Source organism: Polypterus senegalus, chromosome 4, assembly GCF_016835505.1.
Source record: "Polypterus senegalus isolate Bchr_013 chromosome 4, ASM1683550v1, whole genome shotgun sequence".
NCBI classification, from domain to species: domain Eukaryota; kingdom Metazoa; phylum Chordata; class Cladistia; order Polypteriformes; family Polypteridae; genus Polypterus; species Polypterus senegalus.
This window is the reverse complement of record NC_053157.1, coordinates 150,523,002-150,794,452: the sequence shown is the minus strand read 5'-3', so window position 1 is coordinate 150,794,452 and position 271,451 is coordinate 150,523,002. Positions and strand designations below refer to the sequence as shown.

General features: G+C 37.1%; 2 protein-coding genes across 2 annotated transcripts; one reads left to right on the top strand and one right to left on the bottom strand.

Moving 5' to 3' along the window:
• Window positions 1-35,805: 35,805 nt before the first annotated feature.
• LOC120527727 (neuronal vesicle trafficking-associated protein 1) lies at window positions 35,806-83,006 on the top strand. Its single transcript, XM_039751478.1, has 5 exons — window positions 35,806-36,006; window positions 36,461-36,626; window positions 37,726-37,842; window positions 78,928-79,038; window positions 81,887-83,006. Exons 2-5 carry the CDS (start codon window positions 36,495-36,497, stop codon window positions 82,085-82,087), a joined length of 561 nt encoding a protein of 186 aa, XP_039607412.1. The 5' UTR covers window positions 35,806-36,006; window positions 36,461-36,494; the 3' UTR covers window positions 82,088-83,006.
• Window positions 83,007-83,461: 455 nt separating this feature from the next.
• Window positions 83,462-191,533, bottom strand: stx18 (syntaxin 18). The gene is made up of 11 exons (XM_039751476.1): window positions 191,307-191,533; window positions 132,490-132,557; window positions 122,652-122,767; window positions 116,242-116,319; window positions 115,742-115,808; window positions 109,118-109,233; window positions 108,758-108,849; window positions 103,120-103,178; window positions 101,787-101,856; window positions 91,827-91,907; window positions 83,462-84,720 (listed from the first exon to the last, which is right to left on the bottom strand). Exons 1-11 carry the CDS (start codon window positions 191,457-191,459, stop codon window positions 84,625-84,627), a joined length of 996 nt encoding a protein of 331 aa, XP_039607410.1. The 5' UTR covers window positions 191,460-191,533; the 3' UTR covers window positions 83,462-84,624.
• Window positions 191,534-271,451: the final 79,918 nt, after the last annotated feature.

Below are 271,451 nucleotides of genomic sequence, written 5' to 3'. Positions count from 1 at the left end.
TTAGTGGGTGTTTCTTAATATGTTTTTTGAGCTGATTTGTTATTTTATATGTACTAATTTTTTATTGGGTTTTACTTTCATTTTATTTTAATGTCATTTAAAAAAAAACAAAAAAAAAAAACACAATGCCAATTTCTTTCCTGAGACGCTGCCAGTTTAGGTGTCTATTACTATGCCAGAGCCACTTGTTAGGAGTACTGTATGTGTTTTCCAGTTTTGTAAAATTGTGGATTTCTATAAAACATTCTCTCAAGCAATTTAGTAATGATAGGATCTGTGTAAAGATGGAGAAATGTAGTTTGAGTCATTTTATTGTGTATCTGAATGATGTTTGATGTTAACTGTGATTCTGCGATCCTCATAAAGCCTAGTTTTGTAGTAAGTGCGAATAGTAAAACTAGGGACATTGTTAAATTTAAGCCTAAAGAAACTATAAAGGCCATAGGAATCTCATTATGACTGAGATTAATTTTAAATTACTTTTTCATTTTCTCAAGAACCGTTATTTAACAATTTTGTCCGGGTATCGTTTTTTAAGATTGTAGAATCCATTTTTGAAACTGTTTCTTACTTTTGTGGTCATCTTCTTATATAATACGCTACCGTGTCTGTCTGTTTGTCTGTCCAGGATTGTAAATCACTTGTAACTCGCAAGCAATTTGAACTATTGACCCGAAATCTGGTACACATATACTACGTGACGCCTGCTATCCGCTGATGATTGACCTCCAAGGTTATTATTCTTTTTATTTGTATTTTATTTTATTGTGGAATCAACTCTTGGCAGCGTCCAGCAGTACAGCCATGCAGCACATGCGTACGGGTGCCGTTCTCATTCCGTACCACCTTCACCGTCACTTCCCCTACCTCTTCATATCTTAAATAATTCTTGAGGCAGATCAAAGACTTATGTGAAAAATTAAAGAAAACATACTAGTAATTGCAACACAAACACTGACTTAATCAGTTTTAACGTGAAAAGAGGAAACTATGAATGCTCAAGTGTATTCATTGCCCGTTATTGTGCAGTACACCATTACTGGTTATCTAATAATTATATATTTTTGTGCATTCTTCCAATGATATCTTTGTGTTCCAGTCCATCACACTTTTGAGTATTAGTTACTACAACGTTGCTATGCAACAACCCTTGGAGGTGTGCGATGCTGATTTCATCACCACTGGGATAAACGGTCTGCACCATGTACTTCCTCGTCATCTAAGTTCGTGGATAACCTAAAGGATTCTCCACCTGACTGTTGTTGATGTTTACCTCCATCCATCCATTATCCAACCCGCTATATCCTAACTACAGGGTCACGGGAGTCTGCTGGAGCCAATCCCAGCCAACACAGGGCGCAAGGCAGGAAACAAACCCCAGGCAGGGCACCAGCCCACCGCAGTTTACACACACACACTCACACACCAAGCACATGCTAGGGACAATTTGAGATCGCCAATGCACCTAACCTGCATGTCTTTGAACTGTGGGAGGACACCAGAGCACCCGAAGGAAGCCCACGCAGACACGGTGAGAACATGCAAACTCCACGCAGGGAGGACCTGGGAAGTGAACCCAGGTCTCCTAACTGCGAGGCAGCAGCGCTACCCACTGCACTACCATGCTTTTAATATCTAATACCTTTTTCTGACTTCGACTTTGATGTTTGATTTAAAGGTTAGGATTGCTGAAAGAGAGGACAGATTTCTGGTAACAACCTTTTTGGTTTGCATTTTTGATGTTTCTTCTCCCAGTCATCTCTACTGTTCAAAATTGTGCCTTTTTTACTCATCAAATGTAACATTTAGTACTCTAGGCTGCAGTGGTCATCTGTTTCACTTGATGTCTTCCATTTATCTGACTTTGTGGATCTGTCCTAGGTTTGTAGTTTATCGAAGCAAACCTTGATCAGTTGTTGAATTGAATTAGAGAATAATAGAGGAGTTTGAAGAAACTGACAATGCCTTGAGATTTCATGTAATGGAAAATGTTACAGAAAAAAATACAAGTATATTTTGACAAGTAAGGGAAACATTTAAATGATAATATGTACAATACCTAGTACTAATGCTTTTAAGTAATAAGTATCATATAGTGTAGTAGCTATTCAAAAATAGTTAATTTTAAGAATGAATAAAGTTTAACAGTTGGGGATGTCAGTCTGCTGTGCTCCACTCTGTAGATACCTCTTAGCAATTAAAAACTCAGTGTAAATGCCAAAATGGACTCTGCTCTGTTAGGCCCTTGAGCAAGGCCCTTAACCTGAAATTGCTTTATCCTAAATCTGCATCCAGCCCTGCATGTAGGCCCTCCAACCTGCAGGGAAGAACTTGGGGATTGGTGGCAGAACTAGCACTCCAGCCACCATAAAAAAAACCTCACACTGTTCCACTCCATCTGAACTAGTGTGGTACTAAGGTATCACCCGTTGCACAGCTGCACTCGGGTCCGAATTTGGATCCTGAGTTGGTTTGTAGTGTGGTGGGTGAGGCAATGCACTGTATCAGCGTGTGCTCCTAACCTCATCCTCATCATGTAGCAGTGTGAATGACTATGCCCTATAATGGAGCTCTGCCTCATCCAGGGTTTGATTCTGCCTTACACCCACTGGCAGAGCTACACAATTCTAAATTGCATTATGCAGGTTTGCAAATGGGTAGATGGATAATGGAACTCAGGCACATAAGAGTATTACAGTCTTTTAACACTACGAGCATTATCCAGTATTTTGAAAAGTAAAGTTACATGATCCTTCGCCACTGAGAATATTATGTGCACACTAAATTCATATTTTCCAAAGATCAAGATAGTAAGTGGTTTATGTAAGTAACATAGATACTGATAGATGGAATAATAAATTTGTGGACGACTGAATGAAAGGATTTCCTAATGTCCAGAAAAACATTTTTTGTAAATAGACCTTCCAAAACAGTAAGGTGCATTAAAAGTTTTTACATGTATCCAAAATGCAGGAAAAACTAGAATAAGAAAGATGCTTCATTAAATATAGAAAAGTATATTCAGTCACACAGATACTGTAAATCAGTGGTTCTCAATCTGTGGGGCGGGCCCCCCTAGGGGGGTGTGAAGTAACAAAAAGGGGGGCGCGAAGATGTGAGAAAAAGAAAACAAGAATCATAAATATGAAAAAACATTTGTTGAAACAACTTAAACTACATTCTGATACTAGAACAATAAATATAGAGTTAGATAAATGTTGATAAAGGTTAAGTAGGTATAATAAAATATGCATCTACATTTCAAAAAAATGTTAAGGGGGGCGCGATTAAAACTGTTATGAAAACTCGGGTCGCAAATACTTAAAGGTTGAGAAACGCTGCTGTAAATAAATAAACTCAAGTCCTCAACAATACAAGATGAAGAGACAAAGATCACAATAACCAAAAGAGATGACTGATCACTGATGATGTATGTCATGAAACTGAGACTTCCACAGGTAGACAGAAGTGTTTGTTTTTAGAAGACAAATTGCGGCAAATAAAATAAATGATGTTTTTTCAGTTTATTCCCACATTTAAAAGAAGAGTATATCCTATCCACATATAAAATAATGCTTATATCGAAAGTTGCAAATTTCTTTAAAATTTCATGATGTTAGGTTCACTTCTCATTCTAGGTCCTGTGTGGTGCTGACATGTTCTCCTTGGGGCTTAATTTGATGCAATGGTTTCTTTCCAACTCTGAAAGTGCATGTGTTAGGATGACTGTCGATTTGAATTTACCTCAGAGTAAATGAGTGTGTAATGAACTGGGATACAGGCTTTACTCCCCACCAGCTCTAATCATAGACTAAGCAGTTGTGAAAGTAGAAGGAAGGATGGATGCACAGAAAGTTGCGCATAGCCGTCCTTGCTAATGAGGTATTAAAATCTTAATTAAGTATCCTTTAACATAGAAATGTTACATATTCAGATAGATAGATAGATATTTAGATAGATACTTTATTAATCCCAAGGGGAAATTCACATAATCCAGGAGCAGTATACTGATACAAAAAACAATATTAAATTAAATAGTAATAGACAATAACTTTGAATAATGTTAGCATTTACTCCCCTGGGTGGAATTGAAGAGTCGCATAGTGTGGGGGAGGAACAATCTCTTCAGTCTGTCAGTGGAGCAGGACAGTGACAAAAGTCTGTCACTGAAGTTACTCCTCTACCTGGAGATGACACTGTTCAGTGGATGCAGGGGATTCTTCATGATTGACAGGAGTTTGCTTAATACCCGTCACTCTGCCACAGATGTTAAACTGTCCAACTTTACTCCTACAATAGAGCCTGCCTTCTTAACAAGTTTGTCCAGGCGTGAGACGTCCTTCTTCTTTATGCTGCCTCCCCAGCACACCACCGCGTAGAAGAGGGCACTCGTCACAACCATCTGGTAGAACGTCTGCAGCATCTTATTGCAGATGTTGAAGGACGCCAACCTTCTAAGAAAGTATAGTTGGCTCAGACCTTTCTTACACAAAGCATCAGAATTGACAGTCCAGTCCAATTTGTCATCCAGCTGCACTCCCAGGTATTTAAAGGTCTGCACCCTCTGCACACAGTCTCCTCTGATGATCACAGGGTCCATGAGGGGCCTGGGCCTTCTAAAATCCACCACCAGCTCCTTGGTCTTGCTGGTGTTCAGGTGTAAGTGGTTTGAGTCGCACCATTTAACAAAGTCTTTGATTAGCTTCCTGTCCTCCTCCTGCCCACTCCTGATGCAACCCACAATAGAAGTGTCATCAGTGAACTTTTGCACGTGGCAGGACTCCGAATCGTATTGGAAGTCTGATGTATATAGGCTGAACAGGACCAGAAAAAGTACAGTCCCCTGTGGCGCTCCTGTGTTGCTGACTATGTCAGTCCTGCATTTCCCAAGATGCATATACTGAGGTCTGACTGTAAGATCGTCCACGATCCATGCCACCAGGTGTGAGTCTACTAGTGATATGCATGAAAATAAATAATACATGTAAGTAATTAAGGAATTTTGATTATATTTATCAACATTATATATATTGGAGAAATTACTTTCAAAAAACGAATATACATTTCTTATATAATTTCAATATTGTTCAGAGAGTTTATGATATCTCCAAATGTAGCCAGTAGACCAATGGCTGTTTACCCTTTTAAATAAAAAAAAGAATAATTGGACTAAAATTTTAAAATTAATAATCAGGATTAATACATCAAATGAAACTGATATGTTTTATTGTAAACCAACATCAATTACAGATAAATTCAGTTCAAGCAGAAGAAAAGTAAATCAGCAAACCGAAGTAAGGCTTCAGGATCAGGATACTGAGAATCTGGTCTCATTACTCTTACTTGCTAGTGTTAGTTATTAGTTAATATTACAGTCTTTCCTGCAGATGTTACACACATGTTGTGTTACGTGTTAAGTTTTTTTAAATTTAATTTTTGTGTCATAATTATGAATCACACTGTTGCCTCATGGATCCAATTTCCTAGATTTTAATTCTATATTGTTGTCCACGTAGAGTATGTACATTGTTTTTGTGTCTTTGCAAGGTTTTTTTTCAATATTCCCAAAATGAGCAAATTAAGTTAACTGCCTTGCAGCTAATGGTGCTGTGATGTGCTCCAGCTCACCATGACCCTCATTTGGATTAGGCATATTTGGAAATGTAATGTCGTGTCAGGCTAACTTTAAACAAGTGTTAAATGCAAAGACGATAAGAGCAAATATATGGGAGATATCCTGTTTTATAAAGGGGCTAAAAGAAGAACATGGGTCTACACTAATCTACTGTATAATAAAACAATAAGGTATGTGTGTCCAGTCCTCCGGAGCGATTTAATTGGTCAGTTTGGCTTTGGTGGATTGTTGAAAGAGGAAGTGTAAGTGTGAGACACACGACGAGGAGTAAAGATGAATGAGGCATGCTGAGAGAGTTGCCTTCAAAGATGGCAAGTATAAAACCAGACAGGAGGTGAGAAAGGTGCTTCAAAAATAATGACAGAGTCTGAGAAACAGGCTTTATGGAAATGAGAGAGAGAGAGGCAGTGCAAATACACACATACACATACACAAATACAGAGGAAAGGCCATGAAGCACACATAAGGCAAGAGATAGCAAATATTTGTTATTTATTCTGTTACCTGTCTTTGCTAGTGGAGAGTTCAGCATAAAACTGTATTTAGTCAGATGTAGAAAGCAAAGCTGAAAACTGACCAAAAGACAGTTTGGCTCTGGCACTTATTAATTAACCCATTCTGAAAGTGTACATCCTATCACATTGATAGAGATAACTTTTATATATAGCAGAAAAAAATAACCACAGAACCTAGTAGGAATATACACATTGTACTTGCTACTCCTAATAAACATAGTTTGGTCATGGCATACAAAGTACTTCAGAGTCTAATCAATAGCATACAGAGAGATGATTCAGATCTATGTGTATGCTCTCATTCTTCCTGAGCCTAAAGTCTAGTTTTATCCATTTCACTAGTGAGGATTAATGGTTTAAATATTTCTAATTAATGCTGTTCTTCACAACACTTGGGAATAATTACCAGTTTTTCATCAATATGCAAGACAAGCTAGACAGTCGGCTGGTAGGTCCTTTAGGATCTTACCTTCAGCTTTATTGCTGCAGGTTGTTTGATGTGACCTTAATACAGCATTTTCTGTAACGGGAGAGGTTTCTTGTTTAGTATGCATAATAATACCTAGAACAACAAAGGTTATACAGATATTTCTTTATTGATAAATAATGGGATGAATAAATAACACAGAACATAAAGTAACAAAATTAAAATAAATGAAAACAAACCCTGTAACCTCTCTAGGCCTTCCTATATGGTTTTAAGGTCTCAGTCTCATATGGTAGGTTACCTGTTTGTCTACTCAACAAGCACCAAAGTACTCTCTTTCTCAATTCCATGGAGTCTTCCACCCTCTGTTGTGGCTCCTTCCCTGGCTGGGAATAACTCCGATGATTTTAGCAGCTGCTGCTCATTTTGTAGTCTGCATTTTACTTTCTAAAGATATTCATTGATATTTTTGCAACACACTGGACTAATTATATTTACTACTGAAAATAAATATAGTATGTGTGAAATAAAAAGCACACATGTATAATAACTTTGTGATCTACAGTATGCATAATATCAACTGACAAACCATTTTTCCATGTAGGGAGGCTGCACAGTGACTTCCACGGTGTCCTAGTTGACAAGTACATGAACTTCTGCATGCACCATACTCCATTTCTGATTTGGGGTATAATGATGACTTAATCAGACATCTGAATAACTACAAGTCTGTGTGCCACCTGAAACTGCACATCTAGCATTTATCAGGTTGTATGGTTTCCAATATTCACATTATTATTATTTTTATCAATATTATCATAATACATTATTAGCATGTGTAACTTACCTCCTGCTTATCCTTTTACTCTATGTAAAGGTTATGGATGTGGAAAGGAAGGTTGGGAGAAATGCTAAAATACAATACCTTATAAACAGTGGTAAGTTTATAGGATTTGAGGCATTCTGATAAAGTCTACTCAAAAAAAGGTCCAAAGGGGAAAGTACAGCCAAAAAAAGAATCTACGAAGACAAAACAATATTGTAACAGGTGTAAACACCACAGGGGTTGGACGGGCATCCTGACCAGAAAAAGTGATGGTTCCTTACCCGAAAGAGAGGCTCCAAGCAGGCAAATGGGTATCCCAACCAGGAGAGAGGAAGGAGCCAGACCCAGGGGTGATGGCCAGACTGGATGGACAGACAGCCAACTTTAAGATGTCACTGGGGACTCTTTATTCCCCCAGGATGCTAGATGGCAGCAGTCTTGAATATTGGTGCCCAGTACGGAACCAGTAGGACATGCTTGGAAATGCAGTCAGGCAACACAGCCCTGCTGGGGTCCATGGGACTGCAGGGAGATACGCTCCTTAATAAGTGGGACGTCCATATGTCCAGGAAGTATTTCCATCGGACAGTAGCCCTGGCACCGGAAATACTCCCAGGTCCTTAACAAAAGGGACTGTACTCCCTTAACCCGGGAGAGTCGGAGCTGGAAGGACGTGGACCAACGCTCAACAGAATGTTCCGGATGATGCTAAAGAAGGATCTGGATTAAATGGACTTGAAAATGGTTGAAAAGATTTTGATATAATACATATTTTTTTATCATTATATGCTGTGTCTATTCTTTAATTTTTCATTAACTGTCAACTTTAGATTACTTCACTCTCAGTGGGTTGGGATTTGTTTCTCCTTGACATCTCAATGTCTATAAGCAGATTTAAACATTTCAATTTCCAGTTTCTTTTTAGCATCAAACCATACAAGTTTATATGATATATAAATTATAGTTCTGGCAGTAGTTGACTGTCATTTGATTTGTAAGGGTCATGTTCTTGAACTGTGAGTTGATGACATGGAGATATGCCTCTGCGTTACTCACTGGAAAAAAAAGCTTCTCTTTTTCTACATGTTAAACTAACTGATCTAAAATTATTATTATTATAATTATTATTATATTCGTAGTAGTAGTTGCAGTAATGTCATGTCTATGGAGTACAATAAAGTTCTTACTTGCATATCCGACCAACATATAAGGCTTTAATATGTGCTTGAAATTCACAAGTGTAAGAAATTATTTAAGACTGTACAGTATATGCTGCATTTGAAAAACACAATTAACTATTAAGATAAAAAATATCAGGACTCAAATATTATGCCAAAATTTGGCAAGAGAGACATATTCAGTAATTTACAGAATGAAATTAAATCAAAGAGGTGTACAAACACTTTGTTGTCCAGTTCTTTGAGACACAATAAATCAGTGCTGCCTTATGAAGGCTAACATGAGACGTGGTGAGAATGATAAACTTCTGAAGGACATTGAAATGTCAGATTGCATTGTGGAATCTTCTGTCCTGGCTGCTAACGTCTATAGTTGCATGGAGGAAAGTTACTGGCTTGGTTCAAAAACTTTATCCCTCAATTAAATAGATGTTAAATAAAAATGACCCAAAAGTCAGGGAGATTCCAGGCCTCATGCACATAGGCCAATCTGGTACAAGTCTATTGATGTTATTCTACCAACTACCACCAAGCTCTATCTTGCTCCTTCTGCGCAAATTCAAAAGCAACATTTTATTCATATATTTTCTTTTTTGCTTTCTTTCTCCCTCCCAGCTGGCTCCAAACTTTTTACTTTGCTACATGAAAAATTCAAATAATAACATTTCTGAAAGGGGTCCATTATTTATAACAGAATTTGAAGGTAGAGTTGAGCTGTGAATCCAAGATTTCCTAAGAATAAGAAAGAAAACATACTTTTGAATTCAGTCAATAATTCTAAAGAATGAATGGATTTTAATTTTAATATTTTAAATGTGGGCGGCACGGTAGCGCAGCAGACCCCCGTGACCCTTTGTTAGGATATAGCGGGTTGGAGAATGAATGACTGACTGACTGACTGACCGACTGACATTTTAAATGTGATCTAACAAAGTCCACTATGAAATAATCAGAAACAATTACTTTAAATAAAGATGTTTTATTTATTGACAGAAGGTTATAAGATTGACAAGAGGACTGCACACAAAATAATATACTGGCAGTGGGAATGAATATCATCATGCCCATGCAGGAATGGGGACTCTGGCTAGAGACAGTACAACTTTTGTGCATGTGAGTGTGTTTCCTGAAAGATCGATATGCAGGGAGACCAGTGCAAGATGTTGCCTGACTGGTTAGAGACAATTGTAGACTATCCTGACATACTGTATCAGCTGCTTGAAGTTCTGTCTGGAGAAAGGGTGAAGCCATAGAGGTGTGGCAAAAGGGCCAAACACCTCTTGACTGACATAAGACAGAACAACATCCCAGCGCAAGAATGGAACCAAGTAACACTTATAAAAGTAAACTCCAGGATAATCAATCAAGCTCAGGTTGTTTCTCTCAAGGAGTCAGCTGTAAGTGATCTTCAAATGGGGCTTAAAGCAGCCTCATGCTCAAAGAATGATGGGATTTTGTCATTTTTGTTCTACTTTACCCTTACTTGGAAGGGGATATTGGTTAAAAAAAAGAAAAACTGGTAGAAACCAGATCTAGCAAATTTAACAATAAGCTACCTTGAGTCACGGGCTAAGGTGAGCATTTGACCTCCTGAATTTTTCCAATACATTTCTGGAATCTGAGTGAAAAAAAGAACAATTCCAAATTAATATTGAAACTGAGCTGTTTCCACATAGTCATAGTAATAGACTAACGATGTGTAAATTCTGTTTGCTTGAGATGTCAGCAAATTACTTTTACAGGAAGGGGTGGAGCAGAAAGATTATGTGGTTTCCTTTAACACTTGTTCTCATCGCTATATAAAATATTTTTACAAGCCTTTAAAAAATGTCATTGTATTCTGACAGGTAACATTGTAAAACAGATATATCATAATTTTGATGTTTTAAATAGTTATATTTAGTTTTGAAATGAATAAATGAGCTGCTAAATTGTTTTGTACATCTGCCTTCTGCCAAGGTAATGCCTTAAGGAATACTAGATTACAGTGAAAATCTCAGATGCATAACAACATCAGTCAGGAAACTAGTGACATGTTTTAAATGCAAAATGCTAAAACAAGATTTTTTTTTAATCTGGGCCAAAAAGCCATTATTTCTTGTAAAGAGAAAATTGCCTAGACTCTGAAAAGCCATTTATTTTACTGGCACATATTTGATTAGATAGCTACATGATAGGCTGGAACATTACAAAACTGTTACTGTCTATCGGTCAGCAGTGTCTTGAGAGATAAGTGAAAAATGTAAGATAGAAAGCAGTTCCCAGAAGGATTGGTTTAAAAAAAAAGTGTATTAAATATAGCACAGCAATACAGACATAAAAGAGTAAAGGGTTTTGGGGACAACTAGTGTGTTGGTATACCCTGAAGATCAACTATCTGGTGATTTACAAATACATATTTCATTGTTCAGTACAAACACACAGGCTCCAAATAACTGAAACCCTGAAGCTGGATTTGGCACATTCAGAAAATGAATGGATGAATGGTTGGATGAATGAATAGATAAGACTAAAATACCAAGCAATACTGCTTTATTCCTTTCATGAAGCACACTCTCAGCCTGAACTGACTCTTCGGCTGGCAAGAATGGACTCATAAGATGCTGTATTGAGACTTCTGGCATTATGTGAGGATTTGGGGGGATGTTCTCAGCACCAAAAATAACTGAAGTGTATTGTCAACACTTCGAACATTATGACTTTGCTATATACACTCTGAGACAGTCTTCAAAGAACTTGATCCATCAGTGGTCGCTCAAAATGAAAATGAAATTCAACCAGATTTACATTATACACTATACAAATGAAGTAAATTGCAGTGATGGCAGCAGATACTCTTATGCAGCTTCTGTAAGAATATGTTCCCTCACTTTTTGTATAAATTAAAAACACTTGCAATTACCATATGCATCTAGATTTGTGTCTAGATTAAAACAACTACATTAGTGACAGGTCAAAATCAATTAGCTTATATTTTTCATATGGATAATGTTTAGAAGCTGCTCACAAAGGGAAAATGTGGACAACTGTGCAATATGGGAAACAATCCTGAGTAACATGCAATTTGAATAATAGGTGTCATGGCTTGAGTTGCTATATCCAGACAAACTTCCCTGCTACATCTTAGGGGCATTCTTACTACAAAATACTATGAAGTAACCATCCATTACATAATCTTTAATTGCTGGATTACCTTATCCTCATACCTTTTGTAAACCAATATTTTTCTCGACTAATAGCTGCTTAATGTTTGTCTAGACATCCCATAGGCTAGCACGTGCCACCATTCTGAATCCAACCCATGGTGCATATATTCACAGCCTTGTAATGTATTACTTAATACTGCCACCAATTAGTTTTGAAAAAATATTTTGGGTAAGCCATGCAAAAATCATAGTCCTCAAGTAAAATTCACTGACATTCATCTAAGTGAACCATTCATAAAAGACCCGTACAGTGATTATACAGTATGTCTCCAACTAGCTTACTTTCTTGGATGTTTATTTGTTTTATAATTTATTTTATTTGCAAAGTGTATGGAAATTGAAGAAATACAGCAGTAACTGCTCTTCCAAGGCAAGAAGGACATTGCTAAACCAGGTGTTGCTTTACACCACAGTGGCAAAATGAAGAGTTTACTTCAATTGTTTGGTGGAAAAAGAGCTTCATAAAGTTTTGAGGTATGATAAAAAATAAGCAGCATACAAACAAGGGCTTTCTCTTGTGTATTGCTTGTATAAATTTTAATTTTTCTATAATATTATTTAAATCTCAAATATGTTTTTAAGATCAGAGTACATTGTGGAAAAAATAAATTCATCACTTAATGATGGTGGTCAGGGTAGGGTTGCTCAGGTATGTGTGAATCAATCTCCTGGGTTTTAAACATTACATAAAATGGTCTACTGGGGTATAAGAAAACTGTTAAGCTTTTTGAAATGCATGTGTTCTGCACTTGCAAACTTGAGGATTCAACACTGTGTGTAGTTAAATGTAATAATCATTTTCCACTTTAAACTACTGTATGTTCTCAGATGAATCCACACTAGAGAATAAGCAGGAGAGTTACCACAAATATGTATACTGAACAATTAAAAGGGCTGAAGCTGAAGTAAAAGATTGAAAGTGAAAGACGACTCCAGTCAGCAAAAAAGCCTGCCATTAGAGGTCTCTGGGATAAGGACAATGAGACAGGTAAGAGATTACAGGTAACAGCTGGATTTGACTTTTCTTCTTATCCCACATTAAAGAAAGAAACTAAGTGGTTAGCTGGTATCTTTTGTGTTATATATATATATATATATATATTGTGGTCCCCGGCCGGGGCTGGGGCCCGGCCGGGACGCCCAGGAGGACGAGAGGAGGGCTTGTGCCTCCTCCACACCGCGAGGCGTCCGTCCTGGTTTTGTTGGGAGCCACGGGTCGAGGGCATGGAAGCCCTACCCTGTAGGGGCCCGTGGTTACCGCCAGGCGCGCCCGATGCCGGTTGATCCCATGCAGTCGCCGGCGGAGCTGGAGCCCGGCGGGACGCTTGGAGGAGGCGTCCGTCCGAGAGGAGGGCTTGTGCCTCCTCCACATGCCGGTTGATCCCATGCAGTCGCCGGCGGAGCGTCCGTCCTGGTTCTGTTGGGGACCACGGGTACAGGGCATGGAAGCCCAGCCCTGTAGGGGCCCGTGGTCACCGCCAGGCGGCGCTCGATGCCGGTTTATCCCGTACGGTCCGCGGCTGGGGCTGGAGCCCGGCCGGGACACCTTGGAGGACGTGAGGAGGGCGAGTGCCTCCTCCAGACAGAGTGGGGCGTCCGTCCTGGTTAGGCAGGGGGCCTCGGGTACAGGGCATGGAAGCCCAGCCCTGTAGGGACCCGTGGCCACCGCCAGGCGGCGCCCCGGTGCCTAATTATCCCGGGAGCCCGGCACTTCCGCCACACCAGGAAGTGCCGGGGGGAAGACTTTGTGTGGCACCCGGAGAGCTGCCAGGAAGACAGCCGACACTTCCGCCACGCTTGGGCGTGGCTAAGGACGGAACACCTGGGGCTCATCCGGGAGCCTTATTTAAGGGGCCGCCTCCCTCCAGTCATTGGTGGAAGTCGGGAGGAAGCAGACTGAGCTGGAGAGCGAGGACAGGAGGCGGCCAGGAAGGCACTAAGGACTGTGGGCCAGGAAGGCACTAAGGACTGTGGGCCTGGACTTTTGGGGAATTCGGTGCGAGAAGGCACTGGGGGTGCACGTGAGCAAAGACCTTGTATATAGTGTATATAAATAAATAGTGTGTGGGAAAAATATGATGTCCGTCTGTCTGTGCCGGGGCCAGCTTTCACAGTGGCGTAGCCGGCAGGATGCTCCGCCTGGTGCAAGGCGGGGACCTGCATCAAAATCAAGAATGTCTGTGAACGGCCCGGCGCAGCAGCGGACCCCACACACTGGCCGCGGGAGCGGCCCGTGCACGGCCCCGCGGGAGCGTTTTACCCGGAAACCGCCGCCGGACTGAAGAGAGGCCATCCCCGGGTGCGGAGGAGGAACGGGCCCGCTGGGCGCAGCGGGCTCGAGAGGCGCTGTTGAGACGGACAGCCAGGCCGGCGTTGCTTCGCTGAAGGCCAAACCGAGGCAGGGGCCTCGGCACGATGGGATTCGGGAGGTGAGTACCCTGCCCTGCGGGGTTGGATGTACCTCATTCCTACAGGGAGGGACGAACCGGATCCGCGTCCGTGGCAGGAGCACGCCGCGCCACGGGCTGTCGGCAGCGCGGCGCCGGCGGCAGCAAAGAAGGCTGCGGAGTCGGAGCCGCTGCGGCTCAAGGAATCGCCGCAACCACAACGCGGCGAAGAGGCACGTCTCCGCACTCGGAGCAGGGGAGGCAAGATGGCCGCGGGCCGGAAGTCCCGCCCGCTGACAGGCACGGGATTGGCCGGTGTGTCTTGCGTGCCCGCCGATGATTGGATAGAGGCGGGCCCAAGGAACGCCAGTCTCGTGCCAAACCGAGACCCGATTGGGCCAGAGGGAGTGGCCCAGAGACAGCAGACGCCGCGGTGCAGACGGCTAGCGAGGCGAGGGGCTCGAACATGCAGGGGCCGGTAGGATCGGGGCTGCTAAGTGCCCTGGGTCCTAGCGCCCTGCGCCCAAGTCGCTGCTGTCACCTGTCGCTCTGCCGGGACGCAGACGGGGCTGGTTTTGAGGTTTCGCTATGCTCAGACCCAGACCGTCAGCGTCCAAGAAAGAAGGAGGAACCGAAGGGTGAATGCCGGTTCCTCCGATAGGAGAGGACGCGGCGCTGGGTGCGCGCGTCCGGAGAAAGGCTGTCCTCTGTGCGGGCAGAGGAAGTCCCCTGGGCGGCTGGGCGAGCTGCCTGTGAGAGCGGTGCCGCGGACGAGCGGACGGGCACGGAACCAGCGGCGGAGGACTTCAGCAGGCAAGTCGGGGGCTGTCGGAAGGGGGCGGGAGCACTGCGGTACGGAGACCGGCAGGGCGCTCGGGGTGAGTGTCCTGGCAGTGCTTCTGGCCCTCTTTTTCCTTTTTCCACAGGTCCGAAGCCCCGGCGGCGCTGAGGGCGGCGTCGTCAGGACCTGCCCTCCTGAAGCGGGCGCTCTGCGGAGAGCTCCACGCCGGGAGGCCAACAGTGACCCAGCTGGGGGGACAACGGGGCGAGCGGCGCGAGCCAGAGGGGCGCGTTGCGCGGCGGGGTGCGAAGAAAGATGTCCCAGGGTGCCGTGATGGACCCTGGGGACATAGTAGGACCCTCTCCGGGGACGTGCTGCCCTTTCGGGTTGTGCCGTTCGGACCCACGTGTCCTCGCTAGCGGTGGGGCACTGTGGTCCCCGGCCGGGCTGGGGCCCGGCGGGACGCAGGAGGACGAGAGGAGGGCTTGTGCCTCCTCCACACCGCAGGCGTCCGTCCTGGTTTTGTTGGGAGCCACGGGTCGAGGGCATGGAAGCCCTACCCTGTAGGGGCCCGTGGTTACCGCCAGGCGGCGCCCGATGCCGGTTGATCCCATGCAGTCGCCGGCGGAGCTGGAGCCCGGCGGGGCGCTGGAGGGCGAGAGGAGGGCTTGTGCCTCCTCCACACCGCGAGGGGGCGTCCGTCCTGGTTCTGTTGGGGACCACGGGTACAGGGCATGGAAGCCCAGCCCTGTAGGGGCCCGTGGTCACCGCCAGGCGGCGCTCGATGCCGGTTTATCCCGTCGGTCCGCGGCTGGGGCGGAGCCCGGCGGGACACCTTGAGGACGTGAGGAGGCGAGTGCCTCCTCCAGACAGAGTGGGGCGTCCGTCCTGGTTAGGCAGGGGCCTCAGGTACAGGGCATGGAAGCCCAGCCCTGTAGGGACCCGTGGCCACCGCCAGGCGGCGCCCCGGTGCCTAATTATCCCGGGAGCCCGGCACTTCCGCCACACCAGGAAGTGCGGGGAAGACTTTGTGTGGCACCGGAGAGCTGCCAGGAAGACAGCCGACACTTCCGCCACGCTTGGGCGTGGCTAAGGACGGAACACCTGGGGCTCATCCGGGAGCCTTATTTAAGGGGCCGCCTCCCTCAAGTCATTGGTGGAAGTCGGGAGGAAGCAGACTGAGCTGGAGGCGAGGACAGGAGGCTGCCAGGAAGGCACTAAGGACTGTGGGCCTGGACTTTTGGGAATTCGGTCGAGAAGGCACTGGGGTGCACGTGAGCAAAGACCTTGTATATAGTGTATATAAATAAATAGTGTGTGGGAAAAATATGATGTCCGTCTGTCTGTGCGGGCCAGCTTTCACTATATATATATATATATATATATATATATATATATATATATATATATATATATATATATATATATATATGTCATAGATGATCTAATACAAGAATAAAACAATGTATTTTAAGTTTTAAATCACATATTGAGCAGAAGTAATTCCTGATGGTAATGGGACAGTAAGTAACCAATGAAATATAGCAGAAGATGTAAGTTTATAGATGTCATTTCAAAATGTATTGGGATACATTAAAGAAATATCTAGTTTAGATAATACTTGTATGACTGCAATCTAACCAAATAAATGTAATAATTAGCATACTGTATGTTTTGCACAAAGTGTGGCCTTGTTTTAAAAAACAAAGATGCTGGTTCCACCCTAGACTCTACAGGTATATGTGATCCTGTTAAAAAATATACGTAAATATGTACTTCAGTTCTATACTTGAAACAAGCCTTGTGATAATATTCACTGTAAAAAGGATCATATTGTTTATTTGCTAGCAAGGCATAATTTTTCCTTATCTGTAATATAAATGCTTAACTTGTATATTGTAAAACCATTGTGTGCTTATGAGATGAAACAATACTGGCTTATATTGTTAAAAAAGTAAATACCATGCATAAATAAAATGTATTTTTAACAGCTGTTCTGAAACACATTAAATACGAATTTCCAGTTCTTCCAAACAACCCTCATGAATGACAAAGCCTAAAACAAAGTGTACATGAAGAAAGAAAGCACAGCAATCCAAGTTAGCATGATTGCCTCCCACCCTGGTATTAAAAGCATTCTGTGATTCAGAGGAAGAACATTTTAAATCTAAAGATATTTTTACAACTAGGATAAAGCACATGTTTTCAAAGAACATTATATAAGGTGTTCCAGTTTTGCCTAAAAAAATCATCAAATGCTGTGCACTTCAGACAGAACAAATTTATTTTTAATAGAATCATTTAATACGGAAGAATTTCATTTTTTTTCTCATTGTGTGCTCTCTGGAATTAAAGAAAGATAATAGTAAGGAGAATTTTTCAGTGGACAGAAATTGTTATCTTGTTAAATATTACATGGACCTGTGCTTCTAGACAAACCTGAAACAAATTAACAACAGTGGAAAAGAATAAGTAGAATCAGATAACATGAGGGAGAATTTAATTAGCTAGTTTTCCACACATGCATTACTGGAAGCTGTATTTAGCACAGATTTTATAGAGATAATCAATAAATATTAAAGATAATTAAAAACAGAAAAAACTGATACATTGCTGGCACAAAGAGAAGCAAATGTCATAGTTTGTTTAACTTAATTATGTTTTTCTGCAAAAAGAAAAAAAAATGTTTTTGTATCATTTTGTAATAAAATTAAAGATCCAAAACAGAAAACAGACAAAGCTTACATTCAGAGGGTAGAAAGCTGTATTACGCACTGTATAATGGATAATGCATTCCAAGAGTCTGGGGGCTTGGAAATTATTTTATATGTACAGTAAAAAGACTAACAATCCTTGAGACACTCCAAAGCAGATGTTTGAATGGATGAATACATCCATTTATCACTACTAGAGCCTAGTAGACTGAAATGTAATTTGCAAGGGGAGCAAAGGCCAGTTTGTCTGAAAACTATGAAGCTAATGATTCCTTATTATTTTCTTTTGTTTGGAAATACAGTATTTAAGAGAAATGTGGCACATGATATGAATGGCTTCAACTACAGTCAGCCAAGAGTCTTCTTCTTCTTTTGGCTGCTCCCATTAGGGGTTGCCAAACTGCATCATCTTCTTCCATATCTTTCTGTCCTCTGCATCTTGCTCTGTCACACCCATCACCTGCATGTCCTTTCTCACCACATCCATAAACCTTCACTTAGGCCTTCCTCTTTTCCTTTTTTCTTGCAGCTCTATCCTTAGCATCCTTTTCCCAATATACCCAGCATCTCTCTTCTACACATGTCCAAACCAACGCAATTTTGCCTCTCTGATTTTGTCTCCAAGCCATCCACCTGAGCCGACGATCTAATGTACTCATTTCTAATCCTGTCCATCCTTGTCACCCCCAATGCAAATCTTAAAATCTTTAACTCTGCCACCTCCAGCTCTGTCTCCTGCTTTCTGGTCAGTGCCACCGTCTCTAACCCATATAATATAGCTGGTTTCACTACCGTCCTGTAGACCTTCCCTTTCACTCTTGCTGATACTCGTCTGTCACAAATTACTAATAACACTCTTCGCCACTGTGGCAGTAGGGGGCACTAGTGCTCCCTTGAACCCTCAGGTACGACTCCAGACCCCGGATAAAATCCAAGACTTCTTTATTATCTTTAGAACAGTGCACCAAGCACCTTCCACTCTACTCATAAATCATCAAATAAACACACTATTCCTCTTTACTCCTCACCCAGACACTTCGCCCTCCTACCTCCCAGCTCAGCTCAGCTCAGTGTCTAGACTTTCCCAGAGTCCTTTTATAGCCCTGACCCGGAGGTGTTCCTGCCCAACCAGTCCACAGTTCCTTATTCCTTCCAGGTCAGGGTAAAGTTTTTTTTCTTCAACCTGGGAGCACGTCGTTTCTTCCTGTCACATGACCGTGACGTACTCCCGGGTTATAGGGCACATATGAGCCCATGAGACCCCCTACAGCGACTCCCAGCGGCCCCCAAGGTATCCAGCAGGGCTGTGTATAAACATTACAAGGTCCATGATGCCCTGCTGGAAGTCGGGGCACGATCCTGCTGTCGGGAGAGCTCCTCCTGGCAGCCTGGGGGTGAGGACCGGAGTATGAAGCCGGCAGTCCTCCACACCACCCATTCCACCCAGCCTGCACTCTCCTTTACACTACTTTCCACTGCACTACTGTTGATCCCAAGTATTTAAACTCATCCACATGCAACCTTTTATATTATGGTTTCCTTGCTGTTAAAAATCTAGAAATCCTAGTAATGAGAAAGCAGTAAAGATTTTTGCTTAAAGGTATCCCATGACTATTCACATGAAGTTTGGTAAGCAGTACGTTATTACTTTTTTATTAGGGATGTGACAGTATTTGTACTCAGTGCCACTGCCCCTCAGCTAAAGGAGACTGAGTCTCCAGCCCAGTTACTGTGAGGAATTACTGCTTCCTGTAACTTGTATGTGATTTTCTCTGTATAGTCTGGTGCCTCTAAACTACCTTTTCATCAGGTGGCTCTTGAATTAAATTTTGTGTAAATTACTGATATTGGTCATCTATTATATACCAATTAACAAAACCTTACTTTCAGTTTAAATTTAATTTAGCTACATTCTAATGCTGGCCTATTCAAATGGTGGCCCGTGGGCCACATGCGGCTCAAAAGCAACCTCCGAGTGGCCCAGCCTGTAACACAGAGAAAAAATGAGAAAAACAAATTTTGCAAGGTTTCAGAAATTCCTACAGCGGTACAGACCATGAATGCAATACTCTGCGTAGCCTAGCAACATTCAACCCACAATGCAGTGCGTTGTGGTGGTAGTAGCCTATGACACTGTGACAACCTGTCGAAGGAGCTGCTTCTCTGAGGGAATCTCCTCCTGTTCTTTTACCATTCACCCCCTTATCACCCTGATCGTGTCACTCAGCACTCTCTAGGGAAGTGCCCTGAGCCCTCATAAAATGCTTTCTCCCAACACTCCCCCACAGTACATGCAGTAGCAAGACATGTCACAATATCAACACACTAGTGGTGATTTAAAACAAAGCCATGTTCCCTCAGTGTGCCTTAGACATTGTACTCAGGTGTGTTAGTTACTGTTATCACTTGTTACGGGGTTGTACACTGATAGCGCTGACAATTTTTATTTTTTATTCTCTTAAATGCACTTTGTGATATAACTGGGTCATTTATATGCAGTGGTGCAATCATAGTGCTGCTGCCTCACACAGAAAAGATCAAGGGTTTGCGTAAGGGTAAGTAAGCAGTGAGAAAAATGTCATGTAAATATAAAGAGTTGTTATTATATGACCAAAATTTTTATTTTATTTGAAAAGAGAAAGAAATGTTATTGCTAATACTGTGCACTATTTTGTTTTTATGCACTTTGAGATGTGCCTAGATCAGATAAGACCAAAGTGTTTATTTTTTTATTTCAAAAGTGAAAAAATATATTACTTAATTTACTTAATTTGTAATTGAATAGCCCTGCTCTACTGTATTTCATAAAAATTCTGAAAGTCCACTGTATAATCAAAATTTCTTATTGAGCATCTCTTTTCTAAATTACCATATAGATAATATTTTGGAAACATTTTTACACAACATCATTTATTTTGGAAGTTTTTAATTGTACGGATCACTAAGTATCCGTTTCTCTGGACATCAGGTTGTATATATGCATAATTGACATTCTGACCTATAATGAATGTAAGTTGGTTCTAACCCTCACAAAGACATACGTTTTATGTGTTATTGTGACCTTAGAATGGTGGAGAGGCTAACAAGAACTAGGGGTTCTTAAACGTTTTGTTGTTACAAGGTTTTTCTCCCAAAAGAGTCATACTTGATGACTAGGTTGGACAAAAAACAACTGAAGCTTGACAGTTAATTAATTTTGCCTAAAACATGGATCTTTGGATCCACCTCTGGAGGCATTCTTCATAATTCAATGAGTGGCATAGACTTACTTTGTGGTCTGACAACCTGTAAGGCGAACGTGATGAGCATGTGTAGGACAGATTTAGATGAACTAGACCTTGGACTGGAAGATGACTTTTGAAGTGTGGAATCTCACAATATTAATAGAGAATTATCCAGAGGTTATATTTAAGGTTGACAAGTATCAGGCTGATATAAATAGACTCAACTTTTTACACAGCATTAAGTTTAGAATCAGATATTTTTATCTGGGGTGGTATGTATCTAAGCCCTGAAATTTCTCCATGGGAGTGACCCTCAGAAGGTTTGGAGATATTTGCTAACCCTTGCTTGTGTGTTTTTCAGATGTAGTTTCAGCTGGTGAATAAGAGGTGTTTCCTACTGGAACACTTTGTTTTTTGCATGTACTGTATTCAACTGGCTGGAATATTTGACCTTCAATGAGAAGGTGTTGATAGTGAAAAATAAAATGATTGATTATTTTCTCAGTAGTCATATTATGAGGTACTGACCTTCATCTAAGAGATGGCTATGGGATAGAGTGGAATGAGCAGTATGTCTGGACTGTCTGATTTGAATCCAAAGGTAGCAATGTTATTGGATTTCTGTGATGTCATGGATTTTTTACATAAAAACAGATATTTGTTTCTGAGGTTAGGCAAAGATAATCAAGACATGAGACTCTATGTTATGGTAACTGGGGTAAAGATAGGTGGTATGCCATCAATTCAATGTTATTATTGAATTGATTCAGGCTGCTGTGCCACTGGCTGGAGTGAATAGGGATGAGTACAGGATGAGCTAATTTGTCACCTTTAGAAGAGCATCTTTCACAAAGATACTGGAAAAGAGCTACAAACCTCTTGTCAAGATTTGGATTTGCAGACTAGGAAAGCGTCCTCAGTTTAAAAAAAGCAGCATGCTGGGATAGCTCCAAAGTAAAGTAATTTTTTAGATTCAGGAGTTCAAATGTGGATTTTGACCTAACCAAGGACTAGTGCGACAATTCTTTGCTATAGAATACATACTTAAAGAGCCTTGGAAGTTTGCCAGTTCTAACTACTGTACATCTGATACACTTATTTTGTTGACAAGAGAAAAATAAAGCTCATATATTCCAGAATATCTTATTGGATTAGAACAAGGAAGTGAGGAGACATTGTCATGTGCCTTTTGATACCTACAAATGTAAAATGAGATCCATATCTATGTTAGTGGCATTAAGTCAAATTCATCTAAAGAAAGATAGGACTTTCATGGACATAGTATTAAGAAACACCTGAGACTTAAAGAATTTCCAGTCTGGTGACCAGAAGAGTGCATCTATGCTGTCTGTGAATGATGTTAGTGTTCATCTTATTAGGAACGTTTGTGCATACTGTAGAGTTTCATAGTTAAATGTAAATCTGTTGATATAAGCATACTGTAGAGTTTCATAGTTAAATGTAAATCTGTTGATATAAGAATCAACAACTACCAATTAGCAGTAATGTTCAGTTTTATGAAGAAGACTGACATCTCTATGTATTTGGGAGATGAATAGTTTCCATAAGTGTGAGATTTTTACCATTTATTTCTGTCTATTATAAAAAAAATCCTGTAAAGGAAAAGTTATGGCAAGCCAAATTAACATTTAGAGATATCTCAAAATGAATTTTGGATATCTTAAAATGTAATTTACTTTTAAGATATCTGAAACTCGCTTTGAGATATCTTAAAATAATTTCCTTTACATTTTAAGATATCTGCAATACATTTTGAGATATCTCAAATGTATTTCAAGATATCTCAAATACAGTTTCAGATATCTCAAAATAATTGTGTCTGCATTTCAAGATATCTCAAATGAATTTTCAGATATCTTAAATTGACCTTTCATGCATTTTAAGATATCTTAAATGCATTTCAAGATATCTCAAAATCATTTCCTGTAAAATTGCCTATTATTTCAATGGGACTACTTGTTTATTATAAGATATCTTAAAATGTATTTGAGATATCTTGAAATGTGCAGGAAGTCATTTTAAGATATCTTGAAATGTATTTGAGATATCTGAAAATGGACAGGAAGCTGTTTTAAGATATCTGGAAATGTATTTGAGATATCTTGAAATACAATTTGAGATATCTTGAAATACATTGTTAGATATCTGAAATGGAGCAGAGACCCATTTTAAGATATCATGAAATTAATTTTAGATATCTAAAAATGTATTTCAGATATCTGAAAAAATGAATTTCAAGATATCTTGAATGCTTTTAAGATATCTAAATTATATTTCGAGATATCTCAAAATAACTTCCTTCTCATTTTAAGATATCCCAAATTCATTTTGAGATATCTGAAATGCATTTTCAGATATCTTAAAATGACTTCCTGCACATTTCAAGATATCTCAAATACATTTCAAGATATCTTAAAATAACTTCCTGTGTATTTCAAGATATCTCAAATTCATTTTGAGATATCTCAAAATAGACAGGAAGTCCCATTGAAAGAATAGGAAATGTTACAGGAAGTGATTTTGAGATATCTCAAAATGTATTTGAGATATCTTGAAATGCACAGGAAGTTATTTTAAGATATCTCGAAATGTATTTGCGATATCTCAAAATGCACAGGAACGTATTTCAAGATATCTCGAATTGCATTAAAGATATCTTAAAATGCATTTCAGATATTTCAAAATGTACAGCATATCATTTCAAGATATCTTGAAATCTATTTAAGATATCATAAAATGCTTTTTAGATATCTTAAAATAGATGCATTTTTAGATATCTGTAAGTCAATTTGAGATATCTAAAATGCATTTCCAGATATCTTAAAATCCATTTTGAGATATCTCTAAATGTTAATTCGGCTTGCCATAATACATTCTAGACGAAATTTCAATGACTAAGCAAATAAGAAAGAGCAGCAAGGAGAAAAGACACCCAAAAGCGTTGGAGAGAAAAAAAGGCAGATAAGAGATTATGAAAGCAGTGGCATTCGAAAGGCTCAAACAAACAATGGTGCGATACACATGCAGAGAAAGGTAAAGAATATTAAAGCAGTACAATTCAAAAGTATTGTAGCATCCCAGCCAGGTTGAAGCCTTTTTTGTTTTAAGTGCTTGTTATTTCCAATTGAGGGAGGGCGGATTACAGCACAGAAGACTGATAGCGGGGTAGTGACTGATGCGGTAAGGTGGGGTGCGAGACCCGGGGGAGGAAGGGTTGGAGAGGGTGCTAGAAAGTTGTGTTTGGGCTTACGAAGTCGGCGATTGTTCAAGTAAAACATTTGTGACACTTTATTACGTCAGTCGCTAAAGTATAAAAAAAAAAGATACTAAAGATCGCATTAGCGCAAAGAAAAGGAAATTAATCATCAGGACCAGGTGTAATTGAAAAAATAGCAGGACAAAGCGAGGTCAGAAATAAGTCTTTTTGCCTTCGCACGATTCAATGATTTACACAATAATGGACCATACGCTATGAGAATCTGAGTTTCAAAGAAAACACAATTCGGTCAGGTGTATATTTATGATTACGGAGAAGCAATGCAAATTTTAATAGGCGACAAGAAAGGTAATGTATATATTCTGCGAATAACATTAGACACCAAAAAAGATCTTGATATGCCATTCGTATTAAAATGTGTACAGTTTCCTGTGAGAATAGCTTTTGCTATGACAATTAACAAATCACAGAGACAAACATTAGAAAAAGTTGGATTATTTATTAGAGAAACAATATTCACTCATGGGCAGTTATACATTGCGTTGTCACAATATGTCTCCAAAAACGGAATCAAAATTAAATGCCATCTTGAAGAAAAGGTAATTCCCAAATATTGAAGCTTTAGAGTACAAGTGCAAATAATGAAACTGAAACAATTCCAAAGAAAAAAAAGCTTTTAAAATTGTATATCCAATTAACCAAACACAGGGGTTGGCGAGCAAAGCGAGCAGGGGGTAGAGTTTCAAAAATGATAATACATGGGATTATGTGATTAATCAGTGTACCCATCTTTCATTGTATGTGTATGATATATGAACATATTGTTATGAAGAAGGGTTTTCTTTTTAGAATCAATGTCAAATTACACATTTGAAGAGGTTATTATACCCAGAATGCTGGATATCCATATTCTTTTAGTAACTAAGCAGAACACAGCTCTGACTAAGAACAAATTAAAATGATATGTAATCAGAAAATGAAATAGCAGAAAACAGTGATGACAATCTTGTTTCTTATCCTAGTCACTGAGATTTAAAAGGCTACATAAATCCCACACATGAATCCAACTGTTTTGTAGTTTTTGTGAGAACATCAAGATATGGGATGAATGAGTTGTTGTCCTAGTTCCTTTGATGTGGTACACACAGCCCCAAAAAAAATTAATTTAATTGTAGAAAGCAAAAAATCTTTGGATTTTTTTCAGACAACTGAATCTGCAAAAAGTTATAAAACACATGAAGAGCTCTGTTTAAAAATGTCAGTCTCTGTAACACAATGTGCCTTGACAACAATTTCATTTGTTATGATTTGCAGCTTTCTTGTTCTGAATCTGTTCTTACTCAAGTTATTCCTCCTGTATCTTCCCTGTGTCTGATTAGTAACTTAAAAAAAAGATGAATGCATAGTGTCACATATGTGCGAACAGTTAGTATTATAACAATAATAAAACCACTTCCGACTTATGATGTCACTTCCGGTTCCACCCCTCAAAGGCCCACCTCCAGATGATGACACTACAATCCCAGAATTTCCACCTGCTTGTTACATTACTTCCTTTTGTTCCATTTTATATATATGTTTGCCATTCTTATATTGATCAGTTCTGATCTGGTCTAAAGTCTACAAAGACCAAACCACTAAACCTTCAAATTTAACTAAACGGGGACGATCCCCAACACTTTGACTTTGTTCTAAAATAAATGGCATAACTAAGAAAGTACATTGAAAACAGGAGACCAAACAAAAGTTTGTAAATTACCACTGGGTTTCCAGTTGAGGGTCATACTGAATTGTACACCAGTCCTTTAGCTATACAGGCTCAAGTAAAGATTGGGCAAGTAACATAGCTTGAACTCTTTTAGGCTGAGGGAAGAAAACCATTGTGTTCAAGGAAATGCTTACTTCTGCATAGGAATACTATACAAACTCCATGAAAACAGTAACCTGAAGCTATAAAATATTGTATTTGCAATAAATATTGTACCATTGTATTGCCTTCAGTTATACAGCAACAACATTACATTCTTTAAACCGCTTAATCCTATTCAGGATTATAGGCGCTGACAACTATCTCTCAGTACAAAGCAGAAACCAGCCATGAAGGAGGCACAAGTCCATTGCAAAGCCCACTCACTTACACATCTGCACACACAGAACTGAACAGGAATTGTCAACTAACCTAACACATGTCTTTAGAGATGTGAAAGGAAAACTGTAGTATCTGGAGGGAGTTTTGCACAGACATGAGAATTCAAGATTCAATGCAGGGCACTGTATCCATGAAGCAGCAGTGCTAATCGCTACACCACAACGCTATTGACAATTGTAACAGAAACATTAACTTGCATCTGCAGAACTCATGCTTTATTTTCTATCTCCCTTTAGGATTAACCTTCTGAAAAGCCAAATAGAATTCAGCTACAGTACACTGTGATGGTCTGAGAATGTTAAGTACATACAGACATAATGTTATACAACAATGAAACAGGGATCCAGACTACAGATTTACAATAAAAAAAACAGCTTGATTTGCAGTTAAGAGTCACAGACCCCAAGGTAATAGAAGATCACTTTAAATTCACATCAGGAGTTGCTTGTCTTTATTGTATATATTAGACTACTAAACTAATTCTGTTTGGTAAGTCTTTAGGGAATAAGCAGACTACACTAAAGCAAATGAATACAATCAAATGAACGCTTGACTCTTCAGATCTTGACAAGCTTCTCCCAAATGCTTCACCATCTCCTTTCATAAATAAAAAAGGGCTCATGTTTCCAATAGAAAGAAGATATTATAGCAGAACTGGTAGCATATTTAAATATGAAAAATAGAACATGATAAAAATGAAAGTATGCAGTACAGAACAGATTCTACAGTACAAATTTATGAACTCTTCATTGGTTTTTAAATGGGGTTTGAGTACCTGACAGAGCAAAGAACAAACGTTACTTTGTCCCTCTTGGATCTACCCCAATTCTCCTTCTGTTCAGTGTGGCAATAAATAATAGAACTTTAAATTCAATCTCTCCCTCTGATACACAATGTTATGTTATGTTAAGTGTAACTATATTTAAATTCTGTAAATTGATTGTACTCCATTTATAGAAAACATATATGCAAGCAATAGTGTTAAAGCCCTGTAAGTGCAAAGCATATTAGAATGATATTTATTATGGAACGGTGCTATAAAAAAATAAAGGCTTTTTTTCTTTTCACATTACATTTCTTCTACAATCCAGATAGGTGTGTGCCTTGCAAGAGAGAGGCATTTCATCCCCATTTCAATTGCTGCTGGCTCGTTTTAACATCAGGACAGTTAGATTTGTATGTACTTTGTGTAATAATGAAAGTATTTCAAGTGTCCAAGACTGCAGATTAATTTTATATCTCCTTCTCTGGAGATTAGACTTTGTTATCTAAATTATTTCTTTTGACAATGTTATTGCTTTAAACACTGTATTACACAGTTTAAAATTAAATTACTACATTTACTAGGTCAGTGTTTAACATGTTTGATTTGGTTAAAAATTGAAGAATTAATCTGAGTATTTGACCTAAATTTATAACTTAGTAATGGCCAATAATTTTGCTTTCAGGATAAAAATGGAACTTTTTATTTTAAAATAATCAATTACACTTGGGAGTTATTTAGCTACTGTTAGAAGATATTGTGGTGATATTGAGAACTTCACATCCATGGGACAGAGTCTTACATATAAAGAGGTCTCATTGTTAAATAGAGACACATACAGTATACTGTACATATAATGGGGCAAATCAGGATTCTCTCCGTTTAAAAAAATATCCATCCATCCATCCATTTTCCAACCCATTGAATCCGAACACAGGGTCACGGGGGTCTGCTGGAGCCAATCCCAGCCAACACAGGACGCAAGGCAGGAAAAAATCCCGGGCAGGGCGCCAACCCAGCGCAGGACACACACACCCACACCCACACCCACACACCAAGCACACACTAGAGACAATTTAGCATCACCAATCCACCTAACCTGCATGTCTTTGGACTGTGGGAGAAAACTGGAGCATCCGGAGGAAACCCATGCAGACATGGGGAGAACATGCAAACTCCACGCAGGGAGGACCTGGGAAGCGAACCTGGGTCTCCTAACTGTGAGGCAGCAGCGTTACCACTGTGCCACGCCCTTAAAAAAAAATAAATAAATAAAAATCACCAACTTCTATTTCCTCTGGCAAAATATTAATAAAAAAAGTTGGTGCAGTGGGCAGTGCTGCATGATATATCTAAATTCTTGAATTTGTATGCCAGCCTAGTCACTTCATGTGTTTGTATACATTTTCCACTGGTTACGGAGGTTTTCTTCTCAAATTCCACCAAAGACAGGCTCCTTGGGTTGACTGGTAGCTTTAAACTGCAATGGACTGGCACCACATTCAAAGTTGTTCCCAACTCCGTACCCCTTCTTAAAAAGGAACGATTTGGCTCTCATAACCCTGAACAGATTACCAGTCATTTAAAAATGGTTGACTTAATCAGTAAATAAATTATATATTGATTAATAGAAATAAACCATACCATATACCTTTCACAGAAAGGTTTCATTATCAGTTTCACTTTAGTTATACTTTAGATATGTTGCAGATAAAACCTCAGTTTTGCAGTGGTCATGTAACAAAAAAATCATGCTTCTTTTAGGTGTATCAGAACTGGCAGAACACCTCTATGGTACCCATATAGAATTCAGCTCAGCTGATAGGTTGGGACTCAATGACATCTATTGCACAAGAACATTGTGTTTCTTGACTGATCAGATCATAGGACGCTTGCAGCCATTTTGCTACATTGGAGATGCCGCTTCATAAAGACATAAATTACATGACAGTTTTCAACACCACCTGAGCTAATTTATTGTATCTGTGTTTTCATATTTCCAAATGGATATGTCCCAGTGACAATCAGATCTCCAGAAATACTATCCTGAGGTCATACTGTAAGTCATTAACATAACACAACCAGATGCACAAATCTAGGTTAAAATTTTCAGAAACCTCTTTAACACTAAGAACCTGGGAAAGTCTCAGTTAAACAATAATACACATAAACACGTATCATGTGACAGTAATTTCACAGGTCAGCTGTGATGATAAATGCAAAAGAACAATCAATCATGAAGACTGCATAAATTGTGTACAGCTGTCAAAAATACACTTGTTTTCCTCTAAAGGCAAAAACCTATTGAATGTCTATGTAAAAAATCAGTTTTTACACAATGCTTTAATGTATAAAGATGCATTTAAAATATAAGCTAAATTAAGAGGTAAACATGAAAAATAACAGTTACAAACCAAAAAAATCATGTATCTGAAATATACTGCAAACAAATGCAATGTTAACTGCTTATTAAAGTAATATAAAGCCAAGTCATGCAGTGTATTTAAGAGGTGGCTTTGTGGTTGTTTTGGTCCTTTTGTCGTGTCATGTCATTTTCTAACTCACTTAATCCTGGGCAGGGTTGCAGGGGAGCTGTAGCCTAACCCAGAAAGTATAGGTTGTAAGGCAGAAACCAAGTCCATCTCAGGGTGAGCACATCCACACACAATCAGGCCAATTTACAGTAGTGACACCAATAAACCAAACACACATGTCTTTGGACTGAATGTGGAAACTGAGACACCTGGAGGAAGCCCAGGCAGACATGGGGAGAACATGCCAACTCCATGCAGGGAAGACCTGCAACGAAACCCTGGTCACCTTACTGTGAGATAGCAGCACAACCACTGCACACCATGCCATCATTTGTCCTTTTTTGCTGGGGTGAAACTAACTATACATTTTTATAATTCCATATGTTTATTATTAATGCCATTCATTCCAACCCATTTTACAAGTGCTGCACAAAACTAAAGTGCAATTGCTTACAAATATATTTTAAGTGAATGACTGAGGGCTTTACAGAAAGTGGGAGGTAGAGATTGAAGGAACCATCTTGTAGTTTAAAATTCACTGCCTACATGGGAACGCAGCCAAAACTAAAATGAATGATAATAATGACCCTATTCACATTCTGATCAATATTGTAAAAGCTTGATTCCTAATCCTAATTTCAATGTGCAAAAGAAAGAAAATACTAATATTATACAAGTGATTTACTCACATAATCAAACTCACTCACTTTTCATGTGCTCTTCCTTGTGAAGACGGTTATGGCGAAATGCTGTGATGAAAACTCCTAATCATTCTATCTTCAGCAACAGTCCATCCTAGAAAAATACCCCAAAACTCCCAAACTATTTAAAATATATTCTCCATCAAGAGTTCTCTAGGTCTGCTGCTGGCTCTTCTCCCAGAGGAAAATGCATAGTGCATCTTGTATGGCGATATAAAGGTGGCATTCTACCTACATACCCAATCCGTGTCAACTGTTTATTCTTGATCCAGGGAAGATGCAGATTTACTTCATATCTCTCCTATATTTGCTGTACTCCTCACCCTATCACAGAAGGCGAGCCTAGAAACCTTGCACAAGCACCCCATTTCAGCCACTTTCAGTCATTGACCAGAGCTTGTAACTATAGGTGAAAATGGAAATCTACACCAAATATGGAGTCAAAAGACTATCACTGGCACAATGCCATGTGGAAAATAGGGGGTGCGTCTGAACCATTCCCACAACCAGATTGGCACCAAGACACAATTATTAAAAAAGCGGTTTATTAACAGAAATACAACACAGAAAGAGAAAAGCAAAGGGAAACAGCAGTGCTTTATAGACATGCATAAAAATAACCCTCCTGCCTCTCTGGGCCCAAACATACAAGCTGTGGTCTCCTGCCTGAAAGACAGGATGACTAGTGCACTTGCTCTGTAATGTAAATAGAATACCTCTTATTCCCTTCCCTTACTCCCTTATTCCAACTTCTATTCCATTCTCCTCTTCTATGTATCATCTGGTTTCTCATCCTCCTAACAGTCACCAGATTTTCCTGATTTCTCACTCATTTTACATTCACTTATCTTTTGAGAGGGAGTTGCTTTTAAACCCCATCCAGAATTAATTTCAACTAAGCACAGAACTTCTTGAATGGTAAGGGGCCATTTTATTAATTGAAACCGTGACACCAGGATAGAGCCTAGTGGCTCCTTTTGGCTTTAAGTGTCGAAGTCAGAGACAACCTGCTCCTTTGCATTCCATTCTGGGACTGTGTGCCATCTTACAAAAAAAGGATGAATTTTCTGTAGCTACTACGTCCTGTCAGTAAATTACTTGTAGACTCTGTTTCAGACACTGTACTATTCTGTTACCTGCACCCTGATATCAGACAGAGTGCTAAGGGCTCTAACCCTGCCTGCTATTCTATATACTGTATGTATCCCTAACTGATGTCCATTCAACACACCTTTTACAAATAGAGAGAGTGTTCCCCCTAGAACTACATGTTGATACTCAAAGTTCCTCTGCTCACTTATTCTCCCCTTAGTTTCTAAAACTGGCATTACTGCATCAGTACTTTATATTGGACAATCTCATGATCTTTCCTACCCTCATTTGTAATCAAGACTCCAAAGCCATTTAAATCTTCCATGTAAGGCAGTTGCTTGTCTCCTACCTGCCAAGAGCAAGCCATTTTCTTTTGGGAGAAGACCATGACTTCATATTTGGTTATATTAATTTTCATGTTAACTGTATCAGGGTATTCATCTGCATCTTGCACACTAGTTACAGGTCTAAATTTCACGTGGCCCACAAAAAAGTTTCCCATAAATTATGGTGGACACACTGACATAGCCTTCAAGATAGACCCATTAGTTGTGATAGATAATCATTGTATCGACTTACTAGGACTTCTTTTCAAAAAATCTACAATGTTGCCAACAACGTCTGGAGGATAGATGGCTTCTTAGTTTTGGTGCATTGCTTACAAAACTACTAGTGTGCCACTTTTTCGCCAGTTGTTGAATGGTACATTTCACAAAAGCATGTGCAAATCAATATGGTTTCATGAATCCCTCATATGCCCACTTGAAAGCACCTGGATGAATACAGCTCCACATTTGAAACAGGCCCACAGGAGGCTTCTCCAGTTGAGAAGAAACAGGGGACCATACTTGATCAGCCAGTTCCTTGTAGAGGTATGTCCGACTATTTTAATCATGTATTTGTCAGCACTGCATGAACATCAGCTCTTTTCTTGGCAGGAAAAGTTATGTTCTATGTCCCAAGAGCTACTTTTTCATTGATAATACTTGGTATGTCTGGGTCTGTCCAACATAAAGCCCTGTGATCTGACTACTATTGCATCTACCCCCAGCATTTGCCTTATGGAAGGTGAGACCACATGGTCTATCTACACTACTTTTTCAGGCTAAAAAAACTGCACTATATCAGTAACATAGCAAACACCACTTGCAGGCCTTGTTCCAGAGGCAACATGAAAATATCATTTTAGATTGTTCTTTGATATAATTGCAAGATATTCATGTTTTGCTCTTGCAGAAAACAGATATAAAACATAAGAACTTCAGCCTATTAAAAATGCTAATTGATTTAAGACTGAAAACAGTTTAATTAACTAAGCAGTGAATATTGTACGTGCTACTGGTAGATAGTAAGAGGCCAATATTAAATAGACGTCACATGGAAACGGTGTTGCTAGGCAATAAAGCAACACTGAGAGTCACAGACAGACAGAGTGGCTGCTTCAAACTGTAGATTTTACTGTTTTTGGATTTGGATTAAATTAGAAATCTGTAATGATAAAAGCCCTGACAGTACAAGTGCAATTTAGAGACTACAACACAGGTAGTGGCATCACAAAAATAACTTTATAATAATATCAACAATAGAATTCAGATGGGAATGGTATACTGTATTTATGTTAGGTCAGTGGTTGGCACTGATATTTCATGGATCTAATGTTTCTGAGTTTGAATCATACATGTGAAAATTGTCTGTATATAGTTTGCATACTCAAGGAAAAAATTACTAGGAGCACCCGTACACCTGATTATTCATGCAATTACCTTATTAACCAATCATCTGGCATCGATGCCATCCTGCAGATACAGGTCAGGAGCTTCAGTTAATGTTCACATAATGAATAAATAGTGATCTCGGTATTTTTGACCTTAGCATGTTTGCTGATGCCAGATGGGATGGTTTCAGTATTTCTGTAGCCCCTTATTTTCTGGGATTCTCACATACCACAATCTCTAGAGTTTACTCAGAAATGTGCAAAATTACAAAAAAAAAAATTCGGTGAGTGGTAGTTCTGTAGATGGAAATTTCTAGTTGGTGAGAGGGGTCAGAAGAGAATGGCCAGACTGTCTCAAGCTGACAGAGAGGCTATGGTAAGTCACATAACCATTCTGTGCAACTGCCATGAGCAGAAAAGCATCTCAGAATGTTTTGAGTGTGGAGGTAAACAGGCTACACCAGCAAAAAGACCATGTCAGGTTCGCCTTCTATCAGCCAAGAAGAGAAGCTGATGCTGAAGTGGACACAGACTCACCAAAACTGGACAGCTGAAAACTGGAAAAAATAGCGTGGTTTGATGAATCTCAGTTTCTGTTGTGGCACAAAGATGGTAAGGTCATAATTTGGTGGCAACAACATGAATCTACGCACCCATCCTGCTTTATGTCAACAGTCCAGGATAGTGGGGGTGAAAGTGGTGTAATGGTGTGGGGCATGTTTTCCTGACCCACTTTAGGCCTGCTATTAAAAAACAATACTTGAATGCCACGGCCTACTTAAGTATTGTTTCTGACCATGGCCATAATTTATCTGTTTTTATTGGATACTTCCATCATTATAAAGGACCATGTCACAAAGCAAAAATGATCTCACACTAGTTTCATGAATATTACAATGAGTTACAGTGCTTTTCACTCGGCCATTGGATCTGAATCCAACAGAACATTTTTGAGAGGTGGTCGAATAGGAAATTCAAAGCATGAATATGCATCTGAAAAATCTGCAGAAACTGCATGATGCAATTATGTCAACATGAACCAGAATCTCAAAAGAATTATGGAATCCATGCCATGAAGAACTAAGACTATACCCAGTATTAGCATAGTGTTTCTAATATTTTGCTTAATGAGTGTATGTTCTCCTGGTACACAGGTTTTCTTCTCACCTCTCAAAGATGTGCACATTTAATTTATTGGTGATTCAAAATTGGCTAGATGGATGGCATATCCAATGATGGTTCTTGCCTTAGGCTCAAAGCTGCCTGGATGGACTCCACTTCTCTGTGACCAAACTGACTGTGTGTTGATCTGCTTCAGACAATTCTAAAAAAACTGAATAGTACTATCCACTTTTGAAGTATCATAGTGGTAGTGTGCACATTCTTCACATTTCTATTAAAATTTCTTCTGAGCATTGTAGTTTCCTCCCTCAACTCAAAAATGTGCAACTCGGTCTAATGATTACTCCATACTGTGCTACTATAAATGAATTTCCCTGATGACAGACTGAAGTCCATTTGAGACTGGGTCTAAATTTGTAGCTGATACTACTAAAGCTGGTGCCAGCTTCCTAAAAATTCTTCGTTTGTAATAAATGAGTTGGCAAAAATTAAAGCATGGATAAGTGTTTAATATTATGAAGGGAGTAAACAGATTGTTCTTCAACAAGAACATGTGGTCAGAATTGAAAGCTGTCTCAGCGCAAATTGTCTAGAATATTTTTTCCTCAAGCACACAATCTTACATCATTCCAAAAAACAGTTGTTAAGCTGAAAAGAGAACCTTGGGAACTTTTAAATCTTTAATTTTTAGACATACATAGTGAGAAGATATTGATGAACCAAGATGAACTGAGTTTGAAATTTACATATGAGCCTTTAACCCACCACTTGCCCTGAGGGAAGCATCTGTCCCCTCAGGCACACATTGGCAGATGACTCACTGCACGACTGAACTGTTTGAATATTCAAGGGATGCTTTGTTGTTAACAACTGCTAGTGCATCTTTATTTGTCTCAAGGGACTTCATTTGAGACAGGGAATAAATGTAAATATTTCTCTTACCGTTTCATCAAGCAGCGTATCTGTCAGCCCCGGTCTCTTATTAAATGTATAGTGTCTTGCTGCGTTTTCCAATATTTAGCTTGTTTCTTAAGAAATTCCGCTTCATCTTTTTATTATTATTTGGCAAAGACTTATAGAGGTGAGGTACAATATCCTCACTGATTCAGGCCAAATGCAAAACATACGGAAAGTAAATGCATTTGGACAAAATTCTGTCCCGCATTTTTTATATATAATTATTCATTTAATTTTGATCTGTTTATTCTAACACAGCCTACATCGATTACCAAGCCCTGAATGCTGTTCAGAAACCAATACGCTGTAGCTAAATTTCCCATATGCAGCCATATACAAGCAAAATGCACACAGGAATACACAAATATATGCATATGTAAGACTATACATTACATAATTTTAATCGATTTTTCCACTCACAAGTATGTATACACGTAGGATAGATTTTTACTGCTTATCCGCATGGAGAACTCACTACAAAACGTGCCGCCTAACAAAACTGGAAATGCTAAAGTAGCCCTTGTTTAAAAAAAAAAAACACCTTTAAAAAGGGTTAACACTGAAGTAAAGTAAAATTCCGATTCCGCCGCGTGACAATTCCGGAGGTGATCGTAGTCCAGAGGGGCGGGGGCCGCGCTTGCATCACAGTCAGGTAGCGCGCGCCGCTCTCAAATCAGCTCTGCACGGCGACGCCGCTTCCAAAGGCTGCGGACCTGCCCAGGCAAAGCTGCTGCGTCACACGAGGGGCTCGGACTCACATTTAAAGGGGAGGGGGCAATTACCGTTACTATACCCCCCAAGCATCCACTGATACGGCTTTCATCTTTATTTTCAATCCACCAGGTAAGTTTTGCATATACGAAGCTGAATATGATCCAGCGTCATTTTGATTTTGTTTGTGAAGGTAGCTTAAGAAGGGGTGCATTTTTTATTTTAACCAGAGGAAGCCTTGGCTTTTGTTATCGATAAAATGAGGAAGTCTCTGGCTTATGGGAGATTTGGTTTGCGCAGGACAATCTGCGGCATGTCACATTAGCTTTCTTTTGCGATGCTCCGCTCATACTGCAAAGATGTTCCAGTAGCGTGTAGCAGAACCATAGTCAGAACCTCATGTAAAAATCATTCAGTGTGTAGTGATAATTTTAGGCTTCCTTTACCTCCAAGTGTTCAAAGTTTTATTCTGTGAAATAAGCAAGCGGAATAGAAATGATGGCGATGCATGATTAAACCGCATCCCATTTTAACCTTGATTGAAAAATTGTGCTTGACTGCATCTAACCGATAAGTCTTCTTTCAGAATAGTACCCTAGGAGGCCCGTTCACTTTAAAGAATGGTGAAACTGGGAAGCAATTTTAGCGAAAAGAATAACGCAAAACAGCCTGCTGCTGAAGATGGATTTGACACCATCCCCCTCATCACACCCTTAGATGTCAATCAGCTACAATTCCCCCCTCCAGATAAGGTTAGTATTGTACTTGTTTATCATTTTGTTATCAACGTCGTCATCATTACTTAATGAAACTTCTCTTTTTAATTTTTATCAATTTACGGTGCTGTAATAACATTTGCTATCTATCTATGTATGTATCTATCTATCGTCAGTCTTAATGAATGTGCTAGAATAGAGACACATGTAAAATTGTGGGCAGTGAAAATAGATGGACAAATGGATGGGTACAAATATAATGTTGCCTGAACAGCTGAGAAATTAATGCAGGGATAGGATGAATGATTGTGAAGCTGCCTTAGTAGCTGTAGTGTTTTTGGTGAAACAGAAGTTAATGTGCTTATTATACTTTTGTGTCCAGTCTTAGGCAGTGTGGTGTAGTGGTTAAAGCTTTGCATTTCAAACCTTATGGCTGTGTGCTCCAATCCCACTACAGACTCTGTGTGACCATGAGCAAGTCACTTCACTTGCCTGTGCTCCAAATGGAAAAAAAAGTATCTAGTTGTATCTCTCAGATGTTGTAAGCTACCTTAGATTGATGTCAGCCAAATAGTGAAAATCTGTTGACTGATATTATATTATTTGATTTTAATTATGCAGGTTTAAAGCAAAATTGGGGCAATTTATGATTTGTATGAAAATACGACGACTGCTACTACTGATATGATCTAAATAAGAGATTTCTATAGCTTGATTATAACTGTTTTTAAAAAGCTAGCCCATTTTAGGTCTCTTCTGAACTTAAATCACAGTAGTCTCTTGTAAGGATCATTCTGCATTATTTTTTTCTGCAATTGTCTTTATTCATTACTTATTTTTAAGTCACTGTAAAGCATTGGCTGTACAATAATAAACTAAGTATGTATTTGGTCAACAGAGTTCAGTCCCTGCTGTTTCTGTCTTTGGAGTAAACAAAGCCTGCAATGTTTTGCCATATGTAGTACTTAAAGGCCAATGAAGGGTGTGAATGTTTACCATAAAGGAAAATGACATTGTTTATTCAAATATTAAATACAGCAATACCAGATTGTTCTTTTAACATATTCATATCCATCCATTTTCTATTAATTCAAGATACTCATATTAGTTCCTGTAACTTCTGATACCTTTTTAGGTGGTTGTAAAAACTAAAACAGAATATGACAGTGACTACAAAAAAGGCAAATTCCGTTCACCTAAAATTGCTGAATTTTCAATAAGCATCACTGAAGGGGTTTCTGAGCGATTTAAGGTGAGTTTCTTCCCTTTCTCTTTCTCCTTCTCGCTATATATCTATAGCTAACAGCAGTTATCAGTGAAGAAAAATATAAGGGCTCTGAAAATATTACATATTTCATGTAATCAGATGAAGTAAACTATTACAGAATCATTATATAGACACATATATTATTTCAGGTGACATATTTTATGTTATTTGATTTTCTGAATTGCATGCAACCAGAGGTTCCATATAAAGAAATACTTCAGTAAAATAAGGAACATTTAATGTGGTGTTGCAGCAGACAATAGCAAGATGCTGCTGAAACATTTTTACATGCCCAGAATAAAGGAGTATATGAGCTACTGATATTACAAAAATATTTTCTTTGCTGTTCTTTATGAACACAACCTTGTAGGAATAAAATCAGAATGGCAGTGCTGTAGCAGTTTGGTGTGATGACTTATTGATCCATTTTATGGACGCCTGGGATTTTAACCCATGCTGCTGGGTTGCTATGTAAGGTTGCTAGGTTACTAAATCAGACAAAGCTTGTAGAGAAAACCTGTATCCCTGGGGAGCTGATGTCTGAAGAAAACTCAGTATATGTGACACATTTTTTTTACACATTTAAAAAAATATTTGAAGCAGTATATGTTGCATAAGCAGCCACAAATGATATATTGCATGATTTTTAAAAAAAGAAAAAGAATAATCATTTTATTTGTGCATGGACTGAGTAGATTTACATATAAAGGATTATTAGTGGTGAGGACTTCAAAGTCAGGGATTCTCATCTAAAGCACCTGCTACTTGACATGCTGCTATAATAGCATTGACTTATAATATGTTGCTAGAGTGGCTTAAGATTAAGGTTGAGGGTGATGCAATCTTGTTTATTTTGGAGGTAGTATACAAAAAAATAAACAAAATGAGCAAAAAATAATGTATTTCTCTTTTAAGATAATAAGAGTATTTACAAAATCTAATGCAAATAACTATAATAAAATACAATATATCATTTTCAAAGCTGCTTAAACATTAAGGATTTCAGTATACTAAAATATAGCTCTGTAAATTAGAAATCCATGTCATTACAATAGGCATATAATATAAATCTAGTGTATGAACATAATGTTAGTTTATTAGTTTTATTAGGTGGAATTTGTATCGCCAATACACTTTATTAAGTCAAAAATCAAAAACTATAGACACATGAACCTTTTAGTCCAGAAAAAATGGGCAAAAGTTCAGTTTATTTGATGGTATTGCTTTTAAAAAATTAATGAATTACAGAATATCTACATCTAGATATGGCTATATTAGATGGTTAAACAATGATCACTCTATGTCCAGAATCACTAAGGGGAGAGAATGCCACAAATTCTGTACTTTCTAAAAATTTACTTTTGAACAATAGGATCAAATTCTGATTTACTAAACAATTGTACTTTCTTATTATGCTTGCTGACTATACAGTTTTTTCTTTGCTTTCTCCTGAATATGTAAATGAATAAAACAGCATTAGGTTACACACTCTGGTATAGCCAGCATAGTGTAAAAATTAAAATAATATTTTTTTTTACTTGAATTTAAATTTTAACAGTTAATCCTATTAATATTTTTTATGTAAAGGTAAAGTGACTTTGTGCTTGTATTTATAATAATTGTGTGTGTGTATATACAGTGTACTATATTATATATAGTAACTTTGGAGTATGATATATAAATAAGGTTAATCATATTATCTGCCTCAAAATTGGCAGTAGAAAGAAATGTAACCTCTGGGCACTTTTTAAAAGCATCCCATTTTGAATTAAAAAACAAAGCTTTTTAATTTGCTTTCAATTTTTTTTTTCAAAAACACCAGTCTGGTAGAGTACAAGTAGAATATGTTATGTACTTAAAGTGGTTCATATATGGGTGACCTAGCAACTATATTTAGCATACTAATTATATAATTTTCTTATTAAGAAGTAAGGTCAGATCTACAATCATATATTCTAAATAATGGTGAGCAGCATAGCAAGTTTTTTTTTCTTTTTTAATAAATCTACCCTACTGCTCTGAATACATGGAAACTTAAAACATATTTGTACAAAAATGCTTCTGATATATCATCATACACAGTACTGGTTATATAATGCATAGCCAAGCACATATTGTTCATTTAATACCAATTAGCAATATCTGAAAACTATAAGAATGCATTCAATGTTATGATGCAAATTGCATTAGTAAAATATTAACATTTAACTAATTTCACTATCACTCCATGGGGCAGTTTATTCAGTGATGTTCTGCTTGTCTGTCATGAACAAGAAGTGAAATAAATAGAGGGAATCTTTTAAAGACAAAATAAAAAATTCCTAATTAGGCATTATGACCAGCTTCTCACAAAAAATGTGTCCCAAAGCAACCTTGCATTATTTTGACATTGTCGCTGGTTAATGTCGAATATTGTGAATCACCAAGTAAAGATGGATATTTGATCTTCAGCAATCTTTCTAATTTTTATTTTGGATTGTTCTTCTCCTCAGTTTTATTTCCACCTGTATTTTTAATTTATACATTAGCTTTGCTTGTATGGGTTGCTGTTTGGTCAGTTAACAGATGAGTAAGACTAATTTGTCTTGCAAAGGTAGCCTACAGATTTAAAACTAAGAATCATATGCTTCATACATTTGTTTAAATGTAATTAGGTATCAATGACACATTTTACTGAGTTAATAATGTGCTGCATTTCAATTTCATGCACAATCTGAAAAAATAACACAATTTTGTGGTGTAGCTTCTTTTCTTTTTTGGATTTGATTATCATACTCTGAGCATGATTTGTAAGCCTAATAGTGGAGTGCAGTGTTTCACGACAACCTTTTCCAGCTAACATATTTATCCAATTATTTTGTTATTTTCTGAGGAGAGATAATAAAAACAATTGTAGTCAATCATTGCATGTTAATCTTAGTGATACAAGGTTAAGCTTTTTTGACCTAGTATTAGTGATGCTGTCTTTTGATATTGGATTAAGAACTAGGATTACTATAAATACAGACATTTGTAGGTTTTGAGAAAAGGATACCTGAATCAAGATATAAACTGTGTAGACCCAACTACCTTATATACCTCTCTTTTATTACAAGTGATTCCAAAACGTAAAATAACAAGACCTGTTTGTGAGATAAAAAGGACTATGGAATGAAATGTTCTATGAAATGGAATAAGATAAGAACATACCTAAATATAGTTACATACATTTTCTATAAGCTAAAAAAAATTATAAAAATCATAGTCTGAGGACAACATGTGGGTAATTCCACGTCAAATGATCATACTTTTGGACCTCAGCTTCCCAGATTTTAATGAAAGTTGGCATGCTGATTTGATCATATGAGTAACAAATGGAACTGAAATTGCACATGTCTTGGATCAATATTAAGGGAGATTTAAGCTAACAAACTTTTATTTTATTGGTGGTGGTTTTTAGGACTTTGACTGGCTATATCTCCCTAAATATAAGTTGCACAGAAATGGTTCTCAGATCATTTTAAAACTCTTTTCCAGCTCTGTATTTTGCATAAATACTATATTAACCCCAAAATCAACTATTACCATGTTATGAATGATTATAATATTAAAAATTGAATAGCCAAAAAAAAGTATATTTTAAAATTGGTCAATTTTTTACTTTTTTTTTTGGCTGCTCCCGTTAGGGGTCGCCACAGCGGATCATCTTCTTCCATATCTTTCTGTCCTCTGCATCTTGATACACCCATCACCTGGATGTCCTCTCTCACCACATCTGTAAACCTTCGCTTAGGCCTTCCTCTTTTCCTCTTCCCTGGCAGCTCTATCCTTAGCATCCTTCTCCCAAAATATACCCAACATCTCTACTCTGCACATGTCCAAATCAATGCAATCTCACCTCTCTGACTTTGTCTCCCAATCGTCCAACTTGAGCCGACCCTCTAATGTACTCATTTCTAATCCTATCCATCCTCGTCACACCCAATGCAAACCTTAGCATCTTTAACTCTGCCACCTCCAGCTCTGTCTCCTGCTTTCTGGTCAGTGCCACCGTCTCCAACCCATATAACATAGCTGGTCTCACTACCATCCTATAGACCTTCCCTTTCACTCTTGCCGATACCCGTAAATCTGGTCTTTGGTTTTGGAATTGCTGCTGAGATATCATTACTTATCTGAAGTGTGCATCAAAACCACAATTCCTTTCAATGATGTTGAATATCAGTTTTATTAAAACTAAGACTAAAGCCAGAACTAGCAGTGAAAATATAATTTTATTTGATAAAACCCACATCATGAGAGAGAATCTAAAATAGAAAGGGAAACCACACAGAAACAGTAGCAGTGCTTTGACGCTGGGTGCCGCCCGTTTATAAAATAGAAACGTGCATACACATGGTCTCAGGATGCCATGAAAATGTGTGTAGCGTTATGTCAAGTATAGTTTTTACACATCTCGACGTTAGCACAGAAACGGGCATACTCAACATGCTTGTGTGTATGTACTGTTTACAAATGAGGCTCCGGGAAATTAAAAAAAAAAATAAAAAAAGAAATACACAGAAGTATAGACAAGGAATACATTACCTAATATGGTCAGAGAATTTAAAACATAAAAGAAGAGTTGTAGTTGGAAAAGACTGACAATAGGTTTTAGCACTAACATGTTTGTGAAAGCACCATATAGATTCAGCTAACAGTAGTAAGAAAATGTTAATAAAGAAATTTGAGAAAGGAATCAAAAGTACAGATGTCAAACGTTTTATGCCACTATCTTATATAGTCTGCTCAAAATAAGTAAATACTCGAAGTTAGGTTAACAGTTCTGGGTGTTTCATTTACTTACAAGTCATAAACCGCTCAACCTGTTTGGTGCGGAAGCATTGTCCCTCACCCCTGTCATTCATCTCTTCCTACAGAGATGTCCTTGTCTTCACAAAAAATGCTTTCCTCTGGGCTCCACTCTAATCCTGCTTCTCATTCCTCACAGCTGTCCTTATAGAAACAAGACATGACACAATATGTTTGGAGCACAGGACACCAGGACCCACACAACATTGTTATAAGTGCTTCTTGCTTTGGAGAAATATATAAATTAGTGCTGGGTGGTATGACCCAAATTCTACATCACAGTATTTTTCAAAATTATACTGGTTTCACGGTATTCTACGGTATTTTTTTTCCCATGCACGAGTGGATGTTAACCACATTTTCCACTGCAATTACTGCAGTAGACTAGCTAAGAATAACCTATTCCACTGTCATGAGAATTGTACATTGTACAAAAAAAACATTTTAATGTACACATACAGTGCATCCGGAAAGTATTCACAGCACATCACTTTTTCCACATTTTGTTATGTTACAGCCTTATTCCAAAATGGATTAAATTCATTTTTTTCCTCAGAATTCTACACACAACACCCCATAATGACAACATGAAAAAAGTTTACTTGAGGTTTTTGCAAATTTATTAAAAATAAAAAAACTGAGAAATCACATGTACATACAGTAAGTATTCACAGCCTTTGCTCAATACTTTGTCGATGCACCTTTGGCAGCAATTACAGCCTCAAGTCTTTTTGAATATGATGCCATAAGCTTGGCACACCTATCCTTGGCCAGTTTGGCCCATTCCTCTTTGCAGCACCTCTAAAGCTCCATCAGGTTGGATGGGAAGCATCAATGCACAGCCATTTTAAGATCTCTCCAGAGATGTTCAATCGGATTCAAGTCTGGGCTCTGGCTGGGCCACTCAAGGACATTCACAGAGTTGTCCTGATGCCACTCCTTTGATATCTTGGCTGTGTGCTTAGGTTTTTGTCCTGCTGAAAGATGAACCGTCGCCCCAGTCTGAGGTGAAGAGCGCTCTGGAGCAGGTTTTCATCCAGGATGTCTCTGTACATTGCTGCAGTCATCTTTCCCTTTATCCTGACTAGTCTCCCAGTTCCCGCTGCTGAAAAACATCCCCACAGCATGATGCTGCCACCACCATGCTTCACTGTAGGGATGGTATTGGCCTGGTGATGAGCGGTGCCTTATTTCCTCCAAACGTGATGCCTGGCATTCAATCTTTGAACTCTGGGAGTTCAATCTTTGTCTCATCAGACCAGAGAATTTTGTTTCTCATGGTCTGAGAGTCCTTCAGGTGCCTTTTACTAAGGAGTGGCTTCTGTCTGGCCACTACCATACAGGCCTGATTGGTGGATTGCTGCAGAGATGGTTGTCCTTCTGGAAGGTTCTCCTTTCTCCACAGAGGACATCTGGAGCTCTAACAGAGTGACCATCGGGTTCTTGGTCACCTCTCTGACTAAGGCCCTTCTCCCCTGATCACTCAGTTTAGATGGCTCTAGGAAGAGTCCTGGTGGTTTCGAACTTCTTCCACTTATGGATGATGGAGGCCACTGTGCTCATTGGGACCTTCAAAGCAGCAGAAATTTTTCTGTAACCTTCCCCAGATTTGTGCCTCGAGACAATCCTGTCTCAGAGGTCTACAGACAATTCCTTTGACTTCATGCTTGGTTTGTGCTCTGACATGAACTGTCACCTGTGGGACCTTATATAGACAGGTGTGTGCCTTTCTAAATCATGTCCAATCAACTGAATTTACCACAGGTGGACTCCAATTAAGCTGCAGAAACATCTCAAGGATGATCAGGGGAAACAGGATGCACCTGAGCTCAATTCTGAGCTTCATGGCAAAGGCTGTGAATACTTATGTACATGTGCTTTCTCAATTTTTTATTTTTAATAAATTTGCAAAAACCTCAAGTAAACTTTTTTCACGTTGTCATTATGGGGTGTTGTGTGTAGAATTGTGAGGAAAAAAATTAATTTAATCCATTTTGGAATAAGGCTGTAACATAACAAAATGTGGAAAAAGTGATGCGCTGTGAATATTTTCCGGATGCACTGTAAGTATTGTATTAATACAGGTTTGCATGGCCCCACATAGTGATATGGCGCTTTTCCACTGCATAGTATGGCACAGCACGGTTCAGTACAGCTCACCTTGGTTCGGCTCAGTTCGGCTCGGTTTGCGTTTCGACTGCAGTTTAGTACCGCTTTAGAGTGGGCGGGATTATTCATGTGTCGTTATAGTTGCGCTGCGTCGCCCCATTTAGCTCTCGCTGGATCCGCTCCTCGGCTACCAACAAGAGGAACGTCTGTACTTCCTCAATAGACCACGAAACAGCCATTTTTGGTTAAAACAAAATGGTGTGTCCGAACCTTCGCTGGCTGTGCTAAAAATCTAGCGGGTCTGTTGTGTCTCGTGTCGCAAGTTCAGTGACGCAGTAATGATGATTTTCTCCGGCCAATCAGTGACCAGCAGACTTTGCACATCACGTTTTGGTAACGGTTCGGTGCGCTTGGAACCTCGGCTGAGGTGGTACTAAAAAAAGGACGAGGTACCAGGTACTGTTCCCAGTGGAAACCCCCCCAAAAGTGAGCTGAACTGAACCGTGTCGTGCCGTACTATGCAGTGGAAAAGCGCCAATAGATTTTAAGGGGGTGACACTAATAAAGAGAAGGAATCACATTGCATGACAGTTGCAGTCAAAATATAGAACGTTTTTTTATTTGAACAGATTTTGAAAATGATAGCTTAAACTATCATTTTGACAACATATTTTCAACCATTTAGAATATCCAGAGGTGCTTGTCAAAAGTTGAATTGCACTGAATATGTCTTAGAAAAGGAATAAATAGTAAATATTTTTTGTAAACCAACTACACTTTCTGTTAATGTTAACAATCTCTGTCCACTGATACATTAGCTATATGAATTGTAATGGCGTTGGTTATCTCAATCCACCGCTTGATTTTTTTGTCATAGGCAGTACTTCTAACAAACGCGTCTACAAGTCTGACTTGAGTGTCTTCTAGCTTTTTCAGTTTTACCTGAGGATGTGGAGGGTGCCAATCTTAGTTCCATACATTCATGATACTCCAAAGCATGTTTGCAGCTAAAGTGGTGCAGCAAATAGATCGTATTGCCGCCTCTGGTGACAACTTTAGCTCAACAGCATTTATAGGAAATAGTTGTTTGGTCCACATCCGACCTTTTAAAACCAAAGTATCTCCATACAACAGAGACGGCTCCTTTTTTCGGCAAAAGTTCTTCTGTGTTATCATGTTCAACTTTATCGTCTGCTACAGCTTCAGTTTCTAAATGTTCTCTGTCCATTTTCACCGTTCAATACCTCCACTAATGCATGTACTCCATTGCTTGCGTGTTTAGCGGTGTAGCAGTGAAAAACGTCCCCCCTTAAACAGTTTCCCGCTGTGCCACGTTCCGAATGTTGTTTGGGCTGTTTAAACTGGTTTTGCAGTATAAGAAAAATCCATATTATAACAAAAATAACAGTTTTTGGTATGAACCAGTATACCTCCCGGTACTGATAAAAATCATAAATTGATGTCATCAGGATAATTATAAAGCAATGTAAAATTAATGAAAACAAAGTATAAGAGTACTGAAAGTCCAAAATTGACAATACAAGTTTCCAAAACCAAGATTACAGTAACCACCCCCCATCAAACACACACATTTCTCCTGTTTGTCAGTCCTTTATTATCTGTTTACATGGCAATCAAAATTCTGACAATCAAAAATGACAATCAACATTCTTCTGGTGGGTATATATATATGTATGTATATAAGTATATAATGTGTAATGTAAGAGACATGATAATGTAAATAGTAAGTACATGTTACAGTCATTTTCATTACAACATACTGATAGGTTTGTCCCACATAAAAATCTGAAATTTTACTCTATTAATAAACCTACAGTAGATGACGAGGTGCTTTTGGTAATAAACCTTTCTGACGTATATTTGAGATGTTTTGGTTTCAAGCACGTGGCCTTGCCCAAAATGTTGACCATCCTAAACAAAATAAGTGAAGCATAGTCTGTAGAGGAGAGTATTAAATGCATTGAAGAATTGGGGTTAAAGTCTGTGTTTTCTTCTAGTCATTCAACTTAGGTATAAATTGTATAAATAAATCTGTTCATTGTCAGGCAAACTTAGTGATGCACAGAGGGGGACCTAGAATTGTATTAATAATAATAATACAACTACAATGATAATATTATTGGCTTTGCAAGTTGACATTGAATTTTTCCATATTTAATGCTGTTTTTTGAATATAGTGATTGTCATTTTATCAAGCAATGGCAAACACAGTTTAAAGACTTGATCCATAATAAGAAAATGGAAGCATGCAAAAAAGTAGTTGTGCAGGTCAGAAATAATGTACTCAACATAATAAACAATAGTAACTAGGTTGTAGCTTGTGGTAAAACTAGCCCTGGGATGTTTTAATGGGTTAATTTATTTAATGGTTTTAATGGATTTTAAGTACTACTTAATGGTTTAACTAGTGCTTCGTTACTGTGTGCACATGAACACGTGTGATAACTGGATTTTATTGTTTATTGAGTAAATGTCTCAACTGAGAGTAAGTGGGGATAAAAGGAGGTTAGTGCTAGAGAAAAAGGACAAGAATTAAAACAGCACAAGCGATTACTCTTTGGAAGGTTGGTTGAGTATTGTTTAAACTAGAGAATTTAGAGGCGGGGAGGTTAGGCCAGGCCAGGTTTAGAACTGTACATAAGGAGACAAAGAATGGTGCAAAAACAAATATTCATAGTAAGGTAAATTCTAACCCTAAGTTTTAAGTGCAAAAGTAAAATAAGGAACTTATTAAAAACATGCTAGATGTATCAAAAATAACACAAGTGAGTTGGAGTTGTATTTAGCTGAGTGTGATTATGATATTATAGCAATAGCAGCAACCTGACTAAATAGCAGAGATGAGCATGAGTATAACATAGATGGGTACATATTTTTTAGGAAGGATAGACGGGACAGAGAAGAAGGTGGGTTGCTGTTTATGTAAAACAAATGAAATGCATGTCATCTTCAATTGGATAATGAGCCACATCTTAGTAAGGACTTCTGGATTCGTCTGGAAAGCTGAAGGAAAAGAGGCCTTATTTTAGGGGCATGATATATACCTCCAATGTAGACAGTAATTTCAATGCACATCTTTTTAATAATATTAAAAGTCAAGTTTACAAGGGGATATTATAATCACAGTAGACTTGAACTACCCAAATATTAACTGGGCTAACCTTGCAAATATCAGAGTATAACAGCATGAGTATTTAGACAGAATCAGTGACTGTTTTTTAACACCGTATATAAAAGCACCAACGCAGAGGAAGACTGCCTAGATTAAGTATTTTGTAGGGCTACTGTTCGATTACAAATACAATTGAGATTAATTGTACGATAAAGTTTTTTAATCGAAACTAACTGTTTATTAACTGCAGTTTATCATATTTCCTTCTAGCATGTTACTATTCTTCCATAAAGCAGAAGTAACTCAGTGATTAATTTCAAAAATTTACACTGGGTGTTACAGACCGCAATCAAATGCATGCTTTCATTTTATAATAGTAATAATAATAATAGCAGCTCACCAATCAAAACGGTAAACATGGTGAGGACCCTGGATCAAATCCGCAATCTCTTGATTGCGGGACAGCAGTTCTTACCTCTGCAGCAGCCAAGTGGACATGTTTACTTTGTATCGACTGATATTTGGGCTTCGTTTTTACACATTGACTGCAACATGTATATTGAACAATTTCTTTTTCTTTGGTTATATTCTTCAATACAAGTGGATTTGTTTTGTTATTCCTTTTGTATAAGTGTTTATTTGATATTTGGACTTCAGTCTTCATACATTATACACTTCACGTTAGCATTTTGTCATTATTACTATATCTTGAAAAAAGTTTCTCTTTTAGTTATGGGTTCAAAAATTCTTGCCTCGCATTTCCTGTCATCCTACATTTACACAGATCGTTGTAGACATTGAACATACATGAAATGTATAGATTCCAAATAATGATATATTATTTACTCTATACAATTCCAGACACCTAACTCCCAGATAAAGAGACTTCAGCTCTGAGAATTTTGCGTCTGACTTGACTTCAGCTGCCTCGTGGGTGATGAGTGAGTAGGCTTCCTCCTGCCAGTGTTAATTGACACATTTGCAAAACAAACACGCTGATGAGGAGGTGCAAGGGAATTTAAGATGGCCCGGCATTGCGAATATTTTCGTAGGCTTCAGGGAATTTTAGTGTTAATGACAAATTATGAGCAGCTCTGTTATTTTGTAATAACCAGGTGTCAATTCAGTGTGTAGAGGTGATTAAATCGAAAGGTTCAAATGATCATAATATAATACAATTCTCTGTGTTTTGGCAGAGTGTGGATGCAATGACTAAAACTGTTAAGTTTAACTTTGGTAGGGCAAATTTTGAACAGATGTGGCAAAATATGAAAAGGACAGCTCAAGAGCAGTGGAACAGGTTTTAAAACACTTCAGATATAATTCGGGACAGATACATTCTGAAATTTTGAACAGTCAAGGAGGAGGTTAAGTGTATAAGGAATAGTCAAGAGGATTTAAAATATTCAGTAAAATAACAGAAGCTCTAAACTTGCATTTTTCTGAAGTCTTTAGATGTAAGGAGGTGGATGACCTCCCAGCTGTAGCAGGAACTACTAAGTAGGTACTGAAGGATCAGGTAATTGTAGAGAGAGATGCACTTCTCAAAATAAATAGGCTGAAATCAAACAAATCACCAGGACCACATAATATTTATTCTTGTGTGCATAAGGAAGTTACTAAGTAGGGTAGAACGATTAGTTAAAATTGCAAATTAAAAAATGCAGTTGGCAAATTGCAAAGGCTGTGATTTAGAATATATGTTATGCAGTGTTTCTGACCAATAGAGCTGTCAGAAAGAACATTGCTATTCAAATGTAATTCATATTTAGTTTAAAAAAAGTCTTATTCAAAGGAAAAAGCTGATATTCAAATGTAAAAGAATGATTGTTTATTTTACCTGCACTAATTTAGGTATCAAATTACTACAGACGTGTAATGCAAAGCTGCAGCTGTTTTTGCACTTCCACCTTTTCATAATTTTAAATGGTTAGCTTGTCTTCTTCACTAGTAAAACTTACAGCTAGTCTCCCTTTAATAGTTTTTAATGAGGAAAAAATACTTTTGTATAAAATGTAAACATTGTATGTACTTGTAGATTCACTAAGACTTTTTGATTGATAGGTGCCCTTCTACTGAGTATGATCACATATTGAACCCAAACTGGTTAATTGGTATGGACAGTAACTCAGCATTACCTTTCACAGAAGGTTGTGTGTACGTCTGAAGTCACCAATATGGACTATTAATAATTTCAAAGCATAGTACTTCAATTTAAAAAAATCATATTGCAGACATTGCTGCTGCTCCTTGGTTACATGATTATCATGATTTTGTGGGATGACACTCATATGGGTAACAGAATTCGGCTGTCAAATGGTATGAGTGCAGGAGTCGGACTGAATAACATGTGCCAAGTTCGATCACTGTAGATGACCTAGGCATAGACAATCCTAGCCAAGTTGTACCAAGGGAGCTTCATATGGAGCACATTTTTACTTTTATATCTTTTTGTGCTTAGCTGCATGTGGGCGCATTTTACTCAGCTGTCATGTCTCTTTTGCTTTATACAGTACATACGTGCTGTCTGGCTTGTTGACGCACTATTCTGATGTCCGGTAAGTTGTTAATATAGTCTGTGGCATTCGATTAAAATTCTGCTCTGTTGATGTGAGCTTGCTTGCTGCTCAAAGTGGCACCAACCTCTAGTTAAAAATCATCTCTTTAAACTTGTGTTTGTTTGATTAGTGTCTCAGCATCTCTGCTCTTTATTTATTTTGAAATATGTGCTTTGTTAAAAAAAGTGCAATAGGATCCACTTTATTTAAAATTAGAAATTCTTATTGACTAGTGCCTGCCCAAAGAAATGCAAAGGCCTCCCTTAAGATTTGGTCTGGGTGACGGATAAGCCCTAAGTGTACTCAGAGCAGTTTTTCTAAATGTGTCTCCAGTGATGTAAAAGTATCATTTTGCATCTGATTCTGTCACATATACTCTTAAAGAAACATCCCTAACTGTTGTTTAATGCTATGACCTTCTCATGAAGTCAAATGGAAAATAACTCATCATTTTGATTGTACTTTTATTATAACACCTTAAAATCCCCAATTTAACGAGCCTCATGTCAGATAACCTGCTGTGTCACACAATTAGTCTCAGTTTTACCTTGAGGCTGGTTTGACACATAATGCCTAAAACAGTGAAATAAAAATGGAAACATTCAAGCCACCTTTATTAAAATATTGCTACTACTGTAAAAGAGAAAAAAGTAGGCAGACTTGATTGCATATTTCTGGGTGAGTCCAAAGGTGACAACCATCTTTTTTTTGAATACCATGATATTAACTGTACAGTGTGCTCAGCTGGTATCCTGCACTACAAACGTATTGTGATGTGTCATGCTGCTGCACGGGCAGCTGTGAGAAATGGAAAGTAAGGCTATGGTGGAGCATGGGGGAAAACACTTTTTGTGAGGGTACAAGATATGTCTGTAGGAAGAGTTGGGGTGAGGTGGTGAGGGATACGATTGATTGTGTTTTCACACTAAGCAGGCTGTGCGGTTTAAACATAAACATCTAGCTGTCAGTAGCAGACAGAAAAAAAGACAGTGCTAGTGTTGATGCTTCAGACATGAGGCTCGTCAAAGTGGAGATTTTAAAGCGTTGTAATAAAAGTTGGTGCTGGTGTTGCTGCTTCCTTCAATAGGGTGCAGCTGCTTGGGATTCTGATGGCTGTTACTTTTAAAACAACAGTTGCACAAGTAATGCTAGGATTTTTTTTTGATGTTGTTCTTGCTTGCTCTTGTCTATGCTGCAGCTTTTAACATATTAGTAAAGTATAAAAAAAGTAATTACAAGCATATATGTAACACCCAGCATTGTTAACCGAAGTTACTTATTTTTAATTTGAATATTCAAACTTTATTTTTTGGCTAATTTGACTGCTGTAGGACACAACGTTAACTTTCTGACGCTGAGCAAATTATATCGCAAATACCGTTGCATACCAGCCACGAGTTCGTCATCATAGAGAATCTTTAATCTTGGGGGCAGCGTAGTCATGTGCCAGCATTCTTGTCTGAAGCCAACAAAGGTTGACATGCTGGCTTTCTGGTTAAAAACTCTGTAAAGACCACGGTGAGTGTTGCGATGAAGCAGAGATGTCAGGGAAGAAAGTATTATGTAAGGCGTTGTTGTTTAGAGCAATTTTAAGAGTTTATCTGTTTTGCACTATACAGTGGCAGGCTTTGTGAAAAAAGTTCAGTGCTTGTTATATGCAAATAATGTTTTATTTCAATGTGCTACATTTATATTCTATTTCTATTATTATATTTTGTGGTCACTTTTTTGATAATTATCCTGTGGTTTATTGATTTATAAGCTAAATGGTGGATATCAGTAAATAATGTTTTATTGATTCTAGATTGCATAATATTTAGATGCTGCTCACACGCCACAAGTCAGAGTTTTGGTTATAATTGTTTTCTTAAAAATGTAATAAATACATCATCCTTGCATTAGAATATAAAGCAGTTGATATTTTGATGGTATCTCATGAAGGAATGCTCTATCATGGTTTAAAACTATTACTTAATGAATACTGAACTGAAGCTTGAATTTTAAAAATTCTATAGCAAATCAACTTGCAATCACAATAGCAGTCAGAAAAATTGCAGTTAGATATTTTCCTTGTATCATTCAGCTGTATCATTCAGCCCTATTAGTGAGTACTTAAATAAATCCTTCATGCATATTTTTAGGAAGTCACTACACACTGGGGAAGTTCCAAAGAACTGGAAAATGGCCAGCATTGTCACATTATATAAATGAATGATTGGGCAAATTGAAGTAACTACATATCAGTAACCTTAACACGCATCACAGATAAATTGATTGAAGAAATTATTAAGGAAAAGATTGATCAAAAGATGGCATGAACAGGAGTTTTACTGAACAGTCAGCATGGGTTCAGATGAGGGAGCATATATGAGGAAGCAACAAAAGGATATAACTAGAGTGGTGCATATGATAATATTTATCTTGACTTTCAGAAAGCATTTCATAAGGTACCACATTAGAAGTTAGGCATCAAACGTAAAGAGGTGGAAGTTCAAAGTAATAGCAGCGTGTAGATGGATGTGATGGAAGCAGAGGGTTATGGTGCAAGGAACCTTATCAGAATTGGGTGAAGTAAGAGTGGTGTCTGTCAGGGGTCAGTGCTGGACTGCTACTATATTTAATATATATAATTGATTTGAATAGGAATAAAAACTAACAATCAGGCTAGGGTTACAGATGATACCAAGCTAGGTGGACTGGCAAATAATCTAGAATTCCTTGAATCATTAGAGAAGGACTTGGGCAGCATACATGCTTGGGTAGATTTATGGCAGACGAAATTTAATGTAATTCTACATGTAGAAAGTTAAAAGGAAGTAATGCTCGAGTTTTATAATACACTGGTGAGGTCTTATCTAGAGTACTGTGTGTGTACAGTTTTGGTGTCCAGGCTACAAAAAACAAAGAAGTGCTAGAAAAGGTACAGAGAAGAACAACAAGTCTTATTATAGGATTTAAGGTATGATTTATGAGAAAAGAATGAAAACAGCAGAGCCTTTTCAGTTTAAGCCAATTGATATTATGATGTAAGGGGCCTTGCGCACTGTGTTGGCTGGGATTGGCTCCAGCAGACCCCCGTGACCCTGTAGTTAGCATATAGCGGGTTGGATAATGGATGGATGGATGGATGATTTAAAATTATAAAGGGAATTAGTACAGTGGATCGAGACTGTTACTTTAAAATGAGTTTAACAATAACATGGAGCCATTAGGAAGGTTTTCTTTACAAAGAAAATTATAATACATGGAATAAGTTACCAAGTAGTCTGGTAAACAGTAGGACTTGAGAGGGTGGTGAGCTTTGTTGAGCTGAATGGCATGTTCTCGTCTAAATTTTTCTAATGTTCTAATCCTTTGACCACATTTTTTCAGGCTACTGCAAACAGATATAGTGGAACAAATGAATGTTGTTAATAATGAGAAATAAAACATTTTTTCATTGTTAAAAAAAATACTCAAATATACTGCTCAAAACAATTAAAGGAACACTTTTTAATCTGAGTGCATAGCATCAAATCAAGGAAGCTTCTGGGTTATTGATCTGGTCAGTTGTTAATCAGTTTCAGCTACTTTGATGTTAATGAAATTAATAGCAGGTGCACTAGGTGGGCAACAATTAGACAACCCACACTTCCGGGTGCGGAACTGGAAGTGTCGCCCTCTGGGTGTTGGGGGAGGGGTGCTGTGATAGGTTGGCAGGTACATACCTTTATTCATTAATTAAAAATTCTTAATAAGCCAAAAGCAGAAGCAAAAGAAAATATGGCAAATTATACCATACAATCAGAATATTTAGAAGCTGTCAAAAATATATTCAACATCTTAAGGTTACATCGAACTGGCTCAGATGATGTGATTAACATATATGAGTAAACTTTTCTGGACCCCGTCCAACATCAGTTTTGTCTTTAGAAAGGACAGGCATACTGGTACAGTAAATAACATTCTCCTCAGGATTTTAACTCTAAACTAGGCACAGACCCAACTTGCTCTTAGTCAGATGGCCATGTTTTTATTATCAGGAAAGCCTCATTGGAAGCCAATGTGACCACCTGACTTTGTAAATTATATGAGGGGGAGTCAAGCTAAAGTTAGACCCTTCTCAATGCACTTGCGCCACCTGCGTGGAAGTGCCTGGATTCCAGCAGAATAAAAGGTTTTGTCTTGTCTCAGCAACCACTTGTGTACCCGAGTTATTGTGGAACACCACATGCCAAGGGGTACTGCAGTCACTAGTGCAAGTTACTGTGACTTGCTGGAGACCAATGTGAAGACTGCTATTCAATCCATGTGGCGGGGACTACTGTCTCAAGGAGTCGTTTTGTTGCAAGACAGTGCCCTCCTGCCCACACACTACTAAGAACATCAAGGCTTATATGGAAAAACTGAAGTCTGAGGTATTTACCACATCCTCCATATTCACCAGATCTGGCAATGTGTGATTTCCACCTTTTTGGACCGCTAAAAAAAATCTGGGTTATTGTCGATTCAAGACAGATGACAACGTGAAGAAAGCAGTGCACAAGTGATTACAAGGACAATACAAAACCTTTTATTCTGCTGGAGTCCAGGCACTTCCAGGCAGGTGGTGCAAGTGCATTGAGAAGGGTGGAGACTTCATTGAGAAATATCAGTTTTGTTAAGGTTCGTTCCATTTTCTGATAAATCCCATTTTCCAGCTTTAGCTTGACTCCCCCTCGTAATTATGAGAAGGGTCATAAAAAAGTTATTTACTGAGTCATAACCAAATATACTGTATTTGTATTGCATTTTTTGCCTTTATCTGTTTTTTTTTTAATATCTGACTATTTAACCATTTCACCAATTCTTTGATTTTGGTGTACTATCTGACTGGTGTGAATAGTCTATTCTTGGTTAATTTGTAAATTTAAAAGTAGTAGACGTATTGCTTTCCAGCAGTGTTTTGGCAAAGCTGAAAAGTACTTGAAAATCACACTTTTATGAAGGAAAGCAGAAAGGTGACAAATGTCAGTTACAGTTTCTTGTCAGAACAGATTACAAGAAGAATGTGTCTGTCTTTATTACATCCCAAGGGAATCTAAGGTGTTTGTTTTATAACTTAAATGTAATTGAATCGAAAAACAAAAAAAAAATTCTTGTATTGCTCATTGAATGTCACCCACATGTCCTTTAATACATTCTTTTCTTCAAAAATACTAAAACTTTAATGGCTGCTAAGAAATGTCAATAATTCCCTTATTTCAGCACCCACAACATTTGTTAGTTTTGCCCAGAAAATGTGCACAGTGAGTTAACAACTAGTATATATTCATTAAGTATATTTTATTAAAGGTCAACATGTTGATATAATGGTATGTGTTACAGTTGTTTGAAACAGTTTTAGGCACAATCTATGTATTCTGCCTGGGTCTGTATGGGGTTTTCATCCCATCCTTCATAGATGTTTATATTAGTTTAACCGGTGACTTTAAATTGGCATGGTGTGAATGTTCCTTTAGATGGAATTAAACTCTAGTTCATGCAGTTATGAGGCAGCAGCACTAACCACTAAATCACTCAAAGGATAAATATTAATTATGGGTTTGATCATCTGTTTTAAATTTCCTATGCTGCATCAGGTAGGAAAATAGATTTTGATCACATTAACAACACAATGATTACTATTTATAAATAGAGGAATTTAATTTACATAAAGTGAAAACATATCATGAACTTTCGCTTTGTACTCATGAAAAGTATTTTATGCATTTTTGTGTAGAAATAATAGAATACTGATGTGGGTCAGGAGTAGGAAGGCATTAGATAAAATTTAATTAAATCAAATTTCGTGATACAAAATGTGGTCAATATTAAATATGGTGTTGTATTTTATATGACATTACTGCATGACTGAACTGAAGTGCAAAGCAAATGAAGACATCTTTCGTCGGAAGTACGGTATTTAAAATTCTGATTGAAAAACTAGAACTCAGATATAACATGAAAAACTAAGTGCACTTTGGTAGAACCATTATCCACCACCTGTATAATGCTATGAAGGTGAAAGTTGTCAATGTGCATCATAGCCATCAACGAGTGTCAAAGTAGGCTGAGACGTTCTAAATGTGTGCGTAAAACTTTTAATTTAGAGAGTCGCATCTTTTGACACATTGTTTCATGCATGCACCACTTCATCCAGTTTTAGATTCAAGCTCCAGTGGGACTGGCCAAGCACATCTTACCATCATATTGGAATATTTTTCATTATGTAGTCAAATGGCAGCACTAACTAGCTGTTGGATGTAAGAAAAAGCGCACAAGATGTCGATACACCTATGAATAATACTGATAAAGAAACAGAGGAAGATTATGACAGGGATCTATACTAATAAAAGGCAAAGCCCTCACTGACTGACTGACTGACTGACTCACTCACTCACTCACTGACTCATCACTAATTCTCCAAGTTCCCGTGTGGGTAGAAGGCTGAAATTTGGCAGGCTCATTCCTTACAGCTTACTTACAAAAGTTGGTCAGGTTTCATTTCAAAATTCTACGCGTAATGGTCATAACTGGAAGCTATTTTTCTCCATATAATGTAATGGAGTTGAGCTGGATGGCCGTGGGGGGCGGAGTTTCGTGTGACATCATCACGCCTCCTACGTAAGTACGTAGAGAACAAGGAAGACCTCCAAACAGCGCTGAACAAAAAACGCCATTTCACAATTGAGAAGGCAGAAAAAGATTATGAAGCAAGTGATGCATACAAGCGTATTCATAAATACAAGCATATTCATACGTACAGCTACTGCGTAAACAAAGCACGTCATGAACCGTAAGTTTATATTAAGTTTATAGACACACTCCCGCTGCCGTTTGTCATGCCTATGGTGAATGACGGTATTCGCGAGATACAAGTTTACTGAGAAGACACGAGGTATAAACGAGACTTTGGATCACTTTGTAACGGAGTTAAAATTGCTGTAGCAAGAAACTGAACAAAATGTTAATGTTTTACTTTTAATAACTTATAGACTACATTTTATTTTTTTCTCTTGCACTCAGTGAGCGAGGCCAATGCATATTCATAAGTGCAGCTACAGCGGAAGCAAAGCACGGCGTGAACCGTAAGTTTACATTAAGTTTATAGACACACACCCGCTGCCGTTTGTCATGCCGATGACGAATGATGGTATTCGCGACATACAAGTTTACTGAGAAGACACGAGGTATAAACGAGACTTTGGATCACTTTGTAACGGAGTTAAAATTGCTGTAGCAAGAAACTTTTAAGTGCCGGATCTTAGCTAACATTAAATAAGCACATCCTCCAAATACGAACCTAATTGCAAGAAATAATGATGATCAAATCCTTGATGACAGCAACACTCACAAAACAACTACTGTATATTGACAATCATGTTACGTTATTTTTTAAAATGTTCCCTTTTCTTTTTCATAACTTCTTTAACACACTACTTCTCCGCTGCGAAACGCGGGTATATATATATATATATGTATATATATACCCCGATCTACATACTCTCAGATAGACAAGCCACATGCCGTGGCGCAATGGTAGAGGCTTCGCCTCTAGCGCCAACATCTGAGGTTCGATTCCCGAGAGGGGATGCACTGAGTATGTACGCGCGCTTCCCGATTCATTTTACCCTCGCATCCCCTTGGTTTGAGACGTATGAAAAAATATGCGGTTAACGCAGAATCATGTTACATTATTTTTAAAATGTTTCCTTTTCTTAGCACAAGCACAGCTGAGAAGCTTCGATGCATGTACTCCATAACACGTTAAAAAATAACGCATTTAATCACACTTTCAATTCCAAGCAAAGGGGAACTTTTGTCAATGCATGATTTCCTGGTACATCGACAGTATCGCCGTTCCCTATATGCAGAGTACGCAGTCTGCGTAGTGCACCAACTCCCAGGGGGGCACCATCCCAGCTGCTCAAAAAAATCATTTTTATATATTATAATAATAAATTAATAATATACATATACAAATAAACAAAAATATAAACTTATATATTGCATTTTACGGTGAACGCAGAGTAGGCTAAGCACACGTGATGACGCGTGCGCCCTCACCTCTGTTATGGCTGCCTATTTGGCCAAAAATGATAATAATTGAACAATATGCCTTCTCCTGGAAAGAGACATCAACAGTCCGGCACCAAGAAACAAAAGAAAAAAAAAACCCAAGATGAAGCCCGTGCATGTACCCAAATCTCTGGATTGCTCTGTGCATAGCAGTGACGCTCCCTGTAACTGTTGCCTCTGCTGAGCGAAGTTTTTCTAAAATGATGCTCCTCAAAACGTACTTGCGCTCATCTATGGCACAAGAGCGCATGAGTGGTTTGGCAATTGTCAGCATCAACTCTGAATTAGCAAAGGCTTTATCATATGAAGAGCTCATTTACAACTTTGCCTCAAGAAAAAGCAGAAGTGTGCCTTTGTAAATTTTGAACTTTGGAAAGCTCCAGCAGATGACAGTGTTGATTTTATTTCAGTTTATTATTGTTTATTTTATTTATTATAAATGTTTTATTTAAAGTGTAATTTTAGTTTGTATTTTTTGCTGTAGAGCTACAATTGTAATTTATAAATGATACAATTTATTTATGTATTTACTTTTATTTGAATAAAGTTCTATTTTGGCCCCTATATTAGGTGTTTTTTTTATTATTTTATTTTTTACTTCCGTAATATTTGGGGGAGGGGCACAAAAGTAAATTTCTGCTTAGGGCACCCATTTGGCCAGCAGCGGCCCTGTACATCGATTACATTGATGCACACATCAGAGCTACAAAAATGTTACGAGTCGGAATAAAGCGCGTTCCTACGACTGATCGGAGGGAAATTTAATTTCAAAAGACTACCCGACGGAAGCCTTGATAAAAGCATGGTTTTGTGCACACTGAAAAGCAAGCAAAATTAGATGCATTACAGAAAGCGGACTTTGTGGCTCTTACTGAGGATCATTGGACTTCCGTGACCGTTATTAATTCTAATTACATCTAATTACAAAATGTTCAATGATCACACTGTTTTAGCCTAATGTACAAAATAATTTTGGCTAAGGTTACTCAGAGTTTAAAGATGAGGCTGGTCAAATTACCTTTTATGTTTCTGACTTATTTTTTTAAGAAGAAAAACTGCACTTTATGGTGAAATTTTGGTTATTATTATTTAAAGACAATACCATTCTGAAAATGTACTTAAAGTACTTAAAATACCACTTTATTTTTAAATCTGCCCAATTTTAGCCAGGGATGATATTTTTGTTTCTGTTTTGAATTGAAATGCAGTTTAAAAGCATTTTTTTTCAGAAATTAAAAGAGCTTGACTTTCCAATATTCATGTCCATGTCTATTATTTGATTCTGTCGCCCACTAAAAAACCCTTTTAAATTAAAAAAAAAACATTTGCAATTTGGGGCAAATTTTCATGTGTGATTACATACGATTAATCAAGATTAATTATTACACAGCCTCTAATTAATTAGATTAATTTTTTTAATCGAGTCCCACCCCTAATATATATATGTAGATTTGTATATATATATATATATATGTGTATATACAGTATATATGTAGATATGTATATGTATATATGTATGTGTGTATATATATGTGTATATATATATATATATATATATATATATATATATATATATATATATATATATACCAGCAACACTCATGACAATGACAACACAATTACATTGTCAATCATGTTACGTTATTATTAAAATGTTTCCTTTTCTTTTTCATTACTTCTTTAACACACTACTTCTCCGGTGCGAAGCGCGGGTATTTTGCTAGTGTATTATAAAACTGTGAATCTTGCATTGAACTTTCTAGCATGTCAGAGAAGGAAAGTTGCCAAATTCCAAATGATTGCTTTTCTGCTCAAACAACACATCTGTCCCTTCTGCATCTGTAGTCTGTGAGTTAAGAGGATAGTGCCACTGTAGAGGGGTCTCATCTTTAAGCAGAGTGTTAGCATACTCATTTTTCTTAAAAGCAAACATTACTAACTAACATTGTTAGTTCTTCAGAGATCCAGTCAGGCCCCACAACATTCAAGCAGGTGTAAAAGACAGGGGATGCCATTAAGCCCCAAAACCCCAGACACACCACACTAACAGTCACAGGTGCAAAATAAAGATTTTATTTTAACAAAATACCTTCTTTTACAGATTAATCCACAGCCTTTCAATACACAGTCAGCCTTTTCCTCCTCCCAACCCTGACTCACTGGAGGAGGTGGACAGCTTGCTTTTATGTCAGACCCAGGAGTACTTCCGGTGCCGGGGCATAGCCCGACGGAAGACTCCTGAAGCAGGGAGTCCTTCTCATTACAGCACCCCCTTGGTGGCACCCAAGGATGTTGACAGGATTATCCCTTAGAACTATGATTCCCATGCATCCCTGTGAGTGTCCTTACTGGATTCAAACCAGCAGGGCACTGTCACTTACCGCACTATGGGAGGAACTGCCCATGATGTAGCAACTCCCCCACATTATCCATTAATTTATCCCTTTGTATGTGATATTGCTTCAGTCTCATCCAGCCAGGTTATGCCTCCTTCTATACTGTCCTTCCATTATGGCATCCTGGCCGGGAAAGGGTTCAGCACAGCACTCACACAGGATATAAAAGTACAGCCATTGTTGAAACAGTGTTTGATGTTAACCCAGAAAACAAAACAAAAAAAAAAGTTTAAATTTGGATAGTTCTGTGTTGCAATAACTTTATATTATAATTATAAATAGGCTCAATATGTACAAAGTACAGTGAAATTCCCACTTGCATGCGCTAATTAACATGCAACATGTATTATTTTACTGCAGTGCAAAGATTTTATGCTAATTTAATAGTATTCAGCAGATTTTGCTGAATATGGGGGTGATGAATGCATGATTGACAGTGACCTGTCACACAGGTACGCCGACCCCTGCATTCCATAAACCCTGGGATTATTCACAATATGCTTTATGAGCCCAGTAAGGATCAAGAATCCAGCATAGACTCACACTGCATAGGATAAAAAGAAGCTCTCACAGAACATAGCCATAAGTTTATGTCTTCTTTCTCTCCTCTGCTCACAAGCTTTGAGTAGTAACTGAAGAAGCATTTATCGGAATAAGCACAGAGAAGGTAATTATGATTATAATAATTATTTTTATTTTGAAGTTATATCCTAATTGAGATCTGGATACAACATTTTCTGGACTTTCTAATGCACCTTGTCCCCTTTTCACCACATGCGCTGACAGAGTTTAGATGGAGAAATGGGACATGCCGATTTATGCAAATTGAAGACCATCTGCTGAAGCAAAGTAAAAGGAGCAAACTCTGGCAAAGCTGCAAGAAGGTGCATTTAGTACGCATGATATAAAACCCAAGTACTGTACTTGCCAGGCACAGGCACTGTGGCTGTGAGCATAGTCAATTTCACACAACTGGTCCAGTAAGAAAGATGTTTAATATATATACCCCATCCCACCTCATCTTATCTGTAACCTGGTGAAAAATGCCAGCTTGGGCACTAAAATTCCCATCAGTCAGTGTGCTACTCCAGACAAAGTCATCAACGCTCACAAAATTAAAAAAAGTCTAAAAGCACTGACAAACACAGCATGTCATCAAAGGTAGCAACTGCTGTTTTTTTTCCCAGCCCTTTGGGATAACAATTTCATTGTCTCACTGGATTACAGTCTTTATCTTAGAGTCCATCTTTTGATCTCTTCCCCAATTTGTATTCATTGTTGCCTAACCCTTAAAGAGCACATTTTTTTCTATAGCTGATAGAGATGTTGTTTTTAGAATGTGACAAAAATAAAACAGGACAGTGTTTTTGAGTAAATAAAAGTGATTTTGGTAGACATTTTTTCAAACCTACTGTATACTGAGGCAGTACTCATTTTAGATTTAGATGCTAATGGAGAGTCAAGATTTTCAGCTTTGAATAAATCAACTTTAAATAACCTATGTAACACCCTGATTTGGTGATGACTTTAATATGGAGTTCTGCTGCAGTCATTTTTAAACTACAACCACCAAGGACTGTGTGAAGCCTTTTTTAAAGGTAAGCAGCTCAAGAGGAAATATTGTATCCCGAAAAGAACTTAGTTGTACTTCTGATAAATCCGATTAGCTATGGAGCTTATTAATGCTAAACAAGTGTGGTCCGAATAGTGCCTTTGTGATTTAAGTAGCTCCCAGGGTGGAAGGGGTGGGACCTCTGAGGTTATAAAAGAAGTATAGAAGCGACATAACAGTGTGTCACAGGACTCATCTTGTGGTCTTCTAGAAAAAAGAAAGAAAGAAAGAAAGAAAGAAAGAAAGAAAGAAAGAGGTGGTAATTCAAACATTACCAAACAATTGGTTTGCCGAGTGCTTGAGTTTAACAAATGGGAATGCTTTATTCAATCCTAGTTCCAAAAATGTAGGAACAGTATGAAAAATGCTAATAAAATAAGAATGAGTGATCTATAAATTCGGTTTACAATTCAGTATATTGAAAACACATTATTTTACCTTGTTAATTTAGTAGTTTTTTTTTTTCAATACACACTCATGTCAAATCCAACAACTGCAACACGCTCCAAAAAAGTTGGCAGCATTTTTTAGTGGCACTTATTAAGTGTGTGGGCACTGAAGACACAAGTTGGTTAAGTTTAGCAAATCAAATTTTCCCCAGTTCATCCACTATGCAGGTCTTCAGCTGTTCAATTGTATAGGACCTTCATTGGCATACTTTTTGCTTCATAATGTGCCACACATTCTCAACTGGAGACAGACCTTGTACCTGTACTCCCTACTTACACACCCATGCACTTGTAATCCAGGCAGACCGTGGTTTGTCATTGTCCTACTGAAAAATACAAGGACAGCCCTGTAAAAGATGGCATCTAGATGGCAACATATATTACTCCAAAATTTGTACATATCTTTATTAATGATGCCCTCAAGGATGTGCAAGTTACTCACACCATGGGCACTGACACACTCCCTCATCCCTTGACAGACCCTGGATTTTGGACCTGACACTGATAACAACTTGTATGGTCCTTTTCCTGTTTGCCTCAGAGAACACAATGGCTATATTTTCCTAAAACTATTTGAAAGGTTTGACTTGTTGGACCACAAAACACAATTCCACTGTACTATTTTCCATCTCAGATGAAACCAAGTCTAGAAATGTCTGCGGCACTTCTGGACTGTATTCATGTATGACTCCTGCTTTGCACAGTAAAGACTTGACTTGCATTGGTGGATACAAAGGTTTACTGAAGTAAGCCCATGCCATGATATCCGTAATTGGTGCATTACAGTTTTTTAAGACAGTGACGTCTGATGGATCGGAGATCACATGCATTCAGAAGTGGTTTTTGACCTTGACCTTTATGAACTAGGATTTGACTGGACTACTTGCAGGTTTTAATTATATTGTGCACTGTACAGAGTGAAATCCTGCTGATTTGTCTTTTATGTACATTATTCTGAAAGTGCTGGATTATTTGCTGACAAGTCAAAGTACATTTCCAAATTCACTCTTTTTTTAGTTTTATTAATATTTTCCATTCTATCCCAACGTTTTTGAAACTGAGTTTGTATTTTATATGTTGATACACTGTGTAAAAAAAATGAAAATATAATACTAAAGCACTGTAACAAAACTCAAGAGTATTAGAGTTTTGCAGGAGGTCTGATAATCTACCTGTACACTTTAACCTATAGTAGAAACCTGCCTTGCTGCTAGAATAAGTCTTTAGTAGACTGGTGACATATTTAAGCTGTACTAAGGGAGAGCAGAGAAAAAGAAGAATTTGCACATTCACATAGCAGTTGTGAGAGGATCTTGTGGTACAGATAGCACTTACCCTCAGTCTTGCAACAATTGAAGCCTTCTGAGTTATTGGAATGTTTAATTAGCTCCAGAGGCCAAATGTTCTTTTATGTAATTGGAGGTAGGACTGGCAATTGGATTCATGTTCCAGTGTGAGAGTGGATCTTGGCTATGCTGGGAACAAATTAAATAATGTAAAAAGTAATTATTAATAATAAGAAGAAACTTTACACTGAATTGTTCTGCTGAATCATTACCACACTTTCTTACACATATTTGTATTAGTTTATTAAATGAAAACTATTGATTTCTCAGGTGTTATTTTGATGTAACATTTGCTCAGTTTGTCAACTTTTTTAATTTAGATAACACTAGCTTTTGATTTGGTTTTGACTATGAAAATAACATTTTATAGTCTTTTATCAAGATGTTAAACATTTTTAAATGTACTTTGTATTTGTTAATGTGGTGTTTTTTTAAACTTAAAATACACTGTTCCTGATGTTCTGTATAAGGTTGGTTCCTATCTTCCAAGATATGCTCCCCATATGCCACTGACCTGGAATAAGTGGCTTTAAGAATTTGTTATCCTATGAATTTAAACATCATTTTATCTAAAAAAATGCAGTGTTACTTTTTTCTAAATTCCTTTTTATTAAATTCAGAGAATATGATATAAAAGCTTTCTCTTTGTAATTGGTACAATGATAGATTTGTTTGAAAATAACAGAGAAGTTGTCTCTTAAGGGAATAATAAACATTGCAAACATCTGGACAATAATAGTTATAAAACAGCTTATTTGGAGTGACAAACGGAAGGAGCAGATCCTAATATTAGGAGGAAATTATTAATTTGTATTAGTCATGACAGTGTGCTTTTGGTTTCTTGTTTACATGTGTTTTGAAATGTAATAGGATTTACAAATGTATTTATTTATAATACAATAAGTTAAAGAAGTATAATGTTTTACAGGTAAAAGCTTTTCTTAAACTTGGTGGGATACACTTTGATGTTGCACTATTTTGTGGGTGCTGTTTATATTTTGTACTATTGTAATTCTGTACTGTATATAGTATAATGCAAGGGAAACACTGTTCTTATTCATTATGAATTTTTACTGGCTTGTCAAAGTGGGGGGCTCTATAGGTATGTTGTAAGTGTTGCGCTATATCTTTATCTCACTTCTTTGCAGATATAATGTACATTGCAAGGTACATGAAGCCATTAGCCAGTTTTCACTGATATATAATTCATCCTGGAAGGAGTGTGAATCCTCATTATCTACTTTTGAACTAACTTTCTGAGTTTTAATGCTTCTTCATTTCTGAAATAAAAAAAAAAATGGCTAACATGAATTCTACGCAGCCCATGAGGGGGCATGCTGTAATTTTTCTTTCTTTTCTGGGAAACAATCTGGTGTACGCCATTTACTATCTTGTGATCACAACTTAGTATCTTGTGCACACCACTTACTATCTCATGCCCATATGTGGTGGCTACGAGACAGTAAATGACATGGACCTGATTGTTTCCCAAAAAAAAAAAAAACTGCACCTTGTCCCATCAGGAGCTCTGTAGATTTCATAAAATCCATTAGATGTTTAATCAGTGCATCTGAACCATATGCATTCATTTGTGGCGTTAAATTTCCCAGTGTAGCTTCACCTATCATACAGTCTGACTGGCAAAAGAGGCACATTAATGACAATTTTAGTGTCAGTGTCAGTGTCTTTGGAATTTACTATGAACCTAGAAAGTGAAATGAACATTTTGGAGAAATGCAGCACCTTCACAGAAACAAATGTAAGGAGAAACAAGTCAGGGCTCGATTGCAAAGTGATGGAAATTTTGACAGCTGATCCAGAGTTATCAACCTCTTTTTAAAATTCTAAAATTATAATAAAGAAATTTCAAGAACAAGTTAATGAAAATAATGCATTTAATTTTACTAGTAGATGAACCTATAGAAATCTGTAAACTTTTAAATTCATGACGTTTCTTGTAATAAAATAATTTTCTAATTATTTCACAATTAATCTTATTACCAGTTTAATGCTGATGGATGGGAAGTTGTGGGAATCCATCCATCCATTTTCCAACCCGCCGAATCCGATATTGCGAATAAAAATAAAATAAAAAAAAACTGTAGCTGATTTTGTATACTGCCTTGCGTCCTGTAAGGCCCGTGTTTGCATGTCTGTAAAGCTCTCTATTACTTTTCCTTGGCTTCTATAGCATCTTCAATAGATCATCTGCTGGCAGACATACATTGAGTCATTGCCAATGGTGATGAATGATACAGCAGCTCTGACAACAGGCATCTTAACGTGTATTATAAGGGCATAAACAATAAAATGTCTGGATTTTGATTTCCATACTGTTTTAAAATCGCTGAAAATATAGTTATGTAAACATGTAGACTGATGTGGGAAATGTTAGTCTATGTACATTCAAACCAACATTTTCAAAGATAAACAAATAGCATGGAATCAAGATTTCTTTCTTTTTATTTGCTTGGACTATTCAAGATTTAAGATGATAAAAACAGTCAATTTATCCAGCCAATATTGTTATGTAACTGATACTGCAGCTTCCATCCTTCTGTAGTATATATCACCAAAAGCTGTTTTTTCAGTATTTCAAACAAAACCTTACATCAGGGGTGTCAAACTGATATCTCCTGTAAGGCCACAGTGGCAGCAAGCTTTTGTTCCACCCACATCGTAAATTAGTAGCTATTTTCTGCTGCTATCAGAACATTTTCTTTTTGTCTTAATTTTAACTGACTTTACTTTTTAAGATTAAGATCCCTTGTTTGTTCTTTTCCTTAGCTAGAAGCCAAACACTAATGATATGCAAAATAAGCAAACAAATTATAAGTTAACTTAATTCTATTTTGTACATGTGTCAGTCATACAGTATCTGTTTAATAAAATATTTGAAAATAAAAAAGTGAGGATATACAGAATCTCGATCTGCTCTGGTCCACTTAAACATAATAATGTATTTCATTAATAGCAGGAACAGTCTTTTAATTAAGAAATTGATTGGAGAAAAAATAGTGGCCTTCCAGAAACTGACTTGAGACCCTTGAGTTAGCTCATTATTTTTGGCTGTCGAATTAGGAAAATATAACCAATTAAAGGTTAGGGAATCTTTAAAAGCAGATCATATAAAATTAAGGCAAAAGAAGTATGTATCATTGGCAGCAGTAATTGGTTACTAATTAATTACACCCATGCTTTATATTGTCTATGAACTGAAAATAAAAAGAGTAGCCCAAAATGAAGAAGAGCGTTCTATTAATTTTACATTAGTCTTTATAGCCTTTTGTAATCAGATACCCAGAATCCCTTTCAAGCTTTTAAAAACATCACGAGTCAGTATCTTTATTTTGCATTTGTTTGCACGTTTTATTTATTTATTTTCATGTATTTCTCCTGTAAGCACTTCTCCTGTTGTTTCACAGAGTTAAAAGAAGGCACCTTGGTCATTGGAAGCTTGATGCTTGACCCAGAATTGAAATTCATTGCAAAGATTTTTAATGGTGTCTTACACATACCATTCTACTGTATGATACATGGATTCAGTAGTTTCACATGGATTAATTGTGACGTCTGTGCATAATTTTGGGTGCATTCATGTTGCAATTATTGGAAAGCAAAACAAGAATTTAAGTATACAGATTTCAACCAAAATAAGTAAAGGTGTGCCATACCTTGTATACTGTTACATAGGTTAGGCTTGGAGTTGTGGGTTAGCATAAAATGTAGTTTACCAGTTTGTTATTCATACTGTATATACAGTTGGTAGGGCAAAGTGAATCAGCAGTGTGGGAATAAATAAGGCAAAAACAAATAAAGACCCTTTTTATTAGAGATATTTCTTGTGTGGTAACTAATGTCTAATGGCTGGCAGACAAGTTTGAAAATTTAGGAAATTAAGTCAATCACATAAACTCACTGAGTAAAATATTGGGAGAACCTGTACAAATGCTTATTCATGCAATTACTGTATTTAATCAGCCAATCATGTGGCAGCAGCTCAGATTCGTTGACAGAAAGGCTACAGTAACTCAGATAACAACTCTGTACAATTATTGTGAGCAGAAAGGCATCTCAGAATACACAACAGATTGAATCTTGAGGTGGATGGGATACAACAGCAGAAAACCACTCCTGTCAGCCAAGAGCAGAAAGATGAGGCTGCAGTGGCACCAGCTCACCAAAACTGGGGGGTAGTCCACAAAGCACACTTTGCGAGTAAGCTTTGCTTGAACTGAGAAGCCTGGCTTATCTGTGCCATTGTTTGATTCGGCCAAAGATGATTTGGACATGTTGTGCTTGGTAATGGAGGCAACTACACATCATGTCTTATCCTGGTACGGACCAGGCTAAAGAAGCTTCACAGAATGTTGTGGATTGAGAGTTCATGAACTCCCAGTTCACTAAGAAACAAAAGCTCAAAAAAAAGGTTCCAGTGATATTTACTTAGGCATAACTGGAGTTGCTGAATTCTCATTTAAATTAATCTTCCATTTTGATTACAAAATGGTAAAGCATTGTAACCTAAACGATCCATTAAAAATAAACATTTAAATTATGTCATTTGTTACCATCTCTTTTGTCAGGGAGATTTTGTAGCATATTTAATGTTGCTGTATTCTTAGTTGCATTATCATTTAAATTATTTTGATATTCTTTGGAATGTGGTAAGACATTAAAAGCTACACTTTATTGAAAAACAAAAAGAATCAATAATATATCACATTTAAATTATTATCCCATTCAGCCGCATTGGTCTTATGTGTTGATGACACAAGGGAAAAATATAGTAATAAAAAATATGTTAAAAAGATAGTGTTATGTAATGTTAAAATCGTCAGTTATAATTGTACCAACTTTAAGTTAGTAAACCTCTAACACTAAAGTAACACAAATTTATATCAATGTAATGCACAAGTGAAAGACACACTTGCAAGATTTTCTAGGCTTAGCCATGGTGTGTTCTTTGTCGAGTATTGTGCTACACATAAAAGTAAAGGGCAATCCAGTTTTCTTTTGAAACTGGTGAATCTTCATTTCTGATCCTGAATACTGAACATGTTTGCTAATTTTCAAGACATTTCGGTCATTAGACAAAAATTAATTTCATCCATCCCTTTTCTAAATCTAATTTTCCTTGTCAGAGTCAAAGTTAATTACCTGAATTAAAGTAACAGTTGCTCTAAGTTGGGCTTGCTTTTCTAATTATTGTCCCATACGACAATAATGGACTTCCTTGATCTAATCAGTTTGTGAAGCAACAGAAAATGACATGACAGTTTATGCAATGTTGGCTACGTAGGAAAAAAAAAAACGTGTGGAACTGTAAGAAATCCATATACATGCCTGAAGCGTAAAATGACTTTTCAGTTAGATTTCTAAAACCTCAGCTGTAATCAGTAAATTTGGACATAAAAAGAAAAATCTATAAAAATACTGAGGTGATATGTTTATTTCACTGAACAAATTTCATTGTTGCAGCATATTTGGTATGGACCTCAACAGGTATGCTTGGACAAATTAGCAGAATGCATTGGCCGTTGCTGAAATTCTTCCTCTCGGTTTGCAGTTTGAATATTGGCCCAGTGTTTGAGTGGTTTTCTTCAATACTTGGGCCTTCCTGTAACATCTTAGTGGGATGCATGTTTGAATGACTGGTGCATCTAGATTGGCTCAGTGTGTCTCAGTATGCTCTGTGATACACTAGCAGCTGTTCCATGATTGGTTCCTACCAGGCACTCAATACTAGCATGACTTTCATTAGCTCCCAGTAACCCTGGAATTGAATTAAGTACATACTTAAAGTAGATGAATGAAAAGTGGAATTTATTTTCATTTAGTTTGTGCCATTCTTACATAATTTGTTTTTCTGCAGTCTGACTCAATCACAAACATAATGATGACTAAAATCAATTTGTAAGGATTGCAAAGTAAAGTGTATTTGACTAGAAGGAATCATTTAGTAATTAAAGGATGTAACTAAACTGAGCACACACAGAATAAGTCCAAATTCCTTGTTAAGATACAATGCTGAATTTGGGCTTGTAATTCAGCAGTTCGCAGCAACATAGCACAGCCATGATCCTATACAAAGAAATACACTGACTGCGTTTTTAGGTATGTTTACATATAACATAAAACGTGCCTACCACAGTTACCTCACCTGTCCTTCTGTCTGCATGAAACAACTTGACTCCTTGCACATTGATTTAGGTAAAATTTACAACACTTTTTCTTCCAGTATATTTGATGATAAAATTCAGTTTTTGTTGAGATATTTCGAGTATTATGTACTCTTATTTAAAAGCATTGACAAGTTTGCTACACTTTCTATGTTAAAACAGATAACTATTCTGTGCAACTTCAATTAAAATTAAATTAATGTTTCAAACTTACTTTCAGAGAGGTCACTTCAATATACAAAATATATTTTCAAATATTTTGTATATTTTTCTCTTTTACTTGCTGAACAGCCGCTTCTGACGGCAAAATGGAGCCTCAATACAAGCTTGTCAAGCGGTGCAGTTAGCATGTATGGGCAAGCCACTGGTTCACCAGCTCAGTTCCCCTGTTGCTTGAAGTAAGTTAATCATAAAAGTAAAAGTAAAGCATTATGTAAGCGAGACTCTATAATAGGGATGCTTCGGTCATGTTTTTTAAGGCCAATACCGATCACCAATTTCATGTTATTGGAACGACCGATTCTGATTTTTTTTTCTTTATCCCTTTAAAAAACTTTTTCCACCAATCTCCTGCATAACCAAATGCACAGAAGCCTTATGTCCTTTATTAAAGTGTTAACTTTGGTTATGTTTATAGTTAAACTATAGAGCACAGGTGTTACCTATCCATTTTCTATTAACAAAATTAAATTCTGTAGGCTTTGTGTTCATTGACCATAAAATACTAAAATAAATAAAATTTACTTAAAATACATATTTTAATTAATAAAATATGTACAAAATATTTATCCATAATACAAACAGTATGACATAAAGGAAAACAAATTGGTTCTCACAATTATTAATTCAGGCAGGCAGTGTGTTGTAGTGGTTAAGGCTTTGGACTTCAAACTCAGAGGTTGTGGGTTCAGATTCCACTATTGACACTGTGTGACCATGAACAAGTCACTTGACATGCCTGTGCGTCAACTGATAAAACCAAAAAGAAATGTAACCAATTGTATCGTAAATGTTGGAAGTCGCCTTGGATAAGGACGTCAGTCAAATAAGTAAATGTAAATGTACAAGCTGTCACATTGTTTCAAGCCTGTTGTTTACTTAGCAGCATTTTAAAATTCTTCTTTATCTTTTCTTTTTCCAATTAAAAATGTAAACTGCTTTACTTAAACAAGTTTGCAGTCTACACAACAAAACAGAGTCCTATTTTAATTAAAGGACAAAATAAAATGAAAGGTCTGATAGTTTTCCTTGAAGTTTGTCTAATTGCACAAGATGACTTTTTCAATTCCTTTTTCTCAATTTATTACTCCACTTTCCGTAATGTAAAGGTTAACATTTCAGTCGCCTCTGAAAAGAACTTTTCTTGTGATCGGCCAATTTACTGATCACTGATCGAGTTTTTTGTAGTGAAAATCGGCAGATTTAGATCAGTGGCAGCCTGTTTGTAGCATCCCTACTCTGTAAGCACAGATTAAATAAACACATACTCCATATTTACATTATACCAAAACCAACCTCATGGCTGTATTATCTGTGCCCTTATAATGATTCAGTATTGCTCAGAAACTGTAATTTTTTGGCAAAGCTCCCGACCTGCTCTCCAGCCGAAGCAACCAATAATTTTATCTTGAGATGTCAACAGAGATTAGAACTCTCCATGGGGTACTTCTTTAAATTGTGTTATGTGTAAGAAATTTGAATTACAATTGGTCACAAACCCTCCATAACCAACAGCTAACAACATGAGATCATTTAATGTCATTTTAACATCACTTGAATTGGAATCTGCTGTCTATGAAATTCTCTAAACCCTCACAAACCTATGTGGGATATACTGTATTTAAACAATATGACATTCTAAAGTACTGTATTGGAAAAGCATATGTATTTAATGTAATCTACTAATGCATGTAATTGCATTATATTACCTCTGTAATTCTTGAATATGACTCATTGTTACAACAATATTTACTGTATAAAAATGTGATACCTGAGTCTGAAGAAATAACTGAAAAATTTAAAATGCTTCAACTTTCAAACCAGTTAATTTGGTCCTCCAGTCCACCTGATTTTTGTACCACATGAGCATTTTCTAACTTGTTGTTAATAGTGAAACAACATTATTAGTTTCTTAGGATTAACACTATTTACAGGAAGGCATAGTGGTTATAAAAATAATGTTTTTTAAAGCTGTCCTCTCATCTGAAGAACTTTAAAGACCAGAATAAACTATAGAGTGTGTGGACTGTGCTTTATTTAACTATACATTAGAAAATAAAAAAAAAATCAAACCAGTGCAATTCCCTTGTATCCCACCTATACTTTAAAATTCTAAACATGTTTATAAAGATGAGGGGAAAACAGTGGCATAGTAGATAGTGCTGCTGCTACACAATTCTCAGGTCAAATCCTCCCACATGTATCCGATACATTTATTGAATTCAGTGAACTTAATTAGTAAAAGACAGGATGGGTGTTTTTCTATCATAAAAGCTGAAATTAAACACTGTCCTTTTTTTTGCCTGATATATAATGACATTTTTTTGTAATATTCATATTCGATACAACAGCATATTCATAACTATGAATCTTTATTTAAAAGTGTGAATATATTTGAAATATAGTACTATAATATATTATTATTATATATTATTCCACCATATCTTTAGTGCTTGGTGGGAGCAAATAAAGCATTAAAATGAATATTTTCCATAGGTTCAGTTCATTTGTATGTATAACATATCACTTAGACTTTATACTCAATTATCTGCTATAACAAATTATTCTGTAAAAAATGCTGCTTTAGATATCTGTGATAATGGAAGGTACAACACCACTGTAAAGTCTAAAAATCCAGATGCCAGAAATACAGACCACTCATGAATCTGGACTTTCTGAAAACTTGAATCTTTTAAAATTTCAGAGCTTTTGTGCATGAGAGCACATGCTCATGTGTAACTGCAACAGATATGCGATGGCAATAAGCAACAACATGAACCACATAGAATTAAATCAAATTACAAATTTGTAAACAAGGTGATATATAAAAGTGTTTAAAGAAAACAATAGAAGTGTCTGCCAATCAAAGTAGTATAGCCACAACAGCAATCATTGAAATGAACAAATAAAATACATTAATTTTGATAAGTGAAGCATTCTGTATTTGTTAATGAGTAAACCAACAAAACTTGCCTATTCATCTCTTCTTTGTTCTTTATTAAAATTAAATTTTAAAAGTACTGTTCAAGAATCCAGAAAACTCTGGGATTTGGTCACGTTTACTATAACCATCTATCAGCTGTACAGCCACTAGCTGACAGATATTCCAGTGTAATGATTTCTGAAATTAATGATATACAGTGCTACTTGTACCATGTCAGCAATAGAAATGGAATTCAGTGTTGTAATGACCACATTCTTTTATAGAACCCAGGATATGACTTAAGGAATTTTCACATTCACACTTAAATGGACAATATTAAAATGTGCTGTGTTGATAGTATTTTCAATTGCAGAACCAAACTGAGACGCAGTGAAGTAAGACAGGATTCCAGAAATTGATCTGAAAATGGTTTAAATTTTTTTATGATTTAAGCCCTTTGTTTTACTACTACTGTGAATTTAGGACTTTTGTAGATGTCTTATACTAACAGAGTTTTTCTGCTTTCATTCCTATTTTAAAAAGCCAAACGAAAACTCTCAAGGTATTTGCTGATGTAATATACTGTATCCCATGGCCTTGGACATTTAGGATTTATTCCCTTGTTTTAACATCAGTGTGTCATATGTAAGACTGTTCACTGTGTGCACTTGACCTGAAAGTTTTTTTTACTTTCCCTTGAGAGAATATCTCACTTTCATTTTAAGAAAGAGAATTGAAAGATATTCTTCAGAGAATTCATTCCTGCTCAGTTTATGTTAGGTATGCGCAGACAGCAAGCAAAACTGAGCATAATGTTTTTTTTTTTTAATACAATGCAGGGGACATGCAGTCCTAAAGCGAGATAAAAATTTCCAGTATAAAAAAAAACCTGAACTTCATCTTCAATGGGGGTCAATAAATCTTTTGAATGAATAATTTATTTTTGTACCAAGAATATAGTGTTCCTAAATTTTTATTTTATATGCCATAATTCCATGAGTCTAGGAATTTTAGATACACCATATTCTTTCCATCAATGCACATCTCACATATTTAGTCCAAACATCCTGTAACTTTAGAACAATGGCCCAGTTTTGTACTGCCTCTGATAATCTCTATTGTGTCCTTATGCCACAATAGATAAAAGACCTGTGAAAAGATAAAACCACAGCTTCAGCTACATGGGAGCTGTTAATTTGTTGTAGCACTCTGTTTTTTGTAAAAGCAACCTTTAACTTAAAATTGGCCGATTTTCACTAAAAAAAAAAAGACTCGGTCGGTGATAAGTAAAAAGACAGATAACAAAAAAACGATATTCAGCCCCTGTGTTTCTAAGCTGTATGGTTATTTAGTTACAGTGCTCCTTTACAAAAGATATTATGGTAGTTGAGACTGCACACATTTTTTTTCAGCAAATGTCCTGCAGTGTAAACAAAGATCATCGAGTGGAAGCTTATTTTATCAGTGAAAGAGGGGTGATTGGTATATTAGCTGTTACGTTAAAGAAAGTGGTGTAATAAAATAAAAAAATTGGGAACAGTCTCCCCTAGACTTTCTCGTATACTCAGATATAGGGATGGATATTTGAGGAGTAAACTGCAAGACAATGATTATATTTTTATATTATGTATATTAAAGAACCATCAACAACAAATCAAATTAATACTATATTGAACAATTATTATAAAAGTAAAGTTGAATAAATCGGACACTATAGCTGCATGAATAAAAGGTAAAGTTCCACTTCCGGTTAGTGGAAATAGTCGAAAGGTTGACAGAAATCTACGTTTTGTACCTAATACTTGTATGTACAGTTTGGTTGACCTAAGTGAAAGCATTCTCAAGTTATCGTACTTACATACACACACACACACAGACATACATAATTCTAAAAATTGTATTTTCGGACTCATGGAGGTCTAAAACATCAAGATTCATCAAAATCTCGAAATGGAATTTTTGGAGGATTACAATACTTTCCCTATGAAAAAGTAATCTGAGAAGCTGTCATGTGCAATTAGACAAATGGCAAGAAAAGATGATTTAAGGAATTCAGACCTTTATTTTGTCCTTTAAATTAAAATGGACACCTCTTGAACTTGGACAGCAAGCTTGTTTAAAATGCAGCAGCTTACACTTTTAATTGGAAAAGAGAAAAGATGAATTTGAAACTTCTGCTTAATAAACAATAGGTTTTGTTTTAAAGAGTTGTACTGTGCTTATTATTTGTTGCTGTGCATCATACAGCATATGTTTTGGAAAGAAATAAGCACTACATAATGAAAATTGTAATCCAAATTATATCATTACACCTCAGTAACTAGGAAGGTCTAGCTGATACATTGAAGGAAAAAAACATGCCTGTATAAATACAGTAAAAGATATTTTAACAGAAAAAAGCTGTAGTGCAATTAATGATTTAAAATGATTAATGTATATAGACATGCACATATGCGTTTTAAAGTGGCATTTAATTGCCAACATCAATTAATTGATTGTGTGAGAATATATTGTTGTTAGAGAAATGGTGAAAACTACTTTTTTAAAATTAAGCTTTGTTTCGGATAGGTACATTACAGAAAAAAACTAAACAATATGACAGCTTGTAATTATGTGACATTTTTTCTTTTCTTTTATGCCATATGTATTATGGATAAGTATTTTTGTACATATTTTATTAGTTGCATTTTAAGGATTTTTTATTTATTTTAATATTTTATAGTCACTGAACAATAACCCTACAGAATTTCATTTTGCTCATAAAAAATGAACAGTCAACACTTGTAGTCTATAGTTTAATTATAAAAATACAGTTTAATATAGGACATATGACTTCTATTTGTCTGGTTATGCAGGAGATGTGTAAAAAGTGTAAAAAAAAAAAGTGAAACAATTGAAATCAGTTTTGGAATCAGTCAAACACGTAACATGAAATCGATGATTGGTATCTGCTTTAAAAAACCTGATCAGAGCATCCCCAATTATCACAAATGCTAGAGATTCCTTATGACCCCACTTTTTGTTTATCACAGTATGAATGCAGAAAATTCAGAGGGCCACAACCAAGATGACACCACTTTTAAGCAAGGCGTCTGTAATGTTGGACAAAGGAGCAGTTTGACTGTTTCAAAAGTACTTGAGACTGCTTACTAGTTCAGAATGGTCACTGAATTCACTTTGCCAAATTATCAGCCAAGGACTTAAGCTGTTTATTAAATGAAGCAAGTGAATTTTGTCCTGTAGGGGTGTAGGTAGAGCTAGTCAGCCAGCTTCACTAAGAAAGACGGTAAGTGTAAGAACTCAGAACTGGGAGGAAGCATGCAGCATAAAAGGAGCAGTGTAGACTGAAGGGAAGAAAGGACACAAGATTTAGTGTGGAAGCTCCTGTACTCACCAGGCATCTCCTAAAGCCGACAGTGGAGTAACCTTAGGAAGAAAATGGTGCTAGTGGGGGTTAGTCAGGGTCTGTCACAAATTCTTCCAAGGATCATTAGCTGCCGCTGATATGTCTGTGTCAGTCCTTCCTCTCATGCGTCTTGGTTGTTTACATAGATATTCCCAAAGAATCAAAAGCAGACAGAACGCTTTTAAAAATTCTCTATGAAAGAAAGCATTAAAGTGCATTTTATATTAATCTGATTATGTACTATATGCTTGTTGCATAATTTAAACATAACCTACATGTATGTCTCAGGTTTTTTTTTTTCTTTTTAGATTTTAGTTAAAAAGCAAAGGGGAGGGGGCAGGTGTTTTGCACAAATATTGCAGTACCTCAGGACTTTCTCCAATTCATACACTGGCTCTTTGTATATAAATATTAATAATACATTTAATTTATATAGCACCTTTTCTATAGACAAGAATACTGCGTGTTGTACTAAATATGCTAAATGGCATGTTTCCTAGATGTTTTTTGTGTTGATTGTGGCTCTCCATTTCATTGCCTAGTACTTAAAAAAAATGTAAGGACAAGCATTATAGCAAAATGGAACAGTCATAAAATGGTAGACCAATATGCCAACTTATGATACTCCAAGATGGTAGTGTATTACTGAGCAACTGTCATATTTATAGAACACACAGCATATCAAACCTGGCATACTGTGGCTTAAAATAGCAGGATATAGTTAGCCCAAAACACAGAGAATGGAGGAAGCATAAAGGTGCTACACACAGCGTGTTCAATCCCCTTATCTAGGTTACTGTGACAGTTACTGTCCTGCATGCTACAACTGTCCCTGTAGTTCCTCCAAGTCATATGTATAACACTTGGGAAACTAGTGCAGATTTACTTTGTTTTATATGGCATCTTTCATAATAAAATGTATTATAATTAAAATACAAATTTTAAGTAATGGTGGTATTTCAAATGCTGTTAGAGTTCTGGATATTATGGAGGAGAGGAGAAACTGCATTCACATGGCACGAGGGATCAACTTTGTGTGGCAGGCGATAATCTGTTTTTTTATTTCCTTTTGTTATTTTGCTGTCTGTCATTAATCACTTTGATTCTGTTAATCCTAATCTCATCTAGAGTGTCTTCTCTTGGTTTTTCCTTCCATCTCTTAACTTGATTGGCTGGATCGCCAGTATTTAAAGCATTACAGTATACTATTTAGACTATCTAAAAAAAGTCTTGTGTGTCTATTTTCTTAAACTATTTACAAAATAGCAAGTCACCTAAGTAAATAATTGTCTTAAAAAGGAGTACATTGACTCAAAGGGCAGGAAAATATTTGCAGATCTAACCTGATTTATTCACACTTATTTGGTCAAGTGTAATGAATGAAATGCAATGGAAGCCTAGATTATCAATTTCAGTTTAACTGGCCATTTCTTACCAGGTACAGCTTGTAGTTGACAACACAAAGGCTCTTCACTAATGACACACGTAATTCCATGAATGACTTAGCCACATATACCTGTACTGTGGATATGCATCCCAGTAAAACTAAATCTGACTACTAAATAATGCTGTTAGAAAGACTGAGAAATGCCATGTTTTATTACCACTGGTCAAGCCTAGCAGTAACATGAGCCTGACCAAAATGCACAAAACTAGAATTCAGTCTTGTTAAACTGCTGCGGCCTCCACAAATACCAGGTGCATTTCCTTACAGAAGACAAGGTGCAAATATGAGGATTTTTTTTTTCAATTTTACAGTTTTTAAAAAACAGTTAACAGAACTCTAAATGTTTTTTCTAATGTATTTTTTTTTACTTTTTGTTTTAAGGTCACAGTTTTAGTTCTCTTTGCACTGGCATTCATAACTTGTGTAGTGTTTTTGGTGGTCTACAAGGTATACAAGAATGACCATGCCTGTCCAGAAGGATTCATCCTGCAGGTAGGTTTGAAGCTCAGAAAAGTAATTTACTGTTCTCTCTTCTTCAAACTTAATTTCTTTATACAGATTTGCCACTGATCCAACTGATACAGTATTATCCTGGATACTGGTTCATGACAGAAAAGCATTAGATTAGATGGAACAGAACTTTATTTGTTCCTAGAAAGACATTGGCTTTTTACAGAAGTTCAGTAAATAAATACATACATAAATATAACAAACAAATACAAACAAGAATTCCCAAAAGGAAAGCCAGCTTCTGACTTGGTCAAAAATAATAAGAGCAGTCACCATCACAGTGAGGCATTACAAAGGGGTACTGCCATTGGTATAAGGAAGTTTTTATGTTTTATAACATCAAGACCTGCAAAACATTGGAATATTCTTATTCTCTTTTTAATAGATTTTCTTTAACAAAAATCATCCCTATAGGTAAAAATGTTTCTATTAATAACGCCTTAAAACAAAACCTTGACTCAATTCATTCCACTTAAATCCTTTTAAATTGTGGAATGCATTTCAAATAGCTCAGTAGTCTCAACAGAATGACTCAGTTATGGCACATAACACAAGTCAATAAGGTCTAAATTCAGCTCTGGATGCGTCCATGTGAGGTGTGGCTCAATATTTATAACGGTGCTGTTGACCAGGAGGTGAGATTATAAATGTTTTATATTGAAAATTCTGCTGTAATATATACAAATGTGTATATACGTTTTTGGGCTGCATCAATATATGTGCCCTCGAGGTAAATATAGACTGGTATCAAGTGATTTTCACAAAATTGTTACACATCAATACACAATCAAAATTACAGTACTGAATACTATTTAGATAATAAATACTGAAAACTGAATCTGATATTTCATGTTAATTAACCAAGGGGATGCTTGCTGTGATGCTTTGCATCCACTGACTTTTTTATTTTAAGATCACTAACCTTTTACTTTGCTCACAGAGCTTCCTTTTATCTCCATGTGAGTTGCACTTTGCAGGGTCATGGTGGGAGCCAATGAAGGAACTCGGAAACACCAGTGCCAAATGCGACAGAGGATTTTAGCTGAGGCTCATTGTTCCTAGCAGGAATGTGTTTTGTTATGCAAATACTCATAAAATGCATCAATTTTACACTGCAAATATTAACACCAAAGCAAAAATTCCTGTAAATGGTAAAAAAAAAATACAAATATTTGGCCTTTGTTATTGATAATATAGCACAATGAAAAATATTGTAATAGTCTAGTATATTGTGTTTTTTCAGTTACCTTTAATAACAGTAAATCAAGTATTCTTTGCAGATTTTGCCCACTTACTTAAAAAGTCTAAAACCCAGCCTTCGTTTATATCACATTGTACAAAGAAAACCTTTTAATTATTTTGTCCTATATCACCTTATAATGGGAGGAGTTTACAGAATTTACATAACCAGATGTAATGTCCAGTTACGTTAGCCATAAAAGGTTTTCAGCGTAATTAAAACTGAAAATAAGACACAAGTTTGCTTCTTAAATTGTACTACCAATTAGCTCAGACAGCCAGCCTTCACCTATCTAGAAAGTTTGCTGAGCTCATGACGTGGTATGCAAATGAAATTTGAATAGAAATAACATTAATCTGTATTTTTAATGTTTGATGACAGTAAGCTGATATCCAGAGTAAGGGTTTATAACAGGATTCAGTGATTTTGGGCAAACACCATAGATGGTAAAGGAGGTTAAAATTTAAATAATGCCTACATTTGTTTTACTTGATTAGATTTAAACTTGCATAATATACTTGATTGAGCAGACAATCAGTTCCATACAAATTAGAGCACTCTGTTCAGAATATTTTACCTAAATTAATGTTGATAAAGCATGTCTTGCCTTTAAAGCATTTAAGAAAATCAGACTATTATGTGTGCAGAGTATTTACTAGTGTTAAAATAAAACATCAAAGCAAACATCTTAATATTCATTTTATTTATTGAAGAAAATTGATGTACCGGATGCTAGGACTGACTGTAATCTGCTTCAGTGGAGGAATTTACAGCACTTTTAAGGAATGCAGTGAGGGAAGCAAAATATGTTTATAGGTTTAAGCATATTTGATTATTTTGTACTGCTAAGAATGTGTGAGCCAATTCTTACTATTCATTCATTCCTTCCTTGAATGAGAGTAGACATGATCCCCTTTATGTAGAGCACTTTTATGACAGCGCTTCAACTTGGGTTATACTGTAACTCAACATGGTAACTGCTTCAACTAGAAGAGAACTAACTAAATTGGACGAAGGCTAACATGTTCTCTTAGCATGATGTTACTTTACAGTGGGGCAGTGCACAGCTGCAGGGTCAACAGGATGAACCTTCATGTGCAACGACAGCATACTCAAAAGATTAGTTTAGCTTCAAAAGTCGCACAGGAATTACAGTAGATAGTGTGCTCTGCCACCCTCCATGATTGTACATTGGACACCGTACAAGTGACAGAAGTGAGCTTCCTCCATAGTGCTACACAACTCACTTTCTGTAACAAGGGGACTAGCTCAGCAACTAAGGAGGAGCCTTCAGATTGAGGGTTAGCAGTTAATGTGACATGGACTTTAAGTCATAGTGGGCATCAGCCATGCTTCACTGTGAGAAGACACAGGACAGCTGCTTTGAAGGACCCTGGGAACTCCACAGAGGGGATGGAGACGGTTGCTAATGATAGGAAGGTTTGTTCCACTCTGCACAACTTACTGCAGTCAAACAGAAATCTTTCACAGCATTCCAGTAAACTGTACCCTTGCAAATACAAAAACTGAAGAACTTTCTTTTTCATATTTTTATGCAGTATAAATAAATGGCCTGTTTGTTTTTTCCAGCAAAGCCGGTGCATCCCAGCTGGAATAGACAGTTATTACTCTGAACAGGATTCCAGTGCCCGAGGAAAATTCTACACGGTTATTAACCACTACAACCTGGCCAAGCAGACCATCACTCGCTCTCTGTCACCCTGGATGACTGTGATGTCTGAAGAAAAGGTATCTGAGCAGGAGACGGAGACGGCTGAAAAGGCTGCTTAGAGTAAAGGGGGTGTAATCAGTAAAAACAACGAAAGCTGACCAGCTAACTGCAAGCAAACATTAATTATAACTAAGGGCATCAAGCTAATGATTACAAAAAAAAAAAAAAACAACAAAAAACATATTTATCTTGAAGGTTTTTGTTTGAAGTTTCTTAGATAAATATATATTTTTAATGATGGTTTGATTTGATTATACTTAGAATACTTGACACATTTTTAAATTAGCAATTGTTTAAGTCCTTCCACTTGATCTGTAAAAATGTACTTTAGTTAATCTGAATTGTTCGATGGCTATAATTAAAGTTTGCTTTCAGGAAATATGAAAATTTGTTAAAAAAAGTGGATTTTGAAAGAATGGGGAACAAACAATGGCCAAGTAGCTTTCCTTTAATTTATTTTATTTTATGCTCACAATTGCATTTTCTGTTGTCTCTCTAACTGTTAAAAAATGCAGATTTCTAAGTGATAATGAAGTTCTCTACGCCATTTGGTAAGCTGGATGTTGTTTTATTAATGCTGTCAAGCATAAACTATATTACTTCTCCACTGTGGCTGTTGCATATTAGGTAGGACGTGCACTGGAAATCAAATACATGTGAATGTGAATTAATTACAAACACAAATGAACAAACAAAAACATGCAGACGTCTGTTTCTAACTGCCATTTAACTAATGTGTATTCAGTAGTGTCAAGAATTTGTAATGACAGAATTATGTTATCATTCTTATAGATGCACTATCTTTAGTTTGTTTTTATTTTTATATTATTAATGCAGGGTGTAACAAAACAAAAGATGAAAAATCATGTTAAAAATTTCAAATGATCATAGGCTATTTTGTGACCTTTATAGAAAAGAATTTAATGATTAGTTGAATTAATTTGATTGAATACAAATTCAAATATTGTAATAATGTAACTTAGTATTTCCAGCATGATTCCTTCAAGCTTTATGAATAATTCATGCAGCGTAAGATGAGAGGTTTAGTAAAATGACATTCAATTTCAATACTTCCACACGCCCACTAACTGTGATATAGTAAAATCAATACAGTCTTGGATCCTTTAAGGTCACTCTATAGAATCTCAACGTAAAACATACAACTCGTAGGCCCCAACAGGAAAAAAATGAAGCCTGTATTATTGTTTTATTAAGTGTGTACATTTAAAACTGCACCACTCAGAAGCTGTCATGTGTTAAAGCATCATACAGTAGCTGCTGACATTTTACACAACAGACGAGCAAAAGAATGTTTTTCCATTCGGGTTACTTCTACATGATGTTTGCAGTGGAAATGTCAAAAGTAACAGATGAAGTCCAGACATAATACAACCCACCGGTGTATTAGTAATAAATAAAACTTGCACATTACATTTGACTAAACAAACTTTATTATTTATTTAGGTTAGTATGTGTCTGATTGCAATTACATTGTAGTGTTCCGCTTATTTTCTATCTTAATGTCATACAATATAAGTATCGTCACAACACAAAATGTACTTCAGCAGCTACGTCTCCACTTGCTTTAGTGGCTTGATAATATAACTCATTGGGGGGAGGACGGGCTTTAATTAATGTAACTTGTTGTAAAGTGTCACAAAAGCATGATCGCAATAAAAGACAATGAACAAAAACAGTGCCAAATGTTTCTTCTTGGGTTAAAAAATTAGATGTTCAGAAGCACATTTTATGAAATCAATTCCTGTAATTTATTTTGTAGAAATCACATTTTATCATGTCATGTATCACATTCAATGTACTGCAGTGAAACCATTTGGTTGTAACTTTTGACATTTTCACTTTGTCAAAATAAATAAAATCTAAGGCAGATGACACAATTCTTTTGTGCAAGTACTCCTAAATAAATGTAATTTCAAACATTAAAAAAATGTGAATTCTCTGAATATTTCTTCAGTATGGTAAGATGTGTACTTAATTCTTGAAATATTTGAATACAAGTCGATTCTTTGAGCTCTAAAAAGACAAATCTTTTATTTTTAATCTTACAGTAGCTGATGTGGCTGTCATTACCATGTTATTTAATTTTATACATTAAAAACATATAAACAGAACTTTGTTTTGAAGACTTCCTGGTTAGACAATCATCAAGCTACAGAAGATAATTAATGGAGTGATAATAGAAAATGCTCATTTGACTCAAATGTGAAAATTACCAGAGATTAACAGGACAATTTGGACAAATAGAAAGACATCACTGTAAATGAAAAAGAATGAAAAAAAAGAAAATTGAACAGGACAAAACAGACATCTTCCTGATTTTCACCAACAAAAGGTGGTAAGGATGGACTGAAATGGCAAGAGGACCAGGGCAGCCCTAGCAGAAGAAGCCACTTGGAAATAAGGCAGCAGTTTGCAGATACTTCAATCCTCACTTGCTACGTGTCCAGAAAGTGACGTTCACTGATAGGTTTTACATTGTTTAATAATTACATGAAAGATAAAATGTGACTGAACAGTATAGGTTAATTGTGAACTATTCATTTTGAGTCTCTTGTCTCCATTTCATTAAATAACATCAGCTGTCATACCAGTCCAGGAAAAGCAAAGAAAATGAGCACATCACAAGAAAGAAGAGAATCCACACCCGAAATCCAGCATTGTTTTTAATTGCCTAGAGGGGAGAAAAAGAAAAGAATGCTCATAAACATCATATTAACACATTTTTGGGGATGTGTAGGATGTAATAGACACGGAAAGATACATTGTATGAAAACAGCAGGATAAAAAGGCAAAAAATGGTAGATTGCTTGATGAAAGTGCTAACCTCATTTATAAGAGGGTCTTTCCCCATCAGGTCAGTGGGATTACATTAAGGATGGCCCAGTCAATTCCCAGTGAATGCAGTTCATATATGACAGTCCCAGGTGAAAGGAGTGGATCCTGAATGCTGTTTAAAATGTCCACAACTAGTGATGCCATATTTATAAACAACGTCCTTCCTTGTTGGCAGTTTTACCATTTTGTTCACAAGTAGACACACAGTACATTCTGGGGAAAAGTACTGGGAAATCGCCCATTTCAGTGTCCCAGAAATATCAACTGCTTTAACACATTCCTGGAACTTGATAACTTACCACTAAAATCCTGGGAATTTAGTGTACAAATAGACTAATAAGACTATGCATGGATTTATAGTATAAAAAGATCATTCTAATTAACAGTATTAGATAAAGGAAAACTGAGCATTGCTATGTACAAAAGCCTGTCATCCTAATTTATTGTTTTTGCATTTCTTTCACCACTGCTTCCACTAAACATTTATAGTCAATGTATCTAGACTCATACAAATGTAACCCTCTTTATCTGCCTTATGTAAAGAGGTTTATAAAGAAATACAGTGAATACAAGGCCAGCACCTTCACATCATAGGAAAGAATGCCATACTATTTTCCCCCATTTTGTTTTCTTCAGTTTTAGCTCAAACCTTCACAGTTATTAGATTAATCAAATGTGAACGTGTCCCATATCTGAGTGAAATCCGTAGGTTCTGCAGTGAACTAACTAAAGATGCTGTTTTGAAGGTTAATCAGCCTAATGCCACTGACACTGCAATTTCATCATCTGTGCGTAATGGCGTCCCTAGAGACAGTGGGTGGGCCCTTAACTAAATATGTGAGAGAATTAATTTTTTTTCTTTTAAAAGTAAAGTACCAAGGACCTTAACTATTTTAGTCATTTTTTAAATTCTTCTACCAGGCACCTATAACATAGCAGTGTCTTACAAACTGGAGGGCCACAGAGGAGCTTCAGTGCTCACAGGCAGAAGACAACTCGGGCTGCTTCTGTGTTCCTGTAGATTGGGAAACAGATCTGAAATGATTTCCCTGTGGGCTGTCTATTTGTTTTCCTCTCATGCCCTCTAAAAGCTTGAGATGTAGCAAGGGAGCGTTCAAGTCTCTGTTCTGATTTACCTCACACATCGAATACTTAAGGCACTTATTATGAGTTTAGGATGGGAAAAAGGACCAGTAATTAGAGTGCACATTAAGGCAGACAGAAAAGGCACTAAGTAATTGGAGATGGCGGCCTCTGAGCCTCCCTACCCAATTATGTCAAATAGCCACTGATGTGGCAGCAAAATTAAGTCTTCCTGTAAAATTGCATTTAAAACACAAAAACAGATTAATGAATTAATATCATATTTAGTAATAATACTGCTAATTTGTGGTAGCTAGTCCCCACTGAAGCCTCAAATTCTTTCATCCATTAAGGTATCTGTGGAGCTGTATAATAATTTTATGATTTTCTTTAGATTTAAGGTGATCAGTATATCAAATATATATACAAATATATTTAAGGTGACAGAAGTATATTTTTATGAGCAAAATAACACACTGTCCCTACCCTCTCAAACTTAATGTTATCAAACCATTCAGACAATACTAATAGGATCATCTCAAAAATTTGATCTTTGTTGTTCTGATCAGTTTTCCCCTTCTGTCTCTGATTAGGCCTGGATGATACCAGTCAGTCAGAGCTTCGGCAGTCTTCATTAGACAGTCTTGGCTATGAGCTTCTAGCGAGTTACTAGCCTGTGTTACAACTTGGTGTGACTTGATTACAATACTTGTTTGAAAATCCTTTACAGTCAATGACTGCCTGAAGTCTGGAACCCATGGCCTTCTCCAAGTGCTGGATTTCCACCCCGCTGATGGTTTGCCAAGCCTTTACTGCAGCTGTCTTCAGTTGCTGCTTGTTTCTTGGACTTTCTTCCTTCAGTGTTGTCTTCAGTAAGTGAAATGCATGTTCAGTTGGGATGAGGTCAGTTGATTGACTTGGCCATTTAAGAATATTCTACTCCTTTGCCTTTAAAAGCACTTGGTTTGCAATCACAGTATGTTTTGACTAATTGTCCATCTGTACCGTGAAGCATCATATTATCGGTTTTGCAGCATTTGGCTGAATCTGAGCAAATAGTATAACCCTGTACACTTGAGAATTCATCCTGCTACTTCTGCCACCAGTTAGATTATCAATAAACACTAGTGACTAACTTCCATTTGCAGCCATGCATGATCATGCCATAAAATTGGCTCCACCATGTCTCACAGATGATGTGGTATTCATTGGGTCATGAGCTGTTTCTTCTCTTCTCCTTACTCGTATCTTTCCAACATTCTGGTATATATTGATCTTGGTTTCCTTTGTCGAAAGAAAGTTATTGCAGAACTGGACAGGCTTTTAAAAAATGTTTTCTGGCAAAGTGTAATCTGTCCTTCCTATGCTTGAGATTTACCAGTGGTATACCCTCTGTCTTTAATTTCACAAAGTCTTCTCTTGATTGTAGAATTTGGCATTGATAGGCCCACCTCCCATAGAATGTTTTTGGTTTGGCTAAATGTTGTGGATTGGTTCTTCTTCACTAAGGAAAGAATTCTGCAAACACTCAGCACAGTTGTCTTCTGTGGTTATCCAGGCCTTCTGGTGTTGCTGAGCTCACCAGTGTGCTCTTCCAAATAGTTGATTTGACCTATCCTTGTGTTTCTGCCATCTCTGGGGTTTGTTTTGTTTTCTCTGCCTAATGATGGTGTTTGTACTTGCATGGGTAGCTCTTTGGACCTCATATTGAGAATTCACAATGACAGCTTCCAAATGCAAATTCCACACTTGGAATCAATTCCAGGACTTCTTCCTGCTTAATAGTTAATGATGAAATAATGAGGAACCTGCTCACATCTGGGTGTGGAATAGCTTGTTAGCCAAATGTCCAAATACTTCTGAGCCCCTGGAAATCTGTGGGGCTACTATGCACAAAAATGGCTGCCATTCTTAAACGGCTCATACGATATTTTGGTACACCCTACACTTCAATCACATCTTGATTGCTTTATTACAAATCCACAGTGGAGGCGTACAGAGCCAGATTTATGAAAATTGTGTTACTGTCCAAACACTTATGGGCCTTACTGTATTTACTGCTGTTGGTTACTATGCAACTTGCTGGAGCCAAACGTATCGTTTGGGATGAGTGAGAAAGTCAGCACAGCTAACATCATGAGGAAGTGCTCTGCTTTACATTGATCACAGCCCACCTCTGGGCACACACGTAATGGAGCTTTCCCTTAGTTCACACTGATAAGGGAGGCTGCTTCTGAGGACCCTTGCGATTCAGACGTCACAGGTTCATAGCTGACCATCGGCAGATACTACAGTGCAAATCTGCAAACTGAAATGGTTCATGGTGTGAGCCTACAGCGATAAATGTGATTTTTAAGTAAAAGCTTAAACTTAATGTCTCTGTTTGAATTGCTACTACTGAACCACGAAGACTGATCTGTGTGTGTGTGTGTGTGTGTATGTCAGTGGCACTCCTTTAAGATCAGAAATAATCTAATATACTAGACCTCTAATGATTTTCAACAAAATCAAATCACAGGAACTTTTGTTTTCGTTTCGTTGATTTCATCTCATTTACCAGAAGTAACACTTAAACATCTATTTTCTAGTCAGTTTCATGTATACTGCCATCACTGTGAAGAATATTTCAAAAGAGTAATTTTATTGCACATTTGTGTGAAACGTTTTGAGCAACTGTCAAGTCACAGTGAACACCTGACCTGTCCACCTGAGCAAATCCCATCCCACTTCACTCTCCTACGCTCTTCTAACACGCATGCCGTGTTTAGTGCCGTTAAGAGAGCAATGATGCTGGAGTTGTTATTTTTCAACATTGGGTCATAGATGTGGTGCCAGTAAGAGGACTGAGAAACTGTTTGCCCCAAATTCTTTTTTTTTCTTTATTTCACTGGAGTAGCCACCTAGTTACATTTTAATCAGATGTGTGAACAAGGAAATGGTAATTATCTGAATCTATTGCCTAGGATGCGAGTCACATCTGTAAAAAAAAGACATTCACCGTCCTCTGCTGTACTTAATAATCCATCTTTTCCCTAATCCATTATCCCACTTCTTTGTCTTCAGGCACCTTATCTACTTCTTATTTTTCACAGCTGTCCACTGCTTCCTGCTGTTTTTTTTCACACTCTCTCTGGTGCTTCTTCTCTCCTTCATCCCTTCCATTTATATATTCCCATATTCATATACTGCTGTTCTTTGAAAGCAGAGTCAGACGATCAACAGATTTTAATATAAAAATAGTACTCACAGCTGCAAACAATACAGTATTTAATGTATTGCACACAGAGTAACATATCTGTTAAAATGTAAAACAACATAGCACTAAAAATAACGGCATACATCCTAAAGAAGGGGTCCACAGACATTAATCTAATAAAGGATTCCTTTCAAATCCCAAGAGATCTCACAGCAGTCTGACAGGCTTCTTGAAATGGTCGCTCCTGTGCAAATAATGTTATCAGGTTGCAGTTTTAAAAATGTCTCATTTAGTGGACACAGAATCTGCTTTTTAAAAAGTCTGCATTTTGCAGATATTTAATGTACTTTCAGTGAACAGAAAGTTGTTTTCTTTTTTATATACTACTTTTACAGTTATTTCAAAAAGTAAGGACACCTCATGAAAAGATTTGTCCATTTTAGATCAGATTAGATTAGAGAACTACTAATAATCCTAAAAGGAAATGTAATGAACACAGCAACAGAAACAGATTAAAACAAAGATAAGGTCTCAGAGGACAAAAAATACAATCAATATATAAATGGGTAAATACATAAATGTGTACTGTGCAGAAATAGCTAAATGAACTTAAAACGAATAAGCATTTACTTTGGGACATTAGGAAGAATTGAATTGACTGATAGAGGAGTGGGCAGAAAAGACCCCCAGAGGTGCTTCATAGCACACTGTGGAGGAGTAAGCCTGTGGCTAAAAGTGTTCTAAGAGAACGCCTCCTGGAGGACAGGAAGGGAGTTTTCATGATGGCATCCAATATTGCCACCATTTTCTTTTCCTCAGTAACTTCCAGCATGTCTAGGGTTAGGCCTGTGATGGAGCAGACATTCCTGGTAAGTTTGTTCAGGCATTGTGTTTGATAGTTTGATAATCATTTCAACAATACTGACAGATAAAAATTAGCAAGTTAAAAAAAAAAATCACATTTTGCACTTATTTATGTAATTTACTACAGAAACTATCTTGTGCAGAAGAACGTCAGCACCACTTTCCGTTATTATTGCATCAAATGCCTACTTGAATCAGAAGCAATCAAAAAGATACAAAAACCATTAGAGGGGGACTTGGACGGCTCAGACTTGTATAAACATTTGAAATCTCTGCTGTGGTGTGGTTTAAGCAATTGAGGTGTATGTCTACAACACCCCAAGATCAAAATAGCTTTTAGAGACCATCAGGAGAAAGACTGTTGATGCCCATAAGTCTAGCAAGGGTTCTAAAGCCATTTCCATACAATTTGTAGTCAATCGCCCTGCTGTCTGAAAGATCATCTACAAATAGAGAAATTTTCAGGCTTCTGACAAATACGCCATGTTATGTCAGCAAATTCAACCCAACAGCTGATCAAAAGTGGTAGGGAAGCCACCAATCCCATAATACAACACAAAGGGATTAACAGACAAGTTTTGACTCACATGATATCTATCATATTACAGTTTGACATCCGTGGCAGAGCGATGGGCGCGGAGGAGGCTCCTGTCAATCATGGAGAATCCACTGCATCCACTGAACAGGATCATCTCCAGACAGAGGAGCAGCTTCAGCGGCAGACTGCTGTCACTCTCCTGCTCCACTGACAGACTGAGGAGATTGTTCCTCCCCCACACTTTGCAACTCTTCAATTCCACCCGCGGGGTAAACGTTAATATTATACAATATTATTCTCTGTCTTGGGATTAATAAAGTATCTATCCATCTATCTATCTATCTATCTATCTATCTATCTATCTATCTATCTATCTATCTATCTATCTATCTATCTATCTATCCATCTATCCATCTATCTATCTATCTATCTATCTATCTATCACATGAGTCAACCATCTGGCAGAGGCTATATAACTAATGTTATAAAGGAGAAAGCCTTGGTTCTTAAAAAAAAAAAAATTTCCCAAAAGGCACCTAGGTCAAGAACAGGACTACTTAAACAGTGTACTCTGAGCAGAGGCAAGGTTAAACATGTTCGGCCACCAATGCTGGGGTCTGACATGGCATGGTGGTGGAAGCATTATTACGGTTTACAGCTGTTCTCTGTTCCTGGGCCTGGTCAGCTTGCCATTATAAAGTCAACCTTGAAGTCTACATTATACCAGAGAGAATGTAAATAGAATGAGAACCACAACAGGAGAATGGCCTAAGACATAAAAAACAGATCCAAAAAAATGAAGAAGTGGCTTAAGTCACAGCCCAGATCTTAATTCCATTGACCTACTGTGGGGGAAGTTGAGGAAGGCAGTACATGCAAGAGTGGCATCAAACATCACACAGACGAAGGAGTACTGTAGGGAGAAGAGGGCAAAAAGTTCTCCAAGTCGACCTAGTGGACTGACAGGCAAGTCCAAGAAACACTCACAAAAGGTTATTTCTGTCAAAGTGGTGGAGGCAACACCAGGTTTTCAAACTGGGAGTGTGCTTATTTCTTCCTCAATGAATAACTCCATTTCTAATTTTTTGTTGAATAAATGATCACAAAGAACTTATTTTCATTGTTACTTGTTAAATTCACCTTTAACAACACTATGGAAATGATGATGAAATACCTATGCATGCAAATACCTTTTATACTTTTACACTCTAAATAAACAGACTTCCAAAGAGGATCATTTTCTTTAGAGTAATATTTTTACCTCTCTGATATCTTCATTTCCTTCCTTGACATTTTCTGTTGCTCCCACAACCAACTGATGAATATTGTCTATGTCTGTCTCCTGTTGTAAAAAATAATGTTAGGTAAGTTTCTTTTTGTGAAAAGAAACAAAGAAAAGAAAAGAAAAGAAAAGAAAAGAAAAAAAATTACCAAAAAAGACATTAGGAACTGGAATATATTCCATATTACTTTAACAATAAATGGATACTTTATCCCTTCAATAAAATCCAAGGCCCGGAATATTGCTGTCCAGCTTTTGACTTATTGTCAACTGTTACCAATCACACTATTCTCTTTTGCTGTTTCTGTGTATATTACGTGTAACCTCTCTGTCTTCTGTGTCAGAATGACAATGCTATTTGTAGCGTGTCAGGCTAACTTCCAATAGCAACTGAGTGTAAACCTGGCAAGAGTTTCTCACCACAGCATGTACCACGGTGCCTGAAGATAAAAACAGACAAGACAACTCAAAATGCAAAAGAAAGTATTTGGTACTGGTTGTGTCAGCTAGGAACTCATTCAGTAGAGGGAATGAAATTCTAAATGAATTACAACAACTTGAAACTCCAAATGAAAAGCAACAACTTTTTATTTGATGCAGTCTGAATAAGTTTTTTTTTTTTCCCATTTCAAGTCAAGTCAAGTTGGGGAGCATGCACTGATACAGTGCGTTGTCGCACCGCTACACAACGAAACAACTCGGGATCCTGGTTGGCAACACCCCAATTAGACACATGGTCCTGTCCCACCATCCGGAAATTACCCTCTATCTGCCGCAGCCAGGTGTTATGTGGGCGACCCCTTGGCCTGGTCCAGCCACTCGGGTCCCCAACAGTGAGGATCTTACAAGCTGGATCACCCCCTGGGAAACGTGCCACATGGCTGTAGTGCCATAACTGACGCTCCCTCACAATACTGGTAATGAGCCTCATTCGGGACTCCATGAGCAACCGCTCATTCGACACAAAGTCAAACCAATGGTACCCAAGGATTTTCTGGAGAGACACAGTACCAAAGGAGTCCAGTCATCGTGAAAGGTCACTGGATAGTGTCCATGCCCTGCAACCATATAGCAAGACAGGAAGTACCAGGAGCCTCATGTATAAACAGTGCGTACGCACACAAATGTTGCGTAAGAATGTTTCCACGTTCAAATCACGATTTATAAAACCTAAACCTGGTGTTAAGCCACGCACATTTCCACGGTATCTCATACCCTGTCGTAGGCAAGTTCTCCACTCGGTTTTGCAAACTGTGCTACTGTTCCTGTGTGGTTTATCTTTCTTTTTCAGATCCACATCCCTGATGTGGCTTTATAAATAGACTGAAATTAACAGTATATTGCTTATTAGTTTAATGCATCTGATTGTAATTAACCTGTAACAATATAATGGCCCACGGTATGGCCAAATTATTCCAAATACCATAACTGCTTTAGCGTTGTTACTCTCACTGCACCTTCTTTTTCTTCTTTCAGCTGCTCCCGTTAGGGGTTGCCACAGTGGATCATCTTTTTCCATATTACTCTCACTGCACCACTCGGAGAAGATGATCGGAAAGAGAATTATCGGTATACAGCATCAAGCACATGCTGCCTCAGCCATGTTTTCTATGTGAGCTGCTTCTCACACGGCAAACTCTTCAAAACCTTTCCTGTACGGATATTGCGGTTCAGAAAGAGTTTCATCCCAAGAGCTCTAAACGCAAACAATTTGTCCATCAACTGCTCCTTGTAGAACTGTTTGGACTTATTAGTACAATCACGTCACTGTAAACTCTCTGATCTGGCGCTCCGTTCACGGATTGTTCCTGCCTCGCACTGTATGCTTCACTGGGACTGGTGTGAAGGAAAGAATAATTAAACACGTACTACGAAGATATTTCAGTGTTCTTTAAAAGTTTTGAAGAATCTGCATTCTAAGCTTACAGATGGCTTAATGTCTCTTATAGAGCTGATTGTGTGGCGATTGGGTATTTGGAGAAAGAAAGGTAAGGACAGGAATTGGGGGTTAGTATGTTTGAAAGAGACAGTACTGCTGCAATAAATTATTTCATTGAAGGTCGCGCACAATCACTGCGCCACCATGTTACCATGTTTAATAACATGCTTTAACTCCTATCATCATGAAAATTATATCAAGTATACATCTCAGTATTTTAATTAATTATTCAGAGAGCTGTAATATTACGAATGTAATGGATTCTGTGTCCTGTCGGAGGAAGACAAAACCCGGAAGCACGTAGTGATTCACACACAGAGCACATAGAAGATCAAATACAAAACAAAGCATATAACGTGCTACTTTAGTTACGAAGGGATTTGAGAAACTAGTAAATGAAATGATTTTAAGATGAAGTTTATGATGTTCTACTTTAGTGACAAAATAAACTACGTGATTAAAGTGGAAATTTCGAGATCAAAGTTGAAATTTCGTGCTTTTTTCCCCACTGTGTGCCTATTTTGTTTTTCTCTCTACTCTAATGAGCTTTCATATGAAACTCAGACAGTGGGCTATGACTCGCCTATTCACAACGACTTTGATATGTGAAAACTTCTTTTTATTTTGGGCACTGTGCGACTTTGTGAACTTGAGCTTTCGAGTTTCTCCAACACGCTATGTCACTTGATCAACTTCCTTTTGTTGTTTATACCACTGTTTAAACCAACAAATAGTAAGTTTTTCTTTGCCTCCACTTGGTATTTGCTGAAATTCTATTTTCCCCCATGCTTTTCCCATTGTCTTTTCACAGAACGCTGAGCTTAAGGGCTATTTATATTGATTTGCATATTCAAAGAGGTGTAATTCTGGGAGGAGTTGGGGCAGGACAGCAGGCGCGTGCACGAGCGTTACTTTTCATGCTGACCGGAATTTATGTAGTGGAAGAACGTGGAAGTTGGCGAACACACAGATTTATGCATCTGGATCTTTCTGTGCGTAAGCACATTTCAGCTTTTGTGCTTACGTCATGTTATAGTGTACATTCTACGCACGGCGTTATGCATGAGGCTCCAGGACTTTAAAGACTTGGACCTTCGTCCTTTTGCATAGATATCTGGAGTGCCACAAACCCCTTTCCATCGACCTCATGACCCCGCATGCTCTCCCAATCTGTCTACTGGCTTCATAGGAAGAGTCACCAGAGACATGAATGTCACTGCCAAGGTAAGTAAACCTCACAACAAGGTCAACACTCTCTCCGCAAACAGACACACTGCTGATGGCTGTGCCCAAAAGGTTATTAAAGGCCTGGGTCTTGGCTTTTATCCAGGACACTCGCAAGTCCAGACACTCAGACTCCTCACTCAGTCTTTCAAGCGCCCTGATCAGAGCCTCCTTTAACTCCGCGAAGATCACAGCATCATCAGCAAAGTCAAGATCCATGAACAGGACGACAAGTCCCGTTTTCCAGTCAGTTGGGAAGATGCCAGTCTCCCAAATGGAAGCAAAGATTGCTTGCAATGCCAGGAGGGACAGCCTTACCACCAGTCTGGAGAAGTTCACGCCAGATACCACAGAACCCTGCAGCCTTCCCCCCCACTCAACTGGTTCACCACCTGTGTAATCTCAGTAAGATTGGGTGGATCACAGCTAATTGGAGGATCAGCCTCCAAGATCCGTGGACCCAGAGATATTCAACGTCCTAGCCGGAGGATCAGCTTTGAACAACTGCTCAATGTAGCCAGGCCAATGAGTCATAACTGCAGTGTCATCCGTAAGGACCGTTCCATCAGCTGCCCTGACTGCGACTCTCTGAGGAACAGATTCAGATGTGCATAATGCTTCGATTCCTCTGTAAGCAGGATGTGGGTCACTAGACCATATATGGTGTGTCACTTGCTCACAGATTCCTCTAACAAACACCTCTTTATCTGCCCTCAGAGCCCTTGCAGCCATCCTTCTCAGTTCCCGGTGCAGACCAGAGTTGCCATTGAGCCGTGCACTGCAACTTCTCTCAATGATATCCAGGGTGCCCTGCGAAATGAAACACCTCCTTCTGGGAACACCGGTAACATCAACACAACCCTCAGCAACCTTCAGGGTCTTGTCACGGAAGGTCTCCCACATCACATTAGGATCGGTAGTCATACCCAAATCTTTCATTTTTTTCATTTAAATTTTAATTTTTCATTTCACTATAGAGAGAGCACATAAGGTTTACAATGTGAAACATGAGCAGAGAGAGGCACACACCAATATGTCTGACATAACCATTGTCACATCACATTTAGGAGATTTTAACCTTACTAGCTGGAAATTAGAAGTCAACACCTCCATCTTGTGATGTCCCAATATCAACTTATGCAATGGCAATAAGATATACCATAAACATTGTAGTAGTAAAATAATTATGAAAAAGTTTTACATACAATAATGAAAAGTAAAGCTATGGAAAACAATGTCCATGTGTTCTTTTTCCATGTAATGTTAACATAATTTCTTTACACACACTGATATTCTTACTTTTTCAATTCAAAAAGTTCTTGATGCCAACATTCATTTTAACTTTTAACCATGCAGTGGTAGGTTGAGCCCCGAAAGAGACATTCTTTAATTTTTACATTTAACTTATTTTATGATCATCCATTGTACAGAACTATATGTACAGTGCTGTGTGTTTCTTTATGTTTGTGTTAGCTTGAGTCCTTACCAATGGCAGCTTACAAACATTTGATCGATACAACTTGCATTCGGCTTCTTGCAGTGCAATCCTATGGTGTGGTGTTGTGCAGGAGGAGGTCTGCTTGCTATAATCTGTTGCTTATGTACAGACATATTAGTTGTAAATTAAAAATAATGTGTGCTTTGTTTGTATTATGATATTATGAACATGTACCCCCATGTACAGTATGTACTGTCAAGAACAATGTATGTTCTAAATGGCATCTCCAAAACCTTTTCCTGATTTTTCCCCATATTTTTGCTTTAAGTACATCTTACTTATTTTTGTTATAATTAAATGCACCATAATTAAGTTTTTTTAAGTGATTTCTTAAAATTTATTACCTGTGTTCATTGCTTATGAGGATAGCTAGCACTCTGTGAAAATAATAGATATTGCCACATTTTTTCAAAAAACATGAAATAATTAAAAATTGAATAAACTTATAAAACATATTGCCGGTATTCTCCACTGTATTTAGTTTCAAGAAAAGCTAAAATAGATAATTAGCATTTTGTGACAAAACTTTTTTATTTTATAATCAAAGATTGCAATATTAAGATAGTTTAATCAAGGAAACATAATTATGTATTACATTTTATTGCAATGAGCCAAATGTACCAGAACTAAAATTATAAAATAAGGAAAAACACTAAATACTTACAGTGATTTTTTTTACAGTCTATGAATCATCCAAACACACAATGAAATACTGTATTCTCAAGATCCATTTAATGATACAGTAATCCCTCTCTATATCGCGCTTCAACTTTCGCGGCTTCACTCTATCACGGATTTTATATGTAAGCATATCTAAATATATAACGCAGATTTTTCGCTGATTTGCGGGTTTCTGCGGACAATGGGTCTTTTTACTTATGCTACATGCTTTCTCAGTTGGTTTGCCCACTTGATTTCATACAAGGGACGCTATTGGCGGAAGGCTGAGAAGCTACCCAATCAGAGCACGCAGTTAAGTTCTTGTGTGCTGATTGGCTCAGCGTCGAAGCGCCGAATTTGATTCCGCTGCGTTAACCAGGAAGTCTCGTCTCGCTTATTCAGCATCAATATGTTTCGCTGTGTAAAGAGTTAACCTTTGTGCTCTTTTGTGTTTATCTTTGTGCATAGTCAAGCCCTTCGTTATGGCTACAAAACGATCTGCTACTGGTTCAGAGGCTGTGCCCAAGTACCAACGGAAGATGCTAATGATTGCTGAAAAGGTAAAAGTTTTGGATATGTTGAAGGAAGGGAACAGCTACACTGCTTCAGGACGCCATTACGGTATCAATAAGTCCACAATTCTTTTTATTTAAAAAGGAAGAAAAGGATATAAGATCTATGGCTGCAGTGTCCTTTAACCAGGGCACAAAATGAGTTGTAAGTGGACATAATAAGGCGGTGATCAATATGGAATCTGCTTTAGGGATCTGGATTGAAGACTGCCAGAAGAAGAACAATGGCGGTGCTACACATACATCTGAAGAGGCTCCTTTACAAGAGCTGTAATGCTCTCCTTTGTTGTGCAGTAAAATTAAACTCATCATTACCGGACAAGTCATTGTGTCATTGTTGGTGAGTAACCATAATTAATTTTCTACGTACAGTGCTTATTACATGTGCATACATTTAGTGTCACTGTACACACATTTTACTGTATACAATTTTTCTTGCATTGTACGTATTTATTGCTGGTGGCCTGTCTGTCGTAATGGCTGTAACATATGTGATATCGGAGATGCTCGATATCTTTAAAATAATATTTGGGTTTTACTGTAAATAAACATTGTGTTTACATGCATAATTTCAACGAATCTTAACTAATATCTAAGAGAATACAAAGGGTTTATGCTGTACAACTGTGCGGGAAATGTTTATAAGAGTGTGGGAGAGTTTATAAGGGCTTAAAATATATAAAAATAACCATATGAACATATGGTTTTTACTTCGCGGATTCTCACTTTTTGCGGGCGGTTCTGGAACACAACCCCCACGATTGAGGAGGGATTACTGTACTTCAAAAGGCTAAAAAAGCTACTCAGCTGGACCATTTTTCAATAAACATGTCATGTCTAGCCAATTCAGTTTTTCATCAGTTATTTTTTTTGTCTTTGAGTTCTAGTTGGTTCTCTTTAGCTCTCTTTGTCATTGCATTTGATTGAGGTACAAATAAAACTCTACCTGTGTGTTAACTTCCCCACTTTTTTGATCAGCAGAAGACTGTTATTTTTAATTTCCAATCTTTTGTTTTCCTGTGTCAGCTGGTCAGCTTTTTCAATTTGAAATTTTTCTTGTTTTGTTTTTGTTCCACATACTTATCAGCTATCAACTTCGGCAAACAGTTTGTTGGGTGATGTATGATTGCTTTTCACACCAATCTTTCCAGGTTTCTGACAAGTCTTTTCCTGAAGGTTCATCCCTCAAACAATTTAAATGAAGTACTCTGGAGTTCAGTGTTTCTTTCAAAGACCATTCCAAAAGACATTTTTCTTGGACACTTTCTTTTTGAATTTAGATCCCTGATGCTTTCTGGTTATTTAATTATTCAGAATGATCAACAGAAGCCATCTTCTTGTCAGTGGTGACTCATCTAATGACCTCAACTAAGAACTGTATTATGAAACCACTAACAATGTTAACATGTCCTCCTCAACAGAAGAAAATATGAGTTGGGTTTTCTAATATTGGGGATTGAGAGATTTACCGTGTGTTTCATAGTGAAACTGAGACTACTACAGCTTCACTCAAAAACACTGAAAGACGACTGTAACAAAGTTTTTCATTTTTGACCAGCAGGGGTGTAATGATTTACTAATCACACAATAAAACAAAATACGAGTAATGGTGCGAAGGTGCATAAAATATAACATTTCTGACTGGGAAAACACATGCAGTTCTCTCTTAATTTTAAGTTAAAATTCAAATTTACTGTCACAAAAAGTTTTACTTACAGTATATGTCTCATCAGCATGTAACATGTCAGCACTGTCTGGCACCATGATCAGGTATTAGTAGACAAAGACAGATCGTACCTATAACCTCAATCACCTTTATGTATGTTAAATGTGGAATTGAAATACTCTTAAGTATTACTCTACTAAATGCATTGTGAAGCTGAGCACATAGTGAAGCTTCTCTGGCAGGCAACTTTTATTTTATCAACACTAAAAAATGTCATTTCCAGAATTTGTGTCCCAAAGTTAGGTAAAACACATGACAAAAATAAACTCTTGAAAATCAAGAGTTCATTTTATATTTTAAGCATGTACAATACGCCAGGTTTTGGCTCCCTGTGATTGTGCACATTAAAATAACTCCACCACTGACACCATTTGACATTAACAAAGACATCTGTGTGTGTATTCATTCATTCAGTCCCAGAGGGTCAGAAAGAGGTGATACAAGGCAGAAATCAGTTCAGCACATGGTCATGTAAACTGGACCAGCTTAAAGCGACTAAACACGTGAGAGGAACCTCGAGTAAACCATCACAGACACAAGGGCACATTCACATGCCAAACGAAGGGGATTCAAACTAGTATTTAAGTGCAGTCCATGTGTGCATCACGGATAGTTAGCTATTTTGGCTTTTGACTGCATCTGCTCATTTCACAAGACTCACTTCACTTCTGCACTATTAAAATGTGTAACAGAATACATTCGAAAACTCTTATATTTATGTGTAACAACTGTTATTGCTGTCTAATAAAGGGCATTATTGCGTTCACCAAAGTGACTCAAGTCATTCATTCAGTTCCATGAAAAGATCTGGATGACCGACAAACAGGTAAAGCTGTATAGTTATATTTGGTTTAAAGGGTGTACTGTCTCAAAGACCACGCATTGACTAATTCAAATACATTTACCCATATTAGTACACCCCTAGTTTCAAAATATTCATCAGCTGGCAGGGGTTTACTGTCTCATGTATAATATGTACATCATTGAACAGTAAGTTTTTAGATTTTTGAGATCATATTCCAAACAAACAGTGATACTTGGGGCTAAACTCAAGGTATCAACAAATCCCTACATAAACTAAGAAGACCACAGAAGCAAACAGTTTTAGACTTGATGAAAACATAAGGGAGGGTAAAAAAGGAGATACAAAGTAGCAACTAAAAAGAAAAAAAAAAACAAAAAACCGGCAGTCCCTTTTGTCATATTTACACAGTTATTAAACCTATTTGTTCAATTGTCCACTCAGTATGTAGTATAAAGCACTCCCTTTCATCTCCCTTTTCTCAAATCTGGTGTCTCTTGTTCCCACCAGTTGAACTTTTGTCCTAACTTATGTTTTGACTTGATACTCCAACCCACTTTAACTCCTGCACTGCAGTTATTTCAGTTGCAATCCTTAGAATTTGAGTACTTCTTACCAGCAGTTCTTTTGGAGTCCAAAGGCATCTCTGCATTCCTTAGTCAAGGGCACAGTTAAACGGCCAAAGGCCTTTGGTGTCTCCAATACCTCTTCCAGCTGCTTCCCTGTCCCCCACAACTTTTATTTGAAATCAATTTCCATGAAACTGTTTACTTCTGAGTACTAATTAAACTGAAATGGCACACCACCACTGATGTGTTTGCCCACACTAACACCCTCTTGTTTTTATTTTGGGGTTTTCTCCCCAATAGAAACTTCACCAATCCTATTTCTTTTTGTGTGTTTACCTTGTGCACCTTGTCTGAACCTTGTTTAATATAAGCAGACCTTTTCTACATTCACAGTTATATTTTATTGCTTGTCCTTGATAATAGGTTACCTTGTATTCCAAAGAGTATTTACTAGTTAAACATCTTGGTAATGCAGTGTTTAACAACGTTGCCCCACAGATTTGGGATCCTAGAATCAAATCCCAAAGTCAGTTGTTGTCCATTAGGAGTCTACATGTCCTACCTGACTCTGTAAAGGGTTTTCTCTGAGTACAGCAAGTTGTACTCCTAGAGTACCAAAGATGGACAGGTTATGTTACCTGGTGATTCTAAATAAATTAGCACTACATGTGAGCATTTGTGTGAGTTGCAATGGAGTGTGTCCTGTTCATGGCTAAACTGGATTAAGAGCTTTTTATAATGCTATTTTATTTTTACTGTTTTGAGTTGGACAAACCTCAACTGCTATTAAATATGGAGCCAACTAAACCCAGCAGAGTTATGTATTTTTAGTGAGCTGAATAAAAGCATATGGCTTACTAAAAACCATTGAATTACCATTCACTACAAAAGTACTCACCCATATTCTCAGTACAAAAATTCTGACCAATATTCTTTACAAAAAATTTACCTGTTGTAGAACTTTCTCTGCAAAAATCTCTTGAAGTCTAGATATTTCAACCACTTTTCCTTCTATTTGCCTAAAGAAAGATAAAGACAAAAAAGTTTGTTGTTCCAGTAAAACAATAAACAACTGCACATTAAATTAGACAGAGAAAGAGGACATAGTACACAGTGCAAGTATAGTTTATCTAGCTTTGTAAGCCGAGTGCTTCTTAAATAACTTTTTATTACATTAGATATGCCTTTTGTGCTGAGATAGGGCAATAGCCATTTAAAGTACAATCGGCACAAAATACTTTGGTTTTATAAAATCACTGCCTAGTTCAGTTTTCCACCATTATGTAAAATGCAGGCTGTTCTGTGAAAACACCACAGATCATCATCTCTAATGCCTCCTTACTCTGGTTTATTGACAGCAGGCTGGACAGTCATCCACCGCAAGCTTAACAAAAAGACATCAAGCTGCATTGACACTCGTGTTCTTTAGGTCAGTTAAGCTGTATGGGTGACTGCATGAATAAACCACACGATCAACACATTCAGATCATATCTACTATAATAAATGGGAACAAGTATTCAGTGACCATAAACCAGTGACATCAAACATCCCAAAGTGGACAGCAGGCTGATGTTCATCTCAGAGCTAGTTACAACACTGAAGTCACTGTTAATAATCTGCCACTGGTAAAATACTCAGGCACTGTTTATAAGATAAAACATAAATTGCATTTTATTCCCAGTAATAGGTTTATTCTTTCCTTTTCTTTGTTAATTTGTATTCTCCCTGGACATAAACCCTCACCTATATTTTCATTTAGTTAATAAAGTAACATTCTTTAATATATTGCATCCTTTTTTTTTGTTTGTTTTGTACTTGATGTTTCCCCTTTAATGCTGCCAAAAAGGTAATACATACATGCAGGATGAGGGATGTTCTATGTAATGTGTTACTGTGATTACTTCCTTCACAACAAAATAACATCTTAAAGGCTGAAAGTCTTACAGTTTTAGGCAGAAACCTACCTTAATAAAAATCCACTTTTTATTCTTTGGTGCTTATAATGCAGTATTCCACAAAATACCATTATATAAAATCACATAAATGATGTGCAAGCAAATTGCTGTCAATCTATTTATTTCCAAATAAATATTTACCTATTTAACATGTACAATATATTCCACTGGCTGTTTCAAACACAATTACTGTATATACCCACAAGCAAATGAAAGGCTTGTTTTGCTAAGGGATGTTATTCTCAGTTGAATCCAACAAAACACATACGAAGAGTTCCCCCAGAGAAAACATGAATATGGAAAATGTGTTCTAGCTTGTAAAGTACCTCACTTCATCGACGAGGCTGTTCATCTCACTGACAAGCCTTTGATTTTCTTGTTCAAACTACAGAAAAAAAAATTTGAAAATTAAAGACAATACCACACACGCATTTAATTGTCATATACTAATCATACATTTTTATATGTAATTGTATTTAATTGTAAATTACTTAATCATATTATAGAAAACACATTTTTTTTTGTTTTCATTGCCCTAACATCTGTCTTGGCTTTAGCTGGGTATATTGGGGCAAGCGCACCCCTGCAAAAGAATGAAACTTTTTTTGCCATATAACACAGGTAGTAGCAATTTGCCTTTGTGGTACAGCTATAAATAATAAAATAATAAAAGCAGAACATAACAAACAGCACAATATACAAAATATGTCATAATCAACACAATATCATAAGCATCAGCAGTAAATGACAATATAGCACACTTAATACGTACTGAAAATGGTATATTAACTTAAAAAAATGTGGCTACTTGGGGGTGGGTTGGAGGTTCCAGAAAGACAAAGGAAAGAAACTATTGATTTGTAATGTTTTTCCGATATTAATAACTGAATTAAATGCTTTCTAGAAGAACCTGGTCTGTGATTATTTTGTGTGTTCATTTGCTGATCACAGGAAATTTTAAAAATTTGATTCCAGATAAGAGCAACAACAAAGGTAGCCAGTATTATAAAAGATTCCACCCTACATATGCTTGTTACAGTTTTCACTTTCAAAGTGCTCAGTTCCAAATTGTTGATGACACTTGAACTGGCCAGCTAATTCACCCCCATCTAATATGCCACATATTTCTAATATGAGATCATGTGAATGAAAGCGAGGTCCTCAGAACCTATCAGCAGTTTTAAAGGTGGATTGTTTGTGGGTAGGGCAGTTGAAAGTGTAGAGAGATAAAAGGAGTGGAGACTGAGGGAAAACAGCAATCCCGATGAGGAATCTGACTGATAATCTTCCTAGTTGCACTGTCTGATGATGTTCCACAAAAATTCAGATATTCAGAGATACAGTGGGGTATAGAAAAGAATCACCCCCTTCAAAACATTCACATTTTGTTGATTTGCAGGTTGAAATGAGGACACACACAAAACATATTTTTTCTAGCTGTATTTACTCAATCCAATTTATAATAGCCAAGTGAAAGATATACCTGTAATAGCAACAGTTCAGAAAAAAAAGTAAATTCAAAACTAGAATCACTGAGATAGCTAAATTAAAAAAGGTCTATAAGCCTTGTATGCCAAAATATAAAATGTAGTGGTCTGATGCAAGTTGAAAAGTCAGGTCCAGATGCAGGATATCTCGGAAATGGAATGTGTATAGTTATTTTATAGGGTGGAGAAAAAGACAGATTTTTGAAAAGAGAATTGAATGATTAAATTCATGTTGATGTTTACTGTCGCACATACAATAAAGTCCTTACCTGTAATGTAGGACACACTGACATTACACATTTTCTGCAATGGTTAGAACAGAAGTCCTTTAAAGCCAGGGCCAGGTATTGCTATGTAAAATGTCTCAGTTTTCATGACAGGGTGCCTCTGCAGAATTCAGACTCCACATCTTACCTGATAAGAGGATCTATCATAGAGAAAGTAACAATCGGGATAGCTCTCAGTGGTATGAGCCAAATACAATTAGAAGACCTCTATTCCTTCCTTTAAAAACTTCAAACACACCTTAATTCAAACTTGTCTCTCATCAAGCTTACATCTCTCAAAACTGGCTGTAACTTCTACTGTACAGCAGACACCTAGTGCTGATAGGGTGTGGCTATAACAGAAGTTGGAGCAATCCCTTTACTTCAAGGGGCAACTTTGCTAGACTGGAAGGTTAGAAGACTCTGTATTGGAGATTGATAAGGGTTCCATTAGCCAAACTTTCCTAAAGGACAGTAAGTGCACAAGCAGATAAGAGAAACCATGTGTTTGTCTTGTTGAAAATGGCAACTAACCAATCACCAGTTGGTCAGAAGGCATCATTTTGTTAGCAACAGAGAACACTGTGTAAAAACCTCAAAAGGGAAATGCCAGTACCATCCACAACTAGAAGGTGCAAACACAGTGAAGAAGGAGAAAGAAAATGCATTGAAGATTCTTCCACATGTCCGAAGAAAAATAACCAGGAAAGGAGCAAAACATCGCTTACCTCAAACCATGAATACAACTACTGTACTATGATTCTGAGAACTATTAACTGTAATTTAATAGACAGGACAAAGCCAGCTAGTGTATTATGGTATTGGTGTCTATGTAACTGTAAGGTAATAACCTTGTGAAGGAGAAGTTGTGGCTATTATGAATTTCTCATCCTAAATACAGTAAGAAAGTACAGAGTAGCATCTCTCTCACACACACACACAAACCTACACACGCAGAAGTAAGTGTGGTTGGTGGTAACTCAGCACAGACTGGCTGTGAACAAATGAACAGCACAATGTCAACACAAGTAGATTAATAACTGGCTAAAGAACTTATCCATCTTAAACACATTGAATTGAATTGAAAACCAGAATTCATAAGTTATATACTTTTATTTATAAGAAAGAAAACAATCTGTCTAACCCAAGAAATTTAATTCATATGTTTGGTGTCTTTTTCTATGGGAAAGAAAAAGTCAATTAAGCCTTCATAATTTTATGTTTTATGATGTTTATTAATGTCTTTCGCCTACATATATCTATATACATATACATCAACTGTATATACAGTACATACCTGCATATATCCATCTTCTATAATCCTTATGTTATAAATAAATTATATTATTTAGTTTATTGCAACAAGTCTGTCTGTGTTATTTGTGAAAGTAATTCTATGACCACAACTGTCTAAACCACATCTAAACCACAACTGTGAAAGTGAAAGTATTAATGTAGACTTTCACCAATTTATGAACATTGTTCATCAGTTATACCAATTTCTTCATATTTCTGATGTCCCAGCTGGGCAGTGAAACAGAGATCCCAGAGTCAGCCTACATTTAACTTGACTCTTTGGGGTATCTTGCTGATTGTTTTAATTAATAACTAGCATTTCCAAAAGTAAAACTGGGTGGGGGTGGTCTGTCTCTTACTCTGGTGATGCTACACTAAAGAGTCTAGTGCCAATTATGAAAGTACTAATAAGCTATTGGCTAGATTCTTTACAGGTGAAGTTTTAATGCTGGACAGATGGGATATCTCAATGTGACCTTACCAAAAATTACGAAGTTAAACTCCTGTACATTAAGTGCTGGTGAATAAAAGTGATTCAGAATTTGATTAACACACATTCCATAGCAAATGTTCAGAGTAATCTTCTTATTAAACAAATTGGGTGCACTGCTGGAAAAGATAGATCTGCTGACTTTGACAGTCATGTGCTCTGTGATCATGTCACTTGGAGGGACGTCAACATTATTGTTTTTATTTTACATTTGGTTGCTAAACTCACACTTACTCAAGGGGCCAATTCAACAAGACAAACACATCTTTGGAAAACTGGAAGGACGACCAGAGTACCACGGTAGAAAACCCACACTGACAGAGAGGAAAACATGTAAACTCCACTCAGACAACTACTGGGCACTGGGTTAGAACAAATGGCAAACAATACAGACACACAGAACTTTTGTATCTTACTTAATCAAAAACAAAAATGTCAGCACTCTGAGCTAAAGCTCCTTTCAGGAGCACAGTTGGGCTCGCCAATACCACTGCCCCGTTCACAACTGCATAGCAGTTAAAATTAAAGGAATCAGGTAATTGCTGATGATCCATCATGATGTATATCCAAAAGTTAAAAAGAAAGAAACAATGATGTCCTCATCAAGAATAAAAGTGATGTCCTAACATCTTCACCCAATGTACGTCAAGTGATTCAGGACTTTTGCCCCTTCATCAAAGCCAGACATAAAGAATCAAAAATATTTGTTCTGTGCTATTTTAGCAGTGTCCTTTACAGTGCCTTGGCAAATTCATACAATTTGGATACCCTCTCATAATATTAAAAATGTTGAAAATACATACTGCATTTTAAAAGTGGCAACAAGTTTTACTCTGTGCCATTAAAATATATATATATATTCTTGTCTACATTGAAAAAGACATCAAAACTTGATTAAAACTAAAAAAAATGAGCTCTTTCTCTTAAGTAACAAGTATTTCCCTAGCATTTTTCTTGTGTGACTTACCTGGTAAACTGAAAAAACACTAGGATATAAGTTCAATCCACAACATCACATTTTTAAATGCAGCTCTTGACAAGTCACTTATATCTGCATGTGTGGAAAGTTTGCAAAATATGTAAATTTAATTTGACAGTAAATTAAAGAAGTCTGTAGATGATCTACCAGTGGTAAAACACTATAAAACTGTATTATTTTTAAGATATGTTGCTTTTTGGAAATGAGATATGATATGTCTCTTAATGTGGAATGGGGTGACGTTGGGATGCAATCAGTGAGCATACGTCATTTTCATTTAAATATACACTCAGTGGCCTCCTTATTAGTAAAACCCTATTTTGTCTCCTCAACAGACTGAATTCATTGAGGCATGAATGCAATAAGATGTTGGAAACATTCCTTAGAGAGCTTGGTCCATGCTGACTAGATAGCAAAATGCAGTCCCTGCTGAATTTTTGACTATACATAGACAGTGTGCTGTCTCCTGATCAATGTCATTCCAAAAGTGCTCTACTGGGTGGAGATGTGTAGACTGTTCAGGCCATTGGTGTAAACTGAAGTTACCGTCACATTAATCAAACTAACATGAGATAATGTGTGCTTTATGGCATGCCAAATTATCCTACTGGAAGCATCAATTTGAAACCGTGTAGTTTGTCAGCATAAAGGAATGTACAGGTTATCAACAATGTTTTGGTACGGTGTGGCACTCAAATGATGCTCAAGTTGGTTTAAAAGGCCTAATGTATTATAAGAAAATATTCCACTATTACACTACCACAACCAGTCTATATGCGATCCATGTATTCATGTTGTTTACACCAAAGTCTTACCATCTGCATAAATTGAGATTCTTTAGACTCACCAACATTTTTCCAATCATCTATCATCCAGTCATAGTAATCATTTACAACCTCATCTTCTTGTTCTTAGCCAGCTCAGAGTATTTTGCTGCTAATGTCTCTCCTGTTTTCAGTCCATCACAAGTTGAGCTTTTATAATAAGATGAATGAGTCTGGCTATCCTCTACATCCGAAAAACCTCTGAAGACTGCAGTACATGAATACCCTAGGATTACAGCTGCTTCTGAAATGCTCAGACCACCATGTCAGGCACCAACCATCACACTATATTCAAAATGGCTGTCATATGTATTTCCTTTTTACTTGTTTAGTCAGTCAACAACTAAACACCTTGACAGTGTCGGCAAGCTATATCTATTAAATTATAGCAGTATGATTTACCTGTTTGAAGGAGAAAACTGTTTGTGTTATCAACCAAGTATAAGTACTTAAGTGTCATCTTTATAAGAGAATGATTATTTTTCTATTTAAGAAATTTAGCAATAAAATAAAATACTCAACATGAAAGTATATTAATTGTATTTTCTGCAACAAAAAGTAATTTGTTCTTGCAAGATGGAGAAAAAATATGCATTTTCTAAAAACAACAATAATAAAGTACCATTTGAATTTCTTCAGGCGACAGTTCATCCTCCACTTTTCCATCTTCCCAAAGAGCAACATTATTGTCCTGGGTTTCTGCATTGCTTTTATCTGGAAACAAAAAGATATGGCAGCATCACCATTAATACTAGTTAACTAAAAGCTTTTAACTGACAACTCTAAACTGATCCTATGTGAGTGTAAGACAGAGAGGTGCATTATACAAACAGACTATAGATCCCTCAGCCCAAACCTACAAAAAAACGGATTTGAAAAAAAACACGAATAAGTGGATCTGTATTTTTTTATTTTTTAACTGAAAACATAAAGTGGTTGAATAGCAAGTAATTGCATTGCAAACATTAAGGAAGTCACTTACCAGTGCTTTCATCTTGAATAGCTTTTTCATCTACTTGTTCTGTTGAAGAAATCACTGGTGTCTTGGGAGGAGTGGAATCTACTAATTTATTTCTTTTCTCTGGTTCAAGTCTTGACCTATAATGAATAATTTGCTCATTATAATTACACAGATGAATTTAATGGCAATTAGAACAAAATAGTATCACAACATGTGTACATATCAAAATACTGTAATGCCAATGATCAGAAAATCATAATGGTATTTAATAAAAAAGGACATATACAACATTCACTTTTTAACCTCTTTTTTACCAAGGTCAGAGAGCCTGGGTTAACTTTAAATGAGGGCCGCCCAATCCATGTACAGTATCCTTGTAAGAGACTAATTTATATTTTAGCAATGACACGTGTAATAGTGGTCTGGGCAAACAACTTTGCTAATTTTCTGATTTATGATAATAATGTAAAAGGAACATTACCTTTCATATCTAAACATCCTACAGTATCTGATCTGCAACATAGACGAATGAAACTTTTGGCAAATTACTACTGGTCTGCCAGGCACTTGAATAACTTTATCCAGAAGGCCAGCCACCCCAAAGGATTTACCATGGACTCACTAGATAGACTAAGAAAATATGGTAGAAACTGAAATTGGAAAAAAAAATATAGACTATCCTGACCAATGCTGTCCATCATCTCCACAATTCAATATCCTTCTGCCAACAGCTCCCTCTATGATAGTGTTCTAACTACTGGGGCTCATTTTGACTACAACCATCAGTTTATATAATGCCTTCACCCACTGAGCTTGCCTTATTTCTAGTCAGTAATATCAATAATAATATCAAAAATATAGAGGTAGGGACAATATTTGTTTAGAAGCAGCATTTCTTAAATCAATGGTTCTCAATATGTATTCCTCAAAGGTCTCCCAATGATCCACAAGAATTTGAGAGAGCCCCCTGACATGATATTTCTCAATTTGTACTTTTGCAGCAGTTTTTACAAAGGTGCTTGTTTTTGAATGTATATTTATTAGCAAAATCACATATGACACTAGTGATATTAAATAACTTGTACTTTTAAAGCATAATAAAAAATTAAGAATCCATTTCAGAAACATCCTATGTGCTATTTTTAAATAAAAATTATTCTTATAAGTGCCTTAACTTCATAATCATTAAGTAAAATAAGCTGGTATTTTATAAGAAAAAATAATAACCAGTAATTACCAAAATACAGAATTTGTCACTGCAAATATTTTTGATAAAAACAAAAGCTGCACAATGCTTAAGTATTACTTTTTAAATTATGCATAAAACTATTATGTAGGTATTTCTGAAAAAAAAAAGTACAATGCCAAATTAATAACTGGATACATTTATTTATAACTTAATTACAAAAGCTACTGGAGTGGAAATACAAATGTGCTTTCTATCCAAATACAAGCAAGTGGAAAAGTTGTCTCGGCAGTCAGGTATTCCACAGAAGAGAGGCCTGCCCCAAGACCTGTGCAGCTTTAAAAAGCAAGGAGAGCAGTAGCAGTGGTGAGTGTCGACTAGCATCTCCACAACAAGACTGTCAAATCTTTAGCTGGTATCAAGCTAAAACAATCAAATTCCTTTCAGCAGAGTGGCATGACACCATCTTTTAACTTTTTTTGATTGGTGTTATTAAGAGCCACTGGTTTCCACTCTAACTATAGGTTAGTAGCAGCAATGTGCTGTGCTGTGCTGTGATGACTAATATTAGGCATAATTAATTTCCAATTCAGTTTCTTTTATTTTTGCCTTATACTCTGATCTTTTTGTAACTGTTAAATGAATTGATTTCTGCAATCTCCTTCTTTTACTGTACCTTCTTGTCAAACCAAGTATTGGGTCACTACAATATATCACATGCAGTGTGCAATGACAGTTACGTTTTTAAAAAGAGCTTGTTTAAAATTTGCTTCATATATATTGTATTTGAATATAATTTATATGGATTACATTTATATCTGCCATTAAAATGCATCTCTCCAGTGTTCATTTGCTGTAAACCCCCTTACTGCTCTAGGCATCTACTGTTGTGTAGCGTAGCTACTATAATACCATGCAGAACTTTTTATCTGATTTGCACCTTGCTCCTCTTTTTGTATTCTGCCTGTTGTCTGGCCCCAAGTCACACCACCATCATCCCTGTTCACTCTCCATTTTAAACTCTCCAGGGGTTTCTTCTTTTTTTAAACAAATTTTTGTATTGAAATGCAAAGCAAATATTTTAATTCACCACAGTTTCTGCACCACTGCAAAGTATAATGACAACACTAACCTTCTTTTCTTTGCAAACAATAATTGCCCTGACTGCATGCCATTTTAACCCAGCTCACTACCTTCCTTCATATTTCACCCAATTACACTGCCACCCGCTTTCTCTCTCAGTGTCTTTTGTAGATTATCCTGAATTTCATGGCTGGCAGCTCTCCATGGTGCTTTCTGCCTCCTTCACCAGATTCAACTGTTGCACAAACGCCATTCTCTATGTGAGAGACATCCCTGCAGTAGTTTGATTTTTAGTGATTTGTGTATTTTCCTGTTATTTTATGATTACTTTCATTCAACCTGCGGGCACCCTTAATTTTTACTGAAGCCTCCCAGTGGGCCACAAGCCCCCTTGTTAAGAATCTCTGTATTAAATGAAAACTGTACACATTATTGTGTGTATAATATTGAGTCAGGCATTCTATCTATCGATCGATCGATCGCTGTGCCACCAGGTAATTCAGTGTCACTGATTCTGTTTGATCTACCAAAAAAAAAAAATGTAATAATTACTTTTACTCACTTAACATTAATCATTGATTGGTAGTGTGATATGCAGGAGGATAACCTGAGAGTGGCCGTCATAGGGTTGCAAACACACAAAGAAGGAAAAAAAAAATTAATTTCAGGAACTGAGCTGCTGTGGCACACGCCAATTCCATAAAAGTGATCGACAATGCTGCACAATATTTTTCCCCATCTAACTGTGCTCATTTTACCAAGGAGAGACAGACCCCAACAAAACACTTTTCTAATCGAGCTTGATTTATGAAGACAGAAACCCACCCTCTCTTCAAATGTCACCACTGGATCATCAAAGAGCTTAAAAAAATAAAACTGGGTCTCAAGGCCACAAAGTCTGAAAAACACTGCTCTAAGATAAACACTGTAATCCAGCGAGACAATGAAATTGTTATTCCAAAACTGTTGAAAAAGAAAATGCACCAGTTGCTACATTTGATGACATGCTTGTCTTATTTTAACTTCGTAAACACTAATGAAATAGTCTGCAGCCAGACCCTTTTGGACTGACTGATGGAAATTGTAGTCCCCATGTCGACATTTGAATAAGATTGCTTAATATATATTAAATACCTTTCTTACTGGATCAGTTGCACAAAAATTAAATATGCTCACAGCCTTAGTGCCTGGCAAGCTTTCGCTAAATGCATCTTCTTTGACTTTCACTTCTGCAGACGGCCTTCATTTGCATAAACTGGCATGCCCCATTTTTCCGTGCAATCACTGTGAGCGCTGTGGCAAAATGGAGCATGTGATGCATTAGAATGTTCCACTCTCTACAGCATTATTTACGTATAACAAATCAACAAATAAAAACGTGCTGGCTAATTTCCTTTTTTGTTTATCATCAAATTTCAATTAAATCATTTAAAGCATTTTTGAGATACTGGGGTATTTAGTTTTTCTATTGTAGAGGATTTTTTTACCCCATACCAAAATGTGTAGTTTCTTAGTGCATGCACACTGCCCTAAATATATCATCCTGACAAATTTCAGTTAAGTTTTAGTTAAATAGTGCTTCTGTTGGTGGGTTGCTAAGTGAGTGAGTCAACTTTGCATTATATATATATAAATAGATTTGTGTTCATGACACAATTAGTTTTCAATATGCCATTCCTGGGGTATAGCAGGACCGTGGCTCTGAATGAATGGCCAGTTTTTTAAATAATCCATTTGGCCATGTCAGTCTCTGTGGGTGCGATTGTGCAGCCGCGGGAAGTTAATGAAGTAATTGGGGTGAGTCGCACCTACATGTGAGGGTGCGATCATTCTCAGTTGCTTAATCGGCTTCCTGCGGTGCGTGATTGAGGCGCTGTGCCCATGGAGCCATGTAAGTATGGGCCAGCACAGAAAGGAATGAGAAGGAAATCAAGAGGGAGAGGAAAGGCTTGGAGAGCGAGAGTGTGGCATTGGGGCAGTAAAAGAGTGGACGAGCCAGCCAGCTGAATGAGGGAGGTCAGCGCGGTCAGGGGTTCAGTATGGAGCAAAGGATCTGCGCTCAAGGGACGGATTGCGCCCACTGACTATGTGGAGGAGTGGGTTTCATCGAGGTGGCATCCTCCCAACTGATCCGAGGGACGTCTGCGTGTGTGAGAAGGAAGACAGGAGAACAACTGACCCTGAGTGGTCTGGCAGACGCCGGCGGAGGCAGCCAAGACAGGGATCAGTAGCGTGAGGACTGCGGCGGTTGAAGTCTCTTCAGCTGAGCAAGTCTTGTTTGAGATGGAGAGACCAGGAAGGAGCTATGCTTGGCTGGTTTGCCCTAATGTCTGCTGCAGGTTTTTTTTCTTGTGTTTAGCCTGGTTTTTTCACTGGTTTTTATAGATTTATTTGAACATTTTAGAGCAAGGCACTTTAGTTTGGACACTGTTTTAATTTGTTTGGTTTTGGTTTTTAATAAAAGCACTTCCACCATCCCCTTCTTCAGTTTGATTTGTCCCCATCAGACCAGCTCATCCAGTTACATTACCGACGGTGTTGGGATGGAGAGGATCCCAAAAAGGAAGAGGGAGCATGAAGCTGGACCCGCACCAGCACAATGCTGTTTTTGTGATTAACAAGGACACTGTAGTGTTCCTTAACAGGAAATTTCTGCAGGTATGTTTTGAGTCATTTTAGCTTGGGCATGTTGTGGATTTCTTTTAATTGAATGTTCTGAGGTCTCCCTGCAAAAGGTGTATATACTGTATATATTTAATAATTCAATAGATGTATTGGAGAGCAGCAAGTGAACTCTTTGTTCCACTAGAGCCACTTTAGCGAAAGCCATTGCTAAGCTTACAGAGAAATATTGTAGATAAGGAAAACTGCTCAAAAGAAGTAAATCATACTACAGACTACATAAAGTTACTAGAAAAGTTAGAAACTTAAAGTACACAACTGATCACATGATTCAAGCTATGCCATCTTTAAGGTGAAACTAAAAGAAATTCTTTATTCTATAATAGCTATACTGGTTATATACTGGATATGTGGATGTGTATAAAGATACAGAATAAAAATTACTTAAAAACAATCTCCTTCAGAGGCTCCACATGCAATTTCTGACTAAGCGAACAGGTGGCTAGGATGGGTCTCTCACTCTTTTGAGGTAAATACTGAGGCTATGTCCAGACTGCTATGTTTTCAGTTAAAAATGGCACTGTTGAATGAAAACAATCTCTGTTCATACTAGTGTTTTACAAAAGTATCTCCATCCACAGTAAAACAACTGAAAACACACTGGGCATGCACGCATTGAGTGGGAAAATCCTTGAAAAGAAGGTGTTGTGAAAAATTCAGAGCCCCAAAAAATTTGATTCTCTTGTGCTTTTTGTGCTTTCAAAACTATTTGTATGCCAAATATAGAAAAAGAAAGAAATTCTTAATAAAGCCACAGCCAATTGCCCCAGCATCACGTCAATGCACTAACCACAGTTGAAAGTTATAGTCTTTGAAATTGGCATGGTAGTTGGCCTAATTATAAGTAAAAACACTGCAAATGTTAAAGTGACAATTAAAAAAAAAAAGGTATCAGCTCTATTTTCATTCGTGAGAGGACTGACTTCAGGTAGTCCACAGAAATCAATGAGCAAGTGTACCTACAGTATATCTTCACTGTACTACTGGTGAGCTTAGCTGCTTTCTACACCCGTCCACTATGGTAGTCCCTTGTTATTAATTTTGCAGTGGAAAGCACCCCTTCTTACTAAATGGATCAAGTTTAATTAAGTAACATTGATAAGAGCCTGTGAAATTCGTTTTTTACAATCTTATTCAAACTGTAAAAAACTCAATTTAGATAAATACAGGTAAAGCAACACAAGTGGAAAGCAACTTTTCTATACCTACTATGTTAGAATACAGTTTTCTTTCATGGAGGGGTGACCATTTAGGGAATGACATATTGTTAAGAGCAGGACTCAATCAAGGAAAGGCTACATAATAAGCACCGGCAAGTAAGAGTGCACTTACTCACTCATTAACTTTGCAACACCAAGCTGCCATTTTCAGACCTATATGGCGCTGGAGAGCATTTTCAAGAAACCAATTTTTGAATGCTGAGAATGTTATGGTAGTGTGTACTAAAGACAAAAACAGGGACTAAAATCTGTGCTTTTTATCGAAAAAATAGTAGTGTGGACAGGGTGTGAGTCATACATTTTGTATTTGTATTTGAGAATTAAAAGTGTTTAAGTCGTATATTTCCTGGTTCTGATAATCTAAGTCAGGGAGGCACACTATCACTAGAGATACAAACATAAATATAACATTATAACATCACTTTATAATTATGCAATGGGAAAAACAGAACAAATGAAAGAAATACTACTTACAATCTCTTTTTATCCACAACTCTCTTAACTCTGATAGCACGTTGTTCTGAATATAGTTTGCAGACACCTGTAAAAGTTCAAATCTAATTCACCAATATAACTATTGATCGTCAAATTAGTGCATGAAATTATATATAATTATATACTTTAGCAAGTCAAGAGAAAAATACATGCTCTTATTCATGATATTCACTAATATTTACTAAAAAAAACATGAATATGTTTGTTTTAAATTGATCAAGATAGTGTACATCTTTTTCAGAAGAACACAGGAAAATCTCATATGCCTATTTTCAGAAACTATAAATAATATGATTAGATCACAGCTGATACATCTTACCTGTCTGAAGTTTACATATTAAACTATCAAAACAGGAAAAACTAATACTGTGTAGAGTCACTCTTTTATCCACCTATTTTCTAAACTTGCCTTCATATTATGTTTATATAACAAACCTAAATATAACCCAAAATAAAAAAGGAAATAAAAATATAATTACTTTTTAGGTACATTTCTGTAAGGTCCAGAACAGCTCCTTGATGTTCTTTAGTTTGAGCAGATAAGGCATTTTTAGAAGCTAAACAGGGAAAATGGGAAGGAAGGAAGCAAAATATTACAGAAGTGAAAAACTGTCTGTCTATCCCTCCATTTATCCATCCACTTTCTGAATCTACTTTCTTCTTTATATTGTCAAAGAAAGCCAAGCAGCATTATCAAGCATAGGGCAAATCTTTTGTCAGTATTAAAGCACATTCAAACACTCACTCCAACTCATTCATATTCAGTATACATGAAGATGTCCATTACAATTCTTGTCTTTGAAATTTGGGAGGACACTGGAGCACCTGGAGAAAACTTACAAGGTCACAGGAAGAATCTACAAGCTTCACTTGGTGATCAGGATGGGGGTTTAACTTAGATCCTTAGAGATGTGAGGCAGCAAAACTTTCTAGTAGACCACTTATCTTTTATTATGCACTGATAATTAAATACAAAATTGTGAATGTAAACATCCACAGTAGATTCAGATGAAAACAGTTGGTGAACAGCTACTTTAAACAAAGTCTATATAGGAATGGCTTAGGGAAAACTCTGGGAATGTCCTTGAGTTGCACAGCCAGAGCCAAGATTTGAACCTAATCAAACATCAATGGAGAGACCTGAAAGTAGCTGTCCACTGACAGTCTTCATCCACTTCGGCAAAGCTTAAGAGGATTTGCAGAGAAAAATGGCAGAAAATTCCCAAATCCAGGTGAGAAAAGCTTGTCACGTCAAATCTAAGAAAGATAACAAGCTATAATTGCTACCAAAGATGCTTCAACTAAATAAAGAGTAAAGGGTCTGAATACATGTGTCATTGTGATATTTCAGTTTTTTATTTTTAATAAACAGCAAATATTTCTAAAATCCTGTTTTTGATTATCATTGTGGAGTACTGTTGCTTGATGTGGAAGGAAAATGATTTCAATTACTTAAGCACACAGCAAGATGTGAAAAAAGTGAAGGGGTCTGAATACTTTCCGGATCAACTATAATTTTTTTCCTTTGGTATGGAAATAAGAGGTGTACCTTTTCTGGTATTTTCAATCAGTTTCCATGTTTCTCCATACATTTTGAGTCTCATTGTATGTAAACAAAATGGATCCTTAAAATTAGACATATATCAGTGCAAAATTCTTATAACTACCAAAATGCACAGTGATATTATTTTAATCACAATATGAGGACAAACAGCTAACATTTCAAGAAATATGCAAAAGTAACGTTTAACAAAAATTTGTTTAGCAATGTCAAGAGAAAAAAGTGAACCATCACAACCTTTTACATTTTAAAGCCTGAATTATTGTTCTAATCTGACTTAGTATGTTTATATTCATTTTTATGCTTACTAATGTTCTAAGATGTGTTTGATATTTAAAAACAGTGGTTAATACATTTCAAAATGCTTCATACAAACACCTGCATAGTAGATTATATGACTTCAATTCATAGCAATAAGGGCTAAGGATGTATAAAAGCTGATATTGATATGTACATTATGCATGGGTGAAAGACAATTTTCTTGCAATGTTAAATGACAAAGATGTTTATCAGCAAGCTTAATCTAACATGTGTAATATATTTTCATTTATTAATTTTTAGAAAGGTGATAGTTGTCTGCCTTAACCTCTTTTTTATTTGTTTGAGTACTGTCTATTCTATATTTCAAAAAACTGAAATGTGAGTTATGCTTTACAGTCATTTAGGCTGAAACACTTAGATAAAGTTTGTCCCTGGCAAAGGTCACTGAAGAGTTTTAACAGTTTTGTTTTCCACAGTTGAAATGGCCATAAACAACTGACATATACATGATATACTGTAAATGTTGAAGAGTAGAACATAAAAATGCATAGAAACATAATTTTTCCACATAGCAAATATGTCAGGTTAAAATCTAGATGCTAATGATACTAGTTCAATATTCAGTTTTACTCTTTTGATGCTTAATAATAAAAGCGAAACAAAAATAAACAAAGATTAGATATCATATATCTATTCACATTCTTTTAAACATCACTACATTATCTGAAAAAGGTTACTCAGAATTTTTATAAGCAAAGCTCATAATAACTAACAGCAAAAGTTCTTGTCAGGTCTTTGACTTAACAGTGTATTTGTTTGCAAATGGTTTCACCACTAAGTCTAGTCTAGTTCTGATGGTGGATGACAACCACCAGATGGCAACCTTGTTCAACAGAATGAGCTGTCATTTATGGAAGGCAACTTCCATTACAATGAATCAAGTATCGCCTGACTTTTATATCTTTAAGTAAATATTAGAAGTTAAAAAACAGTATATATAGTATTTTACAGAACATTTATTTATTGCTTTACAAACTGTAAAACTGTAGATAGTACAGTAGTTTTAATATCTGTCATCAAATTAATTCCGCCAGGTTTTAATTCAGCCCCACTGATTACAAAAGACATTAGAAAACTATATTACATGTAGAAGACAGCAGAGGTGGAAAAGTACTAAAAAACTGTATAAGTAGATTGGCAAAAATTTACTTAAAGTAAAAAAGTATGCTCTGAAAAAAAATATTCAAGTAAAAGTACAATTTAGTTAACCTAAATTAGTAAATATCCTCAAATATCTATGCTGTGCTCTGTAAAGCATAAGCTGAATATAAGAACAATAAAATACATTTTATTATTTTATTTATCAAAAGACATATGTGTGATTATTACATACACTCATAGTAAATGTATAGTAGGCAAGTAATCAGAATCATTGCTAAATATCTTTTGAAATTGAGTTGTGTAGTTAGCAGTTATAACCCATCAACTGAAACAGTACAGTAGGATATACAAGAAATGAAAGCAGTGTTTACACCCAAACAGAGAAAAGCTTTTTAATCTTGTTGACATTACACAACTACAATCTGTAAAACACCAACATATACCGTATATGCAAATTTTTAAACTCATATGCTTATTTTTTGGGCCACACTCTCTCTAAAACATTGAAGTGTTGACAAACAATGTTATGTTATATTAAAAAGCAATGTGCAATTCATGTTACTATAGTAAACAAATATACATTAATTTAACTGTTAAATTACGCAAATCATTCCATCATCAAACAAAGGTCAGAAGCATAGATGACTGTACTGTTTACATCAGTAAAATTAATTCAGTATACTTGTACAATTAAAATTCTAACAGGATTATCATTAGATTAAACTATTTTAATTAGAGGAGAGTACTTGGCTATGATGTTTATATTGGATTTGTAGCCATTAAATTTAACAAAATATAAAACTTCAATAAGCAATTTATAAAATTCCCCTTTTATTTAAAGACCCGTTCATTAATAATACTACAACATAAGTGTTTAGTGTTAAGAGTTTTATATTTTTTAATATAGTATGAGACAAAATAAATAAGGTGGATTAGAAATTTTACAGAATAACGGGTACTACAATATTTTCATATTACAGAATCATTGAGTCAATGGCAATACAACAACTATACATAAAGCATATTTGCACGTTAAAACATTTAAAACTGCTTAAAGTGTAATAATATCTTTGAAACATTTATATCTTTAAATGTGTACCAGTTTCTACTATTAATATATTGAGTTTATTTAATGCATTTTGTATTAGTTTTTTTTAACTAGTAATTCCTAATGTCTGAGATACTGTATAATTATAAATATGAATGAAAAGCCATTCTCATTATGCCATACTTACCTCTTACAGTTTTAAACTCTATGATACACACAGAGAGAAATGAATAATGCAGTTTAAACCCCCTTGCATTTAAACTGTCAACTACTTTGTCAAAAGTTATATTTTGCAGTACACTGCACTTGATAGCTATAATAGCTGAACTTGATAGATGTCAGTGGGTTATAAGAGGAACATAAGGCTCCTTAGATAGTTCCTTTTCAAAATGGTAGTGGACTGTCAGTCAGTCAGTCATTGTCCAACCCGTTATATCCTAACACAGGGTTACGGGGGTCTGCTGGAAGCCAATCCCAGCCAGCACAGGGCACAAGGCAGGAACAAACCCCGGGCAGGGTGCCAGCCCACCGCAGGGCGCGCGCACACACACACACACACACACACACACCCTCACACCAAGCACACACTAGGGACAATTTAGGATTGCCAATGCTCTACCCAGTCAGAAATAAACTTTCCACCGTCAACAAAAATGGTACTAGTGCAACAATTAAATGAGTGCCAATATGTCTGCAACTTTGAAATTAGTTTTAATGATCACAGATAGTACAGACTTGTCAGTTACTAATACAAAAAAAAACTATTTATTTATTTTAAATCTGGAGTTGGGCCCCCCATTATGTGGGGGCCTACTTACTGAATGGCTATCTGACTTTTACTGTGGTATCTTCAATACCATCAACTATGACTTTCATCATTTATGCTGTATTATTTTAAACATCCTTCTAGTTTAAAAAATAACTTACTTTTAAATATTTCCATAAATTTGAGGTTGTTGTATGTAAATAACACCACAGTTTTTGGGAAACAGAGGATAATAATGCGGCTTTGTTTACCAAATCTCTAACTTCATTAAGGCCTTGTTCACACGGGCGTTAAGTTTTTGGATAAACGAACTTGCTCTAAACGTCCTAGACGTTTATGTTGCATTTTGTGGTGGCGATCGATTGACTTCTACACCGGCGTTCGTTTGTCTCTGTCTAACGCCAGCCTGCAGCCCAAATTGTAGTTTGTGTGTTAACCTGTGGAGGCAGTGTCGGGAACTGGATATGAAAGCCCTTGTCGTTTTATTTGAGGTGCCTCCTTTCAATATGGACCATTTTGCTATGTTAGATATTAATCTTCTTGTTTTAAAAATACTGTAATACGGGCGTAGGGAGAGAAAAAATCGCCGCCACTACTGGGTTCATCCTCTGACTGCACAACGTCGGGTTAAAGCAGTGCTTCTCAATTATTTTCTGTCATGCCCCCCCTAGGAAGAAGAAACATCTCGCGCCTCCCGCGCGACTATAAATAGTATCATTTGTCTATAAAATTGTTAAAAGTACACCTCTGCATAACACTGCATCCTTATTAACGTATAAGAGAATAAAAAAAGAAAGAAATATGGACCAATTTACAACAAAGAATAGCTTTATTAAATGTAACAGAAAAGATTTAAAGTGCATTCTAAATTCAAAAAATTTAAAAGAAAAATAAAAAGCATGTTACCGAGGTCAAACGCGACCCCTTGACGGAGCCACGGGGCGCCCATATTTGAGAAACACTGAGTTAAAGGAAGTTTTTTGTGCTTTATGAAGAAATGCGAAAATTTCCGCGCAAGTTTTTTTAATTACTGTCGGATGTCGGTTTCCACTTTTGATTGTCTGCTGCAGCTGGTGCAATGCCACATTGCACGCCGATCAACCAATATGCGACTTGGTGTTAGCCCCGAAGAGAGACTACTTGTCACTTTGAGGTAAGGAAACAGTAGTCGAGTGTGCGCTTACACCGGTGTTATGCACTGAAATGAGCCCCGCCATGGATTGCCCCCTACATAATCGTATCAAATATTATAGAACATAAATTAATAGGTTCATGGTTTACAAATTACATGAGACAATAAAATAAAATAAGCAATATGAAAATATATATGTTGCATATGAAAACATAAAAATATTAATATTTTTTCATATACAACATGTAAACTTATATATATCCGGTCCTCCGAAGCGTAAAATAAACGCGCAGAAAATGAACTAGAAGCAGTTTCCTTGCGTTCGTTGGGTTTTGAACGCCAAGAAAAAGCTGCATGCAACGTTTTTTTGATGCTGTATAAATGCGCTGCCGGACAAACGCACGTCACCAAAGCCCGTGTGAACACTCTCATTGACTCCTACGTGTAGAAAACACTCGGCGCTGATCCGCTCACCGGACGCCACTAACGCAAAAAACGCTCGATTTTAACGCCCGTGTGAACAAGGCCTAACAGTGCTGTCATTGCTGCCATGACAATGACAGCTTCCACTGCCTTGTCCATTGCATAACAAAGAGATGGCATGACAGATTTAAGGCAGGAGCTTCTACAGTTAGCGCTCTCTCCCAAACCAGTAAACTGTGCCATCATAACATGAAATACGGAGATGAACCATTTTACAAAGCTGAAAGGAAATGCACGGCCACTGCGTCATTTACAAAAACACTCTGCAATCTGTGATTTTGCAGGAAGACAAATTATTTGTACTATTGTACTCTAAGTTTATAATAATAGTAATAATAATAATAATATTAAATAAAACAACTGTACTCTGCACACATGGCATTTATCCTGTAAACTAAACATTACTTTTGACTATGCTATCTGAAAACCATAAATAGTAGGATCATGTAAAATTTAAATATAGTAAAAAGGAATTACCTTCTGTTCTCAGATGGTTAATGGCATCAGAACATGTCCTTATTAATATCTGTGCATCTTGATCAATCTGGTCCCTTTCACTATCTGTCATACGTGAGTATTCTGAAGAAATAAGACTATAAAAAAGGAAAGAGAAGAAAACTAGTTACAAAGCCATTGGTTACAAGTGGTCTGTGGGTAGAATTGATTCCAGAATTAAATTTTTTCAAACAGCCACATATCTAAATTGATTAACAGCTATTGCAGTTAAGTAGATCTAAAGTAAATCCACAGAGAACAATATACAGTATATGCAATATAATTGATATACAAATATTTTCCAAAATATTCATAAAAATGAATCCGAAGATAAACATAAACTTGTCAAAATAACACAAAACCTCAACACAAAACCTTCATGATAGAAAATGAAAAGAAGAGATGAACAAGATGCAATGAAGAACACAGTATAAGAGAATACTACACAGCAAGAAATGCTGTATGCAGAAAATTTGAGAAATTGAGTCATTCTGCAGTAGAGTGTTACACTAAGTCTGTACAGGAATTGATAGTGAATTGTCAAACAAGCCAGAATCAGTCTTTCTGGGAGTAATTCACTGTGAAACTAAAACAGTTAACAGTATGTCGAACTTTAGATTGAAGGAAAGGTTTTGAAATTTAAGATTGATTCTAGTGCAGATGCCACTGTGATATCTGAGGCAAGCTATAATAGTCTCACAAATAAGCTTCAGCTTCAAAAAAACACATTTCATCTTGAATTACCCAGGCTGTCCACTGCAGGGCCTTGGCCAAATGAAAGCAAAAGTCAGCAATAAGAAGCAGACATGCTGTATTACACTGTATGCGATTAGAGGAGACTGGGTGGGAAATGTTTTGAGATGTAGTGCTACCATCAGCATGAGTCTGATAAAGAGAATTGAAGAGGTGCAAGAGAGCGTGTTTGGCTCAGTTTGTCTCCTGAAACGCGAATCAGTAAAGATAATACTTAAAGAGACAGTTGAGCCATATAGCGTAAGTGAAAAGGGAGTTAAAAAGGAGAGAGGAACTGGAAGTGACCTAAAAAATTTCTGAGACAACACCTTGTTATGCACCAATGGTTCCAGTTATTAAATGGTATGCACCAGTGGCTCCAGTTATTAAAAGAGGTGGGAAGGTTAGGATTTGTGTCAACTTGAAATGACTAAATTAATCAACGGTGCGTGAAAAATATGTCTTACTAACCCTTGATGATATAATTACAAGGATAGCTGGAGCAAAATGCTATTTAGCCTGGATGCAGCCAGAGATTTCTGGCAGATTCCTCTGGAAGAGGCCAGTAGGCAGTTGACAACATTTATAACCCCTTCAAAATATATTGCTTCTGCCATTGCTTATGCTAGCTTTTCTAAAGAAAATGTCCGGTCTGCAGGGGGTCTTCCTGCTTCATGGACGATATTCTCATTTATAGACGCAAACAGAAAGAACATGACCAAAGATTAGCAAAGATTCTAAGAGTCATTAAAGCTACAGGTCTAAAATTAAAGAAAATGTATATTTAATAAAGGCGAGCTTACCTTTGTGGGGCATAAGATTAGTTACGCAAGAGTGGGCCCTGCCCCTGACCCAGAAAAGGTCCATGTAATTCTAGACCTTGAAAGACCTCAGAATGTCACAGATTTAAAGCACATACTTGGCATCATTAACTATAGATGTTGGTACTTGCTGATCAGCTCTACTGTACTGCAACCACTAAATGAACTTCTAAAATTAGATGTTATGGTCATGGGGAAAATGTAAAGATGATGTATTTAAGGCTGTAAAGGACATGCTGATGCATGCTCCAGTTTTGGCATTTTATGACATGCAAAAGCCAACGGTAGTAAGTATCAATGCTAGTAGTTGCAGCATTGGGGTAGAGTTTCTTCAGAAGCATGATGCCAAGATGATCCCAGTTGCTTTTTGTTCCTGTTTACTAACTGCAGTAGAAAGAAATTACAGTGATCCCTCGCTATATCGCGCTTCCACTTTCGTGGCTTCACTCCATCGCAGATTTTAAATGTAAGCATATCTAAATATATATCACAGATTTTTCGCTGGTTCATGGATTTCTGCGGACAATGGGTCTTTCAATTTATGTTACATGCTTCCTCAGTTTGTTTGCCCAGTTGATTTCATACAAGGGACGCTATTGGCGGATGGCTGAGAAGCTACCCAATCAGAGCACGTATTACATATTAAATAAAACTCCTCAATGATATACGATATGCTTCGCGCGCTGCTTCGCACACAGCCCGTATTGATTTTTCATTGTTTGCTTTTCTCTGTCTCTCATTCTCTCTGAGAAATACAGGCAGATACTTATCCATCATGCAATACCATCAGGGAGGCGTATGATTGGCCCCATTATCTGCTCCTGACGGAGGGGGTGTGAGCAGAGAGGCTGTTTGCTTAGAAGATACGGATGCACCTTTAAAAAAAATGCCGAAAGGCTACCTTCACATTGATCCCTTCATTGCGCCGCTTTATCGTGGGTGCTTGCATACTTAAAAGCGCAACAGCCCTATTGATTTTTGATTGTTTACTTTACTCTCTCTCTGACATTCTCCGCTCCTGACGCGCACCTTGAAGAGGAAGATATGTTTGCATTCTTTTAATTGTGAGAAAGAACTGTCATCTCTGTCTTGTCATGGAGCACAGTTTAAACTTTTGACTAAAGGGTGTTATTTCATGTCTAGAGGGCTCTAATAATGTTAAAAACATATTTAGAAGGTCGTAAACAGGTTTTCAATACTCTAACTGCGAAAATATTAGATTTATAAATAAAGAATCCTACTTCTTGGAAATTCATTTATCTGTCTGGAGCAGATCAACCGCTATAAACGAGGGTTTACTGTATAACTGTGCGGAGAATATTTATAAACAGTGTGGGAGAGTTTCTAAGAGCTTAAAATATATAAAAATAACCATACAAACATATGGTTTCTACTTCGCGGATTTTCACCTATCGCGGGGGGTTCTGGAATGCAACCCCCGCAATCGAGGAGGGATTACTGTACGCCCAGATTGAGGAGGAGTGCCTGGCTACCGTGTGGGCTTGTGAAAAGTTTTCTCTGTACCCGTTGGGTTAATATTCATTTAAACCAGGGGTACCCAATGCGTCAATCGCGATAGACCAGTAGATCTTAAAGGTAGTGCAGGTAGATCGCGTTGCATTCAGAAAAAATTTTTTTTAAACATTAGTCTATCATATATCCTCCCTATGGCATTTGCCACTTGATTGACATACAGGCCAGTCTGAGATCTCTTTTCTTCAAACACACTGGTCATCCAGCACGCACAATCAAACGCGGAAGCTACTGCAAAACTTCAGCTGTGATCTAGTTAGCCTTCCAATTTATATCGAATAAAGAAGGGATTTAAAAAAAAATTGTTTGGGCAGGGTATGGGCTGAATGTGGAATTGGATTTTTTTTCTGAAAATGTCACAATCGAAGTGTGTTTGTCTGACGTCCGAGGTTCAATCCCCGATGAGGGGGGCAGTGGAGTGTGTACGCCTGATGAGCCCAAAATAGGGTGAAACACGTGTAGCGTACTCGTTGCATTATTTGACAGTTAACTATGTAACATTCTATGATCTGCTTAGAGAGGGCACCTGTGGCAGTTGTTTGCTGACTTGCAGACCAACCACACGCGTTACCTGGTAGATAACCACCCATACAATCAGATTGTGATTCTATATATATATATATATATATTTACATAAATAAATTCCGGCGCCGCATCCGAAAGTGGCAGCCTTTCCAGCAGCCCCGTATATGACTTTATCTTTTTACCTTTTAATCTCTATTTTCTCTATTTCACTATTTCACTGATCACTTCTACCACTTTCTTTTATGTGGAATTGCTCCCTGGACACTTTTTACTATTTTACTATTTGACATGGATTTTTACACTCTGAGAATCGCCTATTCAAGTAGTCAGCTTAAAGCACTGAGAAGAAATGCTTATGCCGGTGTGGTTCCTTATTTACCTGACGAGGTAAGAAGGCGATATCGGGCAGCCGAGCGGTGCAAAGATAAAAGATAAGATTAAATCGAGACAACTTGAGAGAAAATGGCGTTATAAACCGTCGGTGCCTTCTGTGATCCTGGGAAATGTAAACTCACTACCAAATAAGATCGACGAACTGGCTGTGCTGGTGAAAATGTCAGAACCTACAGAGAATGCAGCTTGCTGTGTTTTAGTGAAACGTGGCTAACGCCTCCCATCCCAGATGCTAACGTGGAGCTACCCGGTTTAGCACAGTTAGAGGACAGAGACGCAAGTACCTGCGGAAAGAAGAAAGGAGGAGGACTCGCTCTCTATGTCAATACAAAGTGGTGCAACTCAGGACATGTAAACGTTAAAATCTCCACTTGCTGCAGGGACATCGAACTGTTGGCCGTAAGTCTGCGCCCCTATTACTTGCCCAGAGAGTTTGGACACGTGATTGCTGTTATTGTTTACATCCCCTCAAGCAACGCGGAGATGGCGAGTGACATCATCCATTCCGCAGTTGCTAAGTTACAAACGCAGCACCCTGAGGCACTTGTGCTAATCGCTGGAGACTTTAACCATGTAACGCTGGACAAAACATTACCTGCCTTCTCCCAGTATGTGGATTGTAACACTCGGGGAAACAGGACTATCGACCTACTGTATGCAAACGTTAAAGACGCATACAGCGCCACCCCACTGCCTGCGCTTGGGAAAGCAGATCATAACCTGGTTCTGCTTCAGCCTCAATACAAACCAAGAGTGAGGGCGCTACCTACAACTACACGCTCATTCAGGAAGTGGTCCCCTGAGGCAGAGCAGGCTCTGAGAGACTGCTTTGGAACTACAGACTGGGATATATTGCTTGGGTCACATAGTGAGAACATTGAAGAGGCTGTTGAATGCACAACTGATTACATCAACTTCTGTATGGACATTGTAGTTCCAGTAAGAACAGTATGCTGCTATGCTAACAACAAGCCATGGGTTACAAGTGACATCAAGGGCCTTTTGAACCAGAAGAAAAGGGCTTTTAAAGGTGGTGATAAGCATGAGCTCAAGTGCGTGCAGAAGGAACTCCGAGTCCAGCTCAGGGCGAAAGAGCAGTACAGGAGAAAGCTGGAGCAGAAGTTGCAGAACAACAGCATGAAGGAAGTGTGGGATGGGATGAAGATTATCACTGGCTGCAGCTCAAGCGGGTGCCGCCATCGAGACAGACGTGGAGAGAGCAAACCAAATGAACAACTTCTTTAATAGGTTTGATCACAGTAACCCACTCTCACCTCGAGTACTGCATCCTCCAACCATCCTTCTGCTGATACCAGCATAGGTGAGACATCCCCACCCACAATTACAGCAGCCCATGTGAGCAGAGAGCTGAAAAGACTTTGTGCCAGCAAAGCAGCGGGTCCAGATGGTGTATCGCCACGACTGCTGAAGGCATGTGCGTTGGAACTGGGGAGTCCTCTACAGCGCATCTTCAACCTGAGCCTGGAACAGGGAGAGTCCCAAGGCTTTGGAAAACATCTTGTATCACCCCTGTCCCAAAGGTATCACGTCCTAGTGAGCTGAATGACTTCCGGCCTGTTGCTCTGACGTCACATCTGATGAAGACCATGGAGCGGCTGCTGCTTCACCACCTGAGGCCACAGGTCCGTCACGCCCTCGACCCTCTGCAGTTCGCATACCAGGAGAAGGTGGGAGCGGAGGATGCCATCATCTATATGCTACACCGATCCCTCTCCCACCTGGACAGAGGCAGTGGTGCTGTAAGAATTATGTTTTGGACTTCTCTAGCCTTCAACACCATCCAACCTCTGCTCCTTAGAGACAAGCTGACTGAGATGGGAGTAGACTCACACCTGGTGGCATGGATTGTGGACTATCTTACAGACAGACCTCAATATGTGTGTCTTGGGAACTGCAGGTCTGACATTGTGTTCAGCAATACAGGGCGCCGGGGACTGTACTTTCTCCGGTCCTGTTCAATCTATACACATCAGACTTCCAATATGACTCGGAGTCCTGCCACGTGCAAAAGTTCGCTGATGACACTGCTATTGTGGGCTGCATCAGGTGTGGGCAGGAGGAGGAGTACAGAAAGTTAATCAAAGACTTTGTTAAATGGTGCGACTCAAACCACTTACACCTTAACACCAGCAAGACCAAGGAGCTGGTGGTGGATTTTAGGAGGCCTAGGCCCCTCATGGACCCTGTGATCATCAGAGGTGACTGTGTGCAGAGGGTGCAGACCTTTAAATATCTGGGAGTGCAGCTGGATGACAAATTGGACTGGACTGCCAATACTGATGCTCTATGTAAGAAAGGTCAGAGCAGACTATACTTTCTGAGAAGGTTGGCATCCTTCAACATCTGCAGTAAGATGCTGCAGATGTTCTACCAGACGGTTGTGGCGAGTGCCCTCTTCTACGCGGTGGTGTGCTGGGGTGGCAGCATAAAGATGAAAGACGCCTCACGCCTGGACAAACTTGTTAAGAAGGCAGGCTCTATTGTAGGAGTAAAGTTGGACAGTTTAACATCTGTGGCAGAGAGACGGGCACTAAGCAAACTCCTGTCAATCATGAATAATCCACTGCATCCACTTAACAGTGTCATCTCCAGACAGAGGAGTAGCTTCAGTGACAGACTTTTGTCTATATACATACATACAGTATATATAGCATTTTTAATGTAGGTAGATCATTTCGACCTGGTCATTTTAAAAGTAGCTCGCAAGCCGAAAAAGTATGGGCACCCCTAATTTAAACAATTGACAGATCACAATCCATTAGTTCCACTGATAAACAGGAAAAATCTTGATGAGGTTCCCCTTCGGTGCCAGAGGTTGTTAATATGGATGATGCACTTTAAACCCATAGCTGTATACACTCCAGGCAAAACACTTCTCACAGCTGATACTCTGTCACAAAATCCATCAATTTGCCGTGAAGGTTATGACCTGGAAACAGAGGTTGAAGCTTTTATTGCATCACTGGAAGAGCATAGGTGTATTTCGCAGGAGAAGATACAGCAGATTATACAGGCCACAAAACAAAGTGCAGCTGGTGTTGAAATACACATGCCAAAGCTGGCCAAGACATGCAAAACCTGCAACTGTCAATGTTGCACATACTTAATCAGTGAATCCAAAGGAATGCGTTTTCATGGACAGAAAATTGGCATACCATCCAGTATGTGAAGTTATTTGCTCTGCTATACACATGAAGGCCACCAAGGGCTTACTAAATGCCGGAAAGAGCTAGACTCTCTGCTTGGTGGCTGGGGATCAGCAGAGATATAAAAGAAAAGGTGAGTCAGTGTAACCGGTGTCAAGAAGAGAGACCAACTCAATTCAAAGAGCCATTGATGATTACTGTATTGCCTTCACGGCCCGTGGACATGTATTAGTTCAACGTGTGTGAAGTTAATGGTCAACAGTACCTTATAGTCATGGACTATTACTCAAGACTTATAGAAGTGGCACATGTGTCTGAAATCCCTAGCTAGAGAGTAATTGGGAAGCTAAAAAACATGTTATCATGCTTCGGCATTCCTGAACAGTTAAACTCAGATACTGTAATGCCAAACAGTCCTATCACTATTACTATAATACACACCACAGAGTCAAATCTCTTACATTACATAAACCTGGAGACATGGTACAAGTAAAATTGGATAAGGAAAAATGATAGCATAACACAGCAGTGGTGAAACATCAAGCATAACAGCCACATTCTTACATTATTGAAACAGAAGAGGGTGATTTTAGGAGGAACAGGAAACACCTATGGGTTTTTCCAGATACAACAGAGATTCCAACTAACATTCCAGAAACACAAGCTAAACAATCACTAAAGCCTACCGAAGATCCTGAGGTGGACCGCACCCAACAGAAAGCTCACCCGCAGCACCCAAGGTCGCCAACATGCAAAAAACAACAAGATCTGGTTGTCTTATTAAAATACCTGTGCATTATAAAGACTAACAAAAAAATCAGAAATGTTAGCTTTAAATAATCATTTAGATACTTTAGAAATGATACTTGAAATTCTTTAATATGTTTATGCTAGATTAGTATTAAGATGTTTCCGACAATATGGCATTCTTTCAGGCTGTTCAGAACACTCTTAAGAGGCATGATGTGATGAGTGTTATTCGATTAGCCTCATTATTAATGTAACTAATTAGCATTCATAGTTGATCTTTGCTTTGTTATGTAAGGTAAGGTATGTGGGTGGAGTAATGGGTAAATGCAGTTCTGATTTTATGACATCAGCTAAACTAAGAATCTTTCTTACTTCTTTATTCTCTTAGCTCTTATAGGAGCATAGGATGACAATATGTTCTCTCTAGACTGCTCAATCTTCAGCAATGGTTTTGGCTACTCACTGTGTTGCTCACATCTTTGCCAGCTTGTTTTTGCACATTCATCTCCATGATGTCTTTGGTGTTCCTTATTTTCGCATACTTTGTAGACCGAACTCAACTGCTATTCTTGTGATGTCATCACTAGATTTCCAGAGCATATGCATGACTTCCTTCCATTCTTGGTGTAAGATGGTTATTGTGATTAGATTCTTGCCCTGTTCTTCATAGGTCTTCATTACTAATTCACTCCGGCCAGAAAATGTTAAAGTATATGCCATAGGCATTTGTTGATATATAAAAAAAAAAAAACTTCAGTCTGTCTTATAGAATGTTGGTAATCCTCCAACTCTCACATGCACATGGCAGTACTGACTTGATGTTTTAGTTTGACTCTCAGCTTAGTCTTGAGGGAGAGGTTCCTTGACCTCCAGATAGGTTTCAGCATCACTAAAGATTCTTGTGCCATCCTGATCCTAGAAATTGTCTTCATCACATACACCTCTTTTTTATATGACACTTCCATAAATTTTTATGAACTGTCTCAGGTTCTCTCACTCTCTCTTACAACTGTAGGATGGGCATTTCCACATGTTTGCACCCTCACTTCTTTGGTCATTTTGGCACTATAGTTCAGGCCTATGTTTTTTTCATTCCCACCCAGAGCTGTTACCTTTGTGCACATATGGCTGATAGTCTGGCTGATCAAACCAATGTCATCTTCAAAACTTAAATCTTATAATTTCTAGAACAATGTCCATTGTATACCTGTTCATCCCTTTCCATGTGCTCATCAACACACCCAATTCAGTCCCAGCAGGAACAGTATGGGAGATAGCACATATCCCTGTCACACCCCTGTCTTGACCTGAGTATATGACATGTGCCATACGAGATTTTTTCATGGGCATTTTGATATTGTTTGCAGTTGTTCAAGATGGGTTTACATTGAATTCCATTGTATCATGAATTTTGTGATATTTGTTATGTTTGTATCAGCCATAACCACAAGCAGCACGGCACGGGATAAATAACAAATACAAAAAGATAAGAAATACAAATACAAAAAGATAATCTTTTGAATGAAAGAAAAAGTTGTTCATTACGTGAAATATTTAAACCTTGTAATACAAATTCATTATTTCATGTTTAATTATGAAAAAGATGAGAAGGTTTGATATAATTTATCGTTTAGTTCTACTCTTTTCTTAATACTTAACATGAAACAGATAAAAATAAGGCACAGAAAAACAAAACGTTATTTTACACACAGATAAATTCAGCATCGCTGTCTTACCTTATTCAAAATTAAGCAAGAAGACTTAACATTGAAATATTGAACTTCTACTTAGAAGTTCAGTATACTTTTTAGATGCTGTAAGCCAGTCTATAATTCAGGTTACCTGAAAATGAAACATATAAAGGTAGAGGATAGTATTTAAAGAACAAAAAATTCTTACCCCCCAGCATTGATATAATCTTTCCGATGTTTTAGAAGAAAGTCTTTTAGCCTTGTAATGTTAGTAATCTGTTAACAAAAAAAGAAAAAAAAAAGACTTCAGAAGAACATCAACATGAACTGAAAATCTGGAAGCACCTTTGAGTATGGGCCATACAGAAAATGTTTACTGATTATCACTGTAATACTGCTCAGTAGATTAAAAGAAATTCCTAGTTAATGTACCAATACAGCACCACCCCAAATATAAAATTGCAGTGATATGCAGCAAGACTGTTTGAAGGCTAGGACACCATCACTGAATACTCTCTGCATGCAATAATTCCAAACTCCCTGCCTACCTTTGAATTTTGTTGGTTACTAATGTTCAATGGTCATATTATAGTGGTGGTATAGAAAAGAAATTTAATGGGCACTATCATTTCCAAACCTTTCACACGGGAGAGTAAGAGATCCATTATGGTAAAGGAAACAGCTGTTTCACCAGAGGCTGCTTGTTATCAGAGAGTTAAAGATATCAGAAATATCAGAGGATGCAATAACCTATTTTAAAGATTTGTAATTGAAAGTGTTGTGGCATTCTAAATCAATGTGTGGCATGGGCAGTGAGAGTTGCATGCACTGCTTTTCAATCTGATATGATGCTATATGCTTTCTGTGGACTCATTCTGGTATTCACAATTAAGTCTGTAAGACTTGATCATCTTATCGAATCCATCACACTCCACCCAACTTCTGTTCACTCTGCTCCTATCTACTAAATAGCTTAGCTCTATCAATGTTAGGTCTACTCAGCATTGCATACCCACAAAGGACAATAAATTTAATATTTTAACCTTTACATCTCTTAAACTTAACACAGTTCATGTTGTTAATTTTCTTGTAATTTATTTTTATGCAATATAAGTCTGAAATGGTGCTTTTTTGTTTGTTGTGGGCTGATGGGGAATAATTATTATTTTCATTTTTATTGTATGAGCAGCGATGTAAACTAATTAAATATGCAAGTTGATCATGATAGTGCAGACAAACTTTTATACTTGTATGAATTTTGTAGTGTAGGGTTATATATGGCAACATTTACTGACATTCAGTGAAATTGCAAATTGCCTATATGTAATTAACAAAGAACAAACTAAAAGAAAGTAAGTGGAAAACAATGCTAGATATATGACTTATTGAATCAAGGAAGCAGGAACACTACCATTTGAATCAAGTTATGAGAATTTCAAAGGCCTCGTTAAAGGAGGCAAAAGGAAAAAAAAACACTACAAAAAGTGAACACAAACATATTAAGCTAAAAGTAAATGTTAACACAAATCTTTGATATACTACTGTTGTATGCTTCATAGTAACCTTTTGTTTCAATTAGTCCAACTTGCAATTGATGACATTTCTAAAGGTTGATTAATGGTCTATTTTTTTTTCAGTCAAGTACTTAATAAAAGCTGCTAATGTGAAGGTTCTTGATTTCTCTTAATTTTATTGTGGAATTTCACTAATTGTTATTAAGCCATTTTTGCTCTTTCAGCATTATTCTGTACGTTGAAGATGTAAGGTGTCTTTTCTGCCTACCCAGAAAATAATTCATTGCGCCCAATAAAGCTGTACTTTGTTGGGTTTTCATTTCATTTTTACCCTTTTTGTTATTAAGCTGTCACATAAAAAAGCAACACTGACTGTTTAACTTTACTCTGGTGTTAAATAAATAGCATTAAATGTGTCTGAAGCAATGTAGCTGTATACTTGTCAATTTACTGACACATAACTGAGCAGAACATTGAAGAGATAAGTACAACTACAATATATTTTGCAAAGTACAGTTCTTTAAAAGCCTGGCAACTTTTAATGTACCTTCTGTAAATAGAGGAAACACTTTAAAAGCATTAGACAAGGTGCAGACATCTTACCAATAGAAGTCTATATTGTATAAATACAACTGTTGTTTTTGACTTTTTTGCTGTAGAGATAAAAACAAAGAATGTTCTTCTTGTTCCAAAGCCGTAAGAGTTTTTTAGAAAGTAAAAATGTATTTATTTTTCTTTAAAAAAAAATAATTCAGAAAATGCAACAGCAAAAACATTACTTTTAGATTTTCTGAAACGTAAACAAAAAGAAGCAAGCATTTGTAGGTAATGTAAAAGGGCTCTTGAAAAACAATTATATAAAGAGAGAATGTCATTCTTTGGTGGTAAATAACTTACAGTTTACGTACAAGACAGCTGTACAATTAAAAAAAGCTAGGGCATTTCTGGTATGTAAGAACAGCAAAGTAATTGAAATATCATTTCTCCTTAATTACTGTAATCAGACAATTACTGCAGCTGTAAGAAAAATGCCAAGTTCACTGCCTACTAATAATAATTCCAGGAATTCCTATAATTTCTATAGTAATTCTTGAGGTGTATGCGGTTGATTGTAGAAGATAATGGATGAAGGATATAAGCTTTTGTTGACACACAAAACACAACCAGGGTATTGAGTTTAAATATAATTAGGATTCTGACACTGAACAATATCAGGACTTTATACGACAACCTTAAAAATGATAAACTGGCTGAAATCAAAGGTGTCAAAAACCATACAAGCGAACTGGTGTAGAATTCCAGATATTAGTAGATTTATACTTTTCACCTGCAAGTTCACAAAGTAATATAAAGACAATGAAAAAATGAACAAATTTTAGTTCAGTGAAATAAGCAACTATTTGGCAATTTTGTATTAATTGTACAAAATTATACACATTCTGGATGTTGAGAGAGGGCTTTTGACAAAGCAATTTTTTTGAAAATGGTATACCTTTCATTTTTATGAAATATAAGTGTTTAAGGGGATAAATCAAGAAACAAAGAAAAAAGATAAGCTTTTAATTAATCCATTTTACAGGAAGTATGTCAGAACTGTTCATAAAAGGCACCTATTAAATCATAACTCTCATAATTTATTAGTTTATGTGTACAAACATGTATTTTAACATTAAAAAGACAAAATTTTATCAAAATATGTCATTAAGTGATTTTATTTTGTTTTTTTATTTTTTGCTATTGATATGATTAATTCTGTGTTACTCTGTATTTCACATTTCTGCTTTATTTAAAAGAGGGTAAAATTTCCATTTCTACAGGTATAACATGCATTATGTTTATTAACACTGATGCATTCTTTTCTGTAATTCTGCTTTTTATTATTAAAATTAATTAGTATCAGTGCATATTATTGTTTTTTAAGTTATTTCCAGGAATATGTCTCATCTGAAGTACAGAATAAGACTGGGTCCTCTCAAATGCAGTTCAGTGCTTGGTTCTTCAGTTGATTTGTCCCCAGTGTGTATATGTTTCGTCTCAGGTTCCCACTGCAACTATAAAGCTTTACACTAGGTCACAAGGATCAATTGCTCTTGTAATTTAAGAATCTAAAGAGCAAGTAATACTTAAACAATGAGGTAGGGGTGGCCTTGGGCTTATGGGGGAACTGAGAGTTAGGAGACAGTCAGCCTGGCTACATCTAATCTCATCATCAGAACTCTTACCTTTTCAGGTTCTGTTTTATATCAGCAGCTACAACTAAAATGAAAACTCAAGTAAACACATATGAAAATTAAAAGATGGGTTTAGCTTAGGGCTATCCATAGTAGCCGGTTGCTCTATGGTATTTTAAAAGCTTGTTTCAGTTTCCTGATTGTGATCACTATGGCTAAAAGTCTATAATTAGGTTCCAAGGCAACGAAAAAAAGGGACCTGAGTTGTTTTAACACAAATACTAATAGTAAATACCTTATGTGAGTAATGCAATTATTTCTCTTGTTTAGGTTTCCCTCAGTAATTTGTCAAAAATGGTGAAAACTGTATAAAATAGGTCCCTTTCCAGCATGTTACATTTATATTTTCCTTCACCACAGAAATAACTACATATTACATGGGTTAACTGCTATAAGAAATGTAGACAAATTCATTCTTATTGACAATATTGCATTCTCCAAAATGTAAACAGTAAAATATTATTTGTCCATCATTTATACCCTAGAAAATGGAGCAAGCATTGCTGAGGAAGATTTTTTTTTTTTTTGCTTTAGGTTAACAAACCCACATCAAATATATGACTGTGGATTTGGTACATTTAAATAAATTCAATGAATATTGGCCAATTTTACATTTTTAGAAAAAAATTTATTATTATTATTATATTTATTTGATAAACATTAACTACAAAGGGATCACACTCCTCAGCCTCCCTGGAAAATTCTATTTGGGGGTCCTGGAGAGGAGGGTCTGTCGGATAGTTGAACCTCGGATTCAGGAGGAACAGTGTGGTTTTCATCCTGGTCGTGGAACAGGATACCCTTAGCAGAATCCTGGAGGGAGCATGGGAGTTTGGCCAACCATTCTACATGTGTTTTGTTGACTTGGAAAAGGCGTTCGACCGTGTCCCTTGGGGAATCCTGTGGGGGGTGCTCCAGGAGTATCGGGTATCGGACCCCCTGATAAGGGCTGTTCGTCCCTGTACAACCGGTGTCAGAAAGTGGTCCACATTGCCGGCAGTAAGTCGAACCCGTTTCCAGTGAGAGTTGGACTCTGCCAGGGCTGCCCTTTGTCACCGATTCTGTTCATAACTTTTATGGACAGAATTTCTAGGCGCAGCCAGGGCACTGAGGCGGTCCGGTTTGGTAGACTCAGGATTGGGTCACTGCTTTTTGCAGATGATGTTGTCCTGTTTGCTTCATCAGGCTGTGATCTTCAGCTCTCTCTGGATCGGTTCGCAGCTGAGTGTGTAACGGCTGGGAAGAGAATCAGCATTTCCAAATCCAAGACCATGGTCCTCCGCCAGAAAAGGGTGGAGTGCCCTCTCAGGGTTGGTGGCGAGATCCTGCCCCAAGTGGAAGAGTTCAAGTATCTCGGGGTCTTGTTCACGAGTGAGGGAAGAATGCAGCGTGAGATCGCCAGGCGGATTGGTGTGGCGTCCTCAGTGATGCGGGCTCAGCATCGGTCTGTTGCGGTGAAAAAGGAGGTAAGCCGTAAGGCAAAGCTCTCAGTTTACCAGTCGATCTATGTTCCTACCCTCACCTATGGTCATGAGCTATGGGTAGTGACCAAAATAACGAGATTAAGAGTACAAGCGGCTAAAATGAGTTTCCTCCGCATAGTGTCTGGGCTTTCCCTTAAAGATAAGGTAAGAAGCTCAGTCATCCAGGAGGGGCTCAGAGTAGAGCCGCTGCTCCTCTGCATTGAGAAGAGTCAGATGAGGTGGCTCGGGCATCTGATCAGGATGCCTCCTGGACACCTCCCTGGTGAGGTGTTCCGGACACGTCCAACCGGGAGGAGGCCCCGGGGAAGACCCAGGACATGCTGGAGGAACTATGTCTCCCGGCTGGCCTGAGAACGCCTCGGGATTCCCCCGGAAGAGCTAGAAGAAGTGGCCGAGGAGAGAGAAGTCTGGGCATCTCTGCTCAAGTTGCTGCCCCGTGACCCGATCTCGGATAAGCGGAAGAAGATACATGAATGGATGAATTAACATTAATTCATTAGTAATAAAAAACACAAATTAAACACTTTGACTTTACGCTTTATTATTCACACACACATAACTAAAATCTTCATCCTTAATTGTTACTAGAATTATAAATATATACCAAATTTCTAGTTACGAAGCTTTGCTTTGACAGAGCAGTGTGTACTATATATATTTACAGTGTATGAACATCTATTGGACAGCAGAGGGCTCTCATGTTCTGGGAAGTAGAGTACATAAACTCAAATTACTTTAAGCAAGTTACACAAGTAAGAAGGTCATGTTTAACAAAGTAAAATGTTCCCAAGGTCAACATGATGTTCTTTGTACAATTTTGGAATTCCAACAAAAAAAAAACTTACTGTAAATTCAGCACATAATTTACAATTCAAGTATGATTTTAAAAACAGCACAAAATGAAAATATTTCTACACTGTGAAGAAAATGATAAGAGTATGTTTCCTACAAGAAATATTTCAAAGATGACCTAACTAAAAAGATGATCAGATAATGGGAATGTATTTGTCATTGTAAAATTAAAGAATTTATTTCATTTTTAAAAATATTACAATCCAATATAATGTGATCCACAGAATCTATTCTATCCTCAGAATGCCCCTGGTTTCAATTAAAAAATCTAATTATGTAAGGGCAAAAACTTTTTGAACTAAAAATGTTAGAATGTTAAAGGAATACTTTGAAACAAAAATTATATTTTATAGTGATGGCTGAGAAAAAAAGTTATGATATAACCCTAATTACAACCCATGTTGTACAAAGGCAAACAATGTGAATCCCATCCATGGAAAAACAAAAAAAAATCTTGCAGTACTCCTGTCACATAATCCATATGTTCAGAACATTCACAGTAAACAGAAAAGGCACATTCCCTTAATCTTGTGCTTTTCAATTAAAGACAAGACTCTTGACCAGTGAAAGAGAGGGCGAGGTGGATCTTTAATTCAAAAGCGCAGAATTACGCGAAAGTGCTTTTCCTGTTTACTATGGACAAATCATTTCTCAAAAAATACTTTTAATAATATTTTGGCAAAAATACTTTCTTTTTGCATATTTTGAGCATACGGCTGGATAATGGAAATGTGGATTATGAGACACATGTACCGAGAGATTTTTGTTTTTCCATGGACTTTATTACATCATGTGTTATTTCACAATTAGGGTCTATTATATCATAAATGTTTTCTTCTTGTTCTGCATGAAAATCTAAGGTAATTTTTTTTCTCAGTCATCGCTACAAATTACATGGGGTAAATAACATATAAAAATATACAGTAATTTTTAGGTGTAGTATTTCTTAAAGACGTACACAAAATAGCAGTTCAAAAAGTGTGTAGTTTTCATGATAGGTTTGCGACTATCTAGAGTGAACATGTGCATCTAATATGTTAAAAATATAGTAGACAGCCATGGTGCATAATCACATACACATTCACTGTAAGCTAATGAAGAGTCAACAAATTACCTAACCTAAACACTTATTGAGATGTAAGAGGAAACTGAAGTTATGAAAAATCAAAAGACACACAAGAACTCTGAGAAATCTCCTGAGACACAAGTCTGCCAAACTGTGAAACTGGGCTAACAACCTAGACATCCTGTAAACTGTACCAGGTCATGTCAGTCACCTATTTTGATCAAACGTCCAATGAAAGAATGTTAAAGTGGGTCAACTCAAGGTAGATGCAGGATGCAATCACCAAAAGAAGGCTTAGGCTGGCTGGACATACACTATATGGACAAAAGTATTGGGATGCCTGACCATTATATCAACAGGGACGTTAATGACATTGCATTCAAATAAACAGACTTTAATATGGAGTTGGCTCCCCCTTTGCATCTATAATAGTTTCCACTTTTCTTGGAAGGGTTTTCAAAAGATTATAAAGTGTTTCTGTGGGAATTTGTGCCCATTCATTCTGTACAGCATTTATGAGGGCAGTTACTGATGTTGAACAAGAAGGCCTGGCTCGAAATCACTGTTCTGGTTCCTCCCAAAGATGTTCAATGGGGTTGAAGTCAGGGCTCTGTGCGGACCACTCATGTTCTTCCACACAAAACTCTTCTAACCATGTCTTTATGGACCTTGCTTTGTGCACTGGGGCACAGTCATACTGGAATTGAAAATGTCCTTCCCCAAACTGTTTCCTCAAAGTTGGAAGCATAGCATTGTCCAAAATGTCTTGGTATGCTGAAGCATTAAGATTGCCCTTGACTGGAAGTAAGGGGCCTAGCCCAAACCATGAAAAATGGCCCCACACCATTATCCCTCCTCTACTAAACTTCATAGTTGGTAGAATCGCAGTCAGGTAGGTAACATTCTCCCGGCATCTGCCAAACCCACACTCACTCATTACCAAACAGAGAAGCATGATTTGTCACTCTATAGAACACGTTTCCACTGCTCCATAGTTCACTGGCGGTGTACTTTACACCACTCCAACTGACACTTGGTATTGGATTTGGTGATGTGAGGCTTGCATGCAGCTGCTCGGCCATGGAAAACCAGTCAATGAAGTTTTTGTGCTTAAATTAATGCCAGTGGAAGTTTGGAATTCTTCAGTTATGGAATCAGCAGAGCATCAGCAACTTTTACGCACCATGCAGCTTAGCAGTCGTTGACCCCTGCTCTGTGACTATATGTGGTCTTCTGCTTCACGGCTGAGTACAAGCCAATAAACAGTCGAGGGAAAAAACTTTCAAAGATATCTGTGGAAGGTTAGCAAAGTGGGAAGAGGTAGAGATGACAGAAAATGACTGGGTATTTTGGGAAGGAGTTGTCACCTTACACCCCAAAAGAACATGAATCTGAGGGGCAGAAAATTACAAAAGCCTTTCCCAAAGGTACTTGCATTAAGTATCCAAGAACAGGGAACAAGGCAATTCTTGTCAATATCATTTACTGAGAAGCACTTTTGTGTTAGTGACAAGAGTAGACTTCTTAATCAGCAAGGTGTGGTCAGATGCATGACAAGATAACTAAAATAGCTAAATAAAATAATAAGCATTGTGTAACACTCATACGCATTATATTATTAGTACTCACATACATTATGTTTTGATATTTTTCATAGCTAACAATAAGCAACAGAAAGATGAAGGATACAGTACTTACAGAGTGTATGGATCTTTAATTACTTGTGTGTAAATGTGAAGTCTGTTAGACACCTTTGAAAATTTCACATCAACTGCAACTGAAAGCAGATTATTATAAAATAAATCTAAATGGAATTATTTAAAATATAACATTTTCTGTGCAAGTGCGCTAATTAGTTATGCAGTGATCTGAATTTTCCAGCTTTTTAATGTGCAGTGAGCTGAGTAGTTTATAACTGACCAGACTAATGATTTTATGTTCAAAACATAAGCCATATTCTTAAATGGTGCTGAAATGTTGATTCCTTGATGAGGCAAAACATTTATTGTCTATTAATGCTGAGAAAATGAAAGATAATCAAAGCTGCTCATTTCTTTATAAGGGAAGCATAATTTGTCTGGCAGTGCTGAGAAAACGAAACCATAGGCATGGTCAAATATTTGAAATAAACCATAACCATTTCAATGACAGTAAAAATTCTAAAGATTTTACAATAGGATACAAATGAGCATACTCTGAAATACTCCTTTAAAAATGTAACATGTTCTTACACGTAATGAGTGCAAGTTGTTCTCATTTCTGTATTAAGTAAAGTAGACCTGCTTTGAGGTTTTCCAATTAATTGATTAGCATGTTGTTTACACAATAAAGTATTAAACTGTTATATTCATTTTAATGTTTGCTGGTTGAACTCTGCAGAGCAGTGCACATATGAGCCACAGGTTTGCCACATCAGCTGATTTCTGCAACTAACACATAAAAGAATCAATGTGCAGCCAAGCTCCAGAAAGCAGGCAGCATGCAAGAAAAAAAAGGTAGCCACATGACATGCTGGCAGGGGTATTAACTAGTAAATTTTTGGATCTAGAGCATACGTGTACAAAGCTGAGGCAAGATTTAAGTACAATTCCCCTAGCAATTTCCCATGGGAAACCCCAGTATAATTCCCAGGAATGTCCCTGGTTTTTGCAAATGTGAACACAGCCAGGGAATTGCCTAATAAAACATGCTAAATCATTTTAGATGCACTTGGCATTCAATCAAGTTATTCGACAATATAAACTTGACCAATAATGACTGTTTTGCTTTGGCTTAGTTACTTTGGAAAGTGTCTGAAAATCAGACAGATTTTGAAATAAGTGTCCTGCAGCCTAATTCAAGCAAACTGTTGAGTCCTGTTACTACTAGACACAGTCTGTTTGGCTTAGCATGCTTTACTACTAGCAAAGGAAATGGTGTGCCCTAGTGGTTGTTAGGTGAATTTACAAAGGCTTAATTTCATGCGCCATTTCTGAAAATCTATACTAATAAAAGGCAAAGCCCTCACTCACTCACTCACTCACTCACTCACTCATCACTAATTCTCCAACTTCCCGTGTGGGTGGAAGGCTGAAATTTGGCAGGTTCATTCCTTACAGCTTCCTTACAAAAGTTGGGCAGGTTTTATATCGAAATTCTACGCGTAATGGTCATAACTGGAAGCAGTTTTTCTCCATTTACTGTAATGGAGATGAGCTTCAATGCCGTGGGGGTGGAGTTTCGTGTGACATCATCACGCCTTCCACGTAATCACGCAGTACATAGAAAACCAGGAAGACCTCAAAAAAGCGCTGAAAAAAACATGCATTATATAATTGAGAAGGCAGCGAAACAATAAGAAGCGGCGAAAGTGACATATACAACCATATTCATGAGTTCTGCTACTTCGGAAACAAAGCACGATGTAAACCTACACTTTAAATTAAGTTCATAGACAGGCTGCCGCTGGCGTTTGTAATTTAGTGCCTGCCCATATAAGGCCGTCCGTCAGCGGCAATCCAATAGCAAACTGCCACGGGTAAATATTCACGGGTGAAGGACTGTGCTTATGGAGAGGAAGATGAGATGGTCAGGGTGGTGTTTGACACAAACTCAGCGAAACTGCGAGAGAAAGTTTTAAGTGCCAGGACTAAGGTAACATTAAATACAGCCATGGACATAGCACGAGATGGCACCAGCACAGCTGGGAACCTTCGATGCATGTACACCGAGTGGCTCACGTGAACTGACGCAGTGCACAGATAAAAGGCAACAGTTCCAAAGAGCTGAACAAAACCGAATTACACAATTGAAAAGGCAGCAAAAATATGAAGCGTCTCATACATACAAGCATATTCATAAATCCAACTACTGCGGAAACAAAGCACACGTTGGAAAAAGTCAATGTCCCGCTAAAGGAAGACAGTGTAAAAAACCCGTGCATGCAGTGTGTCAGGTCTCAGATAAAGAAGAAGACGAGCTGTTTATTGATGCAGTAAGAAACGAATCGATGAATGAAACCTGTCATCTTTACAACGATTGACAAACACGGAATGTAACTTGAACACAACACATCCTACAAATACGAACCTGATTGAAAGAAATAATGATAATCAAATCCTTGATGACAGCAACACTCAGTAACACTCACAAAACAAATACTGTATATTGACAGTCATGTTACGTTATTTTTAAAATGTTCCCTTTTCTTTTTCTAGCTTTTTTAACACACTACTTCTCCGCTGCGATACGCGGGTATATATATATGTATATATATATATATAACCCGATCTACATACTCGAATAATGGATACTTTATTCGCCATCAATGATTGTTTTGGTAAAGCCATACTCAGTGTATTCATTAGATGAACGGTAAAAAGTAAGGCGAGGGAGGATGACTTATTGAGGCATGCAGGCTGTAGTGCGTCAACTCTATCTGAATTGCGCGATCACATTTGAAAAAATATATCTTTTCAAGTTCTATTTAGTCCATATGTGTCAAACTCAAGGGCCGGGCCACATCCGCCCGCGTAATTATATCCGCCCGAGATCATTTTATATACTGTATTATTGTTATTAAAGCCCGGTATATGAAGCGCTGGTAACACAATAAACTACAGATCCCATAATGCAGCGCTTCAGCTGCCTTGCCAACACTTACGCGTTAATCAAGTCTACCTTATGATGCTGCAAGTTATTGTGAAGCTAGCTCACACGATGCTGAAGAGAAAAGTTGATTCTGAAAATAGAGCCTTTAAAACCGATGGGAGGCTGAGTATATGTTTACTGAACCCGTGTGTCTCATTTGTGGAGCTAATGTGGCTGTAATTACAGAATTTAATCTAAGACGGCACTATAAAACAAAACATCAGGGTAACCTGAAAGACCTGAATGCAATGCAGAAGATACAGAAAGCAGAAGAATTAAATAAGAATCTGACACTTCAGCGGACGTTTTACCGTGCACAATCACAAAGTGATTTCAATTGAGCTGCTTTTATGGGAGACACAACCACTTGCCCCACTTTCCCTGTTACCAAGTAATGTTAAACCAAGTCGTCACTACGGTGTTCCCAAACACGCACTTTGCTGATAAACTGAGCGCACTGAGTTTGCACGGCGCTTTGGTGACTTTGAAGAACAAAAAGTCCGTCTACATGCGGCTCGAACCTTGTGCATGTTTGGTAGCACATATCTGTGTGAGAAGCTCTTCTCAGTGATAAAGACTAACAAAACAGCACACAGGAGTCGCCTCACTGATGAGCACCTGCAATCCATCCTGAGAATCTCCACAACACAGAACCTCACACCAAACAGAAACGAACCTGTTGCCAAAAAAAGATGCCAGGCGTCCAGCTCTAAAATGACATATGAGCAAAGACAACTGAATGATTTGATTTGTTATTGCTGAAAGGAACACATTTTATTTATATTTCCAGGTTTTGTTATGCAGCATGTTCATATTTGAATTTGTATAATTTTGACAGGATATATTTTTATGGAGAGCAAAATCTTTTGGGATATTTAAAATCTAAGTTTATTTTTATAAAATATAAAATTACATAAGAGTAAAGAAATTTGAATGTTTGTTCTTTTAATGTTTACTTTATTTCTAACTTGTATAATTTAGACAGGATATATTTTTATGGAGAGCAAAATATTATAAGTTGTTTAAGGTTTGAGTTGATTTATTCAGGAATAATATTCCTGTCTGTTTTACCATTCCTACCAAAGATATTTCTGTCGACTAAATAAAAATTCCTTCTATTTAAAATTTAAATAGAACTTGAACAAATCGATAGTTCATAATATCCACGCAGACTTGCACGTAAGAGCGGGAGTCATCCGTTTTAACAAGCAGCGTATTGCACTGATACGAAATAGCTGTGTGTGTATATATGTAGATATGTATGTATATGTATATATATGTGTGTGTGTATGTATATATATATATGTATTTGTGTGTATATATGTGTGTGTATGTATGTATGTGTGTATGTATAGATATGTATATATATATGTTTGTGTGTGTGTGTAAATATATATATATTTATATTTATATATATATATATATATGACAGCAACACTCATCACTCACAACAGTGACAAAACAATTACATTGACAATCATGTTACGTTATTTTCAAAATGTTTCCTTTTCTTTTTCATTGCTTCTTTAACACACTACTTCTCCGCTGTGAAGCGCGGGTATTTTGCTAGTTAAAAATAAATCACCACAACATTCCATCCTTTGTGCTTCATATTTGGCTTTTGTGTTATTTAATTTCCCATCCACAGTGTCTTATCTCAAATGTGTCATTATGCACAATATTAAAAATAGTAAATAAGTCAATACAGGAATGAAACTGCCTTGTGGGAATGGGATCATTATAGTACATTCCTAGGATGATTAGATAGAACAGATTTGATTTAGTGCATTTAACTTTAAAGATATTATTGTGTTAAACATGAAGTGCACATACCGCTATTAAAAGAAAAAAAAAAAAAAAGACAGCATGACAACTATTCTCTATCCAGAGTTCATAAGGGGACTGCATAGGCAGTGATAATAAATATTATAAAAAAACACTATATGTAATGTATAATTATACAGTATATATGTATAATGTATAATTATACAGTATATATATATATATATATATATATATATATATACACATACACACACACATATATACACAGTATGTATACATATGCACACAGTATATTTCTGAAGGTATAAATTATATATAACATAAATATACATACTGCATATACTTTCACAAACACATTATACTGTGATGACTGCATGCTATTTGTACATTTTTGGTGTCTGCATATCTTTTTTGTTGATACTGTATTATTATTAATTGTTCTGAGGAGACATGCAAGTAAGAATTTCATTGTGCTATGTACACATGACAATAAACTTGAACACTTACAAAAGCTGTAAGTAAAGTCAAGCAAAATGACACCTTTTATTGGCTAACTAAAAAGATTACAATAAGCTTTCGAGGCAACTCAGGCAAAAAGAGTAAAATTATGTCTGGTTAATAAATATTCTAAGAGAAACATTTCATAGCATATATCCATAATGTCTAACTTTAATAAAAGTACAAGTTATGCACTGAAAATGACTTAATTTCTTAGAACTGGTAAATAAACACATAATAAATAAAGAAATGAAATGCAGCATACTGCATTTTGTAAAAAAGTTCACAAGTGCCACTGCCACAATACCAGCACATATACTGTAATTAGTACAGCACTTTTTAGACATAAGATGAATAAACTTTTCAGATTACTACTCATCTTTGCACCACTCCAGATCCACTTGGTTAATTGCCTAAACTAGGTAACAACACATAAAGATATTTTACTCTCATACAATCTGCCTGAAACTGAAAGAGAACTAGTTAGCAATTGATGAGGTACTGTTACTTCCTTGCATCTGTTGCTTGCTGGGATTGATTCCGTCTGCCCCATGACACTGATCTGGATAACTTGGTTTAGAAGATAGATGGATGAATTATAGAAATGAAAACTAAGGAAGTGAACTGTGCCTTTTACAGAGATCCTGCTGCTTGTTTTCTAACAAATCCTAACCAGTTCCATTTGGCTAGCAGAAGTAAAAGCACAAGTAAACCTTACTGTTAAGATGCTGTACCTTTGTAATATTGTAAGTTTCATTTACTGGTGAATAAAATTTTGCATGGTGTGCACCCATAACCCTAACCCTGTGAATTAATACAAGTTTCACTATATTAATTTACTTTCTGCCTGTTCGATTTCAGCACATGCAAAAAAACAAACTTACATAAAAGTCTTTGAAAAAGTTTTCCCGTTCAACCGACTACATAACTGCAGATGTTCTGTAACATATAATATATATATATATACATACACATACAGTATATAAATAAATCAGAAATAGTGTAACTTAAAAAAACAAAGAGACAAAATATAAATTAATTAAAAAAATATAAATGCAAAACTCTAAAACAAAAAAAAAAAAGTGCCTATATTACTAACAGTCATGCATTGTATTAAAACTGCTTAAATGGAGTGTTGAACAAAAATCCTACTGCAGAAAATACACTTTAGACCTCTCAGTCTGAATTTACAGATCTGTCTATTGACTGTCATGTTTAAGTTCGTTAAATGTTCCAGTGTATCAAATTCACAGCTTAACATTTAACGTTAAAGTGGTTTTAAAACAGCCATAATATAACATTATAAGCTGTTACACATGCTGAAACACATGTAAGTGAAGAATTAAATGAGAATGAAAATCAAAACCATAATGATAAGGCTATATGAGATACCACAATATGTCAAACAAAGCAATGTATACTTTAAAAGCTATCAAACATATCAGGCAGAAAAGCAAAAATAACAAAATTAGAAATAAATTTTGACTTTAGACTGTGGTCAATTTGTGGTCTAGACAAAACCCTAAAATTGTGTGCTGCCCAGTCTCCAGTCTGCTCCAAGTTTGAAAAGGTAATTGAACCCTGTCTGTAATTACTGGATTAGACACAGATGGACTAGGAGCAGTTTGAGAAGCAGTTGATCTGCTTTGACTATTATTTTTATTATTAATAGTAGTAGTATTATTACTTAATGATTACTTAAAGGTTTGTCTCTAAAGTGAACTTGCACCTTTTGATTTTTATTTAATTATTTCAAGCCTAGCTCTGACAATCATGAAGTCAGTGGCAATTTGTAAGAGCTAGATCTAACCTTCACTTTCCAGTTTAGATAATTTTAATTTAAGTATAGTATATATCAAAAGTATTGTTTCAAATCTTACTTTTTATACACTGTATAATATAAAGGAAATGTTTTCCACACACAAATAAGTCAACTGTTTTGTAAAGCATAAAAATGCAGCATTTTCCTGCAACTGCAATTATAATGTTTCCAGCCAATTGTTTTTTTGCAAATTTAACCGAATTTGCATATAGTGGTACTTGCATGGTGTTCAAAACATATGGAATCCATAAATTATATAGAAAAACAACTTTGCTTGTATACTATTCTTTGATAAATATAATGATAATGATAGTAAATTTATATAAATTACAATAATAATCCACAGTTTACTAACAGAGATGATCAAAAAAAACCTGCAGTGTAATGAGCACATAAATTAGCTACAATAATGTATGAATGAAAAATAAATATTTAAAGTTTTAAACAGTTATCTAACAACTGAACAACTACAAACAGCACAAATTACATTTCTATAGCTATCATCCAGAATGACAAAAGAGTACTGGAAAAAGTGTAATAACAGGAAATTGATTATCGTGTTGTTGGTTACAGGGTCACACCTGGAGATCATATTTAAAGGGCAATAAAAATTACAACATTTTGACTAACCCTGTACTTTGTGTATCCTTTCATACATTTTGGAAGACTTCAAATCTCATGGTAAAAAGAAATAAATATCTGTAAGCCTCACGCATTATTTTTAGTAGTGGCATAAATCTTAGGCCTTTTTCATATACAGTAGAACCTAAGAAATACTCATGTTAACCAACACAAGAATTTACAGGGTTTTATTCATTAACAAATTTGAGGGCAGCACATTAACTTTCCAGGTCAATTGTGTTGACATATTACTGCCCCAAGCAAAGAAGTGGAGGTTCTGAATAGTATGTTAAAAGAGCTGCTGATATCACAGATGCTTTTATCTATGAAAAAATGCTTATGAGTAGCAGCAGTTGAAAGATATGTTTGCTCTTCTGTTATTATTTGCTCAATGTTCATACATTACAAAGAAACAGTTGAAAGATAGACTATACATTTTCAAAAACAAAAAAGAAAGGATCATAAGACATGAATGCCATGCATCCTCTATTTCAACACCTGTCTCACTGCCACAAGGCTGCACTATTCCTTGAACTGGTAAAGAAACAGTGGTTATGATCTGTTTGCAGAAGACCTTGTCCAGTTGTAATCACGGGTAACAGTATACTCCTTGGATCATTGCAAAGTAGATCTTTAATTTGTGAAGTTGTTCGATTCATTAACATTTAACCACAAACCTTAAAAGAAAAAGAAACTTCTAAAAAATAATCACGTCAATCGTACAATATTATACGTTATTACCGAAGCAGATCGATATCTTCACTTACACAAACATCACCATCGCTTTAGGCTTCAAATTTTTCAGTACTTGACAGTACAGATCTAGTTTTACAGCTTTAGTTGATAAGCAAACCAGGCAAATTCCAGGGAATTATTCTTGGTCTTGACCAATGAAACAGCAAGGTCTTCAACATGACAATTTATAGATTATTCTGTGTATGTATTAGAGTACACACAAGAAACACCTTTCAAAATGTTTTCTACCCACTTTAAATAGACTTTACTTAATGATATTCTTTGCAAAAGCTGAATAGTGACCAGAAGCTAGTTCACTGTGCCACAGTCAGAATGGAATCTAGTTTTGCGATCACTGGCATTGAGAATCAAGTTCTTTTAATCTTTTTTGAAAATGAGGACTAAGACCCCAGACTGACAGTTCTGAGGCAATGTACCCCTATGTACATACAACACTGAAGAGATGTACTAAGTTAGGCATTCCCAAAACATTCAATGTTTTCTACACTTCTGGGACCTGAAGTATAAATCCATGCGTAGAATTCATACTAAAATATGACATATGGACAAAAACAGAAATGTGCATAAGCACAAAAAAAATTCAAATGCGTAAAACCATGTGTAAGCAAAGTTCCACACACCTTCCCTTTATAGATACCAATAAAAAGTAAAATTATGCCTATTTGAATTTGCAATTCAATATAAATAGCCTCTTTCGTTTAGTGTTTTGTTAAAAGACAATCGGAAAAGTACATGTAAAAAAAGAAGAATTTCAGCAAATGCAAAATGGGGGTCCTGCTTAGTGAAGTGGAAGCATGGAAAACCGTACTATTTGGTGGCTTAAGCAGTGGTATAAGCAACAAAAGGAAACTGGTGGGGTGGTACAGTATGGAGGAGGCGTTCAAGAGTTCAAGGTCAGAAAGCTGCAGCGCTTGAAATAAAAAAGAAGTGGTCACATATCAAAGTCAATGTGAAAAGGCAAGTAGCAGCCCACTGTCAGAAAAAAAGGTCTATGTCGAGATTGAAGTCGAAATGTAAACTATTAATCTCAAAATTTCCACTTTAAACTTGTAGTTTTTGTCATAAACATCATCTTAAAATTGAGGTTTAATTTACTAAAATGTCTCAAACCTCATCGTAACTAAAGTGGCATGTTAAATGCTTCATATTCTAAGTGTTCCTCGACTTATTCATTAATTGCAATATGCTTCTTAAACGGGCTTTCTCAAATGCCGACAGGAGTGTGCAGGCAGTGATTGCCACACAGAATATATTACATTCATGATATTACAGATCTCTGAACATTTTAGAATACTAAGATGTATACTTGTTATCACTTTCATGTATTAAACATGTGTGGGCACTGTGGCACAGTGGTAGCAATGAGCTGGCGCCCCGTCTAGGAATTATTCCTGCCTCCCACAATATGATCCTGGATGTGATAATTTATTGCAGCAACACTGTGTCAGTCAAATGTACCAACCCCCAATTTCTGTCCTTCCGTATTCTTTCTCCATGTAACCAATCACCCCACAATAAGCGTCTGTAATAAATGTAAAATCAGCTGCAAGCTTAGAACGCTGATTCTTCAAAACATTTAAGGAACATTGAAAAATCTTTATTATACATGTTTAATTATTCCATCCATCCACGGTCGCACTAGTCCCAGGAAACATCAAGTGTGAGTTAGGAACATTCCCAAGACGGGCTGCCAGCTCATTGCAGAGTGAAAATGAGCACATACATACACTAGCAGGCATCAATTTAGCAGTTCATCAACAAATCCCCTAACCTGCATGCTTTTGGAAGGAAACTGAAACACGCATGCAGAGCAAACCCACCAGGAAAACATACAACCTCCAGGCAGGGAACACCCGTGATGTGACCCCCTTACTACGAGGCAGCAGTGCTTCTGTGCCCCCATATGTTTAATCCTTAACAGTATACATAAGTTAATAAATTATCTGTAAAATGTAAGAGACATGCTTGAATGCATTTCATTATAAGAATAATATTAAACAGACATCCTAGTATTGTAACAACACACAGCTTCAAGAAGATAGCTCTTGGAAATCACAGTCGACTTAAAAGCTAGTCATCATCATTGGACATGAAATCAGTTTGATCTCTAAATGCGTACTGTATTGTAATTGTTAAATTGGCAATGTCTTCTAATAACGCTAAAGCAGCCATGGTAGTTGGAAGAGTTTGGCCATTCTGTGCGCCACTATATTGTTACAGATTGATTACAATCAAGCGCCTTAAATTTGTAAATGATATGCAATTAATTTCAGTGTATTTGTTAAAGCCTGCATCATGAATGAGAATATGAAAAGGAAAGGGAGACCACAGAGAAACAGTAGCACTGTTTTGATGCTGGGTGCCGCCCTTTTGCAAAACTGAGCAGAAACATGTGTACGCATAGTCTGAGGCTGCCTTGAAAATGTGTGTGATTTTACGCAAAGTTTAGTTTTTATACATCTCGAAGTGAGTGTGAAAACGGGTGTACGCAACATTGTTGGTATTAATATACGCAACGTTAAGTACTTTTCTGTATACAATATTTATTTATTTTTTACTGGGGCAAATATTATAAGTTCTTATCATCAAATATGCTACAGAACGCTACACACCCTTGCCAAAATTACAGACTTTGTGTAGTAAAAAAATAAACTAAGAGAAATCCTGTGAGAACTTATTCCACCTTTATTGCAAAATTGCAATCAATACAAAGAAGGTGAAAACAAATCGTAAACAAGTGAAGAAAAAAAAAAATCATACATAAATCCTTTTGCATTAGTGTGCACACCCCCCAAACTAATACTTAGTTGAAGCAACTTCTGATTTTATTACATTACTCAGTTTTTTTTGGGGTTGGTAACAGTCTATCAGTTTGCCACATCTGGACTTGGCGATTCTTGCCCAGTCCTCCATGCAAAAAATTTCCAGATCTGTCTAATTATGAGGGGATCTGTTGTACACAACTCTCTTCAGGTCACCCCACAAATTTTCAACTGGATTACGCTCTGGGCTCTGGCTGGTCCATTACAGAACATTGCATTGTGATTTTGATGTATGCTTTGGGTCATTGTCATGGTGAGGAGTGAAATTTTTCTTCATCTTCAACTTCCTAGCAGATGTTTGAAGATTTTGTGGCAAAACAGACTGACACCTGGAGTTATTCATGATTCAATCCACCTTGGTTGAAGCCCCAGTTCCAGCTGAAGAAAAGCAAACCAAAAGTATGATGCTGCCTCCACCATCCTTCATTGTGTGTATGGTGTTCTTTTGACGATGTGTTGTATGTTATTTTCACGCCAAATTTACCATTTGGAATTATGGCCAAAGTTTTCCACCTTGGTCTCATCAGACCATATATTTTTTCAACATGGTTATGGGAGACTGGGTATACCTTTTTGTAGAGTTTAGCCAGGCTTGGATGTTTTTCTTTGCGAGAAGTCTTTTGCCTTGCTACCCTGCCCTATCATTTGTAGGGAACAATCAGTACTTGCCTGGTAATCCTGCATCTCCTTTAATGTTGCTGTAGGCCTCTTGGTGGCCTCCCTGGCAGTTTTGTCCTTGTCTTTTCATCAGTCTTAGAGGGACATCCTGATCTTGGTAGAATCAATGTTTAGCCATATTTTCTCCACTTGTTGATGACTATCTTCATCACGTCTGTCTTCATGCTTCATGGGATGTTTAATGCTTTGTATAATATTTCGTACCCCTCTCCTTATTGATACCTTTCAATGATGAGAAATTGTTTATGTTTTAAAAGCTCTTTGTAGATCATGGCTTTTGGTGTATGATGCAAACAAGAGGATATCAGAATAATCCTACAGAAACAGGCAAACTTCATCTGAGCTCAATCACAGCCACTTTAATTGATGTCAGCTGTATACTACTATTTGAGATGAGACTTGTTGAGATTGGTTGACTTTGAACATAGCTACATCCTTGATTATTAAAGAATGTGCCACTAATGCAACATGGTTTTTGTATGATTTTTGTTCCCTTTTTTCACTAAACAGTTTTTAATTTGTTTTCACCTTATTTGTAGGGTCTGAAATTTTGTAATAAAGCTAGAATAAATGCTGGCAGAATTTATCTTGGTTTCATTTCTTCACTACACAAAATCTGTAATTTTGGCAAGGGTATATAAACTTTTCTATATTCACTGTACATACAGACCTCGTTGGTGTGAAAGAGATTGCAACAGAACTCCCTATTAAAGAGACATTCTGTAATTTTACAAAAGTGATTTAAAGTTGATTCAATCAAAGCTAAAAACTGTTAAAAATCTCAACTCTCTGTTAGCAATAAAGCCTAAAATTAGTACTGCCTCAGTTTACGCTGGATTGAATAAATATCTATCAAAAAAAAGTTACAAATTACTTTTACTTACTCAAAAGCACCATCCTATTCTCTTCATATCACATTCTGAAAAACAGAATCTCCCATCAGCTATAGCAAAAATTGCACTCTATTCTATTCAGTCGTGGCTTGCCTCCATCAATTAATATATGATGTTTTTCTCCTTTTTGCTTCCATGTTCTTTTTCCTTTCATCTGAAAAAGTACACTGCTTGTTCATTGTTTCTGTGAACTTAATGACGATATGCAGGTGGACAACAGTGTTGGCCTTTCCAAAAATGCAAGGCTATGCACTAGTAAAAATAAATTTAAAGTAATCGGTTTATCTCAGATTTATTTTCACATGCGATACGTCCACAGGCCATCGAAGCAATCAACAATGCTGTAAGGTAATTTTCATGTTTCTAACTGCGCTCATTTCACCATGGGACCTCCCCCCACCCACTCCTTTAATTGCAATTGAATTGCAACAGGAGAAACAACAACACAAAACACCTCCCTTCAAATACAGTCTATGGTTCATCAAGGTAATTAAAAAGCTAAAATAAAGATGGAGAACCACTACTCTAAGATAAATGCTGTAATCCAGCAAGACAGTCAAACTGTCATCTCAAAGTAGTTGAAGAAAAAAAAACACAGCTGTTGCTACCTTTAATTACATAGATCTTTTATCAATTATTTTATTTTAGCTTTGTGAGCACCACTGAAATCGTGTAGAGCAATGCACTGGCTGACGGGTGTTGTGGTCCCTACTTTGGCATCTGCACAAGGTTGAAGATAAGATGAAGGAAATGGGAGGTTGGGTAATATATCAGATGTGCAAATTTACTATGCTCACAGCCACAGTGCCTAGCCAGCCCTTACTAAGTGCATCTTCTTTGAGCATCACTGAACTTTGCTCCTTTGACTTCACTTCTACAGACAGTCTTCATTTGAACAAACCACACACCCTATTTCTCCGTGTGATCACCGTCAGCACTGTGGAAAAACAGGGGACATGGTGCATTAGAATCTCCTACTCACTGCAGCATTAATGACAAATATCAACAATAAAAAATGTGTTGACAAATGTTCTTTTTTCTGCAACATTACCAAATTTCAATCAAATCAATCAAAGCATTTATGAGATTCTGTTGTATTTAGCTTTACTTTTGTTGGTGAAATTACCCGTAAACATTAATATATCAAAATGTTCTTTCTTAGCAGGTACCTACTGCCCTAGATGTACTATCTTGCCAAATTACAACTTTTTACATTAACGGGAAATCATTTTTTTGTCAGTCAATCAGTTAATCAACTTTGCAGAGAGAGAGAGATGGAGAGAGACAGAGAGAGAGAGATTTTGATTCATTTTTAATGCATCTCTTAAATACTTATCTTATCTTAAAACAAATATATTAAACTAGCCAACCCGCGGCGTACCATATGCCGCATAATCGGGCCGGTTTTTTAATGATTTTTAAGCACAGGGAGAAAATTAACATTTGAAAAATCGGTAATGTAATAAATCAGCAAGAAAAGCAACATTGTACCAATGCACGGAATGAACCAACAGACAATCGTCCGTGACTGAAAACTGGCGGACCGTCCTTGCGCCTTCTCCTGCCAGACGGAGAGATGGGGGTGCACAGCACAGAGTGTGGAACGGGAGGGGAGGAGAGGAGAAGGACGTCCATTCAGCTCCGTCCGTCATGGGGTGTGTACAAAGGGTTGGGACGCAACCATTGGGAACGTATGAGTCGCACTTAGTGGGAATTCCACGGTTTGCAGCCCGAATGGGGTTCAACGGCTTAACCACGCCTCTCTGCACCGGGTTGACACACGCTCAATGTTATGCATAATTATTTATTGAATGCTAAACACTTCTGGAAAGACACGGTTGTCTAAAACGGGTTGGTGTGAGAATACAACAGTAAGCGAATTAAAAAAAGGAACTCTGGAGAGAGAAAAATACAACACAATAGTGAACCCGCAGCATAACAAACGGCGCATAATTATTTATTGATAGTTGAACACTTCTGGAAAGACACAGTTGTCTAAAATGGGAGGGTTTGAGAATACAACAGAAAGTGAATGAAAAGATGGAACTCTAAACTTTTCATTGCTCTGTGCGGTTTTGGCTGCCTTTCTATATATAATCCACCAAGACACCCGACCACGGTAGTAGCGAGGTGGGAGGGGGGTGTGAACAAAGTGCAGGAGCATCTAAGAAGACGCATGTTTGTCGCGGATGCGAATTGCTGTATGTAGCGTGTAAAACAGTTTGCTATGGTGCACGCGGTCGTGCGTCGTAACCGAAAACTCGGTTTTTAAAGACTGCTTACTTCATTGTGTTTTAACCTCAGTTTTAAAGGAATGTTTTAAGGACCCCATGGGATACCCCTCGGTTTTGGCTGCTTTTCTATATATAATCCACCAAGATACCCGACCACGGTAGGAGGGGGGTGTGCACAAAGGGTAGGGACGTAATGAGTGGGAGCGTATGAGTCACACTTAGTGGGAATTCCACGGCTTGCAGCCCGAATGGGGTTCAACGGCCTACCTACGCCTCTCTGCGCTGGGTAGACACACGGTCAATGTCATGAAAAATTATTTATTGAATGCTAAACACTTCTGGAAAGACACGGATGGAACTCTGGAAAGAGCAAAATACAACACAATAGTGAACCCGCGGCATAACAAACGCCACGTGGCTCAGACGTGCATGTGGACTCTTACCACAGACGAAAGGGACTAACTGGGTGGTCAGTGAGTTTTTGCGTCCGGGCAAATGGGCAGGCAGTGTGAATGCCTAGAGAGCGAGGGTATACGCTGCCCAGTGTAAAAGGAGTGTTGGTGGGCAGGAAAACGTCTTTCGTGTTCCTACAGGAGCATCTAAGAAGGCGCATGTTTCTCGCGGATGCGAATAGCTGTATGTAATGTGTAAAACAGTTTGCTATGGTGCACGCGGTCGTGCGTCGTAACCGAAAAGTCGTTTTTTAAAGACTGCTTACTTCACTGTGCTTTAACCTCAGTTGTAAAGGATTGTTTTAAGGATCCCATGGGACACCCCTCGCAAACCGTTTCACACGCTGCATATGGCGATTCACCTCCACGAGAAACATGCCTCTATGAACAGTCAACGTAGCTCGGAGGTGCATGACATGCACATGTAATTAACCTGACCTGCACTGCATGTGGCCTCTACGACAGACGAATACAAATGACGCCATTTTTTCTGTGTCGTCGCGTCCGAGTTGGTGGGCGTGGCCCTGCGAGTTGTCGTCGTATCCAATGGTCTTGGAGTTGGTGGGCGTGGCTCCTTCCTGCGTGCGCCATAGGTGTCTCACTTGTTGGCGGCTTAGTGAATCCACGCCCCTTCCGGCGTGCTTTCCATGGTTGTCTTGCCTTAGTGAATTATATATATACATTGTCCTGATTTTAAAATATAAAAAATTCTATTGACTGATTATACAGTGTACCCTCTGTACATAAATTTTGAATCGCTGGATATCATGTATGACAGCTGAGGCTAACGAAAAGCAACAGAAAGTCACAATTTAAATCACACAAATGTATGATGTTTCATGTGTTTTATATTTAAGAACACAAACATTTAAGTCATTAAAACCTAGTGCTCACAACATTCCTTTCAAAAAGGAAAGAATATATTAATTTTACACATAAAAACAAATAAATAAATATAAATGATGAATATAGTAGTTTAATAATTTCATTTAATAGCCCTTGTCTTATGCAAATTGCTTATATAAAATAATATACTTGTACAAACAGAAGTTAGAAGTCAGGAATAAATCTATTTCTGTTTTGCAAACTCTGTGTTGAATTAATTTAACATATGATTTAACTTCTGTTTCCACTTAATTCTAATTTCTTTCAAAATTAGTTATGTGGTCTAAGAATCTCATAAAGATTATAGCCTGACTTTTAACTAGCAGAAAACACTCATTTTAAAACCACTGCCTTCCTTGTCAATTCCAACTTTCAAAAGTCTGCCAACAAACTATGTTCCTTTTTCACACATGCAACTGTCAGGCACAGCTGTAAATAAATCTCTGTTTCAGGGGAAAAAAATAAAAATCAGATCAGGTTTTATTAATTACATAGCAAATGATGTGTATTATAAAGTACCAAACAGCAACGTGCCTCGGTATATAAAATTTACATTGGTAACTGATCATGTACTGCTGTAACTGGCAGAATGACACAAATTCTAGACTCACTAGATGGGTCATTCAATTGCAACCGTTTAACTCCACAATTTATCACAGTCCTGGCGCTCAACGCACTGTCCTGACTCACTGAGCCTGCTTTGGAATGACACTTTCTTGACAAGGAATTGAATAAAGCTAAGGGGAAGGTTGTGGCTAATCGTGCTGTACTTTTGTTCCTTAGGGCTACTTCAGCCACAGATTAAGCATGCTTTCAAACAGCAATCAGATACAAAAGAACCATACTTTCAAACAACTTAAAGTTTATCTATGCAGGATCAGCAGTTGATAATAGTGCATAAGTCATACAGTTAGGTCCATAAATATTTGGACAGAGACAACTTTTTTCTAATTTTGGTTCTATACATTGCCATAACCAATTTTAAATGAAACAAGTCAGATGCAGTTGAAGTGCAGACTTTCAGCTTTAATTCAGTGGGTTGAACAAAAAGATTGTATAAAAATGTGAGGGAACTAAAGCATTTTTTAACACAATCCCTTTATTTCAGGGGCTCAAAAGTAATTGCATAAATTAAATAACTGGAAATAAAATGTTCATTTCTAATATTTGGTTGAAAACTCTTTGCTGACAATGACAGCCTGAAGTCTTGAACTCATGGATATCACCAGATGCTGGGTTTACTCCTTTTTAATGCTCTGCCAGGCCTTTACTGCAGGAGCTTTCAGTTGCTGTTTGTTTGTGGGCCTTTCTGTCTGAAGTTTAGTCTTCAACAACTGAAATGCATGCTCAATTGGCTTAAGATCAGGTGACTGACTTGCCATTCAAGAATTTTCCACTTCTTTGCTTTAATAAACTCCAGGGTTGCTTTGGCTGTATGTTTTGGGTTATTGTCCATCTGTATCATGAAACGCCGTCCAATCAATTTGGCTGCATTTAGCTGGATTTGAGCAGACAGTATGTCTCTGAACACCTCAGAATTCATTCGGCTGCTTCTGTCCTGTGTCACATCATCAATAAACACTAGTGTCCAAGTGCCACTGGCAGCCATGCACGCCCAAGCCATCACACTGCCTCCACCGTGTTTTATAGATGATGTGGTATGCTTTGGATAATGAGCTGTTCCATGCCTTCTCCATACTTTTTTCTTGCCTTCATTCTGGAAGAGGTTGATCTTGGTTTCATCTGTCCAAAGAATGTTTTTCCAGAACTGTGCTGGCTTTTTTAGATGTTGTTTAGCAAAGTCCAATCTAGCTTTTCTTTTCTTGAGGTTTATGAGTGGCTTGCACCTTGCAGTACACCCTCTGTATTTACTTTCATGCAGTCTTTTCTTTATGGTAGACTTGGATATCGATATGCCTACCCCCTGGAGAGTGTTGTTCACTTGGTTGGTTGTTGTGAAGGGGTTTATCTTCACCATGCAAATGATTCTGCGATCATCCACCACTGTTGTCTTCCGTGGATGTCCAGGTCTTTTTGCTTTGCTGAGTTCACCAGTGCTTGCTTTCTTTATCAAGGATGTACCAAACTGTAGATTTTGCCACTCGTAATATTGTAGCAATTTCTCGGATGGTGTTTTTTTTGTTTTCGCAGCTTAAAGATAGCTTCTTTCACCTGCATGGAGAGCTCCTTTGACCGCATGTTGTCTGTTCACAGCAAAATCTTCCACATGCAAGCACCACACCTCAAATCAACTCCAGGCCTTTTATCTGCTTAATTGATAATGACATAACGACGGACTTGCTCACAACTGCCCATGAAATAGCCTTTGAGTCAATTGTCCAATTACTGTTGAGCCCCTGAAATGAAGGGATAGTGTTAAAAAAAATGCTTTAGTTGCCTTACATTTTAATGCAATCGTTTTGTTCACCCCACTGAATTAAAGCTGAAAGTCTGCACTTCAACTGCATCGGAGTTGTTTCATTTAAAATTCATTGTGGTAATGTACAGAACCAAAATTAGAAAAAAGTTGTCTCTGTCCAACTGTATATCACATGATGTTACGAGGCTTTAAAGCCAACTCACATATGTGGCATTTTGGTTCTCTGTCCTGTGCACTCTGCCTGCAGCTCCACTCTTGCCTCTTTTCAACTTCCAAGGAAGATGCATTTCATTTTTTTTAACCTGAATAAACCACGGGTGATGCAAAACATCTAAGAAGTTGAAAATTTGTTCTATATTTGAATAACACACCAATACTGTTCCTTTTAGTGCTAAAATAACATTCTCTTTATCCAGTTCTCTCTTGGCTCTCTTTTAGTGCAACTCAGAGCCCCAAACACAACATACTGTTAAGTTTGAGAATAGCAGTAAGACAAAATACAGTATTTAAGCCATTTGCCAGCTACAATCAGTTGAAATAGGAGGGGTAATACAAGACTCACAGTACATCACTATTGTAAATTAAGAAAGATGGCTTAGGGTAAAACATTTTAAGAATTTAGTATTCTTATTTCAGTCTTTTCCTTTTATTTAGATATTTGGGGAAAAGCATTTTAATTTATCAAATCATCCAGCCACTCCCTTTCTGGACTTTCCAATTCCTTTAACAGGGTTATAGGAAAACAACTTACATGTCTCAAGCATCAAACGCAAGATAGGATGGAATACTAGTTCACTACAGGTCACAAACTGACTTGCAATTATGGATTAAAGCTCTTAGAAAGTATATGCATTCCTGTACCACTGCATTTCCCACTTTTTAGTATTTGTCCCAAATGTCAAGGGTGGCTGCGCCAGAACATGCCCGACATTCACATGTTGTTTTGACCCCGTAGTAGTTCATTAAGCAGAAGGAAGTGAGAGATATAAAACAGGTCTTTCAATTAAAGGTGCAAAAGGTTATTGTGTAAATGTGCAAGTTAATAACTTACAGTCAAATAAATTGCTAGAGCTGGGTGATACGGACATAAATTTACATTGCAATTATTTTGAACAAAAATGCAATATTCAATATACAGTATCTTGATATGTTCTTAAAACACCTTAGACCGAAGATCAGCGCTTCATACACTATAAATGTAGTATACTTTCTCACATTACTAACATAAAAATATAAGCAAAGGAACAGGTACATTGTTGCAATGTTACTTTTCTTGGTGGTTTATTAAACTACAGATTTTTCAAATGATCATTTTTTTTCCCTGTGCTTAAAACTCATTCAAAAAACTGTTTTTTAGCGAGCGGTTTGAAGCACTATAGCGCGATCTCTTACAGTGTTAGTGTTCTCTGTTCAAGGTTTTCAGTGTTATTCAATGTTTTTACATTTAGTTTACTATTGTGCTGTGCATTCTATGGTATAATTAACTATATTTATGCTTAAATATCTTTAAAAAAATATATTTACATACAGTTCGTACGGTCTGGAATGGATTAATTGTATTTATATACAATCCTATGGGGGAAATTACTTCGGTTCACAACCAAATCGGTTTACGAGTTTTGGAAAGAATTATGGTCGTGAACCGAGGTTCCACTGTAAATATAAAGCTCTTTTTCAAAGAAATGTTGCTGTCTGCATGAAAAAAATTAAACAAGACATGACTAGATGGTCTACCCTCCACCTTACATTAGCAGGGAGAATGAACATTGTTAAGATGACCAATCTTCCCAAACTGCTCTTCCTATTTCAAAACATCCCCATATACATTAACAAATCAATTTTTAAGAAATTCGACTTTTATTTTATTTATTTGGAATTTGAAACATTCATGAATCCAAAGGGCAACTCCACAACAACCTAAAGCAGAAGGGGACATGGCAATACCCAACTTTCAATTTTATTACTGGGCGGCAAATATACCTGGACATCAACACAAAATGATGAATATCAACAAGCCTGGTCTGCAATAGAAATACAATCTTGCAGTACTCCTTTATATTCCTTGCTCTGTGCCCTAGAGAATACAAGCTACTGTCATTACACTAAAAATCCAATTACCTTTCATTCTCTCAGAAAATGGAACCAATGCAGGAAGCACTTTAAGATAGAAAAGCTTTTATCTACATAACAAAACACCTTTTTCCACCCTCAAAAACATATACACTATTTAATGTCTGGAAAATGTCTGGGATTAAAACACTTAAAGACTTATACAAAGATAATGTCTTTGCATCCTACAAACAATTATGCTTTAAATACAACTTCTCATTAGCACAATTCCTCCACTACTTTGCAACACAGAAACTGTCTGATTTTCCTCACCTTCCACCTTGTTCTATTCCAGAAGAATTAATGATCAGTTTTGAAGACTCAGATAGTATCTCTACAATTTATAAAAAATATTTTTAAGTTTCTTCTTTTCAAAGACCCAAGAGAACATTGGGGAAATGATCTGTCACTTAAAATTTCAGAAAAGGAGTGGAAGGCAGCCATGCATAGTATACACTAGAGCTCCATATGTGCAAAGCATTCAGTTATTCAACTTAAAATCTTTTATTGAGCACATTTATCTTGTTTAAAATTGTCCAAAATGTTTCCAGGTGAAGATTCAACCTGCAAACATTGCAATCGAGCCCCAGCCTCACTGAGCCACATGTTCTGGGCATGCAACAAATGAACAACTTTTTGGACAAAAATCTTTGTATGCCTATCAGACATCCTTGGTGTCACAATCACTCCTAACCCATTAATAGTTGTGTATGGTGTACTCCCAGGTAGCCTTAAAGTACAGAAGGATAAACTACCTGTAATTTCCTTTACTACACTAGTAGCACATAGATTTATCTTGCTCAAGTGGAAGAATCCCACCCCACTACTTATGTCAGTGGGTAACCAATGTTCTATACTACTTGAAATTGGAAAAAATCAAATTTGCACTTATCTGTTCAAAATTTTTTAAAAATATGGCTGAATCTAATCAACAATATTTTAGAATAAGTTTCCATTTCTGGGAAAAAGATACATTTCTTTTCTTGCTCCTTTTATTGAGTAGCTTCGGTTGCAAGCTCCTCTCGTTGAATTTTGCTTTGGTTTGTTAAATTTGACTTGACTGAATGGAATGTTATCTGTTTCTAATTAAAATCAATAAGGATATAAAAAACAATATTAATGAACACTTGCTTTAAAGGTAATATATAACTAAAGATAAACATGATAAACATTGTATAGACAATTAGCTATCTTTAGGTGCAGTTGTGTTTTCTTTAAATGCTACATATATTTACAATATGTTTGATCATTGATGTAAACAACTTGGGAAACATTACAAGTTAAACATTGCAAACTGCTATTTCATAAAGTGTAAGACACAAAGTATGGTAAGTACACAAAGCCAAAACAGAACAGTAGATGGGATGAGATAACAAAACACCGTAACTTAATCATTCAGGACAGATTTTCTCATAGCCATTAGGAAGCTCAATTCACCTGCTAAACAAAATTCCCAATGTAATATGAAAATAAAATGGCCAAATAATAAAATTTACCCCATAACTGATACACAAACATTGAAGTAAGAAAAAAAAAACTACAAAGGCTGTTAATTTTATTTCTGCTTGTAATGTTTCAGTAGCAGGGAACACATGGAATGAGAAGATGATGGCTTACATGCTGCACAGGAGTCTCACTTTTGGTTTGATGTGAATTGCTGGCTAGTGTAGTTATTTAACCACTCACCAAAGTACAAGCATTTTCTGGGAGCAATTAAAGTAGGCAAACATATGCTTTGCAATATAATGGTCACAACAGCTTATCCTCCATACACCTACTCACCAACAAAGGCAGTGCTAATGTTTGTGATGTTCCATCTGCTGGAATGAAAAATGCAATGCATTTTATTACTACATTCATTGTAAAATACATTCCAATTGATGGTTCACTGCAGATATTAATGCTGAATACGCTGAGGTATGTATTAATTACTCAGATTTCAACCTGTCTTAAACAAGTAGTAATTTAATATACTAGCCAACCCGCGGCGTACTATACGCTGCATAATCAGGCCATTTTTTTAATGATTTTTAAGCATTCGGAGAAAATTAACATTTGAAAAATCGGAAATGTAATAAATCAGCAAGAAAAGCAACATTGTAACAAAGCACGGAACAAACCAACACACAATCGTCCGTGACCGAAAACTGGCGGACCACCATAGTGCCTTCGCCTCCCAGACGGAGGGATGGGGGTGGACGCAGCTCAGGCACGGAGGGTAGAACGGGAGGAGAGGAGAAGGACGTCCATTCCGCTCCCTCCGTCATGCTAGTCTGCTGATTTCTCGTTCAGTATGCACTGCCTGCTCATGTGCCCACCTCCAACTCGTCACTTGAGTCATTGTCGTCTTTGCACAGTCCAGATGCACCTGTGACTCACGTAGACTTTTCATTGCTCTGTGCGGTTTTGCTGGTGCACGCGGTCGTGCGTTGTAACCAAAAACCCGGGTTTTAAAGACTGCTTACTTCATTGTGTTTTAACCTCAGTTGTAAAGGATTGTTTTAAGGATTCCATGGCATACCCCTCGTAAACCGTTTTACACGCTGCACATGGCGATTCACCTCCGCGAGAAACATGCCTCTATGAACAGTCAACGTAGCTCGGAGGTGCATGTGGCCTGTACGACAGACGAATATAAATGACGCCATTTTTTCTGTGTCGTTGCGTCCGAGTTGGTGGGCGTAGCTCTGCGAGTTGTCGTCGTATCCAATGGTTTTGGAGTTGGTGGCTGTGGCTCATTCCTGCGTGTGCCAAAGGTGTCTTACTTGTCGGCGGCTTAGTGAATCCACGCTCATTCCGGCATGCTTTCCATGAGTGTCTTGCCTTAGTGAATTATATATAGATGGTTACTGTTAGTAAACACAAATTTTACACATATCCTCAACATATCTCCTTATATATTTCACTAGTTGTAATGATGCTCACATCAAAATCTAAATCTACCAATTTTCACTACAAAAGACTTGATTAGTGATCAGTAAATTGGCCGATCACAAAATATATTTTTTTCAGTGTCTGCTTTTCGAAACTTTACAGTAATTTAGTTGTAGTCCACCTCTATACAAGGAATTATGGTACGTCAGCTAGCACACATCTTTTATTTTGGCTGTAAACTTCCAGTATACCTGGGTTCGCTTCCCGGGTCCTCCCTGTATAGAGTTTGCATGTTCTCCTTGTGTCTGTGTGGGTTTCCTCCAGGTGTTCCAGTTTCCTCCCACAGTCCAAAGACATGCAGGTTAGGTGCATTGGTAATTTGTCCCTAGTGTGTACTTGGTGTGTGGGGGTGTGTGTGCATGCCCTGCAGTGGGTTGGTGCCCTGCCTGGGATTTGTTCCTGCCTTGCGCCAGGTGGTGCCTGGGATTGGCTCCAGCAGACCCCCATGACTCTGTGTTAGGATTTAGCGGGTTGGGGAATGACTGACTGACTTCAAGTATATGGAGAACAGAAAAGGCAGACTTTATCAGGAAGAGAGAAAAACATACCATTAGCCTTTTACATTAAAGAAAAGTGGAGTAATAAACTGAGAAGAAAGAACCGGAAGAGTCATCCTGTGCAATTAGACAAATGGCAAGAAAAACTACCTTCATGAATTCAGAACTTTTTTATTTTGTCCTTTAATTAAAATGGAAACTGCTTGTCTCAGTGTGTACAGTGAATGAGCTTCTATTAAGTACAGCAGCTCACATTTTCAATTGGAAAAAGATAAAGAAGAATTCAGATTGTTAATAAGTAAACAATAGGCTTGTTAGTTTAAAAGCAAAATGTGTTTATTTTATTTGTAAACTTGTTAAGCATGTTAGCCTTGTGTCTTCTTGATAGCCATCTTATGAACACCTAAAATATTTAAAGCTTTTAAGGGTTTGTGCTGTGTTTATTATCTGTTTATGTGCATCATACTGCATACAGTAAGTTTTGGTAAGAAACAAATACTGCATAATTAAAATGATAATCCATATTTATAATTACAATTCAAAATCAGAATCTAGTTCTCACACTGAAAAAAAATTATATAAATATAGTAAATGTATACTTTAACAGAAAAAAATCGCAGTGTAATTATTGATTAAAACTGATTCAAAACAAAAAATACATGTATGTTTACATTTATGCAGTATTTACCTGCCAATATTAATGAATTGAATCAATGCGTAAGAATCTATATATTTTTGTGTTAGACACATAATAAAAACTATTTTTTTAATTAAGCTTTGGTTCAGATAAGTACATTACAGAATAGATTAAAAAATATAATACATTGTAATTATGAGAAGCATTTTATTTTCTTTTATACCATATGTATACAGATAAATATTTTATGTACATATTTTATTACTTAAAAAGTATGTACTTTAGCTTTTTTATTTTAGCATTTTTATACTCACTGAACAATATGCATACAAAATTTTATTTTGTCAATAAAAAAACAGGTAATACCTGTGATTTTTAATTTAATAATAAAAATATAAAAGTTTACACTTTACAATAGAACATAAGGCTTCAACACGTCTGGTTATGGAGGAGATAAGTGTAAAAAGTTTTTTAAAGGGATTGAAGAAAGAAAAAAAAAATTTGTTTTAGTAACATGAAATCAGTGAACGGTACTGGCACAAAAAAACCTGATGGGAGTATCCCTAACTAGTTTTGATTAAATAGCTAGGTCTACAATTTATGATCAGATGAAATTCGTCTGGCTGCTATAGGGAGTTACTTTCACATCTAAGCCACATTTAACACTGCAATTTTAGCAAACATCCGAATGTAGGGGGAAAATTCACATCAGAATCTGCAGGAGATAAAACAGTAACCGAAATAAATAAAAAGATAAGAAGCAAATAGATCACTGGGGACTTCTAGCAGTACAAGGCACTGAACTCTATGCACATTTACTCACTTGCCGCAACACCTATATAAATGAAGGCTGAGACAAAAATCAGTTTAAAGTGTGTAGTATTTTAAAGGGGATGGTATTAGGTGGCTAAGCTTAAAAACACAAAAAATGATTGCTTGTGGTGGTTTCTTTGCAAATAACTTCATAATCCCTTCAAGCAGTTATGAATTCCCATGCTGGAACTGCCGCAAGCACATATTATTGCCAGCATGCAAAACATACTACCCAGTCTTTCTCTTTTGACATGTACACTAAATGCATTAATATAATTATTGTTTTGTTTATTACGTTGACTTATGGATTTGAATAAAACCCCATCTTTAAGAAATAACTGCTTTTAACTGTAATAAGTGCATAATAAGGGCATACATAAGGTTTATCCAACTCATTGTTTTTAATTACATACAGCAGGACTTTACATGACATTATTTTTTTTAAAGGACATGCTATTACATTACATGGGACTGGATTTAAATGAAGGACTGTTTTCTGCCTTTGCTTAATGCTGGTGGAATAGGCTCTGGTCAGTTAGAACACTAATCTGGTTTAAAAGGGTTTAACAATATTAGTATTATATCTTGTTTGTTAGATTTCATTTAGTATATTATCTTTTTTAAGTCTGAGGTGACCATAATGTGCACCATGTACATTTTATTTCTGTTGTGAAGTGCACCTTCAGAACTAGAGGTTAGTCCATACACACTAATTAATACTGCAATTTGCAGTCAGTTACTACTCTTTAAACAGTATAATCAAAAGTTTTAAGATGACTGTATTTGCATAACTGTATCTTCACAGGAGTTCACATTATTTTGTACAATTTTGGATTTTTTACAAAAATTACTTTAACTGTCATCTAGCATGCTGACAAAAAGAACTTAAAGAGAGCACATCTGTTTAACATTACAAGCAAACCGTCAACATTGTTAGTGAAGACTTAATGTAATATTTTTGCTTTTTTGATGTTCCACCTTTAATCACAGCCTCGCAAGAGTATCGGTTTTCCTAAAGAAACTGTTAAGTATAAAGAAAATGTTATTGCAGCATGTTTATGAAATCATAGTTCGAGGATTTTTTATTTTTCCAAAACCCAACCACAGCATAATTGTCAGCAGGACATTCCATGCTCACATTTTCAAATTTCACTTCTTATACCATTTCAAACAGCATCTACTGTACAAGACCTGGCAATAGGACATACCACAAAGTGGTTATATTTCCAAAAGTCAGCAGCAAGGTTGTTAGACATGGTTTTTATTTTCATTAGACAATATTTGTTTCTTCGTAACAGTTAAAAGGTTTTCATCACCATAATGTGTTCTTTTACCACTTTAGAATTTTGTTATTTGGGTTTTACCAAAAATACGGTGTGAACTGAGTGCATTAAATAACCACATGGAACTTGAACGTTTATAACAGCTCAGAATCTAGGAGCTAAGTTAGTTCAGCTGACAGATTAACCTTAAACAGTTACATTAGAGGGAACAAACTTGAAAAGTATTTTAATAGAGGGAGTATTCGTTTTAATATGATCCTTCTTCCCTTCAGCATATGGGCTATTAACATCTACTCAAAAGACTCAACAGTTATTCAGGTCACAGAAATGTATTACTATTCATTCAGGAGTGATCTAGTTAAACCGGTTACATTAAAAAAGAAATAAGATTGATTTAAGGCACAGCTGAGAGTCATGAAAAGGTCTGACCTGCAATTAAACTGAAACAAGACTTGTCAGATTGAGTAATATTAGCTGTAAAGTATAAAAATAATGTTTTCATGATCCATTTATCCAACTAAACCTATCCAAGTAATAAACAGCACAAGCAATAAATCAGCCCATGAGGAGATGATTCTCGTCATAAGGTAAACATTCATATGATTTAGAACAAATAAACAACCTGTGGATTTCTAGGTAAAGCCTTTTGTGGGCAAAGGCTAGGAGAAGGCAGCCCAAACACATACCCACCTGCTGTCTTGTAGGTTTAACACAAATCATTTAAAACCGTGGTTAGTGGAAGCAATGGCATGTGGTGGCAAAATCATAAGCCAAAGCTTTATTATGAAGGTGTTAAGCATGAATAAAAGTGACCCAGTAAACACTATGGCATACTCCACAGAAGATGCATGGAGTCCTTGACTCAACTTCATGGAAAGTAGTAAAAAGGCAGAGATGGATAAGGAAGCAAGCCTTAACATAAAGATACAAAAGAAGTAAATGTGTTTAAGTGCATTGACACTGAAAGTTGTGAGTCTGATGGGAAAATGTTAAAAACTAGTAGTAAAGATGGTTAGAAATAAACTTACCATGCTATCAATATAAGAGATTAAATGAGAAAGAAAGTGAATTATACAAATTGATGAAAATCAAAGGTTTGTGAAATGGGAACACCTGGCATATAATCAGCTGTTATGCACCCAAATTGGAATTAGTGAAAAGGAGAAAATAAAGTTTTGGGAGAGGCCAAAAGTGATAATAACAAATATTAACAAAAAGAGGAAATCATTTGGTTGAAAACATGAATTATTGTGTTGGAGACAGGAATAAAAGCTCAGAAGAAGCTCGTGGTGGACATGAGTTTGGAGAGAAAAATGAGGAAGGCAGAAATGTCTTAGGAGTTCTCAAGGTGGAATGAAAAGACATATCAGATGAGTAAATTAGACAAAGATATGAAGCAGGACAGAAAACACTGGTGATAGTGTACTGACAAAAGGGTAGCTGCAAAGAAAAAAGTAAAAATATAAACAAGGCACTAGTGAAACCAGCCATGTTGTATAGTGCAAAAATTTGGGAAACAGCTAGACACGAGACTGAAAGAATGGATGCTCAAGAGAGAAAAACAATATGGTGGATGTACAAAGGTAAAAAATGGATCTAGTAAAAAACAGATGTACTAGGGGAAGCATTTTGAAAGGGATGCATTGGATGATGATGGAAAGAAAACTCCAGTGGGCTGGAAATCTATGAAGACAAGAGAAATAGGTTGCTAAGATCAGTATTACAGATGCAACTGCCAGGAAAAAAGAAGAAGATGAGCAATTGGAGAATTTGCAAGTGATTGATACAATAAAGTAATGGCCAGAAACAGAATGCCATAGAGCTGCATCTAGGAACTCTGGATAAGAAAAACATCAGGAAAGAAAAAAAAATAAGAAGAAACAACCTAACAGCATATTTTTAAGGTAAGCTACGACCCAAGGATTCAAAAAGAAATTTCTACAAATACACACAGAGAATATATATTTTACAGTAAAAGAAGCTCAGACAGGAAATTGAAAAGGCCTACATTCTGAATGCAGCAATGCATACTAAAAGGAACAATAGTAAACATGATTGTAAATGTAACATTACTTAGGGAATAGAATATATAGTAAAGAACCATAGAAGCCCAACACACAGCATCATGCAGGTAATTTTCATCTAGTTTTTTTTAAGAGTGCAATATCAAACATTAAAAGGCATCTTAAGGAATACTGCATTCAAAAGTGAATATTTTTACGTTACTTACCTAAGGTGGTTTGTAGAGATGGCCAAAAAAATAGTTTAATTTTTTGTTTATGTAAAACAGAGATAACAACTTTTCTAACAGAATATGAGCCTGTGGTGTTCAACACTGGATAACAGTATCAAAAAGATCCATGAAAAAAAAATCTCATGTTGCTTATGTCTCATAACCCATATGTAAAGCCATCCAGTTGAATGCTCACAATGTGCAAAGTACATTCATTTTCTTTCTAAAATATTGTTAAAAAATTACTCTAGAAGATGAAAGTGATCCACAAGTAGAAAGCCTGTTCACAAAGGATTCCGCTTTTGAAATGAAGACAGGACTCTTGACCAACAAATGTAAAGAAGAAGTGGTTCTTATATTCAAAAGCATAGACTGGTTTGTTAAGATGGAAAATGCAAAATAAAAAGATGCTACCGTGTAAAGCAGGCAATTCTTCAAGACAAGACCAATCACCATTTTGTAAAGCACTTTCCACACTCTGCATCGTTACCAGATGCTTTAGAGAGCCAAAACGATTATACAGTGGAACCTCAGGTCACGACCATAATTCGTTTCCAAAACTCTGGTCGCAGCCCGATTTGGTCATGACCTGAAGTAATTTCCCCCATAGGATTGTATATAAATACAATTAATCCATTCCAGACCGTATGAGCTGTATGTAAATATATATTTTTTAAAGATTTTTAAGCACAAAAATAATTAATTATACCATAGAATGCACAGTGCAATAGTAAACTAAATGTAAAAACATTGAATAACACTGAGAAAACCTTGAACTTAACATTGCAAGAGTTCACGCTATAGCCTTACGAACCGCTCTCTGTAAACACTTTTTTTAATGAGTTATAAGCACAGAGAAAAAAATTAACATTTGAAAATCTGTAATTTAAACAAAAACTAACCATAAACAACCAAGAAAATTAACCTTGCATGAGTCAAGTTCTGGCATGAAGGAAGTGAGGAGGAACTGGGTGGAGAGGAGATTACAGTTTTGAGGTAAAGTCTGTGAAGATGCGGGTTCGCTGCATGCTCTCATCTCGTTTCCGGGAGCCCTTAAACCCGTAACCGTCGGTAATGTTACCAATAAGCACGACAGTGAGGCACTACAATGGAACAATTGGATGGTGCAAAACATGTCAAGTGCTTTTATCAAAATCGACAAAACAACAATCAAAAACAAAGTCCAAAATCCTTCAATAAATAAATGATCCCATAAAAACAGAAGTGAAGTGGAGGTTAAAATCCAATAGAAAAAAAAGTCTTCATTAAATACAACGAGATTAAAACATTGCGTGAAGCATCTCTTTAAAAACAAGCCCAGTGCATTCTTTAACTGCCTTCTTTAACACTAGAATTACCAGAGCCTACGAAAAAACTCGTAATTCCGTCCCAACTTAAATTGCTTCTTAAATCCCTTCACACCTCTCCGCCAGCGTCCTTTGTCTTCTAAATGTGCTGATAAAGAGAAGCTAGGAGCAGCCGGCTATTCCATCCCCCCGCCAATTTAGAACGTGTACGAACTTCTCTCAGCTCATGCCTTGATTGAGTATCTGGGAGTGAAGTGGAGTTTTAGAGTGGAAATAATAGATTGTTATTTGGAACACACGCATTTCATGTCTTTTCCATTTCTACAGTAATCTGTGTAAACACATTGTTAAAACAGAAACGTTTTTTATATTCTAGTAGTAGATGACAAAATGTAGGCATAAACTATATAATGTATGAAGCCTGAAGTCCAAATAGCAAAGAAACATTTTCACAAGAATAACACAACAAGTGCTATTCAACAACAAGTGGGGAGTGTCTGATGATTGCATATAGCGCCGAAGTTACTGCTCTTTACCATTCTTTCCTCTGCATGTCCTGGAGTACAAAAGAAACAGCATACAGCAACATGCGGGGACTGGCAGGAACACTCAATAAAACTGAATAAAAAGAAAAGCAAGTGACGGTGAGATACGAAGAAGGCAGCTTCGCCAGCGTTTGTGTGTCAGAACCCGGTTGGGGCGTTAGTATGCATCGTAGTACACTGCAGAGCTATAGCGCGTCTTTAGTGAAAACAGCCGTGTCAGATGGGGTTGTATGGATTGATTCTGAACGCGACTGAGAGAATGAAACATGAATTTAAAAAAAAGCTAACCTTTACAAGGATCATAAATTGCACCGGCTGTTACAGACTGAAATCAAATGTATGCTTTTATTTTAAAATAGTAAGACTAAGAGCAGTTTACTTCTCAAAACAGAGTGGTGCAGGATCGAACTCGCGACCTTTTCATTCCGAGGCGAGAACTGATTCCATTGCCCCACGGAGGCAGTTATAATAAATGGCTGTCAATGTTGCATGTTAAGGCGGCTTTTTGTTTCTGCAGTTATATTTTTGAATAAAAGCGCAACTGTTGTGTTATTCTTGTGAAAATGTTTCTTTGCTATTTGGACTTCAGGCTTCATACATTATATAGTTTATGCCTACATTTTGTCATCTACTACTAGAATATAAAAAACGTTTCTGTTTTAATAATGTGTTTACACAGATTACTGTAGAAACGGAACAGACATGAAATGTGTGTGTTCCAAATAACGATCTATTATTTCCACTCTAAAACTCCACTTCACTCCCAGATACTCAATCAAGGCATGAGCTGAGAGAAGTTTGTGCACGTTCTAAATTGGTGGGGGGATGGAATAGCCGGCTGCTCCTAGCTTCTTTTTATCAGCACATTTAGAAGACAAAGGACGCTGGCGGAGAGGTGTGAAGGGATTTAAGAAGCAATTTAAGGTGGGACGGAATTACAAGTTTTTTCGTAGGCTCTGGTAATTCTAGTGTTAAATGCCTTCTCGCACTCTCTCTCTCTCTCTCTCGCTCGCTCGCTGCACAGGAAATGCACAGGGAAAGACTGAACACATGCGGAAATCATCGGCGCGTACAAACCGGAAGGGAAACTGGCTTGTTCGTCACCCGAGTGTGTGGTCGTGAACAGATGCAAAAGTTTGGTGAACTTTTTGGTCGTAACTCGATTTGTACGTGGTCCGAGACATTCATGACCCGAGGTTCCACTGTAATAGTATCAGACTGAAAAATAATCTTATATAACAAACAATAGTAAGAACACAGAAACAGAGGTTGATTCAACAATACAATACTGGTGGTAAAGTTTGCAAAGGGCATATTATCAAGAGTACAATTATTTTTACAGTTGAAACTCAGAAATATCTTTAACAAGGAAATGCACTTTATAGTCATCTTAATGCAAATTAATTTAAGAATAAATTGTCTAGAACGTTAGTAGAGAAGAGTTATTAGTTTTTATTTGAAAATTACATTTGATAGGTACAGAATTTTGTAAAGCATTGTTTCTTAAGGTATGGACGCCTTATGACTGTGAGTGGTGGAGAACACTATTCCCCCCCTTGCCAGACCAACCCTGCCCCACCATGGCTGATGGCCACGATTCACCAAATAGGAATGGATCTGAGAGACACGAAGTTGGGAAAAATTGGATCTCAAGAAAAAAAAGTTTAAGAAACCTGGTCTGTAGTATGAGAAACAAAACAAATTTAAAGATGACTTATTTTAAAATATGGCAACAATTTACAAAATATTGTATATAGCAACTATTAAAAAAGATTTATAATTATTTCATGTTCATATATTCACTTTTGAATTTAAGATGAAAACAGTATGAAACAGTGTGAAATATAATAAAAATAATTCTTTACATTTATATACTGCTCTTCTCATTACTATGTAAAACACTTTGAATAGTGAAAAAAGCACTATATAAATGTAAATAATAATAATAATTATTATTATTAAGTATTTTTACGGTTAAAAACATAATCCAAATGCTCAACATTAGTAGTATGTAGTATAGAAGGCATTATAACAATGCAATTTGCAAAACATATTTGCCGTGGCTAACCAATGAATCATCCAAACCACAAAGCAGTATTAAAAAAATTTTGAATCTTGGAGAATTCTTTCAACTTCTGTAAACATTGAACCTAAAGTGTTACCACATCTTCATCAAAAATATAGAACACATACTATAAATTATACAAAATATTTACTTTTTTCATTTATTGGTGAAAATGATCCAACATTGAATGTGAAATTCTAGGATTATCAGTGCAGTTAAGGGGATAATTAGAGTCAGGGGTGTCAATGAATGGGATGACAATGAGGTTTGAGTGTATGTTGTCCTGTCCTGTTTAAAACACCTAAACCTGAATCTTCACAACCAAAGTCTATTTTTCACTCAACACATTTGCGAGCACACAGGTTATTTCTAAGAAGCTCTGAAAAGAGTTGTTCATAAGGCTGGAAAATTTAAAAAAATTATTAAGACTATCAAATTCACTAAACCACTGTTAGGTAAGGTAGTTAGTGTTTTTGTGAAGAAAATTCAGCACCACTGTTGGTCATCCAACAAAAAACACTCCAACAGCAAGGTGTATAATATTCTAGTAGATAACAAAGAACCTCAGGGTGCCATCTAAATGAAGCCACTACTCTCCAAGAACAACATTGGTGCCCATTTAAGGTTTGCTGAAGAAAACCTGGATGAACCAGAAGATTTATAAGAATATTCTGTGGATGGATGACGAAAGTTATGTTTAGCAAAAACCAAACATTGCAATCCAACATAAAAACATCATCACAACTGTGAATGTTATTAAATATTAAATTTGTACATGTGAAAAAACTAATATAATAATTAGCATAATAACTTCACTTTCTACAGCACATATGATATCAATGATAGACAATGACTATTCTGTTTAATGAAGCTACACAGTGACAGCCCTCCAGCTGTAAGGCACTTGAACGTGCACAAGCACTACGGTTCATCTTCATGGACTCTGTTATAAATAAAATTCTATCTATCTATCCATGAGCATTGTGTTCAGCTAATCTATTAATGAAATTAATTAATATTAATTTCAGAACCGTCAGAACCAAAATTTTAACCAAAGTGTGACATCAAAAAACAGAGTAAATGGTCATAACAAAAAGAGATTCAAGAAAACATTCATAAATGAAGCATTAGGGTTTTGTGAAATTATCTACAAACTCGAATGCCAACCTCATAGCAACCCAAATGCAAACCCATAGAAAACAGAGACATCCATGAAATTCAAAATGGTATCATTGAAGGACTTACAAATAACCTAATTCAGGGACTTTGAAAACAATAAGGAAAAAAAAACTAATGCATATACAAGTGCAAATCATAAGATGTATGTCAAATTATACAACTTTTCAGCATAGTTTCACATTTCCAAAGAATCACAAGCTCACTACTTTTTCTGATAGCCAATAAAAGCCAGTGGTCTTGTGAACAGTTCACAGGTACAGCAAGTTCAGGTAGAATCATTGCCTCTTTTTTTGCTTTGTATCGTGGTATATAAAACATTAAAGAACAGACAAAGAGGCCTCTCCTCTGTTTGTAATGTTCAAAACACCCATGCTCCTTATTCCTCCACACCCATGCTTCTTATTCCTCCTCACTACAGTACATGCACTGTACTGTACTACTGTATTGCACATCCTTCTCATGTATTTATGTATTTCTGTACTAATTGGTGTCAGTGAATTTACTCATTCAAAAACATTGTCCTCAGCAGCAGCAACTCATCATGCTCTATAAAATTCAATAATTGGTTTGTAGTGCCTCAGTCTGTTTCATCATGGTTGTGTTATATTGTACACTGTGCCTTTTTCATTTTCTGAGTATATTTTTTTACATGTGTGATCACAACATACCACATGCAGGTGGCTAGGTTCTTTCTAAATCTAAATATTTTATTAAAAATTCAATGCAATGTAATTAGTTCAGTTTTATTGTTATTTGCACAAAGTACAATGAAAATGTTGGCACACTTTTCACCACTACGCATCAATCTTGCTCCATAGGCTATGTAAAATAGCACTACAGAATCTAAGAAACAAAAACTAATGCCATTTATGAAAAAATAATCTTATAATAGAAGCACACCTGTCTATTATTACTAGCCATGATATTATACAACTGTTAAAGAAACATAATTGCAGAAGCAAAAATAGGACTGTAAACAGACTAGAGCTAAGCAAAAGGAGGGGTTTGGAGGGGACTGTCATAACTATCCACAATGCCCGCTGCAGGAAGGCAATTGAGTAAGAAATGTATCCTTGCCTCAAGAAAATGAAATCATTTTAGTTAAAGTTTACTTTTATTACCACAAGCATGCCTTAGAAAAATGGAAGGCACATTTTCTTAAACATCTTAAGCAAAAACCTCTGCTACTTCAAAGTTGATGCATTCAGTGTCAAGGCTTTTTTCCCCAAACACTTGGACTCCGGTACCCATTAGTTAAAATATAACAAGATTGTGAAAAAGTACCTTTGACTTGAAAACTACTAAACATATCCTTTAAGGTCAGAAATGCTCTGCTATTCTTTATCAGCTTTGTTTAGTGTTTTACTGGAAAGCAGAGTAAAAGAAGAAAGTCAAATTTGAATCACATTAAAAGTCATGTTCTGCTTATGCACCAGAATTAACTATTTGTCTTGATTCCAAGAAAACGTCTGTTTTTAAGGAGATACTATTAATTTATTTGAAAGAAAAATCATAAAACAATAATGGCCCAATGGTCCCAAGCTTTAATGATTTGGAAATATGTTTCACAATTACTTTTACAAATTGTTTCTATAAAAATGTTTATGCCTAGGTGACAGAGATAAAATAAACATTCTTTTTACAATTATAGCGGCCATAAAAGACATATTACTTATTTCCAAAGTGAAGGTACAAACCAAAATGAAAGATCTGTGCGACTGTGGATCATCTTCCTGGCACAACTGAGGTAAGCAATACTATTTCATGGCAAGTGGGGGCATTAACTATATCTTATCTTTTACCTGCAGCTTCAAACAGTCACTCAGTCAGGGCACCCAACCCCAGCTCTGATACCAGGAGCAGACCCAACTCCTTCCGATCGGGACTCCATAAAAATGAACGGCCTTGGAAGGTGGCATCTCATTTACAACAAGGAGTCTTAACTACCCGAGCTCCCAGACGATAACAGCACAATAAACTCCAGACAGCAAGAGACAGAGACAAAAACATAGCTCTCTTCCATTTGGCCACATTGAAACTCTTTTTGTCTTTTTATTTTGATCTCTCAATAAATGAGGTTACCCAGTTTGTACCCAAATGCTTTCTGCTGCTGTGTTCTGGTCTGTCCATCAGAACCACATGTGATAATATATCACACCTCCTTATACCATATCTTACTATACTGAATCAGAGGAAAAAAAGTCATGAAAAATTGCATTTTTTAATTAATATAATGATATATTTAATTAATAAGATTTTCACCCTTAATAAATAGCAAATCAACTCATAAAGCTAGTATACAGCACCTCTTCTTCTTGATAATGCAACAGTCTATCTGACATGGACTGCTGTTCCTTATCTCCAGCAATGTTACAAAAATATAATCCTACCACTGGCTTCACTGTGTAGTGGGACTGACATTTTTATACAACCTCAACCAATATTCTTAATTTTTATTTAGTATAAGGTATGGTGGAATGGTGGCACAATGGTAAGTTCTGCTGTCTCACAGATTCACTGGGTTTGAATCACATATGGGCTTTCCACTAGGGACTGCAATTTATCTTAATAAAGTACTTCATTTCATACATCCCTCTTCCAAACCTGCTATATCCTGAGCAGGGTCCCAGGAAAGCTGGAGCCTATTGTACAGGATTCTGCTGGGATAGGATTGTCCTCTCTGACCTTGAATTGGATTCAACCACTTTGAAGATGTTATGTTTTGCAATATACAGTGGCAGTGAGCTAAAGCCTGTGCTTGTAGTAACAGGCACAAGCCAGGAATCAAACATGATAAGGACGCTAATTCACTAGAAGGCCTAAGATTAGGATTATATTACCAAGAAAATGGAGCAAACAGATAGTGTTCACAAGATAATCATGAACGAATTATTTAAAATTATTTGACATACGAATAAAAGAAAAATGTGTGCAGGTGATTAAAGAAACATAAAAAAACTAACTTTTTACATAATGTTTTATAAAACAGTAGGAAATAAAAGCTGCACACTATTGTATGCACTTAGGATATGGGGACTGTGGACTTGTCCAAGTGGACTATTTAGCTAAGAGGACAGTTGAGTGAATACTGTAAACTTTCTGTATTAATGCATAAGACACATTATGACAATTTTTATTAGATTTCGAAAATCCTTTTTTATGTGGAATTTACATAATTTACATGTGTTTCAGTGGTTCTCCTTAAAGCAATTAACAGCTTCATCACATCCCAAAGTTGTACATTTAGGCTATTCAAGGACTCTATATTTACTTGGTACAAGTATTAATTAAAATAAATAATAAATTATAGAAAAAAAAGGATTCTGGAAAAAGCTAGACATCAATTATTTCTGTGAACCTGCTTTTTTCCAACCCAACCTCATTCAGTGTTGAAGCTTAGTGTCAAGGCAACAACAAAACTGGGTCATATCACAAACATGTCACCGAGTAATCAAATACAAATCATTTCAAAGTTGACAAAGCATCAAAGCAAGATTAACAACTGATTAAAAAGACACAGAGAGAGAGAGAGAGAGACAGTAAGGTTTGGAGCATGTACTGATACAGCATGTTGCTGCACCCATCACAAAACAACAAACCACCTCAACTGGTTCTTTATATGGTGCAAGTAAGCAGACAGTGGTTATTTTAGCATGTACTTAAGAGAAATAGGTGGAGGATATTTATAACTTGGATGACCAGTGGGGGTGCAGCATATGTTATGTATTTGTATTATCTAATATGGGTATTTAGATACAATACACACTTTGAAATAAAATTAAATTCTGTGGAGTTTTACCTTCATTTTATTATAAATTACTATCCACAATGGTAATTAACAATCCAACAACTGACTGAGTCTAATACATTCTTGCACTGGAGTGAGGCAAAACTGTCCCATTTTCTTTAACTTCCCAGGCATTAACACCAGACATGTTTCAGGCTTGGAATTCTACTCAATCATGGTTAAACCTGAGTTAGTATCAGGATGATATGTAATGATACGCTTTACGATATTCAGCTTAATTATCTCTAGGGACAGTATTCCACTGCCATATATTGGAAAAAAGTAACATTATACTGCTAAAAAAATACTTCCATGTTTTCCACCACTTAACGGTAACTCTAACCTAACACATCAATATTTATGAGTAGGGCGAAGCCTCCAACAAAAAAAACTTAATGGCTAACAAAAAGCTGCAAAGTCAGTTTTACAATTAACTAAAACTGAACCTTTGTTTAAATTGAGTAATAGTAATGATAATGTAAACTGATCCATCAGATGTTGTTGATACAGAAAGTGAAACTGATAAATGATACGGCACACCATGATCAAACCATAGTGATATGCCCAGTGAATTCAGTCACGTGAAGCTTCAGTAGCTCATGCGACAATAGCTGTGTAGCAAAAAGGCTAAATAATTTCAAGTGCAAGGATAAGCAAAATGTTAGCCACTTAAGCACTGTCAATAATGCGGCAGCTCTCATTGTTCCTATCAGGAAAAATGCAGAAGCCACTAAGCGCTGTGCTGCGGTACGCTACAAATAACATAATGGGAGTGTCAATAGTGCGGATCAAGCACTAACATTCTACCCTCTCATGTGCAAGCAATAGAAAAAATATAAGAGCATAAAGAAACATGCTTCTATTGTCCTGAGTGCAACATCGAGCCGTGTATTAGTGACTGTCTCAAAACATATAAAGGATTTGTAGTAAATCTGCATCAGTACAACACTGGAAACTTGACATACCCTTTTCTACTATATTTTTGTAGATATTTTGGTATTTACAGGTTTCTGCTACACGTAATAACATTTTTCCTGTTAAAATAAATTACATTTTTTATAGGCCATAGATTTGCTCAAACCAATTACACAAACAATTTGTTCCTGAAATATAAGTGACATGGAACAACAAGAGGCAGCAATATGAGGTGAAACAGCAAAGACATATGGTACACTCAATAAATAAGTTACAGTAATAAACAAATCTGTATACGAGATAGACAACAACCTGAAATGCTAAGGACAATGCCGACATGTAGGATACAGTGAAAAAGAGAAACACAAAGAGAAAGACAAACAAATTGTGATTGCATTTACTACACTTCTGGCACGCAGACTTACTGTATTCTGATAAACTGGAAGAACCCAAACTCTCCACTTTTAAGTCAGTGGGAAACCGATGTGTTATATTATTTGAAATTGGAAAAAATCAAATACTCAGTTAGAGGATCCATACAGACTTTTTTCAAAACATGGCAGGATCTAATCAGTACTATTTTAAAATAAGTTCATGAAGCACAGAGAATTTATTAATTTAGGTATGTTTACAAGCCAATTTTACGCCGTTTGGCTTGCTCTCTCTCTCAGGGGTGGGGATCAATCTGTTCTTAACTCAATTTTTTTTTTGTAAAAACTTGATTGCTTTGTATGGATTGCAATAAGATTAATAAAAAAAGGATACAGTGAAAAAAAAAAACATGCTATCATATTCAACATTTTCACTGCACTCCTAAAATATTCATGGAAAACTAGTTTACAGTATTTCTTTTTAAAAGCAGAGGCCCCATTGACTGCACCTTTTCTGTTGCATAGTGCCAAGTTCGGAGAGGGATTAATGGTAAAACAGGATAAAACAAATTCTTGACAAATAAAATAAATGAACAAATGGGTGAGTTAATGATTTGGATATTTTCACTGACCTGAATTAAAAAACTCCAAACACACTGGCCGGAAAGACCATCACATGACAGCACTAGCAAATGGGGCACTCAAAACACAATTTTTAAACAGTGGTTGCATTACAAGTAGCAGTACTCAAGTAAAGTGAACATGCTGTAACACAAGTACACATATACCAAAGCTCAAACAGTACAGGTATCACTCTTTGACTCAGATTTTTAAGGCAGTGGTTGTTCATTCTTCATGTGGATAACAGAATGACCTTGTGGCTTGGTATATGTAGGCCAAGTTATTAAATTCATGTGATTGGATTTTGCCCAGAGCTGGTTTCTACCTTGCATTATCTTCTCTTCGACCTCGAAATACAGATGAATGGTATATGATGGCATACTGTATATGATCTAACTGTTGTCAATTTAACTTAATTGCTCAGTATTGGATTTTGAATACTTTATATATACAAGATCATAAGGAGCCAAAGCCTGTCCCATTATATATGCACAGAATGTACAAGGAACTATGATGTTTAAGGATTGATTTTATTTCCCCAACCACAATGACAGTACTGGGACAGGAAACAAATCTGGATGTATTGGTCTGTGTTGATGGTGTAATAAAAATCAAAGAAATTTCCCACAAGCACTACTCTACACCTCTAATGACCAGTAAACTTTATTAAATGGGCTTTTAGAGGGAGAAGAGAACAGCACATATCATATTAATCACACAAATCTGGATCACAGGAAACTGGATTCAATTCCTGCTATCGTTAACATCTGTGTGGAATTTATAGGTTCTCTCTGAGTGCTGATGGGTTTTCTCCAAGCAGCTCATCTTTCTACATTTAAATATTGCGAGCAATGATAATCTGGACAAACAGACTCAGTTCATAAAAGGTGTTGTTGATGACATACACCAGTGCTGTTTGTTTCTTAACACATTATAAAAATCCATACTCTACAACTGTGCATTAAGTTTGTGTGTAAGACTGAGACTGTTCAAATTTTGCCAGCTTTCTGTTTCACTAGGCTATTATTATATGGTTACATGTGAAGAGGTAGTGTGCTTTTACTGCAATTAGAACTTTCTGAAATGTGTATATAATGAAAACATTTTTCTTATCTTCATTGCATGTGTATAGTTTGTCAAGTAAAAATGCTAATTCATCTGATGGATCTTTACACCACCTTGTGTAAATACAGAATATAACAATGCTACAGAAGCAAATCACACAATGAGCAAGGCCTGAGCTGTAATGAATCACTAAACACTACACATTATAAAATGGAATCTTTACAAAAAAAATATAGCTCATTTTTGCAATACTAGCAACACAATTCATAAGGCAATGACATTTATAGTGTAACTTTTAGTTTTTAATTATGTGTGTGCCTTCTACAAACTACTATCCTCTGGCTAGTATTTCATATGAAAATTTACTGCAATGATACACTATATTTTACCTTTTCCATTAAAGGGGTCAGAAATCCCACAAAATACCTGATAAAATTAAAAATGACAGGTAGTGCACACACACCATTATACAGTTCAAAAATAAAGTATGACCAGACCATTTACACTAATTCATGACATATAGCCTGTAACACTGTTTCTCAACATAAATCGGATAACAGAAAATAAAGTGAGAGTAAAACTAAAGCTCCAATTCTAAAGAAATACAGCTGTCTACCACACCGTCCACTTTACTTATATTCCTATAAATGACAATAAATATACTATTTTAAAATATTATTTTTACTTAAAATGCCAAAACTGTTATTTCAGAAGTATCTACAACCAAAGCTCATCCTTTTATCCACTATGAAACTTTAGTTGGCCATTATCCATTTTAAAAACAGCAATGGTACAGGTATATAAAAAAAGTTCCACCCACTACAAAGCAAAATATTTTCAGCTAATTCACCATTCAACTCAAATATTTTTTGTAAAACACTGAAGCCTTCAAACAATTCTGAAAGCCTGGGAAAAGAAGGAAGAGTTAACAGTTAGTAAAGCTGTTCTCTCAAGAAAATGACAAAAGTAAAGCACTGATTAGACTTTTTCTTTCCTTACATCTATTAATTCTCTATTTTTAAAACTGGTTCAACTGACAAAAAAGTAACTTAAAGATTACTCCAATATTAGATTAAGAAATAGAAAAGCCAAATGCATTTAAATTGTGATTTAACAGATCTGATAAACATTTTTAGGTATTCACTTATAAGACTTAAAAAGTCAAGATAGTCCATCCCTAATATATTGATATCATTTACATTTTCACTTTTTTTTTTATTTATTCCAGTGACTAGAATAAGGTTACTATCATGAGAAAAAAATATTCGGACATGAGAGTCAGTAGGCTTTGTGCCCTAGGAACTAAGTTACCCAATCTATTCTATAACATATCCGTAATTATTTACCGCTCTGATGCTGATCTTTCTGATCATAGCATCACAACAGATGATACCATATCATCACAACAGATGATACCAATTCATGAGAAGAATTTATAATTAATTGCAGAATTTCAGTATGTGAGGATTCCTCTAGAGTATCTCTTACTCTTGCACAATTTGGCTCAAAAACTATTCAGCACATCATCATCTCAGGATTTGATGATGATGGTCACATAGACTTATGGCTTTCAGTCCATCAATATTGGAGCATCATGATGCTTTGAGTAGGTGGTGGTGGCGCAGGCCGCCACCACAAAGAAACTGGAAAAAGAAACAGAAGAGAGAGTAGGGGTTAGTACGGATTTTAGAGCCACTATGAATAGTTATTATGATGAATTGAACATACAGAGTATCCGGATTAAGTTAAAGTGAAGTTATGAAAAGGCCATGTTAAAGTAATGTTTTTTCAGCAGTGTTTTAAAGTGCTCTACTGTATTAGCCTGGCGAATTCCTATTGGCAGGCTATTCCAGATTTTAGGCGCATAACAGCAGAAGGCCGCCTCACCACTTCTTTTAAGTTTAGCTTTTGGAATTGTAAGGAGACACTCATTTGAGGATCTATGGTTACGATTTGGGATATAGGGTGTCAGACATTCCGATATATAAGATGGAGCGCCATAAGCAGAATTTTAAAGTCAATTCTGAAAGACACAGGTAACCAGTGTAGTGACATCAAAACTGGAGAAATGTGTTTGGATTTTCTTTTCCTAGTTAGGATTCTAGCAGCTGCATTCTGCACTAGTTGCAAACGATTTATGTATTTTTTGAGTAGTCCTGAGATGAGTGCGTTACAGTAATCTAGTCGACTGAAAACAAAAGCGTGAATTAATTTCTCAGCATCTTTCAATGATATAAGAGGTCTAACTTTTGCTATGTTTCTTAAGTGAAAAAATGCTGTCCTAGTGGTCTGATGAATATGCGATTTAAAATTGAGGTTACAGTCAACAGTTACCCCTAAGTTTTTTACTTCCGTCTTAACTTTTAATCCTAATGCATCAAGTTTATTTCTGATAACCTCATTGAATCCATTATTGCCAATCACTAAAATTTCAGTTTTCTCTTTATTTAGTTTGAGAAAATTACTATTTATCCATTCAGAAATACCAGTAAGACATTGTGTTATTTAATCGAGAGAGTCGGAGTCATCAGGTGCTGTTGATAAGTACAGCTGTGTGTCATCAGCATAGCTGTGGTAGCTCACGTTGTAGCCTGAGATAATCTGACCTAACGGAAGCATATAGATTGAGAAGAGCAGCGGACCCAGGATAGAGCCTTGTGGAACACCATATAGTATATCATGTGCAACTCACAAAGAATTTTCTTCCTGCCAGGTAGGATTCAAACCAATTTAAGACAGTACCAGAGAGGCCCACCCATTGACTAAGGCGATTTCTAAGAATATTGTGATCAATGGTGTCAAATGCGGCACTCAGATCTAGGAGGATGAGAACAGATAAATGGCCTCTGTCTGCATTTACCAGCAAGTCATTTACTACTTTAACGAGTGCAGTTTCTGTGCTGTGATTTGTTCTGAAACCTGACTGAAATTTATCAAGAGGGAGAGCAGTTCAGTTCAGCAGTCGAGAGACATGTAAAAGAGCACACACTTAGAAATGCAGACTACTTGCCCTTTGCAGAAGTGTAACCACAGAGAGAATACAATGCCAACACTGCCCTTTCCAGACTCTATGGAGACAGCATACCGAAATAGTCTTTGAGGTTGATAACTTCCTTACCTCTGCAGCAGAGTTATTTAGGGAAGCTCTGAACTGCACAAAGAAAAAAAAATATGGGATTACACTTATCTCGTATGTATCCCGTATGTACACTGTATGTGAAAATATCACAAACATAGTACATACGGGATATGTACAAGATAAGAGTTATCCCTTTTTTTTTTTAATCATTGTGCGGTTTAGAACTTCCGTACTTGTTAAACTGGCTCATAGCAAAAAATAACTCAATGCACTTTACACAAGCAGCAAATGTAAAAGCAGATTTCATACAAACACTGATAGTGTGCTCATTTTGGGCTTAATAATTTTCCAGTTCTCATCATTCTACTATGGTAAATCCCATTGTAAATGGATGAGCATTTCTTTTAATGTAAGAGACTAGTATCATTTTATATATGCAACATACATGCAATGATAGCTGCCCCTCAAAATTTTGTACACATCACTTTTTAACACTCCGCCCTCTTATATGTGAAGACATGTCACTTTTGGCTAATCTTGTTCATATTTTTGAATAGTTCACTTGCATTGTCATTAGTTAAAAGAACAGCCTTTTCAGGACTATGCTCTTTGATTTACAGTTTTGCTACAAGTTTTTTTACGATACTACCTAAATATTCATACCAATATTACATTAGATAAACTCACAGCATTCAATAACAAATAATGTTCACACATCACATCTTGGAAATAGATAGGAAGTCACAATCATAACATACTACTACTATATTTTACATAAATACATTTTTGAATTTTAACTTATATCATAGAGACTCTTTTGAGATATAAAGAAAATTAAGAAAAACAGACTGAAGAAAAGTACCACACGCTTAGATGACCGTGAACCAAACCAGTGGCAAAGTTTAGGAAAACAGCTGTGGTCACAGTTGCACAAGTGCCCCAAACACTACCAAAAGGGAAAATGGCACCAGAGAATGGTTCAAGAAAATGCTTTGGGCAAAGTGAACAGAAAAATTGTACCTTCCAAACTTTCAAGTAGCTGAAAGATAAAGCTCTGTGTAAAATATACCAGACCTGAGATAAACAAAAACTGTCGTATTTTGCAACTAAGAGAGATTTATCTCTGACAGATATACAAATTAGAAAAAGGGGTCCAAAAATGAATACAAGTTTAAAACAAAGAGTATACATCAATAGTGTTGTTACCCCAAATTGTATGAATATGTCCTACAATTTGAAAAATGAAAAAAAAATCCCCAGTAGCCTAAAATGCCTTTCAACAAGTTTTTAAAGCCTCCTTCATCTCCATTGCCTAAGACCAGACTCCAGGAAGACATCCAAGTTTTTATTGTTTCTTTAAAAAGGGCATGACAGCAATCACTAGTTAAAATTGTGAAGAGTCTTGGTCTCAGCCAAAAGTACTACTAAAAATGTACAAATGTTTTTAGTCATATGCACTTTTAAAAGTTTTCTATTTTGAACCAAAACTTAAAATACAAGCTTTTTGGTTAGTATTTTATCTATACAGTGGTGTGAAAAACTATTTGCCCCTTTCCTGATTTCTTATTCTTTTGCATGTTTGTCACACAAAATGTTTCTGATCATCAAACACATTTAACCATTAGTCAAATATAACACAAGTAAACACAAAATGCAGTTTTTAAATGATGTTTTTTATTATTTAGGGGGAAAAAAAATCCAAACATACATGGCCCTGTGTGAAAAAGTAATTGCCCCCTGAACCTAATAACTGGTTGGGCCACCCTTCGCAGCAATAACTGCAATCAAGTGTTTGCGATAACTTGCAATGAGTCTTTACAGCTCTGGAGGAATTTTGGCCCACTCATCTTTGCAGAATTGTTGTAATTCAGCTTTATTTGAGGGTTTTCTAGCATGAACCGCCTTTTTAAGGTCATGCCATAGCATCTCAATTGGATTCAGGTCAGGACTTTGACTAGGCCACTCCAAAGTCTTCATTTTGTTTTTCTTCAGCCATTCAGAGGTGGATTTGCTGGTGTGTTTTGGGTCATTGTCCTGTTGCAGCACCCAAGATCGCTTCAGCTTGAGTTGACGAACAGATGGCCGGACATTCTCCTTCAGGATTTTTTGGTAGACAGTAGAATTCATGGTTCCATCCATCACAGCAAGCCTTCCAGGTCCTGAAGCAGCAAAACAACCCCAGATCATCACACTACCACCACCATATTTTACTGTTGGTATGATGTTCTTTTTCTGAAATGCTGTGTTCCTTTTACGCCAGATGTAATGGGACATTTGCCTTCCAAAAGTTCAACTTTTGTCTCATCAGTCCACAAGGTATTTTCCCAAAAGTCTTGGCAATCATTGAGATGTTTCTTAGCAAAATTGAGACGAGCCTAATGTTCTTTTGCTTAACAGTGGTTTGCGTCTTGGAAATCTGCCATGCAGGCCGTTTTGCCCAGTCTCTTTCTTATGGTGGAGTCGTGAACACTGACCTTAATTGAGGCAAGTGAGGCCTGCAGTTCTTTAGAGCGTTGTCCTGGGGTCTTTGTGACCTCTCGGATGAGTCGTCTCTGCTCTTGGGGTAATTTTGGTGGCGGCCACTCCTGGGAAGGTTCACCAATGTTCCATGTTTTTGCCATTTGCGGATAATGGCTCTAACTGTGGTTCGCTGGAGTCCCAAAGCTTTAGAAATGGCTTTATAACCTTTACCAGACTGATAGATCTCAATTACTTCTGTTCTCATTTGTTCCTGAATTTCTTTGGATCTTGGCATGATGTCCAGCTTTTGAGGTGCTTTTGGTCTACTTCTCTGTGTCAGGCAGCTCCTATTTAAGTGATTTCTTGATTGAAACAGGTGTGGCAGTAATCAGGCCTGGGGGTGGCTACGGAAATTGAACTCAGGTGTGAGAGACCACAGTTAGGTTATTTTTTAACAAGGGGCAATTACTTTTCATACAGGGCCATGTAGGTTTGGATTTTTTCTCCCTAAATAATAAAACCATCATTTAAAAACTGCATTTTGTGTTTACTTGTGTTATATTTGACTAATGGTTAAATGTGTTTGATGATCAGAAACATTTTGTGTGACAAACATGCAAAAGAATAAGAAATCAGGAAGGGGGCAAATAGTTTTTCAAACCACTGTATATTCTATTACATTAAGAGATAGGTTTGGTATTTTTCAAGTCAAAGTTATTTGTTCACAATCATGCTATAGATGCATTTACTATGCGAAATTATGTTCTAAAACATTAATCGCTTCTTGTACATTTAAAAAAATATCTTACCTGCACTGGTGCTTTAAAGAGGAAAACTTTAACAACTTACCATATATGTTAATTTTTTTGTGATTACACACACATTGTAAAATAGTTTATACATGTCATTTTTCAAAAAAAAGCAGCAATATTATAAGATTCAGGTATTTTGAAAGAAGCCCAGCCATGCGCGATAGCTCAGCACTTAGCCTACGAAACAAACTTTCACCCTCTAAATTAGAGTAAAATTTTTGTGCAAACATGTGCTGATCAATACTCAAAAGCTGTCTTGGCTTAAAAAATTGACTTTTTTAAAAAAAAGCTTTTCCTCCATGAACTATACCCTCCATTATAAAGCACCAGAGCGGGAATGATATTTGTATAAACATATAAGAAGCACTTAACTTTAGAACATAATTTTGTGTGCAAAATGCATATACTGTAAAACATGTTTGTGAAGAAATACTTCAATTTGAAAATTTACGAACTTATACTTTAACAAATACTGCCAGATGTAATAAATACATGTGAAGATAGGTATCATAATTAAATTGAACTTCCTTTGAAGGTAAAGTCTGATTGCTTTCATTAGTTAAAGTCAGTCAGTCACTATCTAACTCTCTTAGTCCTGAAAAGGGTTGCGAGGGGTGCTGGAGCCTATCCCGGCTAGTACTGGGTGTAAGGCAGGAACAAACCCTGAAAAGAGTGCCAGTCCATCGGAGGGCAAACACCTAAATGCACACCAACCACACAATAAGGCCAATTAAGTACCACCAATCCACCTAACCTGCATGTTTTTGGACTGTGGGAGAAAACGGAGCACCCAGAGGAAAGCCACATGGACATGGGGAGAACACGCAGGGAGGACCCAGTATGAAAACCCTGGCAGCAGTGGTATTACTGAAATGCCCAAGTTAAAGTTTAGGAAAAAGAGAAAGAAAAAAAAAACCAAAACATTGGATTTATGTTCATGCTCAGGCAGTATGTACCATGTATGTGTTATACAGAAACAAAAGACAATGCTAAATGTTAATTTAAAAAAATATATAAACCACAAGCTGAGATCAATGTATATCAGAGTGAGCTTAAACCTGAATACCAGATTAAAATGAGATGAGATAATGAGATTGTGCCATGGCCGACTGTAGCTGAAATGATTCTGCCACTTCCAATCTAAATAAAACAAATGGGCAAATGGATAAGTACATAAATGGGGTTTGTCCTTAAATGATTGAGCATGAGTGACAAAATACGTCTGTGGTGAAAGCCAGGATTTTTCTGCTCTTTTATTTAACATATTATAAGTACAGTACAGTGTAATATGTGTAATACACTGTGCAGTACACAATGCAATAAATGGACTCCTCACGTTTTAGTTTGTTATCAAATGTGATAGCAGGAAAATCTGAAGGTAAACCTTTAAATGTTCCAGATGCTTCCAAGTATTTAGCCTTTTACAAAAGTTCTATGTTCTTTGTTTTTCTTTGTTGTTTTTGAATTAATTTTACTTGTCACCATTTTTTATTAACCTTTGATTACCAAACTGGATTCACTGATTTGATTAGCCTTTCGGAATGCTACAAATACTATGACAGGTCTAGTAAAACAGATAAACTATATGAAAAAAGGTAGAGTCTATTTTTGTCAAGGATACTGCATTCCTTTAATGTGGGTGGTGACATCCATCGCATATTCTAGAACACTGAATAGTCAGTGTCATTTTCTAGAAGTAGTGTGCTGGGCTGGTAACATCACTTCAGCGATGGCCCATCTAATCATCAAGCTAATTAAGAAGGCAGACTTAGTTATGGGATGTGCTCTAGACTAACAGGAGACAGCAGGAGGAAGAGAAAATGAAGAAAAAACTGATAGCCATTATGAACAATTCTGCCCATATAAGATACACTGCCATTAAGTAAATATAACTAACAAATTACTAAACATAAGAGTGACAAGAAATGCTACAGGGGCTCTTTCACACCTATGCCTTATTATGACCTCTGTCTTATCATTTAGTCAAGTCAGTAGTTTCTTTTTTGTAGTTCTTGTGAGTGTTTGAATGGGATTATTTTTGCTGTTTTAGATATATTATTTTTGTAACTCTTCACCATCTGTAAAATCTAAACTTTTCCTTGGGACAAATGAAGTATCATCTAAAATACTACATTGCTACTGTAACATTGATAATACCAGGGGCAGCATTACTGCTAACAACATATTTAAACTGAAGGGGCATGGAATAACATTAAAGAAAACAAGCTAAACCATTTAACCCACTGTGAAGTATCTGATTTTGCATTTACAGGTGCCAGTAGTTTAGCTACAACAGAAAACTTAGCTACTTATAGATAGATAGATAGATAGATAGATAGATAGATAGATAGATAGATAGATAGATAGATAGATAGATAGATAGATATGGAACAGTGTGTTTTAATTTTTATTGTGATTTATTGTGACTTTAATAAAGAAACTATACATTCACTGCATACAAAGTTTACTGAAAACGCAAGATGTTAGAGACATCTTGGCTTACATCTAACTTTTTTTAGATAGATAGATACTTTATTAATCCCAAGGGGAAATTCACAAATGTAATGTACGTTTAATGTACGTTTCCGTTATACTCTTAAATGTAGCAGGATTTAAAGTAATTTCTGAAGCTGCTAGGCGTATAATCTGCATTACTGTAAAGCAGGCAGTTGCCCAAACAATCTGACAGAGTGGCAGCATTTATTACTCACCACGTCTTTAGCCCTGTTGGAGAAATCGCTTTTTGGTCGACTTTTCTTTAGTATTTCGTCTTTTGATGTATCAAATCCCACACCAATTGCTTTATTTCTAGTTTTTACGGTTTTGACGCTTGCTTTAAACAATAACGTAATGTCAACTGCCATCTCTGCAAAACATACAGTGCAACGTTTCAAGACACTTTTCCTTTTCTGCGCAGGAGTGACAATCAGGAGACACGTCGTTGGTTACTACGTCATATACGCGCGACATAAGTTAGACCAATACGAAATGTAGGATGAACTGCTTTCCGGATGACATACTTCAAGTTAAATTTTTTAACATTAAAATATCAGTGACGGCGTTTCTACTTGTCGATTTAGTAGGGGGCGAAGTTTTTTTCAAGTCATTGTTGATATATATTTAAAAATCGTCTCTTCTTCTCGTCTCATTTTTCAAACAGCTTTTCCAGATATATATAAAGACGTTTAAGAAATCATTTGAAGTGTGTACGTAACCTGCTTACATGTAATATGTCAAATTGGTCTACTTAAAGCGTTGTTTAGCATTTATAAAATAATTGCTGATTTCCTTTGGGCATATACTCTTAAACGTACTTATATTGCATTATGTTGTAGTTTTGTAGATAAGTGTAAACCGTTTGGAGTGTGTTCGATATTAAAGCAGACGTACACCTGCAAAACTGATTTCAGGGAGGTTTAAGTAAGGGGTAGGCGCAGGAGTGGAACTGTGCGCAGGGGCGTTTCATGGAATTGTTGGTGTCAGGGTCTTTGTGCCCCATGGGTTTTCCAGTTTGAATGGCACTCTTGGAACGGGATGAGTTTCAGAAAGATAATTGGTGAATCGCTTCCTTGAGTCCGGGAGAAGACCCCGATTTCCAGGAGACAACATGAATTTGAGAAAGACATTACATAAAAATGAAGCGTAATTCATGCATTTCGCACCCAGGCCTTATGCATTCTCCTCTCCCTCATTAGACTCCTTTTGTTTCAGGTGAATGTGTCTTTATTTAGGTAGGCTACTGATGTCATCACAGTTGTACTACGCCTGTGCTTCAGTCCATTTAACCTTAAACATGAGCAAAGTAAAAGCTCTTAAAAAATGAACTCGGCCCAGAATACAAAATATAGATAATTGTATGTGTATATGAAGGAATATTTAGGAAATAAATAAATACGCGATCAAATAAATTCGAAATGTGATGATAGATAAATACATAAAAACATAATTTGGTCCAGATTGTGGTAGTCATATTTACAAATATTAAACTTTGTCTATATATATATATATATATATATATATATATATATATATATATATACACACAGTATATATATGCACATACACATACAAGTTCGACCAGACACACATTTAAATGGGCCTCAGTGCAAGTAAAATTCAGGGCTAATGCCAGAAAACTTGCTGAAGCATGGCTATCCAATGAAAACATCATTAAGAAACATTTTGACATGAACCCAGCATATTTTAAGACTTTATGACCAATACCCTCCTCATTAATCTGCCCACACCCCTATCCAAACCGCCCCACATCCACGTACCCTCCCCTCCTTATTTGCTATATATTGCTTTGGATTACTGTAAATCTAATCATGTTCCACTGATGATGATTCCTGGTAGGAGTCGAAAGCTTATAGGATTAAAATTTTTATTACTGTATTTTCTTTACTTGGGTTGCAAGGTAGTGTCGTTCCTAAACTTTAGTTCTGTGTTTAAAAATGTCCAAATGAAAAGACTTTCTCAAAAAACACGTCCGTCTACTGTTTTTTGTAGGAAGAAGGTTATTCCCTTTGACAGATTACCAGAAAACTAATGATTTCATACAAAGCTGCCTATTACTGTCTTGAAAGAAGAGGGCAACGTGAAGCCAGATGCATAAATGCATGACAGAAGTACAGTACATCAGAATCTGTAGTCCTCGGTTAGCTTCTTTCTTAAATACACCCCAAATACCAATTTCATCTGCAACAATGAAAAGCTGACTTTGGGATACTAGTATAAGAGGCAGAGTTTCAAAGAAACAGCCATATCTGAAACTGGGGAATAAAAAGAAAATATTAAAATGGGCAAAAGAGCTCAGACATTGGATGGAAGATGACTGAAAAAGCATATTATGCCCAGCATTCTGTATAATAAATAAAACAAAAAAGAGTATGGCAAAAACTTTGAATTCAACACACCATTGCTTTCTTTGTAGAGTTTGCTAATTTTCTCTGAGTGCATGTTTTTATTTTTTTTCCTCAGATACATAGCTTTTCTTGTACAACCCATAAACTAGTATGTTAGGTTAATTGTCACTTGGAATTGGCCTGGTGAGAGTGGGTGGGTCCTTCACTCAACTGATTCCCAACCAACAGTTGGTTCTTTCCTTACACCCAGTATTCTCAGATTTGTTTTAGAATAAACTGGCTTCAGAAAGTTATAACTGAGTGTGTGCCTAGCAACAAACGATTGCCAGGAGTTCATTTTTGACTTGTAAATATAAAATAAGAATATGGCTTGGAGGTATAATTATACATAAAACAAGGATAAAGATGCTAAACAAAATCACCTTATCAAACAGCATTTTTGATAATCCCTATTTAACAGTGTCCTTAGTGTGGCACTAGATAGAATTATAACAGAGAACTTAAACAAATCCACTGTTTTGATAGGCTTCGTAAAAATGCAGTACTAGTAGTAGTACTACTACTACTACGATGTGTGTTATAGGTAGAACATTTTAATTTTTTTAATAATGTAAGAAGATTATTTCTTAGTTGTTAATTTAGTTATGAAATCCCAACTAAATAAGAGAATTGTTTTGTAAGGCTGCAACTTAACAATTGTAGGTAATAAAACCCAATATTCATTTTAGCTATCAGTAATTATTTTCAATAGAGTAAACTCTTTATTGCCTAGTTAGTCTTGCTACACAATTTATGCCAGGTTAAAGTGATATAGTTTAACACAAGAACTGTTCACTGTGATTTATTGGGCCAGGCAGACTGTAAATCCACTTATTTTTTTACTGGTGTAATTCCAGTCTATGTCAGATCACCTGCCATTAGATCCGTCCATTTATTGGACAGACTTAATCCTGTTTTAGCTTTGTGTGAGCTTAAGCTTGTCTTGGTGCAGCACTACTAAAACTAATCCAGCTGGAGCCAACTCTGGGATGGGCGTGAAGCACATTTATGTTAGCAGTCAATTGATGATCAAAAGAAGTCATAAATTGAATGGAAAACACATTAATGAAAAACAATAATTCACATATTGAACAAGTAGAACTAGCAATGTTTTAACTGGCAAAGCACCATAAGAGATGTACAGTCATCACTTTACAGCATGTTGAATATTTCTTCTCAATTTCACTCTTTTAGAAACAGATTATGCTCAACAGTTTAGCATTGTTAAATTAAATTAGTACAGGCTATTTTTTCTTGTCAACACCAATTATGAATCCATTTTTTAAATTCATTTATACCTATACTGGCTCATGTGTAACAGTATAATTTATTTCACTTTTATAAAGTCCCATTTAAAGAGCACCTTAATGTACACACCTATAGTCACTTGCACTGAGCAAATTTTGAACTGCTAATGAACACTCAGATCTTTGGAATGTGAAAGGATAATTCAGACATGGAGAGAACCTTCCAACTCCATGCAGGCAGTGGTATTTGAGTCCATGACTCTAGCACTGTGGGGAGGTAGTGGTAATGTCTGTGTCACCACAATGCCCTCATTAAATTAATTTTCAATAAAAAATGACAGATATAAACATGACAAAATGCATGAATGAAAAGGGAAGAAAAAGCTTTTCATTATCTAGCTATTAGTTTTCTTCATTAGAAAATCTTCTCAAACCTGATTAATCCAGTTCTGGGTCACTGGGGGCCAGAGCTTATCTTAGCAATGTTATCACAAAGCAGGTACCAGTCCTGGACCAACCGCATGTGTAATGCATTTCCCAGTACTGCTCACATGCACATTAATGCCTGTCTTTGGGGATGTTTGAGGAAAACCTTACAAAGCATGGGGAGAACAAGCAGAATTCACACAAACTGGGCTAACCACTGCATCATAATGGGTGAGGAAGTTTATATGCACTGTAACTGCATTTCTGTCAACATCAGGGAGATGGTATCTAATCTACAAGATCTAATGTTATTTTAAAGAAAGTTCCAGTGTTAAACGGGTCATACTCAACCTTTTCACATGTTTTTGCAGATTAAGTTGGGTACCATCCTTTGTTTTCCCTCCACATTAACAATCTCCCTGTGTGGAAGTTCTTGCCCATGAAGTTATTTACCTCTGTAAAAGTGAGGATTTTACCAAAGTGAAGATTTATTCTGCGCAATGTATTTATACTCAAATTTTTTTTATCAAATTTTATTGATTTTATTGTAGTCATTCCATACAAATAGATCAATTTTTACAAAAAATAGGATTGAAAACAAATCAACCCCCACCCCTGAGAAAGAGAGCATGGCCAACAGAGTAAAACTTAAAGCTTGTAAACATACATAAATTGATGAGTATAATAGGCGAATAAAGATGAATGGAGAAGTAAAAGAAATCTGAAGAGAATTACTTCCTCAGTGCTTTAAGAGCTTATTCTAAAATATTATTGATTAGATCATGCCAGGTTTTTAGGTTTTGAAAAGGTTCTGCACAGATCCTCTAACTGAGAATTAGATTTTTTCCAACTTCAAATAGTATAAAACATCAGTTACCTGATGAGAATTAGGATTCTTCCAGTTTAGCAAAATAAGTCCACGTGCCAATAGTGTAGTTTGTCCTTCTCCACTTTAAACCCAACTGGAAGATCACCAAACACAGCTGTTAATGGGTTAGGAGGGATTGTGACACCAAGGCTGTCTGAAAAAAATTTTGGTCCAGAATGGCGTTAATTTGGTTAAGGCCCAAAACATGTGACCCAGTGAGGCTTTGGACTTGATTGCAGCGTTCGCAGGTTGGATCTTGCCCTGGCAACATTTTGGACAGTAAGACAGATGTGCTCAATATATAATTTTGAGTTGAATAATTGTATGCTTTCCACATATGGAGCTTGAGTGAATTCTTTGCATTGCTACCTTTCACTCCTTTTCTGATATGTTGAGTGAGAGATCTTTTTCCCATTGTACTCTTGGATCTTTGAAAGGGAGGGACTGTAAAATAATTTTAAATATTGCAGAAATGCTGTCTGAGTCCTCGAAACAAGCAATATTTTTTCCAGCATGGAGGAAGGTGCGAGATGAGGAAAATCAGGCAGGTTCTGTTTAACAAAGTTTCTTTAACAAAGTAATTTTAAAATAATGAAAGAAATATGTTGCTGGAAAGTTAAATTTTGAATGTAATTGTTCATAGGATGCAAAGGTGTCTATATAAAGATCTCTCAAATTTTAAGTGTCATGCGTACTGTTGAATGATTTAAAAAATAACACTTTTTTTACAATGTTTTCTTAAATGAGCAGGCAATAGCTGGCATACTGTATCATTTTAACTATAAAAGTGCTGAGAAAACAATAATATATTTATCAAGTACAACCGTATATGAAATTCAAATAATGCATAAAATTAATGGTTAGTGTGTTAGGCAAGTATACTTTTTTAGTTATTTCTTAAATGAAAACTAAAACAGTTCTATGTTTAATTTATTTTAAATTGTATTCTATCCATCCATTCAAAAAACCTATGTAATGTAGTTTAGGGGCATAGTGAGCTAAATTATATTTAAATGAATTACATGTTAATTTTTGTACATATCCCAGTGTGAAAAGTAGCCTTTTAACGTTTAAACAATACAGCTATCAATTAGTTTTCAAGCATGTGTTTATGTAATCATTTTTCCCTATTTTACTTTATTTACATAAAGTATCAATCTACTTAACCAGTGCAGTTCTTTTTTAGATTTGTGAGTAGCAGTATCAGGCACAAGGCAGGAGACAGCCTGTGTCACTTAAAACACTAGCAGACGTAAACACTGTCATTCACTCTGGGCCAGTTAATAGTAGCCAGTTAATCCAACACGAATGTATTTGGTATGAGGGAGGAAAATCAATGTGAACTTAGGAAGAAAAAGTAAATTGTACTTTGAAAGTGTTATAAAGTGCCTCCTGGTGGTTACTCAAATGTACATGCAATAGAGCCTTAAAAATCCCCAAAACAACTGTTATATAAGGTTACGGGCTCACTATTGTCATGTGTACAGAGTACAGTGAAATTATTACATGTATGTGCTAATGGACATTCAACATGCCAAGACTTTGCAGTGCCATGATTGATGAGTATAGTGGTCTTCCTCAAAATGTCTGTCCTCCTTATCTGAAATATCTAACTTATTTTGAAATGACACACTTGAAGTAAAGAAAATGATGATTTGTATCAAACTGTTTAATTAGTGGAATTGACCTTCACCTTATCCTCAGTGAAAATGTGTTCATATCTACGATAAAAATGCAAGATATTAAAGTAAGCAAATTCAAAGTTTGAAAACATATATAGAGGAAATTAAAGTTGACTGGCTACAACATGTTCTCTTATTCCGTGTGTTGCTTATCCAGTTCTAAACCTAGTCTTTTTTTCATTAAATTTATCATTATCCTTCTACCCTGTCTGGCATTTGAAACCCCTATGTCAATGGAACTCTAAACAAGAATGGCTTTTAAAACCCAACTTTGGGTTACTTCTAAGTCAGGAACATCCATCAGAATTCTAAAGCTTCTAAGTGTGAGCTTAATGGTTTACCTAAATAGTCAATTTCCTGTGTCCTTCAACTTCATATCAGGGCTCCAACTTAAGGTGAAATTCACTTGGTCACATTTTAATTACCGAAAAAGCAAAAACAAAATTTACACTAAGATGAAAATTCTCTCTTGAAGCAACAACATACAATTTACAGTATTTGTTGAACTACCATTTATCATTGAATATTTAATTTTTTATAATTGAGTATTTAAGTTATATTTAATTATTGAAAGAAAGAGTACAAATGGTATCTTCTGTAACGTCTGCTGCAAACTAGCCTTGTGGTACAGGCTTTTTCCCAGACCTTCCTGACCTTTCTGTAAGTATGGTGGTCTTGAAGAATTCCTTTATAGTGCCCATGTTACATATAATTTGGAATGAAAACCTAACAATTGACTTACTTGACTTAAGCTTGCAATCTGGGTAATGTCTGGTTGACAATACATTCCATATTCCAAACATACATTTTATGCATGCTTATTATGTAAGTTTAATCATTTGGAATATCTTTCTTTTTTGATATATTAATTATAATCTTCATACTGCACAAAAGATTATTTCAGCTTGTATAGTTTTATTTTTATAGACACTTCACAAGCTTAGTTAGTAACAATCCCGATGTGAAACATTTTGGAAAGATCAAATCTTTGTACTAAACAAAACATTTTGATGGCAAATAAACAAAGTTGTGTGGTCCTACAAGTGAGCCTGACTACTTGTGGGCATGTTTACTGCAGCACATCCTTTGCATAACCTGCCTACCTCATTCATTACATGGCAGACACAACAATGAAGCTGAAAGTTTGTAAACTCGGAATTGCACTGGGAATTAAGCCTATGAGAATGCAGAATTTTGTAGGATGCATTTTGAAATATTCCTAACATCCTGAAAATGCTGTTAGACAGCAACTTTGCAGGCAATGGCAGAAATAATAACTTGAGTTTAGAATCATTTTAAAAATTATTAACCAAACCTAAGATTAAAAGCATTATTTGTTTCTTGTAATACCAATAAAGAGTCCATTTTTTAACTTTTTTACTTTGCTTTTTGTCCACTCAGTGATATTCTTTTTTTGTGTCTTACACATCAAATAAGCTAGAAAAGCATATTCCAGTTCAGTTTAAAGACATGTTTTTAAGTCAGTGTGGAAACCCGATTCTCTGAAGGAAATTTTCATTTATATGTAGGCATGCATATAAACTCGCACTGATGGTGCATTATACAACACCGCAGCCTAACTAATACTAGGTTTACAAGTTCAAGAAAGATATACAGAGACTCCATTGTGAAAAAAAAACAAACATACAAGGTAAGTATTAAAAATCAAACATCATTTACATGTTCTTAAAATGATTAAGTTTAATTTTTAAATTATTAGGTTTAATGGCCAGTTGGACTTAAATAATTTCAATTTATACAATTGAAATTTAAGCAAGTTGTTTTAGCAATTGAATTTTACATTACTTTTTTCACTTCCAGTATTCTTGATAACAATTAATAATGAATGGACATTACTTGATGGGAATTACCTCAGAAGTGATTCCAAGTCAGGTTTAAAGGCCACTTCCTTGTAGCGCACACTGGGTCAGGAGTCAGGAAGTGAGTTGAGGTAAAAATTGGGCTGGTTGTAAAGCTTAGGTGAACATTTGTTTTTCCCAGTGTCCCATTATCCTTTAAGAGGCCAGTGTGACATCACAGAACTGTAGCAGCCATGTGCAGAATTTTCATGCATTCATGCTCCTAGGTCATTGCTGAGCTGCTTCAGGCATGCACCCAAACGATATTCCAGCCTTCCACCCTGCATACCTTAAAAATGTTTTTAAAAAATGTAGTATTTTCATTTGGAGTGAATATTAGCTAACCATAATAAGAATTTTATGAGCACTGCTACTGGACCTATAACCCTGATCCGGCTATACAGTGCTGCGTGGCTAATTTGCATGCCCAGCTACATCTCAAAACAAGCCTTAAAGCAGGGGCTCCCTAACATTTTCACCCTGTTTACCCCGTGACAATTTTTTGAAAGTAATAATTCCCCTGGCCTGTTTTGTCCAGTAATTTCAGTTTATACTAGTACCATAATAAAGTGATTGACAAAGGGGAAATTTTAAGATACAATTTTTATCATTTTTATTTTAAGTTCACATAACAATAATACTTACACATAATACTGCTATTTCACTTATTTAAAAATAATTAATGATGAGCAGACACCAGTATACCAGAATGAAAGACACTGAGTTGATGAGAACACATCAATCAGTGTGATGCTCATTATTGCTTTTCACCTGTGATTTTGGATATTCTTGGCACAGTTGTTGAAAGTGCAAGTCTCATGTCGTCTTTGGGAACTAATCGAGATTTTTGCAAGTTCACCTTTTTAAGCAAATTTACCTGCTGAGTTGGCAAAATTTACCCCAGGTTGAGAACCTCTGCCTTAAAAGAAGCCTCTAACCTGTTTCCCAAGAAAGAAAGCATACGCAACCCTGTGAAATAGTAATAACAAAAGATTTATTACTGTTTACAAAGCTTTTCTATCTTCGTTATGGAAGAAAAAAGTGCAAAGTATTTGCATATACAGTAGATCAGAAAAAAAGACACTTGAACAATATCTAGTGCCAGGACTTCAAATTAATAAACAGGTCGCAGCTTAGTTGCATCGCTAATGTGCTACTCAGGACTTAAACTCTATGAGCAAAACGATGTATATATATTTATATATACAAAGTGTATATATATATATATATATATATATATATATATATATATATATATATATATATATATATACAGTATATATAAAGGGTGGGCAAAAGTAGGTTTACAGTTGTGAGCACACGAAACAGAGTTTATTGTTGTATTACTATATATGCTTTAATTATTATATTTTAATTTGTATTATTTGTCTTCTTATTATTATTATTTTTATTTCATGTCCTTATTTATGATTTATCTTTCAGGTTATTTGAACACTTAATGAGATTGTACCAAAGTACACTGTGCTATTGTAACATTCTTTTGAGTTAATAAAGTTAATAAGACTATGGAGTTAATAAAGCTACTGTAATAATCATAACCTACATGTCTTTTTCCATACGCAGAGCTGTAAACTTACTTTTGCCCACCCCTGTACTATATATATTTTTTTGCTTATTTCTAGTTTGTGGCCATTTGTTGTATTTACTTTGTGGTTATCATTCCATTTGTATCTTTTGTTGTTTGAGGTACAATGGCATAATAGTTAGCTCTGCTGCCTCACACCTCATTTTTGGCAGACACTTATGTGGCCTTCAAGGACACTTAAAACAACACTGCACCATTATAAGCCACTCAAAATAAGCATAAAACTAGTACAGTTCCTTCTTTCCTGTTGGCTTACAGTATGTATTGACTAATGCATTTTGTGGAGTTCAGTGAAGTTTACAAACATTTCCATGATTTTGTCAAACTCATGGTGAAACAAAATCCACAGGGTTCACTCCTCATTATTAGCCACAGAATACCCGAGAAAAGGAGGTAAAGAGAAAGACCGAGAAGTGGATGGGAGAGTGTTGTGGTGCTTGAGCCATTTTAGTTTGTCTGCTTGGCATATAGGTCAGAGATCTCTTAGTGATCATTGTTTATGTTCTCCACTGAATTTTCCTTCTCTTGTCTGATTGCAGTTAATAAAACTATAATTTTATATAAAGATTTTCACTTTGATACTCTTTTTTTCAGATAAGGTGTTTTTTTTTCCTGTGACTTCCCCCAAAATGTATCTCTGGCACAATTTTTATTAGTAATTTTGACAGTGCACATTTATTAAAAACTGTTTAACTTTTTTAATTTTTATTGTTTTGAGAGCATTTCGTTTGTTTTGCTATTCACAGCCATTTTGATCATTACTAGTCAATGGAGGCTCTGAGCGGGGCTCTTGAGAAACTGAGTGGGGATTCTGAGCGTCAGGGCTTGCGAGTGTCATTGATAAAGACCAAGATCCAGGCCTTTAATGACCTCTTGGGTCATTATGTTAGGTAGAATGCCTAAAGGGTGCTGGACAGTCCCGTGGCCTGGAATCCCTGCAGATTTTATTTTTTTTCTCCAGCCATCTGGAGTTTTGTTTGTTTTTTCTGTCCTCCCTGGCCATCGGACCTTACTTTTATTCTATGTTAATTAGTGTTCCCTTATTTTAATTCTTATTTATTTTGTCTTTTTTCTCTTTCTTCATCAAGTAAAGAACTTTGAGCTGCATTATTTTTATGAAAATGTGCTATATAAATAAATGATGTTTTTGTTGTTGGGCACAGCCATCAGCAGTGTGTCTGTTTTCAGAGAGAGTGTCGATATTGTTGAGAGATTTACTTACCTCAGCAGTGACATTCATATCTCTGATGACTCTTTCTGTGAAGTCAGTAGGTGAAGTGGGAGAGCATGGAGGGTCATGAGGTCACTAGGAAATGGTGTGTGGCGCTCTCGTATCTTTGCAAAAGGACGAAGGTCCAAGTCTTCAGAGTCCTTGTGCTACCTGACTTGCTATATGGTTACAAGACATGGAGGTTATCCAGAGACCTAAGACGAAGACTAGACTCTTTTGGTATTTTGTCTCTTCGGAGAATCCTTGGGTACCATTGGTTTGACTTTGTTTTGAACGAGTGGTTGCTCATGCAGTCCCAAATGAAGCACATTACCTGCATTGTGAGGGAGCGTCTGTTATGGCACTACAGCAATGTGGCGTGATTCCCCGAGGGTGATCCGGCTCGCAGGATACTTATTGTTGAGGACCCGAGCAGCTGGACCAGGCCAAGGGTATGCCCACATACTGTAACAACTGGCTAAAGCAGACAGATGGTCATTTCCTGGTGGTGGGACTGGATTGCATGACTGCCTGGGGAGTTACCAAACAGGATCCCAAGCTACTTCGTCGTGTGGTGGGTGCGGCAACATGCTGTACCATTGCATGCTCTCCAACCTGACCTGACCTTTGCTTCTAGTTTGAATATTCATTTTTCAGTCATGTGCCATCAGTTTTGTAATTTATGACATCATTACTGCAAGCATATTTAAGGAAGGAGTGGCGCTGTCATATTCTGTTTTTTGGGTAAAAATCAAAAGAATCAAAAATGATTTAGTTATGGTTGATTTGCTGTTAGTTTTGTTTTTTTCTGCCTATTTTGACCATGGTTCTTGACCACTGTTTTTGTCTATATTGCTAAGTTCTAATATCTCCTTATTGATATTTTCACTTTGGCCTGTGTTTCTAACGATGATTTTCAATCAATAGAAAGCTTTTTTGGGAATTAAAAGATACAGGAAAGAAAAAGAGTAGGGTTTATTGTATTTGAGGGAGAAACCTGTATAAGAGAGGCATTTACTCAATGTTGGTCATACCTAGCATTCATTATTTCATTGTTGATTAACAAATCCTAAACTGGGTGACTGCTCTATATGCTTCTAATCACCCATGATATTTTTTTAACTTTAATGAATTCATCAAGAATTCACTTCTAATTTAGATCGGCCAGAATGCAACTATTATAATTTCTTTAGGGTAATAAATCATTTGGATAATACATTATTTCAGACAATTTTGGTTACTTTATTTAGAAATGGTCAGCAGAACACATAAAGAAAGAGATGGTCAGGGGAGATACTGGTTTATAAATTGGATAGCTAGTTAGAGGAACAAAAACATGACAGAAAAGCCACCAAATTATTTATACCTAAAGTTCCTTCTGAGGGTAAAAGCACTCTAATTTAGGGAAATCTGAAAAATATTTTAAAAAAAGAATATGCTTTTTGCAGGATTGTGCTTCTACAATGGGTAATTCAATTGAGGGAGTATAATCAAAGATTTGGCATCTGCACAAACTCATAATACCAGGGTATTTTATTTGCTTACCAGACTATTGCTTTTAATCCAACAACAACATCTTCTAGCGCATTGTTTAAGTTCTGTTATAATTTTACACTTCATGAATAATCATAACCTCTAATACCTATGCAGATTTCTCTACCTTTATTTGAGGGAATATTCATTCTTTTTCACAATTCATCACAGATATTTGCAAACTGATTATTTCCTGTTAGGCAAAATCCTTTGCCCTCTTTTAAAACTTGTAAATATGATGCAATTGTTGTCTCTGATCATACTCTTCTTATTTTGGAATTAAAATTACTAGGCACCACAGATTCAACATATAGTTGGCAATTGAAGCCTTTAATATTAGGAAACGACAACTTCATTAAGTTTATCATTACGTTTCTCAGATGATTCTGCACTTATAGGGTGTATTGATAAAGGGGATAAGGCAGAAAATACGAGTCAGGTGGAAAAGACTGTTTCTTGGTGCAATGAGAATTGTCTGCATCTTAACATCAGCAAAACCAAGGAACTGGTTATCAACTTTTAATGCACCAAAGAGCCTCTATGTCCCATTACTATTCAAGGAGTGAATGCAGAGGTGGTCCAATCCTACAAGTACTTGGGGATCCACATTAAGGACAGGTTGGACTGGTCTCAGAATACAGAGGAATTACATAAGATAGGGTTTAGGAGAATATGTTCCTTTAATTTGGGAAGAGATTTTCTTACATCTTCTACAGCTCTGTGATGGCCAGTGCAATGTACTTTGCAGTGGTGTGCTGGGCTGATATCATCACTTCATGAGGGGCCTGCTAAATCCACAAGCAAATTAAAAGGGCAAGCTCAATTATTGGATACAGTCTAGACCCATACAGATAGCAAATAGAGAAATAAAACAAAATCTAACACTGAGTACTTTTTGCCAATGAATTATTCAGTAGAAGTGTGTGAAGAAATGCTGCTTGGGTTCCTTACCTACAGCAATAAATGTACAGAATGCCTCACTGTAACTGTGACAGCCAAGTCAGAAGTTTTCTTTCATTTTAATTATCTTGCTTTTTAGTCATTCTGGTGTGTATTCAGATCATAGGGTGTGTGTGCGTGTATATAATTCGTTGGGCATTGGGATTCCTTTTGGAACAGATGGGACCTGTTCTGCCGTGATGGGTTACATTTGAACCAAAGGGGCACCAACGTGTTGGGGAGGTGTATGAATAGGTTGGTTGAGAATTATTTAAACTAGGGAATTAGGGAGCTTAGGACAGGCTCTGTTTAGAACTGTACATGAAGGAACAAACAATATTGTTAAAATAAAAATTCATAATAACGTAAATTGTAACTCAAAGTTTAAATGTGAAATTAGAATGAGCAACTAATTAAAAATAGCTTACCTTAATATTAGAAGTATCAAAAATAAAATAAGTGAGTTGGAGTAAGTAGCAGACCATAATTTTGATATTATAGCAATAACAGAATCCAAGCTAAATAACAAAGAAGGGAATGATCATAACATAGAGAGATACACATTTTTAGAAAGGATAGACAGAACAGAAAAGCGGTTGATATTTATGTCAAACAAAATTTAACGGCAAGTCCCCTTCAATTGGACGATGAGCCCCATTTTAGTAAGGACATCTGACTTAATCTAGAACGCATTAGGGAAAGAGGCCTTATTTTAGGAGTGTGCTACAGACCACCCAATGCAGACAGTATTTTCAGGGCACGTTTTTTTAGTAATATTAAAAAGGCAAGTTTTCAAGGGGATATTATAGTCATGGAGGACTTTAACTGCCCAAATTTTAACTGGGATAATCAAGTAGTAGGAGTTTTTATGCATAATTATTGACTGTTTTTTTTACATATTATGTTAAAGCACCGATGCTGGGGGAAGACTGTCTAGATTTAGTATTTTGTAATGATCAGGATAGAATTGAGGGTGTAGAGGTGATTAAACCACTAGGGCCAAGTGACCATCATATAATCATTTCTCTGTGTTTTGGAAGAGTGTCAAGTTTGTTGTTAGGACAAACTTTGAGCAGGTAAGGCAGTCTAAGGATGATGGACTGGGATAAGCTTTTAAGTATGGAGACAGTTGAGGAGCAGTAAGTACAGGTTTAAAAATGTTTAACATATAATGCAGGGCAGGTACATACCTAAATTTGGAATTTGTAGAAAATTAAAAAAAACTTAGCAGTTGGTTGATAACAAGTTGAAATAGAAGCCTCAAAGGAAAAAACAACTGTTTAAGGTATATAACACTAATAACTCCAATGTGAATCATAGGGCATGTGAGAACATGAGGGCAACCATTAAGAAGGATATTAGGAAGGCTAAATGTAGTTAGATAAGAAAATAGCAGATAAGGTGAAAGGCACATATTTTTAGGAAGTCACAGTACTCTGTGGAAATTCCAAATGACTGGAAAATGGCAGCTAATATCCTGTTATTTAAAAAGGGTGAGGGCAGATCCAGGTACCTACAGGCCAATAAGCTTAATGTGTATTACAAGTAAATTAATTAAAGGAATTATTAAGGGAAAGACTGGGCAACACATGGCAAGAACAGGTGTTTTACTGAAGATTCAGCATGGTTTCAGACAAGTGAGGTCATGTTTAACCGACATCCTGGAATTCTATGAGAAAGCAAAAAAAGGGTATGATCAAAGTGGAGCAAATTTTGTTATTTATCTTGACTTTCAGAAAGCATTTGATAAGGTGCCACATGAGAGGTTGAGCATCAAACTAAAAGAAGTGGAAGTTAAGGGGGTTGTTTGTAGATGGGTGCAAAATTGGCTCAGACACAGGAATTGGCTGACATTAAGAGTGGTGTTCCACAGTGGTCAGTGCTAGGGCTGCTGCTATTTTTAATATATATAAATGATACCAAGCTAGGTGAACTGGCAGATAATCTAGAATTCCTTGAATCATTTCAGAGGAACTTAGACAGCTTACAGACTTGGGCAGATTTGTGTCAGATGAAATTTAATGTAAATAAATGTAAAATATTATATGTATTAAATTTTAGGTTTGAATACACAATGGGAGGTCTGAAAATCAAAATACACCTTATGAGAAGGATTTAAGAGTTGTAGTGGACTTGACACTATTAACTTCCAGGCAGTGTTCAGAAGCCATTAAAAAGGCAAACATAATGTTTGGTTATATAGCCTGATGTGTTGAGTGCAACAAGGATGTTATGCTCAAGCTTAGGCCTCACCTAGAGTACTGTGCACAGTTTTCTTTACCAGGCTACAGAAATAACATAGTAGCACTGGAGAAAGTCCAGAGAAGAGTAACTAATTATGAGGAAAGATTACAAGAGCCGTGTCTTTTCAGTTAAAAAAAAAAGCAGATCAAGAAGAGACATAATTGAAATATTTAAAATTATGAAGAGAATTAGTAGAGTGGATTGTGACTGTTTTTTTTTTTAAATGAGTTTACCAAGAAAACAGGGGCATAGTTGGAAACTTGTAAAGCAGGGATCTCCAACTCCAGTCCTGGAGAGCTACTGTGGCTGCAAGTTTTCATTCCAACTCTTTTCTTAATTAGTGACTAGTTTTTGCTGCTAATTAGCTATTTCCTTTTATTTTAATTGACTTCTTGAAACTCCATCCATCCATTATCCAACCCGCTATATCCTAACTACAAGGTCACGGGGGTCTGCGCCAGCCAACACAGGGCGCAAGGCAGAAAACAAACCCCGAGCAGGGTGCCAGCCCATCGCAGGGCACACACACATACCCACCCACACACTAGAGACAATTTAGAATCGCCAATGCACCTAACCTGCTTGTCTTTGGACTGTGGGAGGAAACTGGAGCACCTGGAGGAAACCCATGCAGACACGGGGAGAACATGCAAACTCCATGCAGAGAGGACCCGGGAAGTGAACCCGGGTCCCCTAACTGTGAAGCAGCAGCGCTACCCACTGCACCACCTTCTCCTCATATAGAATAATCCTAATACATCCTATACATAGCTCAATGGGAAATCAATATTTTATATTATCTCTCTATATATAAAATCCAACCTCTGTCTGTCTGTTTATATGTGTGTACACTTTTCACGAGAGAACTACTTAATGGATTTAGATCTGTTATTTTTCTATAATTTGCTTGAACATTCCGGTTAATTTTGCGACTTCTCTCATCGTGCTAAGCATCATAGTTCACTTACGGTACCAATTTATTTGTGCAAATCTGAGAGAGACACAGCGGGGCAAGGGGAGGTGGGGGCGGGGCCCTCCTCACTCACGCGTCAGCCTCGGGGCATACCTTACCTCCGCTTAGCTAGCGAACAAGAGAACTACTTAAAGGATTTAATTCAGGTTTTTTTCTATAATTTGCTTGAACATTCCGGTTGATTTTGTGACTTCTCTCATCGTACTAAGAATCATAGTTTGCTTGACAGAGCGATATATTTGTGTTAATCTGACATAGAGGCTGCGGGCTGAGGGGAGGGAGGTGTGACATCAAGAGTGGGGAGCCAGGCAGGGCCCTCCTCACTCACACAGCAGGCTCTGTTCAAGTCAGTCTACCTCTGCATTTTGGAGTACACCTTTCCTCCGCTTTTAGTTAATTCGAAATGCTGCTGCAAGAATTATTACAAGAACATTAATGTACAAACACATAACCCCAGTTCTCAAGTCCTTACACTGGCTCCCAGTTAAGCTTAGGGCTGATTTCAAAATATTCTTTTAACTCAGAAAGCCTTAAATTGCCAAGGTCCTGTTTACTTGTCAGAGCAGACATTAAGATCAAAAGATACCAACTTGCTTATGATTCCAATGATTAATACACAGTGGGAGGCTAAACTTTAACTTAAACAGTCTCAAAGTTGTGGAAAGAACTGCCTGTAATTATTAAAGATACCCCTTCAGTCTCAGCTTTCAAATCCTGGCTGAAGACTTGCTACTTTAGTCTAGCATACCTTGACCAGAGTTACAGATTAGCTGTGCATACTACATTTCTGTTTCTTAGTCATTTCTACAGAAATATAAATATCTCAGTATTTTGAATCCATTATTAACCCTCTCCTATTTTGTTTCTCCTCTCTGTATCTTGATGTGGCACTTGGTGCCTCTACTCTACTTCCAGGGCTTCTCCTCCATCCATCCATCCTCTTCCGCTTATCCGAGGTCGGGTCGTGGGGGCAGCAGCTTAAGCAGAGAGGCCCAGACTTCCCTCTCCCCGGCCACTTCTTCCAGCTCTTCCGGGAGAATCCCAAGGCGTTCCCAGGCCAGCCGGGAGACATAGTCCCTCCAGCGTGTCCTGGGCCTCCTCCCGGTTGGACGTGCCCGGAACACCTCACCAGGGAGGCGTCCAGGAGGCATCCTGATCAGATGCCCGAGCCACCTCATCTGACTCCTCTCGATGCGGAGGAGCAGCGGCTCTACTCTGAGCCCCTCCCGGATGACTGAGCTTCTCAGCCTATCTTTAAGGGAAAGCCCAGACACCCTGCGGAGGAAACTCATTTCAGCCGCTTGTATTCGCGATCTCGTTCTTTCGGTCACTATCCATAGCTCATGACCATAGGTGAGGGTAGGAGCGTAGATCGACTGGTAAATTGAGAGCTTTGCCTTACGGCTCAGCTCCTTTTTCACCACGACAGACCGATGCAGAGCCCGCATCACTGCGGACGCCGCACCGATCTGCCTGTCGATCTCATGCTCCATTCTTCCCTCACTCGTGAACAAGACCCCGAGATACTTGAACTCCTCCACTTGGGGCAGGATCTCTCCCCCAAACCTGAGAAGGCACTCCACCCTTTTCCGGCTGAGGACCATGCTCTCGGATTTGGAGGTGCTGATTCTCATCCCAGCCGCTTCACACTCAGCTGCGAACCGATCCAGAGAGCTGAAGATCACGGCCTGATGAAGCAAACAGGACAACATCATCTGCAAAAAGCAGTGACCCAATCCTGAGTCCACCAAACCGGACCCCTTCAACACCCTGGCTGCACCTAGAAATTCTGTCCATAAAAGTTATGAACAGAATCGGTGACAAAGGGCAGCCCTGGCGGAGTCCAACTCTCACTGGAAACGGGCTCGACTTACTGCCGGCAATGCAGACCAAGCTCTGACACTGGTTGTACAGAGACCGAACAGCTCTTATCAGGGAGTCTCCTGCATATGGAAAAGTCATCTCAGATAAAGACACGTTGGAATCATCATGTGGAAATTTGACTGAGGTCTCCAGGATTGCGACCTTTTTCCTGATATTGTCTTTTACCTTTTTAATCCTCTCCATTGTTAACTGGCCATAGTTCATCAATTAATTAATGGACAGATAATTTTGGCTTCCATTTATGTTTAATCATTTTATACCTTGTTTTCTGTGTGTTTTATTAACTCTGCATTTATCTGTATACCAGTTCTATATTTAGTAATTAGTATATTCTATACTTTTATTTTAACTGAGAATTGTTCAAATCGTTCTGCACCTGTGCCTGCTATACAAAAAATAAGTTGTATTGTTTTAATTAATAAGAGGCTCTGAGTGAGGGTGGGGTTTTTTGTTGTTATATCTCAGTCACGGTCTCTCCACTAGCTGGGGTTCATATCCTTATTTTATGTCTTCTTTGTATTCATTTTATTTCTTTTTATTCACATTGTTCTTGGGATTTAATATTGTCGACTGTATGCATATACACCTCGATTACATTCCTTGTGCTTTGTGGGTTTTTCCCCAAGAGTTAAGTCTAAATGTCCATCACCACAAGGGATTGACCTCTGCCCTATAAAGAGGAGGTCAACCTCTAGGTCCCTTGGGATTAATTCGAATACGATTGGGAGTAGTGAGTTCTCTTTTTTGCAGTTTTTATCTGCTTTATTATTTACTGTGTTTTTGACCTCTGTGCTTTGATATTTTGTCAATTCTGTGGAATTCATATTGGGACTTTGTTCCCCTTGGATTGCTTTGCTGAAAACTGCTTTTTGAATTTGTACTCCTCGGAGCTGATGTTTGTGCTTCATAGCATTTTGTATTAAAAAATCTTTTTATTTATAAAGATTCCACATGATCATCTGTGTTACTAGCTATGTTTTTTTGATACTGTTTGCCCCACTATTGGGTATTTTTGGAACTGTTTGGGAACTCTCAAACACATAAAATTTGTTTGGTTTAAGACTATATTTAATTGAATCAGTGATATCATTTGGGATCATTTGTAGTTCTGATTTAACAGATTTTTTACATTTTGCTTTATTGAAACTTATGTTTTAATGTCATATTATTTAACTTCTTCTGTAATGTATTTTTCTGGGACAAATAAAGATTAATATTTAAAAATGAAAAAAAATTGCCATAGCACAAGAACATGCCTGAAAATCTCCAGTGACCTTTTTAAGCCAAATAACCTAATGCCAGAATTCAATCAAGCCAGTTTTAGTCTTCTGTGCTCTGAAGTACAGCAAAGCTACACTCCTTGTTCAGAATTACATAGTGAGTGAGCTAGTAAAAACTTAAACAGAAGAATTGTAGTGCATAGCCCAGTGCCTTAGCCAGGAGGCCACAGTGAGTTTAGAGATTAATTTAAAAGATTCTTCTGTCTTGGGAAACAAGACCTCAGTAATCTGGTTCTGTGCCAATTTCATTTTTTGCTCATCCATCCATCAAGTTCAAGGATTAAGGCACATTCTGTTGTCATTCAGCAGTTATATAATTGTACAAGAGAGATGAAATGTAGTTCCTCCAGGACCTTTGTGCACAATATACTTAAAAAAAACAATAATGTCATAGAATAGCATATAAAAACATATAAAATGATTGACAGGGGAGAGAAACGATACATTTGCAGTGCAAGACACACACATAGCACAGCTTGTGGGAGAAACTATTCTTCAGAATGGTAGAGTTTTTTCAACAGTTTTGATACCATCTTACGGAATGTAGGAGAGTTAAACAACTGTGTCCTTAAGATGGGTCCTTATAATTGAGGTTTCCACTCCTCAAACACCACTTGCTACTGCATAGATGCTCTGGATGAATTGCTCATCTTAGAAAGGCCACTTCCTGCTAGCATGCTGCCTTCATAGTCATTCATTCATTTTCCAAACCTTCTTTTTCTAGTAAAGGTGTCAGAGTGCTGGGACTTTAGGTGCAAGGCAGAAATCAACCCAGAATTAGTTTTTGATCAATTACAAGGTACATTCATGCACACGCTTAAAATGAGACAGTTTAGAGTCACTAATTGACTACAAAGAGGGTGTGGGAGAAAACCAGACTTTATGGGAAATGCGAGACTGCACCAGGATTTAAAACAAAGACTCAGGAGGCAGCAGTGTCTTTAATTTATTGTGTGAAGAAAATCTTCCTAACATTTGTGTGCTATCTGCCCTTAACAAGTTTTTAACCATGTCTCCATGTTCTTCTTGAAAAATGTATTTAAAAATAAGGCCTACTACAGAGTACATTTTCAAGGTTGACTTACATGCAGAAAAGCCAGAAAAGTGCTGGACTTATTTATGTAAATAACCAATCATATAAGACTCCAAAGACTAGCTTGATTGATTCCCTTAAATGTTGTCATTTTAGAAGGTTAGCTAATGTGAATAAGGAAGTTACATTCCTTCTAAGCCGAGAGTGATACTTTTGAGCATTGTTACTACCAGACATAGCTGTGCAACAAGTGCTTCACAGCCACAGTTTTCTAGGGAAGGGAAGGGGAGCAATGCACACCAATAGCAGCAGCAAAAAACTGGTGATCTAATAATGATAATAACACAGAACATTAAAAATGTAGGAACATATTTGATAATATTCTTCCTGCTTCATATTTGGCTCTGTTGTCGTCAGTGTTTCCATTCCATGATGTTGCCTATATACTTAATGAGTCTTAATGATTTAAAAACATTGTGCAGTTGTGGCCAGGTGCAGGAAAGACATCTCTGAAAACAGTAAAGAATTTTGGGGTGCCAACCAGGTCTACTTTTTTATTGTCTGAGGACACAACAACATAAAAAGAATAGAAAAGATGCTCTTTGGTGTATGTTCCATATGCGGGAAGTTCAGGAAAATAAATTGCCTTTTATTTGGTGCTTGCGGATCTCTGTCTGGCAGGGAGCTCGAGCCAGTAATGGTGCTTCCTGGTGGCTGAACCAGAAGGGGTGGGGTCAAATGCCCTTACTGGGTGGCTTCTCTGCATTGTTAAGAAAGAAGGAGATGACAATGTTAGGCAGTCTAACCTGGGATGTGAGGTTCATATGTGAATGCTATCAACCCTGAAAATTAATGTTTCAATAAGCAAATCACAGTAAATTCCTGGAAATGATAAACTGTGTAATTTCTTTATTTGGAAACGTGAAAGGGCCTGCTGAGAAAATAAATAAATCCAATTTATGGGGCACCATGAATTTAATTCTATAAATATCACCTACTGTATATGTTTGAACCTTTGACTGTAATGCCAACAGCATATGCTGGTGACATAATGAGCCAGATAAATTAATAAATATTTGTCGACTCACATTATATAAAAATAGGTTGGAAAGCATTTAGTTGTCAAAGTCTCCTAAGGTCTAAATTTTCAAACTCAAAAGAAATAAAAATATCAGGAAAGGTTTGAATGCACTCATATTTTTATACTTTGTTTTTAATAAACTTTATTTTCATAACAATAAATCTTTTACATCATTTGAATTCAACATACAAAAGAACACTTAAGTTTAAGTAATTGATTCTCCCTAGGTCTGCCAAGCCCTTAAGGGGTGAAACCTATCTTGTCTTTGAGATAGACCTTTGACATGACAAGTTTATCATATACTAAAAGTCTTTTTTTCCTGTCAGTTACAGCTTAACGTCTCAACATGAAACATGATCAGTGCCTGAAGGGTTGTGATTATTGCTGAATCCGTGGTAACTTGCCAAAAATTAAATCTTCCAAATTTTTTCTTCTTAATATATAAATTGAGTTCTCACTGTCAATTAAGAAGTTGAAAGCAATGTAATTAGTGTGCATCTTTGCAAAAATGCAATTTTGAAAACCAAAATGCATATAGTATATCATGATAGTTTTCTATGGAGAAACCTCCTCTGAACACTTTTGCTTTTAGCACTCAAGTGTCAGACTAGGTAAGCAGGTATCAAATGCCTTTTTATTTATTATAAGCTACGCATTCTCAAAGGTGGGAGGGAAAATGTTCAAAAACATACTACAACAAAGAGACACATATTTAAAAAGGTGAGTTTTACCTTAACTTTCTACTCTTAGGAAATCTATCTTCAATTTAGTCCCCTCTTGATTAAACATCTCTCAAAATTATCTCCTTCCTCTGCTTTTAGTCTCCCTTTACTATACACCTTCTAAGTATTACAGTTTTTGACACCCTGAAGACAGAATCTTATATCTTCACTTCACTTCACTTCACTTCACTATATGCTTTATCACGTGAGGGTTCCAAAGAGACTACCAGGTCAACCAAGAGATCTTCTGTGTCTGCCTCCCAGTGGACACTGTCTGCTATAGCCAATATACAGTTTACTTGGGGCTATTCTAACTACATGCTCAAGCCACCAAAACTGGCTCCCTTTGATCTACAGAAGCAGCAGTTCTACTCAAGTTATTAGAAAGTCTAGTGTCCATAAAGTACAGTGAGTACAAAAATCCTGAGCAGCACCAACACTGGGACTCTAGCACTCATGATCTCATTGTTTCAGCCATTGCCCAGATCTTTTGACCATAGGTGAGGGTGTTGGTGTCGACTAACTGGTACATCAAAGGCTACTTAGTTTCCACTTCAGTGCTGTGGTCTGGGATAACATTTAAAAAGCTTCTTCTACTATGCTTCTGAATACTGACAGATTTCAGGCAAATGGCTAAAGCTAGAAAGTCTTGTCAAGCTGAAAAGTAGTGAAGTTGATTGTGGGAGAGCTGAAAGACTAAGCAGGATTTAGAGCATTTGGCTAAATTAGAATATCTAATATCTAATCTCTTGTGATAATAAATTATCAAAATTCCTATGTTTTGAGAAAAGCAGTAAAAATTTTAGTCAATTTGCGAGCAGAATGAAAGTCAGGTGTGTGCACATAATTTGGGTAAGCAAGGTAAAGAGGGTGACTGCCTTTCATTAGACTTTTTACAAAAAGATTTGTTCATCCCGGCCAATACCCCCAGGCCGCCAGGTGGAGCCCTTCTTACAACATAAAGGTGCCCCGAGCCCTGCTGGATGCCATGGGGACCTCTAGGGGACGCTGAAGGGAGGAGCATGGACTACTATTTTCCCTATAACCCAGAAGTACGTCTTAGCGACAGAGGAAATGACGTACTTCCAGGATGAAAAGATAAGTTTTGATCTGACCCGGAAGTGATAAGAATCACATGGACTGAGAAGATCAAAAACACTTCCAGGTCAGGGACTATAAAAGGACTATGGGAAATCCCAGACAGACAAGCTGAGCTGGGTCGCAGGGCGTCTGGGAGTGGAGGATTATTGTGTACTGTGAATTATAATTGGTTATCGTATGAGTATTATGGAGAGGAAGGTGCTTTGTGCACTACTGGGTTCAAATAAATTAATAATTAAAAAAAAAAATAGAAAAAGCAATTTCATTTAATTTAAGGGCAGGTGGGGGTGGCATTGAGGATTCAATAGAACAGCAGGATGAAGTGGCTGGAGAGCATGACTGGACTGGGGGCAGAACATAGGAATGGTAATCCATTTTCATAACTGATAAGGAAGCACCAGCATATGTTTCTCTTGAATTGGGATATGGTATTTTAATCTAGGTCTACTGCCTCTCCAATTTAACTCAATTAGCAAGAAACAGAGTACCCACCATTTACAAGGAGGAGAGAATGGGCTTGACAGCACTAAAAAAAATAATCAGAGAACAATATTCATTGCAAAAAATGGATAGTTGGTATTTTAAAAGGAATAAAATATTAGTACACATTAAGACTGAAGCCTTAACATCTATAAAGGTCTTGCAAAAACTGATAATTGCAATCTCATTCACGGAAGATGATGTGTCAATACACTGAAGAATTTAGTAAAAAGGGTGGTTCCTGGGAGACAGACCATAGAAAAGAACTGAGCAATACAAGGGAATACAAGGGAAATTTTCAGCCAGATATAACCTGATATTGTTTCATGGGACTTGAAGAGATTGAGAACATGAATGAGATCATTAGAAGAATTTCACAAATATAGAAAATATTCATGAGCATATAAAGAGACTATGTGGAGGGATATTTACAAATTGATATGGTGAAAGTACGTCTGACGTGTGGATAGCTTCAGCCAGTAGCACAAATAATAAATTAAAGAATAGAGACCAAAGTGTTCACCCTTTCTGGTTTATTTCTTCATCGACAAGTGGTGTGAGATGTCTAATTTATCAGTATTACAAAGAAAGTGTAAATAGTGCAAATCTAGTGCCTTTAGTCTGCTATAGAAATGATCTGTTCAAGTAATCAAATGCCTTTTCAGTATATAGTGAGAGTAGCGATACACTGTGAACTAAAGAATGAGCTGTATCAGTGATGTTTAGAAGTCTGTGTAAATTTTCCGAGACCAGACAAGAACAAATAAATGAGGTGTAGTCACTGACTAAAAGCAATTAGCTAAGACTTTAGTCAGCGGTTTTGTGTCAGAATTCATAGTGGACAATGGTATAAAACTCTGTTTTCAAAATCTTGATAAAAGCAATGAAGCTTTTCTATCATGCTTGAAGCTCAGAGAGAAGGTCAATATTAATATAGATTATTTATCGATTAATTTGAGTTCACTCAGGGTTAGCATTAGAGTTAACTACATCAAATCATATATGATTACCAAAAAATTGTCAAAATGCTTCCACCCATTTTTGGAACAAGATTATTCCAAGACTATTCTGGTAACTATGGGTAGAAGGCAGTAATAAACCATCAATCACTCATACAAGATCAATTCTGAGACACCAGTGAACCAATTGTGACTTGCATTACTATTAAATGTAAGGAGGTGTAGCTAGCTACACTACAAAAACTCCACACAGACAGTGACTATGCCAGAATTTAAACCCAGTACATTTTAAATGGCATGGCTACATTATTCATGAAGTGAGCATCTAGGTGTTTTAGAAAGGTCTAGAGGGGTCGAGGGTTCATCGCAGTGTCTAAATAGTTACAGCTGTTAGTCAGTAAGAGTTACAATTAGGGTTAGGGATTGGGGGATAGAGTTAGGGATTTCACTTTACAGATATCAAGCTGGTAAGAGTAGGCATGAGTGTTTGACTGTATAAATACTGCCAACCATCTACAAAACAAACCTGCAATGTAATGATTTCATTGTAGAAGGATTTTTTTGCTTTTTAATTCCACTTAGTCGTCTTGTATATTTTGACTGTTTTCCAATTTTTTCTGCTGAAACAGCACAACTGTAACCACAGCAAATATTCGTTTCATGAAAATTGCCTTTAACCCAGTTAATTGCATTTAGTTTTCTATTGACTTCAAGGAAGCAGTCTTGGACTTATTCAGTATTCACTTCTATCCACACACAATCTAAGGCAAACGTTTCCTGCGGTTACATAGTTTTTTTATTTTTTTTTTGCCAAAGTGAAAATGTGTTGATTGACTGACCTACTAGGAAATGTGTCCAATATAAGTGTGTTTTATAACTTGCATAGTTAGCATTGTTTGCTATCTGGTACTGAGTATCTCTCAGTTAATTATTATTATTGTATCTTAAAGAGAAAACAACGTTAGACACGATGGACAACTTCCTCTAATCAACTCAGCTGTTTAAACCTGATGAGAATTTTTCTCAACGGTTAGCATTACAACTCCATTTCCATCATCACCTCTGCCATGGTTCCTAAGATATGTAGCAGGCTTCCTGTAACCAAGTCTTTTACATTATGACTTGAAAGTGTGAGAGCCTTGGGAGAGCTTTCACTTTGCTGGATCAACAGTCAATGAACCAAATGAGACACCAGTGGCAAAAAAAAAAAATAAAGGGCAATCTGTAGAACAAGAACAATATAGTAAGTCATCATCTTGTTAACCATCGTTTGGCATAAGAAAATATTAACAGAGCTGGAAAATATTCCCTCTTTAAAGGAAATGACCATCCATGCAGGCACATAACTTTAGTAATAAGAGCAAACAGATTAAGTAAAAGTGAAGCAGGTCCACAGCTCACGTCAAAAAGGCCGCTTTTTAAATAAATAATCACTGCTCTCGCGTCTTAGTGAGGGGGCGTGGTGGTGTGTGGCTGAAGTGGTTCCTGGGGTGATTTGTGATGCGGGCAGTCTTTGCTTAAGTGCCCAGGTGAGGAGTTGTCCGCATCTGTGATTGTTCCCGGGAGCTGCTGATTGCCACAGCTGATCCACGTCCCTGTATAAATAGAAGCGCGAGGCGGCTAGCAGGGGAGTTGAAGAAAAAAAAACAAAAGAAAGAAACGGAGGTTGCAGGAGAAGTAGAAGGCAGGAAGCAGGGAGTGGAAAGCCGGTGCAAAGAACGAGCGAGCGAGCAGCTGAGCAGAGAGCCTGGGTGTTTGGCTGGCACCCGAGGAGCAGTCGATGTGGTCGCTCCCTCTGAGTATATTGTGAAGAGCTGGAGTGACCAGAAGAAGGACGGCTCGCCGTGTAAGGCTGAGAAGGCAGCGGGAGTTGGGACTTGGGACGTGTATTCCCCAGCTTGAGTGCCCTGGTCGCTGGGGAGCCCAAATTGCTGTTTGGTGGAGCCTACCGTAGCCAGGGGTCGGTGAGGCGAACCGATCAGCAGAATCAGGCAGAGCAGGTCAGCTGCAGCAAGGGTGACTCCCCTGGTGTATTCAAAACTCCTGGATGGGAGAAAAAGGGGAGTCGCCAAGCACCAGCAGTAAGAATGCACCGGGCTTTATTTTTAAAGTACAACTTCCAGCCATTGTTTTAACCTCGTTGTTTTAAAGGATTGTTTTTTTCTCTATTGTGTTTTTTAACCTCCAACCTTCACTCATTTTATGGATTATTTATTTGATGAATTTTGAGATGCACTGCATTTTATTTATTGGGACACTGTTTTGTTGTTGTTTTGAAATAAAAGCACTTTGCACTTTTTGCACCATCCCTTTGCTTCAGTGCCTCACTGCCAAACTCATCGGTGACATTACTGATGGTGTCAGGTTCGAGGGCTCCCAGAAGGAAGATGGGAGCATGGAGCAGAACTCGCATCATCACAAGATGTGGTTTGAACTTGGTGCTTTTTACATTGAAATTCACAGTATAGCAAATGGCACAAACTTAACGGCTGTTGGTGGAGAGTCACCATTTTGAAACAACAGCCGTGTCTTCCTCTTTTTTCCACTCTGTAGCTAACATTGCATATGACATGAGGCTTAGGGAGTGAGATTGCAAGAAAGGGCATATATGTAAAGAAACATGTGATGTATGTTTAATTAATTGTAGTTTGAAGTTCATAACATCTGGAAGTTGCCGTGTACCCTTGGCGTTCCTGCTCAGCCAAGAAGGAATGCTTGCAAGTGAAGCTTTAGCATTACTTCAGTAGTTCATTCTTCATTTGTTCATTGATTATTAACTGATTCTATTAATTGCTTAAGATGCATTATTATAATGCCATATTTGATGACATACACCCTTTTTATTCAATTACTGTACTGCTTCTAGATTTTTATTTAAATACTAGCTGTGTAAGCCCATGTGGTTAAAAGCCTGGGGTCCTAGAAACTATTGAAATCATCAGAAAAAATTGAAATGTAGAGATGTCAGGTAATTGAAAGGAACTACTCTGAGCATCTCTTCCCTAGAAGGTTTTGTTTTGCCGATGTGCTTGCATCGTTTGTGCAATAGCGGCTAAGCGACTTTGTCTTTCTTCTGAGGTTTCGTTTTGCCGATGTGCTCGCCTCACTTCTGTTATTAGCGGCTAAGCGAGTTTCTGTTTCCTCGGATTTGGAGTCCTTACCCCGACTCCACCCCTCACTTCCGGGCCTGACAAACAGACAAATGCACTTCCACGCGTAGACTTTTATATATAAGATTTGTTATAGAAATACACTCAGACTGCTAAAGAGTTAGAGATTCAGCAATTTCTTGGTTTCTTAATAAGCAGGAAAAAGAATATTGCTAGTTCAGTTACTTTAATAATCCTACTACAGTCCTGGGGAATCTTCCACTGAATTGCAGCAGAACCTGGTATATAAGTTGATCCTTATTGTCCTCTCTCTTCCTAGTTCTCTCTCTCTTATTATCTGACATTCTCTTTGATTTTGATAGATGTGATGGTCTAAAAATCTAGCAGGTCACTGTCATCATCAATAGATGGTACAGGTTTCCCTTATTTAGGTTTAAGATGGGCATATGTACTTGCATATGAATGCCTTTTTGGTGGTGAAGGAATATACAAAGCTTTATGAAATCTGGTGTATTGTCCCTTCCCTTTTTTGTCTCATTAATTTTTTTCTCATAATGATATTCATATTTTCCCCTTATATTAAGTAGTTCATGCTGTATCAAAGTTGCATGATGACATAACATAACATTCTCAAATGCACTTAATCCAATTCAGGGTTTGATGTCACTTCTTTCTGAAAACAAGAAAATTCAAAACATATATAATTTGATATACAACTTATAAAAAGCAGATAAGAGCATTTTGAAATGGTATCGTTTGAAGATCATTTGAACTCTAGAACATTGGGTAGCATTGTCAGTCCACAAAGCTCAAGTGCTATTCAGGCCCTTGCTAGGAGTGCTCTGTTTAACTTTTACTATTTTTTCTCTTTCCATTTTTCCTGTGAGTTTACTTGGTAGACTCCCAACACAGGCTGTCAATTTGGTTGCTCACTTCAGTATTACCATGTTGTGTGAGTGTGTATATGTGACTATGTTTTTTGGTACTCTGTGATAAACTGGCATTCTGCTCAGAATGGGTTGCTGCCTTGTTCTCTATTTTTTTCTGGGCCTGTCTTTTGCTGCCTTTGAGTCTAAATTGGAACAAGTGATTTAGAAACTGAATGGATGAATTATAAAAGAAAAAGTTCAGTATATACTCACACAGAGTCTTTTATGCATAATTTAAGTGAAAAAGTAAACTAAAAGTGTAGATTATTTTTGCCAACTCAAATAAAACAATAATGTCCTGTCTAGACCTATTCAGTAATTTGTACATAATTTTATTTCTTTAATGCAATGAAACCCTGTGGAACTTTAAATATATTTTGGAGTGCAATTAATATTATCCAGAAATGTTATTTGTGGCAGTTTTCTATGCGGTTTCTTCATTTCCTTTCTCAATACAACATTTAAAACTAGATACATAAAATCAGCCTGTCATCAGTGCCATTTTGTGAAACTTAACCATTTGAGTAATTAATATATGCACTATTTTCTTATTTTGACTTTCAAAATTCATAGTGACAAAGAACTTCTCTAATATCTAACGTTGTATGTTTTTATTTTTGTTTCTGCCTGCATAGGTTTTCCACTGGGTAATCTGGTATTTCTCCCACATCCCCAAAAACAAACATATCGGGTTAATTTAGGATTCCAATTCCTTTTATGTGAGTGTAAGTGTCAGTGTGAGTGGACCCTTTGGTGGTCTGGCACCTTGTGCAGGGTTTTTTTCTTTCTTGTGCCAAAGTTCTGTATGTATGTATACTGGCCAAAATATGGTGATCTTGCATTGCCCTGGAACTCAATTAGAACCAAAGACTCCAAGAGTTTACTCAGAAAGTGTTTTATTATGCAATTACAGGGAAAAATAAAAAAGCAAACACAAAGTACAAAACAAGTAAATTATGCCATAACTGGCCTTCTTAGATGGATAAGTACCTCTAAATAACCTGTGAGTTGTGTAATGCAATCTCCCTTACACCTTTAACCTCCTCTGGCCTTTTCTTCCTGTGAGCCTAACTCTTTCCAAAATGTGTCTACCTGACTCCAAGCTCACTGGCCTTTTGACAGAAACACTTCCAGAATTAATCATCTTGAAAGCATTTTTGGTCCAGGCAAATGTATCTTTCCTCCCAGGGTACCACATCAGGTCTCCACCTAATGGAGCATACTGTCCTTGCAACTACACAGGGGCCTGACTGTAGTATAAAATAAAGTCTCCATATGTATACACAGTGGATCTAAAAAGTAGTCAGACCCTTCACTTTTTGCACATTTTACTGTGCTGTAAATTTAGGTTTAAATTGATACATTTTGCCATTTTTACATCATTTATGTCTTTTAGAAAGGCAGAAATTTGGGCATGTAAGGTCCCACAGTTCACACTACATGTCAGGAGAAACTCCAAGCCATGAAGTCCAAAGAACTCTCTGTAGTGCTCCACAATAAAATTGTGGTGATGCATACAGTAGATCAGGACTAGGATATAAAACCATTTACAAAGCTTTAAGTGTTCCCAGGAAAACAGTGCCCTCAATAACTGTGAAATGGAAGATGTTTGGAACCACCAGGACTATTTCTAGATTTGACCATCTGGCCAAACTGAGTATCCGGGGAAGAAGGATCTTGGTCAGGGAGGTAACCAAAAACACAATTATCACTCTAATAGAAATAATTATTGAGTTCAGAAGTCTTCTACTGAGATGGGAGAACCTGCTAAAACAGTGACCTTCAGAGTGGCACTCCATTAATCAGGCATATGTATAGATTGAGAAAGTTAGACAGCAAGAGTATTTCGGGGGCCACGGTGTCAAAGCCACATTTAATGACTGAAAAGAAACAAATACAAAAGGGGGGACACAACACAATGCAAAATAACGGTAACTGCGGTCAGCACAAAGTAATTAAAAAAAAAACTGTCTATGAGCTCTGTCTCTACCAGTCATGGTGTCAAAATGAATTCCCCCTTCTGATTGTTGTCTTGGTTTTATAGTTTACTCCCACAATGGAAGCAGCTTCCTGGACTGGTAAAGCAGTGATGTCAGTCTGCTCCTGGGTGGTGTTCCTTTTAAGTGTGGAGTAGAAGGGAGACCAATTTAACAGAAATACCCCCCTGTCAATTGGTATTGCTTTCCTGTTCTGAGCATTGAATCGCCTTCTTCATTGTCCCCTTCTTCCACATGCATGACAATATATTCTGTATGTATGTATGTATGTGTCTAGTCTTTTACATGTATGTTTTTATTAAAAAGGTCTACATATATCAATAAAAAATAAATTTCCTCAATCCTTCTTAACAAATTTTTAATTATGTACCAATTTATTATCTTCGAGTAACGTCTGGGTTCATAGGCATCTGATTTGAAAGAGATAAGTGTGTTCAGATTTGGGTTTCTATTAGTGATTTGTACTTATGCATTGCAAATACTTATCTGTGTTTAGATATTAATATTATTTTGATTTATCAGTTGATTTTACTGTTTATTGTTCAGTTTTAAGTATTCTGATCAAACTGTGTGTTTGTTTGTTCTCTGCCTACTGCCTAGTTTCGATCTGTTTAATGAGTGTCACCCCTTTGCTTTGTGTTGCTAACTGCTTTGAGACTCGCAGCTGGGCTCACTCTGCTGCTCTCTATTTAAAGCATCAATGCTCTTCAATTAAAAACTGAGAGTCTATCTGTGCAAATCCACTGGACACCTGACAAGGCAACTGACGCTCTTACTTGACTAAGGTACTGTTTTTTGCTTTCCTTTCAATATCATCTTCAGAATGTGTCAATAATACATTCCTGTTATTAATACAAGATGCTTCTCTTCTCTCTTTAGCAGGAAAGGGGAAATCCCAGACAAATTTTGCCTGCTGCGTCAAGTCACAACTTCAGACACCCTCTTCTCCTTTGGCTTGTGAAGCTGCCAGTCTGTGGTCAACAAAGCAGAATATATTCCAACATTCGCCACCCAAACAGCTCTTCAAGTGGTGGCTCTGACTGAGACATGGATTTGACCAGGAAATACTGTAACACTGACAGCACTCTCCTATGCCTTCAACTTCTCTCACTCCTGCCACTTCAGTGGTAGGGGTGGGGTGACAGGTATCCTTACATCTAAGAGCTGAAGATTCACCATGCAACTGCACTACTTTTAAGTACCATGCAATTACTGTTTCATTTCCTTTTAACATGAACATTGTTGTTATTTGCTTATGAATTTCCTAGATGAGCTGGATGGACTATTCTCTTCCCTCCAGATGACGGCAGCCCACTTCCAGTTCTCGGGGATCTGAACATCCACCTGGACAGCCCTCCTGCTGCTGGCTTTCTTGCTTCTCTCCTCCAAACCACTTCTCCTCTCTTGACACCAATACTGCCACAGACACCCTATGCTCCACTCTATCCTCCTGTCTTGACAATGTTTGTCCTCTCTCTTGTAGGCCTGCACTCAAAAGACCCTCTTGTCTCTGGTTTCTGAAGCACTCCACAATCAATGAAATGAGCTCAAGATAGCTGAAAGGAAATCAAATGTTAGGCAGACCTGGCTAAATACCAATCCCTTCTTGCATCATTTTCTTATGCTGCCATCAATACTAAGGTAAGGTTCTATTAGACCAGAATTAACAGTTCCTCCGACACACAGTCTGTTCTCTGCTGTCACCTCCTTTCTTAACCCTCCTCCACCTCCTCCCCAACCTCCTTGTCTGCTGATGACTTTGCCACACTTTTCAGGATAGGGTGGCTGCTATCAGCAGTAGGTTTTCACCCTCACTGCCATCCATTATGTCTCCTCCCAAGCATCACCCAACATTCTCCACATTATCTCCACTCCTTGCACTGATGTTTCTGACCACTCCAATCATCCCACTACCTGTCCACTTGACCCTATCCCCTCACATCTCCTTCAGGCCATCTCCCCCTCACTCTTCTCTGCAATTACACACATTAACACTTCACTTGACTCAGGTACATGTTCTACCATCTTCAATCATGCTTTTATAACCCCACTTCTCAAAAAACCAACACTCGATCCATCCCAAGTTAGCAATTACAGGCCTGTGTCTCTCCTTTCATTTCTTTCCATAATAATTGAATGTGCTAATTCTAATCAGGTCTCTATCTTCCTTATACAGATGATTGCTGAGTACCAACCAGTCCGGCTACCAGCATATAATTGGTCCTGATCCTTCTAAACCTCCTCTGCCTTCGACACAGTCAACCATGACATCCTTCTTGCCACCCTCTCTGACCTTGGCATCACCGGGACTGCTCTCAGATGGTTTGAGTCCTACATCTTAGGCAGATCCTATAGTGTGTCCTGGCAAGGAGATTTGTAACAAAATGCAAATCACTCCTAAAAATTTAGGCAACTTTACATCCTTTGAGGCATTCATTTTAAATATTAAAACAGATTTCAACACAATTATAGTGCTAGTCTACAGACCACCAGGGCCATATTCATTGTTCATGACTGAATTTAGCAACCTTCTGTCTGATTTGGCAATAAATTATGATCACGTAGTTCTGATGGGGGATTTTAATGTACACATCGATGTGGAAACTGACACTTTTAGCAAATGTTTTACTTATTTGTTAAATTCAGTAGGATTTTGTCAGATTGTCAAAGGTCCAACTCATAATCATAACCATACATTAGATTTAATTATAACTTACAAAGTTGAAATTCAAAATTTAAATATTACTCCATTAAATGTAGTTATTTCCGATCACTTCTTAATTACGTTTGATTTAGTTCTGCCCATGCCAGCGCACTCGCAGATTAAAACAAAGACAGTGCGACATCTAGATTGTAATTCTGCTTCAAAATTTATAGATACCTTGAGTAAGTCGAGTGTAATTGTGGAAAACCATTTAGATCAGTTAACATCAAATGTAAACGTGGAAAACAATTTAGATCAGCTAATATCACATTATAATGTGACCTTGAGAGATGCTCTGGACACAGTGGCTCCCCTAAAAACAAAAGTAATCAAAGCACATAGAAACTCTCCCTGGTTTAATGAAAACACTCGAGCTCTTAAATTAGAGTGTCGAAAACTGGAGCGCAGATGGAGAACAACAAAGCTACATGTCTTTCAAATTGCATGGACAGAGAGTGTTAATAAATATAAAAGGCCCTCTTTAAAGCTCGCTCAGAATACTATTCTACATTAATAGATAGCAATAATAAAAATCCTAGGGTACTTTTTAGAGCAGTGGCTAAATTAACAAATGGGAATTCAGATCAACAGTGCAAAATACCAACAGATATTAGCAGTACAGACTTTATGAACTTCTTCAATGAGAAAATTAAAAATATAAGATCCCAGATCTCAGCATCACAGTACAAACCAAATACTAGCTTAGCAGACCCTGTCTCACATTGCATTCAGCACTTTAATAATTTTAATCCTGTAACTGAGCAGGAAGTCTTAACTTTAATTTAAAATGAAGCCCACTACTTGTTCCCTAGATCCAGTGCCAACAAAACTAGTAAAAGTGCAATGGATGTTCTTGTAGCACCATTCTAAACATTATCAATAGTTCATTATGCATGGCACAGTACCTGATGCACTAAAAGTGTCAGTCATTAAACCTTTACTTAAAAAGTCAGACCTAGACCCACACATACTAAATAACTATAGGCCTATTTCAAATTTACCATTTCTCTCTAAAATACTAGAAAAGTAGTCGCCAGTCAGCTTCAGTCACACCTTACGCATTACAATTTATTTGAGAAATTCCAGTCTGGCTTTCGCACTGGTCATAGTACAGAAACGGCACTAACACGGGTTGTAAATGACATTCTGATATCCTCTGATGAAGGAAATTCCACTGTAATTATGTTGTTGGACTTAAGTGCAGCATTTGACACCATTGACCATTCTATTTTACTGCACAGGCTAGAAAGCGATGTTGGGCTTACAGGCCCGTGCTCGCTTGGTTCAGTTCTTATTTATCAAATCGATTCCAGTATGTACAGAAATGTGCTGACAGTACTCCATCATTATACACAGAAGTTGAATATGGTGTCCGCAGGGCTCAGTACTGGGACCTTTACTGTTTTCACTTTACATGCTTCCACTGGGATCTCTCATTAGGAAACATAATGTTAATTTTCACTCGTATGCAGATGACACCCAGTTATACCTTTCATTTAAATCAAATGAAGTTTCTCCGATGTTGTCTTTAATTAGTTGTGTTAGTGAATTAAAGGAATGGATGAATGAGAACTACTTGTCTTTAAATACAGATAAAACAGAGATGTTAATTGTTGGAGGGAATGACGCTGATCACAGCAATATTTTGGCATCATTTAACTCAGTTGGAATCCCAATTAATTTTACTGAATCAGCCCCAATCTAGGAGTTATCTTTGACTCTAGCATGTCATTTAAAGCGCATATTACAAAGTCGTCCAAAACATGTTTTTCCATCTTAAAAATATTAGGAAATTAAGGCTTTCTAAATAAACAGGATTGTGAGAAATTAATTCATGCATTTATCTCTAGTAGGATTGACTACTGCAATGCGGTGTTCACTGGCTGTTCAAACTGTTCTCTATACAGCCTCCAGTTAATCCAAAATGCGCTGCAAGAATTATTACAAGAACAAGAAAATATGAACACATAACCCCAGTTCTTAAATCTTTACACTGGCTCCCAGTTAAATTTAGGGCAGATTTCAAAATCCTCCTTTTAACATATAAAGCATTAAATGGCCAAGGTCCGCTTACTTGTCTGAACTTATCATGACTTACAAACCTGAGCACATTAAGATCTCAAGATGCCGGTCTGCTTAGGATTCCAAGGATTAATAAAATAACAGTGGGAGGTCGAGCTTTTAGTTACTAGGGCCCCTAAACTGTGGAATGGTCTTCCTGCTTCCATAAGAGATGCCCCTCGGTCTCAGCCTTTAAATCCCGGCTGAAGACTCACTACTTCAGTTTAGCATATCCTGACTAGAGCTGCTGATTAACTGTACATACTGCATCTCTGTTGTTAGTCATTAGCACTATAACATAAGTAACATGATAATTATATTTGAATACTAACCCTCACCTATTCTGTTTCTTTTCTCGGTACCCAAATGTGGCCATTGGTGCCACGCCCACCTGCCAAGTTGTTTGCCTGCCTATGGTAAAGTCATCCCTGATGGAGGATCACAGGAATCATGGGAAAGAGGGGTCCTTTCATCGGAGCAATGTTTCAGCCGTGGCATGGCCAAATGGAGATGCAGCTAGATGGATGAGGTCTCCAGGACTCTAAAAATATCCAAACCTAATTATGTCATATCATCTACTGTTAAACCGTAATTCTAAAATTTTTATTATGCTGTCTTAAGGAATTGTTCTGTTGTGTATATTGTATTGTATTGACCCCCTACTTTTGACACCTACTGCACGCCCAACCTACCTGGAAAGGGGTCTCTCTTTGAACTGCCTTTCCCGAGGTTTCTTCCATTTTTCCCTACAAGGTTTTATTGGGAGTTTTTCCTTGTCTTCTCAGAGAGTCAAGGCTGGGGGGCTGTCAAAAGGCAGGGCCTGTTAAAGCCCATTGTGGCACTTCCTGTGTGATTTTGGGCTATACAAAAATAAACTGTATTGTATTGTATTGTATTGTCAAAGGTGCATCCGACATTCACAGGGGTGCCCCAAGGATCGGTGCTGGGTCCTCTACTTTTCTCTCTGTAGACCACTTTCCTTGGTTCCATCATCCAATCATATGGATTCTCTTATCAGTGATATACTGATGATACACAGCTATGCCTGTCATTCTCTCCTGAGAACAACACTGTCTCAGCTAGAGTTTATGCATGTTTTGCTGATATCTCAACCTGGATGAAGGAGCACCAGCTACAGCTCAGCCTGGCAAGAACCAAGCTTCTTGTCAGTCTGTTCATTTCTCATCTCTACACAGCTTGGCTCACTGTCGCTTATACCTGCCAAGGCATTACACAACCTTGTGATGGTGACTGGTGAGCAGCTATCTTTTTCTGACCACAATTCTACTGTTTGTCATTCATGCAGGTTCACCCTGTACACCATCCGCAAGATCAGACCTTATCTGACAGAATATGTAGCACAACTTCTAGTCCAGGCTTTTGTCTGCTGGAACTCACTTTTGGAAGGAATACTCACATGTGCTATCAAGTCACTGAAGATGGTCCAGAATGCAGTGGCCTGTCTTGTATTTAAATAACTGAGATGGGCACATATCACTGCTTTCTTCATGTTGCTACATTGACTCCCTATAGTAGCAATTTCAAATCTCTGACACTTGCCTACAGAGTAGTCGGGGGTAAAAAGAAAAAAAACAAACTTTGCTTTGTGATCTTTCATACGATTAATTGATTTATCGATTGTTAATCTATGTTTGTAAATGTATTAGATATATTTTTACTTATTACCTATCCTACTCCGCTTGCTGACCAAGCAGGCCCTAGCCTAATGTTACTCAATTATGTTTATCTCTGTTGTAAGCCACTTTGGATAAAACTGTCTGCCAAGCAAATAAGTGTAAATGTTCATACTGCAACTGGAGTCCTGCTAAATGTGCCTATCAAAGTAAATATCCCTTCATTCATTAATATACAAAATTATATTTTCTTAGCCAAGAGGCAACAATTACAAAGGAAGAACAATCTTTGCCTTTTATAGGTTTTGTTTCTTAATGTTTTATTATATGTTTCATCATTGTTAATTATTGTCTTGGAGTTCATTTTATTAGTTATGGGATGTGGTTAATTATGTCATTTTGTTCAGGATGTGAGACAAGACCATTTATTTAGTTAATTACCCTCATGTGCTTTCATTAGGCTGTAATAAGCACTTATTGCCACTCCATAGGTGCAGTAGCTTTATCTGTGCGTGTGTGTGTGTCCTTTCACTCTCAAGACTTACGTTTTACATGAGGATTTGTCAGTGAAGGTTGCTATACAAAAACAAATTGTGTAGTATTGTTCAAGTAGCAAAAAGGGAATACAGGCCTTAAAAACTGTGCCCCCAAAACCACACCCAAAAAAAAAGTTTCATTATATTAAAGAATGTATTGAAGGAACTGAAAAAGATTACCAAAAAGAGTCCAGGAAAACAGGAGCAATGGCAAAAAAAAAATCCAATAATCATGGATCCAAAACAGTACCTTCAAATGAGAGGAGGCATCAAAGTCCAAAAAATCTATCTTCACCTTGCAGAGGCTATCACCCCAGATGCATGATTATGTGGCTCTGCCTCCTTAGGCTTTACATATAGAGAACAAATACAACTAAAACGTAAAATGCTAATATACCAAAGAATTTCAGAAATAACCCACATAGTATTAAACAGATGAAACATAGAAAGAACAAAACTATGAACAGAATTAATAAAACATACAAAATAATATTTAAAAACAATGAGGCAGAGATGAAAAGTATGGCTGAAAAGTTACAATATGCAGTGTTTGCCCAGCTCCTTTAATTTTCATTAGTGTAGTTAGTTTTGTGGGTTTCTGACTGTTTTGTCTTGACACTTTCTTTTGAAATTTGGATTTTTGACTTAGTAATTTAAAGATATTTTGATTAGATTTATTTTCACAACCTGAATAATTTTAGTGAGCTGATCAAGGACTTTGCTGCAAAGAAATCCAGAACAGTAGATTTCTGAAACACAAGTATTTGTCTGTGTTAATATACAGTGTCATAGAAGACAAGGGTTGCCTGGTATCCCGGCTGGAATGGATGTTTCCCTACTTGGCCAGGACACCTTGATAATGGAAGGATGAAAGGTGACTGCCACTTGAAGCCATTTACTCCCCCATTCCAACAGGTTGTAGCAGCTCTCTGTTGGGTCTCCCGTATATGCTTCCAAAGGCCTTCATGGGAATTGGATTTTCAATGGCCAGCCATGCTGGGAGTTGCCAGAGGGAGCTGTAGGAAGAAGGATTCCTTCTTTTAGGGAGGTTCCACCTGACCCGGAAGTGCTTCATGGATGACGTGTGGAGACACCAGAAGTACTTCTGGGTCAGGTATAAAAAAATGCCACTCGTCCTAAGTCAGTGAGTCGGAGTCAGGTGGATAAGGATGAAAGTCACTGAGCAATCAATCAATCAATCAACATTTATTTATATAGCACATATTCATACAAAAAAATGTAGCTCAAAGTGCTTTACAAAATGAATAGAGAAATAGAAGACACAATAAAAGATAAACATAAGTCAACATTAATTAACATAGAATAAGAGTAAGGTCCGGAGTGAAGGAGAGTTTGGCTAATAATTGTGCTTGTGCAAACTTTGAAGAGACATGTGATTGGTAATGTGAACACAATAAATCACTTATTTGAACCCAGGACTTATTTAGTTGTGGTTGTGTTTTGGATTTGGGGTGCTGCATCATCCCCTAATGGTCACGACATAATAACCTGTGCAGAATTTGACATTCCTGCTTTTGCATGCATTTGCAATAGTGATCTACAGTATATCTGATTTTTCAAATTTTAGCTTTCTAATGGTTACTTGCCTTCTGTGCAGCAATGGCTAGTTACAGACATAGGCTTTGATATAGTATACACTATACAGTGCTTTGTCTCTCAAAATGTCTGTAAGTAAACCTATAGATTTATTTCTGTTCTTCAGATTTTTGCCATTTATTTTAAGCTGTATGTTTAGTATTTTGTGTAGGTATGGCCCCAAACATTTCTCTAACCCAGGGGCCCCACCCCTCTTTAACATAGCCCTGGTTCTAAAGATATTTTTGTGTTATTTACAGGCATGTTATTTGTATCAAACATTACTACGTAGCTAATATAATGATATACTAAATGAAAAGGTATCAGTTCCTTATCTTATATTTTACAAGCCTTTGCACACTATTTTATCTTAAGCTTAAATATTGACCAATCTTTTAACCATAGCACTATATATGAGGATGCTTAAGGATGCCTTTTGATATTTTCATATATCCCAGTTTCCATCAGCCTATTTACATAGGTCCATCAACCTATTAATCTGCTTTCTTGCTAGAAAACCCGTAATGATTTTTCCCTATGAGCTCTACATTTGCTGTCTGTTCACTTAAAAGCTGCATCTTATCTAATAATCCAATATCCCTATATTAACACATCACACACATTATATATATTAAGGCATATTATAACAAAATGTATAGCATTATTTTAACCCCAATATATTGACCCTTAGGGTTCACAGGACAGCATAGAAGTAAAGCCACCAGGAATATCACAGATTCTCTGGAGAGAACCTTGAAATGGCTGTTGATTAGGAGAGGGGATCCATGGACAGCATGTGTTTTTTTGTCACCAACTGAGTCACCTGGGTGAGGGTGTATGATTGTTAAAAGACCTAAACAACCTATGACCCCGGTTACATTTAGCTGATGATGTGACCAAATGCATAGAATGGTGTGTGAGATGACTGTGGTAAAATTTACCCAACATTTACAGTAAAAACCTATGGATTTTGCATCAAACAGAAATAAACATACTCAACACCAGGTTCTCAAATATATTGCATGTTCATGCATTATATAATTTGAGAAACAAATCATGATTTATCAAGAATGACGGAGAAAAAAACTTGCTTTAAATGTCTTTGCCAAACAAAATATCATCCAGACTCATGGCAAAACAGGTCTTATTTTTCTAACTACTGCGTATCATACACAATAATTTGAAAGGAAAATTGGCAACTAGAACTGTTAAAAATATAAAATTATGTTACAGAGCAATAATGTTTTTTTTTAATTGAGCAAATTTAAAATGTTTAATATATCCGGATAAATTATATCTGGGTAGCTAATATACTTATATATATTGTGATATGAAATAGTTGGAGGCAGAAAAAGGTTTGGAGATGGCCACCCATATACTGAAAGTCAGGCAGCAAAACAAAAACAAAAACGCTTCTTTACAAACCCAGTTCAAAATGGAACTGGCTAACAAGGAAGTTCTGTGGTTTATTTATTGCACAAGCAGGAAGAGGTGGAGTCAGGGAGGCCGGAAAAGGAAGTGATGTCTGCAGTGGTGTTTTCTGGACCACACAGGACATTGTTCAAGGGTGCCGGAAGTGACGTCATCAGTGGGTGCTATCAGAGGTGGTGCTATTGGGAGGTACGGTCTTCACTCAGTCTGCAGAGTGACAAAAGGAGAGAGTATTATAAGGCAGCGCCAGCCCCTGGTCTGACTGAAAATGACACTGTTTATGTCTGTAAACTGTCTCCCATGCGCATGTGTGTGATGTTGTCCCCCCCTCAGCCCAGACCCATTGGGTTGGGCAGCCCGAGCCAAGAGGTTGTGAACCCGAGAAAGAGTATCGGCACTGATTTGGAGAAAACCCCTGCAATAAAGGACAGAAAACTTAAAAGGCTGGAGGTCCCAGAACCATCGGGTGACACACAGGTTTGATTCCTTGTGCACTGCCATTCACTGCAAAGTGGCATGATCAGTGACAAGGGTGAACTCATGGCCTAGGAGGTACCTTCTTCTTCTTCTTTCGTTAAGGGTCACCACAGCGGATCATCTTCTTCCATATCTTTCTGTTCTCTGCATTGTGTTCTGTTACACCCATCACCTGCATGTCCTCTCTCACCACATCCATAAACCTTCTCTTGGGCCTTCCTCTTTTTCTCTTACCTGGCAGCATATCCTTAGCATCCTTCTCCCAATATACTCAGCATCTCTCCTCTGCACATGTCCAAACCAACGCAATCTCGCCTGTCTGACTTTGTCTCCCAAATGTCCAACTTGAGCTGAACCTCTATTGTACTAATTTCTAATCCTGTCCATCCTCGTCACCCCCAATGCAAATCTTAGCATCTTTAACTCTGCCACCTCCAGCTCTGTCTCCTGCTTTCTGGTCAGTGCCACCGTCTCCAACCCATATCACAGAGCCGGTCTCACTACCGTCCTGTAGACCTTCCATTTCACTCTTGTTGATATCCATCTGTCACAAATCACTCCTGACACTCTTCTCCACCCATTCCACCCTGCCTGCACTCTCTTTTTCACCTCTCTTCCACAATCCCATTTACTCTGTACTGTTGATCCCAAGTATTTAAACTCATCCACCTTCGCCAACTCTACTCCTTGCATCCTCACCATTCCACTGACCTCCCTCTCATTTACACACATGTATTCTGTCTTGTTCCTACTGACCTTCATTCCTCTCCTCTCTAGAGCATATCTCCACCTCTCCAGGGTCTCCTCAACCTGCTCCCTACTATCGCTACAGATCACAATGTCATCAGCAAACATCATAGTCCACGGAGACTCCTGTCTAATCTTGTCTATCAACCTGTCCATCACCATTGCAAATAAGAAAGGGCTCAGAGCTGATCCCTGATGTAATCCCACCTTCACCTTGAATGCATCCGTCGCTCCTACCGCAGACCTCACCACAGTCACACTTCCCTCGTACATATCCTGTACAACTCTTACATACTTCTCTGCCACTCCCGACTTCCTCATACAATACCACAGCTCCTCTTGAGGCATCCTGTCATATGCTTTCTCCAGGTCCACAAAGACACAATGCAACTCTTTCTGGCCTTCTCTATACTTCTCCATCAACACTCTCAGAGCAAACATTGCATCTGTGGTGTTCTTTCTTGGCATGAAACAATAGTGCTGCTCACTAACCATCACCTCAGTTCTTAACCTAGCTTCCACTACTCTTTCCCATAACTTCATGCTGTGGCTCATCAATTTTATCCCCTTGTAGTTACTACAGTCCTACACATCTCCCTTATTCTTAAATATCGGCACCAGTACACTTCTTCGCCACTCCTCAGGCATCCTCTCACTTTCTAAGATTTCATTAAACACTCTGTTTAAAAACTCCACTGCCATCTCTCCTAAACACCTCCATGCTTCCACAGGTATGTCATCTGGACCAACGGCTTTTCCATTCTTCATCTTCTCCATAGCTGTCCTTACATCCTCCTTGGTAATCCGTTGCACTTCCTGATTCACTATATCCACATCATCCAATCTCTTCTCTCTCTCATCCTCTTCATTCATAAGCCTTTCAAAGTACTCTTTCCATCTGCTCAATACACTCTCCTCGCTTGTGAGTACGTTTCCATCTTTACCCTTTATTACCCTAACCTGTTGCACATCTTTCCCAGCTCGGTCCCTCTGTCTAGCCAATCGGTACAGGTCCTTTTCTCCCTCTTTAGTGTCCATCCTCATATAACTCATCATACGCTTTTTCTTTAGCCTTTACCACCTCTCTTTTCACCTTGTGCCTTATCTCCTTGTACTCTAGTCTACTTTCTGCATCTCCCTGACTATCTCACTTCTTCTTTGCCATCCTGTTCTTCTGTATACTCTCCTGTATTTCCTCATTCCACCACCAGATTTCCTTTTCCTCCTTCCAGATGTCACGCCAAGCACCCTTCTTGGTGTCACCCTTACTACATCTGATGTAGTTTCCCAGCTATATGGTAACTCTTCACTGCCACCCAGTGCCTGTCTCACCTTCTCCATAAACTCAACCTTGCAGTCTTTCTTTTTCAACTTCCACCATTTGATCCTTGGCTCTGCCCTCACTCGCTTCCTCTTCTAGATCTCCAATGTCATCCTACTGACCACCATTCTATGCTGCTTAACTACACTTTCCCCTGCCACTACTTTGCAGTCTTCAATCTCCTTCAGATTGGCTCTTCTGCATAGTATGTAATCTACCTGTTTGCATTTTCCTCCACTCTTGTACGTCACCCTATGTTCCTCCCTCTTCTTAAAATACGTATTCACCACAGCCATGTCCATCCTTTTGGCAAAATCCACTATCCTCTGACCTTCTTCATTGACACTATACCTACCCATCACCTCCTTGTCTCCACTCTTCCCTTCACCAACATGCCCACTGAATTCCGTTCCAATCACTTCATCCAACTCACTCCAAAAATCTTCTTTCACATCCATTGCACACCCAACTCTGCCTGACACTCTTTTCACTTCCAAAACACTCTTGACATACTGTTCCTTCAAAATAACCCCTACTCCATTTCTCCTTCCATCCACACCTTGACAGAACAATTTGAATCCACTTCCGATCCACCTGGCTTTACTCCCCTTCCATTTAGTCTCTTGCAAGCACAATGTATCAACCTTCCTTCTCGCCATCATATCTGCTAACTCTCTCCCCTTACCAGTCATACTGCCAACATTCAAAGTTCCTACCCTCAGTTTCACTCCCTTTACCTTCCTTCTCTCCTCCTGCTTTTGGACACGTCTCCCTCCTCTTCTTCTCCTTCTTCTTCGGCCAACAGTAGCCCAATTTCTGCCAGCACCCTGTTGGTTAACAGTACTGGTGGCGGTTGTTGTTAACCCGGGGCTTGACCGATCAAGTATGGAAATTTGTATTGCTGTCCACATATTGATTTGACAAAGTTTTACACCGGATGCCCTTCCTGACGTAACCCTCCTCATTTATCTGGGCTTGGGACCGGCACGAAGAAACACACTGGTTTGTGCATCCCCTGTGGCTGGGTTGCCTAGGAGGTATTACCTAAGTTGTGTTATTGCCCATTTAACTGCTAAGGCTTCCCATTCCACTGCCGCATACCTGGTTTCTCTGTCCAACAGTTTCCATCTCAGGGGTGTTCGACACCAATGACACTTTAGCTCAACACTAAAACATCAGTCTGGAAAATAAATGGAAGAGAAAAATTAGGTGCAATCAACACTGGTGGTGGCATAAGGGCCTGTTTAAGGTCACGAAAAGCTGTGTCAGATTGTTCATCCCATACCACATGATTCGGAGCTTGTTTTTTTGTTAAATCCGTCAAGGGCGCCGCTCTCTCAGACAACCTGGGAAGAAACCGGCAGCAGTACCCAGCCAACCTGAGAAATGCTTGGACATGCCTCTTGGTTCTCAGATGGGGCCAGTTCAATATGGCATCTATTTATGAACACTGTGGTTTGACTTTGCCCCCACCCACTAGGTAGGCTTCGAGTAACCCAAAGAAACACTTCTTCAGATTAAATTGGATTCCGGCTTCACCCAGAGTCAGGGGCACCTCCCCAACCTGCTCTGCATTTTTCTTCCACATGTCAGAATAAATGACAACATCATCCAAATAGGTGGCACTGTAGGCATTGTGGGGACATAACACTCTATCCACCAAATGTTGGAACGTAGCAACCCAAATGAAAGAATGCAATATTGCCAGTGTCCACTAGGAGTGTTAAACCCTGTTTTAGCCTTTGTGGAATCTGTTAAAGGAATTTGCCAATACCTTTTCAACATGTCAAGTGTGCTCAAATATTTCACCTTTCAAGTCATTCAAGGAGGTCATTCATGCACAGCATTGGGTAAGCATCAAATTGGGAGACTTGATTAAGGCAATGGAAGTCATTGCAAAACCTCCAAATCCACTGAGGATTTCCTACCAAGACAATGGAAGTGGACCAGGGACTATGACTTTCCTCAATTGCATCTAGGTCCAGCATGCACTTGATTTCATGTTCCACTTCTGTCCACTTTGCCTACTGGAGGTGGTACAGGCACTTCCAGGCTATCAGGCAGGACTCTGTTATAACATAATGAGCAATCAGCAAGTTCTGGTCAGGCTTTTCATGCAGTATTTCAGAAATTGACAGGAGCACTGCTTCAAGCTCCTGATGCCTATTGGTCATCAAGGCTCAGGTCATGACCCTTTTTGTGATAAGTGGACTTGAAAAATGAATGAATGGATGGATGATAAAAGAATGACAAGAAATGAAAAAGGCTGGCTTTCCAGATGGAAATAGCTGTTTGTTGCTGCAATGATGATTGGGTGTGCATAATTATACAGCTGGCATTAACATATTGTACAATAGTATAACAAATTGGAGTGGATATTCATGAAACTCTGATAGCTGACATTGTTGCCAGTTAAGCTTTTATAAAGGCTGTACTGATGTGTGGAGTCAAGTTGGGGTCAAAATTTTCCTTTTTTGATTGATAACTTCCAGACTCTGGAGGAAACAGGCAGAAATGTCATCCTTCAGGATTTAATCATAATCTTTTCATGTAATCCCTTTAAATCAGTCCCTGTTAATGCAACAGAATGATCACATTCCTGAATTCCTGATTATGTTATTAGCATAGCATAAAATTCTGAAACCCATTATATGTAAATATATACTGCATATTGGTTCAGATATATTGGTTTGAATATATAAATTTGTTTGAATACATATGTTCGGATATATACAGTATGTTCAAATACATCTATTGGTTTGAATGGTTTATATATATATATATATTGTGATGGATGTCCGGCAAGAGTTGCCGGCCCTCACCCCCAGGCCGCCGGGAGGCGCTCTCCCGACAGCATGGACGTGCCCGAGTTCCAGCAGGGCCTCATGGACTTTGTAGTTTTTATACACAGCCCTGCTGGATACCTTGGGGACCACAAGGAGTCGCTGTAGCAAGGCTTGTAGACTCATATGTGCCCTATAACCTGGAAGTGCGTCCTGGTCACGTGAACGGGAGGAATGACGTACTTCCAGGTTGAAGAAAAGAGAAGTTTTTACCTGACCCGGAAGTGATAGAAAGTCACATGGACTGAGTGACAAACACTTCCGGGTCAATGACTATAAAGGACTGTGGGAAATCCCAGACAGACGAGCTGAGTTGGGAGGCAGGGTGGCTAAGCGTCTGGGAGAGGAGGATTGTTATTTGTGATTGTTTATTGTTATTGGGAATTGTGGAGAGGAGTGTGCTTTGTGCATTATTATAATAAATAATAATTATTTGGACTTTTAACTGGTGTCTGACGTGTGGTTTGAGGGTACAAGGGTGCGAGCAAACCCTTATCTGTCACTATATTATATATATATATATATATATGTGTATATATATATGTGTGTATATATACTGTATATATATGGGTGTATATATATATATATATGTGTGTATATATATATATATATATATGTGTGTATATATATATATATATATATATGTGTATATGTTGCTTGATATACATTGGTTTAGATATATACATCAGTTTGAACAGAACAGTTTGGAATTAGGTGTAGGGACTCCAGCCACCGTTCAGGTCCCAATCCAGGTGGTTCATTGTGTGGTGGGTGCAACTATAGGCTCATGCTCCCAACCAACCAACCAACCAATCAACAACCAGGGCCCTCTACAGTATGTTTAGTATATCAGTTTCACTGCATTATTGCTTCAAAACTGTTGTCATTATTGTACAAATTTTATACAAGAAGCATATACCTGTGGGGTGCATTTTATTTTCAAAGTCACCCTGGTTTGGAGTCCTCAATTCTAAAGCATTTCCCTTTTCTTTCATCTATATATATAAAAGTCAATGTGTGTATGTATGTATGTATGTTCCAACATCACGTCTGAATGACTGGAGCGATTTTCATGAAACTTGGTACACATGTTTCTCAATGGTCGATTAAAAATACTGTAGGGTGAAATCAGCCATAACCCACCCCCTTCTTGGTAATCTTGGTAATCTTACGGTCTTGTATGCATGTTATCATTCAGTTGACACAGAACGACCACCAGAGGGCAAACTAGAGGTGACTGCCAGCATTCTTTATGTTTGAGCACCACCACACCCCTGTTGCTTTTGAAATTAAATAGAGTTCTACGTGTGCAAATATGTGTATCTGTCCGGCCCGGAAGTGAGACGTACAGTTGGGGTGAGGGCTCCAGCATTGAGGATACACAAACGATGCCAGCACCTCCTAAGAAAGACAGAAGCTTAGCTGCTAATACACAAACGATGCAAGCACGTCGGCAACACGAATCCTCATAGCAGAGAGATGCCCAGAGTAGTTCTGACAATTTCAATACTTTCTAGGATCGGCTTACACAGTTAGTATGTAGCAGGCGACTGCCAGCATGTATTAAAAATTATTTAAATTATTTAAAATTAAATAGAGTTGGCCAGTTCTGAGTGTCAACTGGATGAAAATTTATTAATTTATATTTTTTTTAAAGTTGTGTTTTTTTTAATTATGTTTTTCTCAAACAATTAAATAAAAAAACACTTTAATTTCTTCATGGGCAACGATGGGTATTTAAGCTAGTTATTTTATACAATTGTACAGATCTCTATTCAAAACATTAAGGGAATACTTAAATCACACATCGGATTTTGGAGAACGAAGTATTCAAGTGGAAAATCCATCCATCCATCCATCCATTATCCAACCCGCTATATCCTAACTACATGGTCACGGGGGTCTGCTGGAGCCAATCCCAGCCAACACAGGGTGCAAGGCAGGAAACAAACCCCAGGCAGGGCGCACACACACCCAGCACAATTTAGAATCGCCAATGCACCTAACCTGAATGTCTTTGGACTGTGGGAGGAAACCAGAGTACCCAGAGGAAACCCACACAGACACAGGAAGAACATGCAAACTCCACGCAGGGAGGACCTTGGAAGCGAACCCGGGTCTCCAAATTGCAAAGCAGCAGTGCTACCCACTGTGCCATCGTGCCACCCAGTGGAAAACCTTTACTGAGTAATACTGTGTAATTTGTTGAGAACATATATATTCAACATTACAGTGAAAATCAAAGTCAAAATCTGAAATCATAGGCTGATCCCACTAGTGTGTATGGCCCCCACATGCCTGAATGCACTCCCGACAACATTTGGGCATGTTCCTGATGAGATGGCAGATGGTGTCCTGGGGGATTTCCTCCCACACCTGGATCAGGGCATCAATGACTTCCTGGACAATGTATGGTCCTACTCAGCAGCGTCACATGCACCAATCTATAATGTCCAAGAGGTTCTCAATTGGATTCAGGTCTGGAGAACGTCGGGGCCTTTGTCATCCAGGAACTGCCTACACACTCTGGCCTCATAAGGCCTGGCACTGTCATGCACCAGGAGGAACCCAAAACCCACTGCACAAGTGTAAGGTCAGACAATGGCTCTGGGGATTTCAGCCTGGTACCTAACAGAAGTCAACATACCATTGAATAGTACGTGAAGGCAAACCCCAGACCATCACTAACCCACTTCCAGACCAGTCGCGCTGGATGATGTTTTAGGCTGCATAACGTTAACCATGGCGTCTACAAACTCTTTCATGTCTGTCACATGTGCTCAGTGTGAACCTGCTAACATCTGGGAAGAGAACAGAGCTCCAATGGCAGAGTTGCCAATTGTGGTATTCTCTGGCAAATGCCAATTGACCTGCACGGTGATGGGCTGTGAGTACAGGTCCTGCTAGAGGACTTCAGGCCCTCATGCCACCCTTATAGTTTGGTCAGAAGTATGTACACAAGTAGCTAGCTGCAAGCCATTTTGTAGGGCTTTCCTAGTGCTTCCCCTGTTCCTCCTTGCACAAAGGAGCTGATACAAGTTCGGCTGATGGGTTGATGCCCTTCTATGGCCTGGTCCAGCTCTCCTCGTGACCCATCTCATATATAATGCATATATAAATACTGTATATAAACATAAAATGTGAAGGAAAGTAAACATATTTAAATCAGACAAGTCTTACAGCTAAACATGACCAGAAAACATGAGGAAAAGTACTTTGATGATATATCATTTCCCCAGCATCTTCTCTCCATTTGACAGTTTACCACTATTAAAGGTTGATTAGCTGTCTATTATTCCCATTCACCTGTTTACTAAAGTTTGCAAATTTGTCAGGGGTTGGGACCAAGGCCATGACAGATAAGAGAAAAGACGGATAACATATACAGCTACTTTAAAAATTATATATAGTAGATTAATTTAGCAAACAGTCATATTTATTTACAAAAAAATACAAAATATAATACTATATAGTATTAACAAAATTAATTAATCTAGTATTATAATGACCAGCGTATTAAGCAAATACAACTCAAAGGTACTGCCGTTTTCTACGTTTCACTTGGGGATCTTCGTTCCGCAACAAGCCAGTCTTATGCTCTAGGTTACAGAGCACATCTCCAAAACAATAAAGTTTTCCCTACCGATAATTATCTCCTGTCACTCATGTTCTGTCTGTTTCTATACTGCAAACACAGCTGCTTATATTCTCCTGACTATTTACTCAAAACTTCCTTCCACCGCACCTTCCTTTTTCTACTAACTTCTCCTGTCACTCATCTCCAAAAAGGTGTGTCTAGCTCTTACAGAACAGAAGCCCTTCACCCAGTCCAATCACTTAAACAGCTTTCTGCCCTTTCTGCTCCCTTACAATACATCACATGCAGGCCTGCACATCACAATATATGAACAAAACATAATATAACAGAATTTAAAAAGAAAATTAAAATGCATAATAACATTACCGTCAGTGGTCTCCATTTTCGACACGTTTTTAAATTTTGTTGTCATGCTTTATATCGTTCACTGTTGTTCTTCCTACTACTTAAACTGAAGCAATACTTAAAGCATTGCAGTTTCGTAAATGTTTAATAATTTCAGTTTTTTTGTAACAATTCCAACATCACATGCATACGTTTATCAGGCATAACAATGTATAGTAGCTTAATTATAACAAAAGAGAAAAGATATGAAACACTACTAAAGCTGAAGGTATGCAACTGCCATTTCAAAATGTGGCATGACGTGGTGCTGGAGAAGAACACTACGCGCTAGCAGAAGGGAGAGTTGTTCCAATGTGCAGAGCTCGCAGCGTATTGTGCCGCAATAGTAACAGGTAGACCTGGCACGGAGATATTTTTTTTGTGCCATGATGGTTAATGGAGATTGACAGTTAATCGAGTGACAGATAATCTAGGTTTTACTGTATATGTATTTAACAAATGGTTTTCTTGATTATAAACTAAAATTATTTAATTGCAAAATTTTACTGTTAGGGAATTTGCGTAGGTCATGTGTTGTTTCAAGTCTCTAACTTAGCAATATGAATGTGAGCAGCATCCCAAAGACCTAATGTAGGCTAGGACCTTCACTCGCCAACCTTGAAGAAGCTTATCGAAATCCAGCTAGTTCCCAAACTGCTACCTGCAGGCTTATAATGGATATGCTGATTTTTAAAGTTCAAAATGCCTTTAATATCTCAAAAATAGTGAGGGTATTTATTGACAAATTAGAAAAAATATAACAAAAATGCTCAAAAGAACAGAAAGGAATTGAATGATAGGCAAACCAAGTCTCAATACACAATCTGAAATCAAGAACCCAAAAACAGAATATGACAAAGAAACTAATAAATGTGCACACAAAAAAACATTCTCACAAATGCCTCACAATTCACACTTCAATGTACCACCACTGAGATTCTCTTCCCTTGTCTCTTTAAATAGCCAGTGGGGAGATATCAGCAGCAGTGATTAATAAAAAAAAAAAAACGTAAAAAATAATAATGCCAAAATGACAAAGACTACAGTAAAATAGAAAATACACATAATACAGGGAATCACCCTGGCTGTATTATATCAGGGTGTGAGCCAGTGATTTTATGTGAACTTTAGGCAATATACCACCCTGAGTAAATGCAATTTATTTCATACAGCAACACAATCTACAGTTTGATGTAGCTTTGAGGCATTATATAGCTCAGCTTAGAATTGTTTCTGGTCACATTGTAGTTTTCAGAAGGCTAAGTCAAGACTTACTTTAAAAGCAGTTCAATGGGGATTTCCTTCATGCTAAAATGATGCCAGTCATCATGCCACCGATGAGCTGTAGTAGGAAGTTTCCTGGTCCGCTACTGTTCATTTCAAAGCAATCTTAACAATCACTGACCTTCCAAATGATTTGAGGGTGGAACCATCTTGAAGTGTGATAGAAAAGGATGCCTTACGCACTACACTATTATTACATTTATTGTTTCATGTTTCATGCTTCGTTATCAATGACAGTCTTTTATTGTGTACTGTTTTAAAGTTAGATTGGATTTCAACATTTCACTGCAAATTCTTTAATATTACAACATATGTTTTATTCCTTAGAGCAACCTATGTGCATTTAAAATATGTGTTTAAATGTCACCAGAGGCGTAGCAAATCTTCAAAAAACTGACTTTAGTCTACACAGGAACAACATAAAATAATATTGTTGCATTTATAAGACTTTAAGACTGTGTAGTTTGTATTTACCTGTGCTTCAAGCACTAAGATCTCTCTAATGAACAGACCATATTGCCTTAGCTTTTTTGTTTTTACGCTTGGAGATGGCCTTATTGAAATGCATGTTTGAACTAAAAATAAGATGACACATTATTTCATTGCCCTATCTTTGATTAAGGGAAAACATAAAATACATTCCTGAATTAATGAAATGATCAACATTTGATGAGTAACCTTCTAACATCCGTTGGTATAAATGCCAGTTTCAGAGAGGTGTACTAATACCAGTCACACCCACACATTTTCATTGCAGGTTGTAGTAGACAGATTTCTTATGTTGCTAAGATGTAAAAAGTGAATTCTTCACTTAAAATTTCAACTTTGATTGGGGAGAAATTCTGAACAAATTGGGATAAGTACAAGTTGAGATCCAGCTTCTTAACCTACAGTGTTTCCTGAAAGTTGACATGGTTGAAAACTCCATCCATCCATTAATTTATCCACCAATTATCAAATTGGCTTTATCCCACGAGTGTAGAGGAGACCATGGAGATTTACTAAGGAATCAGTTGTGCATCATGGATACATTACAAATGACTATAGTGGTGAAGAAAGAGCTAAGTCCATAAATGAACCTTTCAATTTTCTAGACAACCAAGTACAACCACTTTATCTATGGTTATGAGCTCTATGTAGTGGCCGAAATAAGATTCCTGCACAAGTTTGTTGGGCTCATTCTCAGTGAGGAGCTGAATACGTAGTCCACATATTAAATACTACATTATTATTCTGCCACTATATAAATTGACTTGTGACGATGCAAACCATATTGATTAAATGATGATTGTATGCAACTATTTGTGCAAAGGTAGCAAGTATGTTTTCCCGTCAGCTCAGCAGAAGCCCTGAATGGCTGGATTAAAGCAAGGCACACCAGCATGTGTCTTTTCTTCTTTTATGTGTATTTAGTAAAGCTGGGATCACACCAGAAATGGGATTCTATTGTGAGGGAAAAAGGAAATAGTGGAACCCAAGAGACTGAACATGTTTTAAAGGTCAAGGAAAAAAAAATGAAACAGTTTAATCAAATGCCAACGCTGTAGGCATCCATTTTTATAGCCTGCTTCCTCCATTATGAAGCCTGGAGGAGCTGTAGTCTATGTTCACAAAAATGGGTGCATCTCTACTGAAGAACACTCTTATAAACATGACCAATCTCACTCTTACCAGGTTCCCTCAGAGAAATATATTTTCTAACAGTTCCAACTGATTGATTAATGACAGAATTACGATTCATGTATCATGTATTGCTCCTTTGTGTATTTACAAAGTCCTTGAACTGAAACAGGCTCTTGATGGCGTGTCCAAGGAGGCAAAACAAAAAGCAGTTTAACTAAAGAAATAAACAAGAGGATTTTTCAGTCTTCTCTCATGTGCATTGAGTTGAGTTAGGAGCTCCACTCTCCAGGATGAGAGCCCAGAGTGTCTCGCTTTTTTAGGGGTTGGAGTCAGTTTCTCTCCGTGGGTGGTTTCTTAGGGCTGTGGAAGAAAAGGGAGATGTTACCATCAGTGACTACGCTTCCTTGTGTCCCAGAGTGGTGGTGCATACCTCTGATGAGCCCAGAAGGCAAACCTCAGATGCACATGCGTGACAGTTGTTACATTTTATTTATATTTGCAAGTATAGTTTAAATCCAGTTCTATAATTACTGTGTTTGGCAGGTGAACAGGAAGTCCAACGCAACAAATCTTGCAGCGAGCAGCAGAGATTTATAAATTCTTTCTTTTAGGAGTAGGCAGGCGAGCTGTTGGGGATGCTAAGCAGAGTCAATACACAGACATTGTTTTAGCATGTTAGTATAATATCAGATTCAAATCTACAAAACAAAGCTCTAGCCAAAACCATGAAATATTACACAACTAATTTTCCGAACCTTTTTTTTTATTTATTGTTCAAACACTAAGTCACTCAAGAAGGTCTGTCCTTTATTTAAGCCAAAGTTAAAAACTTTGCTGTGAAAGTCCCCATCTTTTATAAGGTAGTTATGCTGACTTCTACATTTACACTTTCCATAAATAATGATATAAAAATCAAGAAATAAAAACACAGATTAAAACTAACAGAAACAAAACCTTACAATAATATTTTAAGTTTATTTCAGTTACAATTTCCAGCATTGGGTGAAGAACTTGTCTTTAGAAAATAGTATTAATTACATCTACAAAAATCCTCACAGTTCAATGTTTTTAATACAGTCTTTAATGATTTTTATGATACTTTTGGTTAGTGGTAGACATTAAAATAATCAGCTTTAAGATAATCTTAATAACCACTTTTTGGCAAACCGAAATTAAGGTACAAAACAGTTTTTCGTAGTAAGTATGCTATGAGAAATGTCATAAAATTAAAGAATGGATTTGTCCTCTGTCTGCTGACTTGGGATGTCATTGGCTTGGTTAGCTGGTTTGAAACTCAAGCATTTTCAAATTTTCTAGTCACCTCATCAAAAAGTTTGTTACCAAAATTTTGTTAATTGCATATTTTTGTAACATTGACTCATTTTCTTAAATAAAAATGATAATAGAAGTTAATACATGAACCAGTGGTGTACATCATTTTTTAAATATCATTTTATATTCTTATGTGGCTAAAATTATTTTGAAAGGCAGTGTAACTGAAGTGATAAAAAGATTCATGTGCTATTGTTAATTGTGGGATGTGGAGGACCTGTTGCTATTTGTAGTTCAAATTTCTAAAAATAACATTTTTCAAACAAGTACCCAAAGAAGATTTAAAAATGTACTGGAATCTCAAGCTAAAATTGTTCCCTGCATCTGAACATGATAGATCATTGTAATGCTTTGCCAATACATTACTGTATTAGTGAAATGTTAAATCATTATAATCATTAGACAATGCAGCTGTGAGTATATTTTAATGTAACAGAAATATGGTCACTGTAGCATAAAGTGTCATTGAGCCAACTTTCATACTCTGTATGTTCAATTCATCACAATAACTATTCATAGTGGCTCTAAAATCCGTACTGACCCCAACTCTCTTCTGTTTCTTTTTCCGGCTTCTTTGTGGTAGCGGCCTGCGCCACCACCACCTACTCAAAGCATCATGATGCACCAACATTGATGGACTGAAAGCCAGAAGTCTACGTGACCATCATCATCAGGTTCTTCCATGAAAATCCTAAATCCAAAGAGGACTGTTTCATTTATGTTAGGTAGATTGCCCAGAGGGGACTGGGCGGTCTCGTGGTCTGGAACCCCACAGATTTTATTTTTTTTCTCCAGCTTTTGGAGGGTTTTTTTTGTTTTTTCTGTCCACCCTGGCCATCGGACCTTACTTATTCTATGTTAATTAATGTTGACTTATTTTGTATTCTTACTGTGTCTTTTATTTTTCTATTCTTCATTTTGTAAAGCACTTTGAGCTACATTTTTTGTATGAATATGTGCTATATAAATAAATGTTGATTGATACATTTCTTCAAAAGTTAAACTGATTTTATTTTTTATTTTTACTGATATGAACTCAATGTAACTTATCCACTTTGATTTGATGGGAGCTGCTGTGACTGACGTTTTTGTAAGATGCTGCGAGTGTTGGGGCAAAGGCAGAAGCAAATAATGAAACCTACAGCTGCATTCTGGTATAGTAAGGCATGATATTTACCTTGTAGGGTGATGAATAAATAAACAGTATGATTACTACTGTATTGAAAAAATAAAGAATGTCATAATAAGCAAACTGAATGAATAAATACACACATAATATCATAGTTTTCTAATATGGTAACACTCAGCCATCCAACCCTGCCTATATGTGACCCCACCCATTCACCTGTCCTGCAGCAAGGTGTACTTGATTTAACATGCATGACTACAGGTGTTTCACTGTTTTGCCATCAAGAGTGTCTATTGGGTAAAATAAAAATAAAAATATACAAGTTGAAGTAATCACTCTAAATGTATAATGAAACAGTGAACTATTTCATGGTTAAAGCCATACATGTGTTTAAGGGAGACAAGTGCCTTTTCTCCTTGGATTGGAAATTCTGAAATATACACACTGATACTTCAATGGAAATTAAACAATCCTAACAGACTTCCTTCAAAAATTAGTGTGTAAAGTTCCAAAAAACTGGTCCCTTGGGAGCAGAGTTATTTCATATGCTTGGACAGAAGGACAGACAGACAAGCATAGCTATCGCAGTAGGTGCTTTTCATATTATATGCTAATTCACCTACAAAAGACTCAGAGAAAATTGCAGTGCATGTTTTATTTTATTTTCTTTCTGTTGTTTGCCAGACCAGCCTTATCCTGAAATTTTGGACAAATGTATTTACAGACCTACAACAATTAGGCAAATATAAAATTGAAGAAAATTAGTTGTGCAGGTAAACAGCAATTTACAACATTTATTTCTGTAGCATATTGTCCTACAATGGATGAAAGTGAGTTACAAGATGACAAAGAAAAAAATAAATTTGAAATAGATAAAAATAAGAATAAATAAGTGGCACGCCAAAAATAATAGATATAAATAAACTAGCACTTAAAGTACATAATATAGATATACAGTGTCACACACATGCGATTAGGAGGAAGCTGAGTGGACCAAGTAGAGGTAATTACCTGCCAGGCCAGGTGGCAGGGTGCGCTAAACCTACTTCTGTTGCTTCTGTAGGTCAAATATGGGAAAACCTGATTTAACATGAACAACATCTCTTCCGGTTCCAGCACCAAGACTGATGTCACGTCCAGTTCTTGCACCAAGATCAACGTCACTTCCTGTTCTGGCACCAAGATGACATCACTTCCGGTTTTGGCTTTTAAAACTGCCATCATTTCACAACTCAGATCAGTTCAGCGTGCTTTATTCATTACCCTTTTGCAGCCAGGGAAAATATAAGGGTGGCTGCCCCAAACCATTTTTTGCGTGTTGAGACTGATTTCTTTACAACAGGTAATACAGTCCTGATCAAAAGTTTAAGACCACTTGAAAAATGGCAAAAAATCATATTTTGCAAGGTTGGATCTTAACAAGGTTCCAAGTAGAGCTTCAATATGCAACAAGAAGAAATGGGAGTGAGACAAAACATTTTTTGAGCATGCAATTTCATGAAAGCAACGATTAAACTGAAACAGGTTGTTTTACAGCTGATCAAAATTTTAGGACCACACCTCCAAAAAAACCCGTAAACCCCCCCAAAACAGAAATCAAACTTCCAAACATGAACTCAGTACTGAGTAGCTCCACCGTTATTGTTGATCACTTCAAAAATTCGTTGCGGCATGCTTGATGCAAGCGTTTCCATGAGGTGAGTAGGAACATTTCTCCAAGTGGTGAAGACAGCCGCACGAAGGGCATCTACTGTCTGGAACTGTTGTCCATTTTTGTAAACTTCTCTTGCCATCCATCCACAAAGGTTCTCAATTGGATTTAGATCAGGGGAACAAGCAGGTTGGGCCAAAAGAGTGATGTTATTCTCCTGGAAGAAGTCCCTTGTCCTGCGGGCATTGTGTTCTGTAGCGTTGTCCTGTTGAAAGACCCAGACAAGGGCCCTCAGTCATGAGGAATGCTCTCTGCAACATCTGGACATAGCCAGCGGCCGTTTGACACCCCTGCACTTCCTGAAGCGCCATTGTTCCACTGAAGGAAAAAGCACCCCAGACCATTATGGCGCCCCCTCCACTGTGGCGCGTAGAAAACATCTCAGGTGGGATCTGCTTGTCATGCCAGTAACGCTGGAAACCATCAGGACCGTCAAGGTTAAATTTTTTCTCATCAGAGAATAAAACTTTCTTCCACCTTTGAATGTCCCATTTTTGGTGCTCTCTTGCAAAGTCCAAACGAGCAGTTCTGTGGCGTTCAAGGAGACGAGGTCTTTGAAGACGTTTTTTGTTTTTGAAGCCCTTCAGTCTCAGATGCCGTCTGATGGTTATGGGGCTGCAGTCAGCACCAGTAACGGCCTTAATTTGGGTCGAGGATCGTCCAGTGTCTCGACGGAGAGCTAATTGGATCCTCTGACTCAGTGCTGGTGAAATTCTTTTGGGTCTTCCACTTGACTTTTTTGTTCCATAACCCTCAGGATCATTTAAGAAATTTCAAATGACTGACTGCGTCCCACCTCAGCAGCGATGGCGCGCTGTGAGAGACCCTGCTTATGCAGTTCAACAACCCGACCACGTTCAAAAAGGGAGAGTTTTTTTGCCTTTGCCATCAGAACGTGTGACTACCTGACAGAAAATGACAATGAATCCACATCTTTGCACAGATTTGGCCTTTTAAAGGCATGTGGTCCTAAAATTTTGATCAGCTGTAAAACAGCCTGTTTTAATTTAATCATTATTTTCAATTAATTGAATGCTCAAAAAATGTTTTGTCTCACTCCCATTTATTCTTGTTGCATGTTGAAGTTCTACTTGGAACCTTGTTAAAATTCAACCATGCAAATATGATTTTTTGCCATTTTTCAAGTGGTCTTAAACTTTTAATCGGGACTGTATTAAAAGTAGATTATATGTATATTTGTATTTAAAGATAATTCTAATACTATGGTCAGATGGCCAGAGATTACAGAAAAAATAAAAACAAACTCCCGGGCTGCCATGTTGGAGAAAAAGAAAACCAAAATATGCAGGGGTTCCAAGGCCAAAATGTTCTTAAGTAGTGCCTTACAGATTTTTAGGCTTTGTCTTAAAATTTGATGTAGTGGCTCTCTTCGACAGTTGAAGTATCTGCTTAAGTTCCAACATCACAATGTTTTGATCAGGAGGTGCTGGTGGCCCAAAATGCCACCGCAGAAAAACTGGAAAAGAAAGCAGAACAAAACAAAGGTTGATAATGGTTTTGAAGAAGTTCAAGAATGTGATATTTCTATGCAAGTATAATCTATTAGAAGCAGAATTAAGATGTAGCTAAGAAAAAGCCAAATTAAAAAAGGGAGATTTTAGGAGTTTTCTAAAATGATCCATGGTATTAGCTTGGTGTGTACCTACTGGTAAGGTATTCCAGATTTTGGGCACATAACAGCAAAAGGTCACCTCACCATTTCTTTTATACTTAGATCGTGGAATAATAAGCAGACCACTGTTAAATCTAAGATTATGACTGAAAATACAGGGGGACAGAATCTCTAAAATATATTGTAAAAGAATGTCACGACAACAGAAAAAGGTTTGAGATCCAAACTGGCACCCTGTATACTTGGGTTGCAAGCAAATATCAAATAAATGAAAAAACAGTCTTAGACATAAGTTCAAAATGGTACTAGCTAAGATGGTGGAGCTTCCGATTTTCAGCCCTCCAGACAGGAAGAGACGGATGGACGGACACTGGAAGTGACATCAGTGACGTCATAGCTATCACTCATCCGGTCTGCAGAGGGAGAAAGAGAAAAAGGTACTAACACAGTGCCCACCCCTGGTGAGGTGGTGTAATTATAGTCACTAGAGCCATTCAGCTGTCCCAAATGGACACACATGTGATAGTAGTAAAAGGGCAAGATTATTTAAAGCTTTATAAACCATATTTTCAAATCATTTCAAAGGGACAAAAGTAACCAATGTAACAAAGCTACAATATGCCCATATTTTATTTTTTTAAGATTACTGGTCCTCTGGGAGCATTATTTTTTGTTAAGATTACTGCTGCTGCATTCTTCACAAATTAGGTAGTTCTGTCCTGTCCTGTTAATCTAATCAACTAAAAGCATGAATTGATTTCTCAGTATCTTCCACTGTAATAAGTGGTTTAATTATCTTTTGCAATGGTCCTTAAATGGAAAAATGCAGTCCTAGCAACCTGGTTAATGTGCTATTTTAAGTTTAGGTCAGAGTCCAAGATTATACCTAAATTCTTTACTTCTGCCTTCACATTTAATGCTTGGGGTTCAAGTTTATTTGTAAGACCCTCATTTACTGTACACCAACAAATAAGATTTCAGTTTTTTTCATTATTTAGCTTGAGGAAATGACTAAGTTTCTGTAAAAAAAAATAAAGCAGGACATGGATCTGAAGGCTCAGAGTGCCGCTGTCATGAGGTGCTATAGATAAGTAAAGCTGACTGTCATCTGCAAAACTATAGTAGTTCATCTTGTGTTTTAGTATAATGTGGCTTAATGGGAGAATATAGATTGAAAATCATTGTGGTACCATATATAAAATATCATGGATTCCTAAAATACAATCACTACAGCTAACAAAGAATTTTCTACCAGTTAAATAAAACTGAACCCAATTTAAGACAGTGCCAGAGAGGCCCACCCTCTAAGATAATTTATAAGAATACTTATACTGTGTTCTGTAGTGTCACATGCTGTACTTAAGTCAGGAGAACAAGAACATATATGTGGCCTCTGTCTGCATTAACCCACAAGCCATTTACTACATTTGTTCTGAAATCTGATTGAAACTTAACAAGAATAAAATACTTATTCTAGTAGTCATTTAAGAGTTGGAAAATGGCTTTTTCTAGAATTTTACTTAAAAAAAAGACAGGTTAGAAGTTACTCTAAACTTGTCAAAGACAGAGGAGTGGTGATTATTTTTTTCTTAAGCAGGGGTTTAACTACTGTAGTCTTTAGAGAATCTGGGAAGACACCCATATCTAATGACAAGTTAACTATATTAACTATGTACATAATCAATTAGCACATCAGAGACATCGGAGACTTCTTTGAAGAACCCTGTTGGGACTGGGTGATGGACTCACATGGAAGGTTTTAGTTGAATAATCATTCTACAAAGTTCAGATAATGTGTTTTATTGAAGGAATGCAATTCACTAAAATGAGCAAGCTGAGGTGTATATTACATCCAATATCATTTATTTTTTGCTTAAAAAAAATCCTGCAAAAACGTTGTTTGCTTGAACCTTTCAGGAGGCATTCCATCGAATGAGCTGGATTTTGGATGACATGTAGCAAATTTATCAAATGTAGCTTTCTAACACCCATCCTAATAACCTCTCAAAAGTTATGGACTATTATTCTGATGAATTTTTGAATCTAGTCTTTGTATAAGTTGTAGAAGTACTTACATTTATAAAAAAGCAACTGCCATTTGTTTGTCTATTTTCTTTAGGGTCCTTAAATAGATGATTGTACACCTCAACCAATGGGCATTCAAGAGAAGATCTCTAAAGAAAAGTTTTTGAAGAGCCGCTGGTCTCTACGCTGTACTGTCCAGTATCAGTTAACATAAGGGGAGCAGAACGGTGCAGTAGTTAGTGCTGCTGCTTCTCATCTCAAGTATCCTGAATTAAAGTGCCTCAGTGGGGTTTGTTTTGAGTTAAACAGATTTAATAATGGATTATTAAAGTAAAATATTGAAATTGAAGATTTGAAATTAAATATGATATATTTTATGACATACTGTATATTAAGTTATTAAGCTAAATTTTCTTTCTTGTATGTTCACTGTCATTTTTTTTAAGTTTTTCTTTCTTTTTTAAAATTCTTAAAATTCATACAATTGGGCAAAAACTGAGCCATTGGCTGCTGTCACCATTTTTTGAAATATGACCACTGATGTAATTAGAATTTGCACAGGCAGTGGCTTCAATTTTATAATTTAAAGGAGCTTTCCATAACTGCTGAAAGACATGTTTTCACTTGAGCCTTAGCAGTGAAAGATTAATCTCTGGATAACTAAAATTAACCTAAAATAACATTCTCAGATTTACTTAATCCAATTTCTGATTGCAGGAGGCCCGGAGACTACCCTAACATCATTAATAGTAAGGCAAAAATCAAAGCTGGACAAGGACAGTCTGTTTCAAGGGACAGCCATGGATGCATGCACTTACATTGGCTCAGTTTGGAATCATCAGTTAAGTTAATGTGTGTAACTTTGGGAGAAGAAAATCAGTGCACCCAGTGAAAAATCCATACAGGCTTGTAGTAAAAGTTCAAATTCCCCTAAGGAAGCAACCAGAAGCCAAACAGGATCTTGAACCCAGGAACTTCCATGCTAACAAGGGATTAAAGTTTTTTTTTTTTTTTTTAAATAACACAGATTGGGAATGTGATTATTTAATAAGGATTCCCTGAAGGAGCAGAAGAAGTGAGGATTAAACTAGCCTGGGTCAGTTGCACCTCCTTTCATAAAGAAATATCCAATGCACTATTTCTTAAGTGATCAAGCAGCATGCTCCTTAATCTGAATGCCAATTCAACTTCCGACTAAAGTCAGCAGCTCTGAAAAAACAGACTGGAAAACTGTCTGGACATATGTGATCTTTAGGAAATAATGATCATATTGACACTTGCCTTCTTTCACATGGCAGAAATGAAGGTTTTAAATCATAAATTTGATTGTATAGCTTTCCCCATCGCTTTGCTTCCTGTGTCTAATTAGAGGAGACATGAAGGCAGACAGTCAGTGATTACACACATTTAAATACATATTGTGCTAAATGTAAAACGAAAGATACATCTTTAGGTCAAAACCGTTAATTAGTAAATAATTCTTTGAGGTAGATAGAAAGTTACTTCAACTGGCAAGCATTTGTTTTCTTTTCCTTTTTTTTTGTAACCTCTTCTGTTTCTGGTTAACTTGTGCATATTATGCTGTCTAGACTACATTTTGTAATCAGTTCTGAAATCAATAGCTCAAAGCTCTTTTAGCTCTTTGGGATCAGCTATTCAGTCTTAGGGCACTTTTTTCCTTCTTCCATACTGTGGTTTCTTTGCAGTAAGTAGCTCGTCCCCACAGCTCATTCCATAGTCGCATCAATCTGAACGAGGCTTCAAATACATGCCAGTGCAAGGTAATTAGAATTCTTTCCTCTGTTTGCTTAATTGAATAAGTTTACGCCAGTTTTACTTGCAATTATAACAGCACTATCTTGATTGGAAAGAATCCAGCAATCTAATAGCACTGGAGGCTAACGGATGCAGTAGGTCTACCCGGATACAAGACGTCATGGATCCTAAAGGATAAAATTTGAAAGTTGTCTCTACTTTAGAACCCATGCTACAAACCACTTATAGTGGTAACTGAAATTGTACCAAATAGTCAGGTGGTCATGACATTCAGCTTTGTTTAATATGATGGAGCTGTCATTCACACAGGAGAATACTGGACTAATTTAAAAATCACTTTTCCTTCTTTCTTGCTCAGTACAGTAAACTCCACTGCTTTGCATTTTCTAATCTATACCATGTTACAAAATATCAGTTAATTTGTTAGATACATCATCCTATTTCTTCATTAAAAATGTAAGTCAATGAACAGATAAATTCAGAAAACTGTAAAAATATGAACACAACTGTCAAAACCAGAAATGCATAAACAAAATTGAAGTCAACCGATACATTGCCATCTGCCCCTAGATGTTGCCATAAGTTTGAAGTGAATCGAGGCTTGGATGAAAAGTACTGTGCACCACCATTTTAAATGGGAAGAATTTGATGCAGTCACACATCATGTAGCTTTCTAGTAACATAACTGGTAATGTGTGCTGTTGCTATAAACATGGTTACTGCAATTAAAAGCAAGTATCACAATGGAAATATGTATTAAATGATGCTGAAATTACATCACACCACAATGTGAACATTTTGTAAATATTTAAAAAGAAAATAAAAAAGATTGGAAAAAAACATGAAATGGAGTTACCTCCAAGTCAAAATAGGTGTGAGACCTAATAAAACAAGCCAGGAAGCAGGCCAGAATCCTACCTGGTTCTTCCTAAGGCTACCTGCTGACTTCAACTTGAGTCCAAAAATGGCAAACTAGCAAAACAAATATAAACATTCTAATAATATAACAGTAACCCCAGAAGAGAAGGGATAACTGTAAACCCTTGGTTTATACTAAAAGGCAAATGAAGAATATTTTAAGTCAAAGATTTATTTTGTAAATAATTCAATGAAACTTGCAAAAGAGTAAAAGATGCACAATGAATTTGCCTAAAAGGCATTCCTAAGCAAATTAGTCCCAAAAAACAAGCCAAAATAAACTAGAAAATCAAATGCAGAAAATTCAGTACTCACAGAAACTCTTGCAAATGAATGATTACCAACTGCTGCACCTTCTTAGCCTGTAGCTTGAAGGAGGTCTCATGACTGGTGACGTCAGGGTGGCCCTGCCTCTTGGGGCATCACCTACAAAGAACAAGGAACATGACTACATCTTAAAGGATATGACACAATTCCAAAATCACAAAAATAAATGGTAAATTAATTATCTGGCTTTTCCTGGAACAGAGTAAATGTTCCAGGGAACAGTTGGGTCTTGATAGAGAGGTATGGAAAGTTCTGCACACTCCATGCACTAAAACAAAGGTTTAAAAGAAACTGAGAGCCCATGGCTTCATATATAAAACCATCATGGACTTTGGACTCATTAACTCCCAAACAAAAGTCTTTGAAATCGCTGTCACACACAAATAAAACAAAGAGGGTAAGAAAAAAATCTAAAAGTAAAAAAGCAAAAAACAAAAAAAGGAAAAGAAAGTAAACTTATTCTGTGAAACATGCTACGTGGCTTCTTTAGACAGGTAATGTGTACACAAGCTGGGTGTGAAGACCATTTGGCAATTGTTTGTTTAACTTTTATTTTCAAAATGTCATGGCAATCTGAAAGTGGAATTGCATGGTCAATTCTATGTCTTCGCTAGCAAGGAAGAAGCAGAAAAGGAATTAAGAAAGCTGATCCCGGCACTATTCTGAAACATAATACTGAGTCATAGCCGTTCTTGATATGTCAAGGATAAATAACATACTGTCTGATCTATTTGTTAAGATACAAATTTTTATCATTATATATCCTCATTATTACTCATTATTACTCGGACACTATCTGCTTATGTTTTAATTACAGTTGTAGACGTTTGTGCTTAATTCCTTTTTTTTTTCTTATGTAATTATTTTTTCTCTACCCTAAACGAGACTGTTCAACATCATACCCTTGGTTTATTGTTATTGCTATTATTGCATTAAGACTTATTATGCTTATTCTGCACCACTTTCTAACACCATTCCCTGGGTTTATTATCCGGGTGTATTATATTAAAATATTAAGATTGCTGAAGATTATACAAAGTATATATTTTAAGTTCATAGTTTGTTAATGATTACATTTCAGGCATATAGTATTTAGACTATATTGGTAATAGATATCTCTATTTTTAATCCTAAAACGCACTGCATGGGGCTTGTTTTGCTTTGGACGTGCTCTGTCTCTGGGTATGTCAGAGGACTGGGACTGTGTGAAGTGGGGTCTAGCCTCATGTGGGGAGGCAAAATGGGAGGGGGAGAGAAAGAGAGCAGGCAATATCTATACTTAATCTATCCTTTTAATCTTTATAATTATAACTACCAACGTAATAATAGGCTGCATGGCAATAACTCTTGGGGAAATAGGAAATTAAGGCTAAAGCTGTCTCACTTCCAGTTAAGACTATAAAATGACATCAAAAATTCAGAATCAATGTCTCCATGATGGGACAGTTAACTTCGTGAGCTGGAATGTTAAAGGCCTGAATCACGAATTAAAGAGAAAGAAAGTACTCTCTCACCTAACAGGTTTAAATGCTAAAATAGTATTTTTACAGGAGACCCACTTACTAAGCAAGGATCAGTTCCGCTGCAAAAGACTGGACTGGCCAAATGTTCCATTCTAGTTTTACAAAGAAAACTAGAGGTGTGGGAATTCTCATACATAGAACAGTCTCATTTGTAGCATCAGATGTAGTATTGGATCCTGAAGGGAGATATGTGATGGTCATGGGAGACTTATCTAACTGTAAAATGATTTTGATAAATGTTTATGCACCTAATGTTGATGATAAGGAATTTATACAAAATTTATTTGCATCCATTCCCAATCTGAACACTCATAAAATTATAATGGCTGGGGACTTTAATTGTGTTTTAAATCCACTCTTAGATAGGACTTCTCCACAGGGGAACATCTAACACTGCAAAGATAATTACAAAGTTTATAACTGATCACAACTTATCAGACCCTGGAGGTTTTTAAACCCAAACTCAAGAACATATTCTTTCTACTCACCAGTACATCATTGCTACTCAAGGATTGATTATTTCTTTATAGATAATAATTTCTTGCCTGATTAAATCTTGCAAATACGATGCTATTGTTATTTCTGACCATGCACCTCTGATCTTGGAGCTAAAGTTACTAAGCCCCACACACTCACCTGCAGATGGCATCTCAACCCGCTTCTATTAGCTGACGAGAATAGTACAGAATTTATATCCAAACAAATCAGTTTTTCCTAGAGACAAATTCATCCTCAGAGATTCTGCAGGAATACTCTGGGAAACTCTTAAGGCCTTCTTAAGAGGACAGATTATCTCATATCTTTCCCACAGAAATAAATTAGAAACCAAGAAAGTAGCAGAGCTAAAAAGCAAATTACTAGAATAGATGAAGAACATGCCAGACTTCCAAGTGAGGCTCTACATAGGAAAAGGCAGGCTCTGCATTCAAACCTCTTGACAACTAAAGAAACTGAACAACTAATTTATAAATCCAGACATCATTACTATGAACATGGAGAGAAAGCTAATAAGCTTTTAGCTCAACAAATTCACAAGCAAGAAGTGCAACGCAATCCCAGTAATCACCAACACGAACGGAGACAAAATCATCACACAAAAATATAATGCACACTTTCAGAGACTACTATAAATCCTTATATTCTACTGAGTTTAAAGAAGACAATACACAATCTAATGCATTTCTGGATACATTACAGATACCACAAATAGACACTTTTAGTGTGGAGGAACTGATAAACCTCTGCATTATCAGAATTACTAGATGCTATAAAGTCACTTCAAGGCGGAAAGCAGCAGGCCCTGATGGCTACCCTGCAGAATTTTATAAGAAATTCTCCGCTCAGCTAGCTCCCCTCCTATTAGCAACATTTACAGAAGCCAGAGACAATCAAACTCTTCCTCAAACTTTTCGCCAAGCATTAATCAGTTTTTCCAAAACAAAATAAGGACTTATTACAATGTGCATTATACAGACCAATTTCACTTTGAATAATGACGTTAAAATACTCTAAAATCATAGCTAGAAGGATGGAGAAAGTGCTCCCTGGTAATATCACAAGATCAAACTGGATTTATTAGGGCGACACTTATCTTCAAATCTTCGACGCCTGTTTAATGTAATATACTCACCAACTAAATCAAACACCCCAGAAATATTATTATCATTGGATGCAAAAAGCATTTGACATGATTGAATGGAAATACCTTTTTACTACATTGGAGAAATTTGGGTTTGGCCCGAACATTTGTGCATGGATCAAATTACTGTATACCAATCCAGAAGCTTCAGTTTGTATCAACAACATTTGTTCAGACTACTTTAAACTAGAACGTGGTACCAGACAAGGATGCCCCTTGTCACTGCTACTGTTTGCAATTGCCATTGAACCACTGGCAATACATTGTCGAAATACTGATCAGATAAAGGGGATTATCAGAGAAGGACTGGAACAGAAAATTTCTCTATATGCAGATGATATGGTACTGTATATATCAGACCCAGAAAATTCTGTGCCTGCAGTCTTAACAGCACTCACAGAATTTCAAAAGATCTCTGGTCTCAGAATTAATCTGAATAAAAGTGTACTCTTTCCAGTGAATTCTCAAGCATATAATATTAGATTAGACACCCTACCTTTTATCATTGCAGAACAGTTTAAATACCTAGGGGTAAACATCACAAGTAAAAAAGCTCTTTATCAACAAAATTACGCAGTCTGCATGGAATAAATTAAACAAGACTTGCATAGATGGTCAACCCTTCATCTCACACTAGCTGGAAGAATTAACACTGTTAAGATGAATATTCTTCCTAAGCTCCTTTTTATTTCAAAACATCCAATATACATTAATAAATCATTTTTAAGCAATTAGATTCAACAATAACCTCATTTATTTGGAACTCAAAACATCCACGATCCAAAGAGCGACCCTACAAAGACAAAAGGCAGAAGGTGGCATGGCTCTACCTAACTTCCAGTTTTATTACTGGGCAGCAAATATACAGCTATAAGAACCTGGACACAAATAGAAGAACATACACAGGCTTGGTCCACAATAGAAGTAAAATCCTGCAGTACTTCTTTATATTCCTGCTCTGTGCCCAATAAAACAAGTTATCGGCAATATACTAATAACCCAATTGTGCTTCACTCACTTAGAATATGGAACCAATGTAGAAAGCATTTTAAGATGGAGAAGCTTTTATCTGTGGCACCTCTGTAAGAGAACCACCTCTTTCAACCCTCACAAACATATGCAGTTTTAATATCTGGAAAAATTTGGGATTAACTTGCTTAGAGATCTTTATATAGACAACGTCTTTGCATCCTATGAACAATTACATTCCAAATTTAACATTCCAGCTACACATTTCTTTCACTATCTTCAAATTAGGAACTTTGTTAAACAGAACCTTCCAGATTTTCCTCATCTTGCACCCTCATCCATGCTGGAAAAATATTGCTCAATTTCAAGGACTCAGACACCATCTCTGCAATATATAAAATCATTTTACAGTCCCTCCTTTCAAAGATCCAAGAGGACACTGGGAAAAAGATCTCTCAATTAATATATCAGAAAAGGAGTGGAAAGTAGCAATGCAGAGAATTCACTCGAGCTCCATATGCGCAAAGCATACAATTATACAACTCAAAATTATATATCGAGCACAACTGTCTCGACTAAAACTCTCCAAAATGTTTCCAGGGCAAAATCCAACCTGTGAACGCTGCAATCAAGTCCCAGCCTCACTGGGTCACATGTTCTGGGCCTGCACCAAATTAACCTCATTCTGGACCAAAATTTTAATTACCTTTCAGACAGCCTTGGTCTCACAATCCCTCCTAACCCATTAACAGCTGTGTTTGGGGTTCTTCCAGATGGGTTTAAAGTGGAGAAGGACAAACAAACTGTGATTGCATTCACTACACTTTTGGCACGCAGACTTATTCTGCTAAACTGGAAGAATCCAAACTCTCCTCTTTTAAGTCAGTGGGAAACCGATGTTTTATACTATTTGAAATTGGAAAAAATCAAATACTCAGTTAGAGGATCTGTACAGATTTTTTTCAAAACATGGCAGGATCTAATCAGTAATATTTTAAAATAAGCTCTTAAAGCACAGAGGAGGCAATTATTTCTGTATTACCTTTTCTTCTCCATTCATCTCTATTGGCTTATCAAACTTTCAATTTAGGTATGTTTACAAGCCTTAATTTTACTCTGTTGGCCTTGCTCTCTCTCTCAGGGGTGGGGTCGACTTGTTTTCAATTCTATATTTTGTAAAAATTGATTGATTTGTATGGAATGATTGCAATAAAATTAATAAAATCTCAAAAAAAAAGTTATGGCAATCAAATAATACCTCATATTTGAAGAAAACATGTGCTGAAATAGATTTAGAAATAGAAATATGGAACAACATGAATTTTTCTTTAGCATGAGAGAGATGCATATTAATTCTGTACAAAAGACATTCTGTCCTCAATGAAACCTGGGCCTAGCTACAATGAGGCAGAAACTCAACATGAAAGTATCAAATTTCTAGAAATAGTTAGGCAGACAAATACCAAAGGTGCAAGCTGAGAAATTTGTTGTAGAAAACTAGAGAATTCCTTGCAGACTGAACACTTAGTTAACTCGAAAGACACTTTGATTATCACCATGTAAATAATTCCCGATAATAAAGGATGAAGTGATTTGTTACAAAAGGAATGATACAGCCTAATAATTCTGGATAGACATCTCTGATTTTGCCTAACTAAAATCAATGGTATACTATTCAGCCAAACTTAAAGTCAATTTTTTTTTCACCATTAGGTGGCATGGTGGTCCAGTGGATAGCGGTTCTTCCTTACTGCTCCCAAGTTCTGGGGTTAAACCCCAGGCCTTTCCCTGATTTTGAAATTTGCTTGGTCTCATCGTAGGTTTATTTTTGTGTTTTTCTCCCAAATGCCACAGACACGCAAGTGAGGTTAACTGATAACTTTAAACTGTCCAAGTGCAGGTGATTTTTAACATGCTATAGATTACTGCCTTATTCAATAATGACTTCCAACTTGCAACCAGTGCTACCAAAATGCATAAAAATGGCTAGAAAGTAAAAGAATGTTCAGTCCTCACATTTTTAGAAACTATCTTCTAATTAAAAACAAAATCAATTAAATGCTAATAGCTGATATGTTAACAAATTTGTTTTTAATGAAGATGCAGCCATTTATTCAAATCATATATGACATACTTTTAAAATTGTGAGATGACTATGAAATTACAATATTTTCCTTTGTAAAAACTTTTTGTTATCTTGGTTGATGCTTGAAACATGATAAAAGGAACAAAACATCATCCTCTAGCCAAATCACCACAAAATCTTTTTGCTCTTCATCTTTTCAGGTTTTGTAACAGTTTGTGGTACTTTTTTCTTTAATAAGTCTTAATAACTGCTTAGGGTTTTTGAAATACAGGACAGTTCTTTATCTGTATTCATTAAAGAATGTCTCAGAATTGTAACCATATCACTGATGACCAAGTCTTGGAACTATGGTATGGTTAGGTCTATGCTACAAATAGAAAACACATCCTTTCATTTCAATTTTGTGTAATGGCAAAGGAGTAACAAAAGCCTAATTCTTGCCATTTTCCTAAACGTGTTTTTTAAAGAGTATATACAGGAAAGCAGAAAACAAAAATTAACTTCATCTTCAAGATGAACTTCCTCACATTTCTGATTTAGCAAGTAGGTTGAACTTGAATAAATAAAAGGCATGAGGCCATTAAAAGCTAACAGATACAGTGTAAGATAAAGACTGGACAAGTGAAGTGTTTTGGGGCACCTTGTGGCCAAACCTGTATAATTTAACAATTAAAAAAATGAAAAATAAATGTGTATTGAAATGCAAAACAAGTCATTCTGACTAGTGAAACAGGCAAACTGCTCAAAATGGTAGCTCTTCTGTTTTCAAGGAATTCTGGAAGGTAGCGGCAGGTTCATGTGGCCAGACCCCTGGAGTGACATTACAGATAAAATGGTGTTTGCAGAGAGAAGGGAAAAGAGATCATTATTAGACAGTGCCACCTCATGTCTTGGTGGAGAATTACACACACTCAAGCCCTTAAGCCGTTCCCCATGCACACGCATGTGACAAGAGATATGGGATTAATGAGGATTGGACTAACTTGAGGAAAATTCCAAATTTTACCAATTGTTACATACTTCACTTTTCTTCACTAAATGTTTGATTAATTTCAGTGTATTCTCATACAGCTTCCATCAGTGAGTAAGTGGCACTTTCCCACATTCACAAGTGTAATAAAGCAACAATAAAGTATTTAAACATACATCAATTACTTGCATAAAACATAATAAGGTGTCCTTCAGTCCATTCTAATACACATATCCAGCTTAAAGTCATAGGTAGTGAAGGTTTATTCTGGAAGCGTTAGGCACAAAGTGAAAACTCACACTGTCCTCTAACTTAATTCCTAACACACATGTCTTTGGGCACTTTGAGCTACATCGTGTATATGAAAATGTGCTATTGTAATAAATGCTGTTATTGTAGAAAGAAAAACACATAGAGGGTATGGATTATGTGAAAACTCTACACAAACAATGAGTTTTCTCAGTTTTTGAACCAAGAACTCTGTAACTGTGAAGCAGCAGTGTTAACCATTGTACCACCCTTAATTTTACCAGAGTGAAAATACAGTTGAGTACTTTTGATAGCCGTCACAGCTAAATCATGAAGCAATCCACTCTCGTTTCCTTTGTGAACGGGACCCGGACACAGACAGACGGACATCGTTTCTTCCACCACACACACGTTTATTTACAATTATGTACAAAAGTCAGTGCAAAAACCCAGTGCCTCCAGCACCGATCCCCCAAAGTCCAGGCCTCACAGTCACCAAATGCCTTTCTGGCCGCCTCCAGTCCTCTCTTCTTCAAACCCAACTTCTGCTCTCGAATGAAGGGAGGCGGCCCCTTTTATCATACCCCAGATGGGCTCCAGCTGCTTCCCGGCATTCCTCCGCAGACATGCCCCAGTGTGGCGGAAGTGCCGGCTGTGCACCCAGAAGCCCTCCGGGTGTCCCCTGTCTTCTTCCCCTGCACTTCCTGGAGTGGCGGAGGTGCTGGGCTCCAGGTTTCTTCAGGCAGCAGGGAGCCGCCTGGCGGTGGCCACAGGCCCCTACAGAGTTGGGCTTCCAAGCCCCTTAACCGAGGCCACCAACAAAACCAAGGCGGTCGCCCCCTCGTGGTTGGGAGGAGGCACCAGCCCTCCTCCGATCCGCTCGGGCGTCCCGGCTGGGCTCCACCCCCAGCCACCTGTGACACCTTCTACATCTCTTAAGATATTCATGTTACTTTGATTCTAAATTACCCATTTTGTGAGTGTAGTTGTGTGTGTGAGTGGTCGGTGCAATGGACTGACACCCTGTTTTGATAGGGTCTGGCTCCTTGCAACCCTGAACTAAATTAATTGGTTGTGAGAATTGTATATTATGTTCTGTAAATAATACATCAAACAGTATTACAGAATATAGGATGTCAAAGTAGAAAGGCATATTATTCTGTAAAAAGTAAAGTAAAATTTGAAAAGGGTAAAATTCATGTATTTTATGTAACCAGTTTTTCCACTGCTACATCAGTAGTAGCAAGAGTCTATACTAGGAGGTAGTGGTGCAAGAAAGGAATATTAAAATTTGACCTTTTCAGATTGAGAAGGCATGGTGCCATCATGGAGCAGTGAATGCTACTTTTCCTTCACATCAACGATGACACTGGTTTAATTCCCAGGCATTTCATTCTGTGTACTGTGGTTTCCTGTAATTTTCCAAAGATGTGTAATTAGTTAATTTATTAGTTAGTGTCTCTAAATGGGAAAAGTATGAGTGAGTAATTGCTAGTGTTGGACTAACATACAGCCTCATTGTATCACTCACTGCCAGAAGAAGCTCCAACTCCCGATGACACTTTGATGGAAAAAGCAGAACACGAATAAACTTGTGCAAATTTAACTCTTTTGAGCATTCAGTTTTTCACACAAACTCACTTTTTGTGAAAGATTTTATAATTTTTTATTACTCACTGGGAAGCTTCGACCCATGCTCGCTTCGTGTGCCAGATGCCTCCTTCCGAGATGGGGCTAAGTGCCCTCACTGGGAGGTTTCTCAGTGATGTGGGAAGAGAAGGAGAGCAGAATGTTAACAACAGCACACCCGCTCATCTCGCCGGGCTATTACACACTTTGATTGTGAGGATATCCTCCTATGTGAATACAACTGTTCAAAGTAACTAATTGCATGCATTGGTAATTCACACTATTTGCAATATGTGTTGCAGTGCCGATGCTGATTTTTCTGCCTGTTGCTACAGACTACGTAGTTTGGCTTGTGCTTCTTGTTCTAATACTGAAGGTAGATGGAAAAAGGCGAAATCGGAAATTGTTCACTACTCACAAGGAGAATGACAAAATGTTCTGCATACCTATTTTCACATTCTCCATACTCCACAGTTCTAATGTACTCTCCATAAAAAACATTTGAAAAAATCAGTTAGTTCATAGTCAGTAGTGTCCACCAGAACCCTACATGTTTTTTTAAAATCTGGCAACAAAGAGAGCTTCCAGGGACAGTCTTTCCAAACAATAATCTCAGGAATTTGTATAGTGAAATTGATCTTATTCATGCTTGGGGTCGTTTTAGCAGTACTCTTGTTTTATTGCGTTATCGGAAAACCTATGACATGTACTTAACACAAAAAATGCTTTCATATGTGGGAAGTGCTTCACGGATTATGGTAAAGGGAATAATGAGAGGGTTACATAGTTGCTATTGCAGATTCCGCTTCCATCCTGAGAATGGAGAAGTCGTCTTGAGAAGAAATCAACTCTGCACCAGATGACGGTATTCAATGTGGAATTCGCTTCAAGAAAGGACAACTCCAAGACCCAGAGCTTAGGATATTCACCAGAGAGTTTTTTGCCCTGGTGCCAACATTAAGTGACCAGAAAAAATGATTAAGCTTAGGAAAAATTAATGATAGAATGAAACAGATGTGCTATAAGGCAACTGAATTCCTAAAATTTGCAGTATTTAGTGGCTGCCATCTACTGGCTAAAACCAAACAATATATTATAGGTGACATTTCTCGATGTGCAACCCTCCATACCTTGATGGTGACTTTTGTTAACATTCACCGTCTTCTCTTTATGTAGATTTTCGTCAAAATCCACCTGGAAAAACATAAATTGCTAATCTGCTAAATATTTTGTATTAAAACTGAACTAATAATGTGTGCTCAGACAGTTTGATATTGATGAGAATATTTATGCGTGACAGGTAAAGTCATTACACACTAAAATCATAAGATTTACACCAATATGTTGATGACAAAACCAAAAATCAAGTTGAAACAAAATAAAAGTTAAAACTAGAATCCTTTTCCTAATCAACTTGTTAATTTCCACCAGTATAAGTCTCTCATGCCTTTTATATTATGACCACCATTATGTCTTGGGCCACATGACACATAAATTATGTGCCTAGAGACCACACTGCATTATAGCAACCGAAAGCTCAAAAATGGCAGCACCCCTGATAAAAATTAGATAAAATGGCCATGAATAACAATAAAAACAGTTTCTAATAAAAATTATATATGTGTCTAAAACAAAAGAAGAAATATAAACAAATTGTTAATGCATTTATGGCAGCATAAGACACAGGGAAAATTTAGAATTTATAATTAACATAAGAACATAATTCGATTAGGATTGTTTTTTAGCTAATACCTAAGTTGTCCCAATATCTCATTCAGATTCTTCTTAAAGGTTGTCAAAGTTTCTGCTTCAACTACATATCTTATACCAGTTCCAGATTCCCATAACTCTTTGAGTAAAGAAGTGTATACTGACTTCACTGTTAAATACACTTCTCGTTAATTTCCACTGATGTCCTCGAGTATGTGATTCATCCTTAAGCTGAAGGAATTCTGCCAGATCTACTTTATCAATGCCTTTGAGAATTTGAAAGACCTGGATTAGATTCCCACACAGTCTTCTCTGCCCGAGACTAAACAGGTTTAATTTTTTGGGTCTGTCAGAGAACAACTTGTCCTTAAGTCCTGGGATGCACTTGGTTGCTCTCCTCTGCACAGCCTGAAGTGCTGCTCTTTTTTGTGGCCTGGTGTCAAAACTACACACAATACTCCAGATGCAGTGTCACAGGTACATTATATAGTCTGAGCATAGCGTTTCTTGATTTATATTCAACAAGTTTTATGATATAACTTAACATTTTATTTGCTTTTTTAAGAGCTTCTGTGCATTGCTTAGATAATGAAAATTTTGTGTCAACATAAACCCCTAAATCCTTTTCAGAGGTTGCTTCCTGTATGACACTGTCTCTCATCATGTATTTATTTTGATGCTCCTTTTGCCCATGTGTAGCACTTTGCACTTTGCACTTTTCTGAAATAAACCATCCATCACAGCGGATGTGGCAAGGCATCTGATTAATCACAGATTGCAAAAAGAAAAATGACGTACAATACACACTGGCCAGTAACAATGCCAACCGAGCAGAGGAAATTAACAGTTTCTTTACACGGTTTGACAAGGACAATAACCAGCCTCCAGTCAGCTTCAAGCTGACTGGAGACTCACAGCCTTTGGTCGTACACACATACATGATGTGTGGCGGACGCTCGAAAACATCAATACAAGGAAGGCAGCAGATCCTGATAATGTACAAGAATGTGTGCTCCAGGCTTATGCCGACCAATTAATGGAGGTATTTACTAACATATTCAACCTCTCTCTCTCCTCAGGAGTAGTCCCCTTGTGCCTGAAATCCACAACCATTGTACCTGTTCCCAAAAAACCGAGGATAACCTGTCTTAATGACTACCGACCAGTCACTCTCACCCCTGTCATCACAAAATGCTTTGAACGACTGGTAATCACCCACATCAAAGCCTCCATCCCAGCTGATGTAGACCAAAACCAGTTTGCCTATTGGTCAAACAGATCAACTGAGGACACCATCTGTGTGGCTCTACATGCTGCCCTCTCACACCTGGAAAAGCCCAACACCTATGTTAGGATGCTCTTCATTGACTACAGCTCTATATTTAATACCATCATACCTAACCAGCTGATCAAAAAACTCTATGCACTCTAACCACCCCCAATCTGTACTAAGTCCCCTTCCCTATGCACTCTTCACACATGACTGTCAACCCATCCACCAATCAAACATTACTGTTAAATTTGCGGATGATACGACTGTCATTGGGCATGTAACAGACAACAATGAAGCTGCATATAGGGAAGAGATTCAGAATCTGACAGCATGGTGCAACACCAACAACCTGGTCGTAAATACCAAAAAGACCAAAGAAGTTATTCTGGACTTTAGGACCACTAAAAAGACCAATCACAGTCCGATAACAATCAATGCAGATGCTATGGAGAGAGTTTGCAGCTTTACATTTCTAGGAGTCACCATCTCAGAGGACCTGTCCTGGGCTGACAATAACTTGGCTATAATAGACAAAGCACAACAACGCCTCTATTTTCTCAGGAAGCTAAGGAGAGCTGACCTCCTCCAGAAGCTCCTGGTTAATTTCTGTAGATGCACTATAGAGAGCATCTTAACTAACTGCATAATGGCCTGGTACAACAGCTGCACCAAGGTTGCTAAAGAAGTCCTGCAGCGGGTCGTAAAAACAGCAGAGGCCATTATTGGGACTGAACGGCTATCACTCGAACTCTTGTTTAAGACTCGCTGTGTGAGAAGGGCCAAAAACATTCTCAAAGACAAAACTCATCCTGGAAATTCTTTGTTTGAGTTCCTCCTGTCAGGCAGATGATTCAGGTCAATCCGTGTACGCACAAACTGTGCAATATACTAATGTAATACAATATATAATATGTAATGTACTATTCATTAACAGGTGCAATAACAATTTATGCTGCTGTACTTTGAGCAATAATAATTTGATCTGGTTACTTGATCACTTAACACTGTATACGACATATTTGGAATTATTTGACTTTTGTTTAAATGCACCTTGGGGTGTCACAAAAAGTAATTTCATTGTGTTACACAATGACAATAAAGTGCTTGAACTTGCTTGAACTTGTACTTGAACTAAACTGCATTTTCCAAGTTTTTCCCAGCACTTAAGTTTGTGTAAATCTTCTTGAATTGTTTTTGTGTCTCCTCTGTGTCTGTCATTCGTCTGTGAATTTCACAGGTTTACTAAGTACACCGCAATCAATGTAATTAACATAAATCAAACATAAACTAATATTAATATAAAACAAAAAAGTAACAGTCGCCAGACAGACCCCTGATGGACTCCACTGAAGACCTCTCTCTATGTGGAGCATTCTCTTCTCCTCTTATCTGTACTCTTTGCTTCCTGTCTGATAATCAGATCCAGTTTTGTAGGTTACCTCTGATGTCTACAGCTTCTAGTTGTAGAATAAATCTTTGACGATGGACTGCATCAAAGACTTTTCAAAAGTCTAAGTAAATTATATTGTATGTTTTGTTTTTGTCAACTTTTGCAGTTGCCTGTTGAAAAAATTCTAAAAAAATTGTTTGGCAGAATTTTCCTCTCATGAAACTCATGCAGGCTATTATTTAACTTGACACAAATGTTTTAGAGATGGTATAAGTAAACCAGAGAATCTGGAGAAAAACAAGGATAACATGGCACTCGTGATTAAAGCCAGGAATCTCCAGCTGTTAGGCAGCAGCACTAACCACCACACCACAGTGCTGTGTACAGCCATTTTTTTCTGAAATTATAGTCTTCAATGAATTTTTGCACTCCTTTTATGATGGAGGTTTACAACAGGCTTTTCTTCTTCGTTGTTTATGGTAAGAAGAGCATCTTCTGTATGAAGAAATGACAATTGAAAAAAGAAGTTTGCATGCACAATCCTAAAATGACTGCTCCATTATTTTCTGTGCTTATATTATTTAGCATACATTCAGCAGAAACAATTGTAACCATTGTTCTAGTATGTCATGGCTTGCACCATAAAGAGTAATGAGAAATACTGTAATATTAATGTCATCTGCATTTCTCTTAATTGCAATCGCTTGTCGATATCCAACCATAAGATTTTGAGATTCTATTTTTTTTTGTACAGCACCTTATGACAATGTTACACTTCTGATTGAGCACACAACCCAGCCAAGCTCTGAAGCTAAGGATCTGCGCTGGTATCTGGAAGGTTGCCGGTTCAAATCCCATTAGTGCCAGAAAGAATCCTACTCCATTAAGCCCTTGAGCAAAGCGCTAAACTGCTCCAGGGGCATTCTGCAATGGCTGACCCGCAAAGGTCATGTGAAAATACATTTTCCCCTTGGGGTTTAATATCAGTATGCCAAGTCAATCATTATACATTGTTTGAAATAAGATTTTATTTCTTGACAAGTAGATGATATGAGTTTATTACAAATCAGAAATGAGCTAGGGAGATGAGTCTATTAGTTTCTATTAGAACCCAATATTACTGAAGCAACACCTTTATCTTTAATCCAAACTTGAAAACCAAAGAAACATAAATTATATTTGAATCAAGGCTTTCAAATGTGTAAAAACTGGCATCGTTTGGGTAACTTGCATGATACTTTGATACTTTCATGTTTTATCATAGTTGTAAGTCCTCAGATGGCCTTGAAAAAAATAGCTAGCATATTTACAATGTTCCATAGACAATTGAAAGTAGAACAAGAGTATTCCAGAGGATAAAGTCATATTTAAAACAATACTTTTTGTGTAATGTGATTTATAAAATATCATCTTTCAATGTAACCTAAGGGAAGATCTCAAGTATGAAGACTGAAAGGAAGTCACCCAAATTAAATGCAACTAAATATCAAAGACAGTCTTTTAGTTTGGTTGTGCCCACCAGTTCATCACCAGCAATTACTTATAGAAGACTCTGATTCATTTTCAAAGATCTTCATTTTAATTAACAAAAATTCTGAGAATTAACTGAAATTGATAGTGTCCTTTGAAACCCTCATTTCCTCTGAATCGTGCTTTTTAACAGAGAAAAGCTTGCCTTGTTTTTTATCTCCTTTGTTCTGCTGTCTGATGTTTCGATGAAAATTGAAAGCAGAGTAAATTTACAGTTTTGGCAATCTGCTGTCATACACCCTGTGGGATAATGAAATTGTTCTCAACCAATCCACCATTCGAAGATATCTCATTACTGAAACACGAGAACTCAGCTTTTTGATATTTCTTTAGTTTAATTTGGCTTCATAATTACTTACAGAAATTGATCTTTTTAAGACAAACAACCTTAAATATATTTATAAACAAACTAACAAACTTAGCTGCATTTATAATATTCTGTAATACAGATCATGATGGTACATTAAGAAAAAGCCCTCAAATGACCTGCAGTCCAACCATCCATAAATTCATACTTACAGAACAATGAATACAAAACAGAACAGAAAGAAACGTAAGGGATGATCTGGAAAACAGATGAGCATACATACTCCTTCGAAAGTATGATTATTACATTTATTTTTGGAAATGATGGTTTTAAACATGCTTATTAAATTTTACAAGTATTTTGCATGGGTTACCAAAATATTGTGTTGCACTTGTAAAAGGCAACCAAACATGACACTGTATCT

Coding starts and splice junctions, on each gene's coding strand:
- LOC120527727 (XM_039751478.1), top strand. CDS start 36,495: ATGGTGAAACTGGGAAGCAATTTTAGCGAAAAGAATAACGCAAAACAG. Junction 36,627..37,725: donor AATTCCCCCCTCCAGATAAG/GTTAGTATTGTA, acceptor ATACCTTTTTAG/GTGGTTGTAAAAACTAAAAC. Junction 37,843..78,927: donor GGGTTTCTGAGCGATTTAAG/GTGAGTTTCTTC, acceptor TTTTGTTTTAAG/GTCACAGTTTTAGTTCTCTT.
- stx18 (XM_039751476.1), bottom strand. CDS start 191,459: ATGGCAGTTGACATTACGTTATTGTTTAAAGCAAGCGTCAAAACCGTA. Junction 116,320..122,651: donor TAACCATCTGAGAACAGAAG/GTAATTCCTTTT, acceptor TTCCCTGTTTAG/CTTCTAAAAATGCCTTATCT. Junction 84,721..91,826: donor GAAATGAAGATATCAGAGAG/GTAAAAATATTA, acceptor TCTCCCCTCTAG/GCAATTAAAAACAATGCTGG.